This window comes from Mustela erminea, chromosome 15, assembly GCF_009829155.1.
Source record: "Mustela erminea isolate mMusErm1 chromosome 15, mMusErm1.Pri, whole genome shotgun sequence".
Classification (NCBI taxonomy): Eukaryota; Metazoa; Chordata; class Mammalia; order Carnivora; family Mustelidae; genus Mustela; species Mustela erminea.
The window spans coordinates 60,739,040-61,027,397 of record NC_045628.1 but is presented as its reverse complement, the minus strand read 5'-3'; the positions used below and the strand labels follow the sequence as shown (position 1 = coordinate 61,027,397).

General features: G+C 38.2%; 3 protein-coding genes, 3 long non-coding RNA genes and 2 other non-coding genes across 14 annotated transcripts; 4 read left to right on the top strand and 4 right to left on the bottom strand.

Moving 5' to 3' along the window:
• Positions 1 to 21,605: 21,605 nt before the first annotated feature.
• Positions 21,606 to 21,712, bottom strand: LOC116574621. The gene has a single exon (XR_004279400.1). It is a non-coding gene; the product is annotated as a U6 spliceosomal RNA (small nuclear RNA).
• Positions 21,713 to 71,510: 49,798 nt separating this feature from the next.
• Positions 71,511 to 168,774, top strand: LOC116574341. Of its 2 annotated transcripts, XR_004279225.1 has the most exons (12): positions 71,516 to 72,205; positions 117,394 to 117,912; positions 118,775 to 118,861; positions 123,911 to 124,005; positions 131,536 to 131,602; positions 137,089 to 138,127; positions 140,424 to 140,570; positions 143,572 to 143,655; positions 146,125 to 147,141; positions 163,408 to 163,606; positions 166,443 to 166,502; positions 168,511 to 168,774. It is a non-coding gene; the product is annotated as an uncharacterized LOC116574341 (long non-coding RNA). The 2 variants fall into 2 exon arrangements; XR_004279224.1 differs by lacking the exons at positions 163,408 to 163,606; positions 166,443 to 166,502; positions 168,511 to 168,774 and having other exon boundaries at positions 71,511 to 72,205; positions 146,125 to 147,520.
• Positions 77,189 to 102,245, bottom strand: LOC116574342. 4 transcript variants are annotated; one of them, XR_004279227.1, is made up of 5 exons: positions 101,972 to 102,245; positions 100,948 to 101,060; positions 95,821 to 95,989; positions 78,883 to 78,945; positions 77,189 to 77,227 (listed from the first exon to the last, which is right to left on the bottom strand). It is a non-coding gene; the product is annotated as an uncharacterized LOC116574342 (long non-coding RNA). The 4 variants fall into 4 exon arrangements; XR_004279229.1 differs by lacking the exon at positions 95,821 to 95,989 and having other exon boundaries at positions 100,959 to 101,060; XR_004279226.1 differs by lacking the exons at positions 77,189 to 77,227; positions 78,883 to 78,945 and having other exon boundaries at positions 95,397 to 95,989.
• Positions 89,923 to 90,029, top strand: LOC116574627. The gene has a single exon (XR_004279404.1). It is a non-coding gene; the product is annotated as a U6 spliceosomal RNA (small nuclear RNA).
• Positions 168,775 to 171,911: 3,137 nt separating the features above from the next.
• KCNRG (potassium channel regulator) lies at positions 171,912 to 175,852 on the bottom strand. Its single transcript, XM_032315059.1, has 2 exons — positions 174,912 to 175,852; positions 171,912 to 172,692 (listed from the first exon to the last, which is right to left on the bottom strand). Exons 1-2 carry the CDS (start codon positions 175,490 to 175,492, stop codon positions 172,452 to 172,454), a joined length of 822 nt encoding a protein of 273 aa, XP_032170950.1. The 5' UTR covers positions 175,493 to 175,852; the 3' UTR covers positions 171,912 to 172,451.
• A 1,719-nt stretch (positions 175,853 to 177,571) lies between these two features.
• On the bottom strand, positions 177,572 to 219,701 carry TRIM13 (tripartite motif containing 13). Of its 3 annotated transcripts, none has more exons than XM_032315055.1 (4): positions 219,424 to 219,701; positions 195,736 to 195,914; positions 190,909 to 191,012; positions 177,572 to 179,447 (listed from the first exon to the last, which is right to left on the bottom strand). In XM_032315055.1, the coding sequence occupies exon 4, from the start codon at positions 179,439 to 179,441 to the stop codon at positions 178,218 to 178,220; it is 1,224 nt and encodes a 407-aa protein (XP_032170946.1). In that variant the 5' UTR covers positions 179,442 to 179,447; positions 190,909 to 191,012; positions 195,736 to 195,914; positions 219,424 to 219,701; the 3' UTR covers positions 177,572 to 178,217. The 3 variants fall into 3 exon arrangements, with proteins under 3 accessions (XP_032170946.1, XP_032170948.1, XP_032170949.1); XM_032315057.1 differs by lacking the exon at positions 219,424 to 219,701 and adding an exon at positions 197,484 to 197,552; XM_032315058.1 differs by lacking the exons at positions 195,736 to 195,914; positions 219,424 to 219,701 and adding an exon at positions 191,590 to 191,694.
• On the top strand, positions 206,645 to 213,842 carry LOC116574343. The gene is made up of 4 exons (XR_004279230.1): positions 206,645 to 207,842; positions 211,765 to 211,915; positions 212,924 to 213,107; positions 213,571 to 213,842. It is a non-coding gene; the product is annotated as an uncharacterized LOC116574343 (long non-coding RNA).
• A 20,341-nt stretch (positions 219,702 to 240,042) lies between the features above and the next one.
• On the top strand, positions 240,043 to 256,851 carry SPRYD7 (SPRY domain containing 7). The gene is made up of 6 exons (XM_032314802.1): positions 240,043 to 240,241; positions 240,836 to 240,952; positions 243,252 to 243,418; positions 250,755 to 250,857; positions 254,402 to 255,137; positions 255,345 to 256,851. Exons 1-5 carry the CDS (start codon positions 240,136 to 240,138, stop codon positions 254,497 to 254,499), a joined length of 591 nt encoding a protein of 196 aa, XP_032170693.1. The 5' UTR covers positions 240,043 to 240,135; the 3' UTR covers positions 254,500 to 255,137; positions 255,345 to 256,851.
• The last annotated feature ends 31,507 nt before the right edge of the window (positions 256,852 to 288,358 follow it).

Genomic DNA, 288,358 nt, shown 5'->3' with positions numbered 1-288,358 from the left:
TTAGTGACTTCAATAGACTCTCTAATCTCAGCATATTTTCTGTAATACGTCTCTTGACACATAAACTCATGTTAAAGAGAGAGAATCTAGACAGGGAAAAGGGAAGCTGTTTCCACAGACATCATCTTCCTATGGCACTAATTAAGGATCCTGATGCTGAAAGTTTGGCTCTAACTAGAACACATGTGGATCTCTAGGGGTATGTGAGGTACTCCATTACCTCATGGTGCTTGGTACCAAGAAAAGTGCTGAAGTATTTGCAGCTCATTCCTGAAAGAAATCCACTTTTCTCACCAGAGGCCCAAGGAATAACATGCCACACCACAGAGAGATGCAGTAAGCCTTAAGCTATAACCAGCTCTGAGAAAAATGGACTCCATGTTCTCCGATACACATGGGGGAGGCTGGTTCTCCTAGGTTAATTAGGCCCTCTAGAAGAGCTACTGCTTCAGCATCCCGGCAATATTCAGATGTTGGGATAAAGCTGGCCTTAGTCACCACCAAGGGCAGAACCAGAGGAAGTGAGTCTAAATCTCACCAAGAGAAATCTAAGTTAGACAAAAGGAATAATCTGTGAAGGCTGATTGCAGGATACGATGCCCATGAGTTTGCCAAGCATTTTAAATTAGTCATCTGTCTTCACCAGTGGCTGTGATTAATTAAAATCATGTCACCATATCCAGAAACGCAAACTGGCTATAGCCACAGACAACTTCACGCATATATTACTGTCTCAGGAACTAATAAAAAAAAGTCTTGTTCAGCCCAGAAATGGTTCCTGGGTTATTTCTATACAAGAATAATTGAGAATTATTGAAAGTGAGAATTCAGGAACTTTTAAGCGACTATTGAAATAAACTTTGTGAGGCAGGCAAGCTACATGAGGATAAATGAACCCGAGGGGTTTTTTTTTAAGTGTGTTTATTCAAAATTAGAGAAAAGCCACTTAATTCACTATATGTCAAGACTAAACTTAGAAAGATATTTCACCATCATATACTATACAGCAACCAGCTTTTGCAAAATAGTCCAACTCCCAATCAGTAATAAGGAATTTTTGAATTCAAAGTGCACATTGTTCTTAGGCTAAAAATAGTAGAAAATCTCAATCCCTTAAATACAGAGTAATCTCTTATGATCTCTTTAATTTATTGCACTTCCTGTGACCAACAAAAATGTACTGAATACCTATTATATGTCTATTATGTGTAAAGCTTTTTATAAACTGCAAACTGAACGTTTAAATAGAAGTGGGGAAAGGTTCAGGAAAAAAAAACCCAAAGATTTTTAAAACTATTTTTAGTTTTTGCCTTATACATTTTAGACATGATAATGTAATTTAACTAGTTCATATGTATTCTTTCCTTCTCATACTTAGTAGGCATATTTTCTCAAACTTCTGGAACCTATATAAAATTCATTTTCAAATAATTTTTAAAAGCCTAAGACTTTAAGAACACAATTTAGAATTGTGACACTAATTCACACAAATTTAGTGATGTGTACATGCACATGAGCACATACAACAGCTATGAGGAGGGCTCTCCCACCTCCCCCCACCACCCGCCCTGCCCCTAGGGATGTCTGAACTCCAGTCTGGGAAAGGAAAGTGCCTCCTCCACATCCTCTCCCAGGGTCTCTCCCCAGGCCTGCCTCCGTGGGGAGAAATGCTGACTCACAGCTAGTCGGGTTAGCAGCTCCGCCATTCCCGGCGCTGCTAAGTGGGACAACAAAGCCGAGCAACCCCGTGGGTGTGGAGAAATTGTCGTTATGCTCCCCAGAGGGCTGTGGGAAGAAACACCCCAAAGCCTAGAGCGTCTGGCCGACTACAGAAGCTGCAAGGAAAACCTCAAGCACAAGGGATCAGAATGTTCAGCTGCCACAGGGGAATAACAGAGAAGGAAGAGAAAGTAAAGAAAGGAAATTAAAGGTCAAGAGGACAGAGAAGGCACAGGGAGTAAAAGAGAAAAAAAGAGGTACCTAAGGTGAAGTGGTCAGTGGCCCTCCCACCCTCTCTTGGAGTTCACTATCGTTCCCTTGCCCTACCCCCCTCTGCAGGATGTGTCCCTGTCTCTGGGGGCAGCCAGCCAACAAAGTGTCTCCACGACTAACAAAGAATCTTTGGCCAGACAACCGCAAACTTGTGCTTATTTGATTGCTCACTAGATTGCCTTCCAAAAGCTTTTCACTTTTTCATTCCATAAAGGAGAACATTTAATGGAAGTGACTTACCCAGGAACATAGTTCAAGCCATCTCTTGTCAACCAGACCCAGGGGTAAGCTACTGTTCTGCCCTCAATAATACCCATTTTGACAATAGTCTACGATGCTAGGTACTTTAGGACCCTAAGGGCCACATTTAATTATCCCAGAAATTTAACTAGTGTTAACAATAAAAGAAAACCTTTTTTATTTTCAAAAGCAATTGTATAATTCTAGCTGTAAGTTCTAGAATAAGCAAAACTAACTTATGATAAGAAAAAATTAAAACAGCTGTTGCCATGGGAGTGAAGGCATGAGTCCAGACTGGGAAGGAGCAAGGAGGGAACTTTCTGGAATGATAGTAATGTTCTATATCTTAATAGTGATTCGGGTTACACAGCTGTATGCATTTATCAAAGCTTTTCCAGTGATAAATGTAAGATGTGTACATTTCACTGTATGTATATTTCACCTTAAAGGGGAAAAAATCAGAGAAAATAATTAACTCTAGTTAAAGATAATGCATGCTGAATTCCTAGGGATGAAGTGTGTTGATGTCTGCAACTTACTTTGAAATGTATCCAAAAAATAAGATGTGTTAATGAATAGAGGAATAGGTACATGGAGCTCTACAAGTGATAAAGCAAGTATAATAAAATGTTGGTCCTGGAATCTCAATGGTGGGCATATGGTTGTTCACTATCAAATTCTTTCAACTTTACTGGAGGTTTGAAAATTTTATAAAACATTTTGGCAAAAAATAGCATTTGACAATTTTTACTGGATATAAGATTTCATGTCTAGGTATATCCTTATGGGGACAGGTGTTATATCTGACATTAATATCTGTATGATATATACATATAATATACCTATTGTAACTGTGTATATGCCACAGATACATATACATGCACATAATTTATGCTTTATACTAAAATAATAGAGTGATTAAAAAGATATATGGTTGGGTGCCTAGGTGGCTCAGTAAGTTAAGTGTCTGCCTTCAGCTCAGGTCATGATCGCAGGGTCCTGGGATTGAATCCTACATCAGCCTCTCTGCTCATTGGGGAGTCTGCTTCTCCCTATCACTCTCCCTCTATATTCTCCCTCTCGCTCTCTCAAATAAATAAATAAAATCTTTAAATACTTTTTAAATTAAAAAATTAAATAAAAATAAAAATAAAACACATATGGTGTGCCTGGGTGGCTCAGTTGGTTAAGCATCCGACTCTTGATTTTGGCTCAGGTCATGATCTCAGTGTCATGAGATCAATTCCGACATTGGTCTCCTAGCTCAGAGGAGAATCTACTTGAGATTCCCTTTCTCCGTCTCCCTCAGCCCCTCCTCCACTCTCTAAAATAAATAAATAAATATTAAGGAAATAATAAAATAAATAAAGTTAAAAGATACCATATGACCTCACAGCATCAAATAGATTTTGATACACGCACAAGCAGAAATTTGTTAACATGAGACAAGAACTTTTATCTGTTGATTCACAGTTTTGCATGCAAAAAGCATGTAGAGAAGTGTACTGAGCACTGGCCATATAGACAAATATTCTGGGAAGCTGCTATATAATGTTATATGCAGGGTGAGAGAAAAAGCTCCTCTAAGTCTCCCCTGGCTTGTCAATCTCTATATGACATTTCCACATTACTAGCTCCTTTAGATTTGATTATAAGAAGCAGTAATTTTAAAATCACCTGAAGTAGGGCACCTGGGTGGCTCAGTGGGTTAAGCCTCTGCCTTCGGCTCAGGTCATGGTCTCAGGGTCCTGGGATCGAGTCCCAGATCGGGATCTCTGTTCCACAGGGAGCCTGCTTCCTCTCTCTCTCTCTCTCTCTGCCTGCCTCTCTGCCTACTTGTGATCTCTGTCTGTCAAATAAATAAATAAAATCTTAAAAAAAAAAACTGAAGTAGACAGAAGAAAAGGTAGATGAGAAGGGAGGGATTAAACTCTTGCTGAATCTTTAAAACTTGGTCTTTATTGTTTCAGAGTATTTATCCTATGTAGAAAGTCAGCTACAAAGAAAAAATGAATAATGAACAGAAATAATTACTAAGTTTCTGCTTATAAATTATACCATTAAAAAAAAATAACTTGGCTTTATTCATGACTGTCCCCCCTCCTAAAGAATTTGATTATACAATAATCAAAAAACTAAATAAGAAGAGAACATCAGGGGCGCCTGGGTGGCTCAGTGGGTTAAGCCGCTGCCTTCGGCTCAGGTCATGATCTCAGGGTCCTGGGATCGAGTCCCACATCGGGCTCTCTCCTCAGCAGGGACCCTGCTTCCTCCTCTCTCTCTCTGCTTGCCTCTCTGCCTACTTGTGATCTCTCTCTGTCAAATAAATAAATAAAATCTTTAAAAAAAAAAAAAAAAAAGAAGAGAACATCAGGAGTTTCTTAGTGATAAGAAGTTTATAATATTAAACTAGATACATTTCCAAACAGTCCTTTCACGTTTTTTTTTTTTTTTCTGCAGCATACTTCCTTCAACTGATTAGTGTTTTCTAGGCGTTCTAGGTTTTGTTTGGCTTCTTTTGGTTCTTCATGGGTACCAACCATGCTCTTCAAATCAGAAGTCTGGTAAGTAGACCCACGTTTGTTCAAATAAGATTCCCTCTTCTTGAAAGCAGTCCACATGTTCAGACAAATAGAAACCATTGGGTAAGATGAAAAGCCCTTCCTTCCCCCACAGTCTGTTTAATGCCAAAATTTCAAATGTACAATTATGTGTGCAAATGAACCCAGGAACACTGTATGAGGAACAATGTACGAGGGAGAAATGTTTGCTTTGGGAATGCCAGTGGATAGTGTTAGACTCACTCAGTACAGTCTACACCTGCCCATATAATGGAGACTCTAGTAAAGACATCCCAAAATTTATCCTATCATCTGACACTTACAGCAATATTTAATTACATTTGTAAATTAGTTAAACAAGTAATTTTCTACTTCAAATTATACAACTACTCTAAAAGGAGTAACCCATGGGGAAAAAATTCTCACCATCTTCAACAGACAAGCCTCAGCATCAGAGAATTATCATGGTGCAGACAAAATATGATATAGAGATACCTTGGAAGGAAGAATATCACATACTATCACCTCCAACAAAGGAACAGAATTTAGAGAAAACTGGTCCTTGAAAACATGAACCCAGATGCACGGAGACTACTTTCAAGCCTCCTGTGACGGGTTGAATGGGGTCCTCCCAAAAATCCATATGTTGAAGTCCTAACCCCTAGTATTTAAGAACCTCACAATGTGACCCTTTTTGGAAATAAGGTCATTGCAGATGCAATTCATTAAATTAGATGAGGTCATACTGGAGTAGATGGGCCTCTAATCCAGTGTGACTAGTGTCCATGTAAAATGGGGAAACATGGACCTGGAGATAGACAGGTCTAGAGGGTAGATAAATGTGAAGACACATGGAGAAAAGGCTACTACCAGAGGCTAAGAGAGAGAAGCATAGAAAAAATTCCTCCATCACAGCCCTCAGAAGGAACCAACGCTACTGACATCTTCACCTCAGACTTCTGGCCTCCAAAATCATGAGACAATAATCTCTGTTGCTCTAAGCCACCCAGTTTCTGGCACTTCATTACAGAAGCCCTAGCAAACCAGTAAACTCACCTACATACTGTTAACACCAGGAAGAAGAAAGGCATAAAACACGAAAAATTAAAAGGGATTCACTTTCCAAATTCCTACTCTAGTTTGGAAATTAAAAATGTTAAACTACTGAAATTAAGTCAGAGCCTCAGATATTTGATTAGGGCCCAAAACAGAAAAATCCCCATCATTAGGAAATGAAATAACTTGCCCATGGAGCTATTAGGGGAAAGAGCTGAGGTCTGACCCAGACCTGTCCCAAGACAGTCATTCTGCCCCCTCTGCTATCTTTCTTCTTTCACCTCTCCTCTGAACCCTCACCCATCTCCCCCTTTCCATTTTCTGGCCCTCAGATACTTGAGGCCCACATGCTAGCCCTAGCTCCCCCTGCAGCACCCTACCCAAACCAACCCTCCTTTAGAGAACCACACTTCAAAATGCACCTTCCTTCCTCCCCTTGCTCCACAAAAAAAAAAATAATAATAATTATAAATAAATAAATAAATAACAAGAACAACAACAAAACAAAAACAAAAAAAACAGCACCAGGCCTTCAGAATCAGATCTCTGCCAGGCTTTCAGAAGAAAGCAATCTGAATACCTAAAGCAATTTACACGGATGTGTATATAAGATACACAAATGCCTGAGGAGTTTATAAACCAAAAATCTCTACCTGCCAGAACGTGAGGCAAATAATTTCGGCGAGATGCATTTGGGGTATTACTTTAATCCTGGGAAATTTACAGCTCAGTGTGGCTGGCTTCTCAGGAGAACCACTGACAGTTACTGAGGGAAGAAGAGGATCGATACCCCAGGTTGGAGGCTGGGTGCCGGGGCTAAGGTGGTGGAGTGCAGAGGAGAGAGTGACAAAAGATAGCCCACCCAAGAGAACTTGAGACCACACTTGGCCTGTCCCACCCTTTTGCCTAACACAGAAGGAAGAACCTGAATAAGAGCTTTGGCTCCTAAGTGCTTTTATGTATTTTTTTAAAAGAGTTTATTTATTTATTTGACACAGAGAGAGAACACAAGCAAGGAGAGCGGAAGAGGGAGAGCAGGCTTCCCACTAGCCAAGCCCGATGCGGGGCCCAACCCCAGGACCCGGGGATCATGACCTGAGCCGAAGGCAGATGCTTAACCATCTGAGCCACCCGGGTGCCCTTCCTAAGTACTTTTAGATGTCATGATCGTACCAGCTCTACTGAGCCTTTTCCATGTCTCAGCCACCACTCTCAGCACTTTTAAGGTATTAACTCATTTCATCTTCATAAAAACGTTAAAAAGTGGGTGCCATGATCCCTTTGAAAAATGGAAACAGAGAGGCACCAAAGGGCTAAGTGATTTGCCTAATAGTAATTTGCCTAAAACCAGTATCCAAACCCACACAGGCCAACCCCACAGGCTCCTGCTGTAACCACTGTTCTATGCAGGGAAACCTTATATGTGACATGGGGTATTATTATTCCAGCAAAACCATATAGTAGTAAATTGAAGCATCTGCCAGCCCATCGGAGATATAGCAAATGTTTCCATTTAGAAGCACAAAGCAGACCTCAGTAGCTGAGACAGGCCAGCCCGCTAGCATCACCAGCCACACCTGTGGGTCCAGGTGGGCACTCGAGTGTCACTCAAATGATATAGCTAAGAGTGACTACAAGAGCCCAGCCTCTGAAACCCCATTTAAATAACTAACCAAATCTAAAACTATGACTTTGGCCTGAAGAAGTCTGGCTACTCCATGAGCTACTCCAACTGTGACTTTTCACTATATTCCACTGGAGATGACAGGGTGGCGTGCCAGACACAGGCAACACCTTAAGCACAGAACCAAGGGCCTCCTCCCTGGCCCCTTCTGGGGCATTCCACAATGGCAGTCCAAACAGCTTGTCTGAACTGTCATACTACGGGGATTTATTTCCAAACAGAACGGAAGAAAAAGTAATCCCTGAAAGTCTGCTCTCCTTCCAGGATTTAAAAGGCCTGATGTGAGAAAGTAAAACTAACAAAATTAAATGTGTGAAATTCTTGGGAGTCTAATGCTTCCAGTAGTCTATTTTACCATGAATCCTTAATCTGCCTGTGCCTTTTCACTTCAGTGAGGGGAGAAGCGTATCAGCGCCTGACTACAAAGACAGCTGTGGTTGAACCTAAGACTCTGTTAGCCTGGTGGCGATTGCAGAATATAAATCTGGTTTTCAGTTTTATTTCCCAGTAAACAGGGCAGCTCTAAGAATTTCACATGCACTCACATGTGCACACACATGTGCACACAGGTATTTCTCTTACAGAATGATCCTACTGATGACAAAGAAGACAGTGAGGTGAATGCCTCTGCCGAGACAGGGCCCGCTTGGACTTTCAGAGAGAGCCTGAGAGCTGCCCTTACTGCTCCCAAGGTGGTGCTCATCCAAGCACACCCAGTCCCAAGGGAAAAAGGACTGCTGAGCTCTCCACTTTTAGAACCCCGCAAACCTCCTGCATGCAACAAGGCATGAGTCCATCCCAACCCCCAGCAAAGACACCACATTAGCTGCCAACAAACCTGATGAGCTGAAGTACAAAGACACAAAGGATGAGGGACAGAGGCTTCCCCTCCAGAGGATGGGAGCAGCACTGCCTAGTGGAAGGAACAGTTCAGCAGGACAGGGAGCTTAAAAGGGGGGCTGGAGAAGGAAGAGGAAGGAGTAAGTAAGAGTAAGAAAGGGAGGCAAGGGTGAGGGACACCTGCTCTAGCCAAAAGGAGTATTGTTTCTCCCAAAGAAAGTATCTGTGGGGAAGGAGTAATGAGTAAATGGGATATCGTCACAGCCTTTGATCCTTCTTCTATACCAAACAGGCAAATCAACTACCCAAAACCATAAAGGTCCTGGATAGATTTCACCTGGGAAAGACCAGCAAGGAAGGAGGTCCTTAGAGAAAGGAAAAATGACCACCATGTCTTCATTCATGAGGGGAAAGAAAGGGAGGAAGAAGAGGAGGAAGGTGAAGAAGAAACATTGAAAGGCAGGATGAGTATGGATTGGCCCTGGGATTCAGCAGTAGAAAAGCCTTTGAGTGGCCTGGAGGTAGCACATTCCTCCAGGCTCATGCCATGAAAAGGCCATGCCCCTCACTCTCCATTGTCTTTTTCAAACCACTTCTGTTCTATCTTTCCTGAACATCCTCTTCTTTGAAGCATGTACTACTCTGTAATACCATCCTCTTCCATCCTCTCCCCCAGGGTGTCTGAAGGCCTTGGCATTTGGCTCTAAGTCTTTCTCTTTCCTAGAGTCCTGTCATCATCTGGGTAACTTCAGTGTTTGTGCTGATGACCTAGCCAATTTGACTTCTTTCCATTTGTATTCACAGAATACCAGGCACCGTATCTGTAACTTTGCATCATTATCTGTTAACCCTCACAACCGACCCATAGGTAGGCTATAGCACCCCTATTTAGAGATAGCGGGGGCTGGGATTCTAAACCATGCTGGTCAGACTTCCAAGTTCACTGCCTCGGTATGTATCTAAAATGTAAACATGAAAATCCTGCTCTTTAACCTTACATTCTTACCTTGCTACCTCTCCCATTAAACCTCTTCCTCCACCTCATCAAATGCCTAACCCGTCAACCACTGCCTTTATTCCCAGATTATCAACCCTTCCCTGACACTTCTTCCTTCCATACCTGTGGCCAGAGGAAATGCCAGGAAAATCCCTCATGAGACTGTTTCTTTGGCTCAATGCCCACATAATGAATTCTCTCCCTTTGATCACCAGACTACCGATTAAATTAGTAAAATCCTCTAGGCCTAGAACTGTAAGCAATGTTATGATGGTGATGTAAGTGCTGGTTTGAACTTTTAATAAGTGTGTTAGATTGCTTGGAACCAGGTAGAGAGAAAACAGCTGATGGCAGGTGGCAACTGATAAGAACCATGGCTACTCCCAGTTAGCCTCATAAAAATGAGGCCCTGTGCTTTCCCTTGAACCCCTTGGGGCTCTTGATCTAACAGGAGCACACACTGACTATGATGTCACCGCTGGCATGAATTGAAAGACATGCTGTCTCTTTCCATCCTGAAGACAGTGACTCAGCACTCTAGGGGTTTCATAGGTGGCTGAAAAAAATCTCCCCTTTACCATCCATTAACATACACCCACTCCTACTGAATGAGAGGGAAAGTAAAATGTAGCCTTCATTAGGGACCTCCCTTCTCTCTTCTCCAGAATCAAGGTCTGCAGGGAGGGTTGGAGAGTGAATGAAGTAGACTTTATGTATACCTATATGTTCTTTGTCACTAGGCATGACAAAAAGGTAAGAAAATATGAGATAGATCTATAATGAGTTCTGAGCCCATCAATAACACAGACAATGATTCCCCGTCAACCATTTAAACAATGTTCTCATCAACATCTCCATTCTCTTGCCTTGTTGCCCTGTTCTCTTTCCTGACAATCCCCAGAAACTCTCTGATTTCCCCAATTCTGAGAGTTCTGGTACTATTAGAAAGAATCACAAAACCATTTTGATTACGTATTTACACATTTTTAGAGTTCCAACCTCTGCTCTTCCCTAAATATACTGTTTCCCTTTAGCAGCACTTCCAAAGCTGCCCCATGTTTATCAGGTCCCCTACTCCAACCCTAGCCCCTTTATCCTAAGACAGCATTGCTACCTAAACTTCAAACACACACACACACACACACACACACACACACACACACACACACACACAGAGTCATCCTCAACTTCCATCCCTTCCACCTTTCAGGTTTTATTCCAACCCATCTTCCCCATTCCCTTCTTGTCTAAAAAATTTCCAAGCCCTTTTCAGGACCAGTCACTTCACCAATATTTTGATCTCATTTTTGCCTTCCCTTTCTGATATGCTTCATTGGTGCTTGAATCTTCCCCATCCGAACAATCAATAAAGCAAGCCTCTCCTCAATTCCACCTAGCCCTCAAACCACCACCTTATGGCTGCCCTTCATTCACAACTAAGGCATAATTTTGCTCCCAGTCCTGTTCCCATATCGAAGTTCCACTGGAAGAAGTTAACATTTTCCAGCGTGTCAAACCCAGTCTTCAGTTCTCATCTAACTCTCTTTTCTGAAGTTACAGCATTGCTATAAATTGGTCCCACGTGAGTTAAAAGCACAAATACTGGAGTCATGGCCCAAGTGCAATCTGGTTTCCACCAGTTACATACTGTTTGACCTTGTCCTGAATTACTCAACTATGGTCTCAGTTTCCTCATCCTTAAAATGGAGAATATACTAATCATGGCTCCTTGCATTTAAAGCTTACTAGCTAGCTTCTAAAGGAAGGGGTGGAATTTGAGAGAGAAAAAAGCTGGATTGGAAGTCAGAAGAATAGAGACTTATTCCCAGCCTTAGAATATTTGTAATAACAAGATCTCTGGGTCTCATTGCTTAAAGAGACTGGCTGATCATGAGAGCCCTTTCTGCCCCAAACATTTCTGAGACAAGGAGTCTGACAACTTTGAGAAAATGTACAAATGAGTACTGTGTGAGCAACACATTAGGAAGGTCTTCAGGGAGAGGGAAGAGCAACATCAGCAGGAAATTTGAAGGAGGTTGGACAGGTAAAACTCCAGTGGACACTAAAAGCAGGGAAGATTTAACTGAAGTAGAAAAGAAGGAACAGATTTCTGAGTTTGAGAAGCAAAACAACAAAGTCATGGAGTGATTTAAGGGGCACCAGGAAGACCTCCCCAACAAAAGTATCTTCCCCATCTTGACAAAAGGTTCTGAATGTCAGTAAACAGTTTTGAAGTTATTGTTAAACCATAAATATGTTCTTTATAATTGACTAAAATAAGTATGACCTATGCTCTGCAACCATGTAAAATAATTTGTTGAAGAATGGTTAATGAAGGATGCGCCCCATGGTATTAATGGTGGTTTTCCCTAGGCATTGGTTTTTGGTGACTTTTATCATGATTATCTACATTTTTCTCATGAACATAAATTGTCATTTATAACTAGAAAGAATAAAAGCTATATTTAAGGTTTTAAATGCAGTTAAGGAGGGGGTGACATCTTAAGCCATTAATAATTAATAGAAGAAACTGACAGATGTTTGGGACTCAGTTGAAGACACACATGTCAGGGATACTGAGAGAGAGAGTTGCTGCAAGGGGAGATAGCAAAGCATTGTCAATATTCTTTGCCTAGTTCCTAAACTTGTCCTTGCAACAGTATATTTTAACCTCTTAAGACCATTTTATTCATTCTTACCTCCAATTTTATATCTAGTACACAAAAGGATTCAAGGATTTTATTAATTGCAAAAGATATCTTTTTAAGTACTGATATAGCAAGGGTATACAACTACTCATCCTTTTTCAGTGACAAATGTCTGTTCGTTATTCTTCACCTCAATCCTCACTCTCAGATTTGTGGAGCCTTGGAGTAGTTAATGGAGTTCTGAGAAGTGAAAGGCTGGGCAGGATGACTCATATAAACAAGCATGATGGGGATAATTTTTATGTCTACAGATGTATTTTTAATTCATTCTCTCCTATTCAGCTTTTATACATCCTTTCCATCATTATGGTCTCAGAGAAAGGGAGAAAGCAACTCCTTCCTCAGGAGGGAGGACAGAATTTAGAAATATTTTCTAACAACCAGAAGTGGAAATTAAAACTTTGCAGTGAATGGTGACCTCAAATAAGAGGCATAACCAAGGAGACAGCATGATATAGTTTCTTTGCCTTAGGCTCAATCTCAACATGAGAGGTTATTAGGTAATGGCTGAGGAAAAAGTCAAAAGTAGAGGGGTTTCTGGCCCCACTTCCTGTGGGGACTCCAGGTGGAAATTTCATCCCAGAATGACTTCACACCAACAATGGAGGAGTCTCACGAAAGGAAAAATGATGTGATTAGAAGAAATAAAGTCTGAGGCAGCTACTGTGTGGCAAGGAAGGAATCCAGAAGTCAAGTCGTCTAGGAAAGACCAACCGTAGGAGCAGAAAATGAGAGACCCAAGTTCACAGCAGATACCAGAGGACTATTAGTGATTTGCAGATAAGTGACATTGGTGTAGAGAACAGAGGGGAACACAAAGGCCTAAGTGTGTGTGGAGCTGAGACTTCTCTCTGCTCAGAACTTAAAGTCACTTAAGACCAGCAGTTCTCCAGTAAATGTTTAACAAAAGAGTCCTCAGAGAGAAAAAGCCATATTCCAAAGTCCTACTTTGTAGAACTTGGAGATTTTTTGGTATGAATACTCCCACCAACGCAGACTTCAAGCTACCAACATTACACCATTGAACTTGGAGTTGAGAAGAAATGAAGTACATGGCAGTGTACTATCATATAATATTTCCACTTACAGATAATAGTAGATATAAATAACTTCAATTGTATAGATAATAGTCAAACGTGGTTCAATAATTAGGAAATGATGAGTCTTGAATCTTACTTTCTTTTTAGTATTACTTATTTAATTGTAAATTTATATCACTTAGTTGTTAATAAAGACTAAATATAAAAAATGACTTGCAAAATTCCCAAAAATGTAACAATGAATTCTGACAAGCCAGTGTATGCCAGATGAGCATACCACAGCTTAAGAAGCCCTACCCATTTCTTCCAAATGTTATCTTGGAGAAATACAGGGGAAATGGAAGGAAAATTGAATTCGGTCACTTACCCAAAAAAAAATTACCACTAATTGATAAATGTTAGTGTCTACTACAACCTACTCTACCATCATTTCCAACCTTGAAAACTCAGGAAGAAGGTAAAATCAGTTACAAAAAAAACAGAAAGAAACTAATTTCTTTGCACATCTTAGAATTTTTGTGTGTATCAATTAGAAATTCTGTGCCACCTAACGGAATCCTCCAGTAACAGAAGCTTATGTGGATAGGGGTGTATTTTTCTTATATAACAAGCAGTCAGGCCTGTACTTCCTGGTCGCAAAATGGCTGCCCCAGCTCTACGCAATACATTTGCATTCAGGCCAAAAGGAAGGGGCAAAAAGCCCAGCAGCAGTTTGTATCCTTTTATCAGGAGCACAAAAACTTTCCCAGGAACCTGCCTTCTCTTGTCCCTCCCCATGTCCTTCCTTCCTCCCAGAGGACTTCTGTTGCTTAAGTCTTACTGGTCAGAACTAGGTTACTTGGCCTTAGCTACAAGGGACACTAGGAGAATATTTCCAATTGGCCTAGACCAGTCAGGATCTACTACCTTGGACTCAGCATGTTGCTGCCAATATATGAGAAAACCAGAGTTCTGCTAGCAAGGAAGAAGGGAGTAGTGGAGAATAGGCCAGCTGGAAGCAGAGTCTAGGACAACATAAATCAGTATTTCAAACTCTAATACAAAGAGCAAAGTGGAAGAACTGTGTTAAATGGAAGAGTCAAGATTGGCATTTGTTTGCCAGAGCATACAATGGAAATTCAGGAAGAGCCCGGAAGTATCGCTTACATCTAAGGCAGAGCTTATCAGGAATGCAAACGGAGACCTGGAGGTCTTAGCTACTGCCCCACCTCCTGGCCTGAAAGGCACTTCCTTTCAGCCACTTCAACAGCAGGAAATGGGATAAAGACAATGAAGTCCAATGGTAAAAGGTTTCCCCATCAGGGAATATTGGGGAATTCGAGACTCTCCTTTTAATATTTTAGGCTGCTCAGAGCGTTTACTGAGTAATTTTTCCTAGGGACCAGAGTCCCACTTGCTCTTTCCTGAGCACACACTTCAGGTGTCATTTATGACGCAGGGGAGAGCTGTAGCACTGAGAAGGAAAGTGAAAAGAAGGTCCTTCCTTCCCTGCCCCTAATGAACCTCCAGACTAGTAAAGGTTATTTACTTGAATGGTTGGGACATTCCTTGGGAAAGGAGCTGAATGCCTAAATATTATGAGCACCAGTCCCACAGGCCATCAGCAAATGGAGCCTGCCTTGCTATGACTGGGTGTGTGACTCTCATTTGGCCAATAAACTCCTTGTAGGAGTCACACTAGATCCAGGAAAAAGGCAAGTCACAGATGTTCTAGAGATGGAGGCTGTAGGGGTTGAGGGTGAAAGATGAACAATTGGACAGGGGTTAGTGTTAAATTAAAAATTCCACCTTAACTTTTCTGAAATAAAATGTGGGTCCTTTAATTGAATAGGTTGAATAAATGCAAATAACTTTAAGCAAAAAAGATCTGATTCATCTGTCCACACTGCCAAAATCACACACATCAAGTTTATTTTTCTAGTGAAACATATCCAGTGCTTTTCTCATCATATAATACTATCTTACTTAAAGAACATTTACAAAATGGCATTTTGAATTTTTTTGTTTTCCATGTTTCTCAACCAAAGTTCTCTCCTTGAAGTCTGTATTGGGGGGAGGGGGGTTCCTGACTCTCTAGACAAGTGTTCAGACTTGAAAATGTTAACTAATTTCATTTTTTTGATAGTTTGTCTGTGATCTGAACTGAGTCATACCAAAAATACCTCTATAAGATTTGACCTTTTACTTAAATCCCACATTGAGATAATACACTTAATATGGTTATCAAGAAGACCTTTGTTCTTAAAAGCACATTTAAAATAAATCACTCTTAAAAAGAAAACTGTTTTCAATTAAGTTCTTTACAGGCAATCGGATTGAAAGGTATATTTGCCTTTTTATTTTCTTTATATAAATTATACCCAAGAGTGCCATGATGACAGCAATATACAAACTATGCTTTACCTTTGTATTTACTTCTTGTCAAAATAAGCTCTACAAATTAATTTGTTTTTAGAGTGTTTTATGACCAATAAGCCCCAGGGTAAAAACAATGAAGGCAGTAAACATTTTTTATTGTTAATGAAAAAAACCTAGTCCAATTATATAAGGATAAGTAATTCTTATTTCCTTCCTATAAGTAATTCTTATATAAGAATATAATTCTTATATCCTTATGAGGATAAGTAAATTCTTCTGATGAAGAGTTTACATGTACTAGAAAATTTTCACTCATCTCTAACAATGTTTTATCATTTAGAAAAGCTTTCAAAACAGTTTTTGCTTGAGTCCCATGAGCCAAGTGAGCCTTCAGTGATAACTTAAGAGGGTGAACAACTAATCTTGGCCTCCTGTATGTTTTGTTTTGTTTAGCCAACTTACAGTACATTTTTTTAAATTTTAGCCATCTTATAGTACATTTTTTTTAAATTTTACTCCACTATGTTTTAACCACCTAACACTTCTGTTATTAAACTCTCATGTGCCCCATAAAAATGCTGAGAGCTTAAATAGAGAGTTTTAATCTAACAAGTACTGATACCAAAAGAGAAATTTCTCTTATTTCTCAACTATCTTATTTTTTTCTCTTTTGATTTGACCCTTCAACCCATCCATGTTAGAGGCTGTTTTATTAGGGGCAGATTTTGCATTTTCCTTAGCGATTTACTATGAGGGTCCTAAAGGGGCAAAATTCAAAAAGCAGAAGTCTGGAAGAAAAATAATTTGGGAATGAAGTAATTTTATACATGTTTATTTATTTGTATATATTTATTTAATATATAAATTTAATCCATAAAATGAGCTTGCTATTTCTCAAATTACCTATAGTAAAGTGCAAATTTTTAAAAATTGGATCTCATGAAGTATTTGTTAGATTACTCCTCTCCTTTACCCCTCCCACCATAGCCTAGACAGGTTAGCATAGGGCGAGGCCCCAGACCCCAGAGTGGGATTGGAAGAGATATCTGTTTCAAAAACATAGAAACAAGAAGAGTTAGAGAAGAGTCAGGGCGTCAAAGAAACTGAAAATATCACTGATCCAAAAGGGCAAGCACAGGGCTGGAAAGGAAAGACAAAGGCCAGGTCTGAAATGCTTTGGGAGTGAAAAATGGGAGATAGGAGACAGTCCAATATAGGGTCCGGAACAAGTAGAGCACACTTGTACCAGTCCTGAACCACTGAGGAAGGGACATAATGGAAGAAGCATCAGGTGACCAAGCAGAGTCTGATTTGAAGGTAGAAAGAACAGCAAAAAGAATGGCCAGAAGATAAAGACCCCACTAAAAAAGATAACCACAGGGCAATATCCCTGATGCACAGAGATGCAAAAATCCTCAATAAAATACTAGCAAACCAAATCCAACAGTATATTTTAAAAAATCATTCACCACAATCAGTCGGATTTATTCCTGTGCTGCAAGGTGATTCAATATTCACAAATCAATCAATATAATTCATTACATCAATACGAAAAATAATAAGAACTTATGATAATTTCAATAGACACAGAAAAAGCATGTGACAAAGTACAACATCCATTCATGATAAAAACGCTCAGCAAAGTAGGTTTAGAGGGACTGTACCTCAGCATTATAAAGCCATCTATGAAGAACCCATGGCTAACATCCTCAATAGGGAAAAACTGAGAGCTTTTCCCCTACGTTCAGGAACAAGACAAGGATGACCACTCTCACTCCTTTTATTCAACATATTACTGGAAGTCCTAGCCAAAAATCAGACAACAGAAATATATAAAATGGCATTCAAACTGGTAAGGAAGAAGTAAAGGTATCACTCTTTACAGATGACACAATATTCTGTATAGGAAACCCTAAAGACCACCAAAAAACTGCTAGAACTGATTAATGAATTCATAAAGTCGCAGGATACAAAAATTAATGTGCAGAAATCTGTTGCATTTTATATACTAATAATGAAGCAGCAGAAGGAGAAATTAAGAAAGCAATCCCAAGGGTAAATACCCAATAGTGCAATTGCTGGGTCATAGGGCAGTTCTATTTTCAACATTTTGAGGAACCTCCATGCTGTTTTCCAGAGTGGTTGCACCAGCTTGCATTCCCACCAACAGTGTAGGAGGGTTCCCCTTTCTCCGCATCCTCGGCAGAGAGAGTCAATTATCATATGGTTTCACTTATTTGTGGAGCATAACAAATAGCATGGAGGACATGGGGACTTAGAGTGGAGAAGGGAGTTGGGGGAAATTGGAAGGGGAGGTGAACCATGAGAGACTATGGACTCTGAAAAACAATCTGAGGGTTTTGAAGGGACGGGGGGTGGGAGGTTGGGGTACCAGGTGGTGGGTATTATAGAGGGCACGGATTGCATGGAGCACGGGGTGTGGTGCAAAAATAATGAATACTGTTATGCTGGAAATAAATAAAAAAATAAATAAATAAATAAAATTTAAAAAAAAGAAAGCAATCCCATCTATAATTGCACCAAAAATAATAAGATACATAGGAATAAACTAACCTAAGAGGTAAAAGACCTGTAGTCTGAAAACTATAAAATGCTGATGAAAGAAACTGAAGATGACACAAAGAAATGGGAAGATATTCCATGCTCATGGATTGGAAGAACAAATATTGTTAAAATGTCTATATTAACCAAAGCAATCAATTAATTTAATGCAATCCCTAACAAAAACCAATAGCATTTTTCACAGAACTAGAACAAACAATCCTAAAATGTGTATGGAACCAAAAAAGACCTTGAATATCCAAAGCCATCTTGAAAAGGAAAAGCAAAGCTGGAAGCATCAAAATTCTGGACTTCAAGTTATATTACAAAGCTGTAGTAATCAAAACAGTAACAGTACTAGCACAAATATAGACCCGCAGATCAATAGAACAGAATAGAAAATCCAAGGGTGCCTGGATGGTTCAGCCAGTTAAGCCTCCCATTCTTGATTTTGGCTCAGGTCATGATCTCAGGGTCATGAAATTGAGCCCTACATCAGGCTCCATGCTCAGCAGGGGGGTCTGCTGGAGATTCTCTCTCTCCTTCTCCTTCTGCCCTCCCCCCGCCCGCCACTAGCTCTCTCTTTCTCTTTCTTTAAAATAAATAAGTCTTTAAAAAAAAGAAAATCTAGAAATAAACCCACAATTTTATGGTCAATTAATCTTCAACAAAGCAGTAAAGAATACCCAGTGGGAAAAGGACAGTCTCTTCAACAAATGGCATTGGGAAGTGGAGAGCAGCATGCAAAGGAATGAAACTGGACCACTTCCTTACAGCATACACAAAAATAAATTCAAAATGGATTAAAGACTTAAATGTGAGACCTGAAACCATAAAAATCCTAGAAAAGAACTCAGGCAGTAACTTCTTTGACACTATCTGTAGCAACTGCTTTCTAGATAGGTCTCCTGAGGCAAGAGAAACAAAAGCAAAAATGATCACACTACACCATGATTGGGACTACACCAAAATAAAAAGCTCCTACACAGCAAAGAAAACAATAAAACTAAAAGGTAAAAGGTAACCAATTGAATGGGAAAAGATACTTGTAAACGACATATCCAATAAGGGGTCAGTATCCAAAATATATAAAGAACTTAAATCAAGATCCAAAACAGAGATAATCTAATTTTAAAATGGGCAAAAGGGGCACCTGGGTGGCTCAGCTGGTAAAGCATCCTACTGTTCATTTCAGCTCAGGTCATAAAGTCCTGGAATTGAGCCCAGCATTAGACTCCCCTCTCAGCAGGGAGTCTGCTTGAGGATTTTTTTTTTCTACTCCCTCCTCCCCTTCCCCCACATGCATGTGCTCTCTCTTTCTCACTGTCTCTCTCAAATAAATAAATAAATCTTTTTTTTTTTTTAATGGGCAAAATAGGGGCGCCTGAGTGGCTCCGTGGGTTAAAGCCTCTGCCTTCAGCTCAGGCCGTGATCCCAGGGTCCTGGGATCAAGCCCCGCATCCGGCTCTCTGCTCAGCAGGGAGCCTGCTTCCCCCTCTCTATCTGCCTGCCGCTCTGCCTACTTGTGATCTCTGTCTGTCAAATAAATAAATAAAATCTTTTTTAAAAAATGGGCAAAAGACATGAACAGACATACAGATGGCCAATAGACCCATGAAAAGATGCTCATCATCATTTATCATCAGGAAAACACAAATCAAAACTAAAGTGAGATATTACCTCACACCTTTCAGAATGGCTAAAATTAAAAACACAAGAAACAATAGGTATTGGTGAGGATATGGAGGAAAAAAAACCCTGTGTGTTGCACTGTTGGTGGGAATGCAAACTGCAAACTGGTGCAGCCACTCTGGAAAACAGTATGGAGGTTCCTCAAAAAGTTAAACATCAAACTACCTTAGGATCCAGCAATCACACAACTGGGTATTTACCCACAGAATACAAGAACATCAGTTCAAAGGGAAATATGCACCCTTATGTTTATAACAACATTATTTATTTACAATAGCCAGGATGTGAAAGCAGCCCAGTATCCATTGATTGATGAATGGATAAAGAGGTGGTATATATATGCAATGCAATATTACTCAGTCACCCAAAAAGGAATGAAATTCTTGCCATTCACAACAACATGGGTGGAGCTAGAGAGTATAATGCTAAGTGAAAGAAGTGAGTTGGAGACAAATACTGTATGATTTCACTCATATGAGAAATTTAAAAACCAATAAAATTGAACAAAAGAAAAAAGAGAAAGAGAGACAAAGCAAGAAAGAGACTCTAATTATAGAGAACAAACTGATGGTTAGAAGAGGGAGGGGGTTAAGGGGGATGGGTGAAACAGGTCATTGGGATTAAGGAGACCACTTGTGATAAGCACTGGGTATTACATGGAAGTGCTGAATCACTATATTGCATACTTGAAATTAATATAAGAATGTATGTTAATGGGGTGCCTGGGTGGCTCAGTGGGTTAAGCCGCTGCCTTCGGCTCAGGTCATGATCTCAGGGTCCTGGGATCGAGTCCCGTATCGGGCTCTCTGCTCAGCGGGGGGCCTGCTTCCCTTCCTCTCTCTCTGCCTGCCTCTCTGTCTACTTGTGATCTCTCTCTATCAAATAAATAAATAAAATCTTTAAAAAAAAAAAAAAGAATGTATGTTAACTAACTGGAATTAAAAATTTTAGGGATGCATGGATAACTCAGTTAAGCATCTGCCTCTGGTTCAGGTCATGATCCCAGGGTCCTGGGATGGAACCTCAAATAGGGCTCCAGGTGGCAGCCTGCTCCTCCCTCTACCTGCCGCTCCCCCACTTGTGTGTGTGCGCTCTCTCTCTCTCTCTCTCTGTCAAATAAATAAAATCTTTTAAAAAATAAAATAAAATAAAAACTTTTTTTAGAAAGATTTTTGTATATTTACTTGACAAAGAGAGAGAGACAGCAAGAGAGGGAACACAAGCAGGGGGAGAGGGAGAGTCTAGAAGCAGGCTTCCTGCCGAGCTTGGGATACCCACCAACGCAGGGCTTGATCCTAGGACCCTGGGATCATGACTTGAGCCCAAAAGGCAGATGCTTAATGACTGAGCCAACAAGGCGCTCTAAAATAAAAACTTTTTTTAAATGGTCCATAGACTTCAAGTAAAGTCAGTATTTCTATTGAGTCTTCTGGGTCATTCATGGGGTCAGAGATCTCTGAGAAGGTTTACCACAGAAGTAATACCATTACACTGTATTTTCCTCCCAGTTAATTGCATTAAGAAAATTAGAAGCTGCCTCTCCATGCCTCTTATATAAAACACCTCTGCAAGAAAGAGCCTCACACCTAGAAGGCCCATCCAACCCCCAGGTTATTTCCCAAGCTGTGGCCCAAATAACGACCAATTGGATCAAGCTATACTCTGCTGACAGACTTCCTTCTTAGTCGAATTCTCAGGTGAAGAAAGCTGCTAATACAAAACCCAACAGGCATCATATTGGGGTGAGTCAGCCTGAGACAGCCCATGTTAGTTGAAACTAATGAAAAAAAAGCCACAGGATTTCTTTTTCCTTTTCTTTTTCCTTTTCTTTTTTACTTTTCTTTTCTTTCTTTTATTTTCTTTTCTTTTACCTTTCTTTTTGTAGAACACTTCACAGATCCGCATGTCATCCTTGCTCAAGGGCCATGCTAATCTTCTCTATACCATTCCAGTTTTAGTATATGTGTTGCCTAAGTGAGCACAACCACAGGATTTCTTTAAGCTCTTGTTCAGGCAGAAGTTCTGGCCTAACTGTTCCTTTTGAGGTGGGTGGACCATTTAGACTTTATAGCATGAAGATGAGCCCCTTCTTTAGAGGAAAAAAGTCATTTCTCATAGAACAGATAAAGACCTATCGCATCATTTTTCTGATGCCAGAGACAGCAAGATGAAGTATATAACCTAAGTTGTTAAATGAAGTAGAGGAAAAAAGATCTACAGATTAATAATAACTCCTTGAGAAAAACACAGGAAATAAATGATGTCATTAAAATTTTCTCATGCCTTTCCTTTAGCTGAATTCTAAAAGTATGATCACATCTATCAAGTAATAACCATACACATAAGTGGGAGTTGAATTGTAAATTATATGTTCCTACATTCTTCATGAATGCTGCGATGGATAAATACATGTGTCAACTTGACTAGGCCACAGAGTGCCCTGATAGTTACTCAAACATTATTCTGGGTGTGTCTGTGAGGGTGTTTCTGGAAGAGGTTAACATCTGAATTGGTAGACACAATAAATCAGATAGTCCTCTCTACTGGGGATGGGCCTTGCCCCATCAGTAGAAGGCCAGAATAGAACAAAAGGGTGGAGTAAGACAGAATTCCTTCTATCTGACCATATTCAAGCTGGGACATCAGTTTTTCTGACCTGAACTAAAACATCAGCTTTTACTGTTATTGAGTCTTGAGCCCGCTAGCCTTCAGAATGGAACAATACCAGTGGTATACTCTGCTGAGTCTCCAGTTTGTCAACTCAACTTGCAGATCTTAGAATATGTCCATCTCCCAACTGCATAAACCAATTCTTTATAATAAATATCTTTAGAGAGAGAGGAGAGAAACACATATACATTCCATTGATTCTCTTTCTCTGGAGAACCTGACTAATACAGATGTTTATATAAATTTTACAGAAAAGTTGTATAAAGAATAAAGACATACCAAGTAGACTTAGTTGTTTTTCTCTCCCCTAAACCGCAGCCATATGGCCTAGTCTGGTAGTAATTCAAAGAATCATCTGAGATGAAAGTCACACCCAGACTAAAAAGGAAAGCCACAGCCACCACCACTACCACCATATTCAGAGCTGCCACGTTCAATCAGACGATTTACATCTAAATCCATCACATTTATAAGATCTGGAGAGACCAAGAGGTGAAGTAGGAGTATTACTTTAGGTCTATTGTTGGCTATATATTGTAACTATAATTATATACATAGCTCCCCTTCTAATGGCGCCACTGATTTAATGACAGAGTGAAGGCAGATTGGTCTGGTTGTCAGGGTCTTAGATAACTTGACTGAACGTATTATATCAATGTCAGAGCCAGCACTATGTCTCAAGTCAATATCAGAAAGTAAATAAAAGCCAAACTTTCAGACTAATATGAAGATTTTTTTTAAGATTTTATTTATTTATTTGACAGAGATTACAAGTAGGCAGAGAGGCAGTGAGAGAGAGGAGGAAGCAGGCTCCCTGCTGAGCAGAGAACCCGATGTGGGGCTCCATCCCAGGACACTGGGATCGTGATCCGAGCTGAAGGCAGAGGCTTTAACCCACTGAGCCACCCAGGCGCCCCCTGATATATAAATTTTATTCACCAGAATTCTGGGGCAAAAGTAGCTTACACATACAAGAAAAACCACCAGCACTAGATGGGACATGTTCCAGAAAACTGCATACACCAAAGAAGGTCAGTGTGTGGTGTGTGAGGGCTCAGAATGGCAGAGCCTCCCGTGAGTGTACTCAAGACAGAGCAAAAGAGAGCTTTATGCGGTTATTATGAGCAGGAAGCTGGTGAAAAAGAAAGAAGTGTTAAGGGAATTTTTAGGAAGATTTCTGTATGATTTCACTATCTGAAATCCCTTAAAAATAAAACTTAAGAGCAATATTTACATCATTCTTCAAGGTTTCTCAAGTTAGACTGTTGCTGAATGTTGCTATACAAGGACGCCTGACTTTGTATGAGTTTCACTGCATTTAGACAAAGGTCATCTTCAGATTCCAACATCATTCCCAATTCCCACTCAGGGCAGACTTTCCTATCACTATAAAAATGTATAATCTACAATTAACAGTGTGGGTCATTATCAAGAAAAGTAGGATTGAGCTTTGGTGTTTTTGGTGTTTATCTTTCAGAAATCTTAGCTTATATTTATGACTCTTAGTATCTTGTGGCATACAGTATCCACCAATCAACTCTAGAAAAGCAAAGTGGGGCGTGTCCAACATTTGGCTCCAGGCATGGTTCTAAATTGCCATAATGTCCCAGATCAATAGAAAGGTTACATAGAACCTATATAGCAAAGGTAGAGAAAACAACATATACCAGCTCAAATTATATCCTCAGTACCTAAAAGGATTAGAAAACACTTTAAATTTTTTTTTTAAGATTTTATTTATTTATGACAGAGAGATGAAGAGCACAAGTAGGCAGAGCAGCAGGCAGAGGGAGAAGCAGGCTCCCCACTGAGCAGGGAGCCTGATTCGGAACTCCATCCCAGGACCCTGGGATCATGACCTGAGCCATAGACAGATGCTTAACCAACTGAGTCACCCAGGCATCCTAAAAACACTTTAAATTAAAAAAAGAATGCCGGGTGCCTGGGTGGCTCAGTGGGTTAAGCCGCTGCCTTCGGCTCAGGTCATGATCTCAGGGTCCTGGGATCGAGTCCCGCATCGGGCTCTCTGCTCGGCAGGGAGCCTGCTTCTCTCTCTCTCTCTCTCTCTCTCTCTCTCTCTGCCTGCCTCTCCATCTACTTGTGATTTCTCTCTATCAAATAAATAAATAAAATCTTTAAAAAAAAAAAAAAAAAAAGAATGCAGGGCCACCTGGGTGGCTCAGTCAATTAAGTGTCTGCCTTTGGCTCCTGTTATGATCCTAGGGTCCTGAGATCAAGCCCCTCATCAGGCTCCCTGCTGAGCGGTGAGCCTGCTTCTCTCTCTCCCTCTGCCAACCACTCCCCCTGCTTGGACTCTCTCTCTCTCTCAATCCCTCTCTGTCAAATAAATAAAATATTTTTTAAATTTTTTAAAAATTTTTAAAAGAAATCAGAATGTTACCAAAATGTAAATTATTTATCACAAAAGTCACCGTAAAGACAAATCAGACACTACCTTGGTGTATTATCTTAGGTTGCAGATTCTGGAGTGAGTACTTAGAGCTAAAATTACATATCACCAAAATTACCCCTAAAAATCCCCAAGGAACATACCATGTCAGAGACACACAGTCTCTTCACTCAGTCCAACATATCCAAATTTTCCTGCAAAGGTGGAACAGGTAACCCGGGCTTTTGTTGAGACCAGGGACCCAACTTCTATTTAGAGACTATGTGGCAGCGACAATCTGTTGTACAAAAAATATTAGAATCACACTTGGTGCAATGAAAAGTTAACACCATGAGCAGCACATGGGAACTAAGCCAACCAAGAGAATAGCAGGTTCTTTTCTATCATCTTCTGTGTGCCCCAAGGTTAACACGTACTGATTGCAGTAGAGAACAAAATTATCTAAGCATAATTGCATTTGTTTATACTAAGTATACATCTGACAGGATTCCACTCTATTTAGAAGGAAAAAACACACAGTGGAAAAGAAGACACACCAAAGTGGTGAACTTAACCCTGTAAGTAAAGATGCAATATCACTCACTCTAGACCTGCTTGAACAGTTAGCCTCGCCAGCAAATACACTTAGCAGAAAGTCCAAAAGATACCAATTTTCCCTGAGATTTTCAGAATTATCCTAAAGGTGGAGAAAGGAAAAACTGCCTCCAGAGTAGACACTGCCCCAGAGGAGTTTAAGAAAATATCTAAGAAAAACCACAGTCTGTTTTCCACTGACTTAACAGATAGTTGTGGCCATATGAAAGCCAGAAATGACAATGGTAACAGACACAAACCATGCTCTGTAAAGCTAAGCAGTTAGAGGAGGACATTTCATATTTCTGAGTCAAGAACGCGCAACTCATCCAAAGTATCCTGGAATAAAGATACGTGGTGTGAACACAGCTAATTAAACACCTTGGTTTATAAAACATTAGAAACCCAACCTGGACCCTCAAAAGTTAACATCCTATGAACTTCTTTCGACCACCTAGGACCATCCCACCAGCCAAGTATTGGACAGGATAGCAGAGGCAGGTGTCTACGTCTGCAGGAAGAGAGAAGCTGGTTCTGAAGCCTCCTCAGTCTATGACCTTTGGTTGCCATCAGCCCTGTCCTGGCTAAGAATGTGATTCCCAGACTAGCTCTCGTCTTTTCTCCTGGTTAGAGAAGAAAGGGCAAAGCAGCAATGGGATGGCAAGAGGGCCAATAAAGAATAAAGAAGTAGCTGGAGATGAAAGCTGCCACCAGAGAGGCTGAGCTGGAAATAGCATGACTACCGCCTTGTGCGGCATGCTCCTATTCATTCAACAAACACTGACTGACTGCCTAATATATGCACAGCATTCTGCTGAGTCTTTTCTCATGTTTGACAGTCTTAAAGGGGGAATGCTTCCCATGCCATTTCTATTGAGGCTCACTGCTTCCCTGGGTGAGTAAGCTTTTGCTTACGGCCAGTCACACTTCTTACCCCACCTTTAGGCAAGCAGACACTCCCGGCCCTGGAGGCAATTAAGGGAAGAAGAGAATCTGGCACAGCCCGTAGGCTAGTAGAACCGCCTCAGGTATGGTCAGCCTCCAAAATCAAACCAGGGACTGGGTTCACGCAGTGTTCAAGCAACATAAAACAACGCCTCGTTTTCACTGCGGGTCCCTGGAGGAACATCTTTAGAACAGAAAACTTGAGAACACATGGATTATTCACTAGAGCTTAGAAAAGGAAGCCAGTGAGGGCAATTTATAGTATTACAAGAGATTTTCAAGTTCAGAGATCGAGGACAGAGTCTATAAGATTTCAGCGCATGTTAGCATAAAGCGAGAGTTGTATGTGGCGAGGCTGACAGGCGGGTCAGTGAGGCTGACTGAGGATCCGTTTCATCTTCTGATGGAAGAAAGATGCCTGTAGTCCAGTTTCCCTTTCTCAAGAAGACCTTATTCTGCCTGTGGTTAGGCAATTGAAGAAAACGTTGTTCCAAAGCCACAGAATTCATCTTTTCCTTGATCTAGCAAAAATGTGCCTATCTGTGACAATGCAGATTTGGGCAGTCAGAAAACAAGCTCATAGACAAGGAAATCCCAGCCACTATTTTCCAAAAGCTGTCCTCCAGACTGAGACTAGGGTCTGTGCTCTCCTTCACATTGTTTATTGGTCTAACTTTCTAACTTTCTTTCTGTCAAAAGCTATGTTTATTAAAAGAGGGGGGGAAGTTAACGGTGAACATGGAAAGCTAATATCCTGATGAAGCTGTACCTTTGTGAGACAAAGCTGGGAGCAGAGAATTTTAAAAGTACACAGATAGTACTGCAAGCAAAGCAGAACAGAAAGTAGAGGACAACTCCTTTCTCACCTCAGTTAATGTTTTGTTCAAAAAACACCCTGCTTGAAAGCAGTCTGGTCATTTATCTCATTAAACGAAACAATAAACCACGCCGACACCATAAAGCATGGCACAAAATGACTTACGTTATTATTACTCCCTTGCCTTAGGTCTGATTAGGAAGGATAACTTGTGATGGTATGAAGCAGCGCTGCGGCAGCACTGGAAAGGAGAAAGGGAGCATCCACCTCCTACGCCCATACACGATTCCTTTCCACACCCATGTCTGGAAGTACACAGAGGAGATCCTAACAGAGCACCACCAGGACACCTTGACATGGAGGATGAGGGCCAAAGAGTGGCCCCCCGAGGGGCTTCCCTCAGAGGGGGGCTTCATTCCCTGGCGGTACCCTGCATGGTCACATAGGCAGAGGAGGGGAATTCTTGTCAGAGATTGTCCATGTGAAAAAATCCACTGCCTGGAGATAAAGTGGCCAGTTGTGACAGTCTGAGACCCTGGTTCTCCTTCAGTCTCGCCACCCTCGTTCCCCTAGGTGCTAGATCTCTGACACAACGGATGAATTTACATGAAATGTACAAGTTCCCTTCACCTATCATTTGAACCTGAAGGATTTGCACAGTTCCCCATACCAGTTCCTGGTAGACCCCACCTCAGCTCCTACTTCATTATAAGACAGTAAGCACACACACACACCTTTGTCTGTAAGAATGAAAAAATAGAATAAAAGCCCTTTTAGCCAACCTGCACTAAAGACTACATTTAACAGTGTTCCCTATGACCTCAGGAAAAGCCACCAGCTGATGGACCACAGCACACTCAGTCTCCTCAGCCACACGCCTGCAGGCTTCTACTCCCACCAACCACATGGTAGGCTTTCCAAAGAAGTAAAGTTGTGCCACTTTTATTTATAATTATTATAATTATATAATTCAATTAAATATTTATATTATCTGGTGAAATATGACAACAAAGAGAGTATGTTTCTTTGAAAAAGCAAACTAAATTCTTTTAAAGCATCAATAAACATGAGTTACTAAGAAATTCTGCTCCTAAACTGATTATGAGTGAGACAACTGTTCATGACAAGGAAGAATAATAAAAATATACAAGTATTCTGCACTCGTTACAGCACAAGTGTCTTTAAGATCTTGCTCTTATTTTAAAAACATGAAACTGGAAATCATAGGTGATTCATTATGAGTATGGTTTATGTAAGAGAGATGATATGAATAATCAGTTGGCCCATTTACAAAGAAAATGCCTTGACCTTCCACTGAAAGACTGGCTAATAAAATGTGCATTAATATGTTTTATTTTAAAAGATGCCTGTATGATTTTTTTTTTAAGATTTTATTTATTCGACAGAGAGAGACACAACGAGAGAGGGAACACAAACAGGGAGAGTAGGGAAGGGTGAAACAGGCTTCCTGCCAATCAGGGAACCCAACCAATGCAGGGCTCGATCCCAGGACCCTGGGATCATGACCTGAGCCAAAGGCAGATGCTTAAGAACTGAGCCACCCAGGCGCCCCTATCTGTATGATTTTCTATTGTCCCCCAAATTCTCATAATTAACCAATCAACTATTGGTTCTGATCACACAATACCACAAGACAGACACTACTAAAGACAAATCAACAAAGCTACCAAAAAATACTATGACTCAACTAGAGAATATAGACCCTGAAAAAAAGAATATGCTTTTTTTCAGAAGAATATGCTTCCCTCTGACTTACTACAAAGGAGAGAAGACACTTTAAAATTTTTTGGAAACTGATTTGTCAAGTGATCAGCCTCCTAAGAACTAATTCAACGAATAAACAATTCGCTGAGCAATCATCTGACAAATAGCTTAGATAGGACAAGTTGTCAAAGCCACTGTACCAGGTCAATGCAGGGGCACAGTGAGGGCAACAGGGACAGAGGAAATAATAATTAAGACAAAAATCAGTGCTAAAAACTTAATCGTCCTTGGCACACCTTGGTGGCTCAGTTGGTTAAGCGACTGCCTTCAGCTCAGGTCATGATTTCAGGGTCTTGGGTTCGATTCCCACATCGGGCTCCCTGCTTGTGCTCTCTCTCTCTCTGTGTGTCAAATAAATAAATAAAATCTTTAAAAAAAAAAAAAAAAACAACTTAAACATGCTATACGAAGGGTTAAGTGCTCTAGGAAATCTCAGGGTCTACAATGTGAAACACAGGCAAAGCTAATAATAAACAGCATTTGACCAAAATATATCTCCAGGAAAAGAGCTTCAGTGACACCAGGGAAAAAATAAATTTTTTTAGAAAAACTCAGTATTTCAGCAAGTTCATCTTTTGATTAAATGTTTACAAGAGAATTAACCTTTGGCAAGTTGGTCACCTAATGGTTCTTAGCAATTTCATGTTGGGAGGAAGAAGCCAGCTTCCAAAGTGAAAGGGGAGAGCATTCTGGCATGAATGAAGGAATCACTTAGTTCTGAGGTCAGTTCTATGAGAAAAAGCACCAGGTCAGTTAGGTTTAATGCTGAATTGGCAGCACTTATCTCAAGGCCAACACACACCAAGTATTTAAAAAATATTTGTTTCGGGGCACTTGGGTGGCTCAGTGGGTTAAAGCTTCTGCTTTCAGCTCAAGTCATGATCTCAGGGTCCTGGGATCGAGCCCAGCATCGGACTCTCTGCTCAGCAGGGAGCCTGCTTCCCCCTCTCTCTCTGCCTGCTTCTCTGCCTACTTGTGATCTCTATCTGTCAAATAAATAAATAAAATCTTTAGAAAAAATATTTGTTTCATGAAAAAATGTTGAAGATTAATAATAGGCAACAATACTCTATACATAGGCCAGGATCTACTAGGGAGAGTCATGGTTGTTAGGCTATGAATGCTGTACCTGATCCTACCTGTAAAAAGGAACTCACTGAAGACTTCTGAGCCATCAAGTAATATGACTGAAGTAAGATATAGAAGATTAATCATTTGTGATTAGTAGGATATGTTAAAAGAGCAAAAACTACAAATGTCCCTTGATGGATGAATGGATAAACAAACTGTGATATAGACATACAATGACATATTATGCAACCTTAAAGAGGATTCTGACACGTTTTCACATAGATGAACCTTAAAGACATTGTGCTAAGTGAAATAAGCCAGTCACAAAAGGACAAATACGTAATTCCACATACGTGAGATAGTCAAATTTACAAAGACAGAAAGTAGAATGATGTAATGGTTGCCAGGGGCTAGAGGAAGGGGTTACAGATAATTGTTGTTCAATGGGTACAGAGTTTCATTTCGGGAAGATCAGAAAGTTCAGAAGATGGATAGTGGTGATGATTGTACAACAGTATGAATGAACTTAATGCTGCTGAACTGTTTACTTTTACAAAAATTCACTGAATTTACCAAAATTGTTAAAATGGTAAATTTTATATATTCGGTATAAAATAATGTATACATTATTATACATGTATATATTATGTATATTTTATCACAATTAAAAAATTATAGAAGTCCGAGAGAAAATGGCTAGACAGAAAACTGCGTTTTTCCCATATAACTAGAGCAAAGCAGTGGAGTAGGCAAGATCTGAGTTAGAGTGGTGATCGGGCAGCTGCCATACGGGCCATGGCAACTCTGATAAACAGTATAGACTTGGTATTGAAGTTTGAGTGATTCTCACTAAATTGTTCATAGTCATTTAGAAAAAAAAAAAAAAGGCGGGGCTGGGGGCCTACTGATAGCAGGATGATCCAGGAGGCTGTTCTATCCGTGCACGATCTAACCCAAGGTCTTGGTAATAGAAATGGAAAGGGAGAAAAGAATTAATATCAAAAGCATCACAATGGAAATGTTAAGAGATTTGTTGATCAGATGGAGAAAATGATTTAAAAAAAAAAATCAGAGGTTTTAGCCCAGGGAACAAGAAAAACGATGGTACCTTTAAGACAAAAGGTATGCCCAGACGAAGGAGGTAGTTTACAGGTAAAAAATAATGATTTCATGTTTTGACATGGTAAGTTGGAACTGACAACAGAAAATCAAAATGGGGAAGCCCAGTAAGCAGCTGGAGGTAATAAGAGATGAATAAAGGGTAGTAAGCTTAATCCACCAAAGGTAGGCTGAGGATATCAGCCTCACCATATAGCAGCTAGTAAATTAATAATGGCCTTATGAGTACAGTAAGTTAATTCTCATTGGAAAATATTGACTCATTCTATGTGGGTGAATTACAATGTTCTTCATATTGTATGCTAAAATAATTTTTGAGACAAATATCCCTTGAATGGACGAATAGAATCAAAAGAGAAAACTTTAGGATTCTATCAATTTCTCAATTCAGTTTTCTGAGTTATTCCATCTGAGATTTCTTAATCTAATATCAACATACATTCTAACAACATAATGTATGCACACTTGCTAATACCCTACACTTTGGTGATATTATCACTCATTTAGTCATTCAACAAACATGTACTAAAAGCACACCAAAGAGAGACAGACACAGCTTTAAAGTGTCAGAAATACAAAAACAATTGCACATATCCCATGCTATAGAAGAACTCACAGTCTAGAGGGGAAAATAGGATACTGATCTAGAACAGTAATACTCTTCTTATCCAGGGTACTGTATTAAGATCTCCTAGTAAAAATGACCACTGATAGTCTGTACCTTGCTTTTTAGAAAGACTTAATCATATTATCAATTGATTACAGCCAACTGTTACAAACAATTGTTACAGTCTAGGTTAACCATTATATATGTAATTATTATAATTATTACTTAAGATATGTATAGAAAGATAGGTGTTGGCAGTTAGCAAGAAAGGAAAGAATGAGCTATCAAATTACCAAATAATTTTGAACCTCCTCTCTACTTAAACTACTTATATCATATATGCACTTTAATCTGGCATATTAAAAAGAAAGAGTAATGCATTCTGTTAATTATTTCACGAATGTACCCTTTTCTCCATAGATATCACCTTAAGAATAAGAGTTATGTCCTTTCTTTTGAGACCCTATGAGCTTGGAGCAGATCTTAATATTTGCTTAATCTAATTAAAATAAACTCAGTTTGTGCCTTGAAATCCTGTATCAGTTACATTCTATTATAAACCATTGCCAAGCTAGTAATTAAACATGCTGTCCTTGGTTAGCACCAAATTTTCTCTTTACTCTTTGTTGTTTTTTAATATTCGAAGTGCTACTTCTCTCTCTCACAGCCAGTTCCTACAACTTTGGAATTTACAGTATTTTCATATTTCCATAATGACACCTGCTGGTAGGAGAAGAATGAATGAACTGCAGGAATTTTATTCAACTAGCTACAGCCAGTCATATTCCAGTCTGAAACAACTAATGTTCCTGAACATACAAAGAGTAAATCTTAAGGATTCCAAATACCCACATACGAAAAATTCGACAAAGTTAATACTATTTCAATGTTACTTTCCAACTAGATTTAAAACTTAGCCCCATAATCTTTGTCCAAAGCAAAACTGTTTCAATTAAGAATAGTTGTTATTAAGGGCCTTAAAATGATCAACTCACTAATGTTAAATATTTTACCCATTTAAAAGCTGACATTTAAAATACAGCTATTTAAGAGGAAGGTCGCGGTGGAGTAGGAAGACCCTAGGCTCATCTCGTCCCACAAACCTAACTAGATAACTATCAAATCATCCTAAATACACCAGAAATCAACCCGAAGACTGATAAAATACAGCTATTTAATAGATTATCGTTCTCTTCAACTTTTTAAGTTTTTTCATGCGATCAATAGATCAAAGTTCAAGTGGCCCAGAAGACAATGAATGGGGCATTTGTCTTAGTGGTAACCTGCATGTCCTGTCCTTTGGGAGGGTAAGTAAGAAAAGCAGAAAGCCTGGCCCCCTCGGGAAACACTTCTGGAAGCTGGGGATGAAGTGCAGTTCTCCTGTAATACCCAAATAAGAGATACGGCCTCTCTGTTCATCTAGTCTACACTTCAGGGTTGTCCCTGGCTCACATCCTCAGCACACTGCCTGACACACAGTAGTCGTCGATGAATATTTCTAAGCAAACATGTGTGGTTGTCGGTGTGGGTGTGGGTGTATGTGTTTAGCACCCAAATAGACTAGATCCTGGGTACATCTTACTCCGACACCAAAATGTTAACGAAATTAGGAGGGTTCACTGTGACAACACCTGAGTGAGTTTATTTAACTCAGTAGTTTAGAAAGTGGGAACATTAACCAAGATGGTTTTAAATAAAATATGGATAAGCTCAATGCATCCAGGTTTCGTGAACAATTAGCAGATATATGTATAACTCATTATAACACACATTACACAGACCCTTTGTTATTTAACCAGCAATTCCTCTTCATTAGAAATCAGTCATGTAAGTCAGCCACAGGTGGAGAGAGCTGGTCTCAGAATGAGGTTTCTTTTTAAACCGCCTGCGGGATAGAGTCCACACTGGCCTTCACTCAGCTGACAGTCTGCGTGTGATTGTTTTGTCTTTACAAGTACGCTAACTTCTCAGACTTCCCTAGACTTGCCTAAGTTTGATTCCTTTCACACAGAGAAGGAAAGGCTAATAGGCAAAGTATGTGAAGTAGGCCTTCTGATTTCTCTTTTCAAAAACATACCCCTTCTTCCAAAACAGCAGGGCAAGGGACATAATTACCATGCTTATTAATCAAAAGCTGTAGTTTCCTTTCACGAAACAAAAACCATTTGGGCACTTTAATAGTCTTCCTTTGTACACCAATTATATATAGACTATAAGTCAATTCAATAAATACTACAAACACCTACCATGTACCAGACCTGGTAGGAATTGAAAAAAAAAAAAAAAATTCTTGAATTTTGTCCTCAGAGAAAAGAGTTCATTGTCCAGCATCATAGACAGTAGCTTCATCTGCTACAAGGACTAACTCATATCCTGTCAGCAAGTCAGTAACCTTCTTTCCAGTTCCCAGCCCCACCTCACAGAGCTCATCTCTGTGTGGATGCGGCTGAGGAAAACATATCAGAACGACGGTGGTGTTCCAGTAAACCATGGCTCATTAGGACACCCCAGGTTGGTAAACCATAATTCAAGGATTCCTACATGTCAGGAGAATCCAGCACATGGCTTAGGGCTTTGTTCATCACTTGATTTTGATGGAGAGATGAAGCTTTGTAGAAAAACTGCAGCGATTCAGAATAATCTAATCCTTGGACCATATCACATAAATGTGAATGTATGTGAGTGTGTGTGTGTGTGTGTGTGTGTGTGTGTGTCTGTATACATAGTGGCAAACACACTGAATGGGGACTTTTGGTCCAATACTCTACAAAGCTGATGAAAGCACTTCATTCTCTGCTTGTTACCCAGAGAAAATAACATTGTGATTCATTTTGCTTAGGGCTTTTAAAAGACAAGAAATCACAGGGGAAACCCCAACTCTCTTTTTCATAGTCTTCATCAAAATGCACTTTGAAAAGACAATATATTTCCTCACCTGGGTCTTGACCTGAGATTAACCTGTGAACCACGGGAGCAAGGTTGAGGATAGAAGGGAAATAATATTTCCTGAGTGCTTACCCATGCTAAGCATTTATCATGTGCTCCTTTAGGTTTCACAATAATCCTGCGATTGTTACAACTATTATATTACTATAACTTTACAGCTGAGGAAACTCAAGTTCAGAGAGGCTAAGCAACTTGCTGAAGCCACACAGCTGGCAGGTGGCGGGATCAAGGTTACTCGTTCCATTACAACATGCTGCTCCCTCTACACTTGCTCCACTGCTACTGAACATGTCCACGTGAGAGAAAAGGTATGGAACAGTGTAGAGCTGGGATTTATGGGCCCTAAAGCTAATACAAATTTTGTATCCCTCTTTAAGGAAAGTATAATACAAAATTGGATACAAAAAAATGAATATTTCTTGAGAATGAGTAAAGAAATAGTACATTTTTTAAGGAAAACGGGTATCACAAACATTTTCTTTCAATTTACACTTTTGATTTTCAACAGACGTACATCCTTTCTATTACATCCAAATTTGGGTATGAACCATAATTCTGAAAAAGACATATAAATTACTGAACTTAAGGCATACACAAGAACAAGTCAAATGTCCTTACACCGCATCCAGCTACATGATTGGATAGTTGGATTTGTCTTACACTACTTACAGTGAATTACTGATGGATTATATGAGAGTTTTTTCACCAGAACAATTATCCTTCAGGGTGTTTCTCTCACTTTGGTGGTGACTTTCCTCTGAAACCACCAAGCTTTATGGGAATAAGAAACAAGAGATAAAATAAGAAAATATCCAGAATGGGATGAAGGAACACGCACAAACACAAGAATTCTGATAAAAATCTATTCCATGCCATTCACATGAAAAAAGAAAAACATATGTAGTGAGTCTTTAATTGTAGGCTCAGCATTATCAAGCATATTCCAGATAGGAAAGAATATAGTTGGCTAGGTCTCAAACTTCCACTCATAATTTTACATCTGCCAAAGGTAAGAATTTTCCACAGCCAAGCTTCTCAAACTTTGCTTCGAGCTTTTTAAATCTCCACTACCCCTGTCCTTCCAGTGACAAGTGCCATAAACTGACTAACCACCTTAAGACCTCTGGCCCTTGTGTTTCCTCACCATCCCTGTTGGATGAGTCATCCAGTGGGTGGTAGGAGTATTCCTAGAAGTCATTCCTCACCCAGGTGACCACAAAAGGGACTGCAAACGCCATAAAAATATTGCACCAAACTACATGTATCCCCGGATAAACTTTCTTTTAGACAGATCCAAAACATGCCCATCACTCAGATGCAAGCTAACAAACTATGATCACAACATGAGAGTGGAAAGAGATGATCTTGAATGATTACATTTAAAACATCCGGCTTTGGGGCACACAGGTGGCTCAGTGGGTTAAGCCTCTGCCTTCAGCTCAGGTCATGATCTCAGGGTCCTGGGATCGAGCCCCACATTGGGCTCTCTGCTAAGCAGGAAGCCTGCTTCCCCCTCTCTCTCTGCCTGCCTCTCTGCCTACTTGTGCTCTCTCTCTCTCTCCCTCTTTCTCTGTCAAATAAATAAATAAAAATTTTTTAAATAAAAATTAATTAATTAAAAAAATAATAAAACTTCTTGCTTTTGCAAACTTTAGAAACACAGATGACTGTGTGAACACACTGGTAGGGCCCCTTTCAGAGCTGTCGTCAGATTGCTGGAGACTGGCCCCCAGTATGGAATAGACTGTACTATAGGAAAATAGAATTGAAAGAGAAGCAATCTAAGGACCAAGAGGATATTTGGTGAGTCTAACAAACTCTCTGGGCGTCCTTGTTTATTGGACAAGACTTGATTCAAAGCAGACACAAAATAAGAAAAGAAGAGTAAAACAGTCATCTATGTTTCGATGATTTTCATAAACCACAGTCTCCCAGTGAGACTGAAGGTGTCCCCCAAAAGTTGCCTCCACAACCAGGTCAAAAAAAAAGAACAAAAAATAAAAAACAACTTTGTAGAGCAATACAGTACACTTCCATAATTAAGATTAGCCTTTTGGCTTTTTTTCCTCCCAGGGTAGTAATTTCTTAACTTCCTCACAAGTGTATAATGGACCACTGTATTATTCATTGTCCCATGAATTATTTTTAAGAGCCTGTTACAGATTGGAAGGTTATTGTTGTTCTTTTTTCACCTTCCTATTAGCTCATCAAACTCTACATGTCTAGTTTCAAGAAAGGTAGATTGATTTTCACCAAGAATTGAAAAAATAAATATGATCCCTCACCAAAAAAGAATGTGAGCTCCTTTTATTCCATTAGATAGTGGCTGTACAGTTGATCCTTCAAAGGAAAATATCCATTAATTTCACCTCCAAAGGATACACAAAATTGACCCCTTAGGATCTGAGGCCTTCACGTATATGTCTTATATAAACAATGGCCTCTTTCCCTCCTGTTGCTATCTGAATTGGATGAGACAGACTAGGGAGCTTGAGAATGCCTTGTTTCCTGAACATAGATATTCCACAAACACATCCCACAGTCTTGCAGCCCTCTCCTGTTCCCTAAGCCCAAATGCATAACACAAGCTTTTCTGACAGTTGTAAGGTTGTGGGTGGGTAGGGTTGGCGGGGGGGTGTGGAAAGCAATGCTTTGCCATGCTTCTTTAGGGCTCTCTAACAAAATCACATCACAGATTCTCTTGCCATAAAGCTAATTCACGAAAGAAAGGGAACATGAACTTGAGTTGCTGGCTACTGTGTGCCAGGGACATTCTATACATGTTTCATACATACCCTTGTGAGGTAAATACCATTATCCATATTTTTATAGATAAGGAAAGAGGTTCAGAGAGATTAAGACATTTTCCCCAAGATTCTACTGCTGTCGGGGGCAGGACCAGTGTTCTGAATCTTGTGAAGTGGAACCTACAGTATAAAGTGGGGAAAGCCCAGACTTTGGGCTTCATTTCTGGTTCTGCACACAATAGCTGTGTGACCTGAGATGCATGGCGATGCCCCTTTCCTTATCATAAGATAAGGGGAAGAACAGCACCAACCTCAGGCTGTTACAAAAATTGAATGAGTGGTAGATGTAAAAGGTGAGCACTTAAAAGATACATCATAATTTTTGTTACTTTCCCTTCCTCTCAAGTTTCTTGGAGGCAGAGGCCACATCTTTCCTATTATCTCCTTTTTTATTTTATCTTAAACACATTCAGCATTTAGCAAATACCTGTGGAAATGAGCCCTGCCATGTCCAGCACTTTTTGGTGATAGCTGACACAGTGTTTTCCATAACACTGGGCGTTCTTATGCCCCAAATATTAAAACTTCCCTTTCAACAGAATGGATGAACTATCTCACGCAACAATGCAATTAAGGTAAAGAAATGGATGGGGAAAACATTTTTGCAATTTTTCAAACCACCAGTTCCAGCACCTCCTTTTTATTAAAAAAAAATATTTTAAGCCAGTAGAATGTAAGGTGAAATAGACAGTAATCAAGTTATCAAACAAATATTCTGAGCAGCATCAAGCCTCCGAAACAGGCATGAATGGCTAGCCTACAGGAGTACATCTGATCCAATATGATGACCCAGGGAAGTCTCTCTTCTAGGGTTCCAAGCCTGCTGCTCAGACACTAAGCACATGAAGGCTGATCCAGGCCCCAGCCATAAAGGAAGGCTACGCTAGTATAAGAAGCAGGGTTTGGCCTACAAATACACACTTTGGCAAGAATGGGTCCATTTCTCTCCACTTCAAACACCCAAGCCTAAGCCATCATTACCTCTAGTCTAGAATTCTGCAGTAGATATCCTGCTCCTGCCCTTGACCTCTTTCATCTATTCTCACACTACAGTCAGAGAGAACTTCTAAAAACACAAATCAGGGTACCTGGGTGGCTCAGTCCGTTAAGCATTTGCCCTCAGCTCAGGTCATGATCCCAGGGTCCTGGGATTGAGCCCTGCATCGGGCTTCCTGCTCAGTGAGAATCCTGCTTCTCCCTCTCCCTCTGCCCCTTCCCCCTGCTTGTGTGTGTGCTCTTTCTCTCTCTGTCAAATAAGTAAAATCGTAAAAACAAAAACAAAAACACACACATACAGAAATCAGTCCACCCCAGCCCTCCAGTCTCCGATAGTTCTTAGGATCAAAACTAAACTCATTATGGCTTGGAAGGCCTAATGAGATCTGGCTTCTGCTTACCTCTTTATTCAGTGAATGAATGAAAGATTAACAAGTGAACTGACAGATACAGCAATGCCCCACTTATCTAGGATGAAGCCCAGAATGTCTTGCGTAATAAAGTGACTGATACTGTTCTCACTTAACCTTTATGAAATGTCTTGAGCACACTGCAGTGTATACAGAACAACAAAGGTAATCCAACAACTCCTACACTTCAAGACCTATATTCCAGGAGTTAGTTTCCCAAAGATGGAAGGATAGGTAGGACAGGCTTCAGTGTCCTTAGTATTGAGAGGACTGGTCTTCTGGTCTCTAAGTTTCCTAGGAGCTCTAGAAGTATATGATGATAATATCTGCCTTCCATCTCATTAATTCCAAGTAAAGATGGGTTATATATTATATTGGTAATACTTGCTTTATTCTTTTTATTCTTTTTCTTTCTTCAGACTTAGAGATAATGATATATGGAGAGAAGTGAGAACAAAAACCAGGAATGCCAGGAAAAAGTAGATGTGCTACTAGGAGAAAGGGAGAGAAGGAAATAAGTAAAAACATCAGGAATGAGGCAGGGAGATCAGGGAAGAGTAGAAGCAGTGAGGAAGAAATAGGCTGTCTCTTCCCGCCTCAAACAGGTATTTGGCTGGGATTCATCTGAAAAAACAGAAATCCAGGTGAGTCCCTGTGATCTCAGACAGATCTGTGAGCATGCAGGAATGGACTACACTGTACGTTAATTAGACTTGAGTAAAAAATAATAATTAGTAGTAGCAAGTTAAAAAAATTTTTAAAGAATGGACTACAGGAGCTAGAAAAATATATGTGTATGCTCAGCTCCCTATGTAAATGGACAGAAGGTAAGAGCTATAGCTGGATAATATTCTACCATTGCTGCCTTCATGTCTATTTGTGAAAATAATTTCCCATAATCTCCCAAATTTCCATAGACATTGACTTACAAAGGCATCATTGCATGAGCAATGGTTTTGGAGTCCTTGACCACTAAAGTGACAGAAGCAAGCTGTAGTTCTTTAAATAATCCCACTGTTCCTGCCTTTTTTAAACTACTAAATAAGTGTAAGTATATGTATCATATACTGTATTATCTCATTATTTAACTGGTTCAAGAACTCCTTGTCTTAGCGCACCTGGGTGCCTCCAATGGTTAAGCTTCTGCCTTCAGCTCAGGTCATGATCTCCAGGTCCTGGGATTGAGGACCATGTTGGGCTTCCAGTTCAGTGGGGAGTCGGCTTCTCCATCTCCCTCTGCCTCTTCCCCTGCTTATGCTCTCTCTGTGTCTCACTCTCTCTCGCTCTCTCTTTTTCAAATAAATAAATAAGTCTTTAAAATAAAAAAGAATGCCTTGTCTCACTTTATTATCATAAATTCCTAGAGAGTAGGAACCATGTATTCCCTCTTTCATTTGTATCCCACACAACACTCAGCACAGTGTCAGAAATATAACAAGCACTCAAAAGAAACTCATTGCACTAAATATGATTCAGTGATTTACTGTCTTAAAAAAATCCTCGTCAAGGGCATGGAAATTTGCAGTTGGACATTACAGAAGAAACTGAGAAATAATCACAGCTAACAATGCACTCAACTTCTTCATGTGTACAACTGGTCTACCAGAGGGAAAAAACCATTCTGATACCCAATGATGAGAGCAGTACTGATAAAAATTCATCCATTGCCACATAAACCCTGAGGAGCTAGCCCTCAATAGATGTGTTGGAAATGCTGATCCAATTCTAAAAATATCATTTCCTTTTCTCTTCAAGAAGCAATTTTCCAGGTTAATACAAATATGCAAGGAGAATACTAAGGCACATCAGGGCTTCCCAGAACTCTTGTAGATTCATTAGCTGGATGTCCCAAACTCTTCTCCCATTTGTGAGGACTGGACTTAAGTTGTCACTGCCAAAGATGATCTATAAAAGCCTCAAAAATACAACAGAGTCTAAGACTGTGATGACCACTCCTTCCCCTTGGACTCATGGCAGGCATCATTAAATGAGTCCCCTGAGTCTGAACTTGGCCTCAGAACTTCTCTCAACCCAGTACTGCAACCTAAGCAGTCTCAGTCAAGCACAGTGAAGAATTGAGATGAAGTCTTTTGCCATATATAGGCTAGGGCCTTTGAATCTCCCATGAAGAGCTCCTGTAAAGACAAAGGACACCTAAAAACCTCTTTACAGGAGTTGCCCCATCGTTTCTATCATCCCCATCCCCACCAAAGTCCTCATTCTATGATGTTTATGTTAATTCAAGCAGCCAAAGTCCCAGGTAACGTGCCAACCCCTGGCCTGCCTTCCACAGATGTCATTACCTTATCAGAACACTTCTTCTTCCAACTTCATTCTCTGCTGATACCTGAATGACTATATGGTCCTTCTTCTCCTGGACGGCTTCTTCTTAGTGCCATAGATAATTGCTTAACTAAGTCTCACAAAGTCACATAAACTACTGTGCTAATTCTCCAAAGGAGCAAGCTAATTCTCCTTCTGGAAACAGTGGCCTAAATGACACTAGTGGGGAAAATTTCAGACCTAATGTTAATTGGCTAGAAGAGAGATTTGAGCATGTAAGAGAGAAACAGAGGTATGCTCTGTCCTACCTCTTGATTTTCTCTCTGTCCACTCAACAACTCTTTACAATCAGTCACTGCCCCGGGTCTTTCTAGATCAATTTCAGCAGACCAACTTAACCACCACATAAGAATACAGCCCATAAAACACCTAATAATTCCCTAGAAAAGTTAAAGTAGCTTAACAAAGTAGTACCTGATTTCTGTGGACCCTTGGGCACATGCTAAGTGGAAGAGTTTGCTAGAACATTATACTCCCCTTCCCTCCCCCCACCAACCTTGCTTCAAATTTTAAAATCTTGCTTCTGTAAGCATTAACCTGGTACCTTCCAGTAGCTGAATAAATTAGGTATCCAATACCACTCACGTTAAGTGGCTTAATGTTTTCACCAGACCTGAATAGGCCTAGACAACAAGGAGTGGGTGGGGATGATCATGTATTTTCATTTCTTTCATGAGTCCTATTCTCTGTGGACTGGTTGTTTCTAAAGCTATGAACAAAAAAGCTTTAACTGCATGAGTAATTTTTGTTTTGTGGTACATTATTATTCACTTTCAATCATGCAACTCAGAAATGACTTGCAGGATTACAAGAGTATAGCATAAAGTTTCTAATACAATTCAGTGGCCCTTAAGTAAAAACATGAACACCATGAACTGCAGTTATCCTGTGCAATGGCAGAAAACCGTCAAGCCCAATTACGTGAAAATGCAAGAGAACTGCTTAGACAAGCTCCTCACCGAGGCTTTCCTTTGTTCATATAATAGAGGATGCTTAAGATCAAAATTCTAATGACATTAAATCAGTTTTCTGGTTATAAAACATGCCTTTTAAGTTAGTTCAACATGGCATTATCTGTCCTAGTAAATAGATTTGGATAAATATAATAGTTGTTTCTAGGATGAAGAAGCTACTTGCCAATCAAAATTGTATGTCTCAGGTGAAGCTAGAGAGAATTTATAAGACAAATTTATTAATGAAGAATGATTTGAGAATGCAAAATACTTGAGGCACATGGACCCATCCCCAGTCATAGATCGTGTTTTACAACATGTATTCCACTTCCTTAGATACTTGTTCAACTGAGGTTTTGGAAAACTATTAGATTAAAGTTGTGTACATAGTAAGTCACAAAAAAGAGTCTGATGAATGAAGGAATGAATTCTTACATATACTAAAGAGCACCAATAAATGTAGAAAACTTAGAGCCATAACATGTAGAACAATATCTAACTTTCTTCAAAAATGCTATTACTACTCTTCTTGTTAATTACTTAATAACTTAAAGCAATTTCTCTTTTTGAAATGTTTTAAGGCATTCATTTTCCCAAAAATGAATAAATGTGGGTTAAGCGACTGTGCATCTACATCATTTTGATATTGTATGTATTTTTTTCCTATTTTCATAGATTTCATAAAATCCAAAGGTTGCATGATCCTGCCAGCGTTATTAAGTCATTAGTAGACAAAGATAAAGACTCGGGAGTTCTGTGCTTTAGTTTATCTCACATTCTGCTTCATAGCCAACCAGGTATCACAATGAAAATTTCCCTCAGCTGGTGCCTCAAATACTTTATTTTTAAAATACAAATGATCTGACCAATAATACTGTGGTTTAAAAATGTTTTCTGCCCTGTTGGTCTCTGCCATGATCTCCTCTGGATATAGTTCAATTAGATGGCTTCTCACTTTTTCACAAGTAGCCTGTTTTTGTAAAAGATTGAAAAACTTTGAAAAAGAACTATAAAACGTTTTCACTGTCAATAGAAAAAAAAAAAAAAAATGGATTGCTTGAGCCAGACACAGCTCCCTGTAGAGCTAACCTTTTGATCCTGGAGTCCTTTCATGCACTTAAGTCTTCTCTAGAGTCAATGGGAGTGTTGTGTGTGCAGGGCTGCAGGATCAAGTTCAGTCAGTTCAGTCTCTTCTTTAGTACTCTGTAGCCAAGTGGGGTAGCCAGCTGAATCTGGTTTAGTTAAAAAGTTGGGGGTGGGGGGAGGACCATTCCTGATGCTTTGAAGTCTTTTGGGCAGTGTAATAATATCAGGATTTGTAGGAGGTTATTTTGCATAATCCTTAATCAGATATTCTTATGCTTTCAAAAAGTTAGTGGTAGAAGAAAAGCAAGAACCTCCAGTACTCATATGAAGTATTTTTTTAAAGTTCTGCCTAGAAATGACCCAAAATGCATTTTAGGAAGATGTATAATCATCAGACTGCCCAACTGTGTGTCTGTGTAAGAATGCGCCTAAATCTACTCTCAAGAGATACATTTTTTAAAGAAAGATACAAATGCCCAATTTTTTAAAGAAAGAGATATAACATCTGTCAAATAAATGTCCACAGAAAGTAGAATGGTGATTGCTGGGGGCTGGAGGGAGGGGAGAATGGGGAGTTAGTGTTTAATGGGCACAGAGTTTTGCCAGATGAAAAGGGGTCTGGAGGTAGATGATGGAGAATGTTGTGCAACAATGTGAATGTACTTAATGCCACTGACCCATACACTTACAAATAGTTAAAAAGGTAAATGTTATGTTATGTCTATTTTTAACCATAATATAAAGCCCTATGGAGAATGTAAATCTTTAGAACTATCTAAATACTGATATTATTTATAATCAGGAAAATTAGAACTCTGTTAACTGAACAATTCCTGCATGGTTTGCATTCAATTGTTCATTTTTCTCCTTTAAATGAGTACAAAATACTCTGATGAACACAAAGAAGCTTGCTGGAGGAGTCTACTATTTGTAAATGGATTAAGTATCCCTGTGACTAATCCAAGTACTTGAATTGAAACAGGCACTCTTTCCTTGAGAATCCTTATCACCTGAACCCCACAAATACTAAGTGATGAGGACATTTTCCCAGGCGAGGCCAGAGGTCTGAGCGAAGTGACTCTGCTCTGCCAAGTGGAAGAAGGGTAAAGAACAGGGAAGTACAGAGGCACATCACAGAGGCCACAAAATCTCCCTGCTGGAAGCCCATTACACTTTATTATTACCAAGAAACTGAGGTTCATTTTCTGGTATTTTGGCCTGGAAATTAAGACTTTAAACTAACACCAAAAAAAAAAAAAAGAGAGAGAGAAAAGAAAAAGAATTTAAACTAACATCTTTGGACACAACCTACTGTTTTAAAAATAAGCATTTTTTAAATCACTTTGTGGAAGGGTACTAAAACCTCTGTAATTTATTAGTATTGGGAATTCAGAAGGAATTTAGGCAGTAGCAACTTGGGCCTGAAAAATAAAAGTGCCTCACTAAACAAGTGATGGTCCCAACACTAAATGTGAGATTAGGAATGACTTTCTCTCTGGTTAAACATACACACACACTTCAGAAGCTAAAACAAACAGAAGAAAGGTGAACATTGTGTTTAGTAGTTGGAAATGAAGTATGCCATTTCAATATATATAAATAATTAACTTATTTTTTCCCACTTTTTTGGACTCCAGATATTGGAAACCTAATCTTTGCTCCAAATGACTACCATCTTTTTAACAAATCTTTTTAAAACCTAAGTAGTGGTCCTCAGACAAAAAGATACTATACTAAGAGGTAAAATCTCCACGTTATCTTCTTTGCTATCTCTGACAAATGAGAACCATGGCTCCACATGTTCATTTATCAATATACTCAACTAAAGGAAGTATTTTGTTACCTGTTTGGAGTATATTTTAAAATTATAAAATTAATTTACTTCAGCAGGACAAAACATATCTCTGGTGTTTCAAGAGAAAACCACTGGACAAAGAGCAGACAATGCATAAAAGAAATATATAATGGCCAATAAATATGCAGAGATATTCAACTTTGCTTATAATGTAAGCATTGCAAAAAAAAAAAAAAAGTACAGCAATTTTTCTATCAGAATGGCAAATTAAAAAAAAAAAAAAAAAAAAAAACCTGACACCAGTGAGAATGTAGAGGAAAACTTGTAAAACAGATAACTTTGTGTACTGTTGATGATAGTGTAAACTGATACTATTTGAGCATAAATTTACCAGCCTGGCAACTTTATCTCTGTCAAACTATTAAATATTTCTACATTTGACCCAGCAATTCCACTTCTCAGAAGTTGCCTTAAACAGATCATTGTACATGCAAACAAAGAAGATGCAAAAAGATATTCATTGCAGCATAATTTATAATGGTGAAAAATTAGAAATAAATCATGCCCATTAACAGAAGATTGATTAAATAAATCATTGCTCATTTATTCATCAATAATTGGTTGAGGGCCTGAATTCCAGGCTATATTCTATGTACAGTATACATAATGCATCCATTAAAACAATGTTTATTTATAATTATTAACAGTTCATATAGTATTCTCTCATTTATGTAAAAGTACATGTGTATTTATATATATATGGATATATATACATTGAGAGACATCTGTAAGGATGATCGCCAGTGTGTTGTCATATTAACAGTGATTATCTCTAGGACTTTTATGTTGTTAATCTCTATACAGGATTCCCCCACTATCTCAAAGTAAAACATTCCCATGAAACTTCTCATAAGCTGAAATGAAGCAAAGAAGAAATTAACATTGATTGACATGGAAAAAATTTTAGTATTCCCAGACCCAATAAATTACCTCTCTTGGGCTTTTCTGATATGTTAGGACACATCTTGCTAATGGATGCACACAAAAAAAATCAAGATAAAGCACAGACACCCACAGACACAGTTCAAAGCTCTGGCCGCTGGATGCTGAGATGCTGAGTGTCTGGGGAAGGAGCTGGGAGGGGCCGTTCTCGCTGCTTGGGGGGTGTACTACCTTCATATGGCTGGTGGTAAAACAAATGCCAAACACTATTTTCAGTTTTCACCTTTTTTCCTAAAAGAAAATTTTTTTCAGTTTTCTTTCAGTTACTGAAAGCAGGTATTAATGCAAGTCTTTCATCAAAGCAAAGTAGCATAAAGTAAACTTTCAAGAAGCTGGGGATACCTACACTTTTCTGTACTGTTCAACTATCCTTACAAGGTAACTATATCACTTTTATAATCTAAAAATATCAGGGGCTTATTCATTTTGAAAGGATAAAAAAGGGAACCGTTGGTACAACTTCATCTTATTAATATGCAGAAGAAAATACCAGACAGCCACAGAATTCCAGAAATCCAGCTGCAGTTCTAAGATGTAAGACACAAAAGCAGATGCCTGCCCACAGGGATGAGGTAAATAAAGATGAAGCACAACGGTTTCATAGAACTCAAGTGCACAGTGCAGCTGAATGTACTCTATTAAACTGGAAATCCAGGCCAGCAAAGTCCCCAAAGACTACAAAGCCTAAAAACTAATAACAATAAACATATCATACACAGCGCTTTTCTATAACTTGGATGTTAGGTGCCTTGAAATACTGCCCTTTTAACAGTCTATAATGTCTATTTTTTACTTTATATTTATCATTCCCTTTTCCTTTAAAAATGATTTCCCATGAAACTTCCCCATCCCTTTAATACTACAAGATAGTTTTTAGTCTGAGCAGGTGCCAAATGCATAGCTTGGTTAAAAAGTCAAAATATTCTTAGCTTTCCCTAAATGCTGACTCTCTCAGCCAAAGTATCAGCGTGCATCTATAGCACAACCGTAATGCAAAGTAATTCCTTTTCCTGCTATGAGTACAATCAACAGGATGTGCATCATAAAGACAGATAGAGAAACCATAACACAGAATGATATACCAGAAGTCATGCTACAAATTCTGTCATGATTCTATAGAATCTGAATATATGAATAACTGGCCAACATGAACATGAATGGAAACATACAACCCCATCAGGTCTTTAAACTGTTAGGAAAGAACATTCACAGAGCTCTCATTTAATGCACTGAACAATTATGTAAAAGTCTGGGTTTCTATTGTGAGAGGAATACTAACTATTCACCTTTGAATATATTTTAAGTGTTTGTTGTTATGTTGCTGTTTACTCTTACTGGATCACTTTACATTTTTATACCTTGTACTAGGTGTGCATCACAAAGCATCAGCTTTCTCAGACCTGTTTAAAACTTCTGCTCCAGGTCTTTAAGATGGAATCAAATCCCAGCAGTAAGCAAATACCTTGCTTTCACAGTTTTTACGATAAAAATTGAAAACGAAACTTGAAGACATTTGGTTGAGTCAAACAGAACAAACAAAGCAAGCACTGTAGTCTGGTGTCTTTTATTAGTCCAACTTTGAGTTCTGAACAGCAAGCTCCCTTGACCACACGGAAGTCTTAAGTGTGTATGTGCACGCGCATGCTCGCCTTGAACCCTACCAAGGACCCATCAGATGGATGGATCAAACATTCTAGCTTTGCTCCTTTCAAAAATTGTTTCAAGGAATCAGGATAATTTGCCAGTAGATTTTTAAAAGCTGAAAAACTATTCCGTTAACATATGACCTTTCTGATTAGAGAGAAGGCATACACAGACTCCCAACCAAATCCAAGCTTCCAGCTGCCATTGTCAAGCAAAGCTGAAATAAGCAGTTCACTAGTGTGAACCTGGGCCAGAAGCATCAAGCTCTTTCTGGTGTCTTGGTCTTACTCACCCATTTGTTATATTCTTCAGATGAAAATTCCAACTTCAAGCAGTCTGCTGGTATTCCTATGAATAAATCAGGTTTTATAGACCTGAATATCATTTAAGAACAAAGAAAATTTAGGAAGCCCTAAAAATATCAGACTGACCCATTAATTTGGGGGACATTCACCAGGTTAATAGAAATAGCTCTGGTTGCCCCTGTTGGGGAAGGAAAGGCAAAAGTTTAGGTTTCTGGGCTTTACATTAATAATTCAAAGCTAGAAAGTAGCATGGGAGATTGAGCATAAGCCCCTGCCTCTCCTGCCAAAGCACATCCTTGCTGCAGTTGCTTCTCTATGAATCTTTGTGAATGGAACATTAAAGGAAATGACTAAAAGAGAAAGAATACACCATGTTCATTAGACTGATGCTGCACAGTAAAAAGTTACTTTCATTCTCTTTAATGACATTTTTGTAGCATGATGTCAGAAGTAGTTTAAAACACAGTTTTAATCTCAAAACTTCTTAGAATAGTTGAAAGGAAAACCTCTAAAAACTGCAGTCGTATAATATCTCATTTTAACTGCTCAGAAACAGAGTTTACATTTGGTTTAGACTCTATGTGTATGTGTGTTTTCATAATCAGCAATGAGTATTAAATCAACCCCTTCTTGTACTTCTATTGCAATAATGTCTGAAGCAACCAAAAATATTTTATTAGCCAGTATCCAAAGTTTCAGTACTTAAAACAATACTTAAATATTGTCAAAGCTCTTGGGTGATGTCTAAATGCTGAACTAAGGGCGCCTGGGTGGCTCAGTGGGTTAAGCCTCTGCCTTCGGCTCGGGATCTCTTGGATGGAGTCCCGCATCAGGCTCTCTGCTCTGCAGGGAGCCTGCTTCCCCCCTCTCTCTGCCTGCCTCTCAGCAGGCAGAGAGAGATCTATCTCTCATTCTCTCTCTGTCAAATAAATAAATAAAATCTTTTTTAAAAATAAATAAATAAATAAATGCTGAACTCAATTTTAAAAAAAAGTTCAGTTCAGTTGAAAGTATTGTACTAACAGCATATTTAACAAAAATAACACACTGAGTTGTTTTTAACAACCTAAATTCTTGTGGTACTATTTATAATTATATACTTATTATTGTCATGGCAATACGATTTGGGGATTATTAATAAGGTTAGAAAAACTCTCCCACTAAACGGTCTCTCCAAAACTCCATTCATGTCCAAAATCCCATAATTGTAATTAGTTTACTAATATGCACTAAATGGAACACTAAATGTATATTTACACACATACTTTTAAATATCAAAAGCTTAAAGGAAGGAGCAGTTTTCACAAACACATAGAAGCTAATGCTATTGAGGAAAAAAAATTATTGCAGGCTTTAAAAAAAAGAAAAAAAGAAATTACAAGGGCCCTTAACACTTTATAGACCTTACTCTTACTCAGAATTCTTTAAAGAGCGCATATAAATGTTCTAGCCTGTGACAAGGCCATATTCTTTATCTCCTACCCACCCCTTCCTCAATCACTACTTCCCACCATACAATTAAATATCAAAATTGAGCCATGGCAAAGTGAACAGTGGCTCAGTAGCTCCTAAAACAGCTGAAGGCATGAACTAACCTTGCACTTCATACCTTGTCAAACTGAGGTCAAGCTGAGACTCAAAGGACCCCCAAAGAGCTTCCACAAGCCATCCGGTTGACCCTCCAATGCGTTAGGCAAGGGCCCACCTATCTAAACCATTCCTCCCACATCGTTTCTGTCTTATTTCCAAACATCTCCAGAAAAAGAGATTCCATAATAATCCATTCCCGTGATTAACAAACCTCACTTTTTTTGGGAAATTCTCCCCTATGTCCAACCTAACTCCACCTCTGCTGAAGTTAAAGACCATGTGCTTCTTTTCTCTTCTCAGCAGCAAGAACAGCTGGTTACTGGTCTCCATATAATAACCCTTCATACACTTGAAAATTTGTATTAAGCCACCCACCAGTTTCTTTCTTCCAACCAGAATAATCTTAGCTCCTTTAACCTTCATAAATCCTATTTTCTAACTTTTGGATCAATTTTTTTCTTCCCTATGTAATGGTCCTGGATCACTAAACATGAAATCCAAGATGTTAAGGCATTAAAGTGGACTAGAGAGACAATTTTGAGGACTGTGAAACAGGGAAGGCAAGGTGGGGTGGACAGAACACTGGAAAAAGATAAACTGGAATGTAATGCATGAAACCAAGATAGTCTTGGAAATTTAAGTCTTAGTTATTCTAAATTTTTCCCCAATTTCTTGCAGAGCCCTTGTGTTTTCAAGACTAGCATCGGATAACATTACATTCAGCTGCAAGTTTTGTGAACATCAATCTTGCCCAACGCTTGGAAAACATGCTGTCCAAGCCACCCTTCAGTACAACTTTAGACTGCAATAAAACAGCTAGATAATATCAATATTGGCTGACTCAGAAGAATGCAAATCTCTAGTAACTCATCAGCTAATAAATGCTGAATGCAAATGTTTAAGTCACACACCAAGACACATGGTTTGACTCTATCCCAATCTTTCATCAAGACATAGAGCATAATCATGCCTGAGAAGAACATTACTTGTCCTGAGATGGTCAGATGTGCCTTGTATTTTTTTTTTTTTTTAATCTAAACCCCAGGGGATTGAAAGTCCTGCAAATGTCCAAGTGTTTCTTAGAGCCCGCTGGGTTCCTGTGCCTCAAGGAATGTGCCACACATAAGTCACCAAAAGTTTTCTTTACAAGTTTTTTTTTCAATCTGTATTTAAAAAATTTCAATCTTTATTTTTTTCAATCTTTATTTTTTCAATCCAAGAATAAATGCATTCAGATGTATGAAGTTTATCTGTTTACTCTTGATTATAACAGGATACTGGGGAAAAAAAAAAAAAGAGAGAAGGAAAGAAAAAGAGGTTTTGCAAGATTGAAGACGAAGCCTTCCCTAGTTTGTGGCCTCAGTAAGGTTAAATCCTGATTAGATAAACTTTGGCAAGATGCCGCTTCTATTATGTCAATTTTCACAAAGACCAAGTAGTTTTACACGTACTTGTTTATTAAATACCGCAATACAGCCTCAGAACTTTTTCTTCTTATAGCATACTTTTTCCCATATGTGGTTAAGTTTGTATTTGTCAACTGCAGGTCAAATTCTATTCTTAAGGACCAAGGCAGGGTGCCTTAAAAGTTATATGCGTGTTCCCGCATACATTTGTGAACTGTGTGTATGAATGTGTATTTGGAATGTGTCTTTAATTTACCATACGGTTGTGTGGACAAGTTGGTCTTTCACTGATTGAAAATGTATTGAGCTACTTATCAAAAACAAATTGCTGCCATCTGTGAAATAAATGACTAAAGATATTACTACTATAATGAAATTCAGGAATCACGATCGATGAGGAGATGGGTAGTTTTAATATCCAAATTTTACATTTGTTTTTCAACAGGTTTTTCAAACCTCTGCATACTTAGAGGAGGTTCAGACGCGAACTGCAAAGATGGGCCTTACCTCCTGCGGTGAAGCCTAGGGTAAAGTTCTTGACAGGCTTAAGGCATTTGCATTGTAATGCAGAATCCAGGAATCCAGATGTAGGGTGGGCTCCTTTTGTGTGTATTCCAGCCTGACTCCCCTGACTTCCACCATTGTAAATTTAGGTGGGTAGCTCAGAACCTGACGTACAATCAAGTTCAATAAATATTTGCTGAGTATATGAATAGGGAAAAAAACGGTCATAGATTCTAGATCATATCTTAGTGCTATCAACATTTTGCTAGAGCTGATGAAACTGAGGCAAAGAGAAGTAAAAAGTCTTGTCTATATGGCATAAGCTGAACTAAGGGATCGGGTATTCTTTTTACCAGGTGTATTTTGACCACCTGACTTTACAAAGATATCATGGAGTATTAGGATCCCAAATTACAATGCTTGGTCACACCACGGTATTTGTTAGATGCCTATATTGTCATGACCTACAATACCTGCCCAGAGTAATCCAGGGTATTAATTAATTAATTCAAGGCCAAGAATCAAACACAAGCATCCTGGCTTAGGGTTGAACCTGCTCCCCATTACACCACCATCTGAATTCCTTTGTGACTAGTTATTGCTGCATTCCATTGTCATAAACTGAACCCCCACAGAAGAGTGCTATATTAAAATTGTGTTGGCTGTATTTCAAAACATCGCCTATTTGGAAGCGCTTTCCTCAGAAAAAGGCATAGCAATAACTTCAGTGTATCGCTAGAGTCACAAAATCTAAAGATCAGGAAAACATTCAAGTTAAATGTAACACATGACTTTTCTTTAAGGACTGAAAGAAACTTTGCTACTAATGGTTATAATTCTCCAAAGTCAAAGTGTTAAAGAGTTATTTAATGCTTCTAAAACATGGTTACCGGGGCACCTGGGTGGCTCTGTGGGTTAAGCCTCTGCCTTCGGCTCAGGTCCTGGGATAGAGTCCCACATCAGGCTCTCTGCTCAGCAGGGAGCCTGCTTCTTCCCTCTCTCTCTCTGACTGCCTCTCTGCCTGCTTGCGATCTCTGCCCGTCAAATAAATAAATAAAATCTTTAAAAAAAATTAAAAATAAAATAAAATAAAACATGGATACCTTGTGCTTAAGACTTTGAACCTTGGTCATTTTAAACTCTGTTGTATTTAAATTGCCATTAGTCACATTGAATCTTCATTGGTCCCCTCTTCCTTCCTCCAACAGTTCCCCTTTCCCCTAGGATAAGGAGCCCTACCCTCCAATCCTGGACTACCTATACCTCCTCGCTTATAAGGATTTTTAGAAGCTCAACCAAACCAGACTCTAGTTACTGGACTGTAAATGACAGTATTCTTTAATATGTTATCATTCCTGAAGGGCTTTATATTTTAATAGGAGAGGAAATCTAGGCCAGCCAGTTTGAAAGTTAAAGGAAGAAATATGTAAATTATTGATCTCTGGGATCGAGCTCCGCATCAAGCTCTCTGCTTGGCAGGGAGCCTGCTTCCTCCTCTCTCTCCCTCTCTCTGCCTACTTGTGATCTCTGTCTGTCAAAATAATATAAATAAATAAAAATCTTTTAAAAACTAAAACATAAAAAAAGAATATATTATAATACATAGAACATATAAAATATGTCTTAATCAACTGTTTATGTTAACAGTAAGGCTTCTGGCCAACAGTAGGCTAGTAGTGATAAATTTGGGGGACAGTCCAAAGTTATACATGGATTTTTGACTGTGGGGGAGGGGGCTAACCCTTGCATTGTTCAAGGTTCAACTGCACTTTTCTTCCCTATGCTTTGAAATGAATGTCCTAGACTAGAATTGATGTAAAAATTGGTACAATGATGATGAAAATTTTGCTTAAATTTTGACTAGTTCAAAGTTTGAAAAGAGTAGAACAGAGCCTGTCTTACATGGCATGCTGGGATGTAAACTAGGCTCAACTTTCTGTAGGAAAACTGGCAATATGTACAAAGAGTCACATGTATATAACATTTGACCCAGTCATTTGACATCTAAAAATTTTTCCTAGGGAAATAAACACACACTCAAAAATTGGTACAAAATATCTGTGTAACATGTTTAAAAGCAAAATAAAATAATTTCAAACCAACCACAATGTCCAGCAATAGGAGATGATTAAATAGAAATGCGCATTCCTGGAAGGGATTACTGTGTAGCCCCTGTGGTGAGCCAACTCTGGCTATGTACACCAACTAGAAAATACCCACCCAGTGAAGCCACCTAAAGAATCCCATAGTAGAAAGTGGCATGAATGAAATGACTCTATTTAAAGGAAAAACTCTCACATCACAGACACTCATATACATTTACATACTTCCTTTTTTTTTTTTTTTTTTAATGACTGTTTAACATTCCCTGGAGGTGATTCCAGGGAATGTAACTGACCTAGAGTGAGTGAGTTGACAGTGTGTGGAGAGACAGTTTAATTTTCAGCTTTATAAAACAAATTATTGCTTAAATCTTTATACTCAGCAAGTATCTATAGTTCAAAAAACAAAAATAAAAAGCTTTTAAAAAATCGTCTTTCTGAATAAGGACACGGGAAACAACTCCTAATATTTTCTCAAGTGAAAAAAAAAAAAACCAAGATACAAAATAGCTCAAACCAATATGATCCCAACTCTGTAAAAAAATAAATCATAAATGGCACAGAATATAAGAGAAATATAGAGTCAAAGGGAATGAAAAGATACCCACTATTACTGGTTAGTTCTGAATGGTAAGACAAAGATCATTTTTTCCTTTTTTTCTGAATTTCATTAATTTTCTGCAATGAACACAGATTACTAGTATAAGAGAGAACAATAAATATTATTCCTAATACGTTAAACTCTTTAATTGTCAGTTCAATACATTAATGGTATTTGCTTTTCTAACGTTGTCTTACACTTTCTGCCATCATCGACACTCATTTTGATTTCATAGTGTTACTCTGAAGCCTGAGATGTCAAATTTCTATAGATGAGCATCCTCTGAGCTCACTAGGATGTGCATGTTCTAACAGACTTAAAATGTTAGATGACAAAAGGGACTTTATATAGCAGACTGATGCAGCTGATGAAACTGAGGTCCAAAGAGTTAAAGTGGTTTTCCAAAAGCTCAAATCTTTTCATTAACAGAAGAGCTGAGACGAGAATTGATTCTCCCAGTCCAGTGTTTTTCCATGACATGATGCTGCTGTGTTTTGGAAGAGAATCAGCAAAACCACAACAAAAATAGCACTTTAAGAAATGTACAGCAAAATGGCAAATGGACAAAATTTGTATGTAACTTCATGGAGAATTGTTAAATCCAGCAAAATACTACATTCCACTCTCAAAAAACCAACTGGTCTTTCAGAGAAGTCTATCTAAAGAAATGACTAGATTATACCTAGAAGGAATTATAAAGAAACTTGATTTTTATTTTAATAGTAACACAATTCAAAGCTTAAATGAAAACATCTGGTTTCACTTTCTTTACTGATTATGATAGCTAGAGATTCTGAGACATCAAGCATGACTCTGTTATTTAATATGCAAATAAAATTTTTGGCTTAAGTATAAATCTTATACTTTCGTTTGTGCCCCTTGCAGTTAATTTTTTTTTTTTTAATGTCCCCTCCTGGATCCAAAAAAGCTTGAAGTAGAGTCATTCATTAAGATATGCATCCTTCCCACAAAATGTCTACAGACACAATTCCACCTAAAAAGTAGGGGAAAAAGTAGACCCTAATTAATTAGAATCTAGATCACTGAGTTTGTTTGTTTTTTTTTTCACTCTTCCCCAAAGGTTGTGACCCAAACCCAAGGATGAAAGACCAAATGGTGTTGGGAGGGAGGTGACATAACAAAGGGATCAATTTCTATTGCAGCTATGAAGCAGAGCATTTATTATGAAACAGGTACTGTGCTAAGTGATTGTCAAGGACTACCAACGTCAGATGAGAAACTTGAGTTGTTTATAGTGGAAGTAGACCTCCAAAACTGTTCTCACACTGCCTAGCTCTCTCTCTCTGCACCCTCTATACATATATACACACATACACACCAAAATAAACAAACAAAAACATCCATAACTCTCAGTTCTCTCATTAATCAGATAAAGGAAAGTTATGGATATTTTTGAACAGAGTATTGGGCACTTTCACCCTTGGTAATGGAAACCTTGCTGTGGCTCTGTGTTTCATAATGCTAAGCATGTAATTCTGGATCTCAACAATGAACTACTTCTTGGAGCAACACATCCTCATATTCAAGGGGCTTAGACCTATCTTTTTCTCACAGGGGATCCTCTCTTAGTTGGGAACTATGCAAATATATTCACTGATATTCACAGGTTACCAGAGTGTGGTGTGTATTCATTCATGTCAGGCAATGTGACATTTCAGAAAATGGTGGGCCAAGAGACCCTTCTCCATCAGTGTTTATTTCACCAGACCTGGATATAAAGTTGATAATCCTATCTAAACCAGAAGTAGACACTGAGGAGAGAATCCAGATAATAGGGTACAAATATATACCTTTCCACAGTCAAATGTCAGTGTTTCATTTCACAATATCCCTAAATTTGAAGTGGAGGAGAAAAACTCCAGAATATTCCTTCATTTATTTAAGCAAGCAGAAATTAAAGCAATGGAGAAAAAGAAATGATACACAAATAGCAATTAACTACTGTTAACTTTTTAGAAATAAATAAATAAACTAGCCAGTTCACACAGCTAGGATTTTTTAAAATATGTTATATAACATTTTTTATGAGATGAGGACAAATGAATAACATTCAAAGTGGCAGCAGGATATTCAAATAGGCAACAGCCAACTTATACCACTAAACTTGTATCTTTTAAGCTGAATCCCAACAGATTTGTGTCTAATGCCACATAGTAACAACTTCTGTTTATAACCCACTGAAGGTCACAGTAGTAACTCTGATATCCTAAAATGCCTACCAAATAAATCAACTAGATTAAATTCTATTTAATGTAGTCATACTAACCAATATATCTCATATTTTTCTCATATTTTAATTGCTCGTATACTGACAAGCCACATAAGATAACACAGTCCAGTTTGGGGGGGGGGGAATAGCCCAGTCCTGAACATTTAAAACCACACCTGTTCTACTTACTACAAGTATGACAAGTAAAACAGAAACAGAGACAGAGCTACAATGACAATCCAGGAAGCTCTAAGCACTGCACTGTCTCATCATCTGATATTACATATTGATATATTTAAGCATGTCCAAATTTTTACATCAGTCCAGATCTCACAGCCCTAAATAGACATAAACCATGTTCTAAGTTCAGAAATCAACCTGGTTTCTCTCATCCAAGCTTCCTGAATATTCTGACCACTGCCCTACCACCACCTCCCTCCCCCACGCATACTTTTTCACCATCTGAGACACTGCAGAGCGAGGTAAAGAAAGGCAAAAGAAGAAGTCTCATGACTTCTGAAATTGGAAAGGGAAGCTGTTTTGAAAAGAAGGGGGGGGAATGACAGTTTTGCTTAACTCTAGTATTGAGTGCTCTTGCTTGATTATTCTTTGTAAGATACATTTGTCCTTTTTAGCCATTTCTTTATTTATTTAATTTATAAGATGTGAAACTCTGATGTAAAGAAACTTCTTCCACACACAAAAATCACTTTGCCCTTGTCACCTGACAACATCCTGCCCCGCCCCAGATCATAGCCTGCATGATAGGGCCTTGCCCTACGTCCTTAAGTCCTAGGAGCCTAAATGCTAAAATGAGGAGCCTAACACAACTGAACTGGGGAAAACACAAAGTAGAAATTTATTTCCCTTAGAAAAATAAGTAAAATATATGTTAAGGAAATGGGTAATTCAGGGAACCAGAGTATTTAAACAAATTCCCAGATGTTTGTCCTGCTGTCTGAACATTTTAAGAAAGGAAATGGCTTTTCATTATTTCATGAATCCTCCCTTCGTTGTGAAGACAATTTCAAGGCCCCCAGCATTCAAAAGAGAAAGCCTCAAACTTGTCAGGGTCCCATTGTGTCTTGGGCACCAGGAATGTTCCAGAAACCCACAGAAAAAGCTCAGCCTGAAAACACATCTGATTTTGACCTCCCAACCTCCCAAATCTGTGTTTATATAATTCATGATTAAGATGGACTTATGAAGCTTGGGTTAAAATCCCATTTCATATTTCCCCAATCAAAATTTCAAAATAATTAACCCAACAGTCATTTTAACATTAATAGCACGGGTAGGGTGACCATAAATCCCCACACCTTCCTTTGGACATCAAATGCCTGCACTGGGAAGCTTTAACTACTTCTGGCAGTACCAATAAATGTGGTTAAAAATCAAGAAGGAAATGTCCGAATGTGCACACTCAGCTATGTGATTTTCACTAAGACTCAAAAGAAATTCTCAAACAATTTTCACCGAATTTGGCTTGCCTTTCTTGCCTGTAAATTGCAATACTGCCAAGTTACAAATTAAAGATTCTGCCAATTTTTCAATTTTGTGAGCAAAGAAAGAAAAAGTCAGCATACTTTCCCTAAACGGATAAAGTGTGTGTGTGTGTGTATGTGTGTGTGTGTGTGTGTGTGTGTGTGTACATGTGTGTATGTTAACACTTGGTTGTAACAGTATACCATAACAACATATGGAACACATTTAAATTTTACAAAATAACACACACACATACACACACACACAGTATACATATCACTAAAAAAAATGTTAGATCTGGATTGAACTGAGAGGGACTAGAAGAGAGAGTTTTTGTAGCTCTTCATGCTAATATCCACAAACACTAGTGCTGCAATTTAGACAATTTACCCCCTTCTACATCTTCATTCTAATGTAACTCACATCACAAATGTGGTCAAGTGACCAGTTTCAGCCTCCACACAAATAAACTTATCTTCTAAAAAAGTCCCTAAAGCAAATGTACAGCCAAAGAAAGACTCATCCCGGCCGGGGTGGTGGTCACAGTGGCAGAGGTGCTTCTAGGGTAACGTTTCACTGAGGCCTGAGAATGAGGTCTGAAATCAAGAAGGAAATACTCAAAAATGTCCTGTAGGCATTAAGAGCCACAGCCACAGAGCCCGCTAATCAGCCTTCCGCAGACTTTGTTGTGTTTTAAGAAACACAGAATACTGAGATAAATGCCGGAAAATATCTACTCCCAAACCTTAAATACCCTCTCCTCCTTCCCAAAGCAAGGAGAGTGGTGCATTTCTTGTCAAATACAAAACATAAATAGCCAGGATGTCATTGCAGATGAGAAGTAAAAGCTCTAGTGTGAGGAACAAGAATCTGTATCCATCCAAGGCAAGAGTCCACCTCACCACAACCGTTCTGGAGGTTAGGTTATATGCATCAGACTGGCCGCTCTGGGACTGCATGACGTCCCCTAACAGTCTTAAAGAGCCATGGGGGAAACTATTCACCAAAATGCTCTCCCATTTAATGTGTTATATTTTACATCACCTATATCTGCTTTGAAGACTTCCCGTCAACCTTTCCCACCCCTTGGCACACACATTCTCTAAGTGGGTTTGGATTCTGAACTTCCACTGGTAGAGTATAACCTCATTCCTGCCCACAGTGTCAGGGGGCTGGGGACTGTTTTCCTTTAGGCCACTTGACTGTAATCAAGTGGTCTAGATATTTTTCCCAAATGCTGATCTAAGCAGACTTCGTAAGAGCTGTTGGAAAATTTGTTTCCAGTGGAGAGTAATGGGGGCACCTGGCTGGCTCAGTCAGTAGAGCATGTGACTCTTGATCCTGGGGTAGTGAGTTCAAGCCCCACGTCAGGCATAGAAATTTAAAAAAAAAAAAAAAATTAGGTAAGGAGAGGCAGAGGGAGAGAGAATCTTAAGCAGGCTCCATGCCCAGAGCATGGAGCCCATAGGGGACTTAACCGATGGGGCCAACCAGGGACCCCAATTAAAAAAGCAAACAAACAAACAAAAACCCACTTTTTAAAAGTAAAATAAAATAAAATAAAAGTAAGGCCCCACCTCTAGAAAATCTGACTATACAAAAGGGAGGAATGATTTTGTTTTTAACAAGCTGCTCAAGTGTTTCCTAGCTTGAGAAACAATGTTTCAGGAAACAAAAGTCTAGCCTGGGCAAGGGAGCCTCAGAATGCTGTTGGATCTCAACAGACCTCAGGCATCTGTTACAGCACATTTTCATAATTTACCTGTTTATGTCTCTTTTACCCACTAGACCTGAAGCTCCTTTTGGATAAGGAACTTCTCTTAATCTCTGTATCCACCAGCTCAGTAAAATTCTTCTACATCCAATAAGTATTAGGCACTGAATTAATTACTAAAAAAAAAAGAACAATAATAATTCATCAAAATCAGATCCCACTGGACTAGAAGTTCTTTTTCATCAATAGATTGCTAAAATAAACCTGTCATTAGCGTTCGTATGCTTTTTATCCTGTGATATTAAATTAAGCTAAACAATTGCTTTTGGGTTTTAACAGTGCTTCATGAAGTAAACAGGATAAGAATAATAATCTGTTTTAGTTGAAGAAACAGGACAAGGAGCGATAAAATGGCTAACAAGTACTTACAATTTTTAGTATCTGCATAATGAAGGATGCATAGTGGGGTAATGGAAAAGCACCGTCTGTATTGCTGGGTTTGAAATGGAGCTGTGCCATTCACTAGTGTGATCTTGAACAAGTTATATTTCAATTTTCTGAGCCTCCCTTTTTTGTGTATGTACTGTATATACAGGGACAGACAGCAGCCCTGTCTGAAAGATTAAGTGAGTCTCAGACAGTGTTTAGCACATAGCAGGAGCTGAGCAAACATTGTTTTCCTTCCTTCCTGATACACTGTCCACAGCAAGGACTCAGTTTGTCTTAATCAATGTTATATATTCAGTATACAGCACTGTACCTGGGAAGTAACATGGATTTAACAGATATTTATTGAATTGATTGAATGACTAATATAATCCTAGGATTAAAAAAAAAAAAAACTTGTCCTTTTACCTATCAAATATTATCAGCCTATAAAATTGTAGTATTACCATAATCTCCCCCAATCACAAACCTTCAATGATCTGCATACTAATGACACAAGTCTCCTCAGTCAAACCCCAAGGAAAGTGACCTAGAGACTGCAGGTTAGAAAATCAAAAAGGGAATTTTCACTTAAATGTAAGGCTATACACACGTTTCTCTGTATAATAAACAAAAGTAACATATAAGCATGTCTTTTTTTTTTTAGTGTTTTTTTTTTTAAGATTTTATTTATTTATTTGGCAGAGATCACAAGTAGGCAGAGAGGAAAGGGGGGGGGACAGACTCCCTGCTGAGCAAAGAGCCTCATGCGGGGCTCCATCCCAGGACCCTGAGATCATGACCTGAGCTGAAGGCAGAGGCTTAACCCACTGAGCCACGCAGGCACCCCAAGCATGTCTTTATTCTGAAATTTTTCTAACAAGCAAAGGATGGTACAGAGAAATTAATCACATTGTGTTAATTCAACTTGTATAAAAACATTCCTGGTGTTCTGATTATTGCAATCACCTTAATTTTTAATATTGGCAACTCTAAAATATAATTTATAGGGATACTATAACTTCGCTCAACTCTATATTTTCCAGAAGGATTTAAAGTCTAAATGTGAATCCTCTTACTATGATATTCTTTTTTAGGATCATCGCCTAAACCTTCTGGTTGGGAACAGACTCTGTAAGAAGAATGAAAAGAACACAGACTTGGAGTCAGACAGCTTTGCCATTTATTTGCCAAGTGACGTTGCATAAACACACTGAGCCTCCGTTTCCTAATCTATAAAACTGAAATAAAAACACCTACTTCATGGAGCTTTTATCAGAATTAGAAAAGGCAATAGGTGTGAACTATTTTGTCACACAGCAGGTGCTCAATGAATTGTTCCCTTCTGGCCCTACTGACAACACAACGAAGGAATTCAGTAGCTCTAGTTAAAGGTACCAGCCTAGGTATTTTCATACTTAATAATTGTTACATCAAACTAACACTTTATTTTTAAGTCTAATTAGTTGCAAGACCTTTCTTTTGTCTCTCTGAAACAGAGTTATTAGCTGATAGCACGCCTAAGACTCACAAATGTTGTGAAGACTCCAACATTTCCAGAGAGGAAAAGGACTGTGTCAACCCCAAAAGGCTTTCTTTTTCCTAGGAATGTTCTCTGGGATTTCCCGGAGGGACTTCCCTGAGCTACCTTGAACTAAATGCCCCACCCCCATGACCTGGTCTCCAGAGTGTAAAGCCTGCCTTGTCGGCTGCCCTTTGTATTCCAGAACACTGAACAACTTGTATTTATTTCTCCATATTTTCCACTGGATTTTAAACTCCAGGAGGACAGGACAGTGTCTTCAAGTGTCTAAGGTTTAGTCTCAGATACAATTCTCTAATTGCCATATTTTCACAAAATTTTCTGCTAGATGGTTCTCTTAAAATGAGTTTTTAGTTTTCTTCTTCTTTTTTTTTTTTTTTTAAAGATTTTATTTATTTATTTGACAGAGAGAAATCACAAGTAGATGGAGAGGCAGGCAGAGAGAGAGAGAGGGAAGCAGGCTCTCTGCTGAGCAGTGAGCCCGATGCGGGACTCGATCCCAGGACTCTGAGATCATGACCTGAGCCGAAGGCAGCGGCTTAACCCACTGAGCCAACCAGGCGCCCAGTTTTCTTCTTTTTAAGGTCTGAAGGATCAGTCACCTAGGTATAACAGGGGTAGATGTGTTTTATTTATTTATATGTGCCTCAGTGGGTCCTGAAATGAAAATACCAACTCCCCGAATAAAATGAAGTAAATCCTTCTTAGTGCCAGAAGGAAAACCTAGTGGGCATCTGATCTACGACAGCACCACAGGCTTCTCAGCTTTATTTTCTGGGCCACCCACCACCCTGAAGGTCCCATGATGCACTGTCTACCCTTTAAACTCCTCTCTTGGATCCAGGCTAATCACCTGAGTCTGTCTCTCTACTTCCCCACCCAGTCCTCTGACCACTATATTCCAGGGATGTTGTTGTAAATAGGCCCAAATAACTATGTTCACTTCACCATGGATGTGTCCATGTATCCCTTTTCACAGCATATTCTAATTGCCGGGGGGCGGGGGGGGGGGTAGTGGTGGTGGTGTTGGTTGGGTTCCCCCCCTCCATAAAGAAAATTAGATAGCAAGCTCTGTAAAGACACAAACTATCTTGTTCTCTATCCCATTCCTGTGCCCAATGCACAATAGGCTCTCAATAAAGATCTGTTAAGTGTGTGACTTCCTTTTGCAAGATGTTCAAAAACACTTGACTGAAGAGAAAACGGAAAACAAATGCAAAGAATGTTAAAGCGCGGTATAAGAAACTTAGGTAGGAACATACAGATTTCTGACACTAGCATAGTCTCTGGAAGCTTCTGCCTTGACCTATTCACCTTTAGACTGGGCATATCCACCTTGTCTTTTAGGCAAGGCAACCCCAGGCCTCCTTTTTTGTAGGGAGAAAACCACCCCAAGTCCTCCACACATACTCAGGTCCCATCTCCTGGTCATTTTCATGCCCTCCTGCTGTCCCTGCCAAGTCTGTGGGAAAAGACCTCTCATTTGCAAGTCAGACTAGTCCTGCAAGGAAGCCCACCTCCTCAGCTCAGTACAGGACCTCCCCTAGCAAGCCTAGGAGTGTGGAGAACACGCAATGTCCCAAGAAGGAGACACATACATGAACAGGGGATGAATTCTTCCCAGGCCTGTAATCCACCTTTTGTCTGTGCGACCACCTCACTTGAGGGAAAAAAGATAGTCCCCAAATTCACTTCTACACGCAAACATACCTACAGGATCCTAAGAAAACAGTCAGCCCTGAGTTCATTGATTGCAGATTTGGGGAAACTGTGTAGTTCTTTTTTGGTAAAAGAAGAAACCTGACTCTGAGCTAGCCCCTGCCCAGAGACCGCTGGGGCCTGGAAATACCCTTGTGAATTCTCGGCGTCTAGGCCAATGCCTGAGAGTTCCCCGCCATCAGGCCATCTGCACAGGCCCACTCAGAGAGTTTGGCTGGGCCCAGCTGTAAGACCTGTGCTCGGGCTGTGTGCGGCACCCATGCGGCGAAGGCCGCTGCACCACCCTGACCGGGAGACACTCCTGGTCGCTGCAGCTAGGCCCACCTTTGCTGCTCAGAGCTACCGGGGTCCTTCGACCGTTCACCCCGAGCGCCTCTGTGGACGGCTGAGACCGCAAGATCCCTGATGAGAACAGACTTCGTTCCCGCCCCGTATCCCATCCCCGCCACACTTGCCTGCTCCACGAAGCTCGCGAAGTGGTTCCCCCTGCGTGCCCCTCGCTCGAGGCGGAGGCTGGAAGCGTCTCCGCCTTCGCTGCTGCGCCGGATCGGCGTGGGCTTCCCGCGGCCGCCGCTCCCCAGTGCCCGCCACTCGATGCGCGACGCCGTCCCCGCTGCCCCGCCACAGACAGCGGGGTTTGGTGCTGGGCCTGCCCGGACCCCTGGCCTTCCAGATGGGAAAGCTCTGTGGTGGCTCCCGGGCCGCGGGGGTGGGGTGGAGGATGGGGGCTCACCTCAGGTCTCTGTTTGCAAAAATAATAACATGCTCTGGTCGCACTGATGCCAGCACCCGCACGAAAGGCAAGCGATTCTGCGGGCCCTTCTAGGTGTGGCGTCCAGTTTGCTCAAAATATCGTAATCCACTACTTTTGCGCTGAGAAGGATTTGAGGGGGCTGGGCTAAGCCCCAGACAGCAGCTCCCGGCTGGACCTAGATTTTTTTCCCCTCACTTCTGACCTAGATCTGCGACTCTGACCTGACTGTGACCTCGCCTTCGGCTCTGCGCGGGAACCCGGTGCGAGACTCTGGAGCAGTTGCGCTCGCACCCGGGACTTGCAGACCACTGGAGTGGAGGGCGGGGAGAAATTTTTATATGCTCATGTATGGTGTAGTTTTCCAGAACGAGCTAAATGGATCTCAGAAGTAAAGTCCATCCCAAAGCCACCACGGCGCCCCCTCGCCCTCTTCACAGATTCCTCGAGGGTGCTTGTCCAAAGAGAAGATATTAGCGCCCAAGTTTTCCTCACGTACGGCGCTTTGAACCTGGGTATAGCGTTCGAGATGCATGCACCGTGCTCACGCACTCACGTCTGTGCAAGCCAAGTACTCATTAGGTGCCACTGTCGCCAGCTCACAGGGAGAGGCAGCCCCGCCCCAGGAAGGGGGCTGAGACCAAGGTCACCCGCCGTGACTGGCCTGGACATTTAGAAGGAGAAAGCGTGCGGGGAACATGTTTTAAATACTTAATCATTTGAGACAGAAAAACCTGTAGGCGGACGCGAACGTGCGGGAGTTCTCTTAAAAAGCAGCGCAAAGTTGCCAACGTAACTGTTTACTCCCGGCGAATGCGCCCCAAAGAAGACACATCTGGACCAGGTACCTGCGAAAGTTCTGCACAGATCTCTCTCCCTGCGACTCTCTCAGACCTTCAGCAACTGCGCAACCAAGGGAGGAGGAGCGGGCAGGTGGGTTTTCTCCACCCGTGAGCGCTACAACCTTTTTCTCTGTTTTCTCATTTTATTTTTTAAAAGAAAAAAAAATTGAGTACAAGTCTCAAATGTGGATAACTGAACAGGGTCCAGATAAAATTAGCATTGTGAAAAATATGAAGTCGCGATAGAGGAGTTTGTGGGCGAAGGCTGCTCTAGCAGAAACGCAAGAAGTGAGCAGGAGCCCACAATTTTCGTTTTTACTGTAGAAGTCGGTAAACGAAATCAAATGGTAATGGTTACCTATTACAGCCACTGAAAAGTTTGAAATAATTTAGTGTGTTTCGGATTTATATGTATGTAATCACCATACTTTTTATTTTGTCTAGCTATTTCCATTAAGTTTTAATAAGCTATTAAAGCTCCCTGGATAAATTTTGTGAGGTATTTTTTAAGTGAGTGGAGATTACATGAACCAGAAGCGAAGTTTGAGCATAATTTCCTTAGCCACTGGGAATCTGTACCTCCTGCCAAAATTTCCAGTGATGGGGAGAAGAAAGGGAAAGAAGGAGATTAAATATTAATTGAGTACCCACTATGTGCACGCACCCTGTTGGGGCTAGTTTTACCCATTTTATTTCATATTAATCATTGTTTACAAATAAGAGCTCTTTTTAAAAAGACGGACACTTCCTTCTGCATCCGGACCTCAAATGGACAGCTTCCACAATTATATTTTATTCGCAAGAATTTTCGTTTTTATTACTTCCTTCTTCGAAGTGACATAGTTGCCAAGGTTAATGGAGAGATTCATGTTGTTTAATATTAAAGACTGTTTTGTTTAACAGATTACATCGTTTAGTGTTAATCCTGACTAGGAGAAAAAAAAAAAAGTGGTGCGTCAGCAAACGCTGAATTTCTCCTTTTTAGGTCCCTGTGAGCAAAAAGAAAAAGAAATCCCGAACTATTTGAGAGGAGAGGGAACTTGTAAATGGGAGTAGAGCACCATCACTGAAAGTGATGAGCCAAAAAAGCAAAGAAAGAAATTAGAAAGGAAAGAGAAGAAAGGAAAGGAAAGAATATGCAAAGCAAAACCTCCGTCGCCGTGGATCAAAGGAACCGAAAACATCACCCATTTTGTGAGGGTTATGCAAACACTGTGGCTTATATTGACCATTGATAAAGGCTGAGTTAGACTAGCGGCTACACGTGTTACAATGGGTACGGTGTAACTGAGTTTAAAAAAAAAAAATGAGAAAGGAGTTGACAACCAAATGAAGTGGGAAAGGAGAGGAGGAGGACAGACCTAGGAGCTCCAGCAGGCAGGTAAATCATCAAAAATTCAGTTCCTGCAACTTATGAAAAAAACCAATCTCACTGTAGTCCAGGGAAAATGATTCTCTGACGCAAGCCTGATGGTGAGTCTATCTGTCGTGTTTCTTTTCCGGACTATCAAAAAAGTTATTTCGAAAATCAGCCAAATGTTTTGACTGGGAGACAGAAAACGGGACGAAGCGTTTCCTGCTGTAACGCCCGGGCCGCAAAGCGGCCCAGCGCAGAGCGCGCCGGGAGTCGCGCGCTTCCCGCCCGGGGCTGCTCGCTACGGACGCTCCCCCGCGCGCTGGGAGAACCGAGCCCTAGGTCAGCTGGCGGAGCTGTTCGGGTCCCACGTGGGACCTGCACTTCAGCCTTCCTTTGGAGGAAAACTCCTTTGGTTTTCTTCTGGAAGGGGAAATGGGCGCAGCTCTTCAAGAGCTATCAAGATTCCCAGTCGCCTGACAAACTTGGAAACTGTGGGAAGTTCTAAACTGAACTTCCCCCATTCCCTGAGTCCCTTTCTGTCTACTTTACCGGGACTAAACGGCTGCTTGCCGAGGGGTTGCTCTTTCAGATGAGTTTTTCCACGTAGACTGGAGAAGGGCCGCCGCCCGCTCCGAAGGCTACTGGTCGACCTCAGCGCCCCGGGCTCGGCGCGGCGCACTGCCAGCTTCCCTGAGCCAGCCCAGCCCCGCTCGCGGAGAGAGGCCGAGGGGGGAGTCTCTTCTCCGCGGGTCAGAGCTCCATGCCAGAGAGGTCTCCTGACATAATGCTGTCCAGAGGGGCCAAGACGTGCACTAACCAGTGTTTGGCTCTTCGGCTACCGGGCCCATCCCCATTGCCGCCCGCATCTTCCCTGAAACCAGCTCCCAATTGCAGAAACCCTCCCCACACAGCTCCCTCCTCGGTCCCCGCTTTCCCGGTCCTTTCCGGGATCCCACACCCCCACCCCGCTTCTCCCGCCCGTCGGGGCCCGAACGCAGGCACCACTCCCCACGCCCACCCCGCCGCGCCATTTAACCCCTTACAGGTTTCCGCAGTCGAGGGAGCGCTAAAAAGAGAATGCTCAACCTCCACACCTCACCCCAACCCCACCTCCTACCCTACCCCCACTTCGCCTGGGTCCCCGCCTAACGCAACCTGAAGGGAGGGGATTATGAAATGAACCAGTGGGGGGCGGAGGTAGGGGACATGCCACTTCTGGATTCTCGAAACTTTGGCAAAGTCCGGGGAACACTTGTGCTCCCCCAGGACGGTCTTCTTCGCCTCGCGTGCAGCGCGGGGTGTCCGAGTTCTTTGGCACTAGCTGCGAAGAGCCTCTTCCTTTTCCCAGCCCCTTTAAGGACATCTGATCTCACCCTCAAGCTTTCTCCTGTAGTCTAAAAGCTTCGTCAGCCGCCGAGAGCGACCCCAGGCGAAGCCGGGAAGGGAGAGCCCTAGTGTGGGGTTAACCCAAACCAGGGCGCCCAGAGGTTGGCTGAGGCTCTGCGGGTCGAGGCCCCGCGCACTGTTTGCTGGAGGGAGCCCCCAGGGATCCGCACGGGGCATGTTGCCACGCCTGAAGCAGGCGTTCCCTTTTCCAGATCATATTCCCCATAAAATCTAAAGCCAGATGCATCGCTTGGGCAAGTTCCCATTTCACCGCGAAAAGCACAGATTTGTTTCCAAACTGGACTCCAAATCGAGGTTTCTGGTGCGGGTTCCAGTGGAGTAGGCAAGGTTGGGCTTTCGATGGCTCAGGGGACTGCCGGGGCTGATAACGTTTTCAGTGCTGCAGTTTCAACCTAGAGCAGGAAATGTATTATTTGGGTGTGAGGAGATTTAAAAAAAAAAAAAAAAGGAGAGTGGCGGAATAAAGGTAACTAGGGCTTTCAAAGCTGTGCATGTACTTTTTATTTAAGTAGGGGTGTAGAATAGACCAACTTCATAATAACAGATGCCCAGGTAAGCAAGATAACTTGATGGAACCTCTGTTTCACAACAATAAGTTACAAGAGGAAAAAACTTGCAAGAAAGTGAGAACAGTGGCCAGGTATGAAGCCAAAGGGCGAACATGGTGAAAGACATTTTTATCAGTCTGCTGAGTCAAAAACAGCTTCTGATGAATATTCTTTTAAAGAAATAGATGGCTCTTTACAAAAGGGTAGCCTAAGGGCGGATAAACCTAAGGGTCTATTTCACCTGTAGCTCGCTTCTCAACATTGTATAAAGAAATTTGGGTGGAGTAGGCCGTCTTTTTTTTTTAACAGTTAGAACTTTCTGGTATTTGCACTTGTGGTGAGAAATGAAGGAACAAAAAACGAACTGCTGCTCTGGGATTGAGTACTGCCTGTTACCAGCAAAACACTAGCAGGAAACCAAAATTGCCTTCCCGAGGCTCGCCCAAGCGAACTCAGTTTTGCATCTTTAAAAATTACAGCTGTTTTAAAGTCACTTTGGTGAAATGAATAACCAGCAATGCGGGATCTAAAAGACGCAAACAAATACACAATTCCAAGTCTCTATTTAAAGAGCGAAAAAGCGCGATGCCAAAGCGCCTCTGAACAGCTAGAGATGTAACAGTGGTGGGCTGTACCGTGCACTAGGTGCCCGGTGAGAGAAAGCACAGACCCAAATCCTCACACAGAAAACTGTGTTTCCACATTCGACTCATTTAGGATCAAATGATTTTTTAACACTTGCCAAAACTCACAGATATTGCTACAACAAATGCACCATTAAATAGAATAAAGTTAGTGGTTTATTAGGGTAAGGTGGTGCTTTTCTGCCGTTTGGCATTACACGTATGTACCGGAGTGACAGAGCAAGTCTCTAGCAGGCCAGTCTTCCAGTGTTGGTTCACTACGGGGATGGATGTAGAAGCGAGGACTTAATTTGGGACCGGCTGCCAACCCTGAGAGGGTTGTGGGGGAGTACCTTCACCTTGTGAAGATATTCTCAAGCCTCCCCTTAACTGAAAAAATCTGCGGCGGGTAAGGCCACCCAAACGGGCCGCGCCTCATCCAATTCTGCGCAGGCCGCCTTTGTCCCCGCGGTGACTACCGCCAGGGAGGAGGGCGGGAGCAGAGGATGTCACCAAAGTTTCCTGAAATCTTTTCACCACGCAGAACTCTGGTATTTGCGGGGAGTCTGGGTGTTTATCCAACGTCAGTGGATCAACAATTCTGTGGGCCTCTGCGGCCTCTGTGCGCACTGGCTCGCCCAGGCCTCTCCCCGGGATCCGCCTCCAGGGACCAACGCTCGCCTCCGCGCCACACTCCTTGGCCTTCGCGTCCCCTCCGCACAGCCCTAATCAGTCTCGAATTTCAACTCCAGACTCAGGCCAAACTTTCCCTTCTGGACTGGCATGCGCTTCTCCCAGGGGAAGAAAGAGCCCTAGGGCTCGTGGCAGCCCCCGGACGCCCTCCGGAGACCACCCCCGACCGGTTTCCGCACAACTCTGGCGCCCACCCTCGCCTTCCCCACCCCCGCCTTCCCCACCCCAGAACTTGGCCTCCCGCGGCCGCTCTCAGGGAAACCCAGGGAAGCCGCTGCGACTGATGCGCCCGGGTGCTTTCGTTTTACTTTCGCTCCCTCCTCTCCGCAGCAGAAAAGACTGCGGAAGAACAAAGTGGGGGTGAAAGGCACGTGTCCCGACAAAGTGGCGGGGACACCGCGGTTTGGCCTGAAACGCGAAGGGGGAAGGAAGGCTAAGGCTCCGGCCTGGACACCCCTGTCATTTACAGGGGCGGGAAGGACCAGGAGGCCCTGGCTTATTTTCTTCCTGCAAAGAAACGTGGTTTGTAGGTATGGATGCAACAAAATTGGCGCGGAAACGAATTCGCCTTCATAGGCAGGCTGTCTTTTTCAAATACAGAAGACAAGGCAGAGTAGAAAGGCAGGAAGAGGGGTGGCCTGGACCTTTCACGAACTCGGAAGAGAGAGGAGGCACGAAAGCCATAACATTAAGAGTGAGTTCCCCCACCAGACTCGAAGACCCGTCAGGTGTCAAGGGACCTACACGTCGTCCAATTTGCAGCGGGTCTGCTGAGCTCTGCGCTTTGCAAATCCAGCAGCTACTGTACAGGTTTGCTTTATTTCTTCTCACCTCTCTTTATGGCGAGCCAAGCGCACGTTGCTAAATTGATGAACCCATATCAAGTTCTTCCCCTTAAAACAAACAAACAAGGCCCAAACCAGGAACGGTTAGTCAAAGAGAGGCATATTTATTGTTGTCCCGTGTGGCCCGCGCGAAAGCACTCCTAGGTTTGGACAAGCGATAGTGCACCGCCAGGAAACGTAGGGCGCGGGCGCGGGCCGGTACAGAGGTCTCGCCCCTACTCCCCTGGTCCGCACTTGAGCCAGAACGAGGCTGAACGCACGTGTACAGTCTCTCCAAACTCCTCAGAAAATAATGTAACCCTTCCAGACTGTTTACCACACTGTCCAGCTGCCCGGAAAGGTCCAACGCATTTCCTGCACTCGTCCCAGCTCAGCCTGGGCTTTCCTCCATCCGTGATCTGATGGGCTAAAATATTTTACTCCGACTCGGGAAAGTTAAATAGCGATCTAAATAAATAAGTTAGGGAAAAGGCCATAATGTGAGAAGGTAAATTACACTCAAACTAGCTACTTGCACTTGGTATTGTTCTAAGGCCTTCTTCTCGTATTTACTGCCTTCCTTGTTTACATCGAGCTCAGAAACAGAGGCTTTAGGCCGGCAGGGAGTTCAGTTTCATTTCGGGGATATGGCGGGGCCTATCATTTCATCAGGTTTTGAAGGAAAGTTCCAATGTTTGTGTCACATATCTAACTTCCAGTACCTACTTTAAAACCATATTCCCCCACCGACTGCAACTTAGGTCTGCAAACTGGTCGGTCCCTAGTTGTCCGGGAAGCGGTAACTGAACTCGCTCAATGCCTCGCTGCACCTGCGGAGTAGAGAGTGCGTCTCCGCGCGTCCTGAAACCGCCGCACCGCGCTTCCCGCGCTCTGCGGACCAGCTTGAGAGCCGCCGCGAGCCAGCTCCGCAAGTCTCAATCCCCCGCCCTCAACCTATCGTGCGGGGGAAGGTGTGGGCGGGCATCCCAACGCCTGGGGACGCGGCTGGGCGAGGGACAAGTCAGGCCCCTGACTCCGAGGCGAGGCCCGAACGCGCGCACACTTCGCGACCAGGGCGGTGGCGCTCCCAAAGCGGGGGGGGGGGGGGGGGGGGGAAGGGGGGTGAGAGAAGGGCGCTTATGAAGGGCGGAAACGCCGGACGTTTGTGAGCACACCCTGGAGCCGCGGACCAGGGGTCCCCGCTGGGTGGCTAAGACACGGGTGGCCACGCTGCGCGCGACGCTCGGGCTTCAGCCGGACCCCACGAGCTGGGCGCACAGCTGAGCGGAGCAGCCGCGGCCGCCACAGAGCCTGGCGGGCGACGCGGAGCCCCGGGGAGCTGGTTTTCCCGGGCGGGCACGTGACGGGGTTGGCAGCGCTCTGGCCCGGGCTAAGAGGAGGGGGAAGAGGCGAGCAGGAGGCCGGGGGCGGGCGGGCGGCTGGCTCGCTGTGTACTTAGGTCGTGTGCTGGGGCTTTTCTCTCCCAGGAGCCGGCGGAGGGAGGGGGAGGGGCCACCGCTCCGCCTTCTCCTTTTCGCAATGTTGACGCAATCTATAAATAGTGGAACAAAAGGACCAACTTCCTCGGAGCTTTGCTGAAACTGCACAAAAAATCGAGCTGGGGGGTTCCCTGGTCCCTGGCGACGGGGCGGGGAGCGCGGCGCCAGGGGAGGGGGCGGGCGCGGTAGCGCGGGCCCCGCCGAGGGGGGACACCTGGCTGAGGCACAGCTGCCGCCGCACCGCTCAGCGCGAACCCAGGGCTCCGGTCCCTGCGCGGGCTCGAGAGTTCGCCCCGAACCGGGGTCTTCCTTCTCCGCCGTTGACAGGTCAGTTCGTACCGCCCCTTTCTACACTGGGTTTTCTTTTCCCTCCCCCAAGCCTCTACTTTTAGAAGGGAATTGAGGGAAAAAAATAGAACAAGGCGAAGCAGTGACAGCCACCAAATCTGCAAACCCAGCAGTCCACGGCGGGGTGGCCGAGGGGGCTCAAGAAGGCGGTCAGCGCCTGGCCCCTCGTTTTACGGCCGGTGCCCGTGTCGCGGCGGGAGACGAAGACAGGCAGGACTATCGTGAACCGCCCAGGCAGCAAGGAGAGCGGAGGCGGGAGCGCTGCGGAGGCGCGGGTCGAAGGCTGGCTCCAGGTTGCCGCTCCCGCCCGGGGGCCGACCCCCCGGCGGAGATATGCCAGGTCCAGGAGGCCGCCGAGCGCGCCTCGCCCCCTCCGAGCTCGGACCTGGCGTCTCCGCCTCGTCCTGCGGCTGCTGTGGGAGGGTTGAGCAAAGGAGCTGTCGCCACACGCCGCTGCGCTCCCTGGCTCCGGTGCCCACGCACCCAGAGTGCCAGGAACTGGGGGGGCAAGGTGGGGTCAGGGAGCAAGCTCTCACTCGGGAGCCCGGGACCTGTGCGCTAGCGCCCGCCGCGCCGCCGTGGCGGTTACTCAGGGCGCGGGGGAGGGGGCGGAGCTGGCGCTGTTGACAGCAGTGCTGGAGCAGGGAGGGCGAAAGTTGGGGAGAAGGGGCGGGGGAGAGGTGGGAGTCGGAGCTGGGGGAGGGAGGCGCGCGCGGGATTTGGCGGGGGGGGGGGCTGGATCACGTGATGGGCAGACGCCCCCGCTACAGGTTAACCGTAGGGGGTGACGTCACCATCCCCTGACTGCAGGGGGTGGCACTTCCGCTCCCTCCCCCATCTCTTCTCCAGCCTCCAGTTAACTGCGGCTGCAGCCATTTCGAAGCGTGGGAGTGGGCGGAGGGTGGACAGGGGTTTTCCTCACTGCTCTAGCCCCTGGCTGCTTCCCCCGCAATCCAGAGTCCCGGGCCTGGACCAGAGTAGGAGCCGTGGCCACCCCCTCCCTACGCGTCCCATTGTGTGAGCCGCCGGCGCTGGGCGGAGGCTGGTGCCGGCCCCCCGCGGCTCCCAGCTCCGGAGGGGGCGGGGCGGCCCCGGAGCAGTCAAGGCCAAGTCCCGCTGCGTCCCGAGAGCGCCTTCCGAGCGTCCGAGGTCCCACACTTTCGACTCCGGGTTGGGAATTTGGCAGCCTTGACCGCGTTCACGGGGCGCCCAGTGGTTGGGGACCCAATCAGTGGCGCGGGCCTACAGTCCTGCGGGTGTGTGGTAGGAGTCGGTCACGGTTCCAGGGGACGCGATTCCAGCAGTCGTTACAAGCTATTTGGGGAAGCTGGGGTTTTGGTGACTCAGCGCGGTAAGCGCTATTTATAAGTTGATGCGTTACTAGCAGGGCAGTACACTTCGCTCAGATCCGTCCGCCGGAGGAGGGCAACGAGCTCTGTTAGAAACAATTTTTAAAAACAACTTTTTTTTTTTTTTTTTAAGAAAAAAAGGTTTGACTGTTAGAGCCTATGCTGTAAGGTCTCACAAGTATGCTAGTCAGAACACGTTTTCTCTCAAAAAGTTGGAACATCTTCCAGGGTAGATGGGCAAGTTTAGGAACACGTCGTGATGGTAGGCTCTTTTGGTGCTGCGTGAACCAGGAGCCCTCGTAGCAGGTTACAAAATATCAGAACTGCATTTTTACAGGATTTCTTAAATAATACCTAACACTGCAGTGGCTAGGCATAAAGTAAAGGAAAACTGGATGATGCTGAAAATTCTATACAATATTCTGTAACAGGAAGTTGTGTGTGGTATTTATCATCAAAACTGCTAACAGAGGGTATGTGCTACGGTGAGTGCTGTGAAGTGTGTAAACCTGGCGATTCACAGACCTGTACCCCGGGAATAAAAATATATGTTTATAAAAAATTAAAAATAAAAAAACAAAACAACAAAAAACTGCTAACAAATATAAATTACACATTTACCATCCAATTTCTTCCTAGAGAGTACTGTAAAAATGTATATTGCAGCCTAGAGTTTTACAGTGTACAAGTGCTGCAGAAACGATTATCAGTCCTTGCTTGTTTTACAGGCTTTATGTTTTTTTTTCCCTTTTCTCCCGCCCCCCCCACCAAACTGCCTCACCCAAGTTCTGAAATCCAGAGGGTAAATCCTAAAAAAGAGCAATTGCTAGGCTACACAGTTTTCTCTAGGTAGTGTGATCTGAGGTGTTTCTTGAAAGAAAGAATGTGGTCTTCTGGATGGTCAGTTAGGCTAGCTAGGAAATGAAGGGGATTCCTAAGCTGAGAAGGCAAAGCAGAATGTATAAAGGCCTGGAACCACAGAGAGAGAAGTACAGCACAAGAAGGGAGTAAAGACCTGTGAGAAAGGAACCTGGACAAAAGGCCAGAGGAGTCTGAACTTTATCCTGAGAGGTACACGTTTTTAACCTTTTTGTAGACAGGTACCCTTTTGAGAGCCTATAGGAAGCAATGTGGCCTCTCTCCAGAAAAATGTGCCTACAGATCTATACTACAGTTTTACATACATTTTCAGGGGGGTTGTGAGTAAAGGACTAATGGGCTTCAGGATTAAACCTAAAGGAAAGGGAAAACCAAGAAAGGATTTTTTAATAAAAATGCATGGTCAGGTGTGAAAAGATTACAGATCTTTAAAAAGATGACATTGCCTGGGGTCCTGGAGACTCCCAAGATGGAATGTAAAACAACCTGAATTCCAAGTAAGAATGGATTGGGACCACTGCTGTGTACCTAATGACAGTGGGGATAGAGAGAAGAGGGAATCAAGAAAAGTAATTAAAATGAATTGGTGGGATGGTTTTATGAGCAAGGGCAGGAGATCCCCAGGTTTCTGGTCCAGTGCATGGATTGGGATGAGTGGGCCTTAGATCCAGGAGGAAGAACCAACTCTCTTCTGTTCTGTGGGATTTGAGCTATCAAACTGGCCCAGGAGCATTGGAAGTAAAGTCTGGCTCTCTAGAGTCAATAAAATGTAGATGGTAACTGAAGTCATGGGAATGTATAAGATGAACCACAAAGTACAAAAAGTGAGGTCTGAGAAGAGAACCCTGGGGAGTGCCCACATTTAGGGGAAGGGGAGCCATAGGAACCTTTCAAGGACACTGATGAGTAACTAAAGCCAGAATGGTGTCCTTATTGTGTAACTTTGGTCAGTAAATCCTTCTTCCTTGATCAGGAATGAAAATATGTTGCAGGTTTGGTCCCTTCATGAAATTGAAAAGTCTGTATTCTTTTAGGGGAGTAGGGGAAGCACCTTTCCAAAGATTTGAATTCAGAAGAGATGAGAACAGGAGATGATTAAATCTTGCTTTCCCCTCATTTTTGAAACTAGGGATACCTAGGGGAGAAGAGAAGGGGAAATATACTCAAGCTTTCTCTTTTCCCAGCTCAGAGGCGAAGCCTCCGAGGAAAAGAAGTTTAGATAGGTCCCCATTATGGTATTTTTTTGGCTCCTGATGGCACTTCAAAACCATACTTAATCACCAATAGTTAATATTAGTAGGTGCTAAGGTCCCAGTATGGCTAAGAAAAAGAGGAAAAGTGGAGGGAAAGCATTTTCTTTTGCCTCCTCCATCTCCTTCCTACTTGTTACACCTAACCTGAGCTAGAGCTAGTCCCTGCAAACAGGCACTCAAGTACATAACAAACCCAGAACCTATTCATTACTTTACTTGAATATGCAGTCTGGGTGGGGCTCTGCAGGGATAGCTTGTTTCTAATCCACTTGGCCTCCTCTGGAGCAGCCCATAGGCTGGAAGCTGGTATCATCCAAAGGCTTGTTCAATTAACATATCTAGTGCTTAGTACTTACTGATGACTGGGACCTTAGCTGGGACTCTCAGGTCAGAACACCTTCACAAAAACCTCTTCTTAAGGTTTGAGCTTTCTTACAACAGGCTTGCTGGGTTCCAAGTGTCCAGAGACTCAGAGCCAGGTAAAGCTGTATCACCTTCTATGACATAATCCTCCTTCTTAGAAATCATGCAGCATCATATCCATCACATTCTGTTTGTTACAGAGAAAAATTACTAATGCCATACATATTCTAGAGAGGGGAATTACACTCCTCTTTTAATGGAGTGCCAAAGAATTTGCAATGTGTTTAAAATCACCATACCTATTAACTTCAGATAAATAGATTTATAAACAAAATACTGTATATTAAAAATGTTTAAACATAAGAAACCAAACATCCTCTTTTGATAGCAGAATGAGATACAAAAACCCAAACATTCCATTGTTACAGCAAAGCTAATTCTAAACCAATCCAAGTAGGCAGTTTGTCTCATCTTTCCTCCTTCTCTCTCCTGACCATTCTCCCCACTCCAGGTCAGGTGTCCTATACACAGATACCCCCTCTCTCCCAAACCAAGTAGGATCCCCACAGTGGCTATACCTTAAAGATAATCAGGTCCTAAAAGTTTTTTCTGTTCCTTCCCTGAATAATCCCTGACTTTATACCTCACCAGATCATTGGGAAGGCCATCAATGACATGTCTTTACTTCTCAGAGTTAAAAAGCAAAATGCTATAAGGGGACTATTCCAGTAAACAATTTTATAACAAATTTCATGTTACATAATTAAAATGACACTTCTTTAAAAGAGCTGTATAAGTCAGGATCTTGACTTAGGCTTGTTTATTCATAAAACTCAATGATTCTAAAAGGAATGGTTGAGATTTTTGGTATTTTATAAGAATTTGTGTGTTGCCTTTTAGATGATGTACCACTTGATTATTAAAATACAAAATTTAAAATGACTCTTCTTCCATGTTTACAATGCACATTGCATTATTTTTCTTTAAAACCAGTACACAGGGGTGCCTGGGTGGCTCAGTGGGTTAAACCCTCTGCCTTCAGCTCAGGTCATGATCCCAGGGTCCTGGAATCGAGCCCCACATCGGGATCTCTGCTCCACGGGGAGCCTGCTTTCTCATCTCTCTCTGTCGGCCTCTCTGCCTACTACTTGTGATCTCTGTCTGTCAAACAAGTAAATAAATAAATAATCTTAAAAATAAATAATAAACCAGTACACATAGTTATTTGGTTGGTAAAAAGGCTCAAGAGTTCTCTTAGGAACTGAAAATACTACCCTTCTTTGAGTAATCACAATAAAACAATCTTTTCTTATAATCTAATATCTTTTTAAATTCTCCTAAAACTGGTATTATTATAATTTACACATCTTCGATGTTCTCTTAGAAAGATTTCATTTATGACTTAGAAATAGTGCTTTCTTGGCTTAGAAATAGAATTTTAATAATTTGTACTTTCCTAAAGGCTAATACCTCTACACATTTTGGTCATTTTGCATAATCATTTATAATTATATTGAGTCAAAATCATACTGTGAATCCATAGTATGGAATACAAGTTTAAAAAATAAGCACATCTAAAAGATGAGCAAACACACATTTATGAACCCTTTGAGTATTTCTTAATGATTTTTGAAGAAGCAAACGAAATTACGTATATTTTGGTTTTTAAAGGTTTTTAAAGGTTCTTATACAGCAATGATAAAAAAAAAAAAAAACCTTGACAGAGCATTCACATTAAACTAATAGACTTTGTTATCAGGCCCTAAACTGTTCCTAATTCTGTGACTTCATAGCTACCATGGAGGCAGCCCAAAGGAGCTTAAGTAAACACTTTCAAATTACATAATGAAGTTCTGAGGGAGGAACAGCCCCAACCAAACTGTGCCATATAGTTTCACAGATGCTATTTTTCTGCATGCCAGAATGCTTATTACCCTATCTATAGAATGACTTCATAGTAATGATAACATGAAAGAAAATTAAAGTAGGCAAGTCTGTTTCTAGGCACTAGGAATGAAAGCAGAGTTGAGGCAATTATTTCAAAGTAGTTACCTAGTGAATGTTTTTCTTAACCTTATAAAAACTAATAAGCATTTAGGAAACATTTTGGAAAGTGCTATAATGAAAATGGCACATTAAGCAATAAATTCAATATGATTTCAGAAAAGAAATTCAATAAATAAAATACAATATTACTATCTTATTGTAATAATGCTCTATTTACCACAACATTACGAATGATATACAGTCTTGGGGCATCTGGGTGGCTCAGTGGGTTAAGCCTCTGCCTTAGGCTCAGGTCATGATCTCAGGGTCCTGGGATCGAGCCCCTCATCGGGCTCTCTGCTCAGTGGGGAGCCTGCTTCCCCCTCTCTCTGCCTGCCTCTCTGCCTACTTGTGATCTCTCTCTCTCTGTCAAATAAATAAATAAAAGAAATCTTAAAAAAAAAAAGAATGATACACAATCTTACCTTTTTTTTACTAAGTAAAATAATTTGGATCCTTCCTTATGCTATTTTTCTTCACCTTTGTATGTGTTCAAAATATAATTTATTTTAAAAGAAAGACTGCCAAAGTCAATAAAAAATACATTTCTTAACCAGCTGAGTAAGCATCATAGAGAAGACAAAGAATATTAAGTCCTTGAGGTAGTAAAGTTATTAATATGAGTATATGTGCAAAAATGCAATTTTATCAAATTAAATTACACAGGAGTCTCCCCATCAGATTGACAAAGATTGAAAATAAGTGTTAATAGCTAGTGTTGCTAAGAATGTGTTCACATTTATAATCACATTTAATACTGTATTACCTTTCTGGGGTCTTAAAAATGTCCAAATCTTTGATACAGTAGTTCCACTTCCAGGAACCAATCCTAAAGAAATAAATACGAAATCAAGATTTTTTTTTTTAATTTAAAGATTTCATGTATTTATCTGACAGACAGAGATCACAAACAGGCAGAGAGGCAGGCAGAGATGAGAGGGGGAAGCAGGCTCCCAGCTAAGCAGAGAGCCCCATATGGGGCTTGATCCCAGGATCCTGAGACCATGACCTGAGTGGAAGGCAGAGGCTTTAACCCACTGAGCCACCCAGGCGCCCAAAGGCAAGATTTATATATATACTCACTACAGTATCTATACAGAGGAAACAACCTGAATATTCAACAGTAGCTCAGTGGTTAAATGGTACATCAATCAAATGGAATATTATGTGATATCTAAAAGTACTTAATGCCACAGAAAAATATTAATAGTAATTTAATGCACAGTTAAATTTTTTAGGTTATAAAACTATTTCTCATTTATTTGAAAATGCAGCTATTTATATGCATAGACAAAGGATGGGGAAAAACATATCAAAGTGTGTTACATGTGGTTATGATAATTTTTGCTTTTTCTTTTTAAAAATGAGCCAAATTGGGTGCTTGGGTGACAGTCATGGGATCATGCCCCACACTGTACCCTGCATCAGGCTCCCTGCAGAGCATAGAAATGCCTACCATGACGTTCACTTAAAACTGACGTTAAGGGGCGCCTGGGTGGCTCAGTGGGTTAAGCCGCTGCCTTCCGCTCAGGTCATGATCTCAGGGTCCTGGGATCGAGCCCCGCATCGGGCTCTCTGCTCAGCAGGGAGCCTGCTTCCTCCTCTCTCTCTGCCTGCCTCTCTGCCTACTTGTGATCTCTCTCTGTCAAATAAATAAATAAAATCTTTAAAAAAAAAAAAACTGACGTTAAGATCTAGGATCTGATATTTCTCTCTCTCCCTCTGCCTTGCTGCTCCCCCTGCTTGTGCTAGCTATCTAAATAAATAAAACCTTTTTAAAAAATGAGCAAAAATTATCTTAACAATCACAAAAAATAACCACTAAAACTCAAAGATCTCCTTCTAAATATGTAAGTCAAATGACATATATTTACATTTTTACACTAGGATATTTCATAAAGTAACACATCATTTAAGTTATTCTTCGTAAGTACTTTTTTCATTTTGTATACTTGTAATAATGCCTACCAGTGAATAATCTCTGCTCTCTAAAATTAAATTAGATAAAGTATAGGCAAGTGGAGAATATTCTGTGAATGGCATAACCTGAGAGGTAACCTTTGGTGGTAAAATTGATTTAAGAAAAATTTAGCATAGTCAAAATCTATCTGTAAAGCTATAATGGCTGGATCTATTTTATAACAGTATGTTTAAAATTTTTTATTTTAAATTGTAGTAAAAAACACATAGCGCAAAATTTACCATCTTAGCCATTTTTTTAAAAGTACAGTTCAGTATTACTAAGTATATTTACAGTGTTGTGTATAATAGTGTTTTTATAAAAATAACAAATGTTCGTAAAAGTAATACATGTTCACTTACAAATATTTTAAACAATATAGAAAGTTATAGGAATGTTTTAAAATATCAGATCCTAGATCTTAACGTCAGTTTTAAGTGAACGTCATGGTAGGCATTTCTATGCATTTATACAAATAAGATAATCTTATTTAAGATCAGAATGTGTACATTACACTTAAGTTAAAAAGTATTAAATTTAAAATTATTTTAATTTGGTAGTGGTAAGATAACTGAAGGAATTGCTGAACTTTTAGGGAAATGTTTCTTTACCACAAGAGATCTTATTTTCTAAAATACCTGAAATTTAAATAGGAGTTTGGAGACTTTTTTTTAAATCTATGTTTCAAATTTAGAAATGCTAACAGACTCTGCTGTGAAAAATGTATTTTTACATCATCATTTTTACAAAGTTAAGGTTTTAATGTTTATTTCTGATTTATAATTCTAATTTCTTTGAACACTTGGTCTTGATCTTAATGCAGTGCTCACAACATGGCTTGATTCTCAATATCCTAGTTATTAATTTTGATTGATCAGTTATCTGCTCTTCACTAGTTTTTTGTTTTTTGCTTTTTTCTACATGGATCCATGGATGCTGTGTTTGCCTTTTTCATCAGTTCTCAAATGACACTTACTTAAATGTAATAGTTTGGGGTCATGCTGGCTTTGCCTCAAAACTGTACAGACGTTTTTCCTTTGTTTTCTGGCTTTGAATATTGCTTAGAGGAAGTCTAAGGCCAGCATGATTTCCTCCCTCTTGATAAGTTATTTAGTTTTCTGCCTGGAGATCTGAGAAGTTTTTCCTTCATTCTTTATGGTTAGTAGCTTAACCAGGATATGCCTCAGTTACTGAATATTATGTGTTCATTATTTTTCTGCAGGTTCAGTTCTTTCATTATTTTGTGGAAATTCTCTTCTTTTACATCTTTATGTGCTTTTTCTGATTCATTTGTTGTATTATGTGCTCAGGAAGATGAATTAGATTTATTGTGTTATCTTTGTCTCACTTACATGATTTTCTTTGCAATTACTTTGGTCTACTTTTCTCCTACGTTCACTGCAATTTATTAAATTCATTTGTCACCTGGAATTTATTGAGTACTAGCACCAGTGGTAAATAAGATATTCTGCCTTGATGAAGCTTTTAGTTAAGGATAGGGGAGGGAGAAATAAACTTGTAACAATGTCAAGTAGTAATATGAAGAACCCCAAGTAAGAAAGTGGAAGGATAGGGGAAGGAATTGTGCATTTTAGATGGAACATGAGAGCAGGCCTCTCTCCGTGTAAAATGACACCTGAGAAGAGATCTGAATGAAGCCAGGGAAAGACCTGGGCACTCCAGACACAGAAAAGAGTAAATACAAAGGTCTTGTAGTGGGAAAGTGGTGTGTTCAAGACAGAATCATTAGAGCCAAATGAGTAACCAAAAAGTGGTGAGAGATGAGACTAGAGAATGGATAGATCAGATCACAAAAAGGGTTGTGAGGCGAATGAATTTTATTCTAAGTGTAATGAGAAGGGGGGAGATGATGTATGCTTCAGAGCAGTAATTCAGATTGCCCCTAAGTATTTCAATAGCAATAACCAGGTATAAAGAATGGTCAGATAGGTGCTGTAGAACTGAAAATGCAAAAAGGGAGCACTGAAATAAGATTAACTTCAAGAAGCAGCCACTACACCTAAAACTAGATAAACACAAGGAAGGACTGGAGTTTTTAGAACCCAGAAGCTAGAAGGGGAGACTCAGCAGAGCTGGAACCCTGGCCTCAGAAGACAGGTTGCTGCCCATTTGCTGCTGGTACCTCTGACAGGGTATGTTGGGTATGCTGGAACTGGTTCTAGGAGAGGGAAATATTTGAAATTTGGAGCTGACTGCCACTGTGAGGGTGAAGGTCCATAACTGGAACAACCCTGACATGTGCAGAAAGATAACAAGGAGAGAGTTCTTTTCCCCTCTCTTCTTGACTTTCAGTCTTTCTCTAATACACCTTATTAACAGAATGCGGCAAGGATCCAGCTGCCAGAATAGAAATGTAGTTTGCAGAGTCCCATCCTGTCAGGACAAAAGATTATAAGTGTGGAAGGGTTTATAATTAAGAGATAACAGCTTAGTAACCGGCACAGAAAGGAATTAAGGATGACTTCTAGATTTTGTCTTGAGCAAAGGGATGAAAATAATGTCATTTATTGACCCAGGGGAAGACCTGGAGAGAAGTAAATTGAGGGTGAGAAGAAAATAAAGAGATTGGTTTTGAATGTGTTAACTTTGAAGTCCTTGCTGGACATCTCCTACGTTGGCAATTGGGCATAAGTTCAGAGTTCGACAGAGATATGAAGAATAGAATACAAATTTTAGAACATCTGCAACATTAAAAAAGGAAAAAAAGAACTTGATGAGATGACCCAAGGGAAAATAAATGTTGATAGAGAAGGAAAAAAGGAGTGAGGAATATGCCTGCCATCCCAAACATTTGAGAAGAGGAAAATGATGTGGCAAGAAGTTAATTGGTGATTTCAATAAGCCTAGTTTAGGTGGGACTGTAGAAACAGTAATCCTAATTGAAATGGACTGAAGGGATGATGTAAAGCGAGGAAGTGGAAACTGCAAGCACAGTCTTTAAAAAGTTTTATATAAAGGGGAGTAGAAAAATGGGCTCACTCAGTAAGTAGAGGGGGAAAGGTGGTGATAGTATATTTAGAATGGGAAACATTATAGTATGTTTACTGATTAGAATAATCCAGTAAAGAGAGAGACAATGAGGATGCAGGAAATGGAGGAAATAATCACAGGAACACAATCCTTGAGTTTACAAGATAACAGAATGGGGACACAGCTAGGGAGTATGCCTTATTTAAGAGAAAAAATAGTTGATCCTTCATAAAGGAAAACAGTATTAAGTACAGAAGAAGAGAGGTTGGTAAACAGGGTGTAAGAAAGATGAGTTTTTCTTGTGACTGCTTCTGTTTTACAGTAACACAAGAGTTTGGGGGAAAGGGGGAAATATGAGAGATTTAGTAGAAGAGATGAGGTGTAATCACTTAGAATAGAAAAATGAATTGAATAGGGGAATGTGTTGGGATTGTCAGTCTTCCCTTTTGCTGAGAATTTGATTTCCAGGCATATTTCATTTCTTGGTATTCAAATGTATTGGTCTTGAAATAATAGTATTATTTTGGTCTTCACTGGCTTAGGTTACAGACATTTTTTGTTTTTAACCCACTGAGCCACTCAGGTGCCCCTAGACATTTTTTGTTTTTAAAGGAATTTTTACTGTTGTTTGCTTTTCCTGTATCGTAAGATATTTGAAGAGGAAGACTTTGTGGTCTGCCTTTACTTCCCATCTTTATCTGGAGGTCTAGAATGTTTTTAAATAGATTGCACTTCATATTTTTTCAGCTCACTCTATATATAGGAATAGAACAATAAGATGTCACAGTAGTATACAGTATTATAAGAGCCACCATTTACCGAATGCCTGTGTGCAGTGCATGCTAGGAACTTGACATACATTACCTCTAACACTTACCACAAGCCTACAAGGTAAGTACTATTGCTAGTTATTTCCACAAGAAACCTTTTTGCTAGTGACATCAGATCACAGAACTTTACCTGAAGCTCACAGCTGACCAAAATAAACAAGGTAAGAACAAATTTTTCTCTCTTTTGTGTTTTTAATAAATTAGCACATAAGAGACCCTTCTTTTTGAAGTACAAAATAATAGTTTGCAAAAGTGCACCACACAAACTAAGAGGAATTTTAGGGACAGCTTTTTGACACTGTAATATATCATTAAACCCCTGGTGGAAGAGGTACTACCTAACAGACAGATTCAAGGAACTTGATAAATTAATTGAGGTGCCCTTACTCTAACCATCTTCATCATCCATGAACATATTGAGAAGCTACTATGTTAAAATCATTACTAAACTATATTAAACCCTTATACTTTTATAATTTATAGGAGATATATCAGTATTTGTTTTGGATACTCCATAACCAGTAGCTCTCTTATTTACAGGCAACTGACTATTGAGGTTGAAATATTTCCACATAGTTTTTTAAGCTTAAGAGATTTAAACTACTTGAGTACACTGCCTTTTTTCATAACAATATACCAGAAATGTTTCCTCAAGTTATTTAAAAGTCCTCAAAAACATTTTCAATGGCTGTATAACATTATATATTTGAGTAGTATTTCTAGCTCATTTAAGCTGTTTTCCTTTGTTTCTTATAAGTAATGCTGCTATGAACTTTTATGCTTAAGTCTGTTTTAGCATTTCACGTTATTTCCTAAGTTACGACAAATTCCTAGAAATGAGCTTAAAAGGCCAATATTTTCTAGGATTCTTCATCTGGTAAAAATTTTGCTATAAAAAAACTTTTAATTTTCTACAACTTTTATACTGAAAATAAGTCTAAAGAGAAAAATTTACCTTTTAAAACTGAGACTAATATTTAAGTTTGGGTTCAGTGTTTTGGTTTTGATTTTAGTGTCTTACCTTTAAGGAAAAACCCACTCTTCAAAATATTTACTTGTTTTTGTCAGGTTCAAAACTTACACTTACTTTGAGGATATAAGTTTAAATATATACTTATTTCAGCCTAAGGTATCATTATCTCTCTTTTCCTATTTTCAGACATGCTCACCTAACAGTGTTGTCTTCCAACTCATCATCAGTTTAATCTCACATGTACACCACTAATTCATGGTACAGATGTACACATTCATCTGTGGATGGAAATCTAAATAAAATTGCAGGCCAAGGTTATTTCCAAACCGCAGATTTGGCACAAGAGTTTTAAGAATGCCTAAACTAATACTATAAAACAGTTCTGTTTTAACAGTTAACTTTAAACAGTTAACAGTTTAAACAGTTCTAGGCTGAAATACAAAGCATATGAACAAAGCAGGTTCATCTAATTCTAAAATTAACTTAGACTGGTGATGGAACTGCAAAGCTTGAGAAACTATCCAGAACAGGATTACTGCTTCTTAGTAGCTATGATTCATTCACTCACCAAATACTTAGTGATTTGTGTGTCAAACACTTGCTGGGCACTGGAGTCAACAGAAAAAAGATATAGGCCTGTCCTTTTGGAAGATATATTCTAGTGGAAGAGGCAGACAAAAGCAGATGAAAAAATGAATAGTCCTAAATTGTAATCTAAGCACTCCACTACCAGTATTACATGAGACAAAGAAATGATTTGGGTTCTACACAAGTTGTATTAAGCGTAGGCCTTCAGCTCAGGTCATGATCCCAGGGTCCTGGGATCAAGCCCTGCACCTGGCTCTCTGCTCAGCAGGAAGCCTGCTTCTCCCTCTCCCACTCCCCCTGCTTGTGTGCCCTCTCTTGCTGTGTCTCGCTGTCAAATAAATTAATAAAAATCTTCAAAAAAAAAAAAAAAAGTTAAAGATTTAGAATCCTAAATTTCTAATTTCCTAATTAGAATCCTAATTTCCTATATTAGGATATACAGATATCTCTCTACATAGATACCTCTATAATTTTTTATGAATGGTCATTATCATCCCCTTCTGCTCTGTACTCCCCCTCCAAAAGAAAGGATAACCGGGCACCAGGGTGGCTCAGTGGGTAAGCTTCTACCTTCAGCTCAGGTCATGATCTCAGGGTCCTGGGATCGAGCCCCACATCGGGCTCTCTGCTCAGCAGGGAGCCGGCTTCCTCCTCTCTCTGCCTGCCTCTCTGCCTACTTGTGATCTCTGTCTGTTAAATAAATAAATAAAATATTTAAAAAATAATAAAAAAGAAAGGATAGACTGGGATATCTAGACTTTGGCCTTCCCTTCATTACTCTTTCTACTGTGTCTGACCCAATCTCTGATGTAGCATGTAGTAGTAGAAAGTGAAACATTCCAAATATGGGGAGTTAAGAAAACCTCAGTTACAGCAACTGGCAGTGCTAAAGGGATTGAAACCTTAGGTGAGACATTTCATTCTCCAGAGTATCAGTTTCCTTTGCAAGATGATGGATTTTGTCTAAATGAACTCTAAAAATCACTTTAGGTTTTGAAATTCACTGTCTATGCATCTTTCTGTTAAACATCTCTTTCATTATGCTCCTATTTATATGGAGGATGAAAAGGAATAAGATTGAATCCTGTTTAATAGGGATAAAGGATTTATAGTATTTAATGACCATTTTTTCATGTTATTGAATATTTTTACAAGATGCTTCTCACATCCATATATTGGAATGTATGGATATACCAAAATGTACTTATCCATGCCCTTATTCTAAAGATCTTTTTTTTCCCCCAATTTCTGCAGTATTGTAAAGGATATCTTAGAATCTATACTTATCTACTCAAAATACTACTATAGGCTTTCTCTTTTGTTTTATTCCTTTTGTTTGGAAAAAAAAAAATCACTGTGATTCCTTCTTAGCTACTCCAGCCTCTACATGCTTTTAATTAATATAAGAACTCCACTTTGGACAATGTTACAAGAGCCTGTTCTTTCTCCTTTCTAAAACAGCATCCAGAGTAAGGTCCGTATTTCCGCAGCTTCCTGCAGTAAAAGAATGTGAAGTAAAGCCAAGTCCATGCCTGCATCAAGTCTGGATAATGTATAGTTTAGCTTTAACCAAAGTTGAAATCCATGATATTAAAACCCCAACTGCAGACAAATTAATTAGCAAAGATTCACTTCTGTTAGCCATACCAAAAATGTGATTTAGTGTGTTAATTATGACAAAGGTAATTATGACTTCGATGATTTTGCCATAATCCTGAATTTGCTATATTGGCTATTGCTACATTGAAACACTGGAGCATAAATATACGATTAGGAGAAATAAAATTTAAGGCTTTAACTACTAAATTCAGTGAATAACTATATATTCTACTATTTTTTCCTTTTTTTCAATATGATATGATACATTATTTCAATAGATAGCACATTCTGCATTAGCATTGGTACTTTTCCACCCATGAGCACAGAAATCGGAGAGGTGACACCCACTTTAAAATTACCCTAAAAAATATGAGTTAGATACCTTTTCAACTTAGTAGTTTTTTTATTTAGGAAAAGAATGGAACCTCTCTTGTGCCTCTTTCATTATGAATTTGTGCAAGTTAGATACCTTTTTAAAAAACTTCCAGGAGGGGCACCTGGGTGGTTCAGTGGGTTAAGCCTCTGCCTTCAGCTCAGGTCATAATCTCAGGGTCCTGGGATTGAGCCCTGCATCAGGCTCTCTGCTCAGTGGGGAGCCTGCTTCCCCCCCACCCCTGCCTGCCTCTCTGCCTACTTGTGATTTCTCTGTGTCAAATAAATAAGTAAAATCTTAAAAAATTTTAAAAACTTCCAAGATACTAATAAGACCTCTATAGGATCAATTTGGAATCCAAAGGAATACTCACATTAACAATTATTTCTACCAATAGCTCCATAGCTATTGACTATCAGTTATGTCAACTGATATTATATCAATGACATTATAGCAGAATTTTAGTGATGGGATCTTTGAGTTCATATAATCCAACTCTCATCTTACAGATGAGGAAAGCAAAACCCAGAAAATTTTTATTACTCACAGCAGTAAGCTTGGAGTGGGTGAAGGCAGATGAGGGATCCTAACACTCTTTCAGCCTAACGCATACCAGAGGGTATTAGGTTATAAGTATAGTAGGTAGCTAACAGTTGAACAAATCTAAAAAGGAATTCTGATTTGTATCCTAAATATGCATTTTCCCCTTAAGATTTTTGTTGGATGATGCATTCCACCTCAGTTTGTTAGCACAGATACAGTATTATACAAACTGATGCTTGTGTACAATAAAAAGTAGGAGGGTAGCTGGAGTTAGTTTGGCAGAACTACATTGTTACATAAGTCCTGGGATAAAGATTTATGTATATCCATATGTATACATACCTGTAGCTTCTTAATCCTACTTCAGGAAATGCCATTTATATACATTACAATGTAAATAATGCCCAATGGTGTTGTGCATCATAGGGACACTGCAAATACTAGTTTTGTATATTAAATTAATTAGGGTAAGCTAATTGCCATACAGATCAATCCCAGAATGTATAATAGCTCAAATTATATTTGCTATAATCAAGTTTCTTGCTAAAATAAACAAGAAGTTCAGTACTTAGTTTCCAAGGTATTCTATTACCTAGGCTTTCAGTACCAGACTTCTAAGGTCTCCTGTGGGGTCTTGTCTATTCCAGTCCATTAGAAGAGGAGTTTTTTAGGAGACTCAAAAGCAGTGCATATAACTGCCATTCTTATTCCACTGGCTCTAACTTGGTCACATGCTCACAACTGTCTGCAAAGGAGGTTGGGAATAAGTTTATCTATGTGGCCAAAAAGAAAGGAGAACATGGATTTGGATGTCTGACTAGGAGTTATTGCTCACTTTCTCTCTACACACACACACCCCCACACAAAATCTGAAGTGGACACCAAAAAATAAACTACATTATTATGCTTCAGATAGAACAAATAAATAAAGAGGCTTTTATTTAAGAATTGCAATCACCTCCACCTTTTCCCTCCTTCAGGTGGGACTGTTAATTAATGCGTAACAATAACCAACTGGTAATTGACATCTGAAAAGGAGGGGAAAAAAGCAAATTTTTTCAAGTATTACCCTTACATACATTATATGTGTATGCGTGTGTGTGTGTGTGTGTGTATGTGTGTGTTTCAGGGACACAGGACTACCAAGTTCCCCTTCCTAACTACACTATTAGTAAATGATGTTTGAAAAATATTCAACAAAGATAGCAATTCCACCAAAAAAAGCAGTAGTAAGTTTAGTGTCCCCCCGCCCCGCCCCTTGGATAAGTTGTCATTGTAATCCTCAAACTGTTCTCAGTCACTCAATTTTTAATAGAAGCACTGCATGGCTGCACTTCTGAAATCATAAACAGGAAGTGTGATATATAAATGTCAGTAAAACTAAAACTCAATTCTGTGGCTTGATATTTTATGTTAATGTGGATTTGTATGTACTTAAAATGATTACATGAAGGCAAATAGTAATATTACTTGATAAGTTTTCTTTGGCAACCTAACACTTTGGGGTTTGGGGGAAATATATAGAGTAACCCATGTGTTGTAGACTTTCACAGAGAAAGAAATGGGAGTGACTCAGAAACTATTAGTTTGGCATCCTCAGAAACTGCTTTGTTATATAGGTTGCCCAACTTTATAGCCAGAAGACAGTGTAGATGGAGAAAGAAGCAGAGAGTGCATGACTCTTAATCTATTCAAAAATGCATTATAGAAAATAGTCTTAGACTTTGTGTATTTTTATTCTGACATCTCAGTAGTTCCTTGAATGCCTTCTACTACATTAACTCCTTCATGAGACAACTAAGGAATAGATTGAGTACTGCAAAACTCAGGATATCTGTTTCCTCTCTGAAGAAATTAGGGGTCTTTTTAGGATTGGTGATATTTTCTACATAATACTATTTCAGTTTCTTTGCTGCATGGACATCTCTGAAATGACAAGAAGAGATGCAGTACTCGCTTCAGCAGCATAGGTACTAATGGTGTAACAATACAGAGAACATTAGCATGGCCCCTGTGCAAGGATGACAGGCAAATTCATGAAGCATTCCGTAACAACAACAAAAAAAAAAGCAGAAGAGATTCAAACTGACCAGAATTTTATATTACATTAAATATTTCTAGAGAAATGTACCAGCATATAGATACTTCTATAACTTTAAAATGTTTTTTCTTTAGGAAATGGTTCCTTAATTTCTCCTTAAATTGAGCACTGAAGGAATTTTACTGAAAGTCACATAATAGAGGAGTGAAATACCAAAAAATATAACCTATCCAGTATCTAAACTCCCTTTCAAAGCAGATCACAGTGATCCAAGAATGTCTTAAAAGGAGGTAGCCTGGGGCACCTGGGTGGCTCAGTGGGTTATAGCCTCTGCCTTCGGCTCAGGTCATGATCTCAGGGTCCTGGGATCGAGCCCCACATTGGGCTCTCTGCTCAGCAGGGAGCCTGCTTCCCTTCCTCTCTCTCTGCCTACTTGTGATCTGTCAAATGAATAAGTAAAAATCTTTAAAAAAAAAAAAAAAGGAGGTAGCCTGCCCATCTATTGAGTATCTAGCTTTCCACAGCACCTGAGGCACTGTTGAGCAGCATATATAATATACAAAATTTGAGTTTTTTTTAAATTTTATTTTATTTTATTTTATTATTATTATTATTTTTTTATTTGACAGAAATTACAAGTAGTCGGAGAGGCAGGCAGAGAGAGAGAGAGGAGGAAGCAGGCTCCCTGCCGAGCAGAGAGCCCGATGCAGGACTCGATCTCAGGACCCTGAGATCATGACCTGAGCCAAAGGCAGCAGCTTAACCCACTGAGCCACCCAGGCGCCCCTGAGTTATTTTTTTTTTAAGATTGATTTATTTTAGAGAGAGAGGCTGCATTTGAGTGCAAGCAGTAGGGTGGGGGAGGCAAAGGGAGAGGGAGAGAATCTCAAGCAGACTCTCTGCTGAGCACAGAGCATGATGTTGAGATCAATCTCAGGACCCTGAAATCATGACCTGAGCCAAAATCAAGAGTTGAATGCTCAACTGACAGAACCACCCATGTGCCCCAAGAATTTTAGGTATTTTTTGAAAATACAGCATATGTAAAAAGGATTTGGGAGTGTTGAAAAAGTAACATAATAAGAGTATCTTAATCAAATACAAACTATAAGTAACTGTTAAGGAGAAGTAGAAAATGAAGTGATTTAAAACTAGATTGATAGTGGATAGAAGTTTACTGGAATAGGCATATTTTCTGACGATTTTTTAAAGTAGTGATGGATTTTGCCAGAGAGAAAAGAACCATTCATTCGTCAAAAATTTATTGAGTGTTCACTATGTGCCATGTGCTAGATGCTATTCAAGGCCCTAGAGATAAGGCAATACACAAAAACTATTGCAGAGCAGGAATGGATATTTCATTGCCCAGGAGGCTTTGATAATTTGATAGGAACAGAAAACACAAATATGACAGTAGAGAGAAATGAAAGAGAAAGGAAAAGAACTGGTAATGCATTTGTAGTAGAAGACCTTCTAAATGGGAGTAAGATGTTTGGTCTGAATTGAACTCCTTTGGTCACTGCAGTCAGAATAGACTGCCTTTTTTTCCACCGACTGTCAGTCAGCTCACCTAGCCTTTTAGAAAACTTTGTAATAACAAGGATAACACAAAATATATACTGCACATATAAAGATTCCCAACTGAAGTATGTGGAAGGCAAAAAGGGAAAGAATGGGTGGCAAAAGTTGAATTTTATGTCTCCTTTTATCTTTCCAATGGCTATTATATATTATCAGTCTCTTTCTAGCAAGTCTTGTGATTCAGTCCCTGAAGGTTCTGCTCTTCTTCTTTCCTTCAAGGTAGAATCACTGAAAGGAAAAGAGATTCTATTTAAATTCCCTTTTTCTAGTAAATCAGGAGTTCCTTATTCACCTAGCAATACTTCTCTATAGAGTGTGTGAAGAGAAGTATTTTGTGTTTTGTGTAGGGTTGTAGGAGAAGGATAAGACAAGATGAGGGCTGGGGAAAATACCAAGAGGCTGTAATGCAATGCAATATAAGAGCCTAGAATACGAACTTGACAATTAAGAGCGTGGGTTAAATGGGCAGTTTTAAAAATGAAAAGAGACATATCTGAAGCACACAATAAAGAACAACTATAACAAGTTTAACCCCTGTTTACCTATGGGAGGATAAGAAAAGAAGGAAATAAATGTAAGATTTTAAGTTTGAAGGTCTGAAAATTTGTGTTGTCAATAAGAATAGCCAAGAAATTTGAAAGAAATAGCTTGAAGGAAAAAAATGAACTTAATGTCAGATCTAAATGAGATGTCACCAGAATATAGAGGACTTAGACTTTCTTGATAAGCCACTGGACCTATTGATGTACACGTGTAAGTTGGCACCATATAGAAACTGATTGAAACTCTATGGACTAATGAGGAAATACAATGAAGAAGATCAAATGGTTATGTATGAACTTTGTAAGGTGAGGTATCAATTTCAAAGAAGGTAATCTAGTTTTGGAACTCTTTCCTTCAGGTCAGACAAAGCTGTCTTTTATTAAACATCATCTCTTCATTTTGACTGACCCTTAGTAAGTGAGAATAACAAAACAAATGAATAAAATTGAAAGACTAATTTTTTTTGGATTATCTCACTGGAAAATCTGGATTTTTTTGTTAAAGATTTATTACTGGGGCACCTTGGTGGCTCAGTGGGTTAAAGTCTTTGCCTTTGGCTCAGGTCATGATCTCAGGGGCCTGGGATCGAGCCCCGCATCGGGCTCTCTGCTCAGCGGGGAGCCTGCTTCCTCCTCTATCTCTTTCTGCCTCTGTGCCTACTTGTGATCTCTATCAAATAAATAAATAAAATCTAAAAAAAAAAAAAAAGATTTATTATCTGAGAGAGAGTGCACACACACAAGAGAGGGAGGGTGGGAGTGGTAGGGGTGGGGAGGCAGAGGGAGAGGGAGAGAGAGAATTTAAAGCAGACTTCCAGCTGAGTGGGGAGCCTGATGCTGGGCTCCATCTCAGGACTCCAAAATCACAACCTAAGACAAAATCAAGAGTCGACACTTAACCAGTTGATCCACCCAAGCAACCCTGGAAGTTTTGATTTTTAACTGAGTATCTTCCTAGCCAATTCATATGAATTATGTGCCTTAAGATACAACAAGCAAAACAAATGTCTGCAACTTTTCTTTGACTGTATACTTTCCTATGAAGGCTATGGCTTTAAAAATATATAATTTTTTCTATAAGTTAATTTATAAAATTAATATTATTATAAATTATACAATTTTATTATAATTACTATATTATTATATATTAATATATTGTAATTATATTATTTATTATAATTATTAATATTTTATAAATTATATGCTTATAAATTATAAAAATAATAAAATTTACATCAGCATTTAAGTCATTCAAACTAATTAGCTGTTAAATATGGAGTTTGTTTTATATAAAACTGTCAGAGTGAACATGAATTTCCATTCCCAAAGCAAATCTGTTATGGAACCACATAAATAGAAATTCACCTTTAAAGAAGACTCAATTATAAAATGCACTAGGCTACATATTTCTTTAAATAGGAAAGGATCAAACTTGATACTCCCTGAACTAACAGTTTTTAGAATCTATTTGATATTTTCTGTACACAGATCACATGAAAATAATTTCAGCATTTCATCATTATCTAAACTGGCTTTAGATTTCTATATTTATGTAGAAGTACCTTCATAGTAGCTAGCAGTGGAACATTTAGTAGAGTACTTTCTATATGTTTTATACTACGTTAAGTGCTCCAATATTTACTATCTCATTTAATTAACATTCACAACTCAATTAAATATTACTAACCCATTTCACAGATAGGCAAAACTGAAGCCCAAGTTAAGTTATATCTGCAATGTAACCTAGTTGGTAAGTGGGCAGAGCTAGCATTTGAGTTCAGATGTGTCTTGATTCCAATGTCACTTTTCGTAATACCCTTTGCCTCCAAAATTCACCTAAAAACATTTTTATTATAAAAGTTTTATGTCTGTTGAATTCATTCAGTATAATGGAATACTTTTTTTTTCCTTTCTTTTTTTTTGGCAATTTGGAAATGTTTCTGTGTTCTTATTTACTCTCATGACTGTAACCAAGAAAATCTTCTTGGGTGCCACTTGGACCACATATCAAACCATATCTCCCAGATTAGTAACCATTATCTAACACACACACACACACACACACAGGAAATGAAGATTTCATGGAAAAGTTAAAAAAAAAATCCTCCTGTTCAATTTTAGGGATATAGGAACACATCTATTTAATTCTACTTATAGAAGTGCATAGATAAATTACTGGCTTTAATATTAGCCTGAAAAAATCGTCCAAAGTCACAGATTCAGTTTCTTAGTTTCAACAGACACAGCTATACTATGAATACTGAAAAGAGAATTGTCAAGACAAAGCAACAAATAATTCTTGAGTTCTTACTTGCTTATCAGCGTAAAACATTTTCTAATCTATAGTCAACAAACGTGCCAGACAGCTCTATTAAGTGGTAAAAGGGGTATGGAAGAAGTGGATCACATAGTCTGAGATCTTAGTTATCTCTAGTATTATACCATCAGTCCTGCTATTGAACCACTGAATGGAAGCTATCTAGTATAGAAGAGTGTATATTTTGGAGTAGAACAAATCTGAGTTTAAATCTTTACATTACTTATAAATTCTGTGATCCAGAAAAAGTTACTGACTTTGTGGGTCATAATTCTTTCATTTTGTAACCTGGAACTAAAACTCTGCAAAAGAAGAGACTTCCCAGGTTCAAATCTCAGCTCTGTTGTGCAGAAATTGTGACTTAATACCTCCTTTTCCTCATCTGTAAAATGAGGGTAATAAAAGTCCCCATACCTCAAAGAGTTGCAAGGATTTAACACCTTAAAATACTTAAAGTACATGTAATAGAGCTTGGCACATAGGAAATGATATATTTACATATACTGTAATTCTTAAAGTACCTACCTAGTTCTTGCCCCTTGGTATATTTCTTTCTTTTTTTTTTTTTTTTTATTTTATTCTATTCATTTATTTATTTATTTATTTATTTATTTTTATAAACATGTATTTTTATCCTCAGGGGTACAGGTCTGTGAATCGCCAGGTTTACACACTTCACAGCACTCACCAAAGCACATACCCTCCCCAATGTCCATAACCCCACCCCCCCTTCTCCCAACCCCCCTCCCCCCAGCAACCCTCAGTTTGTTTTGTAAGATTAAGAGTCACTTATGGTTTGTCTCCCTCCCAATGCCCCTTGGTATATTTCTAATAAATGTTAATTCTTTTTTATATTTCAACTGAAATTCTTTTCTTTTCTAAGATTTTATTTTTCAGTAATCTCTATACCCAATGTGGGGCTCAAATTTACAACCCCAAAACCAAGAGTCATGTGCTCTACTGATTGAGCCAGCCAGGCACCCCTCCTTTATTTTCTAGATACATTTTTCAGTGTATTAAGCTAAGGTATAACTGATATTCAATAAACTGCATATATATAAGGTGTATAATTGATAACTTTAAACATGTATAGAATTGATTGAGAATACAATTGATAAATGTTAACATGTATATCCCTGTCAAACCATCACCAGAATAAGAAGTGAATATATCTATCAACCCTAAGAATTTCCCCTGCCATTTTATAATCCTCTCCCAGCACTTCTCTCTCCAGGCAACCAATGATCTCTCAGCCCTTTGTCCCAATAGATCTGTTTGCATTTTCTAGAATTTTATATTTTCCTCCTTCGCTCACAATATTGTTTTGAAATTAATCATGCTGGTGCACAGAACAATAGTTCATTACCTTTTTATTGCTGAGTAGTATTCCATTATATGAATATATCACAATTTATCCATTTATCTGTTGGTGACATTTGAGTTGTTTCCAATTGGAGACTGTTAAATATAAAGCTACTATGAATATTCATGTACAGATCTCTGTAGAAACATGCTGTCTTTTCTTGTGGAATTACCTACAATGAAATGGATCATATATTGGTGTAAGTTTAACTTTTCAAGAAACTGCAAAACTGTTTCCAAACTGATTGTATTATTTTAGATTCCTATAAGGAGTGTATAAAGTTCTAATTTCTCCAAATCCTTAACAACACTTTTCATTTTAGATGTTCTAATAGATGTGTATAATTTTTTTTTTTTTTTTTTTTTGGTATATGGATATCCACTTGTTCCATCATGGTTTTACAGTATGTTTCCCTAAAGACTAATGAGGTTAATAAAGTTGAACATCTTTTCATATGCTTATTTGCTATATGGGGTATCTTCCTATTGAAATTACTATTCAAGTCTTTTGCCTATTTTTTGAGACTTTTGTTTTCTCATTGTTGAGTTTTGAGAGTTTGTTACATTCTTTTATTTTTTAATCTTTATTTTTTCATGATCTCTATACCCAATGTGAGGCTTGAACTCATGACCCCCAAGATCAAGTGTCACATGCTCTTGCAACTCAGACAACCAGGCACCATGAGAGTATGTTACATTCTTGATAGAAATCCTTTATTACATGTTTCTGTCAGGCTGGAGCTTGTCTTCTTTAGCAGTGTATTTTAAAAAACAGAAGTCTGTAAAAATTTGATTAAGTCCAGTTTTTCAATTTGTTCATTTATGGATTATACTTTTGATGTCACATTTAAGAAATCTGTCTTAATTCAGAGTCACAAAAATTTTCTTACATTTTCTCTAGAAGTTTAATAGTAATGTTAGGTTTTACGTTTAGGTCTGTAATCAATTTTGAGTACATTTTTGTACATTGATTTATGAATCAAATTCCTATTTTTATAGGTGGATATCCAGTTCTTCCAAGTACAAGGTATTTTTTTTTAATTATTCTTTCTTCACTGAATTATCTTTGCACTTTGCCAAAAATCTGTTATCATTATATGTGTGGTTCTATGTCCAGACTCTATATTCTGTTCCATCAATCTATTTGTCTATTCTTTTTTATATATACATTTTTAAAGATTTTATTTATTTATTTGAGAGAGTGTGAGAGAAAGAACACAAGAGCAGGGTGAGGGGCAGGAGAAGCAGACTACCCACTGAACAAGGAGCCCGTCGTGTGGCTCGATCCCGGGACTCCGGGATCATGATCATGACCTGAGCAGAAGGCAGACGCTTAACAGACTGAGACACCCAGGTGCCCCTATTAGTCTATTCTTAATTAATACCACTCTGTTTTGATTACTGTAGATATTTAATAAGTCTTGAAATCAGGTAGTATCAGCCCTCCAACTGTTCTTCTTGTCAAAGTTAATTATTCTGGCTATTATAGGTCTTCACGTTTCTATATGAATTTTAGAATCAGCTTATCTTTTTTATTTTATTTTTTTTAAACTTACTGGGATTTTGGTTTGTGTTGAACCTATAAATCAATTTAAGGAGCTGGCATGTTAATATGAATGCATTGAGCCACGTAAATCTCTCGGTTATTTAAGTTGTCTTTACTTCCTCTCAACACTATGCTGTTTTTAATGTATGGATCTTTCATGCCTTTTATCAGATTTATTCCTAAATATTTCATATTTTTTATGCTATTGTAAGTGCTGCATTTTCGGTTGTTTGTTGCTAGAACATAGAAATATAGATGATTATTGTATATTGATCTTGTATCCTGCAGTTTTGCTAAATTCACCTGTTAGTTCTAGTAGCTTTTTGTAGATTCCACCAAGTGGAACAGATGGATAATTATGTCAGTTTTATTTCTTCCTTTCCAATCTGAATGTATTTTTTTCTTTTCTTGCCTGACTACACTGGCAGGACCTCCAATGTTGAATAAAAGCAATAAGAACACGGGCACCTGGGTGACTCAATTTTTCTGTCCAAGTCTTGATTTCAACTCAGGTCATGATTTCAGAGTTACAGGATCCAGCCTAGTGTTGAGCTCTGTGCTCAGCATGAAGTCTACTTGGGATTCTCCCTCTCCCTGTGCCCCTCATCCCACTCACACTCTAGATAAATGGATGGATGGATGGATGGATGGATGGATGGATGGATGGATGAAAGAAATCTTAAGAAACAAAGTGGTAAGAGCAGACATCATAGTGTTGTTCCTGATCTTGGGGGACAAGCATGAAGTCTTTTACCAGTTGGTATGAGATTATCTGTAGGTTTTCTGTAGATGTACTTTATCTGGTTGAAGTACCCTTCCATTACTAGTTTGCTGAGTTTTTAGAGAATGAATATCGGGTTTTGTCAGATGTTTTTTCTGCATCTATTGAGATGATCGGTTTTTCTTTTTTAGATTAATTTGGTGAGTTGCAATGATTAATTTTTGAATGTTAAACCAGTCCTGGATTCTTGGGATAAATAGCACCCAATAAATAATATTATCTTTTATGTATAGTTGGATTTGATCTGATAAAATTTTGTCTAGAATTTTTTACATCTGTGTTCATAAGGGAAAGTGGCCTGAGTTTTCTTTTCTTGGGTATCAGGGCAGTGCTGGCCTCAAAGAACAAACTTGAAAGTATTCCTCTCTTCGCTTTTCTGGAAGAGTTTGTGCGATTGGTATTTTTTTCTCTAAATGTTGGAAGGATTCACCAGTTAAGTCCTGTGGACCAGAACTTTTCTTTATGGGAATGTTTTAAACTAAAAATTCAATTTTTTGCTGGGGCACCGAATGGCTCCGTTGATATAAGCGTCTGTCTTCGGCTCAAGTCATATCTCAGGGTCCTGGGATCAAGCCCTGCATCAGGGTCCTTGCTCAGCAGGGAGCCTGCTTCTCCCTCTCCCACTCCCCCTGCTTGCTCTCACTCTCTTTCTCTCTCTGTCTTACAAATCTTAAATCTTAAATAAAATCTTAAAAATAAAAAATAAATAAAAATTCAGTTTTTTGGAAATGGATATGTGACCATTCAGTTTATCTCTTTCTTCTTGAGTTAGCTTTGGTAATTTCTGTCTTCCAAGAAACTTGGTCATTTCATCTGAGTTGTTAAAAATGTTTGCCTGAAGTTGTTCATAATATTCCCTTATTATCCTTGAAGTATCTGTAGAATTTGTAATGATGGCACCTCTCTCATTCCTGATAAGTATCTTCTCTCTCTCTCTCTCTTTTTTTTTTTCCCTAACCAGTCTGGCTAAAGGTTTATCAGTTCTGCTCATCCCAAACAACCAGGTTTTGATAACATATTCTTAATTGATCTTTGCTTTGTATTTCATTGATTTCCACTTTGACCTTTATTTCATTTCCTTTGGTTGTGTTTAATTTGCTTTTCTGTTCTAATTTCTTTTTTTTTTATTTTAAATATGTTATTTATTTATTTGACAGACAGAGATCACAAGTAGGCAGAGAGGCAGGCAGAGAGAGAGAGAGAGAAGGGAAGCAGGCTCCCTGCTGAGCAGAGAGCCTGATGCGGGGCTCGATCCCAGGACCCCGAGACCATGACCTGAGCCAAAGGCAGAGGCCTAACCCACTGAGCCACCCAGGCGCCCCTCTGTTCTAATTTCTTAAGGTGGAAGTTGAGGTCATTGCTTTGAGACTTTTTGTATTTTTTAACATAGGCATTTCATTTATGTATTCTGATATATTGTATTTTTATTTTCCCTCAGGTCAAAATACTTTGTAATTTCACTTTGGATTTCTTCTTTAATCAGTGGGTTATGTAGAAGCATGTGATTTTGTTTCCAGATATTCAGGGATTTTCCAATTAGGTTTCTGTTATTGATTTCTAATTTAATTCCACTGTGGTCGGAGGACATATTTCTCATGACTTAAATCCTCTAAAATGTATTGAGACATATTTTATAGTCTAAAACAGAGACTGGCAAAATTCTTTAAAGGGTCAGACAGTAAATATTTTAAACTTTGTGGGTCACATACAGTTTCTCCTGTCACATATTTTTTTCCTTTTTATAAGAAACCTCTCAAAATGCAAAAACCATCTTTAGTTTATAGGCCGTACAAAACCAGGCTAGATTTGGCCCCACAATCAATAGTTTGCTAACCCCAGCCAAGAATATGGTCCCTCTGGGTAAAAGTTTCATGTACTCTATTTAAAGAGAAAGTATATTCTACTGTTAGTGGAATGTTATTAAAGTTGGGTAATATTGGTGGATAGTGTTGATTTTACTATATCCTTGCTATGTTCTTATCCTAGCAACTACTGAAGGGGGAGTATTAAAATCTCTGACTATAATTGTAGATGTGTCTGTTTCTCCTTACAGTTCTATCAGATCTTGCTCTACATATTTTGGACCTTTTTATTTGGGGCATAAACATTTAGGATTGTTACATCCTCCTGATTAACTGATCCCTTTATTTATAAAATGACCTTCTTTTACCCTGGTAATATTCTTTGCTCTGAAATCTTACTTTGTTTCTGTTATGTTAATACAGCCCCACTAGTTTTTTTTTTGACTAATGTCAGCATCAGCATGGTATATCTTTTTCCATCCTTTCATTCTTACCATTCTTAAAGTGTGTTGAGTCTTGCTTTCTAGCCAATCTGACAATCTCTACCCTTTGATTAGAGTTTTTTAGGTCATTTACATTTAATGTGATTATTGATATAATTAGATTTAGGTGTCTCATCTTGCTATTTTCTATTTGTTCATTTGTTCTTTGTTCCCTCTGTTAGTTGTTCCTTTTTTTCTTTTTCTGCCTTCTTTTGGAATATTCTTTTCTTTGTTGGCTTATTACCTATAACAGTTGTTTTATTATTCTACTGGTTGCTTCAGGGTTTATAGTATACATGGTTATCACAGTCTGCTTTCAAGTGAATTTATACCACTTAAGATATAATAAAAGAACCTTATAATATCTTATTTCTATTTTTCTCCTCCTGGTTTTCATGCTATTGTTGGCATATATTTACTAATGCATGTTGTAAACCCCATAATACATTGCTATTATTTTTGTTTAAACAGTTGATTAGCTTAAAAGAGAATTAAATGTAAGAAGAGCTTAAACATTTACCCTGCAGTTACCTTTTCCAGTGTTCATCATTCCTTTATGTAGATCTGGATTTCCATCTAATATCATTTCCCTTCCATTTGGATTACTTTCTTTAACATCTTTTGTAGTGCAGTCTATTGGCAATGATATTAAATTATCATTTCAGAGTCTTTGAAACACTCTCAGGTTCAAAGTAAGTAATCATCAATTAATCTACTCCCTACCATACACTACTATAAATAGCCTGGGCTAAAGAGAAAACTGAAAAGGAGCATATTGTACAACCATCAAATAGCCTAGAACATTGCTCTAAAAGTCCAGTTTGAGACAAAGGAAACTTATAGTATGCCAGGGTGCTAAAAGCTACTGAATAAAACATGAGGCATCTTCTTAGATATTAATTTTACTCAGGGATTTTGAAAAAATTTATAAGTATTGTATTTATACTAAACATAGAACTATTATATATAATGCAACATTTATATTAAATTTCAGACAAAACAAGAAACTTAAGAAAATCCTAGTTTGGGGGATGCCTGGGTAGCTCAGTTGGTTGGGCAGCTGCCTTCGGCGCAGGTCACGATCCCAGAGTCCTGGGATCAAGTCCCACATCCGGCTCCTTGCTGGGCGGGGAGCCTGCTTCTCCCTCTGCCTCTGCCTGTGCTCATTCTCTCTGACAAATAAATAAATAAATAAATATCTTAAAAAAAGAAAGAAAAAGAAAACTCTAGTTTGGGATCAAGCTTCTAGGGCACTTTTTTCACTTTTCTGTAGTATGAACTACACTTTTGTGAAAAAGTTCAAGAAGCTGTGAACTTGATGATTATTCATGATTTACTAAAACCTCCCCTAAAATTGGATACTGTCAACAAATGTAGGTTATTCATAGAGTTTTTAAAATTTAATTATAATATGCATTTATGAATTGACCACTATATCCTATTATTCAGGTTATGAATCATTTCTTATTGTGCTCATGAAAACTACACTTAATTCCAAGTTTTTAAAATACCTATCATTATTCTTGTAAAGGGCTTTTACTTACCAATTCTCACTTTGTGGCTATCAGCATGCCTACATCATTAAGTACCTACAACACTGTCCAATTTCCTGATTCCCATGCAGGATAGAATAGCTAATACACATTAATATGCCTGATAGAAATCAGCCAAAAACAAGAAAAATAGGCTGGCTATAAGATCCTACTGGAAAATCCACTTGTAAGTCTGCATCCTAAGGAAAAAAAGCAAAAATGTAGTTATTAGATTGTCCATTTACAAACAGAAAAACATATATATAATGTAACCCCAATAAGAAACTGCTTAAATTATGGTATATATTTATTCTATATGGAATACCTACTCAGCCATTAAAGAATATTAGAGCTGAATATTTATTACTAGGATGAACAACTAACAGGTATGAAAATGTAATAAAAGGGGGTTAACAGTGGTTATTTCTGGGTTTGGGTTATTAATTTTTTTCTACATCTTGTTCATCTTGTTGTATATTCTTTAGTAGCAACTGCATATAACAACAAATACCCAAAGTTTCCAAAAATACTAATTCAATATGAATACTTATTCAAAATGAAGAGGTCATCATTTGTCTATCCATTAATCAACAATTATTTGCACTATTAAATAAGGCAAGTCCTTGTCCTCATGACTCTTGATTTCTGAGGGCAAAAAGGACATATTCAGCAATCTTGGAAATTTATTATTCCTCTTTTTCATTCTCATTACTTAATTGCCCAGTCATTCCCTCCCTTATTTATAGAGGACTTTGGCACCCGACTTCCAGTATCTGCATTTCCTGCCATCATGTGCCACTTCAGTGTCTCCATGGACAACCCATCCAACAACCTTGAACTCTGACTCCAGCAGCTTACTATCACTTCATTCAGTGATCCATACCCAGACCCATACTCTCAATCTTTGATCACTAAGAAATTGTTCCACAGCCTTAGACTTCAATACTATTGATCTCAGACCACAATCACTTATTGTTCCCCATTTTTTCACTCCCTTATTCCCTTAACACCTGCTTTCTTATTTTAGCCTCTATTCCTAAAGTATTCACTTTTTTTTTTTCAAACCACAATCTTCAGCATGGCTTCATATCTTTTCCTGTCTAGCTTAGTTTCCCAGGTACATTAGTCTCTCTTGATAATAACTTTGCCCCCTGGTTAATTCCCTCTCCCATTCCTTAGAGCATATATTTTTATGCCACTTTACTACAATTCAAATGTGCTACTTCACCTACACCCTTTTCTTTAACATCTTCTTTATTAGAAAAAAAACGTCAAAACTATAAGCTATGAACCTCTTGTTGAACCTCTAACCTTCTTGTTACACATTTACAAGTTATACATGTAACTATCTTTTACTTACTTTCTTCTAATCTCAGGGAGGAGTATCCTATCTCTTTTTCCAGGTCAATTTCTTTACTGCTCCCTTGATCCCACATTCCCTCATCTCCTACAGATCTTTCTTTACCTTTATCCCTCTTGTCTTTAATCTCTTTTCTTTCTCTTCTGCTGTCCCTACCCACATTTTATAAACAGTAAACTCTCTTCACTGGAGAATCTCCTCCTCAATTCCACAAACTATTCTCTATAGTGATCTGTTATTCCTGTTTTGAAGAAGAAATAAAAAGCCTTGAAATAATATAAATCTATTGTAACTTTTCTCAATTTAAAGTAATTTTCAGGATGCCTGGGTGGCTCAGTTGGTTAAGCATCTGCCTTTGGCTCACAGGATCCCAGGGTCCTGGGATCGAGTCAGTCATCGGGCTCCCTGGCTTCTCCCTTCTTGCCTGCTGCTTCTCCTGCTTGTACACTCTCCCAGGCAAATAAATAAATAAATAAATAAGATCTTTTTAAAAATAAATAAAATACTTTTCAACCCAGCACACAATTCTGCCATCATCAACACAATGAAAATATTCTGGCAAACATTACAATGACAAAATTGCCAAATTCTATTATCTTTTTCAATTTACTTTGACCTGTCTGTATCTTCTGATCCTCCTGACTCCTTTTTTCCTGAGTCCTCCCATTGGCTTCTAGAACACTGAGCTCTGTTGGTGCTCCCTTCCACCCTTCTGTGATTTACTCTTAATTTTTTTTTTCTGCCTTCTGTTACTTTGCCCATTTACTAATGTTGGTTTTCATTTCCTCTCACTATATTCAGTTTCTATGAGTAACAGTATCCAATTCCCTAAAAATTTCAACTACTACCTTTTTAGTGATAGCTGCTTCAAGCTCCAACCTTTCTCCCAAGCCTCAGATGCACATGCTGAGCTCCCTACTGAACTTCCCTATATGGATATCCCAGTGACAATTTTCCATATTCAATATGTCTTCATTGAGTTTCTCATCGCCTTCCCCTTACCCAGTTTTCTATTCCACATCCTTATACACACATAATCATAAGCCAAAATCCCTGTTCTTCTCCATTTGCCTCTGTCCTGGTTAATTTTACCCCTATTGTACTCTACAGCCAAGACAGTAACTAGAGAGTCATTCTAGATTCTTCCTTATCCCTAGCCCATCCATTACTACCCTAGTCCAGAATCTTATTATTTGCCCCCATGACTGTGAAACCATGTGAAACTACTTCCATTTACTTAAGTAATAATTATTATTATATATAATAACATGTGATAATAATAGAGCACATTTTACATTTCCCCTAGTATTTAAATTAAGAAATTACAAACATGTTACCATATTAGCAAACCATAAAGGCTTATACAGAAGCATAAATAGCCTCCACTATTCCCAGAGATCAGAAACTTTGTTCATTCCCCCATGCCAAAGTTTTTAGCACACAGCAGTTACTGCTTTACTATCTGTTCACTTTTGAATAAGGTAAACATGGCACACTTAAAGGTAATCATAATAATCATTAAGCTGCATATTAAAAGTTAAATAAATAGTAGGATTCATATTACGTTTATATAAGATATAACTTTATACCTTGTTAGTTCACCAGAATTTCTTTAAAACATATACCACACACATACCTATAAACATATATCACATTAGGAATTAGAGAAACTAACAAAGTTTTCCCTATAAACTGAGCTTCCTTTCATATCCTATTCTACTGTTTTAAACAGCACTCAACCTATCCATGCTTCCAAAATTATGAAAGTGAACGCACCCCCATAGCCACCCTTGTAGTAAAGTTAGTGTGGCACAGGTAGAACAGAGGGGTCCCACTGCCTCCCCAAATCTTTTCCACTTTGCTTTCTGATGCCTGGAAGATGGAACCATCTATTCCACAAGATACAAACTGCAATTTTCCTGAAGAAGAAAAACCAAGTATAATATATAATAATGCTAAATGAATAAAATTCAATAATACCGAGAAACAAAAGACAGAGTCTTCCTTTGTCAGTTGGGAAAAGAGAGTAAAGTAGGATATTGTTAAGGGACCTTCAGAAACAATGCCTCCCAAATCATTCCTGATTTTTTTCAATATTGTTTAATGCCCATGTATTTTATAACTGGGGGGATGTTCAAAAGTGAGTCCACAGGTCTAGTGTCAAGGGCAAATAGAAGTATTTTTACATCAAGTTATTTATAAGAAGCTTTGAACTCTATCATAATTAACAACTGTATTAACTAACATTTTTTATATCTAAAGGGTTAAATTTTAGGAACTTTCAATTTTACATTCCTTTCCTTTTAAAGGAAGTATGTGTATAAATAAAGGTCAATGGGGAGGATTATCAGGTTTGGTCATATGCTAAAAGAATTTCTTGTCAGGGGGCATCTGGGTGGCTCAGTGGGTTAAAGCCTCTGCCTTCAGCTCAGGTCATGATCCCAGAGTCCTGGAATCGAGCCCCACACTGGGGCTCTCTGCTCAGTGGAGAGCCAGCTTCCCCTCCTTTCTCTCTGCCTGCCTGTCTGCCTACTTGTGATCTCTGTCAAATAAATAAATAGAATCTTAAAAAAAAAAAAAAAAGAATTTGTCAGGAAAAGTTTTGTATCCATCATAATATATTAGTAGTTTTCCAGTTTATTAAAAATATTGCAGTTAAGTCACATGAGCTTTTGGTTGTTTCGCTAATGGCATAAATATCTTATTGTTAAAGAAAACCCTGGGGCGCTTGGGTGGCTCAGTGGGTTGAGCTGCTGCCTTCGGCTCAGGTCATGATCTCAGGGTCCTGGGATCGAGTCCCGCATCGGGCTCTCTGCTCAGCGGGGAGCCTGCTTCCCTCTCTCTCTCTCTCTGCCTGCCTCTCCAACTACTTGTGATTTCTCTCTGTCAAATAAATAAATAAAAAATCTAAAAAAAAAAATAGAAAACCCTATGCTTATAAAATACATTCTCCCAAAAGGGGAAAAAATTAGTATGTATGATACTTCAAACCACGTATTTTTCTTTAATAGTTTCCTTAAAATTATGTATATGTATTGTATATACCATCCTGGGCTCAGTGGATCAAAAGTTAATAGAATAGGGTCATCAAGTAAATTACATGTTAACAGCAAAAATTAAAGGACTTAAATTCAAAACATAGGGCCTAATCCTGTGATGAAGAAAAGTGAGGAAAAAGTGTTCCCACAAGAGCTGTAAACTGTTCACCTATTTAAAATAAATTACTTCTTCAGAGCTGCCTTAAAAAGTTAATTTGTTTTAAACACATAAGCATTTCTATGCCAGAAAAGAATGTGTTACATTTTATTCTCATTTCCCTATAGATTTGTGCTACATGGAAGAAATAATTTTTTACATATGAAGAATTGAAATATAGCATGAAGTTCAACTGTCATAGAGAACTCATCACACATTGAGAACTCATCACACATAATCATATCTCCTAGAGACCAGAGGGTCTCAATTTTACTTCTGTTTACTAAAAATAAATAAGAAATGAATGATAATAGATTCCTGGTTCATTGTCCTCAACTTTCAGGACAAGGCTTGCCCCAAGTCAACAAAGTCTCTGAGAAGGTCATGAGTTACAACTTTTAAAAGTTTTTACTAAATGTGAAGTTTATTATATTAAAACCCTTCAATTTTCTTTTGATAAAGGATCAATAGATCCATTTCTATTATTTACCAGTCCTTTTTATTATCTGAGATTAAACTGTTTCCCAAATACAAACATTTTAATGGCTAGGACAAAAAGTTAACTAACACTGGGTGTATTTCAGACCACATATGGTATATGATTTACTGTTCTGGGTGTGTCACTTTTTGAGAGGGGCCCTAATAAAATGGCGCATAACCGGAAGAAAGCCAAGATGGTGAAGGGTTTAAAATCATAGGGATATTTGGGGGGCAGGGATTCAGTTGCCTTCATGGTTGAAGATAATAGTGATCTTATTTATTTATTTATTAAAATATTTTATTTATTTATTTGACAGAAATACAGCAAGAGAGGGAACACAAGCAAGGGGAATGGGCAAGGGAGAAGCAGGCCTCCCGCTGAGCAGGGAGCCCAACGAGGGATCAATCCCAGGACTCTGGGATCAAGACCTGAGCAGAAGTCAGAGGCTTAATGACTGAGCCACCCCGGTGCCCCTATATTTATGTTTTTAAGCTTCTGTATTTTTTTAGTAATCTCTACATCTAACATGTAGAACTCACAACCCTGAGATCAAGGGTCTTGTACTCCTCCAACTGAGCCAGCCAAGTGCCCCAATAGTGGTCATATTTAAAAGGTTATCACACATAGATGGGAATAAATTTATTCTCAGTAGCTGCATGGGGTACTTTGAAAATGGGTAGCAGTTGTAAAGGACATGTTTTAACTATAAGATTCTATGACTCCAAACCTATTATTTTTAAAAACAACATTCCAAAACATTGTATTCAATATTTCATCTAAAGACAGCATAGCATGTTCACACGAATTCTTTAGAAAGTAGATAACTGCAATCAGTGGGTTTATCCTTTTCCTGGTATCCTTATTGGTAAAGAGAGTGAGGGGAACTCATACTTCTTCAATAAATATTAACCATTATTAACTGTAATTGAATTTTAGATCAGCCTTATAATATGTGCTCAAGACTATAGAAGTAAAACTGTTCTTCATATGGGGAGAAAACCCCTTATCCTTCTCCAACCGTAAATCAGAATTGAAAATGCAATGTATGAATCTGTTCTGACTGCTTCCATAATACTCACTCATAATACTATTTTTAATTGAAATAAATTTATATTAGCCTAATTTTCTTAAACATTACAAGAACTTTAAGTATATAGATCATTCCTACCTAAGCTATAATAGGATATGTCTGATTTGCTAAATCATTCTACATTTAATTTGTATCTTCTTGGGGCTAAAACTCTGACTTCCTGGTAAAAAATGCCAACTCAAGCAAGTTAGAGTTACCATGCCAGGCACTGAAATTAATTATCAGAGCCCCCAAAAGAGGTGATCTTACAGACATATAACCCAGAATCAAATTACACATAACTTAATTCTTCCATGTACCACTAAGATTATAGCTAATTTTCATCACTACTTAGTTCATTTTCCATATTTCTGGATACCTTAAGATCATCCAGTTGGATTTTCCATCTTTCAAGTACTACAACTAAAGTCATGCTAACAACTGGGATCTAATTTTTTATGAACGAGAGAAACAAATACTTTAAAAAATAGATTTATAAGAATTACGTGATCCATCAGTCCATCAACACCCTCCAGTCTCTCTTTTTTTTTTTTAACATCCTCCAGTCTCTTAACAAGGTCCTCAATTACTGATTTTAAAAAAGTAAATCGATAAAAATGAGATAGATGGTGAAAACTTAAAATTACTTTCACTTTCAGGTTTTGCTTTTTCAAATATTCATTAAATTTTTAATGTATTTGTTTTCCTTCTTTTGTTAACTGTGTATTTGTTAATTGTTCTATTTTTCTTATAGACTTATCTGTTTGTTCATTGAGTATATTAACCCATTATTTGCTTTATAAGTTGAAAAATATTTTTCAGTTTGTCATGTATCTTTTGTATTAATAGTGAATTTTTTCCTGTGTATTTATTTTTTGTGTAGCTACCAGACAATGTTCTCTGGGATTCTGTGTTGAACCTCTTTATAACTCCACATACATTGGTGACCTCATCCAAGCCCATAGTTTAAATGACCATCTATAATTGGTCAACTAGTAAATCTATAGACAACATGCAAACCAGACCTTTCTCCTAAATTCCAGACTTGTAAATCAAAATCCAATCCTGCTATCTAGTTATCTGTAAGTAAAGATGGGAGGATGTACTTAACCCACCAGGCATCTCAAAACCAATATATCAAACCTGTTCTAGTTTCTGTATCTCAGGAAATGGCATCCATTGCCACTCAGGTGCCCACACCAGAAACCTAGGAGTCCCGTGACATATCTCCTCCTCTCTTCTCCATAAACAAAGCCTCCTAAACCTTCTCTGTAGTCTTACCTTCCAACTTTTTCCATCTTTACTTACTCTGCTCTAGCCACATGGGCATTGAATTTACCAGTCCTTCCTGCTCAGGATGTTAACATACACTCTCTCTTTGCTTAGAATGTTCTTCCTTTCTTTTTGGCCTAGCTAATTCCTAAGTCTCAGCTTAAACCGTTCCACCTTAGGAAGGCCTTAGTTAAACCTCCAGTGTTAGGTCTCCATAGTGTATGCTTTCAATGCATCTGTGTTCTTCTGGTACAGTACTTACCACAGTTGTAATCTGTAAAACTATTAACTTAAACATTGTTTCTCTCATGAGACTATACCACAACAGGAGGAGCCATGACTAATATGCTCGTACCTTGAACAATACCTGACACTTTGTGCTAGTTACCTGGAAATACCTACATATGAATACTGAGTAAATTCAATCCCTTTGTACTTGATTTCACTCCCATTTCTACTTCTTTAGTTCAAGCACTCTTTATTGCTAGACTGGATAACTACAATAGCCTCTGAAGAACTCAACCATTACTCTCACATTTTTTCATCTATTCTTCAGTATCCTTGGATTTTGGGGGGTTTTTTTGTTGTTGCTGTTTTTGTTGTTAAGATTTTACTTATTTATTTGTCACAGAGAGAGAGAGAGCACAACTAAGGTGAGTGACAGGCAGAGGGAGAAGCAGGCTCCCTGCTGAGCAAGGAGCCGAATGCAGGACTTGATCCCAGGACCCTGGGAACATGAGTGGAGCCGAAGGCATACGTTTAACCAACTGAGCCACCCCAGCATTCCTCCAGCATCCAATATCTTACTCACTGGTTTGAGATTTTTCAAGTGCATTTTATAAAGGTGACATCCAAGACCCTTCACGGTTACCTCTATCCATTTGATTAGGCTAAACCTCCTCAACTCCTCCAAAGTCATGTAGCAACAAATCATATAAACTACCTGAATTTTCTTGAACATGCAGGTTCTTCCTGACTTCTGTTTTCTTACAATGAAATGATTATATTTAAAATGCTTTCTATGGCCTATGTCTACTCTCTTTCACACTCGAATAACCTTAGTCCCTTTAGGTTCCATCAAGATACCTCTCAAGATACATCTCTACTGGGGTACCTGGGTGGTTCAGGGGGTTAAGCTTCTGCCTTCAGCTCAGTTCATGATCTCAGGGTCCTGGGATCGAGCCCTACATCAGGCTTTCTGCTTGGTGGGGAGCCTAATTCTCCCTCTCTGGCTACTTGTGATCCCTCTTTCTGTGTCAAATAAATAAATAAAATCTTAAAAAACAAACAAAAAAAAGATATAGCTCTACTCCTAAAAAGCTTTTCTGAGCCACTTATTCCTAATCTGGTTTAAACGCTCTTTGTCTATTATTTCTCTAATTGTCATTTTTAGAGAATTTATCTATCTTTCATTAGAGTTTCAGTTTCTTCCCAGCAGGGACTGCCTATTTTTCATCTATATATATCCAACCCTGGTTTGGGCTTTGGTAATTGTTTGATTAAATGTGTTTGCCAAAACATATCAAACCCATCAAAACATACCTACCTACAGGAACTGGTATTCCCACCTCTGGGAAATCTTCTAATAAATAAGCAAATAAATAAGAAAGTCAGTTAGAAAAGGTATATGCATAAAAATGTTCACTTCAGAATTATTTTTAATAGCAAAATACTGGAAACAACCTAAATGTCCAGCAATAGAAGAGTGGTAGAATCTGCTGAATGACATGTAGCAGAGCAATTTAGAATGAAGATTATAAAATGATATAGTAACTCACAGATGCTAACAACATGTTGAGTGGAAAAAGATAAAACTGATTTCACACTATGACCCTTTAAAATTTATATGTATAGACACTGACTAAAAGAGAACATGAAAATTGTATGAGTGGCTTGTGTGTGGATTGTGATTTTGTTGCCTTTATTAAGAACTTTGTAAATGTTGCTATGGCGTCTTCTCAGTTATAATTATAATGAAGCCCATATCATTAATATATGTATGTAAGTGTATGCACATTTGTTTGTATGTACGTTTTTGTTTGTATATATAAATATTCTGTATGTATGTATGTATATATTTCTTAGTGCAGTCATATGAAAGATCCAAGAAGCAGAAACACTTCATTAGCATGAGCATACCTATCCTTGGTCTCTAATACCATTCTGTACTAACAGGAAACAGGACTCCTTAGAGAAAAGGCTAATTCCAGGGCTAGCGCAGAGTAAGCACAAGATGAACATGGAACATCTTATTATACCAGAAAATAAGGAAGTGCCAAAAAAAAAAAAAAGAAATGATGTAGGCATATCACAAAGACACAGTACCCAAACTAAAAGTGCTCCCACTGGCTTAATCTGGGACAATTTAAATACCAAAATAATTAAATACAGACTTAAATATTTAGAGGTGAAAGGTCATGACATAACAACTTAGCTTCAAATGACTGATTTTAAAAAAGTGTACAGGGGCGCCAGGGTGGCTCAGTCATTGGGCATCTGCCTTCAGCTCAGGTCATGATCCCAGGGTCCTGGGATTGAGCCCCACATCAGGCTCCCTGCTCTGCAGGAACCTGCTTCTCCCTCTCCCACTCCACCTGCTTGTATTACCTCTATTGCTGTCTCTCTCTGTCAAACAAATAAAATCTTTAAAATAAATAAATAAATAAGTGTACAAAATTAAAGCTAGAACTCAAGAAAACAAAAATAAATACACAATGGAAAAATAGGAATTCATAAGTTAATGCAGATAATAAACAGAGAAGAAAGGGCTCTTTTTTTTTTTTTAAGATTTTATTTATTTACTTGACAGAGATCACAAGCAGGCAGAGAGGCAGGCAGAAACAGAGATGGGGGAAGCAGGCTCCGTGCTGAACAGAGGGCCTGATGTGGGGCTAGATCCCAGGACCCTGGGATCATGACCTGAGCCGAAGGCAGAGGCTTTAACCCACTGAGCCATCCAGGCGCCCCAAGAAAGGGCTCTTTGTTCACAGTGGAATGCTGTGGACTACTTGGTAGATGTGGAGAGAGTATTAGATTTGTTGAATCATTTTGCAATCATTATGGCAAAATTATATCAGCAATAATCAATGCTAAATTTAAATGGGGATTTTGATGATGAGCAGGATGTATCTTCAAATCTTTCCCCACAATTTGTTTTTTTAATACCAGGAAGGAAAAAAAAAAAAAAAAACAGTAACTATACAATGGAAAATTAAGGCCACATATGGACCAGGTGATCAAAGTAGTATCACCAAGGAGGGACAGATGGATCATGTGCTTCCGGAAGTGATACACTACACAGGACACAATACCACCTGTGCAATACTCCAGTTGAGAGTATATATAACCCCACTTTAATCATGAGGAAACATCAGACAAAAACAAAATAAGGAACGTTTTATTAAAAAGAGTGGTGGAGGCGTGCCCAGGTGGCTCCCACAGTTAATCCAGCTCAGGTCATGGTCTCAGGGTTGTAAGATCATCAGCCTTGGGCTCCATGCTCAGTGGGAGTCTGCTTCTCTCCCTCTCCCTCTGCCCCTCCTCCCACTCAGGCACTCCCCCTGCTCTCCCAAATAAATAAATCTAAAAAAAAAAAAAAAAGAAGAAAAAGTCCAATGGAGTAAAAAGCTATATTCTTTAAAAAGGTCAAGGTCATAAAAGATAAAGGCTGGAAATGTGCCAAAATAAAGGTAGCTAAAGAGTCATGACATCTAAATGTATTCCCTGACCCCAGACTGACTCCTGTACTGGAGGGGGAAATGCTAGTAAGGATCAAGCTACAAAACTGGAATATGGTGGTAGACTGAAGTATTATTTCAATGTAAATTTAACCCTAACCCTAATTGGTAGGAAATACTCTTAAGTATTCATGGGTGACAGGCCAAAATGTATGTAACTTAACCTCAAATGGTTCAGAAAAAAATGTACGGAAGCATACATGTATGTGGTAAGAGAGGGACCTTACACAAGAGCAAGTAAATGATAAGGAAGTTCTTTGAACTATCTTAATTTTTGCATTTTTTGATAAATTTTAAGTTATTTCCTTTTTTAAAGATTTATTTATTTGAGAGAGAGAGAGAGAGAGCATGTGCAAGTGTGGAGGGAGGGGCAAAGGGAGAGAATCTCAAGTAGATTCCCCATTGGATCCTAGGATCCCTGAGATCATGACCCTAGCCAAAATCATGAATGGGACTCTTAACCAACCAAGCCAATTTTAAGTACTTCTATGTCAAAAGGTTTTTTAAAAATTAAGTCCACCTTGGAGAAACAAGACCAATAAGAAAATAAAAGTTACTTTAAAACCCATCAAAGCAAACTGTCTTTTTTTTTTTTTTTAAAGATTTTATTTATTTGTTTGACAGAGAGAGCACAAGTAGGCAGAGAGGCAGGCGGTGGGCGGGGGAGGAGGGGCCTGGGGAGCAGGCTCCCCACCTAGCAGGGAGCCTGACCTATGTGGGGGTTGATCCCAGAACTCTGGGATCGTGACCCAAGCCAAAGGCAGAGGTTTAACCCACTGAGCCACCCAGGCGCCCAAACAAACTGTCTTTAAAACATTCTCCCATGTATACTAAGTTTTCAAGTTACTGTTCAAAATGTTTTCTTCAAGAGTCTTCATTCTTTTGTAAAAGATGAACAGACCTATAGCTTTCACAGTTTTATCTAAATAAGTTACTATGTTGAAGCCAACATTTCATCAGTTGTAGCTTACTCATTAGAAACAGCAGGAAGGAAGGAAAGCATTGAAATTACAAAACCTCTGTTCTCCACTCTACCCGTATTTACCATTCATGAGCTGGTGATTGCATTCCAGTCTCCAGGTAAAACCTCAGATTTTAAATTATAATTTCAGTTCTATTGTTATGACAAGTAGAGTATGCAAAGACACAAATGGGGTAAGGAGTCCGGGTAGGGCTGATGAACTCTTCACCATGTTGAAGATGAAAGAAAGCTGAAAACTTCTGTCCTAATTGAGTACCTAAATAACTGACTTATTCATTAAGTACATAACTATGTGGAGTGTTAAAGTTTGGAGGAGGTATTCTTACTAGTTTTTTACCTGTGAATTTGATAATTTGAAGTAAAAAGCACTTTTTTTCCCTTTAAAATTCAGCTCAATTATTTGCACCCCCTTGTGGTCAAATATAACTGGATTTTCAAAACATTTTTTCCAACTGGGCTTTTTGTTCAGGCATGGCAACCATGTTACTTGATTTTGTTTTCTCCCATTTTGGTGAATTGAGAAGATTTATGAAGGGTTTTTGGTTTATTGAATAGTATTTTAAACAAAACAGGGCTTAAATCTTCTAAAAGTAACCACCATATAAACTTCAGTCTGCAAAATGGAGATGATTACACCAGCCTCAGGTGTTACTATGAGATTGAATTCAAGGGGAAATGCATATACATGCTTAGCCGACACATAGTAGGAACTCAGTAAATGTTACTTACCAACAACATCATCACTTTAGAATTCTCCTGACAGACTATATCTAAAAGGGGGCTAGATCAAAAATTTACCAGTTTGGGGCACCTGGGTGGCTCAGTGGGTTAAAGCCTCTGCCTTCGGCTCAGGTCACAATCTCAGGGTCTTGAAGCCTGCTGCCCCCTCTCTCTCTGCCTGCCTCTCTGCCTACTTGTGATCTGTCTCTGTCAAAGAAATAAATTTAAAAATCTTAAAAAAAAAAAATTTACCAGTTCATTTAATTCAAGCACAATCATGCAAATAAGTTCCTCAAATATACCACTTATTCCAGACTACCTCTAGCCAATTCTCACCACAGATACATTTTTAAGGAGCAAAGAATATGTATTTATGTCTGGATGATAGAAATTTGGACAGTTTTTACTTTATATTTTACTTTATATTTTAGATTGGCCTGATTTTCCCCTCCCCCCTTAATTTTAAAAATTAGAAAAAGCAAAACTATTCCATTTCCGTATGATACTCTTATGAAATGATAAGACAAATTAACATTCTTACTCATCTGGCAGAAACCATTACTCATATTTGGCAAAAATAATTTGTCAGGCTGATTTGTCATTTTAAGGGACTTTTGTTCTGTGTTTTTTTTTTTTTAAAAGAAAGATTTTATTTATTTATTTAACAGAGAGAGGCCCAGCAAGAGAGGGAACACAGGTAGGGGGTGAGAGAGGGAGAAGCAGGCTTCCTGCTGAGCAGGGAGTCTGATGTAGGGCTTGATCCCAGGACCCTGAGGCAAAGGCAGATGCTTAAGGACTGAGCCACCCAGGCGCCCCTTTAAAGGACTTATGAACACAATAGCCTAACTCCTAATGGCGCTAACTTAAAACTTTTTAAGACACAAGAAGCTATTTTAAAAGATCAGTGTTAATGGCGCACAATAACATTTACAATACACCAAACACTGTTCAGATGCCTTTACTATATGTTAGCTCATTAACTTCCTTACAACAACCTCATGAGATGGTTACTCCTTTTCAAAAGATCAAAGTGAGAAAAAGTAACTCACATAGGATCACAAAGCTAGTTAGTAACAGAACTGAGTTCCAAAACCAGGCAGTTTGGTTCCAGAGTCCACACACCTAACCAATGCACAAAAGTACTATACAGATAGATGTAAGACAAACACTATTCTGCAATGTTACTTCTTGATGATCTCAAATTACTAAAACCCAGTTCTTTTCTAATTCTACTTAAGTAATGCAAATTATGCTAGCCTTCTCCCATTTCCTTACTTCTTAGTACGTCAGACATTTTGAATATCCATAGTCTTCTATAACCCTCATGTGTTTTAATATACTCCTACAGTTAAGGTTCATCACAAGTTTTGCAACAAAAACTGGGAAAAAATGTAGCAAGACCCCAGATTTCAAATTGTTGGATTCTTTAGAAAATGTATTTTAACTTGGAATCAGGAAAAAAGTAACCAAAAATCAACTTAAAATGTCATAATTTAGAATCAATGGCAGTGGTATTGTTTTCATTTTCATCTTAACTAGCCTGGTGGCGGGTAGGATAACGCTCCCAAGCATATGAATGATTCAAAGAGGTTTTTAAGGAAGGTGTTAAAATACTATTTTATTATCATTTATTGTCCTGTCTTAGCGTCCAGTTTTTGAAGGTGAGCACGGATTTGTCTAGGTCTTTTGCTTCTACTTACTAGTTATAAGATTTAGGGCCAAATTTCTTAATCTGAGTCTCGGGTGTCCTCATGTGTAAAATGACGATAATACCTTCTTAATGGGGTTGTTTTGAGCAGCAAACAGGATCAGTCCGTAAAGCATTTATTTACTACCGTGCCCGGCCAGAGTACAGTCAGTACGTGATCTCTATCTACTATTATTTTATTAATGTGTTGCACAGTGGAACCCCGTCTTTGATAGTTTGTTCCTTTTACCATCCTTAAAATACACACAAACACACTCACACACACAAAGTGATGACCAATTTGGCCCATTTACCCCAAACAGAGCAAAACGTTTAAGAACAAGTGAGGCTGTAAGAGAAACTGGACTGGATGAAAGCACCGACTCAACAGGCAGCCTAGAACCGGGAGGTAGAGCTCCAACACACTTAAATAATCCCGAACGCCGGAGGCGCGCGCACGCACACACCGCACACATCTCTCTCTCTCTCTCTCTGTTACACACACACACACACACACACACACACACACACACAGAGTTGTTGAGCGGGGGAAACCACGCCTGTGTGAGTTCAGGTTGCATGGCACAGCGGGATACAAAGTGGCCCAAGTTCCAGAATCTGACAGATGGGGACTCATCCACGTGCTTGCTACCTGTGTCTCTTAAGGCACATTTCTTAGAAGTCTCTGAGCCTTGCTTTCCTGGTCTGCAAACCGATAATAATAACTGTACCTACCTCATAAAGTTGTTCTGAGGCTTAGATGCAATAACTCCCGTAAAGCGTTGACATACAGCAAGTGCTCTACACACACACCAGGCTGTTTTAAGTACACGTGTATCCATACACAATTCCGTTGTTTAGGAGTTTAGACACTGGCAATAAAACGTTTCTTTTCGTCTAAGCTGCACCCTTATTTGTTTTCCTCGAACAGTAGAATAAATACCTATCGACTGACAAGTCGTCTATGGACCTCTGGCCCACAGCCGCACGGTTCCTCCACGTCCGCGGCTGAGCAAAGGAGTTGCACGCACGCGCAAGAAAGGAGGCCGGAGGAGTGAGACTGAGGAAAAGAAGTGAGAGCGGCGAACAGCGACGATTCTGCGCATGTTCAAGGCGCGGATATTGGGGTAGGAGTTTGCGCATGAGCAGAAGTGTAGGGAAAGCCAGAGAAGGGTTTGGAGGCGGTATTGACAGCTGTGGAGGCAGCCCGCGTTCCCGGCATGCCCTGGGGCGGCGGGGTTGGCTCTAACGAATTTGAATGAGGAGCCTCAGCGCTTTCGGCGCCATTTTCGAGTGATGCCTGATCTCATCAATCTAGCGGGAGAGACGGGATAACCTGTCCGAGATTATAGCGCTACTAGGACTCCGCCGAAAAATCACTAAAAAAATCGCCAAAAATTACTTCGACCAAAGGGCAGTCCGTGGGGCTTCGCCAGGGTTGCCGCAGACGGTAAGAACCTGAAGAAGTAATAGCGGGACCTGGGAGGTGGCAGTGGAGGGACCGTCAGGCGTTGGGGGGTGCAGGGAATGGGCACTGGGTCCGCCCTCATTTTAATTGCTAAAAACGCGAGGAGATGGGTTGGGGGTAATTGGGTGTCTGGGAGTGGGCGGCGGCGGGCGGAATGTGGCGGGAGCGCGGAGAGACGGGGGCGTGGGGGGAGGGGAGTTGCAGTTTGAGCGGGACGCGGACGGGCTGCGGCGGAGCAGCCGCCGCCCAGCGGATCTGTCAGCCGGACCCCCCGCCCGGGGCCGGGCGCGGGGCGCTGCGGGGCTCCGCAGGCCGCGGCCCCTTGACAGGAGAAGGGGGACCAGCGTCCCCTCCCCCATTTGCCGAACCGAGCCGTCTTTTATCGCAGTTTTCCCGGCCCGCGCTGACTGCCGCGTTCTCGTGACATGAAACTTAAGGTCGGCAGAAAATTAAGAACCCGGAGTGGCGGGTGCCTCCAGTCCGTCGTGCGGACCTACCTTCTGCGGGACCCAGCACTGTATATTGTGCTTGACGCTAAAGCATGGGGTGCCCTAGGAATGTGAGTTTCACAACGTAGCCCTCCGGCTCTGCGCTCCTGGGTCCGGACAGGGGTAACCCTGACGGTGTCTGGCTTTTCCAATTTGGGTAAGATAGGGCGGAGGCAGACTTTTGAGGTTTTAGCGGGCTCCTAGGAAAGATGCTGGGCTTTCGCTTTTTGCTCGGGATTTTTGTCATTTGCTCTCACGGTGTTGGTTTTTTCGGGGGCGGGGGGAGACAGGGCTTCGAGCTTGCAATTTCCTTCACCCAGTTGCACTTTTCTTAGAAGACTTTTTTCCTTCTCCAGTCTTTGAAACATGTCGCAAGGATAAAAGCAATATGTGAAACTATTGATGTTTTCCTCCCGAAAAGTCTTAGCCCGGACAACTTAACGGTAATTTTGCAATCCCCACCTTTTCTCGGGAACTCTCTTGACTCTGAGGCGGAGGGAAGAGGGCTGTTATTTGTCTTTCCCTTTAGTGGTTTTTTTTATCCTCGTAGTTTCTACCAATTCTTAGTCGACAACTCTTGAATGATTTGGGCCAGTGACGGCTTTAACTTTAAGTAGTACTTTATAAATAATGGCCTTTGTAAAAATTCCTCATTAAAGATATATTAGGTTTTGAGTCTTTTTCCGCGCTGAAGTCACCTCTGATTAACCCTTTGCTAGTGTGGTGTTTTGCGTGTGGGGCGCGCGGCTCTGGGTTGCGAATATGCCGGAGATGGGTTTTGCAGCAGCAGTTCAATTGTTCGCAAAGAGGAATAACGCTTTCTGGGAACCCGCAATCTTACATTCTTTAGGACCACCTGCCTAAAGTGTTTTTCCTCCTGGAATTGATGTAACGATTGATCGGTTTCTTATTTCTATTAAGACCAGAGGACCCGCCCTCATTTAGAATTTATCCCCGAGGAGAATAGGAGAGCGCAAAGTGATGTTTTTCAAAATGTATCTAACGGAGTTCCCAAAACACCGGACTTGTCACCCCCCTGATTGGCTGGAAGAGAGCGGGACTGGGGGGTTTGAATGTTGAACACTAGATTACAATTCTCGGCTTTCCGAAAAATTATACTTTTAGAGAACACGGAAATAGGAAACGTTAAGACGAGGAGTTGGGGGGGGGGGGGTGAGCTGGAGTTTAATATTTTTTTCTTCCATAAAGGACTTTCGAATGGTTCTGAAATGTATATTAAAAGTAAAACTGAGGAGTCAGTTTTCTTAAAAATTTTAATTCTGCTGGTTGAAATTGCAAAGACTTTAACGTATTTGCTTCCGTTCTTTTTTGGTTAAAAACTGACTGTACGATCTAGGTTTTTTATTTCTTTGACAGAAATTTTCCAACTTAAGCTACATATTCGATGGAGATTACAGGAGAATAGTTTCTTTTATTTTGATGAAAAGAAACTTTAATTTTCTTAGGAATGAGCTTCTCCACATTCTACATAAAAATTGGATGTATTTAAATTTTTTCACATCTAACTTAAAATACATGGATTTTGCTAATTCAGCCATTGCTGTGGACTTAAAACTTTATTTATAAGAAATTTATCTTGCATAATTTAAACAGTACTACAGGTAAGTATGCACAGGTGCCTATGTATGATTTCATTCCTTTGATAAATTCACTGTGAAGAAATACATTGCATACAACAGTGTGGGTGTGTTGTATCTTACTTGGTTGGTTTTCAGTTGATTTTTGTTTAATGTTGCTTGAGACAGCCGTCAATATATTTCTATTTATTACCAAGCTTGTCATTCCGTTTAATTGCATCTTGATAAAAGGCGGGTGTGGTTTTCTAAGAAAATCGGTAAACTCAGTGATAAACAAAATAGCTGCAGATGCTTTTTTAAAGATTTTTTTGAATTTAATAGAAATCAGTGTTCTTTTATGAATAGCGGTTGAAATTTTGAAACTTAACAGTTTATGGTTTCACATTAGGTCAAATATGCATTGTTAGAAAATACTCAAATGAAAAGATCCCACAACTTTTATAAATCTCTGTAGAGCTATAAATATAATTTATATTGAGTGGAATAGCTGAGTTTGTAAATCATACTATTGTGTTTTGCCTTTGTAACAGGAATTGCAATTACAGAATCTTTGTTCATTACCTTTTTTCAAAGCTGTTTATTTTGAATCATCTCATGAAAATTTCATGAAAGGTGCTAATTATCCTTTCTATAAAATTTGACTTAATGAAGTTGTAGGAGACCCCATTTCTATTGTAAATGTAATTTTATCTATGATAACAGATCTAGCAGGTTTTGCTTTTTTATATTTGTATGGGGTTTTGTGTTTTAATTTTCATTCAAATTATTATGTGACTTGCAGAGTTCTGAGGGTGGGGTGGGGGAAGTCTTTAAATTCCACCAGCCTGGTTAAATTTAACCCTACTTTTTTAGTGCTTTGGTTTATGGGATTTTTTTTGTTTTGAGGGGTGATGGTGAAGAATTGTTTTATTTAATAAGCCATTTTTAAAAGAAGTGAAGGATTCCTTTATTTAAAATACTACACTTAAAGCTTGAGAATGCACTAGCACCTAAATAAAATCCACAGCGTTCAAGATATTTTCCCTTGTGATGCTAGATAAGAGGAAGATTTGGGTTTTTAGATTTGTGGGCATGTAGGTATGACAGCCAACAGATGTATTTTTTTATTGTTATGTGTATTATACATATTACTCTATGGAAATTGATAATTCTAATTTATTTTCTATTGTGAGGACTAGAAAAGTCATATATTATCACTGGAAAATAATGATGGGGAAAGGTGTTGCTACAGTAGCTCTTCTTTTTCTAAAAGCTAAGTTTATATAACGTGAGGGAGAGGGAGCTAGAGAAGGTAAGGTGTTTGTCTTCCGGGTAGCACTGATTTTCATTTGTTTGCCTTTCATAGTATTTTTAAAACTCCAAATAAAAGGGCAATTTTAGGCTTTGTTTTAATGCTGTCAATTTGTCTTAGTTGTACATTTACAAAATGCAGCCTAAGGTGTTTACATGTAACACCACATTTTTTTCTGATCAAATTAATATCACTTTTAACGTTATCAAGAACTGGAACTAAGGATGAAAATTTCAAAATAGCTTTCGTATTCTGGATTCCCTGTTTCATCATGCTTTGTGTACTATATTTTTGTCTGGTTTTTGTTTTGTGAAAACGTGTATAAATATACATTTCTGTTTATTGGTATGCAGTTACTATTCAAAATGTCACAGTGTACTTCATCCCAGAAATACTGATATTGGTCAGTTAATTTGGTTTACTAAAAGAAAAAATAAGTGCCCAGACACTGTATTAGATATCTCTTCTACATGTTATGTAAGTTTTCTCCAATTAAAAAGAATCAGACACACAATTTTGAAATTTTATTCTATAAAAATTTATCTCATTTCAAAAAATTAATGGCCTTAAATTTGCTCTTGCCTTTTTCCCCTTTTGTTTAGTGAAACTTAGTAATTCCCACAGTGATTTTTTTTTTTAACCCTTTTTTGGAAGAAACAGGTTATTTGGTCTTACAACTAGAAAACACTTCTTAGAATTGTCATACTATTAATTTACATGTAGTTTTATTTCTTATTATTAATTTTTATTCAGCAAAGTTAGAAACACTGTGGCCAGGCAACTAATTCTGGCAGGTAATTGGGCTCAGACTATGACTTGCAGAAATCTGGTAGCCCCAAATCTCTTTAAGACCACAGGAAATCAGTAATAACAAACACTTTCTTCAAACAAGTGTCAAAAATTAGATTAAGCCATTTTTGCTTTAAATTTTTACAAGTGACAGTATTAGAATTTTAAAGTTGTGATTAAATAAAAGTAGCATCAATTTTAGAATATCACATTACTAATACATGTTTGTATATTTGTCTGTTTGCATATATAAATAATTGTAAAGCCTTCCTATAAATATTGCTTTCTTATAGGGAAATGATTTTCTTTTGCCTTTTTTTCTCCTCTTCTCTGTCTCCTTTTAGGATCTCGTTTTAGAGAGACAAATTTCAAATACTGGATTTGAAATTATGTATATATGAGTTTTATTCTTAACATTTTTTATCAAATTATGAGAAGTTTAATATACTTTGGTTTATTCCAGTCTTATTTCACTAAAAAATCTTTGCACTGAAAAGCTTTGCCCTGGGTTCTTAATATAAATAATAAACTGTATTTTGTAATAGATTTGGCATTGAGTTATACTATTTCAGAGGGTTTTTTTACATCTTTTTTTCTTACACACATTTGGTTTAATATTTGTCTTACATTCAAATGTCTTTTGTTCTTTATTATCTAGTATTTGCTGTTTCCCTACTATTTAAAAACTTAACATTTGGCATGGAGTACATACTGGTTTCTGCTATTTTTCTGTGATTTTTAAAGTTACGATACCTGAATTTTCAGAGTGCTTAAATACAGAAAACTGTGTCTTTTGAGGAAGACTGTGTGGAAGTGATTTTAATTTTTAAAAGTGTCATGGTATTTGGATTGGTATTTGTCAGTTACATTTGTGTGGGTTTTGTCATTAAACAGTCAACTATTTGGCGGCAGAGGAATAAAGTTTTTTTTGGTTTTCATTTCTTTTCCTAAGCTATCCTTAAATAAAAGTAGAAAGCTCTGAGCATTATGGTTAACATATGGTATGTTACAAGCCTTTGGTAATTTAACTAAACTTTATATTTTTAGATGGTTGATTGCCACTAAATCATTAAGATTCAGGTGGAAAAAATGAAGAAGCTTCTTGTATACATTTGATTACACCACATTTATTTGGAAATATTAAAAAACCATTGGCCCAATAGCCATCCACCTTTACTAATAAATATTTTGCTTAAAAATTTAATTGTAAATTTTGTTCTGTTAGAACCGTAATGTCTTAAAATATTCAGAAATATCAGTATAATTTGTTCACACAGGCAAGGCAAAAGACTAAACTTAATAATGGTAATTTCTGTCGTCATTAAAATATTCAATGATTTGGGGAGAAAGGTAGTTAAAAATCTATCCTTTGAATAGTTTTTGTTAACTATGGATTTTATGAGTTTTGGAAGCACAAACTATATTTCTGATATATTCTTTATGAAGTCCCCTTTAAAAGTCCTCCAGTACTTACCTACACACACACACACACGCACGCACGCACGCACGCACGCACACACGCACGCACGCACAACTTTGAAAATGAGTGCCCTAAAGAGAAATGAAAGCAGAAACATATTAATCTGATTTGCTTGAAGAGGCTTCAGATGATAAAGCATATCACAGGTGTTTCTAATCAAGTTATTTCTACTTAAAAAACATTATTTTCAAGTTAGGTTTTCTTTGAACAAAGGCAAGATTGGGGTCATTTTGAAGATTTTTTACCTCAGTGTTCAGGAATCAGTTGTGGAACTTCAGGAGGCGGAAATCTGTTGAGTGTCTTCATGCTATAATACATGACATTTTTATTGCAGGTTTTGACCTTTAGGAGAGAGCCAATTCTGGAGAACAACCTAACTTCTTTGATTGAACACTCACATAATGCATTGGAACATGATAGGAGATTAAGGTATACTAATGAATTTTAAAAGGGTAATATTTTATATCTTTGCAATATAATTGGACTAGACAGTAAAGCTAGAACTTTTTTAAGTGATCTAAAATCAATGAAGATTTATTAATAGAAATCTGTGAAGTGGCCCAAGTGGACTTCTCTTGATTATTAAAACTCCACATTTTTAAATATAATTGATATTCTCATTATGTTTTATTAGGTCCAATTCCAATTGAAGTTATTCTAAAAATAAGTACATAGAGGACTTTCCATCTCAAAATGGGAGGTTTAAATCAAATAGAATTTGGTGCTCAACTCTTTGGCAGGTATAGTGATAGGTAAAGCCTATAAAATTAGATAAGATTAGACTATTTTAAGAGAATTTAGAGTATTCCAAATACTATCCTAACCAAAAGTGGCATTTTGGTTGAAACTGAAAAACCCACTTTCTTAAGCAGAAACTACTATCTTACTCATAAATACTCTGAGTAAAATATTTAAATTATTAATATGAAAAATTGCAACTCTAAAAATGTAAACTGCCAAAACTTCCAGTAACTTATTTTTACCTCCAAAATTCTTTATCAGAAGAGCCACTTTTCTAGTATATTTATTTTCATTTTTATAGTTTTAGTTGAAAGTTTCAGATACCTAATAAAAATTTTGATTGCTAAATAGTGATCTAGTATAATATAAATGAATTTATTGAACAATATTACTAAGTATTGATTAATTTTTCCATGTTAAAAATATTAGTCTCATGATAAAGTACTAACCAAAATTTTTTAAAAAAACTATTTGCTAAAATGAGGTCTTCTAAAATAGAGCTAGACTACAATTTTTTCTTAAAATTTTTTTTCACCTAAAAATATTTACTTTATATATATTGGATATGGGAGATAAAGATTTATTTTCATAGAAAAATGTAATTTAGTCTTAAGAACAAAGTGTAATTGTGGTCATAGAACGGTTTGTATCTTTAAACAACGTTTAGTTTTTTCCAAACAAATTCTCCAATGTGTGTTTGAACATTGAGATATATACCAAAATATTAAAAACTAATATCTGATATTTATTATTAGATATTAGATAATCCAGGAATATGAATCCACTACCAGTTAATGTTACATAAAATGTTAAAATTTAATACAAATCAGTTTAATGTAAGGGTAACATTTAGGTATTGATGTCATTATACTGTAAAGTGTCACTATATTGTTCAAGATAAATACAAGGTATAGAATGTCTTTATAACTTAGACTTGAGAATGTTATGAAAAAGCAGCTTAGTTTGAATAAGATCAAATCGAATACAACTCCCTCCCCCCCCCCCCCCGATTTAACCAGTGATTTTCAGATTAGAAAACATTAAGATGAAAAGTGAAAAATACGGTTTCTGAGTGGGGAAAAAAAAAACTAGATTCAAGTTTATCACTTTTAATCCAGATATCTTTTACACACAGCCTACTATTAAAGGGAGGAATAAACATAGCTTTTGAATTCATATTTTAAATAAAGACATAAATCCAGAGTTCTTTCTGATTTAGAGTGTTTATGATTTGAGATCTTTAAAATTGTCAAAACTTACTGTTTGAACATAAATATTTAGCATCATAAAATCATCCCTCTATAGCTATATATTGGCTTATAAACTTCCAGATTTTTAGCTTCCTAAATAATTTAACATCTAAGAGACTTGATGCAAATATTAATAGTTTTCTTGTATTTGGTCAGCTCTTACAGAGTAAGAAACTTTAACCTAATTAGTAGTGTATGTTATTTTAGGAGACAGGTTAATAAAGGTTTTTACTGCTATGCGTGATTGGCTAGCTTTTACCCCTTAAAGGACATATTCTAAGGATTTTGAGTGTTTTAAATTTGCAAACCTGATTATATCTAGCTAAACCTTGATAAGTAGTTTATTATGTCACGATTTGAAGGAAAGGATTTACTTTTTTTTGTTTTCACTGATAGACTTCTTTTTTGTGCAGCAATTATATTTTTGGTTAAATGCACTTTCTGGTTTAAATGACATTCATTTTCTCAAGAAAAAATTCTTAATTGTTCCTAAAATATAGCTATACTGTCAATGTTCCTGTTTTGTTGAAATAGTTACTCTTGGGGGGAAAGAATATTTTGGATAAACTAGAACAGAAGTAATTTAACATGTCTACATGTGAAGGGACTTGAAATTATTCATTATTTGTCATTGATGTATAATTCTAGTTTATAAGGACAACATTTGCAATTTCTCAGCTGTAACAGCTTCCTTTATTGAGATTTTCTAATGTTGCTGAGAATCACTAAAGAATAGACAATTAACTTTCTTAAAATTTTTTTAAATGTTTGAAGCAATTTTGTGTATATTTTGGGTTATTTTCTGACCAACAAATAAAATATATATTTAATCTATTATTTCTTTTCAGAATTTTATTTTCTAAGCATCTTCAAACTGTGTTATTTAATTAATGAGATGATTTAAATTTTTCATTAAATACTTTGAAGTAGAATTTCAGTCCTTAGCACCCCAAATCACACTTGGTATTTCATTAACATATATGATTTGACTTAGTTTTACTTTCTTGTTTCATGATGAGAGTCACTTGGAAGAGAAGCTTGCAGTGTGTTTCAAATGTAGTTCCTGAGACCGATTAATCAGCTAGTTAATAGTTTATTAATTTATTACTGTTTTGTAAATGTCTTAATTTTTAAAAATCCTTTTTTGATATTTGCTGTCAGTTTTTTCCGTTCTCTGGCTTTCATAATAAAAATATTTAGTACTTTTGTTATCCTGTGATCCTCAGAATTATTTCTTTTATTTTTATTAGTATTATTTGTTTTTGGACTGCTGCTAAGCAGAACAATTGTTTTTGTAATTTTTATAAAAATAAAATATTTTTCCCCTTTTTCCCAAAATATTTTGATCTGAATTTTCAATATTACTGTATTTGATACTTTTATTTTAAAAAATCCCAAATCTAGCCTTCTTGACTAGATCTTATTTAGACTTATCAGCCAATTCTAGCCTTTTAAAAATAATTTATAGATTCCTAATTTTTCTGACTTCCTAAATATTTTTCAAAATCAAAAATTGCCTAAGGTATTAAAGGATAAAGATTGCATTTAAAATTGAAGTTATAAATCCATAATTAACATCACGTTTAAAGATAATTTGACAGAATAAATATTCTCTGTTACTCATCATTGATCTTATGTACTTATACTCAGTTTTTAGCTTTGTAGTACACATTTAAAGTAGATAAATTACAAGTAGGAATTTTTTTAATGGTTGGCGTTTTTGTTAAAAAATATTTATGGGCTAAAATCTTACTTCTTTGTTAATAGGATCTGATGTCAAACATATGGTGATGATTAGATATGTGGAACTTGGGAGCCTGGAACTTTCTATAAGCAAAATATAATTTCATTTCTTGATTAAAGTTTAGGTACTTATTTTCCAGTAGAGTGGATAGGAAAGATAATACAGATTTATGAATTCATGCCAAACCTTGTTAAAACTCTTCTGAGAATGTTGATAATTGAGTTAAATCTAAACTAGGAGCTGAAGATTATTACAAGTGTCATTAATTTTTTTCCTTAGATACATTATGGGTTCCCTTTCTGATCAGAACATTCATTTTGTCCTTTCTTCTTCTCTTCCCGTCCTAATTTAAAAAAAAAAAAATTTCTCTTTAAGCAATTTTATCATAGAATGATGAAAGCTGACCTGTTAGGTAGGTTGGACTAGAATCATTTTTGTCTTCTGTGTCAGTTGCATATGCTTTTCTTAGCTTGCTGCTTCAGTAGCAGCAGCAACAACAATGAATAAACAAGTATCACCACAGCCCTTGTTCTTGTCCCTTACAGCTGGGAACAGGGGCTGGGAGATTGCTACTCTTTGTCAGCTGTTGTATAGAATAAATAGCATCAATATGTAATAATGGTGGCCAAAGGAGCTGCAGGAGCTTTTACAGACCAGGTAGGAAGGGCCCAACTATCATTATAACCCATATATAGTATAATGAATATATTCTTTGACAAAAAGTTACTTTCTTCCAAGCTGCATAAAGGAAACTTAGTTTTCTGCTTATAGCTCGTAGACTTACATTATTTTCTATTATGTACTATGTGGGTTTAGTTCATTTAATTTTTATCAGTTAATTCCATCTGTTTGAATGGAAAATCATCTTGTTTCTGGAATTATGTTTGGTGTGTTTCGTGTTTTTCACTTTCAAGCTGGTAGATTGAAAAAAATTGTTACTGGATAGCACAAGCTAGGTGTTACATTAAGGAAAGAAAAGTTGACTATGGCCACACAGGAGTGTTTCTTTCACTTTGGAGCCATATTCTGGGCCCATATTATTTCTGTTTTGTAGCCTAGTCTAAACAAGGCCAAATTCTTGTTGATTTCACTATAACTAAAAAAGAATACCCCATACTGCTTAGTGTTTAATTTAATCACAAAGCAGGCTACAGCTGGAAACTCAGTAAGTCTTCACATTTTCTATTAAAATGTTGTATATCTGAACTTTATATCTAGAAATAAAGATTATTCTAAATCTTTTGGAAATAGGGCTTTGTAATATAAATAGGGTTTTTTTATTTTTACAATTTGAATTTGCACATATTTGCATAACCTAAATATCTGCATTTTTCTCATCTTGTACCTGAATAAAATTACAATAGGTCATAATTACAGGGAAGTGAATATTAAATTGCTATTAAAGTTCCAATTTTATTTGTAGCATTCTAGGTGGAAAACTACAAATGACATTTTTAGTGTATAAACCTAATGTCCCAGTTTAAAGTCTTGACATTTGCAGTAGCATTCTTTTAAAAAGGTAATCATTGTTTTTCCTTGGTTACCTTCATTAAAATCACAACTAATCACACCCACTCTTAATGTTTTCCATTTCCAATAACAGTAAATTCAGAATATGAATTTTCTCCTAATACTATCAAAACAAGCTTGGTTGTAGTATGTGCTTACCCGAAATAATAAATGAGCCTAAAACCTGGTCTAACATGAAGTGTCAAACATTCAACCATAACTTTTTTTTTTTTTTTTTTTTTGCTATTACCAGGATGTTTGATGTAATTCATGTTGATGTAATTTAACAGGTAACATTTTAATTAGCTACCTCTCTTAATTAAAAAATGAGTTACAAAATCCTTTATATTTAAAACACCTTGTTTTTACTATGAATTACTGAAGTATCTATGGACCAGAATAACTTAGAAGAACAAAGCATTTTATCAGACCTGCTGAATCAGATTCTCTGGAGCCCTAGGACTCAGGAATGTGTATTTTTTACAAGCTCCAAGTGGGTTTTTTTAGAAGCACCACATGTGAGGAGCACTGTCCAAAATGAAATGGAGGATTCTTCACAATAATTAACCATTTATATTTTCTGTTCCCCCTACCCTCTTTGGTCATTGTGAATCTAAGCTTAGTAACTAATGCTGAATCTTACAATTTCTACCACAATAGTTCTAGATGAAGTCTTGGTATTTCCTCAGTCATATGAGGAAAATCTCTATCATGAAAGCTTTATTTTTGTGCAGGTACCCTAGAACAAATTTTAGTCTCTTTTGTTTAAAACATTTAGTATACCTATGTTAGACCTACACTTGATAAAAACAGAAGGATTTGATCACTTAAGAATTTTGAAAATACTCCTCTAGATAGTGGCGCTTTTTCTTAAATGTACTTCAAGATCTTGGAGAAAATGAACTTTTCATATGCTCCTTGTGGGAGCATCTGACAATATCTTAGTAAAATTGAGTATACATAGGCTTGAACCCAACAATTCCATTTCATAGATGTTCTAGATAAACTGAGACATGTATGGCAAAGTCTTATTACTTTTATTTTTAATAGAAAAAAATCAAAAGCACTGTAAACATTAAGCAACAGGAGAATGGTGAATTGTGGCATAGTCATATGATGAACTGTTTATTATACTGCTATTAAAGTGAGCTCTGTGTATGATAATGAATGAATGTCTTCAGCAAAAACAAACTACAAAAGGATATGTATTGTATAATAACATTTATAGAATGTGTGTATATGATACTACATTTTAATAAACCTTGAAAACAATGATACATGTTTTAAGTACTTGAATTTACAATAGTAGTAGTGTAAAAGCGTGCATAGGAAATAAATTTCCAAATTCAAGATTGTGATTTTATGTTAGGAAGGATAATGGGATCAGGGTACGGTACAGAAAGGACTCAACTGTATGTATTGTCTTTTTTTTTTTCTTAAAAAAAAAAAAAAAAGACACATAAAACAAAATAAGCATGGTAGTATATTAGAATTTAGTCACGGGGCCCCTGGGTGGCTCAGTGGATTAAAGCCCCTGCCTTCGGCTCAGGTCATGATCCCAGGGTCCTGAGATCAAGCCCCAGGTCTGGCTCTCTGCTCAGCAGGGAGCCTGCTTCCCTTCCTCTCTCTCTGCCTGCCTCTCTGCCTACTTATGATCTCTGTCTGTCAAATAAATAAATAAAAAAATTAAAAAAAAGAATGCTCCATTAAAAGCATAGATGAGTTTATTTTACTTATTCTATTCTATATCTTATAGTAAGTGCTTAAGCATTAATTGGTATCAAGAACTACAAGTTACAGGGGCGCCTGGGTGGCTCAGTTGGTTAAGCAACTGCCTTCGGCTCAGGTCATGGTCCCGGGGTCCCGGGATCGAGCCCCGCATCAGGCTCCCAGCAACATGGGGAGTCTGCTTCTCCCTCTGACCTTCTCGCCTCTCATTCTCTCTCTCAAATAAATAAATAAATAAAATCTTTAAAAAAAAAAAAAAAAAGAACTACAAGTCACAGTCATGGCCCACAGAATTCTAACCAGCTTAAATTAGTATATTTTTAAATTTTTTCAATTTTAAAGATAAGCAGTAATGTTTCCTTTCTTTGCATACTGGCTTTTAATTCTTCCTGCTCTTGTAAATAAAGAACAACCTTGGAAACAATTTTTCTTATCACTACTCCTGCATTTTTCATGTTATTTCATAATATTTTCTATTGCTATGGCTATAGATATAACATTATTTTCCAACATATCTGTAAGCATTTGAAACCCCAGTTTAAGCTCTGTATTTATACTGTATCACAGTAGAATTCTTGGACAATATATGGATTTTTAGATTTTGCGATTGTATACATGTGTGTATGTATATGCCTAAGAGAAAGACTGGTCAGTCTTGAGGTATGATCTTGAATTTATCTTGAAATATCTGCAATTGTATGATGTCTTCTAGAAGCTCAGTGTGCTCCAAATTAGACATTGAAGTATTAGTTTTAGTTGCATTTACATATTTGACTTTTATACTTTGAGAAGGTAATAGTAATAGAGAAGAGAAATTAAGAAATTAAGCTACTTTAGACTAAAATATACAAATGCTGCTGGGTGTCTATAATCTGTGGTGGTGCTGTATAAGGATCAGAAAATCATGATTATCAACCCCAGTTGAAAATTTTCTAACTTTCATAATGTAATCAAATTTTTAAAGTCTTCACTCTTTTTTTTTCCTAGGTTTGATATTGATAAAATGAAGACCATAATAAAACAGTCCCCTACTTAGCCCAGCAGTTCTTATCTTGTAAGTATTAACTCTCAATTAGTATTTAGTATTAACCTCAACCATTTTTATAAAAAGCTAGTGTTTGATTACAGGTTTTGCTTTATTTCTGAATTTTTTTCCTACTAGCCTAGATTGACAACTTTTTTTTTTTAGAGCAACTGTGGTGCGGGGGGCAAGTGCAGAGGGAGAGAGAGAATCTTAAACAGGTCCCATGTGCTCAGTCTGATGCAAGACTCAACCTCATGACCCTTAGATCATTACCTGAGCCGAAATCAAGAGCGGGACACTTAATCAACTGCGCCACCCAGGCACCCCTAGATTGACAATTTTCTGATCTCCCCTTACCCCCTACACACTGAAGTTTGGTATTGATTTAACCCAATTTAGAGCAAGAATAATGTCATTGCTTTGGGTAAGTTTCGATTTTGAGAAGTATTTTACAGCCAGGCCTTACCATCTCTGAATCTGAGAATCACAATCTTTTTTTTTTTTTTTTTAAGATTTTATTCATTTATTTGACAGACAGAGATCACAAGTAGGCAGAGAGGCAGGCAGAGTGAGAGGAGGAAGCAGGCTCCCTGCTGAGCAGAGAGCCTGATGCGGGGCTCAATCCCAGGACCCTGGATCATGACCTGAGCCGAAGGCAGAGGCTTTAACCCACTGAGCCACCCAGGCGCCCCGAGAATCACAATCTTAAACACTTTTTCTTCAAAGGATTTTATATATGACTAATTATCTTTTTTATTATCATCATGAATCAGGTTTACTAACAATTATTTAATGGTTTTATAAATTAGAAATATTCTCTTCACTTGAGAAATAGTTTTTTCATTTATTTTTGCATTTCACAAGATTGCACTGCAGACTTTTCTGTGAGATACTTAAAATTAAACTTTTAAACTTCAGAAGGTAGGAAAAATAGGAAGGCAGTCACTTTTCCTTCCTTTTATATATGCACGTGCACACCTTTCTGAGATGAGAATAAGAAATGTTTTTACCCTGATTGATTTAAGTTTTGAGAAATAGATTCTTTTTTTTTTTTGGCTTTCATTTATTAGAGAGTGAGAAAGAGTAAGCATGAGCAGAGGAAGGAGCAGAAGGAGAGAGAAGCAGACTCCCTACTGAGCAGGGAGCCCTATTGGGGCTTGATCCTGGAACCTGAGATCATGACCTGAACAGAGGCAGACGCTTAACCACCAACTGAGCTATGCAGGTGCCCCAAGAAACTTAAAAATTCTAACAGGTTAGCTGAAATTAATGTCATACCCCTAAAAAAACTCTAAAATCAAGGTCATTGTAACTGTACAAGATAACTATTTTCCTGGTAATCAGTTACCAAAAAGATTCATTTCTATCTCTTCCTTGAGCTGATTCTATATCTCTAAATAAAAGAACTCACGTGCGACTGTTTTCTGACCTTGATGTTGAGGGATCGCCCATTGAGGTGAAAACCAGTGCATCACAATCTTCTCTTATCTCATCTAATACCATTATATTAGTGACTTGGTAAGTAATGTATATGTGTTGAGGAGTGACCTTATGATCATAGAAGATCAGCCATTGAACTCAGTAAGTAGTTTTTAGGGTAGAAATCAATTAAATATTGAAAACCTTTATTAATGAGCCAGTTGGAAGAGTAGTAGCCAAATACCACAGGTCACTTCTTTCTCCGATTTTTTCCTTTTTATATTTTTGTCTCTGGAAAACTATAATGGAAACATTTACAAATCCCCAAAGAATCCTATATAGCTTAGGCATAAGTTCCTTAATTGGTCCCTTGGAAGCCAGCTCAGTTTTACTTTAGCTTAAATCTTAGAAAAAGAAATCTTTTTGATTGGTATTGAACTCCCAACTGTATATACTAGAGAACAGTCAACTTTTCAAAAAGAAATAGGTATCATTTAACTTCTAACAGATTTATAAGCATAGATAACGTCACATTCCTAATCTTATTTCATCTCCTTTTTAAATTTCTAAACAAATAGCCTTTCTTGCATATTGTCCAGCATCTTTTTTTTTTTTTTTTTTTTAAAGATTTTATTTATTTATCAGAGAGAGAGAGGGGGAGAGAGCGAGCACAGGCAGAGGCAGAGGGAGAAGCAGGCTCCCCGCTGAGCAAGGAGCCCGATGTGGGACTCGATCCCAGGATGCTGGGATCATGACCTGAGCCAAAGGCAGCTGCTTAACCAACTGAGCCACCCAGGCGTCCCTGTCCAGCATCTTTTAAAGATAGGTCATTTGCTATATTTTATAATTGGAATGTTTTCTGGTTGTTCTAGGTAGTATGTGTGGAGTTCTTTTTAATCTTAGTTATTAAAATGGTGATTTTTCCAATTAAACAGTGCCTAGAAAAATGGGTACGTAGTGACAGTATTCAGTAATTCTATATGATTATGTGGGTATATCCCCTCATCTGTCATTCTCTTATGTTTGTTTAATGCCATTCTTTAAGAAAGGGATATTTTTTAAACTATTCCCAACTTGCGGACTGTAGATATTCCAGAATTTATAGAATATTGGTGTTTCATTATATCTAATGCTGCCAGAATTAAATAATAGCAGTGTTTCAAGTTCATTTTTACATACTGTTTTCGGTTCATTTTTATATTTATTACTTAACATAAAACATTCAGAAATAATCATATTTCTTCCCTTAATTTCCCACTTTTTCTTTTTTGAGCGGTATTTTGTTTTTTTACGTTGCAGTTTTGGGTACATATGCTTAGATTACATATTTCTGTTGTATAAACTTAAAATAACTAGGTATGTCATTTGGTGGTAAATGAAATAACACCTTTAGGTGCACTGTCCGCAGTAAAGATCATTGCTTCTTTCTAATCTATAACAACAGAAATTTTAAGACACTGACTTTTTAAATAAGAAACAGAAGATAAAGCAGAAAATTCATTCAGGGCTGTCATTGTTAGTCCTATAAAAAAATTTTTAAAAAGGTCATGGAAACAAGTGACCTTGTAATTCAGGAGACTGATTATTTTCCTGCTATAGATAACTAGTCTAATATAAATATAAATGACAAAAATTATTTCTCACATTGGACTGAGTAGGTAAGTTTTTAGAAATGTTATCAAAGTTAACAAGAGAATAGCAATGGCATGTTGCTAATTATACCATATTAGAAAAAAAATAGTCATTTTTTTAATTATAAATAATGTAGGAAGACTTAGGTGGCTCAGGCAGTTAAGCATCTGCCTTCAGCTCAGTCATGATCCCAGAGTCCTGGGATCAAGGGCCCTGGAGTACAACCCCACCGCCACCCCTACCCCCGTCCTGCCCAGCTTTCCTGTTCAGCAAAGACTCCAATTCCCTTCCCCCCTCCTCCATGTTCTCTCTCACAAATAAGTAAGTAAAATCTTTTTTAAGAAGTAATGTAAATGTGGGGCTGACTAAAATACTGCAAATAAAATCAGAATGTTAGTAGGGCAGTAAGTAAGTAATATTGCAACTGATATAAATTCTGTTGTATTTTCAATGAAAATGTAATGCTTTTGGTATGAGTTACTAAATATAGCTGAATAGTCTGTTTTTACATATTTGTAATTGAAATTCAGTCTTCTACAAATTGCTGTCTACCTGTGGTACTCATGAGGAAATTTTAATTATCTTGAATAATTTTATAATGTGAATGTTTCTGGGAGAAAGATTTGTGCCAAAAGAGATAAAAAAAATAACAGATTTCTCTTTTGGCACTTCAATTAGTGGTAAGCAGTGTTAACAATCAAAAAAATTTATAAGGTTGCTAGGTACTGTCAGCATTTGGTAGTAAAGAAGGTTTGCAAATACCATTTGATATTAATTTAGTTCAATATATCAAGTCTAAGCTCTTACAAGGGTATGTCCTAAGGTGTATGAACACAGAAAATTTACAATGTGCTACAACCGTTTTTCAGTCATTGGTCAAATAATTGCTCTTTTTGAGAATTAGATAATGTTTAATTAAATGTCAATTGTTCCTGTCTTTAAGATCTTAAATGTTTGACATATATGTGTTCAACAGAGTAATTTAAATTAATGAAATCTGATCTTTTGTCTATGCAAGGCTGTTTCTGCTGTCAACAAAGTGGTAGCCATAAAATTTGAGTTTTAGTGCCAAAATTACAGAAAGGAGGTGGAATCATTATTTACCCTTCCTGAGCAACTTCTCAGTTCAAGATGGATGATTCAAAGAATATTAAGAGGGAATTTCTTATTTATGAAGTTACTTTTGATGTTTTCTTAGGAAGACGAAAACAAGACAAAATTTAATAGCACAGGCCTTAATTAAAATAGGAAATAAATATACACATATGATGAATTCTGCTGTAATAGGGATTTCAAGTTTAAGCGTACATACTATATAGGTAACAGTCCTAGACTATTCAGTGCAGTCTTGCCCTTTGACACTATCTTTTTGCCTGAAATTGAATTTTCAGAGTGATTTCTGTATGAAACAGGAATAAGTTGAATGCAGAATTGAAACAGATACATGTCAGGTTGTCAGTAGTCACACCTGACTTTTTAGTCTAGACTGTTAGTTTCAGTCTTCCTGGTACATTCAGTAAATAAATTTCTTAAAATTTTTTTTTGTTTCATTTTCATTTAATTTTCTCCTTCAAGTTATTTCTTTAATGCCCTATTGTCAGAACTTAAATGCAGATTGTCCTTCAAATCCTTATTAAGACAGCTTGAAATTTTCTAAAAGTCAGTTTTTAAAAATTTTGTTTATTTACTTGAGAGAGAGAGCACGTAGAGGGGCAGAAGGAAAGAGAGAGGAAGAGCATCTTAAGCAGACTCCCCAGTAAGCACAGAGGCCCACACAGGGCTTGATCTCACAACCCCGAGATCATGACCTGAGTTGTTTTGTTTTGTTTTGTTTTGAAGATTTTATTTATTTATTTGACAGAGAGAGAGATCACAAGTAGGCAGAGAGGCAGGCATAGAGAGAGGGGGAAGCAGGCTCCCCACTGAGCAGAGCCCGATGCAGGGCTTGATCCCAGGACCCTGAAACCATGACCATGACCTGAGCCGAAGGCAGAGGCTTAACCCACTGAGCCACCCAGGCGCCCCATGACCTGAGTTGTAACCAGATCTCAGGCTGCTTACCTTGACTGAGCCACCTAGAAACCTCTAAGAATCAATTTTTTAAAAAATTTTTAATTTTTTTTTTTTGACACAGAGAAAGAGATCACAAGTAGGCAGAGAGAAAGGAAGGGAAGCAGGCTCCCCGCTGAGCAGAGAGCCCGATGACCCTGAGATCATGATCTGAGCCACCCAGGCACTCCTAAAAGTCAATTTTTTAATTGATCTATAGTCATTTTATTTTAATCCTCAGAGTTTTAGAATTAGAACCATAATAGATAAGCTTTTTTCCTTAATGGTATAAATTATGTCAGTTGTAATAATTGATAAAAAAAAATTCTCATAAGAGAGATTTCAGTTCATTATATAATTTCATCCTCTGGCCCTTGATAGGTCTTCTAAAAATAGTTTTTCTGTCTTTTCTCTAGGCTGAGCATACCTAAGTCTTTCCACCTGTTCTCATAGTATGAATTCTAGATCACTAGTATCCTGCATATTCCACTTTTGGATTCACTACGTTTTGTCAGTATTCCTTCAGAAATACTGCATACAGAATTGAGTGTTCTCTGTGTGGTCTGAGGTACACAATACAGTATTTCTTTTATGAATAAGATCTGTTAGTGCACCCTTCCTGATTCCACTAACTTTCTCTTTATCATCAGCACTGTTGGTTCATGTTCAGTCACAGTCCCCTGAAACCCTGTTTGTCCAAAGTATGTCGCAAAACTTATGAAGTTAGATTCAGCAGTCATTTATTAAATACCTGTTCACTACTAGATGTGTTCATAAAAGTTTAAATTTGTACAGTTTTAACGGGCTATGAATTGGGCATTACTAACCTATTTTACAAAAAGAAAATGCAAGGTTCCATGTATTGAAATAACTTACGATAAGGATTCAAAAGCCAGGATTCCATCTTGGGTCTCCCAGATTCAGATAAAATTGGAAATAAAAATTGGAATTTACTATTAAACTCTTTTGCACTCAGGATGATGTTAGAGCCCAGGAGAGATACCTAGAATGTTTTATGTTTTTGTTAAGTGCAGTAATGTCTTATGTAAACTAGATTAACTGAAATTACAGCATTAGGATGGAAAGTAAATGTGCCCAAACAAAAATGTCAATGGAATCAAAATTGGAGTGACAAATCATTTAGAAGGAGATGAGGGGTGAAAACCATTAATGCATATAAAATTTGTAGCTTTTTTTTATTGTGTTTTAAATTTTTATTAAATTTTTACCGAATGTGAAAACTAAGGTATTTAAAGATTTCTGTGTACTCAGATTCATCTTCAAGTTGACTTTTTAAGCTAAACATATTTATTGTCTAACCTTTCAAAATGACTGTCTTTTTCTTAGAAGGCATAAAAATGAAAAGTTGATATATATCAAAAGCTAATAAAGATAATTAAAAGCCTACAATCCAGAATATAAACCACCTCACTTGGAACTAAGACTTTGATAAAGGTAAAGGACAAGAACTAAATGGTTCTGTTCTCTAATTTTTTTTTAATAGCTCTTTGTTTGCTTCTGCATCTAGCCAGTAAGGCTCTTCCCATATCTAGTTAAGGAATGTGGCTTTTCTTTTAGCCAGCAAAATGGAAAGCACAGTTTAAGGAATGGAGGCACTGTAATGTTTGTAGTGGACTAAGATATAAAAGTAGAAAAATGGTGTGGACCATACCAGGAAGCATTGTTAGGTATATAGGTAGTCCAGTTTGAATAGTTTGAATGGATGATAGATATAAAATAATTAAGGCAGTTATTTGCTCAACACAGTACTCAGAATTGAGAATAATTTTCTCTATTCAGAAGTTCTTATAAATGGGCAATTCAGTATCAGCCAGAAAGGTTGACGTAAGAATGCACTAGAGAGAATACACTTAAGTTGTCCTCAAAGTAGGAATAAATAGGGGATTAGTGAATATTTTAGCCTCCATCAGCAGCTTCAGTGAAGATTCAGAGAGCAGGTGGGAATATATAGTTTAGGAGAATAAAGAACCGAAAACAATTTATTAAAAGCATGATAAGTAATTTTATTCCACTTGCTATTTACCTGGTGGCCACAGCACATGCCTGATCAGTTTTTGTCCACTTATAAATACTTTCTATGCTTCTCTAACTTATAGGAATCTTTTTCCTAAATGTATAGCCACCAATACTTATATAATAAAATGAATAATAATCCCTTACTGTAATAACATTTAGTTTCTCTTGAAATTCCTGATTATTTCAGAAAGGTCCACATACTGTATTGGGTTGTCCTGTCTCTTAAAAGAGACTTTTTAACTGGAGTGGTAGAGGGTTCTGATTGGAAAGAAATAGGAAATACTGGATAGGTCCTAATTACACAAACCTTGATATTTTGGGTGTTTGCTTATCTGTCTGTATTAAGCAACTGAGCCACCAAAGCTCCCCAAAACTTTCAGTTTCTTAATAGAGTAATAAAAAATTATTACGTTAAATAAAATTGTCACACTGTTTAATTAAACCCCATAACTTAGGCCTATTCTTGAAGATATTACAGCATGACTAATTTTAAATTTTCTCCAGGTATAGTATCAACATTTCATACCATGAGTGTAGTATTCCATTGGCCTGAGCAAGTATAGTTATTCTGTTTCCCAGGGACTATGTAGCCAGCTCCTTATAGGTTTATGTTGCAGAATTTGAAGCATACTTGAAGAAAGTAGTTATTACAAATAGTCTTGATACCAGATTAAAAGTGAAGTTAAATATTTGAAAAACCCAATGCAATGTACTAATACATAGTGGGTATGTCTAAACAAAAGAGCAAAAATATTTTCATGGCATGTATTAATATCTGAATATCTCTATCATGTGATGAAGCCCTCTGTAGATTCAAAGAAATTTATAGTTTAAAATAACCCCTTCTTGGGGCGCCTAGGTGGCTCAAGTCAGTTAAGCATCTGCCTTTGGCTCAGGTCATGATCTCAGGGTCCTGGGATTGAGTTCCACATCTGGTTCCCTGCTCAGTGGGGATTCTGCTGCTTCCTCTTCCTCTTCCTCTACCCCTCCCCCCTTGCTCATTCCCTCCCTCCCTCTCTCTCGCTCTGAAATAAATAAAATCTTAAAAAAAAAAAATACTACTTGAAATCATAATATAAAGCCTACTTTAGAAGGTCATTATAAGTGGAAAGGAAGACTTAAAACTTACAGACTGGGAGATTATTGTTGTTTTGTGGTTAAACACAGGTAAAGGGAGATTTATCTGGCTGGAACTACTCTACTGGAATTATTCAATTTATTCATACATTTAAGTCAAGAATTTCCATATTTTTCTTGAATATGAAAGATACTTTTGCTAATAGCTTAAATCTATCAGGCTTTCAAATAGAAAGCAGTTCTTTTTTTATTATCTCAGTTAAAAATAGAAATAAAAATAGGAAAATATCTTCCCCTGAGGGTGTTTATTAAAACATCAGTGATAAAATTGCAGTAACCTCTAAGAGATGATATTAAGATGAGAGAAATTATAGTGGTTTTTTTTTTAGTGATAAGAATGATCCAGTAGAAAAACTAAAGATGCAGGGAAGAGTGCTAAAGGATTATTCTTAAGTGAGCAAGAGAGGATAAAATATAGTATATAAGAGAAGGTTTGTATCTTAAGAACAGTGATTGCTTATCAATTATACAGAGAAGGAAGAGTTATATCAGCATATATATATATATGTGTGTGTGTGTGTGTGTGTGTGTGTGTAAGTAGATGTAGTAGAAATTGACAAAAATTCTCTTTTAATAGCTTCTGTTTCCTGGGTGAAAATGAGGAGGAAAGGAGAGAGATTATGGAAATTTGAAGGGAGAGAAGAGACATCTGTCTGATGGTTTTCTAGAAGAACGAAAAAATGAATAGATCAAGGCTGCCAAACAGCTTCTGGACCAATTTTAGGTATAAAATATTTATAAAGTAAAATTACTTCTGGTCACAGGTGACATCATCTTATACATAGAAAACCCTTGCCCCCCCGCAAAAAAGTTACAACTAATAAAGCAAATTCAGTGAGGTTGCAGGATACAAAATCAACACTCAAAAATCAGTGGCATTTCTTTGCATTAAAAATGAACAATCCAAAAACTAAATTAAAACAATTACATTTATAATAACATCAAAAAGAATAAAATGCTTAGGAATAAAATTAACCAAGATGGTGAAAGGCTCCTACACTGCAAACTACAAAACATTACTTAAAAAAATTTAAGGCACACAAAAAAATAAATAAAAATTTCAAAAAAAATTAAGGACACAAACAGAAAAACATCCTGTATTCATGTTTTGGGAGTCTTGGTATTGTTAAGACTTGGTATTGACAGTACTATCCAAAGTGATCTACACATTCAGTGCAATCCCTGTCAAAATCCCAATGACATTTTTGTAGAAATAGAAAAACTGCTCTAAAATGTATACAGAATCTCTCAAGGGACAACAAATGGCCAAAACAGTATTGAAAAAACAGATTTGGAGATCTCATACTTCTGATTTCAAAAGTTCATGCAAGGTCCTGGTAATCAAACAGTGTGGTACTAGCATAAAGACAAGACATATAGACCAATGGAATAGACTAGAGGGCCTTAGAAATAAACCCTCACATATATGATGAAATGATTTTTAATATGCATGCCAAGACCGTTCAGATGGTTCAGTTGGTAGAATGTGTGACGCTTTTTGATCTCAGAGGTATGAGTTTAAGTTCCACATGTGGCATAGTTTACTTTAAAAAAAAATTCAATGGGAAAAGGACTGGATATCAACATATAAAGTAATACCTTATACCATATGCAAAAATTAAAATGGATCAAAGACTTAAATGTAAGAACTAAAACTCTTAGAAGAAAACTATAGGGAAAACCTGATGACATTGGACTTGGTAGCAGTTTCTTGAATAGTACACCACAGGCAGCAACAACAAAAAGGTAAATTGGACTCCATCAAAACTTAAAACTTTCTATCAACAGTGAAAAGGTAGCCTAGAGAATGGAAGAGAATGCTCGAAGATTATATATCTGATAGGTAACTTCTATCCAGAATACATAAAGAACTTTTATAATTCAACAACAACAACAAAACCAAACAACCCAGTTAAAAAATGAGCAAAGGACTTGAATAGACATTGTACTAAGGAAGATATACATATGACCAATAAACAGAAGATGCTCAAAAGACTACTCATTAGGGAAGTAAAGAATTAAAACCACACAAAGATACTACTTCACATCCATGAGGGTGGCTATTATTTTTTAAAAGAAAGGAAAAAAAATAAATGTTAGCAAGGATGTGGAGAAATTGGTACTGTTTTGCATTTCTGATGGCGGTGTAAAGTGATAGAGCCTACTATGGAAGACAGTGTGGCAATTTTTCAAAAAATGAAAAATAGAATTAAATGCCATGTAATCCTGGGGTTTAGACCCAAAAGAATTGAAAGCAGGATTCAAAATAGATATTTGTGTACCATGTTTATAACAGCAAGTTAATCATAATAGCCAAAAGAGCAAAGCAACTTAAATGTCCGTAGACAGATAAATGGACAAATAAAATGTATATTTACACAATTGAATGCTACTCAGGTATAAAAAGGAAAGTCTGATATATGCAACAGCACTGATGAACCTTGAAAAGGTTATCTTAAATAAAATAAGCCAGACTCAAGAAAATAAATACTTTATGATTCCATTTATATAAAGTACCTAAAGTAGGCAAGTTCATCAAGACAGAAAGAATTGTGGTGTCCAGGGGCTGAGGGGATGAAGGCATGGACAGTGTTCAATGGGTACAGTTTCAGTTGGTGTAGATGAAAAGGTTCTGGAGATGGAATGTGGTGATAGTTACACAACAGTGTAACTGGATTTCATGCCACACAATTGTATAAAATGGTAAAATTTGTGTGTATTATAGCCACAATTTTTTAAAAAATGATATTCTTACTGTGAAGTTTAAAAAAATTTATGAAAGTGACTTTCATTTTGCAATATTCACATTTATTTCTTTCAAGATTGTCACCTTTGACTTTGTTTAAAAATATAGACTTAGCAAAAAAGAAAAGAAAGAAGATTGAAGAAGTGACCAATGGATTTCTTCTTGATTTTGAAATTATCGTGGATTAATTATTATTATCATGTATATGTATACATGAGTTAATGTATACATATACTGTGGGGAGCAAGAACAATATATAGTCTTAAATAGTTGTTTAATGAGCATCTTCCCATTAAAAAATATACATAGCTAATCTCCCAAGCAACCTCTATTTCATATACTACTCTGCTCTATTACTGTCTCAAATTTCTTTTTTTTAGAAGATTTTATTTGAGTGAGAGAGAGAGTCTCTTAGAGAAGTAATTGCATTTCCTACATTTGAGTAAGTGGAAACTGTTTAGGAGAATACTTCCTTGCCTAGTGAAGAGAGGAGGCAGGTAGGATACAGGAAGATTTAGAGTCACAAGATTCCAGTTTATTTCTCATCTCTGAATACAAAGTTAACTCATCTTTCCAAGGCTACATAATCTGGAATTACCTTTGCAGGAGGAGATTGGTATCGGGGAGAGGGAGAGGTAGAATCTTAAGATCTTAAGCAGGCTTTTCCTTTAAAAATGTATTTGGGGGCACCTAGGTGGCTCAGTTGGTTAAGCATCTGACTCTTGATTTTGGCTCAGGTCATGATCTCATGGTCATGAGATGGAACCCTGTGGGCTTCATGCTCAGCATGAATCCCAGTTAAGATTCTCTTGTCTGCCTGTGCCTCTCACCCACTACCACCCCTACTCACAGTCATGCATGCACTCTGGCTCAAAATGGATTAGATAGATCTAAATAAAAGTATATTTGCATTTGCCCACTTAAGTTTATTGAAACTGAGCATTTGTATGTCATTTCTTATTTTTCCCTTGACATGAAGTCTTAACCTACTTGATGAAGAGGTCTTTTGAAAGTTGTACTGCAAGGGATGCAATGCTGTCTGTAAATTAACGCTTTTACAAAGGTAAAGACCAAATTTTATTAATTCACTTTGTGTTTATAAAAGGAAAAAATAACTTCTATATATTATAACATTCAAAAATTTAATCAAATATTTAATAGTATTGGCTTATTGACAAAGGATGAAAAATGCTTTTCATTTCCTTATATTACACATCTTTGTATTCCTGACCTATAGCAATGTGCTTGGCACATAGTAGGCTTTTCTTAAACATTTGATGTAGAAATAAATTTTATTACGCTATTGTGAAGCTTTTCATCAGTTTTGATCTTTAAACATAGGTTTCTTAATGTATTCTTTTCTAAAAGAAAAAAATTTTTTGTGTCTTTAGGTGCTATTGTGTATTTAAAAAAACAAAAACCTTGGAGTAAAGTAGCAGCACATAATGGTTTGTGGATTTTGAAAAGGTGCAGGCCATATTGTGCTGCCTCAAAAATACAAGGATCTGATCTTCTGAAGAAAATATATTTCTTTTTATTCATGGCTCTTATGATAGTGATGTCAGCAGTGCCTTAGCAGCACGTAAATATTGGCGTTAAGATTCTAAAATTATCTCCAGTATTAACTGTGCTGCTGAAGTAAGGTTGGCCATACTCTACAATCTAATGTTTTACAGTTTACTATGTCTTAATATGTATCGATATTGCTGATATATCTTCAGTTTTGAAAATGTATTTTCAATATTATTGATAATCTTGTTATATTTAGAATGATTCTATAAAAATAAGTGCTAACTTTTCCGATGTATTGTATGTGTATTAAAGTAATATATAATTGTGGGGCACCTGGCTGGCTCAGTCAGAGGAACATGCAACTCTTGATCTCAGAGTCATTAGTTCGAGCCCCATGTTGGGTGTAGAAATTATATATAAACATTTAAAAAATTAAATAAAATCTTTTTAAAAATAGACTAAAATAAAATAATATAATTGAAATTTAATAATTCCGTTGAATGCCATCAAGAGTTTATTGAAAGAGCTTATACAGAATCAAACTTACTTTAATGCATATTTATATTCAGTGTAAATACTGAAGTTTTTACTTAAATATTAGTTTTCCCTTTGTTTCTCTAGTGAAATGAAATTTAAGATATTTGCTTATCTCACAGATAAGTGTACATTATAAAATACACATTCTGAACAGAACTTAGAAGACAGTTTTTAGTAATATTTCTAAATATTTCCTTATAAAGGAAGGGGGAACTATCAAAATATGTAAATTAAATTCCTGAAATCCCGGGTCTTAAAATGCTCCTGATCATAACTTCAAAGTTAGGAAAGACCTCACAGATGACCAGCCTATTTTTTGGGTTGCTCAGGAAACAGAAACTCAAATTAAGTAATTTACCCCATATGATAGATTGTGATCTTTAATCCTATGCCTTCTAACTGTATACTATGATATTTTTTCCTCCTTTTTATTAAATGTTTTTCTGAATTCTTAGGCTGAAGATTTTTGACAAGTCGAAAATATGAAGTCCTTATTTGTTTTTTTATATCCAATATTTAACTTCAGAGTAAAAGTAAAAATTATTATATAGCTATTTTATAGATGGAAACACAGTCAAAATTTTTAACTTAAGATTTGAAGGAAAATGTTTTCTTCGTTTTTTTGTCCTTAAGATTTTATTTATTTGAGAGAGAGAGTACAAGCAGGGAGGAGGATCAGAGGGAAAGGGAGAAGCAGACTCCACACTGAAGGAGCATATACAGGGCTGTGTCCCAGGACCCTGAAATCATGACCTGAGCCAGAGGCAGCCAGCCGCTTAATCAACTGAGCCACCCAAACGCCCCAGGAAAATATTTTCTTTACCTTCTTTTTCTTACTTAGTTACTTTATTAAGTTTTATTAAGTCATTAAACTAAAAATTAATGTTCAGGATAAGGCACACTTCGGGTCTTCTTTTCTACAAGGAGTATCCTAACCTTTTCTGTATCCTAACTGTAACCAAGCAGAAAATCTATAAAATGAAAGCAGTTCTTAATGAATCATTTCCAATTATTGTCTCTTTTAGAAACTCTAAAAGTATTTCAGATGTAATTTAAGGAATTGTATTTGAGGATCTTCTGTTTAAATTCTAATTTGAAGGTAAAGAAAGTATATAAGATAAAGCATTCATTTTTAAGAACAGCTTTTCTCCTGCAAAATTTTTTTACCCCAAATAAGGAAGCAGCATACCATATATGTGGTAGCTAGAATTAAATGCCAGCATTTACATGGAAATAAGTATTGCCTTGGTGCTTTGAAAAATCATCATCAAGTTTTTAACCTGTTTTCCTTTATTTCATTTCAACTATTTTAAGTTTGTCTAATATTTTCCAGAACTCAGGAATTAGATTTCTTTTTTCTGTTCTTATTTTCCTAAGTATATTTTGACTTAATTTTAGAAAATTATATTTAGTTTTATCTGCTTTCTAAATGACAGAAAGAAAACCTGGATTTTACATTTACTAGGTGAATCTTTATATCTAGATCATCCAGATGTGAAGAAGGAACATGTGGGGCTATTACAACTAAATGAAAACTTTCTTGTTTTAATCCTGAGAATGAATTAAAGAAAAATTGAAATATTGGCAAAGTGAGAAACTATAGAAAAACTGTTAAATTGAAATTTATCATAACAGCATACAGCTTCTTTCCAGTCTCTTACTAAAGAAGAGGAAATGGCCTGTCAGTACCTAATGAAGCCCACATTTTAGGTAATTCAGTGAAACTGGGAAGTTTTATTTGTATGAGTTAATACACTTCCATCCTTGTATAATTTTGAGCACATAAAGTGCAAATAGTAAAATAAAAGTTATACCCTTTAATGACCTTAATTTGGTTATTTTACAAAGAAAAATAACTATGGGTGTGTATTAAATTCATTTTTTCCATCTTCTTTGGAAAAAAAAATCCTCATTTTTTTCATCCAGTTTCTTTTAAGTTGATGCCATATAATTTCAATATTGAACATCTAAAATCTCTTACATGGAATATGGATTGAGTTTGGAGCTAACTCAGAGGATTCAGGCAAGTATCCAGGAGGTAGCAAGAACAATATTTTATTAGTTGAATAAGTCAGTTTACATTCCATATTTAAATATAGATCTCTGAAGATCACACATATGGATATGTGATGGTAGATGTGAAAATTTGGCTGACTAAATTCTATACTCAACTGCAAAGGTTTTCTTTAATCAATTGTATATCCTTTTGGTTGTTATAGAATTACATGTTGTTTGTAAGCCACTAAGTATCATTCTGGATACATGCCCAGGTTAGCCATAATTGGATTAATAAGATTAAACTTTCCTAACTGCGATCTCTAAGTTAATAATTTATTTCAAGTTGACATTCTAAATCAATTTTTTTTCCTTTTACAGGTGGATATTACTATCCCTTATTCATCGAAAAAGTTTTAATTAATTCTAAGTGTACTTTCTCATTGAGTATTAACAAAATGGACAAAAATTAGTGTCCCAAACTTTTGAGATAGATTTGGCTCTAGTAAGTATTTAGACATATTATTTGCATGTCTAGGAGAAGAAATGAGACCATCATCATTTCCAGCCAAAATTGTTTTTTCTTACCTCTGTAAAAGGATTTCTTACAATTTATGTTTTATTACTAATAACTTGAGCCCCTTTAATGAAGAACTAACTCACCAGAAATGTGAGAGTATATGTTCTTGCTTTGTTTGTTTATAAATATATCTCACAGATTTCTGATGTCTTTTTTTTTTTTTGAGCTATATACAATGAAGAAAATGTTGACAAAATAAACAAGTTTAAACTTTCTATGTTAAAGTTACTGTTGCATGGTGACAAGTGAGTTGCTTTTTTTTTTGTCTTTATTATTACTGAAATTAAATTCAACATTTATAATTTTTATTTGGGTCTATTTCTTGATTACTAATACATGGAATTCATTCAAATCTTTATGAGTAAAATACTTAAATTAGCATATTAATGATTCTAGGTCCCCATTAATTCTGTAGAACTTTGAATAATATGATATTTATTGTATTCTTGTGATTGAATTTTTGTGTTCTGAAGAAAGATAAACTACCTGGAAAATGGTGTTATTGTTTCTATTTATCATATGCTGTAGGGTTAGATTTTAAGAAATTATGCTGAGAAAGAAGAACTTTTAAGCTACTTTTACACAGAATGTTACTCAGTATAATTAACGTATTATTTAAAGGTTTTTTTAATATCTTTGTTTTATAATTTAACCACCTACCATGGGTTAGTTTATTAAAGAATCTTTAGGAAGTAGTAGAAATTCTGAATCACCCCAGAGTTTGCTTATTTCCACATTTCATCATTTTAAAATCTTTGGGAATGCTTATAGCATTTCAGGTTTATAAGTTCTTTTTTTTTTTTTTTTTTTTAAGATTTTATTTATTTGTCAGAGAGAGAGAGGGAGCACAGGCAGACAGAATGGCAGGCAGAGGCAGAAGGAGAAGCAGGCTCCCTGCCGAGCAAGGAGCCCGATGTGGGACTCGATCCCAGGACGCTGGGATCATGACCTGAGCCGAAGGCAGCTGCTTAACCAACTGAGCCACCCAGGCATCCCAGGTTTATAAGTTCTTATAGTGCCACTAAAACTTTTTTTTCTTTTTTTGGACTTAATCATATGATAGTAAATTATAGTTTTTTTAGGTTTCCCTGTCATCATTTAAAAATGCCATTTTAGTATGAAACAAGCAATGAAGAAGAAAGGTATTTGTTTTCCTATAGTTTAAGTCAAGAAAGTACATCATTTAAGAGAATTTTTAAATTTTAAAATAGTTAACACAGATTTTTATATTAATTTGTTTATACTTTCATGGATATCTCTTGTGGCAGTGTGAAAATTCTGTGTTTGACAGGGAGCATTAAAAATAGATTTGAAACAGTTATATAGAGAGAGGTACAAATTAATTCTATTAATTAATTTCTATTAATGCTGAGAATCCACACGGAACAAAACAAATTTCCACCCTCATAGAGCTTACAGTCTTGAGAATGAGACGTAGGTAATAGAATAGACCAAAAAAATGAATAGGTTCTATATGTGATATGTCAAATGGTGATAAGTTCTATGTAGAAAAATAATGCAAGGGAGGGGAAAAGGATGAAGTTGTTTAGAAGTCAAGAGAGATGTTTTTAAATATGGTCAGAAAACGCATCACAGAGATGATATTTAGTAAGAAAAATATTTTTAAAATGATAAGGAGTAGACCATTAGGTATCTGAGAAAACAGCCTTTCAGGCAGATGAAATAATAACTACAAAGATTCTGAGGCTGAAGGATTTTTGCTGTGTACAAGGAACAGTAGGGAGGTTTGGGTGGCCATGATTAAATATGCAAGAGGGATACTCATAGCTCATGGGATGGAAGAGTTTATAGGGGCTAGATTTTATGGCTGTTTAAGCTTTTAGCTTGCTCTACAGATTTAATTTTTTATAATTCTTCAAGAGAACCTTGACGATGGTATGGCCTTCAGCCTACTTGACCTTTGTAGGTAGAACAGTATTTACGAATCTGACTCAAGATTAGAAGCTCCATCTGACACCATTTATAATATAAACAAGATGTTTAAATAGTTGGTTAATAGGTACATGTGTGGTGATCAGGTTTTTACAAATTGTGCTTTCATGGCTTGAAGTTTTCTGCTTGATCAGTTTAGCTTGTCAATGCTAATGGCTCCAAGAGACAGTGACCTTACTCATGTTTGTCATTTACCCAAACAGTCACTGCCATCTCTGACTTCTCCCTTCTGGAATTGCTGCTATAATTATTTCATTATTTCTTACCCATTCTGTAACATCTTATGTGAGGAGTTCTTTGCCTGTAATTGCTTCATTCGTTATGATATATATCCCACTAAAACACTACTTTTGCTTATAGGATAAAACTTAAACTCCTTAGTTTGCCTCATGATCTTGCCCTGGCTTTAAGTTTTTCCACTTTTCTTCAAGTGAACTAGTCTTGATGCATCCATTTTTTCTCTTTCCCTTTATTTATGCCATTTCTCCCACCACAACTCTCCCAACTAATTCTTTTGTTTGTTTATGATTTTATTTATTCATTTGACAGAGAGCTAGAGAGCACAAGCGAGGGGATCTGCAGACAGAGGGAGAGGGAGAAGCAGGCTTCCTGCTGAGCAGGGAGCCCAGTGTAGGGCTTGATCCCAGGACCCCAGGATTATGACTCGTTAAGCAGACGCCTAACGATTGAGCCACTCAGGCGCCCCTCTCCCAACTAATTCTTACATGCTTAAAAATGGGTCGGACCTCTTGTGTGTAGTAAACATTCCCTACTTTAACATTTGACATTATCCCTCCTTCTTGTGGTATGAACAATTTATATATGTAGTTCTTAGCCTTTTTCTCTAACGTAACACACCTGAGGTACAGAACACTTCCTCATTGTGCCTCATTTGTTAATACATATTAACCTTTTAAATGTATTAGCCATATGAATAAAAATTTAAAATTTTACAAGCAGAATGAAGAAAAGCAAGTGGACTAAGATGCCCAGAACTTGAAAACATCAGCGAAAGTTCAGGTTCCAAAGTTTAAATACTAATTTTATGCTGATCAGTGTTATAGTTGATTTTTTTTCTGTTGTATGAAAAGCGCCTCCTCTCTCTCCTTTCTATCCCCCCTTCCCTCTTTCTTTCTCTCTCTCTCACCTATACTTGAGTATGGACCAACCATATACATTTCTAGGATTTTAACATATTTAAAAGAATAATAAATTCTCTATTTTAATTTTTTAATATTGTAAAAGCAGTTAATAAATATACTCCTTTAAGAAGTAATCCATGTGTTTGTTATAGTGTTGTTTATGATATTAAAAATTCGAAAGAGTTTTTAAAGTGTCCAGTAATAAAAGGTTGATTAACATGCTGAGTGAAATATTATACAGGCATTTAAAATAATGTAATGAATATTTAATCAGCTAGAAAATTGTTCATGATTAAGTAAAGATATGTCAGATATTATAAACAGACTCCTCAAAAGAAATCATTTGCTAAACTGTTAATACTGGTTTACTGCAGGTGTGAGACAAATCTTATTAGGGTAAGGTGGGTTGGATCTTATTTTCATGATTACAAATAAGCATGTATGATTTTGTGACTCAGGGAAAGGAAAGTTTGTTTTCTGAAAAGGAATACAGAAATCCTTGAAAAATAAAAATTAGTTGAAACAGACTTACAACTGCATAATCAATCCCCTTTGGAAATCTGTGAATGGAAATCCTACTGAGTTCAGGAACTTTAGAAGTGACAGTGAAGAACAGAAGAAGTAATTTCAAAAATCAGATAATTTTAAAATCAGCTGTGGGAGAGCAATCTGTATTTTCTCAAAGGAGTGTTGAAAAGAATTCAAGAATTTGTTGAGTGGTTTTGCTGTCATTTCTCTACTCTCCAGCCCCCAAAACCTCAAAAGGTAAGTATAAAAAAGAAGTAGATGAATCTATTATAATTTTGAAACCATATTAATGAACTATATAAAGAAAAATCAGTTTATTTCATAGATATAAATACTTAACAGCAATTAAACTGACTTAGATCTAAAAATTAAGAATTTTCCTGTTTGGGGGCACCTGGCTTGCTTAGTCAGTAGAGCATGTGACTTGATCTTGGAGTCATGAGTTCAAGCCCCACTTCAGGTATAGAGCTTACTTTAAAAAAATTTTTTGGGGGGGATGCCTGGGTGGCTCAGTTGGTTAAGCAGCTGCCTTCAGCTCAGGTCATGGTCCCAGCATTCTGGGATCGAGTCCCACATCGGGCTCCTTGCTTGGCAGGGAGCCTGCTTCTCTATCTGCCTTTGCCTGCCACTCTGTCTGCCTGTGCTCACTCTCTCTCCTCTCTCTCTGACAAATAAAATCTAAAAAAAAAAAAAAAATTGGCAGGGGGGACACCTGGGTGGCTCAGTGGGTTAAGGCCTCTGCCTTCCGCTCAGGTCGTGATTCCAGGGTCCTGGGATTGAGCCCTGAGTCGGGCTCTCTGCTCGATGGGGAGCCTGCTTTCTCCTCTCTCTGCCTGCTTGTGATCTGTCAAGTGAATAAATAAAATCTTTTTTAAAAAAGGAAAGAAAAGAAAAAAAAATTTTTTTGTAAGATTTATTTTATTTATTTTACAGATGGAGATCACAAGTAAGCAGAGAGGCAGGCGGGGGGTGGGGCAGGAAGCAGGCTCCCTGCTGAGCAGAGAGCCTGATGTGGGGCTCTATCTCAGGACCCTGAGATCATGACCTGAGCCGAAGGCAGGCAGGGGCTTAACCCACTGAGCCACCCAGGTACCCCAAGAAAATAAATTTTTTTAGTAAGAAAAAGGATAAAAAAGAATTTTCCTATTTAAAAAGATTTGTCTTAATGTTTCCTAGCATGAAAGTAATACATAAGCATAGAAACTTAGGAAAAGGCAAAAAATTCTATTTAAAAATCACATTTTTACCATCTAGTAGCAGCTCCTTAGCCTTATTCCCTTCTAGTTGCATAGTTAGATTAGCGAATTTTTATTTCTTAATCCAATTCGTAACTATGCCAGGGATAGCAATTTCCGTAATATTTTACTGTAAAAATGCTTAAAAGTTTAGTAACTTTTTTCTCAATATTAGTAAACTTGAACATATGAGAAGGTACATCTTAACTAACCCTATGGTCTCCTCTACCACACCTTCATGCCAGCCCCAACGGTACCTTTCCGTAATGTAAAAGCATTCTGAGGCAAGGGAAGTCATTGAAGTTTTTCTAGCAGGAGAGTAAGAAGAATAAATACTGAAGTATGTGTAGTAACTCAAGATTTTCTCAAAGAGAAATCTAAGACTAGTATATTAAATTACGAGTTTGTTTCTTTTGTATCTCTACTGCCCTATCGAATTTATCAAAAAGCTGATCCATTCTGAAATTGTGAAATTTGCATTTGATATTCAAAAAGCATTTATTATGGACATTTCAGTTCAAAACATGGCTAAATGTAAATATGACACAAATTATGAATTCATAGTGTATGACCTTTCTGTTACTTTGACCCAGTTAGAATGTAAGCAAAAATGTTATGTCTCAACTTGTTTTTCTCACATGCAAGTATTTTAGAACTTAACTAAAACTCTTAAGTACAGTAGTAATTTAGAAAGGTTTAGAACCTGAAAACAATTTGGCTAATAGGATAAAGAAAATATTTTTTTTGAAATCTAAAGATCTTCATTTGTGGGAGGGATTTTTGTCAGCAAAACAGGCTTATGGTACAGATTTCAAGTCAGATTCCCTGTTGTGCCACTTTTGTCAGCATTAGTGGTTTATTGTATCCTTTGGAAGAATAGGAAAAATGCCTAAAAGTAAAGCTATTATTTATTATGGTTCATAATAAATAAGCTACTGTACAATTCTTTTAAATTAGTGATACTTAGATACATTTACCTCTAAAACTCAAGGAATTGGGACCTTTAAAATGTGATGACTTACTCATTTTAGAAAATGCTACGCAGTTATGCTCTTCAGAAAACATTTATGGTGGTTTTACTATGCTTCCTATATTCATTATGAAACTAAATCCCCCCACCGCAAAAAAAAAAAAAAAGAATTCCTTTAATGTACTTTTTTTTTTTTTTTGAGATTTTATTTATGTATTTGACAGAGACAACACAAGTAGGGGGAACAGCAGGAAGAGGGAGAATCAGGCTTCCCGCTGAGCCGGGAGCCCCATGTGGGGCTCTATCCTAGGACCACAGGATTATGACCTGAGCCGAAGGCAGGCGCTTAATGACTGAGCCACCCAGACACTCTTAATGTACTCTTATTTTCCATAATACCAGATGTTCTTGGTTTCTGGATAGCCAGGTTGGATGATGTAATTTGGAATTTAGGTAAAGTTTGAACAAATTTCAAAACTAGCATGAAAATTCATTTATTTAGGTTAACCTATTATGCTAATAAACACTAGTTCCGCAAGCGTTGTTGATTAGAAGTCTTGTAAAATATGGATGTGAACTGACTAGAGTGCGTTCAGAGAATTGAAAAACATGGGGTGTTCAAATGTCATAAGGAATGGTTGAAGGTATTGAGAAGCTTCCTTGAAAAAAGACATAACAAATCTTGAGGCTTGTGTATTTTGTTTTGCACTGGAGGGCAAAAGCAGGGAGACCAAGTTTCAAGGATGCAAAAACATCTCCTTAAATCTACTGACTTTGGATGCGTGCATTGTGGAAGTGAACTGCTTTACCAGGAACCTCAAAAGTGAAATGGGGATGGGGATAGTTAGTAAGATTTAAAGATACTATTTGAAATGACAATGAATGCATCATCTTAAATCCTTGCCATTAAAATGTAAGGGCATTAGTACTAATAGGACAATTTTTGACTAAAGGAAATTACAGGGAAACATGGGGTTTTTTTTTTGTTTTGCTTTTGGACAGTTTTTATTGATAAAACATTTTTTTAATCAACCTAACACTAAGGAAAGTGCTCTAGAAGTTCAAGATCAAGTTTTCCAGAAACATGTCACTTGTCTGAGAACTATGAAATAAATGAAAATGTTAACTTATTAAATACTGGAGTTGGAACATAATATTTAAATACTAAACGCTTTTAGTTGGCATTTATTTTCAAGGCTGTTGGACAAATCCAGTATAGAACTAGATCATTAAGTTTTCATTTTCCTCTTAAGACTTCAAAGGAGAGTAAAGTTAAAAAAAAAATTAGAAAAACCAACAGAAATCAATTCTACACAAGTTCTTAATTGTACAGTTTTGGTTTGAGAGGATTTATAGTGTCAATGGGGACATTATTTGTTGTTTATATTCTATGGTATTTGGATGTTAATAAGCCTGAAAGGCCATAGCTTGGACTTAGAATTACACTCTGGAGATTCCCTTTTTGTAGTTAAATACAGGGGACTCCAGCTTCAATTGGAGCTTTTCCTCTTGCCAGGCACTTAGTAGGTACTCAGTTACTTACTAGGTGGAGTATTCCCAGAAGGATCAATATCACTCTGAAATTGGCAATGTGGTCTAGCTGATTCTGGCATCAAGTATGCAGGAAATAATTTTGTAGTATCTTTGCCAGTTCTTTTGAGCCCAAATCATTTTTGGGCTCACAATTAAACAATGTTATGGCTTGGCTAAGAAGATAATTCTTTTAACATCTCTTAATGCAGGCTTCTTATTAGTTCTTACAGTTAAGTACTTTTTCAAACCACTCTGGTTCTCTTCCAAATAAGATAAGAGATTATGAATATGAGATAACTGTAAATACAATAATGAACATCAGCCATGGCACAGTTTTTAAGGTGTATTTGCCCCTCTGGGAAATCCAGTGATTTTTTTTTAATTATTTAAATGGTAGTTTTAGAGAAAATGACCCAAATCTATCAAATTATTTTAATACCTTCTAGGATTAATTTTTTTTAAGTGCATATAAAAACCACTCAAGCTTTAGGTACTGCTATTAATGCTAGAAATAACTGCATGGTTGTCCTTTAGCCAGAAACTTTTACATTTTGTAACCCATTTAAGTCTCATAACCAACTGGTGAGGGAGGTATATCATTATCCCTGTGTTATAAATAAAGAAATTGACTTGAAGGGAAATAGTATGCCTAAAGCCACATAACTTGTTAGGGGGCAGGGGCTGTCAGTTATTCAAGCTTAGGTGGTTTGATTGCAGATATCATTCCCTTAGTAATTATATTTATAGCCTGTGTCCCATAGCTAATAGGAGGCAGAGGAGACAAAATTAACAAATATTAAGCCCTAAAATGCTAAAAATAATACTGATACCTTAAAAATAGGTTTGTATGTGGAAATATTCTACCAAATACAAATTATCTTCTCAAATATTCCATTATGGTATTACTGTCCAACTGAAAGGAAACATACTCTTAGAAGTGTATTTTGGTATATTTGACATGGGGTGTGCTTATGTATCCATGTCCTTTTGTTTCTGTGGTCCATGGATATACATGAAGATACATGAATTCAGACAGCTTTAGTGTAATCGTGTAGTCCTCCCCTGAGAAAACTGTTCCCACCTAACTGTCCAGAGTAAAGATCTATCTATCTATATGTTATACTTAGTTGCATTATTTTTAAGGCATTAAAGCATCAAACATCATTGTCATCCCAAACTGTGTGTCTGAAAGCTCATCAAAATCTAAGAAAAACAGACCTTTTGTAACTAAAAGGCTGCAAACTATACAGTATAAATTGTGACTTGTTTTGGAGATTACCTGTAAGCTATCACACATTCTATTTTCTTATTATTTCCTATCAATTTAAAGAATTGGACTTCTGGAAGGGCTTAATAATAAACTTCATTCTGTCTCAGAGCAATTCCAGGCAGTATAGCAAATCCTTACTTAGCATTTGTAAATATTCTCCGGTATTACCTCAGAAGGGCAACCTCCTCCCAGCCTGTCCATGTACATGCACAGAAAATTAGTAACTCCCTTTTCTGTACCATCATCATTATAATAGTTTTATTATTGCTTATGTTATGCCATACTCTAATTTCCTTATTTCTCTGCTGTTGGGCTAAAAGCCTAACGTGGTTGAGCCCAGAGACTATATATTTTAATTCTGCTCATTTATGACTGGTGTAAATAAAATTGATGACTTTACATAGCACTAAATATGTTAGTTCCTTTCCTTATTATATAATACATTGATACCAATGTTAATATGGCTACTCAAAGCAACTCACTAGTCAGCTAGATATTAGATCTTGGTTTTTAGTGAAATTCTCCCAAGCTCAATTAGGTCAAATCTATTTATAGATCACGAGTATCACAATTTCACTAAAGAATCAGAAGGAAAAGATAAGTTAGAAACACGAAATATTGTTTGCCAGGTAATATAGTTTTATATGTGAAATAAAGTCTGTGTAAGGGCTCTTTATTTCTCATTGCGATGATGTACTCGTTAGGAATAAAGAATTTCACAGAACAGATTTTATCTCCTAGGTAACAGGCAAGAAAAATTTTGACAACATATCTGATGTTAAGTCTTAAGAAAAATTGTCCCTAGAAGGCTGAAATGGATTCTTAGATGTTCTTTCTCAGATTTTACAAGAAAGCACTATGGAGGTCAGAATTTTGGTTAGCTATTCTACCATCTCAAGATTTAGAGTTTTAAGTATTAAGTACTTTAAAAGTATTAAAATTCTTTAATGGCTGTTTTTCTACTTCATTGATATCTGATTGACCCTATAGCTGGTTGCTTAAGACAGCTTCAAAATTCAAGTCAGACTTGCTTAAGCTAATGAATTCATACAAGCTTGTATGTAAGAATCCAACCAAAACAGCTCTTTGTAACTCTTCCACATCAAGGAACAGATGTTTTCACCTGAATCTTTGAGATTTGGGTGTGACTCCTTTACCTAGCACTGGATTTGTGTTCTTGATGATCTCCCGAACCCTGCTTGCCTGAACCCCCAAAGTACCCAGCCTTTGAATCTTGTCTACCTGAAACTATGATATTCAGTTGCTTCGCTCTGTATTTGGAAATCTGGCTTCTGGCCTCTACTTTGTTTGGGGGAACCCAAGTATATTCCCAAACTACCAAACTACCAAAGCTCATAATACCTTGCTTGCTGTGTACATAGCCCATTTAATATATTTCACATGGTTGCTCTTCATACTTAAGTCCTCCCAAACTAGACCTACCTTGTCAAATATTTGGGTGTTATATTTATAGTTAACAAATGAATTCCTTGATAATTTACCTGACACATATGCTACTCTAAAATAATTTTTATTTTTAATAACTTCTCTAAACTGCTCACTTTCAGAGAATACACAATATCCTCATTTTTAGACAAGTAAAAGCCTGCGATATCATTGTGTTAGAATAGGGTTTTGATATCAAGGTTCTAGATACAACACATGGCACATAGGAAGCATAAGAATGATAAAATTATCTTATAACCTTGTCTTCAGTACAGGCCTGCATATAGTAGTCCCACCTTATTTGTGGGGGCTATGTTCCAAGACTCCCAGTGGATGTGTGAAACCACAGATAGTACTGAACCCTATATATAATGTGTTTTTCCTATACATACTGTTTTTCATGCACACACACATACATCCATGGTAGAGTTTAATTTCTAAATTAGGTACAGTAAGATTAATAACAATAGCTACTAATAAAATGAAGTATAACAATATGCTATAATAAAGTTATCTGAATGTGGTCTCAAAATACCTTGTACTCACTTTTGTGATGATGTGAGATGATAAAATCCCTATGTGATGAGATGAAGTAAGGTAAATGATGTAGACATTGTGATGTAGCATTAGGCTACGGTAGATCTGATGGTTCATTAGAAGAGGGATCATCTTCTGGACTGATTGACAGCAGATAACTGAAACCATGGAAAGCAAAACCAAGGACAAGGGAGACTACTGTAATTATTAGCCATGGAGAGGTCTAAAGTGGTTGGAAACTACTTTTTCTGGCTAAGTGTACTTTTCATCTTGTTTCATTTCCTGTCTTAGTATAATAATTTTTTATATGAAATTATGCTGTTTGCATTTTTGTAATTTTAATTTATTCATACAAGGACTGTATAGTTTTACAATTTGTGATATCTGATGTTATTTCAAGTTACAAAATTTCCTTACACATGTAAGAACAACATTAAAATTAAGCTGAAAATATATCTCACATAGTAGATATCTAGTAAGCATTTAATTAATATTGCATAATTCTGAGTTATTTCTCATGGGGGTTTTTAAAGGGAAGTTAGAATTTTTAGGATTCTTTTATCTACAAATCATCTTATAACTTTAGAACCTTCTCTGTACTTTCAAAGTTTTTACTTTTAGTAGTATTTTTTTATTTAATTTCTCACGGTTGAAAAGATTTACTAGAAATAGTAAAATGAATTTTTTAGATTAAATAATTCTTTTTAGACTATGCTTTTGGTTCTGTTACTTGCTCCTATAGAAAATAATATAAGCATCCCTTAAGAAATAACTTAGAATTGATATTCATTCAAGAATTCATATAAGAATTAGGAATAATGTGGAAAATCAGGTAATAGAAATTAAAAATTTCATTACATTACTTTGAGGATTCTAGACATGCAAATCTGCAGGTTATTTTCTATGATTTTGTCCTTATCTTTAAGGTCTTAGACACTAAAATTTCCATCAGCTCATTCTCATTCAGTAATGTGTTTATAGCTATTCATTCATTTAACAAGTCACTTTGTTCAAAGGCACTTGCCTCTATACCAGTCTCTTCAATGTCATCGAAATGCCATTTTATTCATATAACAGTTCAGCATGTGAAGAAGCTAAAGTTTCCCACTGGCTTAGAAGACCATGAAATGAAGCAGAGCAAAAGGTTGTAATGCAGTAGAATAAATTCATTATTTGTGAATATTATGCTAAAGAGCTATTTGGGTAGCGTGGACAATTTGCCAGAGGATTGACAGTATAAACAGAAGCTTAAACTGTTCCTATCCAAGAGACGTTAAGTGTGGTCATATTCAAATTAAAAATTTTCTGTGGTACTACAGGTTAGTTATGTCACCTTACGGAAGTTGCTATCTCTCTCCAGTCCTCCATTTAAAATTGTAAGAGACTGAATTTGGCTCTGTCTTGTCCCATATTTTAAAATCTGAACAAAGTCAGCCTCCAGTATACCCATTCTGCAAATAATTCTTTATATTGACATATTACAAAAGCAAAGGAAAAAAGTTAAATCTTGTAGGTTTGTGTGGAAAGTTTAATATCACCTTAGAATTTGGGGAATTAAGGGAAATTATGTTTAACTTTGCTGTTGTAGAAAAGGTGGTTAGATTTGTTTCTCCTAACCTTTGTCAAACTGACACCTTGACTTTGAGATACAGTAAAAATAAATAAATAAATAAATAAATAAAAGAAAAACATTCCCTCCTGGAACTTAGAGAAGGAGAAGCACTTGCTGTACTGTAAATGAAAAATAATAATAAAATTTTTAAAGTTTACCAGATGGAGCTTAAATTGATTTAATAGGACAATATGGAGTACTAGATGATTTAGGTAACTGAAGTTTGCAATTACCCTAAACTTTTGTTTGAATATTTTCTAAAACATAAGAAGTTACACTATTTCAGTATATTGTCTTAATATTGTTAAATTTTATGAGTAAGGAATCATTTTCAAGTCATATAAAATATTCTGTAATAATAGGTATAGAAGTTTTAAGAATTATCTTCAATGTGTTTTAAGCCATATATACCAGAGGGTATTTGATTACAAGTTTTTTTGTGAGGTATAGTACAAAAGACTAATTCAGACTAACTAAGGAGTTGATTTGAAGAATTTCAATTTCCTCTAGGCAAAATTTCACTTTATTTTCAAGCTGAACATTACTATATTGTATTCATGATTTGAGAACACACTTAAAGATGTACATTCTAGGGCGCCTGGGTGGCTCAGTGGGTTAAGCCGCTGCCTTCGGCTCAGGTCATGATCTCAGGTTCCTGGGATCGAGTTCCGCATCGGGCTCTCTGCTCGGCAGGGAGCCTGCTTCCCTCTCTCTCTCTCTGCCTGCCTCTCCATCTACTTGTGATTTCTCTCTGTCAAATAAATAAATAAATAAATCTTAAAAAAAAAAAAAAGATGTACATTCTAAAGGATTTGAATTAAAAACTTTCCATTATAATCTGTTGCTTATAAACAAGGCCATGTACTTGTATATCTCTCCTACTATCAGAAATTGGATCAGAAGGGATTAGATTATAAGAATGGCCACTGGTTTTGATCATGGTTATGTATATGTGGTAGAGTAGGACAGTTTTATTAATATACAAATCTGTTTTTGGATAGTGTGAAAATCTGAGTTGGTTGTAATTTGAGGCCTCAAATTCTATGCATGAGAATAAATATAATTTTAAGTCATCAAAAATAGTTACTAGGGCTCCTGGGTGGCTCAGTGGGTTAGGGCCTCTGCCTTTGGCTCAGGTCATGATCCCAGGGTCCTGGGATTGAGCCCCACATTGGGTTCTCTGCTCCACAGGGAGCCTGCTTCCTCCTCTCTCTCTGCCTGCCTCTCTGCCTACTTGTGATCTCTGTCTATAAAATAAATAAAATCTTTTAAAAAAAAAGTTACTAAATGCAACTTTAAAATTTTTTAAAAGTTGAGGTGCCTAGCTGGTTGAGTCAGTACAGCATGCAAATCTTAATCTTGGAATCATGAGTTCAAGCCCCACATGTGGCACTGGGTTTACTTTAAATTTTTTTTTTACTTTGTTTGCATTTTTTGAGTAATTTTTAAGGGCCTATTCAATGCCCACTGTAGTCCTAAAAAGATTGTCACTGTCAACAAAGAACTTACAGCCTAGAGGGAAATAATATATTAACATACAAGAAACAACTAGAAAATAGTGTAGTGTAAATTCTGTCATGCAGACGAAGTTCAGTAGAAGCTCAAAATTTGGACTTAGACTTCTTTCATCAAAGAAGACTTATTAGGTGGGAGATGACCTGGCCTTAAAGAAAAGGTAGAAGTAATTCAGTGAAATGAAGAAATCAGAGACTTCAAGTATAAGAAACATGAGTCTGTGCATCATCAAGTAGGAAAGAATAACACATACTACATCAAAAACAGAGATTGGTATTGGGGAATAGATAGGGAAATGATTGCAACCATGTTTAAGATTCCTTTTTTGTTGAAGATTCTATTTATTTGACAGAGAGCACAAGTAGGCAGAGCGGCAGACAGAGGGAGAGGGAGAAGCAGGCTCTCCACTGAGCAGGGAGCCTGATGCGGAGCTCGATTCTAGAACCCCGGTATCATGACCCGAGCCAAAGGCAGATGCTTAACCAACTGAGCCACCCAGGTGCCCCTGAGAGTCTTTTCTTTTGCCTAAGGTGCCCTAATTTCTAATAGAAGAAGACAAGAGTATTTGAATTCCCTGCAACCCTATGAGCCAAAATGTGATGACTTAAAAGGGGGGGGACACAATTGGAAGGAAATCTAGAATTAAATTAGACAAGTGTACCCTAAATATTAGGGAGTCTATGGATTTTCACTCAGCAAATCAAGTGAGAAATCTTGAGAGGAAAGGATTTCATAGCCAATATTTCATTACCAGGGATATTTTTTGCTGTAGATAAGAGGAATATTAATGCTATGAATTAAGCTATGCTATGAATGACTGTGAATTAATAACAAAGTACTGTTAAGCCAAATAGAAATACTCCTTTTCCAAATTCCTCTATAATTTGCAACTGAGCCTTAGCTCAGGTTGTTTACTCTTAAGAGTGTCATTTCTCTCATCTTCACCTGTCTAAATCTTCTCAGGCTACCTACTCTGTGCATTAAATTTTCCCAGTTCATTTTTCCTCCTCAGCTGGAAATGCCTTTTCTCTCTTTTGTGCTCATTCATATACCTGACTTAGAACAATTAATATATCGTACTTCATGGACATGGATTATCTTAACTCTGTATTGTATACTCTGCAAAATTAACATAGTGGGTGCTTGATGAATAGCAATTGGTTGCTGAAAATCAGCAATAATATCTTTACGATAAATTTATTCTGGAAAGGCTGAATACGGCTAGATAAATACAGAAATGCCTAGGCTCCTTCCTGGTAATGTAAAAAGTTCATCTTTTACTATGTTTACAGAGCTCCTTTGATTCTGTGCTACCTACTAACACTCGTGCCTCAAGTCTTATTTATCTTAAAATGTTGTCTTTAAAATTTTTTTTAATCAAAGCCAAAACCTGTGGGTAGGTTTATGAACAGTTAGAAGGCCCCTGAAATTTCAGTATCCCTCTGGAGGGCAATTTGTAATCTAATTGATAATCTAAAGCTTGTCAATGACGTATAGTATAACTGTTTTCTGTTTGTCTTTATTTGTATGTCTCTGAGGAGATGGGAGATGATAGAATGGAAAGTACTTACATTAAAAAATACTTCTCAAGAAACACCATTACCATAATAATAAAAAAAAATGTATTGAGCACCTGCTGCAATTCTTTGAAGTGTGTCTTTAAAGTAAATTATATCCTTCTGAATCCCTCTGCTTACTGGAACCACCTTATTGAGTGAAATAAGTTTTCTAATTTTCTTGGACAGTTGTGTAAAAGACTATCCACATCACACCAATCAAAGCTTTTTTTTTTTTTTTTTTTTTTTTAAGCGCTATTACACCCATCATGGGGCTTGAACTCAGACCCTGAAATCAAGAGTCTCGTGTTCTACCAACTGAGTTAGCCAAGCGCACCCCAGAGAAAGCTTTTAGAAATCTAAGACTAGGGCGCCTGGTTGGCTCAGATGGCTAAGTGTCTGCCTTGAGCTTGGGTCATGATCCCAAGGTCCTGGGACTGATTCCTGCACTGGGTTCCCTGCTCAGGGGGAAGTCTGCTTCTCCCTCTCTCCCTGCCTATCCCCCGGCTTGTGTTCTGTCTCTTTTCTCTCAAATGAATAAATAAAATATTTCTTAAAAAATCTAAGACAAAACTGTGACTCAAATATTAAGCATTTGTTTTCCGCTAGGACATTTAAATCGTATTTATAATGTGATAAGGATTTATTTTATATACCCTTAGATCTTTTATATAAAATCTGTATGACATTTATGTCTTTTTCAGAAACTATATGTAAATTACATTTTTTTGAAAGATCTGTTGTTGCTATTGAGTTTGATTTAGCTTTGAGGGTGGTTGACTTGTTATATTTAACATTGAGCTGAAAGCCAGAATTTCAACCAGCAATTAAATAATGGTTTATATGGCAAAGCAATTTCCCCTCTATTGATTTGCTTTATGACCTGTTTTCTAGGCATGTATTTCGATACCACCACCGCCTCCCCTCCTAAGGTGAGAACTGACTATTCCATGTGTACCTAGACCATGTGGAGAAAGGACTGAGACTGAAAACAGAAAACAGACATTGTCCATATAGAGCAGAGTGCCTGACCACAGCTCACTCTAGCAAAGGGCAATAAATGCCACACCAGATGATCTCTCATCACAAAACTGTAAGTAAATTTGAGGAAGCACAGGGGAATTAGACCGTTGTCCCTACTGACTCAAAAACTGTCTTCATTTTATAATTTGTGACCTGTCTGCCATAAATTAAGGTATACTGAACTGTTAAATAGTGGACTTTCCTAGTTTGTGAATAAGAATTTAAGGTAAAAGAAAGTGCAATATTCCCTGAAAAAGGAACTTGGAACCTTTGCCTTAAGACCTGAAATGAAGGTTTTATGAATTTGGAGAACTGGGTTAAAACTACGTAAATAGGCCTTTGCCTAGAAAAAATACTAGAGAACTTCAGTCTTGATATAGCATAGAATAGGGAGACATTATGGCCTCTTCCAACAAAACAATGGAAGTTGACAAAGTAATGGAATTTTTGGAAATTAAATATAGCAGTACTATATAATATATAGGATTCTGAGATATAAACTCCGGTGGCAAAGAAACTGGGCATGTGTAACTGTTGTAGTAATCTAGGAGTAAAGAAAACCTGAACAGAATAATATCACTGAGAATGGGGATAAATAATAAATTTAAGATATTTTTTAAAAATTTGTAGAACATCATCATGAGTTGGATTAAAGGATGGTGTCAAAAAGTATGTTTTTGATACTGGAAGACAACAGCAGTATCACTGAAAGAGGACAGTTTAAGAGAAGCTAGTGTGAGATAGATGTGTCCCATTTTGGTAATACTGAACTTAAGATGATATCCAGGCATTCCATTTGAAATCCTTTAATTAAAGATCACTGAATATAAAAAAGGGGAATTCTATGTAAAAGTCGACCTTGAAAGGTACATTTATCAGTTATCCTCATAAAGCTGGTAAGAGTAGACCAGCTAACTGAAACTATTAAGGACAGTAGATCCCTTTCTTTTATTTCTTTTTTCTTTTTTCTTTTTCTTTTTTTTTAAAAGATTTATTAGGGGCACCTGGGTAGCTCTGTTGGTTAAGCATCTGCCTTTGGCTTAGGTCATGATCCCATGGTCCTGGGATCCAGCACCATATCCGGCCCCCTGAAGAGCAAGAAGCCTGTTTCTCCCCTGCCTGCCCCTCCCCCTGCTTGTCCTCTCTCTTTCTCTCTATGACAAATAAATAAAATACTTTTTTAAAAAAAGATTTAGTAGCACACATGCGCTTGCAAGTGTGCAAGCAGGGGGAAGCGACAGAGAGAGAATCTCAAGATGACTCTCCACCAAGCATGAGCCCCGTTCAGGGCTTGATCTCAAAACCCTGAGATCATGACCTGAGCTGAAATCAAAAGTCTAATACTCTACTGACTGAGCCACCCAGGCACCCCAAGCCCTTTATTTTAAAAAATAAATATGTAACACATAAATTTACATGAAGAAATTATTTCATTAGGTATATAATCTTAAGTAAACATTTCCAAAAATCAGCTCTCTTTTTTCCTAAACTGTCATATCCCAAGCTTATGCCTGTAAGAAAATCCCTACACTTATATTAGTTATGAGAATTAATAACTAATGTGTGTTAATATTCTTGAACCTTACCTTCATGTCTATTAATAAAACAGAGATCTTTCCCAGTATTAGATTGAGGGAATGAAACTGAGAACTTAAAAGTTCAAATAAGTATGTCAGTTAAAATTTTATAAAATTGAGATGGCTTTAATTTCTCAAATGGAAAGACAGGTAATTGAATTGTGGGATATGTGCTGGTCTCCAGTTTCAAGAGACAGTAAAACACAAAGACCTGGCATTCTGGCTGAGGAGCTATAATAATAAACAGAAATTTGAAAACCAGGAAGACAAGTTTTCCAAATGTACAGTTTTGGCATTTCAAAGGAGATATAAGAAACTCCAGAAGATGGCCAAAAATAGGTTTAGATAACTGAGATTCCTTATATGAATACTTGTTTTTGATGGAGAAACACAGTCTAGTAGAAATGAAGTTTCTAAGAGGCTGTGACTTTCTTCTTCTCACCCTAAATCAGGTTTGCTTCTGAAAAAAGCTGTTAGCCAGTACAAATCCAACAGGGATTCAGTAAATTGTAGCCAGGAATTTAAAAGTGACCAAAGGGGAAAAAATTTTAATTTTTCAAATATTTTGGGGTGCCCGGGTGGCTCAGTGGGTTAAGCCTCTGCCTCAGCTCAGGTCACGATCCCAGGTTCCTGGGATCTAGCCCCTCATCGGGCTCTCTGCTCATTGGGGAGCCTGCTTCCCCCTCTCTCTCTCTGCCTGCCTCTCTGCCTACTTGTGATCTCTCTCTCTCTCTGTCAAATAAATAAATAAAATTTTTTTTTAAAAAAGAAAGCAAATATTTTACTTTTCTAGGAGCTAAACCGTGTGTTGTAGGATTTCTACTTAGAGTATCAAAGTATCTTGTTCTGTTTACCTAGTTACTACTTGCTGTGAAAAACAGCCACCTTCATCAGACAGAAATTCCACATTATTCTACATCTTGAATTGATTTTTTTTTAAAGATTTTATTTATTTATTTGACAGAAATTACAAGTACACTGAGAGGCAGGCAGAGAGAGAGAGAAGGAAGCAGGCTCCCCGCTGAGCAGAGAGCCCGATGCGGGACTCGATCCCAGGACCCTGAGATCATGACCTGAGCCGAAGGCAGTGGCTTAACCCACTGAGCCACCCAGGCGCCCTTGAATTGATTTTTTAATATATATACCATTTTAATGATATGTAAGGAACCCTAAGATGTTAATCAGTAATATGTCTTCTGGATATATCAGCATCTTTTAGACCATTTCACCTCAACCTCTGAATCATTTGATTAATTCAAGTTCAATAAACCTAGGACTTCAAATCAGGTTATATAGAACTGGGAACATTTTATTCTGTTTCTTTCCTAGTTACATCTGACTTACATGCCTGGTCTGATGACTTCTTTTTATGACTCCTAAATTGTGGAGGTAAGTCAAGATTTAATATCAATTATAGTCATATAACATTCATTCTGAACTTGTATTCCCTTAACATTTCTTTAATTACAAAGCATTCTTATAATATTGCATTTTTATTAGCAAATTATGTATGTTCCAATTTTGCCTGGACTGTTCTACTCTGATTAAATGTGTAATTTTGTGTAACTTTCAACTACTTAGTATTCCTATATAAATCTGTATTTTCATTCATTTCTATTACCCAAGTAAACTTTTTTTTTTAAGATTTTATTTATTTGAGAGAGAGAGAGCACAAGCAAAAGTGGGGCAGAGGGAGAGGAAGAGGGAGAAACAGACTTCCCGCTGAGCAAGGAACCTAGTCATAGGGCTTGATCCCAGGACCCTGAGATCATGACCTGAGTTGAAGGCAGATACTTAATCTACTGAGCCACCCACACATCCTACCCAAATAAATTTTAATAGAAAAATACTATGGGATTTTTTTCTGTAGTCTTTAGCTTGAATCAGTTCCTTCAGACTCTTTACATAAAGTGTCATCTGTCTTTGAATCTGCTATAATACTTGTTTTTCCAAGTGCCTATTCAGTGAGACTACAGTGTTCCAAATTTTTCAGTTCAGTTGAGACCATTAAATGTCCAGCATTGTGGGGGAGTATAAAGATCAGTATAAAGCACAATCCCAGTCCTCATCTTAAAAGAATTCGTGGAAGCTCAGACATTGCAGCCAGACTTCTTGGGGGTGTCTTACTACAAGGAGAGTAAGCAAACCTCTCCTGTTTGGCTTCCAACTTGGGAACCCAAAGAAATTCAGATTCTTGCTGGAGTGTGAATAGTGGAGAGTAATATGAAATAGAAACACTTGGTTTGGGGTATGTTTTACTCAACTGTTAAGAATAAAAAGCCACTTTAAAATAATGATCTCTGGGGGACCTGGGTGACTCAGTCAGTTAAGTGTCTGCCTTGGGCTCAGGTCCTGATCTCAGGGTCCTGGGATCCAGCCTCACCAGGCTCCCTGCTCAGGAAGCCTTTTTCTCCCTTTCCTTCTGCTGCTCCCCCTGCTTATGCTCTCTCTCACTCACTCTCTCTCTCTCAAATAAGTAAATAAAATCTTAAAAAAAAATAATATAATGATTTCTGGATTTGAGGTGTTGGTATGAAATGTGAAGGTACAGAATACTGCCTACCTAAAATTTCTGCGTAATGAGACAAATCTTAGGCACATTTTAGTTTGGGGAGCGAAATCCTATTTATTTTGCTTCATGTTGTTGCTCTTTTACTCTGTGCCATGCTTAATACTTATTTCCCATTTACCATGTAAGGTGTTAACTTTCTTTCCATTAAAAGATTTTTGTGGTTGGATCTATCTCATAGTTTAGGTAAATATTAAGACATTTCCTAAGCTTAATATTTATGACATAATGAGTTTTTTGGTGAAATTTTTACATAAATTTTCACCTCTAATAGGTCTGATAGAAGGCCTAATAATTCTTGAAGTGTAGTTCTGTGGCAAAGCTAGTGAGTAATTATGGCTTTTACTAGGTCATTGATAGTCCAGAAGTCTTAAGTATTTTTAGTAATGTATTCTCATGTCAACTCTATTTCTTGAACTTTGTTTGAAACACTAAGTTTGATATCACATTTCTCTTTCATGGGTTCTTTGGCTCCAGGAAGGTGATAAAATTTCCTAAATTTATTTTTTAAAACATTCTCCCATAGTAGCTCTTCTGCATTGCTAAACTTGCTGGTAAGGAGTCAACTCCCCCAGCACAGAGGAGAAATAAAGTAGAATATGGGAGGTTTAGAGTGCTCTAAGCAAGTCTTTCATTATCTCAGCAATGTTTCTGGTGATAACCATTTCTATTATTTGTGATAGAGAACCAATACAGAAACTTACAAAGCAAAACTGAAGTTTGTCAGTTGTAAGCAGTATAGAAGATAAATTTGAAATATCTTATGATTCCCTAAAACATGTATTATTGCTCTAGCTGCTTTCCTTTGACCATTTTATGTCATTTCAGGCTCCTGATTTCAGATGTATTTTGGAAGCACCCCAAATTAATTCCAACTTTACCATAACCTAAGAACTCCTTGTAATTGTGATTTGTATATTAAATTCAAGAGTAAATTTCAACATTAGATCTCCTTTTTAGAAAATCTTTTTAGGGACATCTTCCAATCACTTATAAGGTAAAATTATTGAGGTTCAAGAATAAGCTATTTAGGGGCGCCTGGGTGTCTCAGTGGGTTAAAGCCTCTGCCTTTGGCTCAGGTCATGATCCCAGGGTTCTGGGATTGAGCCCCGCATCAGGCTCTCTGCTCAGTGGGGAGCCTGCTTCCTCCTCTCTCTCTGCCTGCCTCTCTGCCTACTTGTGATCTCTTGTCTGTCAAATAAATAAATAAAATCTTAAAAAAAAAAAAAAAAGAATAAGCTATTTAGTGCCTTATCCAAAATAAAGCCATGGATGATGGAGAGAAACTAAAATAAACATAACAGAAGTAGGAGAATAGGGTAGACCCAACTACTAATGGTCCTGTTAAGGACTGACAGAACTTATTGTATCATTGTGATAATTCATGTTTATATATGAGATGGATTGATAGGTATGTATGATTTGATAGGTTTTCAGCATCATTTGCCCAAGACAAGCTTCTGGCATTATTTTCTTATAATTTAAATTAACACTGACAAGTCAGTTCAGTCAAGAAGTTAAGTGGTATCTGTATGAAAATGTTGAAGTTTTTTTCTTTTCTAAAGCAGGCAAGAGTTTTTAATTTGCCTGTGGTGCATCTAATATATCCCTGTTTTCTTCATACTGTATTTGCCTGCCTCCCTTTCTAAAATGAGACTCTATTTTTTGCATATCTTGATATCCCAGTGACAGTGTCCCATTCTATTTTAGAGTAAACACAAAAGGCTTACTGAGATGATCTTGACAGATGTGTCTCCAGATGCGATAATCTCTAAAATATTTATCAAAATAAGAAACTCAATCTACTCTTTTCCTAATGAATAATGTATTTTCCTATGCTTTTCCTAATGAATAATATATTTTTTTTAAATTGAAATAGTCTATCTCCTAAAAACCTCTACATTGTGAATTCATAACTTTTGAGAAGTTGTTGATAATGCTTGTTATTCTTAATAATAATGCTTGTTATTCTGATTAAACCCATTGTCAATGTTATGAATTGTTTTTGTGAAAAAAACTCTAGAAGGGAAGGCATTGTTTTGTTCCCTGTAGTATCTCCAATGCCTAAAATAGTATCTGGCACACAGAAGGTGTCAGTAAATATTTACTGAATGAATGAATGAATGAATGTCATATATATTGTGTCTCTATAGGTAGTATGTTTCTATCAGCATATTAAAAAGAATATTTTATTTCTCAACTCAGAGTAGTTTTCTGCGAATGTGAATGACTGAGAACATATTAACAGTGATTTTTTAAAAGATATTTATTTGAGAGAAAAAGAGAGTGTGAGAAAGAGCATGAGCAGGGGGAGCGGCAGGCAGAGAAGCAAGCAGATGCTTAACCAACTGAGCCGCCTAGGCATCCCCTAACAGTAGTTTAAACATTTCCTGTCTTATTATTTGCCAACCTTTTAAAATAATTTTTGTTTCAGTATTTTAAAACCAGTTATCAGTTTTTTAATGCTCTTATTAGCAAAGCTCTATACAGAATTAAACAGTGTTGTATATATAAATTTGCCAACTGCATCCAACTAGTTAAGTCACAAAATGTCAGAAACTTAACAGAATAAAAATATTGTGCCCTAGAATATGGTGCTAGCAAGGAAACCAAACACATCATCCCCAAAATTAAGATGACACAGTAAAACAACTAAATTGACTTTTTCCCAAAAAGTGGGGATAGGTGCGACCAAAACCAAAATACTTATTCAAGGGGCTTTTTCTCTTATTTGGGTCATTATTTTCAACTGCTAACCTTGATGTTACTAATCTTGAAGTAATTTTCACTTCTACATTATATAACCTGTTGAGATACTGTTAGGAAATTATAAAAGTATTTCTTCTCTACAATCTAGAACACAAATCTATAATTGGTAGAAATTTCAGAAATGCAAATTCTTTACTAGGGGGAGGGTTTTCACAGGAAAGGTAGATAAACATTTGTATCAGTATAAGATAATGGGCCATACTATGCCATTATAACCCCCCTAAAATTCCTTTCTCCACACACACATACATGTTTCAGGTGTATCTTCTTCCTTTCTTTTTTTTTTAAATAGATAATACATCTTCATGATCTGTTTAAAGTAGGTCTTCCTTCCATACCTAAACCCCACTAACCCTGTTCCCTTCTACATAGGTGTCCCATATCTTTGCTGAAAATTCTATACATGTATAAGAAAATGAGAATGTTTCCACAAATGGAAACTACACACACACACACACACACACGCATATATAATGGAAATATATTTTCCCCTTTATACATCATTCTGCACCTTGCATTTTTTTCCACTTACAGATAGATATTTGACAATCTTTACTTAGTTTGTAACCTGTTGCCCTACTCTTTTTAAGGCTACATAGTATTTCATTGTGTGGACCATAATTTACCCATTCCCATTGATGAACTGAGTTTATTTCTTATCTTTTGCTATTATGACGATGTACTTTCTCTCTTGAATATGAGCTCTTTGAGGATAAGAATTTTTGTCTTACTCATTTAATCCTGAAAACATACTATGATGTCTAACAAATGTTTAACATCATCTTTGAATGAATTAATTGTACTTTTTAAAAAGGTACTCAACTGCTTCCATGCAGGTTTTTAAGCTTGCTGTGTGTTTGGTGCTCTTTGAGTTAATGTTTCCTTTTCTAGATGTTTATCCTAGGGTTCAAAATGACATATATATATGAAGAATTCCTACAAGAGGAATCACTAAGTCATGGTATATGGATATTTTAAATGTTAGGAGAGGTTATTCAGAAGCTTTTCACCAAATGTAGGTGCTAATTAGTAACAGTTTATTCCTCTCACCAAATGTTTAATAGTGCTTTACACACAGTAGTGTTAAAACTATTGAGTTGACTGAGCTCACATTCAAGTGAAAAAAGTTTGTTTTTATGATGTCATGTAAGTCTGTACAGAGGAAAGGTCTGATTAATATGCCTGGGAAAAAGGAAAACAAGGCCTCAGAGAAGAGGTACAATTGAAAGTAGGCCACCAGTCTTCATTTTTTCTTTCCTTTTTTTCTTTTTTTTTTTTTTTTAAGATTTTTATTTATTTGTCAGAGAGAGAGCACGCGCACACAAGCAGGCAGAGTGGCAGGGAGAGGCAGAGAGAGAAGCAGGCTCCCTGCTGAACAAGGAGCCCAATGCGGGGCTTGATCCGAGGATCCTGATCCTGCTGAGCTGAAGGCAGCAGCCTAACCCGCTGAGCCACCCAGGCAACCCCAGTCTTCATCTTCATCATCATCATCATCACTGTCACTAACAGTTACTTAGTGTCTACCATGTGCCAGACAGTGTGCTGAGTACTTTGCATTATCTCCTTTTATTTTCATATATCCTATAAGGAGATACATTATCCCCATTTTGATAGATGAAGAAGTTGAAGCAGAGAGAGCTTAAATAATTTGCCCAAGTAATACAGGAAGTAACTGATTAAGTTGAGATTTGAAATCAAGCAGTCTGATTCCAGAACCCACTCTTGAGAGCTTATTTTCATGAAGAAAAGAAAGGGAAAGGGGCATTGAAGGTGGAAGGAACATGTGCCAAAGCACCAAGTGGACAGTGTTATTTAGAGGGCAGCAAGCAGTTAGTGTGGCATAAGCACCGTTGAGGTATAGTTGCCCGAGATGGCATACTAGGAGATAAGACCAAGAAGTTAGGATGAGTATGTATATGACTAACACACATGCCATAAATATGGAATTTCCAAACAAGAAAATGGCAATTTCTCTTTACTCTAAAAAAGAACAGAGAACTTCATTTCTTTTTCTGAGATTGCTCTGATGTGATGGTCATCTCTGATTTCAGTGTTTTGTTCATGGTGAGAGCTTCAGGCCTTTTTATCCTTTCGAAGCTATAGCATTCACTTTTGTCTTCAGAAGATAATGTTCTAGTGCTGACTAGGTGGAAGCCTTCCATTAATAAAGTGTCGATTAGTAAGCCGAGGACATTAGTTCCGTTGGCCAATTTTCGGTTATCTGGTTTTATAGAAACATACCTAGGACACACAACAGATGTTTGATTATAAAGCATTCCCTTAGTAACTAGCAAAATTAAATATACCAATTTGATTTAAAACCTCAAATAAAGTTATTATACCATTTTTGATCAGTTTTTTTGAGACTTCCTTTATAAATCCAAATTAGTAATTACAGGGTACTGAAAATAGAGACCTTCGTGTGATCTCCAAAATCACTTAAATCCACATTTAGGAATATAACCAATACTGATGAATTTTCATTGAGAAATTACTTTCTGGAGCAATTTGTCCAAACAAATTAGCTTAATTTTTTAATATAATTTAACTATTTCTAATTTCATTTCAATTTACTTAATGTTATTTTAATCATCTTAATTAAATGAATTGATTCAATCATTTTAATGAATATTTTAATACATTTAGTTTCCCCCTAGATCTAATTCTACCCATTATAAGCACTGACATTACAGAATTTTACTTTTGTAACTTATTTCTATCAAATGCATTTTTTCAGGTACAATTTTGCAGATAAAAAATGTCTATTTTATTGTCAATTTTTACTCAGTAACTATCCATTGTTAAAGAGTAAAGCACAGGGTCAAAAGGCCTCAGGAGTCAAAAATGACAAAATTTTATATTTCCTAGGAAATTCTATAGAACCAATATGCACAGTTCAAGAAAAAAACCGACCTGAACTTTTCAGATTGGCTGTATGTTAGTTTTAATAATGTCAGCATAACATGTCCACATTGATATAGCTGTATTACCCTTTTAAATATTATCAAGGTTATTTTTTTTAATAATTTTTTATTTTTTATAAACATATATTTTTATCCCCCAGGGTACAGGTTTGTGAATCACCAGGTTTACACATATTTTTATGTCTTTGAGTCCTCTCAGCATTTGTTTATTTGATTTCGAGGGGCACCTGGGTGAATCAGTGGGTTAAGCCTTTGCTTTCGGCTCAGGTCATGATCTCAGGGTCCTGGGATTGAGCCCCGAGGCAGGCTCTCTGCTCACCAGGGAGCCTGCTTCCCCCTCTCTTTCTGCCTACTTCTCTGCCTTCTTGTGATCTCTCTCTCTCTGTCAAATAAACAAATAAAATCTTTTAAAAAACAACAACAACAACAACAAAACACTCTGAGATAAATTAAGTTCTCTTAATTTTTCTTCACAATCAACCTATTAATTTAACTGGCTCCCTTTTCCCAAAGTGACATTTCAACTTTTCTTGGGAGGGCAGGAAATTATTAAGTGTACTAACTGAAGAATTGTCATATTGCCCAGTGTTCTTCAGTTGGTAAGTAGAACAAAGGAGTGTGTTGTGGGAGAGGCAAACATTGATAGTTCCTGATGATAACTGCTAAAGTCAAGAAAATATCCTAAACTATGTGTACCTTTTCTCCCCCACAAAAAAAAAAAAAAAAAAATTTTTTTTAAGTAGTATCAGTAAAGACCTTATGCAGACTACTTTTTTTCCTCCTGAAAATTAAAGCCAGCTTTCAGTTACTAAAGCAATGGTGAGACAGTTACTAAAACATTAAGACATTTTTAAGAAGAAAAAAAAGTATCCCGGACAGCAGAGTAGAAATCAGCCTTAGTGTTCAGCCAAGAACAACAGGGGGAGAAAGTGAATAATTGACTCAGGAGCAACTATCCTTAACATACTGACAGCCTATCCCAATATTTTGAGTTGTCTCAGAGTGCCAAAGATGTAATGGATACCAAATTTGCTATGGGATATATCTGCCATAATGGTGTTTAAAAGTAAAGTGAGATGGAGGAAAATCAGTAGCCAAATGATAAGGACTAAAAGAACAAATATATGTAGAGTGTAAGGAAATCAAGAGAAACTACTGAGACTTTCCTATAAGCCAGCCACTAAAAGAATCTTCTGGGGGAAAAAAAGGCGTTGTCTCAGTCCTAAGCCAAATTCACTAACAATGGAACATAATCTATAAAATTATTTCCTCTTAAAACTTGAATGACCATGGTTCCAATTTTCCCTGGACAGTCTTGGTTTATTCCTATTGTCCTACATAGTAACAATACCCTCTTTCCCTCTGAAAAATAGCCCAATAATTATCTGATCATTCTACCCAACTCTATTTATTACCTCCAAAACATTTGAGTAATAATTTTTTCCAAGAAAAGTTTCAACCTTGAGAAACTTGCAGTTTTGAGGGGAAACATCAGGAACTGATATTAGAAAAGAGATACTTCAAAGTACAAAATACCTGACTCCAGTTTGGTTATCAGTAGCGCTGTCAGAGCCACATTGGAAAACCAGGTCATGGTGAGAAGGTCTTTGTGGAGGCAGTGGAAGTAAGGTCATCTGAGGAGGGAAGGAGTTACTACTCCAGGTCAGTGCTGAAGGTTGCTCTATAAACATTGTAATCCTCCCAGTTAGCATCTCAATTGTTTTGCTGCAAGAGCCAAACACTCTGAAAAATGCTTGAGTGTTTTGGCTTAGGAAATGCACCTCCACAAGAGCAGGTCTTGGCTGTAGCAGGTGTTCTTGGTTTAAGAGATCAACCAGAGGATCCAGTTCATAGAAAAGAGCCTCTCTCTGAAGCCTAAGATGGTCTGAAAAGTCGGTGGGTAATAAGAGCTGGTGAGTTCTCAAAAAATCCAAGATGAAACTAAATAGAACACCATCTCTGTCCACAAAAATCTGGCCACCAATCATCTTAAATTCTTGGTCTCTGCCATCTATCATTCGTGTCAACCGAGAAGCAGGAAACTGCTTTATGGTAGAAAACTTTGTTGTGAATATCTTCCCTCCCACATTCAAAGTGACCAGTTCCTGACTACTCATACTTTTCTTGCTTCAAACTAGAGGTTACAGACTTAGGAACTTGCAAATCAACCTCTAGCCATAGCTAGTTATATATGATTAAGAAATGAATGGGTGGGGAAAATAACAAAAGAGAACTAGAATCCCATATAACTAAAGCAAATATTGTATCCATAGCTGTGTTTGCAAATTTGAGTTGCTTGGGAACTTGCAGTATACAAAATGAAAAAGCAACAGATGAGGAACTGGATTGTTTAAGAAAAACGGCTAATATTTCTAAGGATAGATGTCAACTAGATCCCTTTCCTGTATCCCATTTAAAAAAAAAATTATCCATGGGGGCACCTGGGTGGCTCAGTGGGTTGAAGCTTCCGCCTTCGGCTCAGGTCCTAATCAGGGTCCTGGGATCAAGCCCCGCATCAGGCTCTCTGCTAGGCAGGGAGCCTGCTTCCTCCTCTCCCTTGCCTGCCTTTCTGCCTACTTGTGATCTGTCAAATAAATATTAAAAAAAAAAATTATCCATGAAAACCTATTGTAAATCTCTATTTTAAAACAAGTACTGGGAGGGATGCCTGGGTGGCTCAGTGGGTTAAATGTCTGCCTTCAGCTCAGGTCACAATCCAGGGGTCCTGGGATGGAGCCCCACATTGGGCTTCCTGCTCAGTGGGAAGTCTGCTTCTCCTCCCTCTGCCCCTTCCCCTGCTCATGCTCTTTCTCTCTTGCTCCCTCTCTCTCAAATAATCTTTTAAAAAAGATTTAAAGATTTTAAAAACCTTCAAAAAAAAAAATGCTGGGCAGAAAAGCATTCCCCTTTCCCCAGATCTCTTATCTATAAGTTGTCATGGCAGAAGATTTGCAGAGAAATATTATTGTAATTTTTTTTTTAAAGATTTTATTTATTTATTTGAGAGAGAGACAGTGAGAGAGAGCATGAGCGAGGAGAAGGTCAGAGAGTGAAGCAGACTCCCCATGGAGCTGGGAGCCTGATGTGGGACTCGATCCCGGGACTCCGGGATCATGACCTGAGCCGAAGGCAGTCGTCCAACCAACTGAGCCACCCAGGCGTCCCTATTATTGTAATTTATAAACCCTTTAGCAATTTAGTGGCTAAATCATTAATTATCAGTTACGGATGAGACAGCCATTACCTCAACTAGCAGCTTAATTTGACTTACTCCCATTGCTGGATTCTTTTTTTTTTTTTTTTTAAAGATTTTGTTTATTTATTTGACAGAGAGAAATCACAAGTAGGCAGAGAGGCAGAGAGAGAGGGGGAAGCAGGCTCCCCACTGAGCAGAAAGCCCGATGTGGGGCTCCATCCCAGGACCCTGAGATCATGACCTGAGCCGAAGGCAGAGGCTTTAACCCACTGAGCCACCCAGGTGCCCCCCACTACTGGATTCTTTTGTACTTTAAATTTAGTTGCTTCCTCTCAAACAAAGAACAGGGTAGACACTCTTGGCTTTCTAAGGAATATCTTGTTCCATGACAGAAATAGGGGACTAGAGAGCAGTTCTAAGATAAGATCACTTCTTGTTTTCATCTGGATTCTAAGCAAGATGAGTACATGAAGTATTTTTAATCTATGCGAGGTAGGAGGCACCTGGGTGGCTCAGTCCATTAAGCATCAGCCTTCAGCTCAAATCATGATCCCAGGGTCCTGGGATTGAGCCCTACATCAGGCTTCCTACTCAGCAGTCTCCTTCTCCCTGCCTCTCCTCCTTGCTCTTGCTCTATCGCTCTCAAATAAATTTACAAATAAACAAACAAAAAAACTGTGGGAGGTAGTACATCTTTATCTCATGTGAACATTAGGGTTTTAATTCCCCCCCAGTGGTATATGTATGTATGTATTGCTATCTTTTTATTTTTATTTAAATCCTAGTTAGTTAAAAAATATGTTTTTAGCTGATTACTTTGTACCTTATAATAGCTGAAAGATTGTTCCATCTATTGTCAAATTAATCTTACTTCTCTTTGAAAAGATGTTAAACGGTGGATTGGTTTGGTTGTACAGTTGCCATGATACTTTGGAATGGCGTAACACTTAGCTGCCAGTAAAAAGACTTTCCCATTTCCTGTTCTTGCCATGTGTTAAGCTTTTTTTTTTTTTTTTACCTACACCTTTGCTTGCACAGCCACCTAACATTTCCTTTGAATTCCTTTGGTGATAAATTCACAAAACCAAAGGAGGAATAAGGCAAGCGGAAATCTCCACCCTCCTAAAAATGTAAACTTAATAGAAGAAAAATGCCACTTTTTGTTCACCTTAAATTTACATTTTAACAAAAAAGTAAAATTTAGAAATTCAAATCTAGAAAAATCTGAAGTCCAATTCACCCATATATTCTTTCCTTTTTAAAAAGAATGTCCCGTCTCCAAAAAAGTTACTTTACAAGAATAGTCTTTATTACATGCTTAAATGAACAATCAGTTACACTACCTCATTTACACAATATTAGATCATGTTGTGCTTTCACCTCTTTTTCCATAGCATAAACACAACCAATACTGGGGGTAGGAGGCGTATTACAAAAGCACTATTTAAAAAGGGAAGAAGTTTCGGGACTTACTATTAAATCTCACATTTATCTTTATGCTACATAAACAACAATTAGAAGACATTATTTTTGAAACGAATACTTTTGCAGGAAAATACCTGACTGACATCTTGACCAAATATGAACTACCACTCAGCTCTTTAACAAATTTCCAATAAAAGAGAACTATACACTTGCAACAGATTTTATAATAGTTTATATTTGCACACAAATTCTGCCACATTGTTCAGCACCACCAAAGTAAAATTCTTAAATCTTTCACTGAAAATGAAAAACCCATCCATCACCTGTTCCCAGTAAAACATTGATTCTTCTACAAAATCAGCTGATTTAGTCAGATAGGAACTGAAGTTTGAGAGATGGTCTTTCCAACTTGTGAATTCATCAAATAAAGACCCTTCTAGGAATATAGTGGGACCAAAGAAAATAAGAAGGCTAAGCAGAATGACTACCACAAATAACTGATAAAAGCTCCAGGGAATCTTGCTAATGAATGTACCAGTGTCTTGAGGCAAAGAAAGTTTATCCACATCTACTAATTTTATGTCTTCCCACTGACTGGTATCAAAGTTCTTCATTAAAGGGCTTGTGGGCAAATTAGAAGGAGGTAAAGGAGTTTCCTTGATTACTTTTATTTTCTCTCTGAACTCCTGCATTTGTTGCAGAAATATGATGGGTTCTGACACATCTTTGAAAGCCTCAGCAATGTTAAAGGCCATTCGTTGTTCCTGCAAGATGGTGTTGAGTTTGTTGATCTCTGGGTCATAGGCTTGCATAACTGCAAGTTTCATGGTCTCAAAGTCAGACAGGATTTCATTCTTTTTTTGGTCTAATGTATGTTGTAACTTCTCAAAAAACTCCTTTACTTTATCTGAATCTTTAGTCAGTAACTGTAGAGATTTCCTTTTGCTAGTTTCCAGGGTATCCAAGCGAGAAAGAGCATCTCCTCGACGCCAGGTCTCAAAGCTCTGGAAGAGGGACTCAAAGGCATCTCTTTCCTGAGCATAGGCATCTTCAATAGAACAGAAGACATGCTTGGTGTGATCACCACGAGTAGCACAGATCCCACAAATAAGCTGCATATCAGTCAGGCAGAAAATGTTGAGAGGCTGCCCTAAGTGTCCTTTGCACACTGGCATTTTGGGAGAGATCTTGATCTTGTTATACTTCTCCACAATACCCTTCAGGGAGTAATTAACCTGAAGGCTATTAACTCCAGTAGCTGAAGTTTCCTTACGGCATGTAGGGCACTTGAATGGAGAGGATCTCCACAGGGAATTCCGCACAGTCCCCTCTAAGATCCCTTCTAAGCATTTTTTGCAAAAGTTGTGTGAGCAGGGCAAAACTCGAGGATCATCAAACAGACTGCAACAAATTGGGCATGTGAGATCTTCTTCAAGCAGCTCCATCACATCCTACCACAGAGAAAGAAATATTTTACTCCAGTAATCCCCTCCACTCAGACTAGGTAATAATCAGAAGAAACCATCTTCAGAAGCATTAAAAAATGATCTCTCACAGAAATAACCAGGCAAACAAAGGAAATGAGTGAGAAATTTGGGAAGGGAATGCACACCAAAGCAGATTTAATCTGCTGGGACTAGAACACACTCCTTATTAGCAGGACTCCCTGTACACAAGGCCTTTGTGTGGGCTTTCCAACAACAGTCTTTGGCTGATAGGGTTAGGTCTAGGACAACTGCAAGTTGAGCCAGCAGGACCCAACTGATTGTTTTAAAACAGAAAGCTGACTACTAGCTGTCAGAAACAAAGCTACTCAGTGTCTGAATAGAATGAGCTCTTTAATCTGGGCCCACAATTATAAAATGGTATGCTATTTAAAAGAAAGAAGCACAGAAATATAAATTCAAGCATGCATCTCGTGCAGGCTTTTATTAAAATTTGGCAAATTTTTCTATTTCAGAGGCAAGATTATAATTACTCAAATTGTAAGTAAAAACATGAGAGTTGCAATTCATTCTTCAGAGAATTAAATGACGTTTTCTTTTAAACCACAACTGTCTAATGTGCATCAATTCTCAAAATGTGAGCAGAAATCTGGTGTTCCTAAGACTCTGTTCAAGTCATTTGTGAAGGTCAATACTTTTTTCACAATAATACTGAGATGATATTTGCTTTTGGCACCATGTTGACAATTGTACTGTAAAAGTAATGGTGAGTAGACACTGCTGGAGGCTTAGTGGAAATCAAACAAGGCAAAAGGCAGTACCAAACTGTACTACCAGTTATTGTACTCTTCATTACCACACACCCATGGTATGGGTGGGAGTAGCCAGCTTTATTTAAGAATGTTCTTTATGAAGCACCAAAATTACTCATTTTATTAAATCCTGATCAGTGTCTACATACCTTTTCAATATTTTCAGTGACAAAAAAGGAAGTAAACAAAGCATTTCTGCTCTACCCAACAGATATTGTCTGGAGAAAAAGCACTTTCATGATTGAGTCACAATCTGAACCAGCTGCTTTTTTTTATGGAACATAATTTTATTTGAAAAATAAGTGACATACAGGCTATTTAGACTTAGGTAAAGCAGACATCTACTCAGAAATGAACAAAATAAGCCCTTCACTTCAAGGGAAACATGGTATTTCTGGCCAATGATAAAAGTTAAGTTTTTGAATGAAAGTTAGAATTTTGGAAAACATTTTGCCACGTAAGTGCTTACTTCCCATTAATTATTTTCTAATGAAATAAGTGGTAAATTTAACAAGTGTGGGCTTTTACTCTTTTAGGGGGCCATTACTGTATAATAAAATGTTAGCATTTGGAGATCTGCATTACACAATTAACTAATTAGTTCAGATCATCAACGCATGTTACAAATCATAAAAATCAGGCAAAAGATCAAAAGACCAACACCTTCAATAATATGATTTCAGATTCATATTGCAACTTTTTAAGAAATTACCACTTTTGAGTCTTGGTATAGTATCAAAGAAGATCCACAATTATCAGAAAGGGCTATTAAAATATTCTTCCCTTTACCAACACCAATATTTGGCCTTATACTATCTGTGTAAGGCCAAATATGATCTTTGTATATTTCAACCAAAATAACTTATTTTAACAGGTGTAATGCAGGGACAGATAAAAGACTCGTTATAATCTATTAATAACAATTCATTAAAGAGATCCATAAATATGTAAAGCCATGCCACTCTTCTCACAACTTTTGAAAATGTTATTTTTCACAAATTATGTTACATGTAATAGGTTTATCTATATCTATCTATCTATATATATGGATTCTCAGTTTTTAAAGAGTATAGTCATCCAGAGACAAAAAAATATTTGAGATTCCTGATCTAGATACCACTTTTCAGCTCATTTATTGTTTTTAAATGTACATATTAAAACTTCTATCTTTAAAGTTTTAAATCCAAATATAGTGCTGTGTCCTCATTCAGCTTACTAAGGGACAAAATTATGTCACATTACCACCAAACTAATAAATAAAAGAGGGTCTAATAATCTACAGATCATCTTATAATGAAAAATGAGTAAATAAATTTTAGCAGTAATTTTAAGTCACAATCAGAGCTATAATCTAGAAGATAAATTTTATTTAAAAGATTAGCTGAGTTTGGGGCACCTGGGTGGCTCAGTGGGTTGAGCCGCTGCCTTCGGCTCGGGTCATGATCTCAGGGTCCTGGGATCGAGTCCCGCATCGGGCTCTCTGCTCAGCAGGGAGCCTGGTTCCCTCTCTCTCTCTCTGCCTGCCTCTCCGACTACTTGTGATTTCTCTCTGTCAAATAAATAAAAAAAAAAAAAAAAAAAAAAAAAAGATTAGCTGAGTTTGGGCACCTGGGTGGCTCAGTGGGTTAAAGCCTCTGCCTTCAGCTCAGGTCATGATCTCAGGGTCCTGGGATCAAGCCCTGCATTGGGCTCTCTGCTTAGCGGGGAACCTGCTTCCCTTCCCCTCTCTCTCTGCCCGCCTCTCTGCCTACTTGTGATCTCTGTCAAACAAATAAATAAATAAATAAATAATCTTTAAAAAAAAAAAAAATTAGCTGAGTTTGCGAGGATAATTAATTTAGGGCTTTACATTAAGTTTTGAGAGACAGATGTATAATAAATTGTAATAAAATTATATGCAGAATTAAAACAAAGAATATTCTGTCAAATTTAATGTCAAAAGGCAAAAATATGTGATGAGCTTATTTTTCAGAACAATCTTTTGTGACATAAGAAATCATAAGACCTTTTAAAAGTATTGGGAGGAGAATGGCTATACAGACTGGATGGAGTTAGTGTTCTAAGAGAAGTTATCAAGCAGTTATAAAACATTCTGCCTCTGGGGATGCCTGGGCGGGTCTGTTAGTTAAGTGTCTTCCTTCAGCTCAGGTCATGATCCTACGGTCTTGGAATTGAACCCTGTATCAAGCCCCCACATCAGGCTCCCGGCTCAGTAGAGTCTGCCTCTCCTTCTCCCTCTGCTGCTGCTGCCCGTGCTTGTGCTTGCTCGCTCTCTGTCAAATAAACAAAATTTTAAAATTCTGACTCTAGAACAGAGAAAGAAAACATTTGCTGATCCTGCTGTTAGTTCTGCTGTTAGTTCTGTTTTATATTTTTATCATCTCCACTGTTATCTTCTTTCACCTAAGAATTCCATGCTAAAACTATAGAGTCTGGAGAAGGAAGTAGAAACAGGAAAGTAACAGGGGGCAGCATTCAATAAAGTAAACTCATTTACTCATTCTTGCAAGGTTAATATTCCCATAGAATTTTATACAATCATATTAAATAAATAGGAAAAATAAAGAATACCAAGTGGTTGGGATGCAGTGGGGAAAAAATGGGCACCCAAGGCAAACAAACTTTGAGGAAAACTAAAAAAGATACTGCAATAGGGGCCAGAAAGAATTTCAAGGCAATCAAGTATGAAAAAATAAACAGGAAAATGTCATACATAGAAAAATTTATTAGTAAACAGTCATCCCAAAGCCATAATCACCTTATAGCTCTGAAAATTAATCAGAGGAAAAGAGCAAAAAAACCACTTAGAAAGCCCCTTTCTAAAAATCTGCATCAAGGGCCACCTGGGTGGTTCAGTTGCTTAAGCAACTGACCCTTGATTTCTGCTCAGATCATGATCTCAAGAGTCCTGAGATCAAGACACCCCCATGAGGATCCTTGCTCAGTAGGAAGTTTTTTTGTCTCCCTCTTCCTCTGCTCCTCTGCCCCTCCTCTAGCATTCTTTCACTCTCAAATCTTTTTATTTTATTTTATTTTTGACAGAGACAGTGAGAGAGGGAATACAAGCAGGGGAAGCAGGAGAGGGAGAGGCATGCTTCCCTCGGAGCAGGGAGCCCAATGTGGGGCTCGATCCCAGGACGCTGGGATCATGACCCTAGCCGAAGGCAGGCACTTAACGACTAAACCACCCAGGCACCCCTCAAATCTTTTTTGAAAAATAAAAATTACATCAAAATTCTGGTGGATCCAGATGCAGCTTACAAATTTTGGTTTATAATTTAAAGATTCTTATTTCTGTTGACTTTAAAGCTAAACATTTTCTTTTCTTCTCTTTATATTCAAAACTTTCTCTGTGAAATTAATGTGACCACTCCCACAGCCAACTTTCAGAGAAAACTGAAACAGCCGAATCCAAAAAACCATAGAAAGTTTGTTGCCTCAAAAGTTTTCAAGGAAAATATGTCACTAATAAGGTTTTTAGGCTCACTAAGTGAAGAGTATACTTTGCAATAAAGGAACTTAGAGATCCTTTTCTTAAAGTGTGGCTAACGGGGGTATGGAGACGGTGGTTGAGTTACGGACATTGGGGAGGGTATGTGCTATGGTGAGTGCTGTGAAATATGTAAGCCTGACGATTCACAGACCTGTACCCCTGGGGCAAATAATACATTATATGTTAACAAAAATAAAAAATTTTTTTAAAGTATGGCTAACATAAAAATCTGAAGAAGTCAATAAAACATACTCCTTTGTAGGTACTAAGGTACATATCCCCTCTTTTCTATAGCTAATTTTTGTTACCAGTATAGAAGTCAAGAAACTATGTAAACAAAATTATTCCTCTCCAGTAATAAAACTTCAACTTAAGCACTGTCAAGTTCAGTGTACAACAGCAAACACATTTCCAAGATTCTTTTTTTCCTTTGAATGTGTTTCTGAAAACCAAGAAAGTCTAAATTTTGAAGCACAGAAATCCATTTTACCCACTAATTAGAAATTTCCCAAGTTTTATACCAACCAAGTAGCAAATATATAATTATCTACCACCTCTCATTTTCAACCTCATTTTCCTGCCATATGTGTATTTTTAAATATACTTTTAATTTACATACAATAAAATTCACTCTTTGGTATACAATTCTGTGAGTTTTGACAAACACATGATTGTATAACACCACCAGATTTATTTTTAGGCAAATATTCATGATATCTGCACTCAAGGAAGACTAAAAAAACTCTTCTACCTTGAGTGGGTATATAGCAACAAGTCTCTACAAATGAAAATTGAAACATGATAACCAGAATATTAAAAATGGAAAAGTCAATACTTAAAAAGGGAAGTAGTCTTAAAATAAAAAGCAAAACCTATATATGTGTATTAGACTTCTCTCTCCTAGAAGTCCCTTGCTTTTAAATGATCAACTCAAAGACTATAATGCAAAAGGTGCTCATTTGTTCACTCGAAGTTAATTTTAATTAAAAAAACTAGTCAAACTTCCCTATTAAGCCATTGAATTTAATAGTAAGAATATAAAGTTGTTCAAGATATTACCCATTATTTCCTTCCAAATCCCATTAGAGAACAAAAAGAAAAGTTAATAATACTTTGTATCTTAAGGATTTAAATCAAATTTCCATCCTGCTCTGAGGCCTCTCTGGATTCAGGAATTCCAAAGTAGATACCTAATAAGAAACATAACATAACAGGGGCGCCTGGGAGGCTCAGGGGGTTAAGCCTCTGCCTTTGGCTCAAGTCATGATCGCAGGGTCCTGGGAATAGAGCCCTACATCCAGCTCTCTGCCTGCCTCTCTGCCTACTTGTGATCTCTATGTGTTAAACAAGTAAAAATCAAGAAGAAAAAAAAAAGAAACTACATAGCAAATATTGAAACATACCTCATAGACAAAACTAAATTATGCAAACCTCTACTAAACTGGGAGCCACAATTTCTTTCCTGAAGCAATGCTTGGAATAAAAGGATTGCTTTTTTTAAAGCATTTCCTCTCAGCATATTAATTTCTTTTCAAGAAGTTTACTGTATTCTGCTAGTATGAGATCCACTAGTAATGCTTTCTTGAAACTTAGGGTCAAGTTACTGAATCTAGATAGAGGATGTCAGGATATTTATTGTAGTTTTTTAAAAATTTTCTGTATATTTGAAAATTTTCACAAAAAATTCTTTTCTTCTTTAGGAAAAAACTAAAAAGGGAGACCAATTATAAGAAAACCATACAGAACTTAAAAAGCAAAACTTCAGAAGCATTAGCTAAGTATGATAAGCTTTAAAGAGCTTGATCTGCTACAGTATTGTTTTCTTTTATAAAATAAAAAAATGTATTAAAAGAATCTCGATCCAGGTCTGTGAGGCTGACATACTCATCTGATCTTAGACAGTGGCCTTTGACAAACCACAGACGTACTGCAGTTTCTCTCCTCATTACACAGTTGTTTTGAAAGTCAATAATGTATGAAAATTATTTACAAAATATGTAAGTGTTCTGTATCAATGTGTTATTACACTTTATTTTGGCTTTTAGAGACTGTTCCATAACTTACATGATCAAAACAGGATAAAGTGAGTTGAAGAATCTCAAAAAAGGATTATGGAAGATAGAGTGTCTAAAATAGCCTGTCTAATTCTTATGCAGCTCCTGCAAACACAACATAAAAGTTACTTATATGTCAATGTAAGACAGTAAGAAACTTCCGTTTTTTGGCATTATCCCAGAATTAGTAGTTTCTAGGGTATTTACAGTAGTAAAACGTTTTAGACTATGATAACATTCTCGGAAACATAAAAACCAGGTCATTATCCTTACTACTTAATCCAGACCACTCAAAAAAATGTGTTTTTTTTCCTTTCCTTCATTCTCTTTTCTGAACCACGATTGACTTTCCTTTATTTATTCTCTTAACTCATCATACTGCCCATGTCAAGGTATATAGTCTTTTGATTTCCTCCTATTCTTTCCTTATCCCCTACCTGCCCCTTTACCTTATCTTTCTTCCCCCTTTTTTTCCCTTATGTCTCTTGATAATTATCCCAGCTATTATTCCACAGCATTATGTCAATAGGATTTTAGGACAATAGCTCCATCAGATATCCCTATCCCACCTCTGCACAAATGTCAAGAAATCTGGGGGAGGATGTCTGGCTGGCTTGGTCAGTAGAGCATGCATCCTTGATCTCAGGATCATAAATTTGAGCCCCATGTTGGACGGAGAGGTTATTTAAATTTTTTTTTAATTTAGCAACAAAAAATCCCCACAGAAGTCTGTGTGATTTCCACACGGTGTTGAAGGCTATTCTCTCCCACCCATTTTAGGGCATTGGAAATCCATTTGATAAAATCACCAGGTGAAATCCATTTGAATAAGTCTGAATTTGAGGAAAACATATATATAGACTAAGTTATTTTCCTGCTCTGGTACCAAACAGATTCAGATCTTTACCTTTACCTGTGAAAGAGTCCCAGTTAAGCTGGAACTAATGACTTCTGGAAAGGTCAAACCAGAAATGTCTGGTCTCTCTTCTCCTAAATAAATACAAGCGAGTTTAATTAAGATAGAAAATTTTTACCCCTAAAACAACTTCTTATTTTATGACTATAAATTTGGCAATCATTATTGGTTGGTATCTTATAAAAAGTCTCCATCATCTAAATCTGTATTTCAGGTTAATGCCAGCTTTCAGAAGTACTATCAAAGTCTATCATTTGGTAGGTAGCTAGCTGGATTCATCTAGATAACTGAGGTTACTTATATATAATACCGTAGAGGGGAAAAGAGGCATTTTGTAGATATATATAAGCACTACTTACCAACTAATAAGAACTTACTTCTGAGATGTCTGTTGGAAATGTAATTAGTTTAAACAAAGGTCCTTTTGCTCAGTGTAGAATTATGTATACATCTCATTCTAAAGTAAATGTGGGCTACGGGCTACAGAATATATTAAGGAGAAAGCCAATTGTGCTAAACTTGAGCAATTTTTAGGTTGGCTATATTATATATACTATGTTGGCACTCCTCGCTCATATTCAATACCACAAATATGCAGGGTGAATAAAAAAGCTCCTAATGGAGTTACAATGGGGAACCTGGCTATTGCAGTAGAATATACTTGTGGCACTAATGACATAGGAAAAACAATAATTTAAACAGTTAACAAAAAATTTGCAGTTCAACTCTTCCTTAGTAGTATGTCTTCATCTATAATGGAAATGAATTTATTTTTAAAAAGTTTATAGGAAATTGCTTTATAGAAGGCTTAATGGATTCTGTATGTCAGAGGATGCCTGTATTTGGTTAACTATTTTGAGAAGTGGGGATAGCACTCTATTCTTCAGTACCATTCTAGTATCCAGAGTTCAAGGCCAAGGTAATGAAGATGGCAGTGTTTTTGTTGAGTAACAAGAATGAATAATCCAATGACCTAATGATATTTAAAAAGATAAAATATAAGCCAAAACTCAATTCCTGCCCTAAATTCAGAAGTATAGCACATTTATAAAGATATTATTCCTGTAAAAGGCATGATAAATGCCTTATAAAAAGGACACAGAAAGTTGACACCATACTGAAGTTAGAGAGGTTATCCAAGCAACCAACTTTTATGTTTTTCTTAAACTAGAAAAGTAATTTGTGAGTACAGAAAATTCAGAAAATACAGGGGAGAAATCACCTATAATCACATCAGCAAGGAATAACCATTATTATTTATTTTTTCCAATCTTGTGTGTGTTGTGTTTGTGTACATACCTATTTTAACAAAACTGGTAGCTTCACACTATTTTGTATCCACCATTTTTCACTTTATTACATATATTTTACCTATTGTTACATATTCTTCTAAAATGTGATAGTCCATCTTACGGATATGCTCTTACTGGCTATAAGTCTTTTTGGGTTATAACATTTAAATGAACATCTTGCAGAAAAGGTCTACAGCTCTGATTATTTCCTTAGACGGTTCCTTTAAGTGTACTGTTAGGCATGTCAATGAGAAGAATTTTAGGACCTTGAAAAGATTACCAGGTTTCTCTCAAGAACAGGTATACCAGTTTATGAACTCTAACTAATGATGTATGAGTGCCCTACTTCTCCATGCAGTTCCTGATCTTACAACAGAACCTATTTTTATAGTTTAGTTAAAAAAAAAAAAAAAAAAGAATAAGGCATACATTTTTACCATACCTACCCAAATTTAAAATATAAAACAGTTTGGGGAGCCTGGGTGGCTCAGTGGGTTAAAGCCTCTGCTTTCGGCTCAGGTCATGATCCCAGGATCCTGGGATCGAGCCCCTCATCGGGCTCTGCTCAGCAAGGAGCCTGCTTTCCTTCCTCTCTCTCTGCCTGCCTCTCTACCTACCTGTGATCTCTTGTCAAATGAATTAAAAAAAAAAAAAAAATTAAAATATAAAACAGTTTAAGGCAGTTAATATGTATTTAGGATTACCAATATGTATAGGGAATATACGGTAATAAAAGTTATGGAGTAGGAATAAAAGAGAAGTACTGGGTCTAGGGGTGCCCGGGTGGCCCAGTGGGTTAAAGTTTTGCCTTTGGCTCAGGTCATGGTCCCAGGGTCCTGGGATGGAGCCCCACATCGGGCTCTGTGCTCAGCTGGGAGCCTGCTTCCCTTCCTCTCTGTCTGCCTGCCTCTCTGCCTACTTGTGATCTCTGTCTATCAAATAAATAAATAAAATATTAAAAAAAAAAAGTACTTGGTCTAAAAGTATCTTAGAGACTACCTAGAAAAGACCTAACTTTATAACTGAAAAAACTGAAGCCCCCTGCTCCAAAAATGGAGCTTTCCCAATTATACACAGCAAGCTAGGCATAGGACCTGAGTTTCCCAATTCTTAGGCTTTTAGCATGATCCAGAAAGTGGATCAAAAATTCAGTGTTCTCATAAAATGGAGAAGTTTAATCATGGCTCTCTAAATCCCTTCTAAAATTTTATGATTTTTACAAACTAGGCTATAACAGGCTCTCTAGTAGAGGAAATAGAGCACTGAACCTGTCTCTGAATATCTAACTTAATTTAAGCAAGAGTTTTAGCCTCCATATAATGAGGATTTTTTTTTTTAAAGATTTTATTTATTTATTTGACAGAGAGAAATTACAAGTACACTGAGAGGCAGGCAGAGAGAGAGAGAGAGAAGGAAGCAGGTTCCCTGCTGAGCACAGAGCCCGACGCGGGACTCGATCCCAGGACCCTGAGATCATGACCTGAGCCGAAGGCAGCGGCTTAACCCACTGAGCCACCCAGGCGCCCCCATATAATGCGGATTTTTACATTATCGACCTCATCCTCATCATAGAAGATTAAGTAATGAGTGCCAGTTTTGTAAATTGCTAAACTATATAAAATATAAGATGGATGGATTACAGTTGTGAACAAATACACAAAATGCAAGTTCACATTTAAAGTGTTATTTTAGAGCATGAGTATATTAACCAAGAAAGGTCCTGAAAGAGAACTGGACTCTTGAACTACAATTTCATGAAAAGTTAAAGCCATTATATAGGATACCACATACAAAGCACTTTCCCAGAAATGGGCATATCTGAACATAGCTGTGGTACAAGTTAAGACCAGGTAACCATAATTACAAGTTAAGACCAGGTACATAAATGTACAGAATGGAAAGAATAACCTGGTGTTATGTAAGAACTTACCAGGGAGGTTTAGTATCTCAGCTAGTGCAAAGAAGAAGGTGTTTTTTTTTGTTTTGTTTTTTTGTTTTTTTAAAGATTTTATTTATTTATTTGACAGAGAGAGATCACAAGTAGGCAGAGAGGCAGGCATAGAGAGAGAGAGAGGAGGAAGCAGACTCCCTGCCAAGCAGAGAGCCCGATGCGGGACTCGATCCCAAGACCCTGAGATCATGACCTGAGCCGAAGGCAGCGGCTTAACCCACTGAGCCACCCAGGCGCCCCAAGAAGGTGTTTTTAAGAAAAAGAGAGCCTTAAGAAATGTCTCTTCTCATTGCATAAGACAGAAATACAACCAGTTAATCAACTGCTCCATCAAGTTCTACCAGGAGTGGCTATGTAAATGAAATTCTGCTTTTAAAATAGCTATTGTATAAAAGTCTCTAGAGTTAGAAAACTCAGTATTTGTACAAGTCCTAGCAGCATGGTAGGGGAGAAGGGAAAAAAAACAACTTAGGGGCGCCTAGGTGGCTCAGTGGGTTCAAGCCTCTGCTTTCGGCTCAGGTCACGATCGCGGGGTCCTAGGATCGAGCCCCGCATTGGCCTTTCTGCTAGGCGGGGAGCCTGCTTCCTCCTCTCTCTCTGCCTGTCTCTCAGCCTACTTGTGATCTCTGTCAAATAAATAAATAAAATCTTTTAAAAAAAAAATCTTAAAAAAAAAAATGCTACCGAGGCATCTCTTTTCTTTCTCATTATAAATCTGTGTACTGCAATATTTGTAGAATAACTGCTACATAAAAATTTTCCAAATACTGAATCTATTCTTCTGAGTTTTGAAAAAATATGAAAAGGACAGAGACCACCCATGAGGACCGAACACAGTTGAATTTTGCATGGTTATTCTACACTTAGTTGAATTTTGCATGGTTCTCGGCCTTAAAAAAACTGGGTGCTTTTTTGGTTTCTTAATGCAGGGAGAAGTATTGTAGTTTACCTCTGTCCCCTGCGAGCAGGTGTATTCGTCAGGGTCACTATTTCCCAGGACAAAGCAATCAGGTTTGGGTTTTTTTCTCACGTTTTGATCGACAATCGAGACTACTGCAAAGAAAGAACAAAGAAGCCAGTAGTATGCATTTATTTACACAGGACCCTTAGTCTTGATCCTCAAATTTTTTCAGTCGTCCCCCACAAATAAAGCCAGCGTGCTAGGTAGGACCTGGTGAAAAAGCCAGGAGCATGGCTGGAGATCTTTGTGCAGTACTAAGGAGCTTCCCGGTTAGGGCGCCCTCCCCCGACGCCAAGGCACCTCCCCATATTCGGTGCCAGAAAGTGGCTGAGCGCTCCGATTTAGGATTCATGGTCGCCTTTTCTTTCGTAGGCGATTTCGAGGCTCTGGCCGTGAAGCCGGGCATAATCGGTAGCGGAGCAGGTTTTCTGGAGCAGACACGCTGCACCGGCCAGGCGGACGCCCCCTGCACGCCGCTGCAATTCACCCCTGTTCCAGTGCCCAGCTGGCTTCCGCCGTGCATCTGGGAGTGGAGCTCACACTGAGCTCTCCGCCAGCCCCCCACCCACGCAGGTCGCTGTCCTGCCAGGGCAAGTCCCCATCCTCGCAGCAGCCCCGAGGATCACCCCCCCTTCCCTGAGAGGGACCCGGCGGGTACTTATCTCGGACCTCGGGGGCCCCGCCTGGAGCCCTGCGGTCGTCTGTCCTCCACCCGCGGGAAGCACGCGCTACCGGCTGGGCACGGCTGCAAAATGGACTCGCGGCGCAAGCCGTGCCCCGCCCCAGCGCCCTCCCCTCCCGGCACCTCGGCCCGCCTCCTCGGCCGGGCTTCGCCTTTGTTCCGTCTCCCGAGTTTCGCCTTCCCCACGGTGGGGGTGGGAGTGGGGAGGGGCAGTGGGTGAGGTGAGGCGGGAGTCCTTCCGGTGTCAACAACCGTCACCAATAACCGGCGCCGCCCGCGGTGCGGCTGGAAGGGGGCAGGGTCCCGGGCTGCTTGGTTTTCTCCCTTGCAGAGGGGCGGCGCGGAGCGCGGAGCGCGGTACCGGATCCGGCGGAGCCCGGGCGCTGGGCGGCTGACGGCGTTCGCTAGGACGCGGGCGCTGTGCCTGACGGAGCGCGGGCAACCAGAGGCGGCGCCACCCGGGAAGAAAGCTGGCGCGCAACAAGATGGTTGGGTTTGGATTGTTGTACTTTTTTTTTTGTTCGTTGCATTTTTAGGAACAAAAAAAAAAGCCCAACCCTTCACACCACTTCATCTGCATCTCTCAAGACCAGAAACCCAGCCACAGTGGCTTGGAGGGATGGAGACAGCTTTCTGCCTGACACCCCACAACTCGGGTTGGGTGGGATGGCCATTCCTCTTGGGACCAACGCCCAGGCTCTAGTTAAGGGCCCCTACCAGAGCGCAAAGTAAGGTTAATTATCCTCCTCCCCAACCTTGCATCTAATTTCTTTGGAGGCTTTAGGCTGAATGCTACCGACCCAATTCAATTTAAGATTTTCTTTTAGGAAAAACACCACTGTTCTTTCCTTTGGAGAGAATGAAGTGTTAGGTCCCCCAATAATGGGTCCGTGATTAAAAGAGCAAGACTGATACAAAGCGAAGGTCAAGCAAAGCTTGATTTCAAGCCAAGCATCAATCAAACCAAAGGTGTGGGGCCACGCCTCTAACAGAGAGGACGACCTCTCTCTGCTTCACAGACTAGCTTTTCCCGGCAAAGACCTTGTGGTTGGGCCTGGCCTGCACAGGTGGCCAATGAAATTGTAACACAGAGAAAGCTGCAGTCATGTTAGGTCACACATAAGTGACCAACTGAATTACCATTTACCCTAGTAGATATCTGAACCAGCCTACTTTGGTCAGAATTGGCGCCCAAAAGGTGCCCAAAGGGTAGGGCCCATACTCCTTGGTAACTAGGGAGACCCTAGTAACTAGTTACTAGGGTAACTAGGGTAACTGTCTCCACCTGGCATGATCCACCCTTGTATTTGGGCTTTGTTACCTGGGACCGGTTTCCGGGACTTGTTTTTAAGGCAGTCGCCTGGGGGAAGGGAGTTAGGGACAGTTTAAGTTTTAAACAACAAAATTATTGTTTAACTGGATGGAAGCACTCTGGCTAAATAGGTCCTTACAGGAAGAACTTAAAGTTGGCTGTAACTTAAATATTGCTAATGGTTATTCAGTTGCTAATCTGACTCACTGATCTGTATGGGGACTTTGTCTAACATTGAGCACATTAAGCACTTACACTAATGATCTGTTTGGTTCCCAGGAGGATACAAAGATGAAGGAATGGCTTCTCCAAAATTTCCAGTCTTGGGGAAAGGGCAACAAGGACAAAAATCACAAAACATACCCCGGGGCTTGAGTTCACCCCCAGTGGGGAAGTCTAGTCTTTGGAAGTAGAATTTCAGGGAGAGGTATTCTAGGCCTACCATACATAGTACTTGGGCTCTGTGACTAATAATGTTTAGTTCAAACTCCATAAAAAGCCCCTCCCCAATTCCCCCTGAGTAAAGTTCCTTGCCATGCTGCTGTCCCTTAAACCCAATTTTGCCTCTGTAGAACAGCTCCTATATGCCAAATAGTCTTCATAAAAAACACTGTGGGATGGGAATTATGATCCCCTTCCTGTAGATGAGTAAATAAATGAAGTGATTTGTTCAAGATAAAAATCAAGAGGCAGAGCCTAGACTCTATTATAAAGTTAGATTCCAGGTATAGGTTCTTTCTATAGCACCGTAACTGTCAACGCCATTGAAAACTGCATCCCAGTAGCCTACTAAAAATTAGTATTTTTTTAAACAAACCAAAAAAGTCTGATTTATAAAAGCATTTTAAATACCTAATAGTAAAAATGATGCAACAGTGAAAGGTTATTGACTCATAAACACAAAGTATCCTTAATGTAATTATGTAATACATATTTATATAGTTAGAGCTGTTTGGTGGCAAATACTTATTAATAAACTTCTGGCCAACTCAATGTAAAACATTGGTTAAATCAGCATAGAAATCTTTAGACTTTTAGATTACCAAGAGAACATTATATGGTAAACTCTCAAGTGTAGAAAAATATAGAATAGCCTCTCCCCTCCCATGGCCCTAATAAAACAGCAATGGGAATTGCCACATACAGTATAACTAAAGTAAGAGTAATGGCCCAATTGAAACCTACAACCACAGCTACATCCTTCCTGAAAGTTCACCATGTAACTAGATTTCGTTAGAGATAATATTGAGGGACTGTCAAAATTCTTGTCACACTGGAATTTCCTTCTATTGACTTTTTCAAATAAGTAAACTAACAGCTGAAAATTAAAATTCATCTGTCAGAACAAGAAGAATACGTAGTCTTATTTAAGTTTGTCTTCTGTGGTCTATTACAGGGAGAAATTCTAAAATACATAAGAAATACATGTATATATATTCTTATATTGCTGTGTTGATTTCATTCTATTGTTTTTGTCTTGTTCCTTAACAAAGGTAAAAACTGCCAGCTCTCCTTCTACCTACCAAGACATGGGATCAGATATTCCATTACAAAAGGGACAGTGCCAAATTTGGTGTAAACTGTAATGTAAATTGTTGGAGTGGGAACAACTAAATAAGATTGGAGCAAATGTGTGCAGGAGAGGAGTGCTGGTGAGCCTCCTCAAACACGTTGAAATATTTTATTATTATTCTGTCCTTCCCAATAGCCAACAAGGTCATCAGTACAAGCCCCAATATTCCCCAAATAGAATTCCACGGTACCAATATTGCAAGATGTAGTGAAAACAGCAGAGACTTTAGAATTCGTTCTGCAGGGCGCCTGGGTGGCTCAGTGGGTTAAGCCGCTGCCTTCAGCTCAGGTCATGATCTCGGGGTCCTGGGATCGAGTCCCACATCGGGCTCTCTGCTTAGCAGGGAGCCCGCTTCCCTCTCTCTCTGCCTGCCTCTCTGTCTACTTGTGAACTCTCTCTCTCTCTGTCAAATAAATAAATAAATAAAATCTTAAAAAAAAAAAAAAAAAAAAAAAGAATTCGTTCTGCATCCAAACTTCAGCTGTGCCACCTACTAGTTGTTCCAATTACTTAACATCTCTAAGCCTCAGTTTTCTCTTCTGTAAAATGAGAATCGTGATTCCCTTATTTATGATAATTATGTGAGAGATGAAGTAATCAACATTGTATCTGACATATAGGAGGTGATTAATAAATGGTCGCTACAGTTACATGGTGGAAGAGAACCATGCTGGTTTGGGATTATAGCTGCCTTGGATTTGTAGATGTGAAGCTCCAGCATAACAATTTTAAGCAGAGCAAAGCTGTCTGTGCAGTAGAGGAAGTTAGGACCATAATTTATGCTTTTCTACACCCAGCCCAGTGTGGGCTTTTAAAAAGCGTATATCCTACCACTTCTATACCCCCTTCCCTTTGCTCAGTTAGAAAGGACAGGAAAAAGGAAAAAAAAAATCACAATCAGTGGAAGGAAAAACTTGGCAGTTATTTTAAAACTCTATAATGTCAGAGAAATTGATTGAACATCCAAAATAGTCCATTAAAAGGAAAAAAAAAAATCTGGGGTGCCTGGGTGGCTCAGATGGTTAAGCATCTGCCTTCATTCACTTCAGATCATGATCTCCAGGTCCTGGTATTGAGCTCCATGTCAGGCTCCCAGCTCAGCAGGGAGTCTGCTTTTCCTTCTTCCTCTTCCTCTCCCCTTGTTTGTGCTGTCTGTCTCTCTCTCGCAAATGATTTTTTTTTAATCTTCAAAAAAATAAAAGGAAAATATCTGTAAATACATATTTATCAGAAAAGACAGAAACTTACTTAAAACTTGATGAAATTAAAGGTGTTAGCCCCTGGTTTGAAGAAAATTCCAGATTCCATATATTTCAGTTGCACAGTGAAGTTCACGCATTAAATGGAGCAAATAGCAAAGTCAGTTGGCTTCTGAAGAGAATGACACACTACAGCAGCAGTAAGCTTGGGCTTTTGTTGTGCTGTTTCTGGAGATGGAAAGAAAAAATGTAAGAATAAAATGTCAGAAGTAATTAAGATGATACTAGCATGTACTTATTATATACTCAGGATTGTGCTAGGCACCATAGGCACTAATCAAGGAATTTCCCATTTGGTGAAGAGACAAGTCTTAAAAACAGGAACTAGTTCGGTAAGAGTCCATGAGAGTGGCTATTTAAAAGCCAGCATGAGTGTTAAAGATAAGATTAGAGGAAGGCATCAGAAACATTAGGGAAATTTTCACAAGGGAAGTGGGAATCAAATGGAACATTTAAAGATCATAGGGTTTGGGGTACCTGGCTGGCTCAGTCAGTAGAACATGGGACTCCTGATTTCACCGTTTTGAGTTCAAGCCCCACCTGGAGTGTGGAGCCTACTGAATAAATAAATAAATGAGCAAGCAAACCAACCAACCATAGGATTTGAAGATGAAAAAGTGCAACATTGAAGTGAGGAACACAGCTCAGGGTTGGAATGAGCTTCGCTAATACTGAGTCAGTGAAGAGCATGGCCTGGTTTGAAAATAAAGTTTGAGGTCAAAGCATGGAATATTTTGAATGCCAGAATAAAGAGCTGAACTTTATTCTGTAGAAAATGGGAGCCACTGAATAATTATTTTTGTGGCACTAATAAGATGAAAGAATTTTAGGAAGATTAATCTGATTACAGGATCCAAGATTTAAGGAAGAAGAAATTTAATACTTTTGAGGTTTGTTGTTGAAAATTATAGATCTTCAAAAATGCAATAATGTATATAAAGGACAGCATATATGGGTAAGTCCTACTGAACCATTTAATACCAAATAATTATTTATTAAGTTCTTAACTTGTAAGTAAAATACAATATAGAAAGAATTAACTATGACACATATTTTCCTAAAATCCTATAAGAGAAAATTATGTGTTTATATATATCGATTTATTTATACATCAATCATATCCATAACTTATTTTTCTATAATCTTAACTACATTTGTGACTAATACATTACTACATTGCTTAGCTACATTTGAAAGGGTGTCTCACTAGAGCTTTAAAAAGCACTACATATATATACTCAAATGTACTGCTCTGTTTTGATATTTTAATAATGATTAATTACATTCAATTATGTTAACTAAATTTTTTTCTAAATTTAATTCCCATTCATGTAGAATTTTATTCTTGATGAAGAGTAACTTTGTGAGAGCCTTGAGAATTTTTAATTCTGGTAAGCTACATATACTATCTATTTACAGTTGTTTAAGAACTAAATTTGTAGAAACTTTATTTTGGAATCTTTCTGTTGAGTTCATTAATCATTATGTGCTCTGTTTTTATCTTGGAAAACATCAGTTTTGATAATAAAGTCTTATAATTACAACTTAGAAAATGATTTTCATCCTGTTCTATGGGACATTTTTCAGAATACTTCTTCCACAAATAAAGATACAGCAGGGATGGGGTTCTGCGGTTTTTCAATAGCTGATTCCTGTACCTTCAACAGTCTATCTTAAATAAAGGCAATAGTACATTTCATAGAGCTTTGGTTCTAAAGACCTAGATTTATCAGATACCTATCTTTACAGCACTGCAGAAGAAATACATGCTTCATGGTTTTTAATGTGAGCCCACTTGAGTCTCTCTGTTATTAAAGCATGTGGTAATAAATACCTTGTCAAAAATGTGTTTATCTTATACTTGTCTTGTTTATTACATCATGCTGGTTGTTGCTAGAATGAGGTGGGGTCTCTAGGAGCTTGTGCTGGATCTAACCCAGCCACACCCACTCCCAATCAGGCAAAAGACACAATTCAGAAGATGCGTGGGACTTCTTAAACAGTATCAGCACTGTTTAGGCATTTTGCAGAAGTCACTACTTCAGTTCCTCATTTTCCTTGATCTCTTAGCCATACTCAACTGCGTCCTTCTTAAAAGGCCTTCTTTTCCTGGACTTTAGTAAGGTCTTGTTCATTCCTGGTTTTTCCTTTCCCAACTCAGGAACACTTGCTGGGTCATTGTCTTCTACCCAGCGTTCATATTCTGGAATTCTTTGAAGATGCTGCTGTTTCACAACTCTTTCAGGAATTCAGTCACCATTTAGTGATCTCACATTCCCTGTAAAGCAGGGATCACAAATCGATAGCCTGTAGTCGTACCATTTATTTTTCTTTTTTAAAGATTTTATTTTTAAGTAATCTCTACACCCAGCATGGGGCTCAAACTTACAGCCCCACTATTAAGAGCTGCACGCTCCACTGACTGAGCCAGCCAGGGGCACCCCCATCATACCATTTGTACATGACAAAAACTGTTTGAATTTAAATACTTCAGCAGAAGCATGCTTCTTCCTCTCCCACAACCTTTCTTCTCTGTAGGCAGTTGAGTTAGCCCTCTGTTGCCCAAGGCTTGAGCTCCTTCCAGCTGGCTTCAGGGTTTCTCCCCCCCGGAAATGTACCCTCCCCCTGCCACCAAACCCCACATCCCCACCCTAGTCCCCCAACTCCTGCACCGCTGACACATCCAAAGTTAGCTTTCCAAAATCTTCCAGGCCTGGGGCAGATCCCTCTGAATTCTGTCCTCTACTCTTCTTCCATTGCACACACTGCAGCTCGTTTTTATATATTAAACTTGTATGATTATTTGAATAATGTTTGTCTCCATGTCACTGGAAACTCTAAGAGCAGGGACCGTGTGTTGTGTGTGTGTGTGTGTGTGTGTGTGTGTGTCGATGCTCCCTTATCATTGCATTCCTAGCACCTAACCCAGTGATCATAAATTTTTTTTATGAATGTTTCAGGGAAGTAAGAATTCTCTCTTTCAAAGGCTACTGATGCATTTCAACCTTCTAGAAATGAGCTGTTGAGACCAGCCAAAAAGGTAATGTACTCTGAATTTTATTCACTTAAAATAGGAACTTTAATCCATTTTATTTGCTCAAAACAGTGTCTTCCCCCCTTCATTTGCAAAGCAGTTTTTTAGACTCCTCCTACAGTTTCCAAGATGGGTCAACAGTCTTCACAATTTCACAGCATAACTTGTCTCTGAAAATGAGGGTAGTTTCTTGAACAGTACAGAGAACTCCCATAAAAAATTGAGAACCTTCTTTCTACACATAAAAGTTAAGCACTACATCATAAAAAAAGACTTAATAATATAATTCAGTAAAAATGTACAACTATTCATGTTTAAAACATAATATAGTCATGATAGCACACAACTATTAAAAAAGATAAGCTGGGGGAGCCTGAGTGGCTCTGTTTGTTAAGCAGCTGCCTTCGGCTCAGGTCATGTTCCCAAGGTCCTGCGACTGAGCCCAGATCCTGCTCCCTGCTCAGTGGGGAGTCTGCTTCTCCCTCTGCTGCTCCCCCTGCTTTTGCACAGGCCACAAGTGCATGCGGGCTCTCTCTCAGATAAATAATAAGCAAAATCTTTAAAAAATAAAATGATTTTTTAAAAATAAAATAAAGCTGTATATTTGTCAATGGGATATGTATAAGATTTAGTAAGTCAAAAATCAAGTTAAATACAATAGGTATGATTCCAATTTTGAGAAGAAATGTAATTGGTAGAATATGGATAGAAAAAAAATTAGGAGGAACATACACCAAATTATCAATTTGAGGGTATAACTTTGGAGATTTTCAGTGTTTGTGTTTTATATTATTACAATTCTCTTGTATTTTTACATTGAGCATCTATTACTTTTGTAAAGAAGAGAAAAATTTGTAAAAGAAAAAGACACTTGATTAGAACAAACTCTTCCAACTGAATAACGAGGCAACACTGAGTTAGAAAAACAGGCCAAATACATGAAACACAGGACATTAAAAAAGGAAATACAAATGACTGATAGGCATGAGGGAAAAAATTTCATTCTCAATGATAATCAAAGAAATACCACGCAAGCATTGATACAGTCCTTTTCAGTTCATTAAATTAGCAGAGATTTAAAACATAATGACCAATAGTCCAGCATGAGGGAGACAGTCCATCTTGCTTGCTGCTTGAAACCAACCTAGGTGGATACAACCTTTTTAGATGACAACCTGGTAATCTGTATAAAAAACATTCAAAAATTATACATACTTAATTCAATTTCTAGGAATTTATCCTAGGAAAATAATCATAAACACTACAATTTATATACCAAGGATATTTGTTACACAGCTATCAGGGAAAAATTAGAATTATTGCTATTATCCACTAAAAGAATATGAATTAAATGAATCCTGGTATATTCATACAAAATAATAATATGTAGCCTTTTTGTTTAAGATTTTATTTATTTATTAAGTAGGCAGAGAGATAGGCAGAGAGAGGAGGAAGCAGGCTCCCCGCAGAGCAGAGAGCCCGATGTGGGGCTCAATCCCAGGGCCCTGGGATCATGACCTGAGCCGAAGGCAGAGGCTTAACCCACTGAGCCACTCAGGCGCCCAATATGTAGCCATTTTAAAATCATATTTTAGAAGACCATTTAACAACTCAAAAAATTCATATCTTTTATAAGTGAAGAAAAAGCAAATTTCAAAAGTATATATAGCATAATGCTGATTGTGTGTGTGCACATAGTAAAAAGTGATCACAGTGTTAACAATCATTATCCATAAGTAATATAAAGTGGGAATGACTTTTATTTTTGTCCTGATTCTTCCCTGCATTTTTCAAAGTTTCTCTAATGGTTATATAATGTATTATCTTTACAGTCATAAAAAAAGTTCTTTTAAAAGCTGCTGGCCTATGCTTTGGAAAAAAATTTGGCAGTTCCTCTAGAAGTTAAACAGAGTTACTGTATGATCCAACATATCTACTCCTAGATATGTTCCTGAGAGAACTGAAGGCATATGTACTAGCAATTACATACACATGAATGTTATCGCAACATTATGCAGAATAGCTCCCCTCAAAAATAGAAATAACCCACGTGTCTGTGAACTGATGGATGGATAAGCAAAATGTCCTATGCCTATTCAATGGACTATTATTCAGCCATATAGAGGAGGATACAGATTCATGCTACAACCTGGATGAAACTTGATTACATTATGCTAAAAGTAAAAGGAGTTTGTCAAAGAGGCCACCTGTTGTAGGAGTCCTTGTCCAGAATAAGCAAAATCATAAAAACGGAAGGTTGGTTACTGATTACCAGGGACTGGGGAGAGGGAAAAATGATGAGTGACTGCCAATGAACACAGGGTTCCTTTGGGGAATGATGAAATAATTCTGGAATTAGATAGTGATGATGGTTTGCACACAACCTTGTGAATATACTAAAACCCACTGAATTTTAATGCTTTAAAAGGGAGTGTTATTATGGTATATGAATCATATCTCAGTTTTTAAGTGTGGAAAAAATTTGGTGGCCTATCAAAGTTCTCTGGAAAAGAGAAATAGCATTTTAAGTAAATGCTACTTTATAAACATAACCTACCAAGTGGTAAGTGCAGTGGTGGAGGGGTGGGAACAGAGGGAAAGCACCTGGGGGTTAGAGGAGACCTCCATTAAAATGGAGATTCTCGGGGCGCCTGGGTGGCTCAGTGGTTAGGGCCTCTGCCTTCGGCTGGGGTCATGGTCTCAGGGTCCTGGGATCAAGCCCTGCATGGGGCTCTCTGCTCTGCAGGGAGCCTGCTTCCCCCTCTCTCTCTGCCTGCCTCTCTGCCTACTTGTGATCTCTGTCTGTCAAATAAATAAATAAAAATCTTAAAAACAAACAAACGGAGATTCTCAAACTTTTTGCAAATAATAAATAAAATTACTAATTCATTTAAAAACAGCAGTAATGGTCCATTGTATCACTCAGTTCTCTCAATAATGACATTTTACATAACTGCAAGACATTCTCAAAACCAAGACCTTCATATTGGCATAATACTGCTGACTACAGACATTATTCACTTTTACCAAATCTTGCAGGCACTCACTTAGCTGAAAAGACTATATGACAACATTAAAATTTTTTAAATAAATGATTAGAACTACCCATTTCCCTCTAAAAGCAGTCTGATTACCTTATACAGAAATATATGAAATTTTTATTATAAAATAGTTTAAATATACAGAAAGGTTATATTAAAATATAGCTATGGGCACCCGGGTGGCTCTGTGGGTTAAAGCCTCTGCCTTCAGCACAGGTCATGATCCCAGGGTTTTGAGATCGAGCCCCACATCAGGTTCCCTGGGAGACTGCGTCCTCCTCTCTCTGCCTACTTGTGATCTCTGTCTGCCAAATAAATAAATAAAAATCTTTAAAATAAATATATATAGCTATGTACCTACATTATCTCCATGTACATCTTTATACCTTTACTACCTATGTGAATATCCGTGAAAATAAATAGTATTACTTTGCATATCTAAAACCCTTATGTACAAACTGTATCACAATACACAAAAGAATCTATTTTTTAAAATATAAACATTCTATCATAGTAATACATACTGTCAAGTGCTAGTTGGAGAAGGAACTTTGTCACTCTCTCTGCCCCCCTTTCTCAGGAAGGGGTTATGTGGAAGTCAGAGCTGATGTTCTAGAGAGGACTTGCCTGGACTGGAATCCAGAATCTTCTATTCACCAACAATATAACACTAGACAAATTACTTAGTCTGACTCTCAGTTTCCTCATGTGTAAAACAGAGGTAATGACGGTTCCTGTTTCATAAAGCGATTTGAGTATAAATTAAGGTTATGCACAGGAAGTGCTTGGATTTGAGTATAAATTAAGGTTATGCATGGGAAGTGCTCAATACAGTGATGCAGAATACCCAGCCGTGCTCAGTGGGTTGTCATTGTCATCTCTGTTGTTGCAGATGCAAATTTAGATGTCGATCTAATGCTCTCCCCATTTTTTTTTTAAAGATTTTATTTATTTATTTGACAGAGAGAGAGAGAGAGAGATCACAAGTAGGCAGAGAGGCAGGCAGAGAGAGAGGAGGAAGCAGGCTCCCTGCCGAGCAGAGAGCCCGATGCGGGACTGGATCCCAGGACCCTGAGACCATGACTTGAGCCCAAGGCAGAGGCTTAACCCACTGAGCCACCCAGGTGCCCCTGTTCTCCCCATTTTTAATCCAGAGCCAACTCAGAGGAAGGGAGTGTTGCATGCTCTCTGGCCATGTTACCTGCCCTCCCCTGGTGGTGTGCTGATAAATAGTTAACATTCAGCTTTGAGCAAAGGCAGGGAGTGGGAGGCCACACTTTGTAGTGTTCACCAATTTCCGCCATGTAAATATTCCTGCAAGGACTAATTTCAACCTGAAGTCCGCTAAACGCAGAATTAGAAAGAGATGATCAGAATCTGCTCTCTCAAGCTTATATGAGCCTGCCCCAGCACACCCAAGAGACAGTCTCTCTTCTTTGCAGCTCCTTTGTTCATTGTTGAAACCCTGTCCTCTCAGGCAGAGGCATCTCTCTCTGACGTGCTCCTGCAGAGGTAAGAGTCTATTTATGCCTGGAAGATAAAGCCAGTCTTCAGGCCTGACGCCCACAGGGGCATTCAGGCCCAGCAAATGGCACCTTAATTCTCATCAGTTGGTGTTCTCTGCACGTCTGCTGCCCTTGGGGGATCTTGGCTGTGGCTGTGGCTTGGGTAGGATGTCTTCGGATCACATAATGCTGTCATAATACCTTCTTAAGACCAAAAGCTCCTTACCTATTTTTAACATGTAGCATTCTCTATGGCACTCTTTCTATTTAGGATGTTAAAGTAATCATTCTGCATCTTTCCACAGTCTTCATGATGATACTTTATTTTTTTTTAAAGATTTTATTTATTTATTTGACAGACAGAGATCACAAGCAGGCAGAGAGGCAGGCAGAGAGAGAGGAAGGGATGCAGGCTCCCTGCTGAGCAGAGAGCCCGATGCGGGGCTCGATCCCAGCACCCTGGGATCATGACCTGAGCCGAAGGCAGAGGTTTTAACCCACTGAGCCACCCAGGCGCCCCTATTACTTTTTAATAACTATATATTTTGATCAGTACACCTACATGTAAGGTGTATGCAAAGGAAAAAGAACCAGGACAAACACTGGGAAAAGTGGCATAAATATGAGAAAAGAATAAGAATTTCAAGAACTGAGTATAGTCTTGAATATCGACAAAGAAGTGTACCGCTGAATCTTCCAATGGGGTAACTAACAATTTTAGGAGGAGAAAGTTCATCTCTTTCTGGGGGGCAGAAGTAGGTCAAGGAAGTGAAGGAATCAAGAGCACATTTTGCGATCTGCCAGGGATGATGTTTCTGGCATGACCTCATCCACAAGTCAGGGTGAGGAAACTGAGACCCAGAGTCCTTCATTAACCTGCCCAGGGTGACCAGATCAGTCAAGAGTCAGTAAGAATGAAGGCAGTGAAGACAGAAAGAATGAACAACTCTTTCTGGAACCATGATGGGGAAAGAAGACAAAGAGCGATAGAGAGATAAAGTATAAGGATATGGAATCACTGCTTTTCTAATAAAAATAAAACTCAGTTCCTCCAAGGTTGACACCAAAAAAGAGCCCCCAGGTGACTACAGAGCCAGAAGCAGAGACCACCGAACCCTAAACCCTGTCCCAGGCGTTCATCTTTCTTCTGGGAGTCTTGGCCTCATTATCTTTGCTCCAGCAAAGGCTCCTTGGATGCTTTCTTCCTTTCATACCTGAGACCCGAGCATGAGATAACAAAAGGAATTTTTTTTACGTTGAAGTACAGCTGATACAAAGTTACATACAAAAAGCATTTCTTAACATCCCATGGCACAACCAAATCAAAGCTAGAAAGTTTAAACAACTTTTGTCAGGACAAGGGCAATGTCTTCTAACTTTGCGTGGCCAGGACGCTAGCTTATTATTATTTTTAAGATTTTATTTATTTATTTACTTACTTATTTATTTGAGAGAGAGCACAAGCAGGGGAAGGGGCAGAGGGAGAGGGAGCAGCAGACTCCCCACCAAGCAGAGGGAGCCTGACATGGGCCTCCACCCCAGGACCCTGGGATCATGACCTGAGCTTAACCAGCTGAGCCACTCAGGTGTCCCCAGGATGCTAGTTTAAACAGACAGAATGTTAAGAGATTTGGATTCAGAGGTCTACAGTGGCAATCTGAAAATAGGTGTTTTAAAGTAATGCCAGTTTATCCTTAAATTCCTGCAAATTTGGGTACCACTGCACTGGCAATTAGCAGAGAAATAAACACAGTAGCATAAATGCATGTGGTCTGACTCCCAAGAAAAGGCATACTTATAACCATGCTGGGGTCTTCACCCTAACCCTATAGGTTTGATGCTGCCTTGGCACATCCTGGCTATTTTAAACTCCAGACCAATCTGGACCCAACAGAGGGAAGGCCTCTGCCAAATCATAGATGGCAAGGGAGGGGGGAAAGAGGGCTTCCTCTATTTTTTTTCTCTATTTCTTTCTTTCTTTCTTTTTACTTTATTTGTTTATTTGACAGAAAGAAAGAGCACAAGCGGAGGGAAGAGTAGGCAGAAGAAGAGGAAGGAGAAACAGGCTCCCATCAGGAAGCCTGATGTGGGGCTGGATCCCAGGACCCTGAGCCGAAATCAGACACACAACTGACTGAGACCCCCCCAGGCACACTGCCTTCTTCTGCTCTTAACATTTTCCAAACACTGGGTCATTGGTTCCTAACTAGCTTACCAATATGGGCAAGGCCCACCTTGCCCCAAGCTCTCCCCCTTTTACTTGTCATCCCTCCAGCAGAAGATCTGACGACAGCTAGATCTCTCCTACTGGCTCCTGTATCACCAGGAGTTAAGTCTTTGGGAAGGTGACCACACATCCAGGTTGGCCTGGGGTTAGTCCTAACCTACTCCTGGAAGCCCAGAGTCCACTCTGGTTTGCTGTACTCTTTCATTCTCAAAAGGTCTCAGTTTGGATGATAAATTAGATAGTCATGCTGTCTATGAACAACAGATTTAGAACAAAAATGTGAGTGCACAAAAGCAAGCAGTAGTCTGCCAGCAATTTACATAATATCTTCCATTTATCAAGCAAATCAGTCTGCAACAAGATACACACCCTCTCAATTAACCCTCACAGCAACCCCACGAGGGAGTTTCAGGAACAAGGAGTTTACAAATGAGGGAAGTAACAGGGTTAAAACGCCTTGACCAAAGTCATCTGACTATGAGGAGAGGAACAGAATTCAAACACCCATCTGCATGACCCCAACTTCTGCCCTGAAAGGGGCCTGGCTGTCTCTTCAAGGCCTGTGGACACCGCACCCCCCAATTCCTAACTGTGAAGAAACAACTTTACCAAGAAAGTTGGTCTGTTTCAACACTAAAGGAGTACTCTCAATATTCCCTTTTTCATCTTACATTTGAAAGGAGAAATCTGTTTCTGCAGCTGTCTGTGTAATTCAGCTCTTGTTTCTGTAACCTAATTTGAAAGAATACTTCCAAAAGAAGCAACCAAGTCTACAAAAGCACAGTTTGACTCAAGTGGATCCAACCAGTTTGCAAATGGAAAATAACACCCAGGAGTGAGTTTTGCATCACAAGCATTGGTGCTCTGAGTCATTCCCAATGACACCTTGAAGATGTCCATCCAGAAAATGAATGGTTTAAAATCTTTGCATGGCTTAATCTTCTAAACCCATTGCTCTCCCAGAAAAGGTGGCTTAAGTTTTAGCCAGTCTGCAGTGTTCTTTTTTCTCCCTTTAAAAAAAAAAAAAAAGTGGGTATTTTTTTTTGCATTTTCATTTTTAATTCAAAAACACTCCCTTAATGCATTCTCTTTCTCTCTCTCTCTCTCTCTCAAACACACACACACACGTAATGCTTAAGTGACCTTTGATGAATATCCCAATCTCAGACCTGTACAATGTTACTGATTTGTTTTGTGTCCTTCTAGAGCATTTTCTATCCAGGAAATTATTTTTATTCTTCTACTTTCTGCCTTTTCCAATACCAGTATAACTGTTTTTCTCTTCCTCCCCTCAAACTCCATCATGGGGAAGCAACCAAAATCTCAGAGGTTAAAATCTCCCTCGGAGGTACAGCCGTCTGCCTCTCCCTCTGTCACCTTCACCTTCAGTCCTATGAGTGCCTAAGAGCAAAAGCTCTAGAGTCAGACTTCTGGGTGGGAATCTTGGCTCCATTACTTACTACTTGAGTGAACTTGAGCCAGTTTATTCATTCACTATTCATTCTGCAAATGTTTATTGAGTGCCCATTATTATGTGTTAGAGATAAAATGGTGTATAAGACAATATTTCTACCCTTATGGAGCTTACATTCTAGTGGGAGACATAGAATATAAACGTATGAATGAATATAGCATAATTCTAGGAAGCAATAAATGTCATGAAGAACAATGAAACAGAGTCAAGGGACAGACTTTTTTCAATCTGGACGATCGAACAAAACCTCCCTGAGGATGTGACATTAGAGCAGAGAGCTGAATAGACTTAGAGAACAAGCCATGAAGAGATGTGAAGAGAATGGCAACTACAAAGTCCCTGCGGCAGAAACGAGGAACAGCAGTAAGGCAGGTGAGCTGAAATGGAGTATAGGAGAAAGAATGGTGGCACATGAAGAATTCCGATTTCCAGCCCCCCCATCTTCCTAGCCCTGTAGTCCCCCAACACCAAAATTTCTCCAGCTCCATTGGACCCTACAGTGGTCCACTCCTTCCCTACCTTTTTATTGCCCCCCTCCTCCCTCATATCCTCACTCTCATCCTTAATCAGCTTAGATCCAAAGTCCAGTGTATTAACTACTCCCTTGCATAAACTCAGCTCCCAGCGACATGTCCTCTTTCTTCCCTCAAATCTGTAACACTTCCTCCCCGATCTTCGTCTTCACTGACAGACTTCCTATCTCACTGAGAACAACAGCAAAGCAGTCAAGGACATGCACAAGCTCCCAGCTGCCCCTGTATCCCATCCTCACCCTCTCCGTCCTGTGGGTGCCGGGGCTGAAGGCCTTCTGGCAGGTGTGCACGCTCCATCCCTCCAGCCTTCTCTAGCAAGTGTCTTCTTTCTCCTTTGTGATGCCACCAGCATAAGGAGCTGCGGTACTTTCCTCCACTGTCACAAATTCATCTCTTGATGACCCACCACACCTCAGGCTTCTGACAATCTCTACAGCATGAACACTTTCGCTCACAGTCTTTACCTCCTTCCCCCCGTTCCCTCTGGACCCTCTCCAGCAAGCTGCGGCCACCACCCCCACGGAAAGGGCCTCATTTGCTAGATCTCTGCCCTTGGCACATCCAGTGCTTGATCTTCTATCCTCGTTTCCCAGACCCATGGGCAACACTGGATCCCTCTTCCTGCATTGCCTCCCTTCTGACCTTTGCCTCCATTATTGGTCTTGCATCTGATTCCAAGCAAGACTATGCCTTTCTCCAGGATCACATCACTGCCCTGCTCACATTCTTCCCCAGAAGCCCACCCACTCAAAATCCAGGCCCCAGGAGTAGGGGTGTGGTAGGGACATACAAGTTCCTACATGGCCTGATCTTACCCCAACCCCCACCCAGGATCTCTCTGACCTCTGCTTACTCCCCTACCTTCCTGTCTCTGTTCTAGCCACATCTGCCTCTTTGCTGTTCCTCAAACATGCCAAGCACACTCTTACTCAGGGCCTTTGCACTTGCTGCTCCCCCTATCTGGAATGCTCTTCCTCCAGAATCCCCTGGGCTCACTCCTTCCTTACCTTCAGGTTTCTTTCTTTCTTTCTTTCTTTCTTTCTTTTTTAATATTTTATTTATTTATTTGACAGAGAGAGACTTTACAAGTAGGCAGAAAGGCAGGCAGAGAGAGGGGGAAGCAGGCTCCCCACTGAGCAGAGAGCCTGATGTAGGGCTTGATCCCAGGACCCTGAGACCATGACCTGAGCTGAAGGCAGAGGCTTCAACCCACTGAGCCACCCAGGTGCCCCTACCTTCAGGTTTCTGCTGTAGTGTCACTTTCTCAGAAAGACTTCACTGGCTATCTTCTTGGCCATCCTGGTGGACCCTCACTGCCACTCGGCACTCACTATTCTCCTTTTGTTTCTTTTTTAAGTTCATTATTTTTTTTAGTAATCTCTACATGGTAGAGCTCAAACTTACAACCCCCAAAATCAAAGGTCAGCAAGCTCTATGAGCCACCTAGGCATGCCCCCATTGTCCTTTTCTTTATAGAACTTATTACCACCTGATAGCCTACATATTTCTTGTGCTATTGTTTCCTCCCACTAGAATGCAAACTCTATACAGGAATAAGATGCCCGGTGTCTAGAACAGTGCCTGGCACATAGTAGGCCTCCATGAATACTTGTTGACTGAATGAAGAATTATCATGCAGATCACGCAGGGCCTTGTAAGGCCTGGAAAGGACTGTGAATTTTATTTTAAATGTGAAGGGAAGTTACGGAGAGTACATGGTGTGACTTACAATTTAAAACAGACCACTCTGGGAAGATGTAGACTTCCAGTTATGGAATGAATTAGTCACGGGGATGAAAGGTGGGACACAGGGAATAGAGTTGGTGACACTGAAATAGCTCCGCAAGGGAACAGATAGTAGTTTCGCTTTGGTGAGCACAGCCTAGAGTATAAAGAAGCGGAATCAGCTATGCTGTATGCGTAAATCTAATGTAACATTGCGTTCACAACGCTCAAATAAAAACATTTTAAAAAAAATAAAAATAAAAAGACCCCTCTGGCTGCTGGGTGTAGAGAAGAGAGTCCTAGGGGATAAGAGTGGCACTGGGGGCTGTTGAAGGCTAATGCAATGTTTAAGCAAGATGGATAAGGAGGGCCTGAGCTAAGCTGAAAAAATGTCAGAGTTTTGGATCTATTTCGGAGTGATCACAGACAGACAGAACTTGTTATAAATTGGATGAGGGATCTGAGAGAAAAAAGAGGAATTTGGTTTTGGGACTCAGTGACACTGTTTCCCCTAACTGGGAAATGGGGACAAATAGAGCATCTCCCTCATGGGATTGTTGCAAAAAGGGGAAGAGGACATCGAGTCTCACACAGTGTCGGGCCCATGGTAAACCCTCTAATAACCGTTGGTGCCTATTATGACCCCCAAGATGATTGCATTTCCCTGCGTCCTGGGTAAATTGGATTACAGAAATACCCACCCCACAGAGACTGAGGAAACAAAACACTTTATTTGCAGAGTGTACTCTCCCCTTCCAAGGGACAGATTTTGACTTTACTTAACAGAATACTTAACATTAGTGTTGGAGCAGTTTCCTCGCACACAGATACATAAAAGGATTCCTCACATTTCAAAAGAATCCTACGGCCCCTTTAAGTTGTGTTTGTCCATTCAACACTTAGCAGAAGGAGTAACTAAAAGCTAAAATTACAAACCTCTGCTGATTCAAAATCAACCCAAATGTAAGAAAAGTACATCTGAAATAATAACGATTTTTTAAAAACAGGTATTGCTGCGTTTTAATACACCAGAAGCCAAAATACCACACTGTCCAGTTCAATACAGGACACCTGGCAACGCTGTTTGTCTGTGTAACTCAGCTTTCTGCAAGGGCAACACCCAGCCCTTTTTGGCTGCCTTGGCCTGTCCTCATTTCCCCCTGGAAAACGGTCTTAAACTTAGTACAGATAACATTCTGCCGCTATTACAATTAGCAGCTTCTCTCAATGGGTCACCCGGTTTGGCAAGTGCTTCTATGGGGTAACCCAGGATCTTGTTTCAAAACCTCTCAGTGGCAGCCTCCAGGTAGCATGTGAAAAGCTGCCTGCGGGGAATTTAGGAGCTGCTTTGGGACCTTCAGTTATTAGCATCTTTTGCCTCACCAGATCTTCTGATTACTGATTATCTCCCTTATTATTATTCCCCCACTTATGGGTAGATTGGGCCATTCTTCTTCCTAGCCCCCAGGCACCTGGGAGGTTGGTGAGGACACCCTAAATCCAAGACTCCTTTCCCTCCTTGCCCCATAAATGAACTCCTCCTTAAATGCTTTTACTACCTGGGAACCTGCAGACAACCTTGAATGTGAACTGGAGCTGAAAGAATTTGCCCAGTGATTGGGTCTATGCTCCATGACCTCCAGATTCAAATGGGAGAGACCTTTGCTTCTGAAAGCAGTGTCCTGGGATCAGCAGGCTCACCAGGGAACTTGTTAGAAAGGCAGAATTAGAGGTAGTATTCCATACCTCTGAGTCAGAATCTGAGTTTTTGCAAGGTCCCCAGGTGATTCCCACTCATCTGCAAGTTTGAGAAGCCAGAGAGGTGCTCAGACCCCTTCCTTCCTGCTGACTAGGGAGAACTTCTTGTATGCGTTCTGTTAAGGGGCCCTTAAACCCCAGCCTACTTCATTGTCCACACTTTTCTTTCTTTCTTTCCTTCTTACTTTCCTTCTTCCTTCCCTTGATCTCGACACCCAACATGGGGCTTGAATTCACACCCTAAGATCAAGAGTCACATGCTCTACCGACTGAGCCAGCCAGATGGCCCGTCCTCACTTTTCAAAGAATCCTGAGCCCAGGACCTCTGACACCCTTTCTGTCCCCTTACAGCCAGCGTCTCTTTTATAGACCCCTTTCCCTTCTACCAGAACCCCCGCTCCACTCCTGGGCTCTGAGGAGGCTCCAGGCTCCACTCCTGGGACATTTCCTGGAGGGTGGCTTTCCTGCTGGGCCCAAGGAGGACCTGTGATAGCAACGCAAGTGCTCCCCTTCTGCCCTTTTTAGAGTTGCCTTAACTTGTCCAGTGACAGCCCCTGCGAGCTGGTCCAGACTGCCCTCCGCCCAGGTCTTTGGCAGGGATGTGAGCTGTTTGTCTCATGCGGAGCAAGGGATTCCCTTTGCCATGGCTTGCCCTGAAGCTGAGACCTCCCAGACTTCCCACTTAGCATGAACATACTATCCTGTTTCTTTTTCCTGCCAGGTAACTCCCTACAGCCCCAGCAGAAAAAAGAGGACACAAGTAAATGCTGCCTTCAAATGGGGACATCAGGAGGAGGAGGAGGATGAGAACTGACAACCGGCCTTGGAGAAAGAGTCATGGTTCGTCAGAAACAAGCCAACAGGAGGGGCAGGTACATTTAAAATGCTCCAAGCACTTGATTCTTGGAAGGTTTGAGGATTTTAGTTTGGGTGTTTTCTTTTAAGCTTTCCAAAAGGGAAAAAAAAAAGCTATTAGAAAACTTTTCTGGACCTTGGACACCGGAGTCCCTCCTGAAATTGTAATGTAAAGCCTTTTGGTCAGGTTAATTAACTACACGTTCTTTCTCACACTTTTTTATTTATCACACAATTGATTCCTCCCCCTGCAAAGATATATTAAAAGCCAACTTCTACGCTTTTAAAAGAACCGTTGGAATGTTGCCCATATTTATTTTTTAAATAGTGTCTTTCCAAATTTTTATGTATTTTAGTTAGCAGAAAATTACAGTACTTTTTATGTCCCAAGCACTGTCCTAGAAGGTTTATACAAAGATTAACTCATTGAATCCTTAAAGTAATCTAATAAAATATGTATTGTTATTAACTACACTTGTAGATGAGGAAATTAAGTCACAAAGAGGTTAAGTAACTTGCTAGGTCACACAGCTAATAAATGACAGAGACAGAATTCAAATCCAGGCCACAGCCATAAGCTGAATCACTAGGCATCGCTGCCTCTTTATGTGTGTGTGTGTGTGTGTGTGTTTATATGTACTTAGATTTTAAATTTAATTTCAATGTTATTTATATATAAATATTATCTATTTTTACATGTTATATTTTACATATTTTATATGTACATTATGCCCATCTTTTAAAGTATATGAGAAGGTACGAAAGAGAGATAAAAGGATTCTAGATGTAGTTTTTCCAACTGGCCATCTTTCCGCATGTTTTCAAAACACGCCTAAAACCCAATGCTGAAGGAAGGAAAATTTTTCTGTGGATCTCCTCTTCAGGAGTCTAGAGGACAAATTTCATAAGCGTCAGTTTCCTTGTCGGAGAAATGTGGTAGCCGGATTACAGGAACTAGTTTGTCAAGTGAGTGTAAGCAGCATTCCAACTTTAACATTATTAAACACTAGGTAATTTTTCTTTAGGTTCGATTCTACGGGAGATGTCATGGCTTAGTATTCCTTAAGTTAATTCTGGATTGTTCCTGCGCCTTTGGACTGAATGTGACACTCGCTTCATCTGTACAGCTGGTGTGTGTGTGTCCTGATGCGTGTGTGCCAGGTTTAAGTTTAAATGTCTGCAGTCTCAGGCCTTCGGTTCACCCAAAAGGTAACTAACGCTCCAGTAAACAAGTGGGGGTAAGGAACCGCTCTCTGTCTACTGATGCAAGTGCGCCCTCTGCTGGACCTATCTAGGTGTTGCGGCCACGTACAGGGACCTCTTCCCCTCAAGGGTAGAGCCCAGCTTTTGCCCTTCCCCGCCTGCTGTAGCATTCTAACCAAGCAACCTTTGTTTAGTACCTATCCTGAGCTAGGCACAAATGTGCTTAGGGCTGGGGATCAAAGATAAAGAAAAGTGTCGCAGCCTTAAAAGATCTCACAATCTACTGGGGCACACCAAATCAAATCATTATAATGTAACTTGAGAGGTGTGTCCCTGGAACTGTGCCTCCTCTACCATAAGTTTGCAACCACAAGTGGCATGCAAAAGCCCAAATCAAACAGCACGATACAATGTCCTTTTGTTAGGAAAGGAGGACTATGACTCATTCTAGCATTTTCTCCGTGCACAGAAACTCCGGCCTAGGAGCAATCTGGCGAACTGGTGTTGCCTTGGAGACCCAGACTACCTGGGAGTAATCCCGGTGGCCCCCATCCAAGGTCGGTGTGGGAGGGGCTACGAGGAAAGGTCAGGACTCCACAGAGAAGGAATGGAGGTTAAGAACAGGGGTCAGGAAGATATGTATGCCTTTTGATATTAAGTAAATAAGTGCATTTAAAATACACAACCAGGATCTCTGACACTTACAGTAACAAGAGCCTGGCTTATCTTCCCCACTCAATTTTGTTGGATTTTATTTTTTATTTTTTTAATAGAGTTTCTCTGATGGTATTCTTGAAACTAGTCCAGGAGGCCTCCTCACTTGCTAAAATACAAAAACTACTTCTGCTCCTCTTCTCACATCTAAATCAGACCCTGACATACCCAGCCACTCAGTGTGCCTTTTAGTTAATTTTGTCTCCTTTAGCAATGGTTTCCTTTTGCTTTAAAAGAAAATTCTGCTGTTAACAAATATGCTGCACAAGCCATGGGGGCGAAAGAACTTGGAGGAAGAGGAAGAACATGTGTTTTCCTTAATTCCTTCTCAAAATATGTGAGGGTTCTCAGAAAATAAGGGAAGTTGAGAAATATGCCACTCAATGCAGAAGTCACTTTGGACAAATCTCTTGAAACCAAGGCCTAAAGGAACAACCATCACAGTAACAAATAGTGGGTATAATTACAAATGAGGACATTCAGTGAATCTCTAAAGCAGATCCTACAGAGGTATAGTCCACCAAAACCCACGCAAAAGAAGAAAGAAAGTAAAGGCAGAGCTGGAACCCCAGGAGAGAGGAGGAAAAGCAGAAGGTGAGAATAGAGAAAGGAGAAGGCTGGGGAAGCAGGAAGGAGTATAAAGTATGAGAAGCCGGGTGCAGGGCGGCCCATGATGAACAGCTGACGTTCATAATTAAAGTGTAAGAAATACATGTCTTTGGAAAGAGCAGACAGAAGCGAGTAGAACTTAGAGGTTCTCACCAAAAGGCACATGCGGGAGAAATGCAGGCAGCACAGAAGTGCATGGGGTGAAAGGTGAGAGCCCCTACCCCCACCCCACCCTCGCAAAGGCACACCATGGATGGCAGTGGGCAGGGTGCAGGGGCCGGGGCAGGCGGGAGGCCCTGAGCACCTAAGGCAAGCGGCCAGGCTCTGACCTGCTGAAGCCCAGCCCGGGATACTTGTGGTTTGACAAACGCTGTCAGCTGACGGTTTAACAGCAAATGCTTCAACAGGCTTCCTGCCCCTGAAAATCCTCACCTAATTCTCAGCAAATGTGAGTCTTATTACCAAACAACAGCAAAAAACCACCACCTCCGGATTTTATTCAATCATCAAAAACATAACCGTTTTTTGTTTTTTTTTTTTTAACGTGTGTTGGGAATGTTGAGAATGTATCTGTAGCAATTCTGCACATAGCACATTAAGCTTTGTTTGTGGAACAAACTGAATGAAAGTGTGTGAAGCATACAAATGCCACTGTAATGACCAAGATAGTTGGTATGCGATAGTGAAAGCTCATCAGAAGATTTGCCTGGTTATATCACATTTATACTTCTCTTATCTATCCTAAATCAAGGGAGGTTGGGGGTGGGAGTGAGGAAGGACCAGGATGGAGAGGTGGGGATGGTGACCAATGTCTTGTGCCTGGTGACAAATCAAAATATGTTGAATTCCCACAGTTATGTTAAAATTTCATATATCTGGTAGAGAGGTTCAGACAGTATCTTCTCATATAGCTTTAACATAAAATAGTTAATCCTGAAAAATGGTTAACATATAGTACTTTACCTATTATATAAATAATAATAAATACTATTTATGTAATGCTTAATGAATAATAAATATCTATGAGTAAATGTAGGCTCTCCTTCATATACTTATAAAAAGAGCTCTGATCATTATTTTTTTTCTTTTTTTAAAAGATTTTATTTAGGGACACCTGGGTGGCTCAGTTGGTTAAGCCACTGCCTTTGGCTCAGGTCATGATCCCCGGGTCCTGGGATCGAGTCCCTCATCAGGGTCCTTGCTCAGCACAGAGCCTGCTTCTCTCTCTGCCTCTTCCTGCCACTCTGCCTGCTTGTGCTCACTCTCTCATCTCTCTGACAAATAAATAAAATCTTTTAAAAATTTTTGGAAAAGATTTTATTTGTTTATTAGAGAGAGAGAGAAGGAGAGTGAGAAGGAGAAGCAGGCTCCCCATTGAGCAGAGATACAGATGTGGGACTCAATCCCAGAACCCTGGAATCATGACCTGAGCTGAAGGCAGACGCATAACTGACTGTGTTATGTGTCTGCCTTCATTACAGACACATTACGTCTGGGTGCTCCTAATCATTATTTTATTAATAATTCTTTTTTTTAAGATTGTATTGTTTATTTGACAGCGAGATACAAGTAGGCAGAGAGGCACGCAAGAGAGAGGGGGAGGCAGGCTCCCTGCTGAGCAGAGAGCCCGATGAGGGGCTCGATCCCAGGACCCTGAGATCATGACCTGAGCAGAAGGCAGAGGCTTTAACCCACGGAGCCACCTAGGCGCCCCTAATAATTCTTGATATCACAATTCATTATGAAATATAAAGTATTGGTTTGGCCTTTAATCAGAATATCCCCTAGGTTCTAGTAAGGTTAGGACTAGTACAGTGTTCTTTGCATCTCCCACATTGTATTCTATAGTTTGTTAGTTGGTTGGTTTATACCCTACTTCGTTCCATAAAAAATGGCTCAGTGCCTTTCACATCGAGGTGCTAAATTGTATTGAATTATACGCTGCGAGGCTGTGTATATAAGTACATAAAAAACGAGTCAATTAAGCAGCCATAACATTATATGAATATATTTGAATAATACTGAGTACCAGAACTGAGGGTAACTGAAACAACTTATACAAACACACACGCGCGCGCGCGCGCGCACTCATTTTCTTCTCTATAACTTTTTCAAACTGTAACAGAAGAAAATGCAGAAAAGGTAGTGCCAGGCTGGGGTAGATCCTATGCAGTGAGTTCTGTGGGGTCCCTATCAGATCAATGGATTTCCATCTGTTCATAGTTATCCAAGTGAACACAACAGACTAGAGATGTGAGGATGACTCAAGATTCAATCATCTCAACACAGTCTTTGCGAACTGCTGTCATCAGTCTCCTTTTGGTTCCAAAGGGTAAGGGATACAAATCACCGTTCCTTGTAGGGAGCTAATCCTCTGTTAAAATAGTCAAACCACATAGCTCTTTATGTGTATTTACCGTGTTGAATTCTATAACGGGGTAGAGGTGCCCCATGCATTCAACAAATAAAATGCACTTCATTTAAAAGAGAGAAGGATTTCCTGGGGGAACAATAAAATCAGGAATGTTACAGTAATTTTGTGAATCATGCAGGCATAATTACCAACCAATAAAAATAAAATATCCACAATGCTCTCAGTCTTCATTAAAGACTGGTTTATAAGGCACTATTCGGTTGTTTGCTTTTGTTCAAACAAATGCTTTAAAACTAATATTCTGTATCTGTCAATATGTTCTAGGTGGAAATCTTTATAATTATAGAGTTTCATGTTCAAAAAACTTGTCTAGGTCCCAGCTCTATGTATGTGGTGAGCACAAGCCACAGGAGCATCACTGTGGCCCAAGGGCCCTGCGTTGATTGGGTCTTGACCAAGGGACCCTGAAATAACAGAGCTAAAAGTGGAGAAACAAAAGCTAAAGTCCCAGTTGGTAAAATGGGCCTTGCGTGAGGTCAGAAGGCAAGTCAACAAGGGGAGAAGAATGGCATTTAGAAACCCCAGAAGCTAAGAAAAACACTGTAGGACCCATGAGTCAACCAGAACCCTTCGAAGCTGAGGCTGTGGCTGATAGAGTGGGCCCAAATATGCCTCAGCCCCCTTCCTCAGTCATTATATTACCAACTTAATTTACACTGAGAAATTAATGCCCACAAGCGATGATAATGATGATGGGGGCGGGGGCAGAGGAGGATGTTGACATGACTGGTGGTTTTTTTCTCCCTGAATTCTAGGCATGTGATGTAGCAACTCTTAATTTTAAGCTACTTTACCTGTTGACTTGAGTCAACAGGTCCCTGGTACAGGGACGAGAAATATTCAAACGTTGCATTCTCTCTGCAGACCTACTTGGAAATCAGAAGATAGCGTGGGAAACAAGGAATCAGCCCAAGGGAGGCCAAAGAGCAAAGTCAAAGGCTATGATAGCTCAGGCATCCTTCTGACTGTTGGGGTTCCTTACTCCACTACAGCATCCACATTAGGACCAGATTTGCCCCTGGGAACAGAAATGCCACTTGGCAGTCCTATGGGATCCAAAGCTGTGAGAAAGGGAGAACTCAGGATGACTGGAAGTTGTTTCTACAGCCTAGAGAATGTAGAGGATTTTGCAGTTTGTTTTTTGTAGATTGGAGATTTTTTTTTTCCAAATATAAAACATTTTTCATACACCCCCCTCCAAAAAAACCTCCTAGCCCTTTGTGTGGAGCCAACAGTATTCCGCGATAAAATGGTCCTGATGGTGTAGCCTGAGCCGGAGATGCAGGAACCAACATTCCTCACAGAATTAAGGGAGTAGAGGTACTGTTTACTGGGAATAAGCCATAGATGGAAACCCCGTGGGGACAGAGGCAATATTCCCCAACACTGACACAGGGCCTTGTTCAGAGTAGGCAAAGATAAGTATTTGAAAATGAATGAGCAAATTAACAGGTAAACCAGAAAGTCAAAGTGGAGGGATGATAAGGTAACTAGTTTTAAGTACTAAAAACCACAAGAGATCAGAATCCAGGAAATTAGATTAGGTCTAAAGCACTATATAACACCTGGTAATCAGAATACAGATCTAATCATGGTGGTAGCCTCTTTTGCATTTCCTGCTGAATTAGGGTGGCATTAAGTTTCTTGATAGTTTTTCAAACACTTTATTATGCAAATTTAGAAAACATACAGCAAAACTGAGAGAGTTTTATAGTATATATTATACACTGACCATCTGGATTCTACCATTAACATTTTGCATTTTACTTAGTTTATCACATGTCTATTCATTTCTCTATCCAATCATCTATTCATCTTATTTTTCATGCATTCCCAAGTAAATCACATACATCATTATATGTCCCCCTAAATAATTCAACATGCATATCATTAATAGAATTAAAGATTTGTTGATGGCTTTTCCAAAAATTTTTAAAAAGATTTTACTTATTTATTTGACAGACAGAGATCACAAGTAGGCAGAGAGGCAGGCAGAGAGAGAGGAGGAAGCAGCCTGCCTGCTGAGCAGAGCCCTATGTGGGGCTCGATCCCAGGACCCTGGGATCATGACCTGAATGGAAGGCAGAGGCTTCAACCCACTGAGCCACCCAGGCGCAAAATTTTTCAAATTTTGAAGTGCAATTTATATACAATTAAATGCAAAATCTTACATGTAAATCCCCAAATTTTAACAAATGCTTACAACTGTGTATCCCAAATCCCTATCAAGATAATAGAACGCTATCATTACCTGAGAAACTACTCAGAATTTTTTTAGAGTGGTGACTTTTTTGGTAGAGGGTGGATAGAAGTGTTGAAACTTCAGCATGGTCTGATTATAGCTTAGAAAACTTTCAGGTAGTCCTATACTGGGGAGTAAATAGAATTCCATGAGCCTCATCTTCAGAAGTGATCTCAAGAGATCTGTAGGAGTGATTGATTACTGGCTGTTCTTGAACTTTAGTCTCAAGTTAAAGAAAATACTAGTAGAGACAGCTTGTAGCCAACTTCTTTGTTCTGTAACATATCATACATTGACAGACACACAGAAGGAAAAGTACTCACTTGTAACCCCGAACTCTGTCCTGGAACTCGGTTGGCCTGCCTCTCAAGGCCAGAGCCCAGACTTTTTTCTATGTAGCTTTCCACACTGTTTCTAGTATGCAGGCAAGTTAAATTCTTAAAACCAATGAGCCAGATTCTTATTTCCTCTCAGAATTGTGTACTGGAAACCATTCAAAAGCTTTCTGATTGTGTATCTTAAGATATTAAATGAAATAATTTATATTTTCAGATTTGGTCTCCATTTAGCATTTTGCTGCGCAACATTTTAGGTGTGGCTTTTGGCATCAGAATATGGAACTTTAACCCACTGAGCCACCCAGGCGCCCCAGAATATGGAACTTTAATCACATTTGTGTCATATCTGGACATTGTGATGTCATTAAAATACTCTATCAAAATACCATTTAAAAACTATTATTATGGAAATTCTCAATTACATACAAAAATAGAAAGTACAATAATGGATCTCCGTGGATTTATCAACCAGCCCCAACAATCATGTTCCTCTTCCTAAAATGCATTCAAATTCACCCATATTGTTACATGAATCAATAGTTTGTTCCTTTTTATTACCGAATGATGTCCCATTGTATGGATTACCAGTTTGTTTATTAATTTATACCTTGATTGCTTTTTTGGGGGAATTACAAACAAATACTCACCTACACATTTTTATGTGAACATAAGTTTTGATCAGATAAATACCTAGGAGTGGGATTGCTGCTGGGTCATGTGATAAATATAAATTTCACTTTATAAGAAATGGCTAAATCTTTTTCTAAGTTGACTGTACCATTTTGCTTTTCCAGCAGCAATGAATGAGAGTTCCTGTCACTGCTCATCATGGCCAGCATTTTGTATTCAGCTCTTTATTTTAGCCATTCTAATAGGTGTGTAATAGTGGCCCGTTGTGGTTTTCACTTATGTATCCCTAATGACTAAAGATATCAAACAGCTTCCCATGTATTTATTTCCATCGATATATCTTCTTGGGGAAGTTTCTTTTCAGAAATTTTGCCCATTTTTAAATTGGGTTATTTTATTTTATTATTGTTGAGGTTTAAGAGTTATTCATCTATTCTAAAGAGAATTACTCTATGATCCAGTAATTCCACTACTGAGTATCTACCCAAAGAATATAAAAACACTAATTTGAAAAGATATACACCCTCCTATGTTTATTGCAGCATTATTTTACAATAACCAAAATATGGAAGCAGCCTAAGAGTCCATCGATAGATGAATAGATAAAGAAGATGTGTTTTACATATACAATGGAATATTATTCAGCCATTAAAAAAGAATGAAATCTTGCCATTTGCAACAACACGGATAGAGCTAGAGAGTGTTATGCTAAGTGAAGTAAGACAGTCAGAGAAAAACAAATACCATATGATTTTACTCGTGTGTTATTTAAGAAACAAAACAAATGAAAAAAGAGACAAATCAAAAAACAGACTTTTAAATATAAAGAATAAACTGATTGCCAGAGGGGACATAGGTGGGGTGATGGGTGAAATAGGTGAAGGGGATTAAGAGTACATTTATCGTGATAAGCACTGAGTAATGTAGAGAATTGAGTAATGTAGAGTATTGTAAAGAATTGTAGAGTAATGTAGAGAATTGTTGAATCACTACTTTGTACACCTGAAACAAATATAAGACTGTATTAACTGTACTGGAATTAAATTTTTTAAAAATTATAGCAGGGGCACTTGGATGGCTCAGCAGGTAGAGTATGCACCTCTTGATCTCAGGGTTGTGAGTTTAAGCCCCACACTGGACATAGAACCTACTTTAAAAAATTACAGCCAAAAAATTGTTTTCATATATTCCAAATACAAGTTTTATATGTGTGTGTGTGTGTATGTGTTTGTGTGTGTGTGTATTTTTTTAAGATTCATTTTCTTTATTTTAGAGTAAGAGAGAGTGTGTGAGGCTGGTGGAGGAGCAGAGAGAGAGGAAGAGAATCTCAAGCAGGCCTCTGAGTGTGGAGCCCAACCTGGGGCTCAATCTCACCACCTTGAGATCAAGACCCGAGCTGAAACCAAGATTGGATTGCTCAACCGACTGAGCCATCCAGGCATCCCTAAATACAAGTTCTTTATTGGGTATGTGATCTGCAAAGATTTTGTTCCCATTTACAGTTTGTTATTTAATTCTCCTAATAGATTATTTTGCAGAGCAGAAGTTTTTAATTTTGATAAAATTCAGTTTCTCAATTTTTTGTATTATGGTTGTGCTTTTGGTGGTATATCTAAAAATGGATCACAGAATCCAAGATCACCAATGGGGGTTTTTTTCCTAGAAGTCTTACAGTTTAATATTTAGGTCTCTTAATTTTTGTATGAAATATGAGTTTTGTGTCTAGGTTTCTTTTTTACACATGGATGAATGATTATTCCAGCACCAATTTTTGACAACACTGTCTTTATCAAATTGCCTTTGTAACTATGTCAAAAATAAGTTGACTACATTTCTGTAGGTCTATTTTTGGCCTCTCTATTCTTACCAATAGATAAATTGATATATACATCTATCCTTTTAACACTACCACAATGTCTTGATTACTATAGCTTCACAATAAGCCTTAAAATTGGGGAGTGTAATTCCTCCAACTTTTTTCATTTTTGTTGTTATTTTTTATAAACTTGGCTCTTCTAGTTTCATAACCTTTTCCATATAAATGTGGAATCCATTTGTCAATATCTAAAATATGTCTGCTGGTCACTTCACGGCTTTTTGGCTAAGATCAAGCATAAAAGATGTCTGCTGAGGTTTTTCTTGGGATTGTGCTCAATGTGTAGATCAAGTTGGGGAGAACTGTCATCTTAACAATATTGAATGTTCCAATCCAGAAACGTAGCATATCTCTCCGTTTATTGAGATCTTCTTTGCTTTATTTCATCAATGTTTTGTAGTTTTCCTTATATAGATCCTACACAGGTATCATAGATTATAGGCTTTTTTTTTTTAATTTTAGGAGGTGCTATTTTAAATATCTTTTAAGTTTCAATGTTCAATAAATAAATAAATAAACAAACTAACAGATTTTGAATTTCAGTTTTTCCTAACTGCTATAAACAACATGTGGGCAGTTTTGTTGTGTGGAAATAAGTTTTCAATTCATTTGTGTAAACACCAAGGAGTGGAATTGCTAGATCATATTCTAAGAATATCTTTAGTTTTATAAAAACTGTCAGACTCTCTTCCAAAGTGACTTTACCATTTGCATTCCTACCGGCAATTGATGAAGAGTTCCTGTTGCTCCACATGCTCATTATAATTTGGTGTTGTCTGTTTTAGATTTTTGCCATTCTAATAGGCATAAGGTGGTATCTCATTATTGTTTTAATTTGCATTTCCCTAATGACAAACGATGTGAAGCATCTTCCCATATGATTACTTGCCATTTATCTTCTTTTCTTCTTTGGAGAGCAGTCTGTTAAGGTATTTGGCTCATTTTTAAATCAGGTTGTTTGTTTTCTACTTGCTGAGTTTTAAGAGTTCTCTGTATATTTTTAGATAACAGCTCTTTTTTAAAAAGTTTATTTATTTAAGTAATCTCCATGCTCAATGAGGGGCTCAAACTCACAATACCAAGATCAAGAATCTCATGCTCTGACTGAGCCAGCCAGGTGCCCCTCTGTAATAGTTCTTTATCAGACATGTCTTTTTTTTTTTTTAAAGATTTTATTTATTTATTTGACAGACAGAGATCACAAGTAGGCAGAAAGGCAGGCAGAGAAAGAGCTGAGGAAACAGGCTCCCTGCTGAGCAGAGAGCCTGATGTGGGGCTTGATCCCAGGACCCTGGGATCATGACCTGAGCTGAAGGCAGAGGCTTTAACCCACTGAGCCACCCAGGCACCCCTATCGGACGTGTCTTTTGCAAATATTTTCTCCCAGTCTGTGGCTTGTTTTCTCATTCTCTTCACATTGACTTTCACGGAGGAAAAGTTTTTTATTTTAATGAAGTCCAGCTCATCAATTCATTCTTTCATGCATTGTAATTTTAGTGTTGGATCTAAAAAGTCATCACCATATTCAAGTTATCTAGGTTTTCTCTTTATGTTATCTTTTTTAAGGAGTTTTATAAATTTGCCTTTTACACTTATGGCTATGATCCAATTTGAGTTTATTGTTGTGATAGGTGTAAGGTCTGTTTCTAGAGGTATTATTTTGCATGTGGATATCTAGCAATTCCAGCATCATTTGTTCAAGATATTTATGTTTGCTCCATTATTTGCTTTTACTCCTTTGTCAAAGTTCAGTTGACCATATTTATGAGGCTCTATTCCTGGGGTTTTTATTCTGTTCCATTGATCTATTTGTCTATTCTTTCACCAGTAAGATACTGTCTTTCTTACTTTGCCGTCATAACAAGTGTTGAAGTTGGGTCCTGTAAGTCCTCTGACTTTGTTCTACTTCAGTATTGAGTTGGCTCTTCTAGGTATTTTGCCTCTCCATCAGTTTGTTGGTATCCACAAAATGACTTGTCTGGGATAAGGGAGTTTTTCTTTCTGAATTCCAGAACCACATTAATGAAGCATCAGAAACCGCAGTTCTCATATGCAATTGGAATACATTATTTTCTGCATTAAAACAAAGTGATGAATAAAATGGAGCAAGATGACTCCGCCTTTTTGTTTTTTTGGTTTTTTTCTTCAGGGAGTTTCTCCATTTTCTCGTAATAAGGGATCATTAAAATAACCCAAAGACAAGGGGCGCCTCTGTGGCTCAGTGGGTTGAGCCTCTGCCTTCAGCTCAGGTCATGATCTCAGGGTTTGGGATCAAGCCCCATGTTGGGCTCCCGGCTTGTTGGGCTCTCTGCTCGGTGGGGAGCCTGCTTCATCCTCTCTCTCTGCCTGCCTCTCTGCCTACGTGTGGTCTCTCTCTCTGTCAAATAAATAAATAAAATCTTTTTAAAAAAATCCAAAGACAAATGACACCAAATTAATAAAATAGTGTAGATCAGATGGTCCTCTGTTAACATTTTTTATTCAATTGTAGTTACAAAATGTGTTGCTTAAACTGCTAGCTAATGAACAGCAACAAAAAAAATTCATATTTCTCCTGATGCCTAGGTGGCCTGAGTTATGCCCTATATGGTGATCTAGACTATAACTACTTGGTGACTCTGACTTGTGGGTTAACCAAAGTCATGGTGATCCAAACCAAGTTGAACAACAAATCCCAAAGTGGAGCGACCTGTGCTCTTCAGGTTATATTTTTGTATGTGGGGAAGTGCGGGCTACAGAATAACCCTCTGTTGGCGTTGCTTTTTGGCCCAACTCTTGCACTCTGTAATTATTGGCAATGACACAGTAGATCAGCAGGTCAGTTTAAACTCCCTTGTGGGAATCATAATGGATTATAGCTTTGCCTTGGACCTCATCCTGGCTGTCTGAAATAAGACTTATTGATCCCCTTTGGGACTTATTCACAGTTGGCTGAGTCTGCATCCTTGGCAGAGAGGGGTATGATTGAGGTGAAGACTACAAGGTGGCCTCCTCTTGCTGCTTGGAGTCCTGTTGATAGAAGCTTTGATTAAATGCTGAATGAGACAAATTAAATGAATTTGCTCCCAGCCTCTGTGGTCAGATTAATCAGAGTGGCTGATGGAGTGGCACACTCATGTAAAATTTCAAGTTTGGCCAAGAATGTGTTATTGTGGGCTGAGGGGTGGATTGTTGAGAGAGGCAATCTGCCATGGGTCCCGCGTGTCCCTGCGTGTTCTTCCTGGGTACGCCATGAATGCAAAGCCTTAACAATTCTTTACAGGGTCCATTTCAGCAGGTTGTGTTTATAGCAAGCAACCTTGGGCTGGGGAAATGTCTCCCTCTTTGGAAAAAGAGCAGGCTGGCTTTCACTTACTATACAAACAATGAATCCCCTAAACCCAGTTTTTTCCCTAATACAACTCACTGTGTGCCCAGGCATCCATCATGGCCCCTTTGTGTCAGTTCTGTGGGACTTCGGGGGCATGAAAAGCCAACACAAAAGACTGTGAAGCTTCAAATATACTAATTTTGCTTTGAGTAGTAAAATCCTTTGTCTCTGACTCAGGAATCTTGTGTCTTCTGACAGCATCCACAAAACAGGAACAGGCTAAGTTGTTAGCTTGTAAGCAGGGTAAAACTCCATACCTTGCACAGCTCTTGACAATGCTACATTTCGATTTGGCTGATTGTGTTGCAACAGAGGCATCAAACTTGTCTTCTGTGTCCATACTTTTATAAACAGGAAGCCAAGTCTAGAAGTTTCGTCAGATTCTGCTTCAACTTTAAAGGCAGAAATACTCTGCATTCATGCTCTGTTCTTCCTATTGCCCTACATTAGGAGACATAATGTCAGGTTTTCCATTTTTAGTGAAACTAAGCTTGGTCAGTGGATTTAGGTGGTTTCGGTATGATATTAAATTCCCCATCAACTTTTCAGCTCATCGTTCTAGCATTTGTTGATGATCATCACCTGGATCCCTTATTGCATTAGTGGATTTTAAAGGGTAACATTTAAATGGTATCATTCTCCCTATATTTATCCACTGTAATTCTTTGGTAAAGGAGACTTTCTATCATCAAATAATTGGTTATCCTGAAATCAGTTCAGCCCTTTGACGTAGGCTGCAAGGGCCTCTTCTCTGGGCCCCTTATTTCAGGGGACCCTACCTTTTAAGTACCTTCTTCAAACTGAAACCATGGATGAGGGGGGACTGCTTTACCAGGAACAGCCTACATTTGTGCTCTCACCTTCACAGTAAATATATATATCTGTATATATATATTATATGCAAATACACACACATATATATGTGGTAAATATGTAAATATAGGAAGATTTTTCTTTAGCTCTTATTTCAAAATGCCCAACATAAAAATGTGGTAATATTCAAACGTTTTTTTGAGGTTGTATTTCATAACTTTGTTCACAAATAAAGTACACATTCTGCCAATTTGCTCTTCTAGTAAAGCAATGAAACCATCAAGTGTACATTTTACAGAGATCAAGTTGGCAAAAAAATCTTATTTCTGAAATGTCAAAAAATGTCAAAAAATCATCATACTATGATTGGAATGAGTTTTGTTTTTTTTTTTTTTAATCTTCTAAAGCATAAAGGTAGGGTTTGCTTACCTTTGAGCTGACTCAGTTGATTGAGCATCGGACTCTTGATTTTCTCTCAGGCTGTGATCTCAGGGGTGTGAGATCTAATCCCGCATCAGGCTCCACACTCAGTGCAGAATCTGCTTGTCCCTCTCCCTCCCCTTCTGCCCTCCCTCTGTGTGCTCTTGATCTTTCTCTCTCTCAAATAAATACATAAAATCTGATTTTTGAAAAAAGGATTCTAACTGAATTTAAATAGAATTTTTTTTGTTTTTTTAAATAGAAATTTTTAAAATTAAAGGATAAAATTCTATGAGAAATGGATAAATAAACTGATCTATGTAATACCAAAAGGTACATAGCATTTAAAAAAGAAGCAAATTTCTCATATAGCAATAGGGTGGATAATTCTCACAGACTTAAGTTGAGTAGAAAGTCATACACAAAAGAATACACATGGTATGATTCTGTTTATTAAAAGTCCAACAACATGCAATTAATGGTGAACAGAGGTCAGAATAGTACATACCTTTGATGTGTAGGGTGTTGCCTAGGAAGGGGCAAAGGGAAACTGAGATGCTGGAAATGTGCTAGATGTTCATGTGAGGGATAGTTGCATAAGTCTATATGTTTATAAAAACTCGTCAAGCTATACACTTAATATCAGTGCACTTTATTTTATTTTACTGCATGTATTAGTTTCCTATTGTTGCTCTACAAGTAACCACACATTTTGTTGTTGAAAACAACACAAATTTATTATGGTACAATTCTAGAGATTAATCTAAAATGGATCTGCAGGGCGGCATTCCTTCAGGATGTTCTAGGGAGAATCCATTCCAAGGCTTTTCCAGCTTCTAGAGGACACTCGCTTTCTGTGGCACACATCACTCCAACCTCTGCTTCCATCTACTTCCCTGTCAGACCCTCCTACTTCCCTCTTACAAGAAGACTTGTGACTAGTTGGCCTACCTGGATAATCCAAGATAATCTTCCCATCTCAATATCCTTAAATTAATCACATTTTCAAAGTCCCTTTTGACATATAAAATAACATATTCTCAGGTTCTGGGGATTTGGGACATGAATATCGTTGAGGGGGAGCCCAGTATTCTGCCTAACAGGTATGAATAATGGTATTTTTTTTTAACCTCAATTAAAGAAAACACACAAAAATTAAGTTGATGAATGATATATGATAGTTTTTTTTTTAACTTTTTTTTTTAATTTTATTTATTTATTTGACAGAGAGAGATCACAAGTAGGCAGAGAGGCAGACAAAGAGAGAGGAGGAAGCAGGCTCCCAGCTGAGCAGAGAGCCTGATGCGGGGCTCAATCCCAGGACTCTGGGATCATGACCTGAGCTGAAGGCAGAGGCTTTAACCAACTGAGCCACCCAGGCGCCCCGATATATGATAGTTTTACAAATTACAGTAATAATGAAAAAGAACTTGAAATGTGAATGTCTTTTCTAAGCACAGAAATAAGACGTTTTGCCACAGGAAATTATTTTAAAAGACTTTGTTCACTATTTGATACAACCGTAGAATTTTTTGATTTAATGAAAAATTAAACATTAAAGTTAAAATATTTCAAAATCAAATCACTTATCTTTTCAATATATTTGAAAAGTTGAAAGAGCTCTTTTTTTAAGCAGAAAGAAAATGAGAACAATTTCATTAGCATGAAGGATATTACCATGAAATTTATTAGCAAACTTGAACCATTTACAAATAGCCCTTTGTTCAAGATTTTTAAATTTTCATCCTTGCAATTAATAGATAGAAATATGCTTAATGATACTGCTTTGGAAATATATTGTTCTCACTTGGCTATCATTTTAAAAGATCATTTTTTCTAATTTGAAGCACTGAATTGGATTATTTATACATTTGAAATGAACGTGGACCTTGTTAGCCCACTTAACAGAAATTAATAAAACATAATTTAAAAACTAACAAAAGAAAACATAAAGATTTTGAGGCCAAAGAGCAATTTAATCAGTTTAACTACACAGGCTTCTAGATCCAACTAAAATGCTCATAACTACTTTCTTGGAAAGTACTATTAACCATATAGCTAGTTGAAAAGGGACCCAGTGCTCTAGCGCAATTACTGCAAAACCAAGAAAACCAACTGCAAACACATAACAGAAAAAGGTTACAGAAATCATATTACTAGGCGCAAAGTGAATATTACACAGTTAGTTGAGATACTAAGTGCAAGGATTTTATTGAATTTCATCTTATACTATCATCATTACATACATAATATATATTTAATTTAACATATATTTAATTTTTAGAGTCATGATAAGAACATTTTCATTGAATTTATTTATTTATTTGGATGTTCTTATTGGACTTGTTCTTCACTCTTAATCTAAGACTATCCTGAGAAGAGTACCATACAACTTCTTTGTAGGCTTTTGTACTAATTTTGTTCTCAGTCCAGGCACTATTCTCTGATTGTATCAAAGCATATGATCTCCACGATATTGTTAAGCACAAGCAAGTGAATACATGCCCCTTTATTTAATCATCAGGGCATTATATTAGTTTTCTGAAATTACCTATGTAGATACATTGTAATATCTATGAGTTACATTTCAGGAGAGTAAAGTGGACAAAGTATTAGTCATGTAAGAAGGAAGCATAAGGTCTGATGAGGATGAGGAGCAATGGTGAAAGGAAGAGTTCCTAGTACAGACCCAAACCAGGATGTTGCACCCAGAGAACTGATGAGGAGAGATGGGGTGGGAAAGATAAAGAATGGCAAACTGGAGGTCTGCGTAAAGCATCCATGAGGGAATGTGGTTTTGCTACTCACTTTTATAGAAGTAACTATAAAATGAACAGTTGATACAAAAACTCCCGGTAACCTTTATGAGTATGTTCAAAACGTGTACACAGGTATTTAAAAGATCTTGGTACCTGCTTTCTGACTACCCATATCAATTAAGATTAAACTGACATGACTATTCTTTGTAGTCAGATAAAATCTTTGTTATCTGAGTTATAAAAAGTCGTCTGTAATTTTCAATAAGGATGCCAAGACAGTTCCATGGGGAAAGAAAGACCCTCTTCATGCTTGTGGAGGACATCTGGATGTCTGTGCTGAAAAATGAGTTGAACACCTACTTCACATCATGCAGAAAAATTAACTTAGAATGTATCAAACACCTAAATGTAGGAGCTGAAAGTATACAACTATAGAAAAAATACAGGAGTAAATGTCTCTGATCTTGCATTAGACAGTGGTGTCTTAGATATAGCACCAAAAGCACAGTGACAAAAGAAAAAAATAAATAAAATGGGTTTTGTCAAAATTAATTATTGTGTTTCAAAGGACACCATCAAAAATGTGAAAAGACTAGTTAGCTCAGTCTGTGAAGTGTGTAACTCTTGATGTCAGGGTTGTGGGTTCGAACCCCATATTGGGTGTAGAGATTACTTAAAAAAATAAAATCTTAAAACAAAAAAGAATGTGAAAAGACAACGTATGGAATGGGAGAAATTATTTGCAAATTATATAATCTGGCAAAGGACTTGTACCTAGAATATATAAGAACTTTTATAACTCCAAAACAAAAAAAATCAGTAACCCAATTTATTTTTTTTTATTTTTTTTTAAGATTTTATTTATTTATTTGACAGAGATCACAAGTAGGCAGAGAGGCAGGCAGAGAGAGAGAGAGAGAGAGAGGGAAGCAGGCTTCCTGCGGAGCAGGGAGCCCGATGTGGGGCTCGATCCCAGGACCCTGAGATCATGACCCGAGCCGAAGGCAGCAGCTCAAACCACTGAGCCACCCAGGCGCCCCCAGTAACCCAATTTAAAAATGGGCAAAGGATTTGAATAGGATTAGTCCAAAGAAGATACACAAATTGCCAAAAAAACACAGGAAAAGAAGCTCAGCATCACAGATCATTAAGGAAATACAAATCAAAACTATACTGAGATCCGATTTCATACCTCACAGGATAGCTAAAATAAAAAAGACAGATGATAACAAGTATTGGTGAGGACATGGAGAACTTGTACATTGCTAGGGTTGTAAATTGATGCAGGCACTTTGCAAAACAGTTTGGCAGTTATTCATACCTTTAAACAAAGAGTTACGAGGTAACCCAGTAATTCCATTCCTAGGTATATAACCAAAAGGATTTAAACACATGTTCACTAAAAAAACCTGTACACAAATATTCATAGCAATATTATCCATAATAGTCAAAAAATGGAAAAAACCCAAATGTCCATTGACTGATGCATGGATAAACAAAATACAATATAGGTATTGCAGCAGAATATTATTTGACCACAAAACAGAATGAAGTACTAATACGTGCTACAACATGGATGAACTTGGATGAACATGGGTGAACATGGATGAACATCACGCTAAGTGAAAGAAGCCAGATAAAAAGACCATATATTGCATAATTCCATTTATATGAAATGTCCAGAATAGGCAAACTCCTAGATTCAGAAAGTAGATTAGTGATTGCCAGGAGCTGGGGTGGGGGGAAGCAGAATGGGGAGTGATTGTTAAGGGGTTTCTTTTTGAAGTGATGATAATGGTTGCACAACTCAATTAATATACTAAAAATCATTGAATTACATACTTTAAAAGGTTGGCATTGTCATAATTCACATAAGAATATATGTTATAAATACAAATATTTATAACAGCTCAATAAAGCTTTATTATTTTAAAAATTCTGTATATAGATTTTCTTTATACAACAACCTGCTTTAGTGCAGTTAATGTAGATATCTGTTTCTAAGAACTCAGTTTACATACACTACTTTCTGGTTTTTAGATGAAGTGTAATTATATTACATGTATTTAAGGGCTTTTATTCGTTTGCTGTTCTTTCAAGCATTTATAGAATGCTGATGAATTAAGAACACATAAAGTGGGACTTTACTATTTTTTTCTGATATTTTGGGAAAATTTGAGTCTCTTCCTAACTTTTTTTAAATTTTTTTATTTTTTATAAACATATATTTTTATCCCCAGGGGTACAGGTCTGTGAATCGCCAGGTTTACACACTTCACAGCACTCACCAAAGCACATACCCTCCCCAATGTCCATAACCTACCCCCCTTCTCCCAACCCCCCTCCCCCCAGCAACCCTCAGTTTGTTTTGTGAGATTAAGAGTCACTTATGGTTTGTCTCCCTCCCAATCCCATCTTGTTTCATTGATTCTTCTCCTACCCACTTAAGCCCCCATGTTGCATCACCACTTCCTCATATCAGGGAGATCATATGACAGTTGTCTTTCTCTGCCTGACTTATTTCGCTAAGCATGATACGCTCTAGTTCCATCCATGTTGTCGCAAATGGCAAGATTTCATTTCTTTTGATGGCTGCATAGTATTCCATTGTGTATATATACCACATCTTCTTGATCCATTCATCTGTTGATGGACATCTAGGTTCTTTCCATAGTTTGGCTATTGTGGACATTGCTGCTATAAACTTTCGGGTGCACTTGCCCCTTTGGATCACTACGTTTGTATCTTTAGGGTAAATACCCAGTAGTGCAATTGCTGGGTCATAGGGCAGTTCTATTTTCAACATTTTGAGGAACCTCCATGCTGTTTTCCAGAGTGGTTGCACCAGCTTGCATTCCCACCAACAGTGTAGGAGGGTTCCCCTTTCTCCGCATCCTCGCCAGCATCTGTCATTTCCTGACTTGTTGATTTTAGCCATTCTGACTGGTGTGAGGTGATATCTCATTGTGGTTTTGATTTGTATTTCCCTGATGCCCAGTGATGAGGAGCACTTTTTCATGTTGGCCATCTGGATGTCTTCTTTGCAGAAATGTCTGTTCATGTCCTCTGCCCATTTCTTGATTGGATTATTTGTTCTTTGGGTGTTGAGTTTGCTAAGTTCTTTATAGATTTTGGACACTAGTCCTTTATCTGATATGTCATTTGCAAATATCTTCTCCCATTCTGTCAGTTGTCTTTTGATTTTGTTAACTGTTTCCTTTGCTGTGCAAAAGCTTTTGATCTTGAGGAAATCCCAATAGTTCATTTTTGCCCTTCCCTTGCCTTTGGCGATGTTCCTAGGAAGATGTTGCTGCGGCTGAGGTCGAAGAGGTTGCTGCCTGTGTTCTCCTCAAGGATTTTGATGGATTACTTTCGCACATTGAGGTCCTTCATCCATTTTGAGTCTATTTTTGTGTGTGGTGTAAGGAAATGGTCCAATTTCATTTTTCTGCATGTGGCTGTCCAATTTTCCCAACACCATTCATTGAAGAGGCTGTCTTTTTTCAATTGGACATTCTTTCCTGCTTTGTCGAAGATGAGTTGACTATAGAGTTGAGGGTCTCTTTCTGGGCTCTCTATTCTGTTCCATTGATCTATGTGTCTGTTTTTGTGCCAGTACCATGCTGTGTTGATGATGACAGCTTTGTAATAGAGCTTGAAGTCTGGAATTGTGATGCCACCAACTTTGGCTTTCTTTTTCAATATCCCTTTGGCTATTCGAGGTCATTTCTGGTTCCATATAAATTTTAGAATTATTTGTTCCATTTCTTTGAAAAAGATGGATGGTACTTTGATAGGAATTGCATTAAATGTGTAGATTGCTTTAGGTAGCATAGACATTTTCACAATATTTATTCTTCCAATCCAGGAGCATGGAACATTTTTCCATTTCTTTGTGTCTTCCTCAATTTCTTTCATGAGTACTTTATAGTTTTCTGAGTATAGATTCTGTGCCTCTTTGGTTAGGCTTATTCCTAGGTATCTTATGGTTTGGGGTGCAATTGTAAATGGGATTGACTCCTTAATTTCTCTTTCTTCTGTCTTGTTGTTGGTGTAGAGAAATGCAACTGATTTCTGTGCATTGATTTTATATCCTGACACTTTACTGAATTCCTGTACAAGTTCTAGCAGTTTTGGAGTGGAGTCTTTTGGGTTTTCCACATATAGTATCATATCATCTGTGAAGAATGATAATTTGACTTCTTCTTTGCCTATTTGGATGCCTTTAATTTCCTTTTGTTGTCTGATTGCTGAGGCTAGGACTTCTAGTACTATGTTGAATAGCAGTGGTGATAATGGACATTCCTGCCGTGTTCCTGACCTTAGTGGAAAAGCTTTCAGTTTTTCTCCATTGAGAATGATATTTGCGGTGGTTTTTTCATAGATGGCTTTGATGATATTGAGGTATGTGCCCTCTATCCCTACACTCTGAAGAGTTTTGATCAGGAAGGGATGCTGTACTTTGTCAAATGCTTTTTCAGCATCTATTGAGAGTATCATATGGTTCTTGTTCTTTCTTTTAGTGATGTGTTGTATCACATTGATTGATTTGTGGATGTTGAACCAACCTTGCAGCCCTGGAATAAATCCCACTTGGTCGTGGTGAATAATCCTTTTAATGTACTGTTGAATCCTATTGGCTAGTATTTTGGTGAGAATTTTCGCATCTGTGTTCATCAAGGATATTGGTCTATAGCTCTCTTTTTTGATGGGATCCTTGTCTGGTTTGGGGATCAAGGTGATGTTGGACTCATAAAATGAGTTTGGAAGTTTTCCTTCCATTTCTATTTTTTGGAACTAATTTTTTATTTTTTATAAACATATATTTTTATCCGCAGGGGTACAGGTATGTGAATCGCCAGGTTTACACACATCACAGCACTCACCAAATCTTCCTAACTTTTTAAATTTCCTTCCTTTCCAAAGCTTTATATCTCTTTTTATAGACTATTTTAAGTGTTTGGCATGAACTGAGATCTGAGTTAGATATTAGACATGATACATACAAACAGGAAGTTTAAAAGAAAAGATCTAGAATCATTTTTAAAGGTTTGGTTAAGGTTTGGAATAGTGAGGCAGGTGGATGGCTCAATTGGTTGAGTATCCAACTCATGATCTCTGCTTAGGTCTTGATCTTAGGGTGTGAGTTCAGGCCCTGTATTGGGCTCTGTGCTGTGGTGCCTACTTAAAAAAAAATAAAATAAAAGTTTGGAACAGCTAAAATAAGAGGGGAAAATGGTATTTTTATATGCTCAATTCTTAGCAGTTCCATTTTCCTACACTGAAGTTCTCTTGGCCATAACATAACCTTGGAGCTAACTCTCATGGTTGTTATTTCAAAATCATTTAGTTCACAGTGAGTTTTTTTAAGCAGTTTTCAAATATTCCAGAGTTTTGTAAACTTTTACCAGCAATTTTAAGTAGTCTCACATTCCCTGTAACTCAGCTTCCAGGATCTGCAAAGTTTATGGCGTAGCAGTTATGGCCCAAACTGAAATTAGGCCTACCCAGAACCACATCTACATTCACAGACACTCATGTTCAAATGGAAGGAAAGATAACAGTTCCTTCTCAACACAAAAATCAAGGTTCTGAGAATGCCTGCATTTGGACCATTTATGTGCAGAACCACTACTGAGGAAATAGGTTTGGAGGGATTGTAACTGTAGGTAAAACCTTATGAAAAACTTTATAAATATTTCTACACTTGCAAAAATAAAGCCATAGACACTATGTGAAGTTGTATATATCTTAAATTAGTAGTGTTAGGTAAATCTTAACTAATAATTATTTTCCCTTCCTTGTTCCTAGAATATTTTCAGATCTTTCTCAAAATTTCAGTGAGATGATTTTGGGTTTTTTGCAGCTATTACATATAACTAGAAGTAATTTTTTTCTCTGTCTGATCCTCCTGCAAATGTCCAGTGTCTTTTGGTTTCATAATTTGGAGATGGTGACTTCTTGTTCCCAAGCCTTAGGGCAGTCCCAAGACAGAATCATTTGAATGTTTGAAATGCTTTGAGAAACATTTATTGAAGTATTTGATCCAGCCAACTAAGTGTTTTGCAACCTCCTTTCCATAACATCAGGTTCTGTATGTAGCCTGATCTTTGGCCATAGAAACTTTGCACAAAACACTTATCATCAGCTCCTTGGAGACAAGTGACTGGTTTAAGTACCCTCTGTATTACTAGACAAGGAATGTAGATCCCAAGACTAACTATTTATTCTCATTTTCCTTAACTTCTGGGAAGGCAAAACCTACCTCAATAGTGCCCTTTGCCTTCCTTCCTTCTTCTTTTTTAATCTTCAATATATCTTTCTTCTAATTATTACAGCAATTGTACCTAGGATCTAAAGTGATAAGGAAAGGTATTTATGGTATGTATAAGTACATTAGGATACCCACACTCTGAATAAGGGAAGCTGAGGTTGGGGAGAAATCACAGAATTCCCCTCAGTTTGTAACAGTCTGCTTTTACCTTCTCCAGAGGGAAGCAGACGAAGGACCCTCCTTCCAGGTTGAAAGTTCTTGGCAAATCACGTTTTTTATTCCCTAAGTTCTCATTTATAGAGCACTTGCTACTGGCTTCTTTCTCTTCTTCTTCAATACTAAAAATTATTCTGCTTTATCCTCTATTATTCTTATTTTTCTGTATCTTTATCAAATTCCTTTACTTTACCCCCATCTTCTCTTTCCTTCTACTACAAATCTCTATCTTTTCCCAGTCTCCAGCTTGGTTTACCTGATTTAGCAATTGTAAGTACTAACTATGCTTTTCTTTGGATCATTTAGAGACACCCTATCTATGAACGACACCCTTACAAAACTCTGGGATGTGTTGCTAACAAAGGGAAGCTGTTCCAGAAGAAGGTTCTCAGTGTTATCTTTTGTTGTTGAATATAGGTAAGTTACTTTAGAATTCAGTAAATCCGATTAAAGGAGTGTAATTAATGCCAGATGAATTTAAATGTCAGCTTCTGAGATAAGGGAAGAGATTGTAAACAAAAACTAGGAATCTATTCTTAAATGTAGTACTCTAGGGAGGCGTTTTGCATAGGGGTTAAGAACAAAGACCCTGGAGGGGCACCTGGGTGGTGGAGTGTGTTAAGCTTCCAACTCTTCCTTTCCGCTCTGGTAGTGATTTCAGGGTCCTGGGATCAAGCCCCGCCTTTGGGCTCCACACTCAGTGTGGAATCTGCTTGGGATTCTCTCCCCTCTCCCTCTGCCCCTCCCCACCCCAAGTGCGTTCTCTCTCTCTCTCTCTCTCTCTCTCTCTCTCTCCCTTAAATAAATAAATAAATAAATAAATCTTAAGAAACAAACAAACACCCTAGAGCCTAGGTTTGAATGCAGCTTCGTCACTCGATTGTGTGAATTTGGGCACCTTCCTTCCTTCCTTCCTTCTTTTCTCTTTAAATTTTGTTTTATTTTGCTTTGTTTTTATTAAAAAAGAGAACATGCGTTCAAGAAGGCAGGAGCAGAGATAGAAGCAGGGGGAGGGGGAGTGAGAGATTCTCAAGCAGACTCTGCACTGAGCATGGAACCAAAACCGGGCTTGATCCCAAGACCCTAAGATCATGACCTGAGCAGAAATCAAGAGTTGGCTGCTTAACCAACTGAGCCACCAAGGCGCCCCTTGGGCACCTTTCTTATCTTTTCTTTGCCTCAGCTTCCTCCAGTGTGCAGCAGAGATATTTTTACCTCATGGGGTTGATACAAGGATTAAATTAGTTTATAAAAAGCACTTATTTTTGCCTGGCAATGGTAAGCAGCACATAAATGTCAGTTACTATAACTCAAAATTATAATAATGAATAGATCAAGGCCGCAGGAATATTTTTAGTTTTTTAGAAGTTTATGGTTTTTTTAATGTTTCTGATTTTTTGAAAGATCACAAATGTGGTCTGGATTACCCCAAGAAAAAAGTTTGGCTTAATAACTGATTAATGAATTTTTTAAAAAGAAACCATTTCGTGTGACCCAGTACAGAGTGTAAAGTTCACTAACAGGAGATGTCTGGTTGGCATAAAAACCATTAAAGAAAATCTTGAGCATGATGTTAAACTCAACTCGGAAACACATGCTTTACATTATTGTCCTATCAGTTCTCAAGTTCCTGGCATGTCGCTGAAGCCGACTTTTTTTTTTTTTTTCCAAGTAGTCATTCTCTCTTATTGCTTTTGACTTAGATAAACGACCTTCTAACTAACTATTGGGAAACTTTCTGTAGGCTTTATTTGTGATTGTTATTTAAAGTGATAGCTGTGAAAGACTGTCAAAATATCTTTAAAATTGTGCTTTTCAAAAAGAAAGGATAATTCCTTTGAAAATAATAATGAAAGGTTAATAGAATCCCAGATATAAGAAGGATAAGGTCTGTGAGCTCATGGATGGCATTCATATGCCAAGACAGGGAAGTCTGTTTAAGGAGCTAACTGGTTTTGCTTGCTTGATACTGCTGAGTGCACTGGAATTGCTACATTGGGGGCAAAGTGCACTGGGCTGTAGCCCAACAGATGACTCTTCTAGCCAGGCAAGACTGTGGCAGTTCTGCTTCTATAGTAATGGCGAAGGCATGCCATCTCATAGTCCAGCTTTTCACTGAAGATGTGAGTGACTTGAATGGCCTAATTATTTATTATATATTAAATACAGGTACTGCTTTTAATAATATTTCTGAATAAATATTTTACTTTTTAACAACTGCTATTTTATGTTATTGTCTGTACATGAGTTATGGCAGCTGATAGCCAATATGGAGATTAATGAAACATACAAAAATAAAGTGCAAATCTGCATTTAGAATTGAAAGCACTTTTAAAAGAATTTCAGCATTTATCACAAGAGTTAAATCTCTGGAATTTGAGAGGCAGCATGATCTGGTGGAGCAAATACAGGCTTAAGCATCCTACCTTGTTTATTTCCTAGTCATCTGAGGCTACATCAGTTATATAATCCCTCTACCTCTATTTTTTCATCTATAAAATGAAGACAAAACTTTGAAGAATTTGATTAGATACATACGTCAGAGAGTGCCCACCTCATGGAATGACAGGAAATTTTGTCTCTCCACCTTCTATTCAATTTCTCTTCCCTCCCAGTGGAAGACAACCGAACACTAACTGAACTCTCAGAATAAAGGTCGAGGTTTTCAGTAAAAGAAAAATGTCATGTGTAAAATGATCACCAAGAAAGTACTTTATAGGCTGTGAGAGAGTCTACCCTCAGTCACTTCAAAAATCACCTTAGTTATTAATTCTCTGGTAACTAAATAAATAAAGTACAGAACTTGGAGGTTTTCCCTATTGTAATGAAAACACCATTTGTATAGACAGCAAAGATCCAGGACCCTGAAAAAATTCTCTTATTCTGTTGGGGGGGGAAAAAAATCCTCCATGAAGGAGGTTTACACTGAGGTCACCAGAATGTTATGTGTAGAAAACCCACTATACATTAAGTGGGTGTCTTGCGTCGGTTTCCCAGGACCTGAACCCGGGCGAAGCCTTATTTGGGAATAAAGGTTTGAGCCAGCCTAATTCTAGAGGTCACCGCAGACCATCTCCGGGCCCCAAGGTGTATTACATAAAATCGACCAGGGACAGAAGATCTAAGTAGGCGAGGAGATGACAGGTGACCACACTGTGGGCCTCCTACTTGGAAGCAAAGAGGAGCAGGCGGTAGGAAATGAGGGCTTCCCTCGGGAGGCCGGACGACCTCCTTGTTGCCTCCGGAGTTCCCTTCACATTCCTCGAAACCCCAGTCCACCGGGAGGGTGAAGCTTGGCAGAGGCGGGTCGAGCATCGCCTCCTGCCCCGCCCCACTGGTATCACCCTCGCACGGCCTCCTGGGCTTCCTCAACTGCGCGGCTCCGAGGGCCACGGAACGCGCATCTCTGCACCTCAGATGCACCAGAACCGACTTAGAACCTCAGGTGCGCATTCAGGGTGAAATCACTAACAGCCATTACTCTCGGGCCTTTGCGTCTATTTGGAATTTGAGGAAATTCTTCAGAAACCAGCCACGGCAGCGGAGGGAGGCTTTTTTTTTTTTTTTTAAGATTTCATTTATTTATTTGACAGGGAGAAATCACAAGTAGACGGAGAGGCAGGCGGGGGGGGGGGGGGGGAAGCAGGCTCCCCGCTGAGCAGAGAGCCCGATGCGGGACTCGATCCCAGGACCCTAAGATCATGACCCGATCCGAAGGCAGCGGCCCAACCCACTGAGCCACCCAGGCGCCACCCGGACGGAGGCTTTTGGTGCAGGCAAAGTTCTCTCAGCCCTGGGCGCACGGTGGTGGGCGTTGTGGAAAATCTCAGGGTCCTTTACCAGCTCTCACTCCCGCAGCATGACTTGCTTCTGTCAATTCATTTCTAAAGGTAATGTCAAGGTTGGGGGGAACAGTTTTTAAAACTCAGCATTCTACGACTACTCAGTGTCCGAAGGGTGCCGACTGCCTGCGAACTGCTCAACGTGAGAACTCGGTCGTGAACACTCGCCAAGGGAAAAAGGACCCGCGCACGGGAGAACAAGGTCGTCAACCCGCCCGCCTGTCAAGCCCTCCGCCCCGCTCCGCCTCTAGCCCCGCCCTCCTGGGCCCCGCCCCTCCCCGCCCGCGCAGCCTCTACATCTTCCATCCGGGGTCGGCTACGCCTCTGCCTGCATTGCGCCCTCCCGGCGTGGGGCGTCGCTGTATCGGTCTGCCCGCTCCACACGGACTCTGGCGCTCGGGCGGGGGCGGGAGGCGGAGCGGAGGCGTGGGGGCGGAGTCGCCGCGGTCTAGAGGCGGCTGGCTGCGAGCGGCGTGGGAGTCGGTGGTCTTGGTGCCATGGCCGCCTCGGTGTTCTGCTGCCTGCGGTGTTGCAGGGACGGCGGGACGGGACACATCCCTCTGAAGGAGATGCCGGCGGTGCAGCTGGACACGCAGCACATGGGTAAGGGCCCTCCCTTCCCCCAGACCCAACGGCCCCCGCCGGGTGTGGCGCGGCGGGTCGCGGGCAGTGCGAGGTCGGAGGAACCACGCGCGGCCCTGCCCCTCCGGGCGCCGCCCCCCGCTCCTCGCTCTGAGGTGCTGCCCTCGACCCCGTTTTGTCTCGCGGATCTCTCTCAGACGCCGGCCGGCTGCACCTCGGCCCTGTTCTGTGTTCAAGGCTGCGCAGCCCTGTCTGCTCCTGTCATCGGGAGCTGGTTGTGTGGACCTCCCCACCCATTTTCACCGGAATCTCGGAGCAGCCGCCTCCCGAGACTCGTCAGCTGTCCCCAGGCGAAGGGAGCGCCTGTGGTGCTCCTCCTACAGAATTACTACTAAATTGCGTTTCTAAACAAGATTTCTAGCCACAAATGAATATTAAATAAAAACATTCTCAGGGGAAAAAATAGTGAACTAAAAATTGTTTTTATCAGCATTTCTGTATTTCAAAGTAAATATAGCATCGCTATTTTTTGACTAAGAGAAGTGAAACAAATTGACCTTGATTGTTGGATAAGAAAATAAAAAACTTTACACGGTCTCTGCATTTTTTGTTTAGGAACAGATGTTGTCATTGTAAAAAATGGAAGAAGAATATGTGGAACAGGAGGCTGTTTAGCCAGTGCCCCTTTACATCAAAACAAAAGCTATTTTGAATTCAAAATCCAGTCCACAGGTTGGTATAATGGTCCTTTACTATTAAAAGTACTAATTAAATACTAAGAGCAATTTTTCGTGTGTGAAAAAGATTAAGGAGGCAATAGAAAAGCACCAAACTTATTTGGAAGAACTTTTTCCCCCTTGTGTTATCCTGGCTAAAGTAGTTATTTTAGTTATTGAGTTATTTTAGGTTCAATTTTGCTATCTATAAAATGGGGTTACAAGAACTGCCCTTCCTCCTTCACGTTGGTTATACTTATGAGTGCGTTTTACACGATCAGTGTAAGACATTAGCGTTATGAAGGGCTGTTAGATGCTCCATTTCATTTGGCCAAGCATTAAAGGTGTAGATTCTTGCTATTTTATCTTAGGATAAAACCAGTCTTATCCTGGATGTTTTCTCATAACTCTTGTTAAAATACCCAAATTCGTTGTCTTCTGAAGCAGTTAGCACATTTAGAATTCTGATGTCTATATTTCTCGTCAAAAAATTTACAGAGTTTTTTTGAATCCAACAACAGTTCTGCTTGAGTGTTAGAATAGCAATTAGTTAACTTGTAGCTGGATTGAATGTGGGGAAATGTATTTTTAAAGCTTTGGTATAAAAAAAACTTCTAGTGAAATAGAGCATGAATAATGTAAGTATAGGTGTAGAATAGGAAAACTAAAGGGAAGTAAATCATACTCTTTGTCAACAAGCTTGAATGATATAAAACATCCTTCTGGGGCTGGTTTTCTAAATTAATTTAAAATACTGATTTTCTTAAGTATATGGAATACATATGAAACTGTCTTCCATTTCATTCTTTTATAAGTTAGCTGCAAAATGTCTCTGGTAGCTAAAATCTTCTCAAGTACAACCTACCTTTTCTCAAGAGAAGCAAATACTTTCTTGATCCTTAAATCCAGGACAAATTTTTATGTGGATTTTCTGTAAAGGATGGCATTTTCAGTGACGTCTCTCAAATAAATATATTGTTGGAATTTGTAAGTTGATCTCTCAGTGAAAGCTTGAGGCAGTTAATGCCAAAGTGTATCACAGCATGCACAGTTCTTTAGGAGTAAGGAGACTCTGTAACCCTGTCTAGAACTGTTGTTCCATGCAATTAGTACTATCCCCTTCTGTCACTCTTAAAATTGTCCCACTCTGGAGGATAAATTATGTTGTAAGATTATTTAGGAAGCCCAGACAGTGATACCCAGAATGCAACTTTCTGATAGTTTTGCTTAATTCAGAAAAATTGATTGGCAACATGATCTTCAAACCTTCTTCCATCTATAGATTTTCTCCTAACTGATTTTGATTAAAAACTGAGAAGGAAACAGTTTGAAACAAAATCCAGAGCTCTAGGTATTCTGTTTGGCAGGTTAAGAGGAGAGCTGCCTGCTTAAAATCAACTTAGACCAAAAGGTTTTAAAAACTCCCTGATTTAAGGCACGGGTAAGAAAATCATTTTTCTTTTCTTTTTTTTTTTAAATTTAATTTTATTTTTTTCAGTGTTCCAAGATTCATTATTTATGCACCACACCCAGTGCTCCATGCAATAACGTGCCTTCCTTAGTACCCACCACCAAGTTCACCTAATCCCTCCCCCGACTCCCCTTCAAAACCCTCAGTTTGTTTCTCAGAGTCCACAGTCTCATGGTTCATGTCCCCCCTCTGATTTCCCCCAATTCACTTTTCCTTAAAATAATTTTATACTTCAGAATTAATTTTCTCCTCTTTGTGGTATTGACCAGATCTATGTTATTTGTCACACATTATAGATGCAAAAACTAAAGACTAATTTCCCGCTTCTCTGAGGTAGTGCTTGACTAGAACCATAGGCCATTTAATTATGTGCTTTTTCAAAATGTCTTTTAGAGAAGAGTAATGATAATAGCTAACATCTTTTTAAGAAATGCTCTGCTTAACCAATTTTGGGGGGAATACTTACACTGTTCCAAGTATTAGTGACCTTGCTATATCTTTTAATAATCCTTTGAAGTAAGTACTGTTAGAACCCCACGTTCACAGGTGAGGAAGCAGAGACAGGTTAAATACCTTGCCCCAGATCACCTAGTTAAGCCAGAGTTTAACCTAGGCTGTACAGCTTCAGAACCCCCTCTTATCTCCTACATTGTACTGCATCTGTAGAGAACATAGGGTAGTTCGCAAACCACTTTTAAAAGATTTGTTTTTTAAAAAATTAATAAAAAATAGTTTAGTGATAGTACACGATTTCTTTTAAAAACAACTTACTCTTAAAAACAACCCCTTCTTTCATATTTGTATTCTTCAGATTTTGGGGGCATCTAAACTATTATTTTTTTAGGAATATGGGGTATTGGCGTTGCAACTCAGAAAGTTAACTTGAATCAGATTCCTCTTGGCCGAGATGTGCATAGTCTGGTGATGAGGAATGATGGAGCCCTATACCACAACAACGAGGAGAAAAATAGGCTGCCAGCAAACAGTCTTCCACAGGAGGGAGATGTGGTGGTAAGTTTACTGTGGAGTTGTTTTCCACTGTAAATTATTAAAGTTAAACTGCTTTTAGTGTATATAGTTTTGCCTGGGAGTTTGTGGTTTGAATTCTGAGGCACTGGGATTGGATCTAATGAGGTGGTACATATTCCAAAGAGAGCACTTGGTGTAGATTCTGCTACTTTACCTAACTGCTCTCCTTTCTAGAGCTGTTGCTGGCCAGGAAAATCGGCATAAGCCCTTATTTCCATTCAGGAGAATTTTGACAGGTTGGCTGCTTATCAGCATTTCTTGCTTCTCTCACATCAGAGAAATCTTGGCCCATAATTTTGAAACTTTGCTGACATTCATATTAGAAAATGTTAGGTATTTTTGCAGCTAAAGCTCTCTTAGAGAAAATTTTGACATTTACTGCAGGCATACTTCGGACATACTGTTGTCTGTTTCCAGACCACTGCAATAAAGTAAATATTGCAGTAAAGCAAGTCAAATGAGGTTTTTGGTTTCCCAGTGAATGTATATGTTTACACTGCATTGTAGTCTTTTAAGTGTACATAGCATTATGTTTAAAAAAATGGATGTACTTTAATTTAAAAATATTCTATTGCTAAAAAATGCTGACCATCATCTGAACTTTTAGTGCGTCATAATCTTGCTGATGGAGAGTCTTGCCTGAATGTTGATGGCTCCTGACTGAGCAGGATGGTGGTTGCTGAAGGTTAGGGTGGCCCTCACAATTTCTTAAAAGAAAACAGTGCATTTTGCTGCAAAGATTGACCCTTCTTTTCATTAACAATTTCTCTATGGCATATGATGCTCTTTGATAGCATTTTGCCCAAAGTAGAACTTCTTCAAAATTAGAGTCAATTCTGTCAAACCCTGCTGTTCCCTCATCAATTAAGTTTATATAATATTTTAAATCCTTTGCTGTCATTTCAACAGTCTTCATAGCATCTTCACCAGGAGTAGATTCCATCCCAAGAAACCACTTTCTTTGCTCATTCACAAGACACACCTCTTCATCCACTAAAGTTTTATCATGAGATTGCAGCATTTCAGTCACATCTTCAGGCTCCATTTCTAATTCTAGTTCTCTTGCTGTTTCCACCACCTCTGCAGTTCATGCTTCTACTGAGGTCTTGAAACCCTCAAAGTCATTCGTGAGGGTTGAATCAGCTTCTTTAAGACTCCTGTTAATGTTGAAATTTTGACTTCTTCCCATGAATCATAAATATTCCTTTTTTTTTCCTAACTAGGGTCCATGCCCAGCATGGGTCTTGAACCCAACACGGGTCTTGAACTCATAACCCCGCAAATCAAGACCTGAGCTGAGACCAAGAGTTGGATGTTTAACTGACTGAGCCACCCAGGTGCCCTGAATCATGAATGTTCTTAAGGGCATCTAGATGGTGAATTCTTTTCAGAAGATTTTCAGTTTACTTTGCTGAGATCCTTCAGAAGAAGTACTGTGTATGGCAGCTAGAGCCTTACGAAACTTAAGTAATTAAGTAATTAAGACTTGAAAGTTGAAACTACTCCTGATCCCTGGGCTACAGAATGGATGCTGTGTTAGCAGACATAAAAACAGCATTAATCTCGTTGTATATCTCTATCAGAGCTTTTGGGTGAACGGATAGATGCATTGTCAGTGAACAGTGATATTTTGAAAAAAGTCCTTTTTCTAGAACAGTAGGTCTCAACGGTGGGCTTAAAATACTCAGTAAACCATGTTGTAAACAGATGTGCTGTTGTCCAGGCTTTATTGTTCCATTTGTAGAGCACACAAAGTAGATTTAACATCATTCTTAAGGGCCCTAGGATTTTTGGAATGGTCAATGAGCATTGGCTTCAACTTAAAGTCACCAGCTATATAGCCCCTAACAAGAGTCAGCCTGTCCTTTGAAGCTTTGATGCCAGGCATTGACTTCTAGAATCTAGCTCTGAAAATCCTAGATGGCATCTTTTTCCAGGATAGGGCTGTTTTTGTCCACACTGAAAATCTGTTTTTCAGCGTAGCCACCTTGACTTTACTAGATCTGGATAACTTGCTACTTCACCTTGAGTGTTATGGGAATGGCCTCTTTCCTTAAACCTCATGAACCAGCTTCTACTAGCTTCCAGGGGTTTTTTTGTTTATTTTTTGTTTTTCTGCAGCTTCCTCATCTCTCTTAGCCTTCATAGAAATTGAAGAGAGTTAGGGCCTTGTTCTGGATTAGGCTTTGAGTTAAGGGAATATTATGGTTGATTTGATCTTCTAAGCAGACCATCAAAATTTCTCTGTATCAACAGTAAGTCTGTTTTGCTTTCTTATTTGTGTATTCACTGGAGTAACACTTTAATTTTCTTCAAGAAGTTTTCCTTTGTATTCATAATCAGTTAATTATCTGGTGCAAGAGGCCTAGCATTTGGCCTGTCTTGGCTTTCTACATGCTTTCCTCACTGAGCTTAATCATTTTGGACTTTTGTTTTATTTATTTATTTATTTATTTATTTATTATTTTTTTTGGACTTTTGTTTTAAAGGGAGAGACATGTGATTTCCTTTCACTTGAACACTTAGAGGCCATTGTAGGGTTATTAATTGGCCCAATTTCAATATTGTGTTTAAGGGAATAAAAAGGCCAGAGGAGATGGGGAGAGATGGGAATACCTAGTCAGTGGAGCAGTTAAAACCCACATATTTATTGAATGATCTTATATGGGCATGGTTTGTGGCACACCAAAGTAATTGCACTAGTAACATGAAAGATCACTGAACACAGGTCATCTTAACAAAATAATGAAGAACTTTGAAGTATTGCAAGAACTACCAGAATATGACCCAGAGACTTGATGTGATCAAACACTGTTGGAAAAATGGCACCAATAGACTTGTTCAACACATGGTTGCCACAGACCTTCAATTTGTAAAAAATGCACTATCTGTTTAGTGCAGTAAAACAAGGTATGCCTGTATTTAATTTGTTATGAACTTCCGTTAAAGAATTACAGCATTTTATTAGGAGTGATGATCCTCATTAAACTTAAACTTATTAAACTTCTTCACTTTACAGAACTCTTCAAAGAACTGGACTAAAAATTCTAAGGTTTGATTGGAGAGAAGTTTTTTGGAAAGCAGGGGATAGAAAGAGTTACATATATTAAGACAGCTCTATTTTTATTCCCAGCTAAGTCTTTGCCAAAACCACCCTGTTGAAAATGTAATCCAAAGATTCCTTTCTGCTCTCCCAGTTACTTCTTAAATGGCATTATCCAATAACCTTATACTCTGGATTCAGGCTATTAGCTATTGATTGAGAACAGGGTCCTAGAATCTCCTTCAGCAAAGATGCCCTTATACATAGAACTTTGTGTTCGTGGCTGTGGTACCAAGTTGAAAGGAATCTACATAATGAGGGAAGGTTAATAATAAGATGACACAGGGTAAATCCAGGTTATTGAAGAAAAATGCAGTATTTTGGTGAAAAGAAAGAGAGTTGTAGAAATTGAGATTTTTAACTGTGGTCTTATTTTTTATTTTTCTTAAAGGTTTATTTATTTTAGGGAGAGAGTGGTGGTTTATTTATCTATTTAGAGGGAGTGGGAGAGGCAGAGAGAGACCCTCAAGCAGACTCCCTGCTGAGCACAGTGTCAGATGGGTGGTTCAGTCCATGACCCTGAGATCATAACCTGAACAAAAAATGAAGTCGGATGCTTAACCAGCCGAGGCACCCAGATGCCCCTGATCTTTCTTTTCTTTTCTGCAAATTAAAAGCTATGAAGAACATTTAGTTTAGTTCAGTTTTGTTTTGTTGAGAGAGGGGGAGAGAGAGAATCTTAAGCAGGCTCCACAGCCAGCATGGAGTCCGACATGGGGCTTGATGTCATGACACTGAGATCCTGACCTGAGCCAAAACCAAGAGTCAGACACTTAACCGACTAAGCCATCCGTGCTCCCCTAGTTTTTAAATAGATAAATTGTTGAGGTTTAGGGGAAAAGAAAAAAAAGTTGTTTTAGGAGACAAAAGGTATAAACCATTTTAAAATCTGCTTTTCCCTGTTCTTTTTGAATAGTTGGCTTTGTATTTGTAGATCATTGCCAGATGTCCATAATATGGAACACTCTTATTCAAATGGATATTTCTTGAAGGAGAGTCTTGAAGTCAAGTCGATGCTATCAGCCTGTTTACATGAAGATAAAATTCAGACATAAGGATAATCAGTAACAAATGTTTTTCTTTGTTGTTGAACTTCTAATGTGTGTTATTCTTATCTTCCTATCTCATTTATTGAGATAACTGATACCACAAATTGAGAGATTTAAGAATGATCAGCTTTATTAAATTAAACGTGAGTTTTCATGTCCATTCTGATAAAAGGAGGACTTTTAAAAGGATGAAATATATCCAGAGTCAAGAAAAATAAAAGATTACCCTACCTTATTACCTTTATATTCCTAGTTCTAACACTTGAGAACAAATTTCACCAAATTGCTGACAGTGGCATAGGAAAAGTAGAACAGATTTAAGACAGGAAAAACATTCTCATATGTGCAGAATTTCAGTCATGTACCATTCCCTGAGGAGAAATCAAGAAAAATAAGCTTTCAACATCTGACCAAGTTATTATATTCATGCCGTAATTCTATAATACCCACAGGGCCTACTGTAGCACTAGGAAAGCATACCTGGGTTATGCTTATTTTTTCCTTTTATACATAGTTTTGAGAAGTGGAAATTATAGTCTAAAATTGCATTTTTCAGTTTAATTTCAGAGAAGTTTTATTAAACATTCTATACCATCATCATCATCATCGTCGTCGTCATCATCATCATCATAGCGAACACTTCTCTCACATTTATTATGGGCCAGGCACTGTTTTAAATGCCTGACAGGGATTAGTTGGTTTAATCCCTGTAATGACTCTATAAAATAGATAGTGTTATTATTACCATTTCATAGATTAGGAGAAGTTAAGTAACTTCTTTATGGAGGGATCCTGGAGTATAATACAGGCAGCTTAATTACAGATTGTTTTCACTGAACATGCAAGCAATTATTGATAAATGTCAGATATTTTGGTATCATTGTGGCAGAATGAAACCGTTTCTGGATCATATAAAAGGACAGATTAAGTTAGAAATACCTGAGCTAAACTTTGCTAATAGGAATTGGGGGTTCTTACATCCTTTATCACTTCTTTCTTTAGTGCTGGGATTTTGCCGTGCTGCCGCAGATTGGGCTTTTAATACCTGTTTGCTTGCAGTAGGTTATGCTGCCACTAGGTGGTGAAGGGTGACTGGATAACAAACCTCGGCTCTGCACGAGACACCCTGTAAGGTGGTTCCTATAGAGAGAGGACACATTGTTTTTGTGTGATTTTGTTTTTGTTTTTTTAAATGAAAAAAGGCCTCTTCATTACAAAAACTAATCCCAGCCATCAGTTAGTTTTATTATATTTAAATACATAAACTGAAATGAAACAATTTCTCTCTCAATATTTCTTAACTGTTAAAAAATTATTCTTTAACGCTGGCTTTACTGAGATTTGAGGAGATTTTTTAAAAAGGTTTATTTATTTGTTTTAGGGAGAGAGCCAAACTCCGTGCAGAGTGCAGAGCTTGATCCTAGGACCCATGAGATCATGACCTGATCTGAAAGCAAGAAACTTAACCACCTGAGCCACCCAGGAGCCCCAGGAGAATCTTTTATAGCACTTAACACACTGACTCTTCTGGCCCTTTGTTGTTTTAAGGAGAAAGTGAAGGAGTTAAGACTAGATCATCTGTAAGATCTTTTACTACCTCTAAAAATTTTCTTTTCCTTTTTTTTCAGAGATTTATTTATTTACCAGAGAGGGAGAAAGTACCAGAGTACAAGTACAAGCAGTACAGGCAGGCAGAGAGAGAAGCAGGCTCCTTGCTGAGCAGGGAACCTGATGCAGGACTCAATCCCAGGACCCTGGGATCATGACCTGAGCCAAAGGCAGATGTTTAACCAACTGAGCCACCTAATCTAACTCTAAAAAGTTTTTAAAGTTGATACAATATATCCACAGTCAGAAATCCTTGGAGTGGTCTTCTTGATTTCGCTATTGAAAGATCTCTGCAGTCTATTCTTAATTCTCCAAATTAAGACTTTCTGCCAGTAGTTAGTAACTATTATATAAAGTTTTAAAGAGAGGTAGTATGGCATGGCAAATAGAGTAGTATTCTGAAGCCATACTGCATGGGTTTAAATCCAAGTTCTGCTACTTCCTAGTTCTGTAACCTTACATAAATTATTTTAATCTTTTTGTGTTTTAGCTACCTCATCTGTAAAATGGAGATGATAGTAATAATAATAATACCCATCTTGTGAGGACTAAATATGAAGTACTTAGAATAGTGCTTGGTACATAATAGAGGCTTTCAAAGTATTTTCCAGCATTTTAATAATAATAACTATTTATTATTAGTTTTGACTTTTGCACCTTTAATAACTTTCAGATATACAGACTGATCTATTTTTCTTTTTTTTTTTTTACTCTTTTGAGCTATTTTCTGTTTTTCAACTTGATACTAGCTAACAATTACATTCTATTGTAAACACTAGTTTTACCTTGGTGTAATATATTTGATGAATTTGAAAGCAAGGTAAAGAGATAGAAATGTATTTCTTTTCAGAAATAAGTTCTATGAAGACACTTCTTAACAACTTGATAACAGTGACAGGTATTAAGCCCCAATGCTGAAAACCTCATTGTTTTTCCCCTAAGATCAAATTCTGTAGAGAGCAGTGATTTCTGTGTGATTTTCAAAGGTCTCTCTGGGGATGCCCAAGTGGTTCAGTCGGTTAAGCGTCTGACTCTTGGTTTCGGCTCAGGTCATGATCTCAGGGTTGTGAGATCAAGCCATGCCTCAAGCCCTGCGCTGGGCTCTGCGTTCAGTGGGGAGTCTGCTTCTCCCTCCCTCCCTCCCTCTCCCTCTCCTCCCCCCAGTGCACTTGCTCTGTCTTTCTCAAATAAGTTTAAAAAAAAAAAAAAAGGTCTCTGTGTATATGACAGGCAGTACTTATATTATCTTAATGTTCACAAAATAAAATTCATATTATCTGAATATAATGCTAAGCATCAGACTGTTCTCATTTGTTTGACTCTGATGTGAACTCTCGGAACTTTACCTGACTTTCCCCCACATAATCACCAGTAATTTTTTTTTTTTTAAAATCTCAGTTCAAGCAGAACTCCACCAAATTGTAAACCCTTAATGAAAGCTGTTGTGACACAATTATAATTATGAAGTTTTTTCCATGCTTCCCAGTGGGTGCTTTCTATTTAAGCTTTTTATGGAACATTTATAATTTTATTTTTTAATATTTTCTTTCCTTCCTAGGGTATTACATATGACCATGTAGAATTAAATGTATATTTGAATGGGAAAAATATGCATTGTCCAGCATCAGGTATACGAGGGACAGTGTATCCAGTTGTTTATGGTAAGCTAAAATATTTCTAAATGTTATTATTATTGGATTGTTAACTTTTACTTGACATTTTCATTAACTTTCTATCATTCAAAAATCTGGACAAGTTAATAAGGACCTCTTTTATATGAAGTGTACTCAGTAGGATATTAGAATCCCACTTTGCAGGAATAAGGAAGTTTTTTATTCCCCATGTATTAAACATTTTTTACAAATAAAGTGATTATACTTAAATATGCAATAACCATACTCCCTTTTCTAATCATGTAGTCTTATATTCTAGAAAGTTCCAAAGAGCTTTGCTGAGTTTACAGAGCTCTTTCTGCCAGTTATTAGGGAGATTTAGGTGACCAGGAAAAGTAATTGTAAAGAATATTTTGGAGCCAGGGATGGGAATTTTATATAGATTGAGCATTAGTTATCTCTATAAAGCTACCTACCTACAATCTTCCGAGAGAAATTGTGATTAGAACAGTTTCGTATTGATTGTTTTACTTCTGGTGGTCATGTATATGTATGTACTATAATTTCTATACAAGTGCGTCTTCCCAAGGATTGGGTTACTTAAGAGATGACTCTATACCATTTAATTATGGTAATTTTTATTATAGAAAAATTCAGACATGTATAGAAGTAAAGAGAATGGTATAATGAACCCTCATGTACACATCACCCAGCTTCAAACAGGTATCAGCTTGGAGCCTGTCAGGTCTCATCTATCCCCTAATGCTAATACTCCTCTGTTTTTCACCTTCCTTCCTGGGATTGTTTTGAAGCAAATGGCAGATGTTATATCATTTTATTCATAAATATTTTATATGTATCTCTAAAAAATAAGGTGTCTCTTTATTAAAAACAAATAATAATAAGTGCGGTGTCTTTATCCCTCTATTCTGCTTTATTTTTTATGTTACCAAGTTTAAATCAACAGCTGTGTTTTTCTGCCTATGGTTTTAGTAATCTAAAAATATTTTCTCATTTAATTACTTTAAGTTCTTAGATTTAAGCCATTATAAAAACTAATTATTAATCTTTATAGTAATTTACTAGAAAGGTAGCAGTGTTAGTGCGATAGACTATGATGTCAGAAAACTATACATATAACAAATAAAAATATTTAATAATATAATAACAACTAAAGCTTGTGCTATACTTTTTAGTTGTTTTCATTAGTCTTTTCTCCCCAAAATTATTTATCAGTGGTTTTCCACTATCTTTGCATATAAAAGTGCATTTTTAAGTTTGATTTTGATTAGTTTCTTTGCCATATTGGGTAAAATAATTCCTTTATCTACTTAAATGGAAATGTAGCTTAATATTCTAAATAATTTAGTCTGAGAAATGAGATAAATATCAAATTATACAAATGAGTATAGCAAATACAGTTTTATTCCAGACTGTTTCTTTGATTTAGCATAATTTTTAATGTAGTAAAGTTATAGACAGCAAATTATATAAAGTATATTTCATAAATTGACATTGATAAATCAGTTAAATTAAGCCAAGTATTTTAATGGTCTAGTAATATCAGAGATAAAAATTAAAGTTAAGGGATGCCTGGCTGGCTTATTCAATAGGACATCCAAGTCTTTATTTAGGGGTAGTGAGTTCAAGCTCCGTGTTGGGTACAGAGATTATTAATAAATAAATACATACATATATACATACATACATAAAAATAAACTTTAATTCCTTTACCTTTTATCTTCCATCCCATCCCTAATCCTAGATCCATCCAGTTAATTCATTTTGTCAGTTCTTAGACTCATACTGCGGAGAGAAAAAGCCGTATCACACTGAAGAAAAGGGTTATCACAAAGTTAGGCCTTATTACAACCTAAGCTCTCAACATTTGTGGCAATTCTTTTACATTTCTGCACATTCCAGACCTTCACCATACTTCTTGAATTCTCTTCTCATCCTCCACAGATGACCTTACCTTCTACTCTATAAAGAAACAGGCTGTTAATAGTGAACTCCACCTTCTCACCCCAGCCCTCCTGAAGTTTTTCTCAATCAAATCCAATCCTGCCTTCTTTCTGTCCCATCTTAGACGAAGTGGTATCCTTCATGTTAAAAAAACAAAAAACAACAAAAAAAACACACTGTACAGTCTAGATTTCAAATTCCCGAACTCTGGGACTTCACTTTGTCACTTATTTCACTTACATGTCACATAAGGAACATCTCTCTTCAATGCCTGTAAATATTCTGAATCATCCTTATCCCAGCTAAACTCCCAGCCTCAGTAACCCTGTGTTTGCCCTTCTTTATCCAACTGCAGTACTAATAGTACCACTTACTGTATCGTTCAGTTTTTCTTCAGCCGCGTCTCACTGCCTTTACCACCACTTCGCTGAAACCACCCTTGTTAAAATCTCTACTGCTTTCATAAATGTCAAATCCAGTACTTAACTTTTTTCTGCATTTATTATGAAATATAAAATATTTGGTGATGTGCATTTAATACATGTGTGCAGTTTAACAAGTAGCTATGAATATTCATGTCATTACCAGAGTCAACACAATGGATATATTCATTACCCCTAAAATTTCCTCCTGTTCCCTTATAATCCTTCCTACTCACTTTCTTCACCCCAGCCCCAACCAACCACTGATCTGCTTTCTGTCACTACAGATAATCTGAATCATAAAATTTGTATTCTTTTTCTGTGTGGCGTGTCTCAGCATAATTATTTTAAGATTGATCATGTTGTAGAATGTGTCAATAATTCATTCATTTTTATTGCCAAGTAGTATGTGTGGTGTATTGTCTGCTTTTATCATAATATGTTTTTCCTTTTGCCTGTTAATGGATATTTAAGTTGTTTCCAATTTGGGGCCATTACAAGTAAAGCTGCTCTGAACATTATGTACAGGTCTTTGTTTGGTTATATGCATTTATTTCTCTTTGATAAATGCTGGTAAAAAGATGTAGAAGCTAAATAAGGCCTACAGTCTTGTTAAACTGTACTTTATCAATGTCAGTTTTCCAGTTTTGATATGGTACTGTGGTTAATGTAAGATGTTACCACTAGGGGAAAGTGGATGAAGAGTACAGAGAACGCTGTTATTTTTGCAACCTTATCTGAATCTGTAATTTTTTCTTAAAAATTTTGTTAAAAAAACAAAAAACAACAAAAAAAACACACTGTACAGTCTTAATGTGTAAAACTGAGAAAATAGAGGTAGGCAAATAAGGAAAAAATTAAAAGTACTCACATTCACACTATCTATTAGTAATATATTATATATAGTATAATATATAATATGTATATCCTTTATACATATATACATACATATATAATACATACAAACATATATACATACATATATAATATGTATAATATGTATATCCTTTCAGTGTTTTTAATTTAATTTTTTATTGTGGATCTTTTTACCCAATAAGATTATATTTTATAACCTGGGAAGCAGGTGTATTTTTTCTTTTTGCCTGTTAATATTATGAAATTATGATAACAGTCTTTTATAATTATGTATTCTTGTGAATTAAGGTGTAAGCTTCTAATTTCTTTCTTTCTTTTTCTGTCTTTAGTTGATGACAGTGCAATTTTGGATTGCCAGTTCAGTGAATTTTATCATACTCCTCCACCTGGTTTTGAAAAAATATTATTTGAACAGCAGATCTTCTGAATGTATTTGTTTTTGAAACTTGTGTTTCTGCACTTTTAAAAGTGTTTACCATTTAATAAAGCTTTACCTGACCTGTAGATGAAAATATATTCTTAAAAATATGCTTGTTAATGTTGTTCAAGGAACCAGTGTATTCAAGATACCATCTGGAAGTTGTGATTTGAAATACTTCTGTTTTGTGAGATGAAATCAGCATTTGGGGCAGTTTATTTAATTCTTATTTAAATAAATATAACTATGGGTTTGATTAACAGTATTCAGTGGAAATATGTATATAGATATTTAAAAGGGAATCTTTCTTACATAAAATATTTGTTTTTATAATAGAGATGTAGAGTTGGGTGGGTTTTTCTCATTCTGAAATTTAGACCTCATTAACTATTTTAAGTCTACAGTCTAATTTGTGTCTAAGTGTTCTTTTTTATATAGAGTATAACAAAGGGATAGAAAATATATTATTGGCAACTTCTTTTTTGGTGATTTATTTACAGTAAAGTGTACCACTTTTCATAAACTTTAAATTGCTTACTTTGTATGTCATTGCTTTTAATTTGTTTTGTGAAAGGAGGTGAATGTTTTTGGTAACTGTCAGAGCGATTTTTTTGAAGACCATCATGCTGTGTTAGTTCAATACCAGAGTAAGTAGTGGTTGATTGGCAATGTAGTATACACTGGCTTTAAACTTAATTGTAAATGAGATTATTCTTTTAAGAACTTTTATTTAAATGTATGTTCTTCTGTAAGGAATAATAAAATAATAGTAACTAATTAGTACTATATTAAATACATGTTCTTCCTGTTTTGTTAATTATACATTAAATTCACTTCATCCTTGATGATTTCAGAAGTTCAGAGAAAGTGAGTCCTCTCCATGACCCTGAGCCTCTGCCAAGTCTTCAGTAAAGTTTTCTTCAATACCCTACTGACCTGAACTAATCACTGTACACACTCTGGTAGAGTCTCCTTTGCTAGTGAGCCAAGGACATATATGTTACTCCTTTGTGAACAGGAGAAGTAGTTGTACTAGAAAGCCATGGGCATTAGAATCAGAAATCTGAATTGTTATTTTGCCCTCTAATCCGGTTACCTCCTCAGCTAGTTCTTTAGCATCCCTGAGTTCAAGTTCACCATTTATAAAAGGGATACTCATATTTGCTTGATAAGATTCTGTAACTAGTTAAATAAGGTAATACATGTAAAATACCCGAATCACCATAGGCACTTAAAGAATGTAGTTTCCTTTTTGACTCTTAAGCAGTAGTTTTCATAGGGTCCTCAGACCAGCCTCCTCAAAATCTTTTTAGAAATGCATATTCTTAGGCCCACCCCAGACCCACTGAATCAGAAACCGCTGGGGATAGCACCCAGGAAGCTGTGAACAAGACTTTCAGGTGATTGTAATACATGGTAAAGTTTGAGAACCACTGTTCAGGAGAGAATGATTGCCTACTATAAATTTTCTAAGGGTTTAAGACTATTTTTGACCCATAGGCAAGAGAATCCTGCAGTGTTCATTGTTTGTTTGGTAGGTGAAAATGTGACAATATGCTTTGAAAACATAAATATACTTGAGTAAATTCATTTACATAAAACCCATATTTACCTCTGAAGATACAGAATTGAATGATATTATTTATGCATTTTTGTCTGACTTTCTGAATCTTAATTCGTAAAGAACATGCTTACTTTGGAAAGCGAATTGAAATGACTACTGTTTGCTGTCTTTATAATGTTATCTACCTCTTAGTTATTTTATTTAAGGCAAATTTTTTTTAAATTATCCTGTTCTTTACTCAAGACTATCTTTTCTGCCTCTAGTCTTATGGAATAGGCACAGTACTAAAATGATACATGAGTTGTGCCATGTCTGTGACAACAGTTTGATGAAGTATAGATGTGTCTTTAATCCGAAGTTACCTAATCCTCTTGGGAAAATTACCTTCCTAAACCTATAACCTCAGTCTAATCTTAAGGAAGATAGACAAATTCCAGTAGAGGGGCATCCTACAACATTCTTGACTAGTACTCCTCCAAACTGTCAAGGTCATCAAAAAAAGGGAACGTCAGAGAAACTATCATACCCAAGAGGACCTGAGTCGAAGGGGACATAACAAGTAAATGTAATATGGGATCCAGGAAGAAAAGGTATTAAGTAAAAACTAAGGATGTATGAATAGACTGTGGATTTTAATAATAAAGTATCAATATTCATTTATTGTAACAAATGTATCCTACTATAAGATGTTAATAATGGGAGAAACTGGGAGAGAGAATATGTGGAAATTCTGTACTACTCAATTCTTCTGTAAATCTAAACTATTCAAAAAAATAAAGTCTTAAAAAATTTCGTTGGTGGGGTGCCTGGCTGTCTCAGTCAGAAGAATATGCAACTCTTGATCTCGCAATTGTGAATTCGAGCCCCACGTTGGGTGTAGAGATTAAATACATAAACAAAAAAAAATTACATTGAGCAGGAGAAATTTAAAAATGAAGTCATGAAGTCATCATGAAGAATATTAGTACGGTATAAACCCATACCTTAAATAGTTCATGGTAGGGAAGTACAGGCCTAGAGAGGGCATAAAACACACAAAGACCTGCATTTGTTCTGGTTGAAGAGACAATGTCTTGATTCTGTATATTGCAAAATCCATATTTTCATACTAGTGCAATTTTCCTTAGACTGAAAATTACTCATTATCCATGTTATTTCCATAATATAAATATTGCAAAGGATTTGTAATGTTAGATATGTGAAACCAATGAAAATCTTTTGATCAGTTTACATATTAAAAGCCAAAAAAAAGGGATGCCTGGGTAGCTCAATCTGTTAAGCGTCTGCTTTTGGCTCTGGTCATGATCTCAAAGTCCTGGGATGGAGCCTCGCATTGAGCTTCCTTCTCAGCAGGAAGTCTCCTCGTCCCTCTCCTCCCTGCTCATGCTCTATCTCTCTCTGTCTCTCTCTCAAGTAAATAAAATCTTAAAAGCCAGAAAAAGCAAATTTGGCTTTTAATTGCCTTTGGCTCATTCATTAAGATCATATGAACATATTTTAAACTTGGATTACAGACTACTACACATTAACTTCAGAATGGTATAAAACAATTTGAATTAGGGCTTTTCTAAATCATTAACAAGAACAAACGTATGATTTGTTGGTATATGTTTATTTTCTAATATAAGTAGTTAGGGACAGCAAAAGCATAGCTGGAAATGCAAGTGAGATCTTGGACAAGTTTTGATAAAATACATTAAATCAACTTCTTTTAGATAATGCAAAAACACTAGATAGGATCGTGAGAAGAAATCTCTCACCAAAACTAGAATTTCCCTGTACACAGATACAACCAAACATAGTATTCATACATGGAATATAATCAACTACCACTTAAATTAATTTGCATTCATTATGCAACCTGGTGGGGGAAATACTGTTGGGAGCTAATTAGGCTGTTCACGTCAATGAGTGGAAACGTAATAGTAGAATCAATTAACTGTCATTCTTCCACGTGCTGAATAAGATACACGGTTCCCCTTCAACTTGCTTTTTTTAAATAACTGGGACAAAATTATTGAAGTAGGTATAACACAGAATAATGATAAATATAATTAGCAATATCAATGAAATCACACACCATCCAAGAATTCTACAGAAATTTAAAGGAAAAATTGTCTCAGTATTGGCTGAAATGTGTAATCTGTATTTACATAGGAATCATTACCATGTAGTCATTCAACAATTGTATCATCTGTGTGTTGTGTTTCATAAATACTTAAATAAGATAGTCCCTGCTCTCAAGGAGCTTGCTAATTACAATTCATAAGTATGGCTCTAGAATACCCAAGATACATTGATAAATGGAAAAAAAAAGTTGTTAAACATTTCGGTGTTTAATATAAACCATTAAAAAAATTATATAAGAAATATTATATCTTAGAAATAAGATTACAGGGAATTGTCTCTTATTGATAAATTTATCTGGTAAATTATTAGTTGATGCCTTGACAGGCACCAGCATAAACCTGATTCCTAGACCCAGGAAAGTACTAGTGCTGGTGAAGCCACATACGGAGTAGACCAGTTCTAGTAAACACTACATTGTTTAAAAGGATTGTGATAAAACAGTGAAGGCTACCAGGCTGCTGAATGAATGAATGAATGATTATGAGACTGTTAGGAGAAAATAAATTCATTTCACTGGGCTATTGAAGCCACAGTGATTTGTGAAATGCTGATCATTATAAGGAGGAGACTAGAGGGGCACCTGGGTGGCTCAGACGGTTAAGCGTCTGCCTTTGCTCAGGTCATGATCCTGTCATCCTTGGGATCAAGCCCTGTCGCTGGGCTCAGGGGAGCGTCTGCTTCTCCCTCTCCCTCTCCCTTCTGCTCATGTGCTCTCTTTCTCTCTCAAATGAATGGATAAAATCTCTTTAAAAAAAAAAAAAGAAAAGAAAAAGAGGAGACTAGAAATAAAGCCAAAAACTTCTGTAGGTTCATGTGTGTGATTCTCACAAATGTATTTCAGGAAAGGCAATCATGGTCTCCTACATATTATTTAAGCTCAGAAAGATTTCTATAGCTACCAATCCAGGGTATGGTCATAATCAAAAGTGTCTATAAAATGCTACTATTAGGAAGGGTTTTGAAAATTAAGCAGAGCATCTTACCATTATAAGAAACAAAACAAAATTTGTCTCTCTTTACCTATGTATGATTTACGTACTGCATTGCAGATGAATGGATAAGTTGAAGAAAGCCCAAGGAAGAATGGCACAAGTGACCAAAAGAAGGCCAGTCGCTAGACAAGTAGGCCCATCAGTCTGGAAGTCAAGACTGAGAATGAATATTACCCAAATCTATAAAATCAGGGTGAGATGGATGGGTAGGTTAAACTTGGATTTACTGACCAGATTCCTGAGTGCTAATAAATAAGGTAGCACCCTTGGAAGTTAAAAAAGAAATACTCAGAGGCAGAAAAACTTTATGCTACATAAGAAATGGATCATTTCACCCAGAGGTGGTATAGGAAGGCATAGTTTTGAAACCGAGTTGTTAAGCAACAAGACAGACTGGAGGCCATTTGTGCAAACTCTTACTTCCACATGGGCAAAGTGACACAAGAGAAATTAGGTGTCCTGGAGGGTGACATGGTTAGCAAAATCCAGGTAATGAAACATTCATGAAGTAAACGTAAACACTCAGGCACTGTACAAAGTTCATTCTACCCTGGCATGCAATTAGATTAATCCATTAACAATTTCTAGAGGTTTCTAAGGATTTTTTTTTAATTTTTTTAAAGGTTTTATTTTATTTGACAGAGATCACAAGTAGGCAGAGAGGCAGGCAGAGAGAGAGGAAGGAAAGCAGGCCCCCTGCTGAGCAGAGAGCCTGATGTGGGGCTCGATTCCAGGACCTTGGGATCATGACTTAAGCCGAAGGCAGAGGCTTTAACCCACTGAGCCACCCAGGCTCCCCTCTAAAGGGTTTTTGATGGAAGCTAGAAATTTAGAAATATATAATTTTTCACATTGACAGAATGAAAGACAGTTTAGCAATCCTATAAAACATACCCTGATACAACTGTCTGAGACAAAGACCAGGCTAGACCATTAAGTAGATTGACATTTGATTACCCTTATTTAATGGTTGTGAGAAATGATTAAATAAATATCTACCTTTTTGTATTGTCTTTGTGATACCTTTCCATTAGCACAAATAAACAGCAGTTAATGATTTACTCACTTTCATCCCTGGGTCCTGTGCAGACATGGAGGTGTGGCCTCAAAGACAAATAACAAGGAAACATTTGACTCTTCTCCTTGTGTTATATTCTTGTAACTAGACTGAAATATGTCCATGGAAGCTTGGAAAATCCACAATGCTTTAATGAAGTAAGCTATGATATATCTTCTGTATTTGTCATTTCTGAATTTTTTCCTAGACCCTGTTCCTCCTATTAAAATTATTTTTAGGGGGCACCTGGGTGGCTCAGTGGGTTAAAGCCTCTGCCTTCAGCTCAGGACATGATTCCAGGGTCCTGGGATCCAGCCCTGCATCGTGTTCTCTGCTCAGCAGGGAGCCTGCTTCCTCCTCTCTCTGCCTGCTTCTCTACCTACTTTTGATCTCTGTCTGTCAAATAAATAAAATCTTTGAAAAAAAAATTATCTTAAGAAAAGCATCGTTATTTGCTAGATTTTATAGATTCAGATTTTATGAAGATTCAGACTCCGAAGCTCCTTCTTATTTTTACTTTTGAAGAACACTTTAAATAAGCAAATATAATAATATAAATTATAAGAAAAATGTTTAAACTCATCACAAAAACAATTTTCCAACATTTTAGAAGTATATTATCTTCCTTTAAGCAGTTGTCACAGTAATCATAAAACTGTTCCTACCTATTGGATAGGAATCTTGAAAAACAAGACAATATAACTTAAGTAATCCATAGCTCTTTTCAGAGATGATGGTAGAAACTGAGTAAGCTCTTGAAATCTCATGATACAGTAAATTTGATTGTTTTTATAGGACTGAGCTTATTTGTTCAATAACCATGTTTCAGCATCTATAATGTGGCAAGCGCAAGGCTGGGCTGGTGATGCAAAGATGAGTAAAACAGTCTTCACCTTCAAGGAGGTGCTCAACTGTGCCTTTGGTGCTGCTGCAGTTTTATTCTAGAAGCAGTAACAGAAGGAAACTGACATAGACTTGCCTTTACCAGCATCACGGTGAAAATGTTTCATGGTAACAATGGACTAGAATCCTTAGGATTTATTTTGTACATCTTTATTTGATAAATTTGGGTTGTTAACCAACATCTATATACAAATATATATATACATTTACTCATTATTTTAATTCTAGTGTAGTTAACATACAGTGTTGTATTAGTTTCAGGTGTACAATATAGTGATTCAGTAGTTCCATATATTACTCAGTGATCATCAAGATTAAGTGTACTTTTAATTCCCTTTACCTAGTTCACCCATTTCCCCACCCACCTCCCCTCCGGTAACCCTCTGTTTGTTCTCTATAATTAAAAGTCTATTTTTTGGGGGCGCCTGGGTGGCTCAGTGGGTTAAGCCGCTGCCTTTGGCTCAGGTCATGATCTCAGGGTCCTGGGATCGAGTCCCGCATCGGGCTTTCTGCTCAGCAGGGAGCCTGCTTCCTTCTCTCTCTCTCTGCCTGCCTCTCAGTGTACTTGTAATTTCTCTCTGCCAAATAAATAAATAAAATCTTTAAAAAAAAAAAAGGTCTATTTTTTGGGTTGTCTTCCTTTTTTCTCTTTGATCATATGTTTTGTTTCTTAAATTGCACATATGAGTGACATTCCATGGTATTTGTCTTTGACTGGCTTATTAGCATTCTGCTCTCTAGATTCATCCATGTTGTTGCAAATGGCAAGATTTTGTTCTGTTTTATGGCTGAATAATATTCCATTGTGTGTGTGTGTATACATACACAAACATACATATACATATATATACATACATTGTGTGTGTTTATATATACACATATATATGTGTGCATATATATATGTGTGTGTGTGTGTATATATATATATATCACCTTTATCCATTCATCTATTGATGGACACTTAGGCTGCTTCCATAATTTAACTATTGTAAATAATACTGCAATAAACACAGGGATGAATATACTCCTTTGAATTTGTGTTTTCATATTCTTTGGGTAAATACCCATAGTATGATTACTGGATCACAGAGTAGTTCTGTTTTTAATTTTTTGAGGAAACTCTGCATTGTCTTATGCAGTGGCTACATCAGTTTTCATTCCTGCAGCAGTGCACAGCGTTCCTTTTTTCCCATATCCTCACCAGCACTTGTTTCTTGAGTTTTTTATTTTAGCCATTCCGACAGGTGTGAGACGATATCTCAGTGTGGTTTTGATATGCATTCCCCTGTTGATGAGTGACATTGAACACCCTTTCATATGTCTGTTTTCTTGGGAGAGATGTCTATGCATGTCTCCTGCTCATTTTTTTTTTCTTCATGCCACTTTTTTTTTTTAATTTATTTACTTTTTATTTATTTTCAGTATAACAGTATTCATTATTTTTGCACCACACCCAGTGCTCCATGCAATCTGTGCCCTCTCTAATACCCACCACCTGGTTCCCCCAACCTCCCACCCCCTGTCTCTTCAAAACCCTCAGGTTGTTTTTCAGAGTCCATAGTCTCTCATGATTCATCTCCCCCTCCAATTTCCCTAAACTCCCTTCTCTTCTCCATCTCCCCATGTCCTCCATGTTATTTGTTATGCTCCACAGATAAGTGAAACCATATGATACTTGACTCTCTCTGCTTGATTTGTTTCACTCAGCATAATCTCTTCCAGTCCCGTCCATGTTGCTTTAAAAGTTGGGTATTCATCCTTTCTGATGGAGGCATAATACTCCATAGTGTATACGGACCACATCTTCTTTATCCTTTCGTCCGTTGAAGGGCATCTTGGTTCTTTCCACAGTTTGGTGACTGTGGCCATTGCTGCTATAAACATTGGGGTACAAATGGCCCTTTTTTTTCCCTACATCTGTATCTTTGGGGTAAATACCCAGTAGTGCAATTGCCTCTCTTGCTCATTTTTAAATTGGATTATTTCGTCTTGGGGTGTTGAGTTGTACAAATTCTTCTTTTTTTTTGCTTCTGATATGTTATTTACTTTTTTATTTTTTGATAAATGTATAGTGTATTATTAGCCCCAGGGGTACAGGTCTGTGAATTGCCAGGTTTACCACCTCACAGCACTCACCGTAGCACGTACCCTCCCCAATATCCATAACCCCACCACCCTCTCTCTACCCCCCTCCCCCTGGCAACCCTCAGTTGAGTTGTATAAATTCTTTATAGATTTTGAATACTAATCCTTTATTAGATAGGTCATTTACAAATATCTTCTTCCAATCGGTAGTTTATTTTTTAGTTTTGTTGGTTGTTTCCTTCACTGTACAGAAGCTTTTTATTTTGATGCAGTTCCAATAGTTTATTTTTGCTTTTGTTTTCCTTGCCTCAGGAGAAATACCTAGAAAGGTATTGTTATGGTCAGTGTGAGAAAAATTAATGCCTGTGCTCTCTTCTAATTCATTTTTAGTTTATTTTTGTGTGTGGTATAAGAAAGTGAGAGTTTTACTTCTTCCTTACCAATTTGTATGCCTTTTATTTCTTTTTGTTATTGATTGCTATTTTTATTGATTGTTATTGATTGCTGGACTTCTAGTACTATGTTGAATAAAAGTGGTGAGAGTGGACATCCTTGTCTTATCCCTGACCTTAGGGAAAAAGCTCTTCGTTTTCCACCATTGAGTATGATGTTAACTGCAGGTTTTTCATATAAGGCCTTTATTATGCTGGGGTATCTTCTCTCTAAACCCACTTTGTTGAGGGTTTTTATCATGAATGGATGTTGTACTTTCTTAAATGCTTTTTCTGTGTCTATGAGAGGGTCATATGGTTTTTATCCTTACTCTCATTGATGTGATGTATTTGCAAGTATTGAACCATCCTTGCATCCCAAGAATAAATCCCACTTAATTGTGGTGAATAATTTGGTTTTTGTGTGTTTTTTGTTTTTTTTTTTTTTTAGTATATTGTTGGATTCAGTTTGCTAATATTTTATTGAGGATTTTTGCATCTATGTTCATCAGGGATATTGGTCTATAGTTCTCTTTTTTTGTGATGTCTTTATCTCATTTTGGAGTCAAGGTAATGCTGATCTCATGAAATGAATTTGGAAACTTTCTTTCCTCTTCTATTTTTTGGAAAAGTTTGAGAAGAATAGTCATTAACTCCTCTTTAAACATTTGGTAGACTTCACCTGTGAAGCCGTCTGGTCCTGGACTTTTATTTGTTGGGAAATTTTTTTGTTTATTTTATTACTGATTCAGTTTCATTGTAGGTAATTGGTCTCTTCAAATTTTCTATTTCTTCCTGCTTCAGTTTTGGTAGGTTATGTTTCTAGGAACTAAACCATTTCTTTTAGGTTGTTCAGTTTGTTGGCACATAATTCTTCATAATATTCTCTTACAATCCTTTGTATTTCTGTGGTGTCATTAACCCACATATTTACTTTGAAGAACTTTTTTGTTCCTTCTGCAGATAAGTTTTTCAGAAGCAGTTCTTTTTAAGTGTTTTTGCCATTAAAAAATTGGAAAAAATAAAGATTTGAAGCCCACAAAAGGCAGCTCGATACAAGCATAATTTCTTTCACCTTTGCTTTAATTATCTGAGTAACCACTTCAATCTTCATTACATATTGATTATTTAAAAATGACTACTGATTCAGGTCTGGTAGATATGCCTTGGAATAAAATATGGATTCAATATGTTAATACAAATGTATTTTGATCAGTTTTATTGGCCATTAAATTGGCCATTTGTTATTTTGAGATAATGTGTAGTTAAGCTTTTCTACTAATCTATACCTAGTCAACATAGAATTTTCCAAAGTGTGTTTCAGAGAATACCTGTTCTAGACGGTGTTAGTTGATATCGTGCAAAAATGATTCAAGGGCCAAACTGCTTTAGGAAACATGTCTATTTACTACAGAACTTTAGAGAACTAGCTTGTGACCAAGAGAGTGAGATAGAATGTATAACATTACCTAAACATTTAATCAAAGAACTCCTTTTCTTAGTAACAGTGTTGCATAATACCTTGGCCAGTACTCATCTGGTGAATTTGGGTTATTTAGGAAGATAATTAAAAGTTGATTATAGGTATAAATATTATAACTTACTTCAGCATTTCCAAGGGACCACAAAAGAAGATAAAATGGATTGAGCATTATGTGTGAGCCACTGTTCTAAGAACCTGATGTGCATTCTCTTGTTTAACATTCAGAAAGACCTTATGAACAAGTTATAATCATCCTCATTTTACAGATGCAGAAGCTGTCCAAGTTCATGTGGCCAAGAAGTGGCTGGAGAATTCAAGCCCACTCTTATTTTTCTTTTTTAATTAAAAAATTTTTAAAGATTTTATTTACTTATGGGCACCTGGGTGGCTCAGTGGGTTAAAGCCCCCACCTTCAGTTCAGGTCATGATCCCAGGGTCCTAGAATCGAGCCCCGCATTGGGCTCTCTGCTCAGCAGGGAACCTGCTTCCCTTCCTCTCTCTCTGCCTGCCTCTTTGCCTACTTGTGATCTCTGTCAAATAAATAAATAAAATCTTTAAGAAAACAAAGATTTTATTTATTTCTTTGTTTGTTTGTTTCACAGAGAAAAAACACAAGCAAGGGGAGCAGCAGACAGAGGGAGAGGGAAAAGCAGACTCCCTGCCAAGCAAGGAGCCCGACTCAGGGGCACAATCCCAGGACCCTGGGATCATAACCCCAGCTGAAGGCAGATGCTTAATTAATGGACTGAGCCACCAAGGCACCCCTCAAACCCACTCTTCTTAACCAATCAGTTATAGATCTGATCTTCCCAAAGCTATCTAATGTTGCACCAGTGTTAACAGGATTAATTATTGTTGCTTTTTAGAATGTTCTTTTTTCCTTGTAGGGCTTGTATCCTTTTTAGAATGTTCTCTTGTCCTTGTAGAGCTTGCACCCACTTTATTCTTCTTTTCCTAGATTCTCACAGCTATTATCACTTTTTAATTTTTCTAGATAATCTGCAGAATTATTTGTCATGTTCCAAAAATAAAACAAAAATTTTGTTAGGGCTTTGATTGTGTTAGAACTCTAAATTAATATAAGAATTGACATTTTATGATATTTGGTCTTTTCACTCATTTACATAATTTCCTTTCAGTCTTCTTTCAATCTTGGGTCTTCTCAGGCAGTGATTCTCTTCAAGTGCATTTTAAGTAACTCAGACTTTCTTCAGAGATGAACATTTGGACTAGGGATCTCTCTTTCAAAACCATCTCAGCCCTATAATGCTGCCCCCTCACCTTCGGTCCCTCTCTTTATCCCATGCATTAACCCTTAACTGTACTCTCCCTTCTTTACTCCTTGACTGATTTTTGAAGCCTTATTCTGCTATTTGATGCTGCTCTCTTATTTATGCTTATTTATTCATCCCCACAAATCCTCCAGTGAGGCCAGACCCCTCAGTGCCTTCCTTTTACCTCTACCAGGCATCTAGAGCAGATCCCATTTCCCCTTTGCCCCTTCCCCTTTCCACCCCCATTTCACATTATTAACCACCCCCTACCTGCAGGCTCTTCTATTTTTGGAATGCTGCCCCCACTCACATCCTGGCCCTGTGCATCCCCTTTGAGCTTTTTTCTCCCCTTCCCTCACCAAACCAGACAAGAGCTGTGACCTAAATAACTCTGCCTCCCCAGCTTTACCTGGCCACATGGTAGAATCTCAACAGATGTTTCATCTCTTCCCCTGAAGTCCCATTGACAGAGATGGTACAGTCGGCTTCACAAAATAAAATAATACTTTGTGCTCCTCTTTCTCTTACCTTCCAAAAAGATCATGACTATCACCTAATTTTCATCTCAACATGCAAAATGTACAAGGGATACTTCCAGGAAGGCAGGAGGGAAGGGGGTGGTGGCAAAGCAGCAGAAACAAGAGAGCAGTTCATTGTAGGGATATTGGAAGTTGATGGTTCTTAATTCAGGAAGTGCTACATCACTAAGGCGTTATCAGAACATTATCATTTTACTTAAATACATAAGCTTTTAAACTTTGTATACTCCTAAGTATGGTTTTATTTTGTCTTGGGATGATTCTAGAGATTCCTGTTAATTCATATCAGATAGACTTTCTTCTGTTTTTCTCCAAAAGAATACTTTTCTCATCTGACAATTAAATCTAATGAATTAAACAAAGGATTTCTGGCTTCTTCCATATCCATCTATCTGTAAGAATGTGATCATTTGTTGACATTTATTGAGTGGGCTAAGCATTGCAAGGAGATATAAAAAGAGACACGATTCTTGTCCTTTAAAAGCTGACATTTGTGGTGTGGAGGGTTGGGGAGAACTCCCAACAGAGAGCTCCTAAATAATTTTTTCCAGCCTCTGCTTAAAGACTCGGCTCCAGAGAGTGCATGAAAGGGAAGTTTCTCAACGGAGCTTTTCATAAAGAAACAGAAAAATCCCAAGAAAAATTTCCCTCAGTTAATATAATTGTCCATTTTCCTCACTGGGTCATAGGCTTACTGGATGGAAACCAAATCATCATTTTACCATCAGTGTAGAGAGCATAGGAACTTAGTATGGAAATGATGGGGTGAGTTCTTTACTTTGTCTCATCTACAAGGAAGAGATATGGATGCTTCAGCATCTTTATTCACCGATATTTCAAGGTTCCTAAAATAAATCACCATCGTCTCTCTTCCCAGATCACTGCAGTTGCCTCCTGACTAGATGTCATACCCATACGTGCCCAGTGCACAAACAAATGAATATCTGATGTCTCTTAAGGCTTCAATTCAATGTATTGACTATAATACATACTTGGCTCAATCGATTATGAAAAGTGAACATGATTCTGGCTATTACCAGAAAGAAACATTTCCATGAATTTGTTTCAGCTGGTCTGACCATAAGCTTTTGCTGAGTCTCAACCATGGAAGGTACTGGGCTGGCCCTGGATGTATAGGTAGCTTGATTAAGAAGTAATGTTCTCTGCCTCAGAGTTACTTACAGAGTCACTGGGACTAGAGACTTGAGAAAGAGATCATTATGGTGTGATGGTAAAGGAAATGGGATACAGAGAAGAGCAGTTACTTTTTTCTTTCTTGGGGTAGGAAGAGGAAGAAAATTGGGTTTTGAGAGAGAAACATTCCAAGTGGAGGAGCCAATGGACACAGGCACCAGGTCTGGTCAGGGAACAGCAAGCAGCACCAGGGGAATGCCAAAGGGCAGCTGAATCCAGTAGCTGAATCCAGTCTTACATTCCAGTTAAGGTAATTATCCTTTATCATATGGATAAGGAGTAAAAGAAGGGTTTTACACAAGGATAGTTAAATAATTCCAGCAGCCATGTGGATGGTGGTTTGGTGTAGGGTGAGAGTAGAGGCAGGGAGACCAATGGAAGGCTATGGCCAAGGTCCTAGAGATGGTAATAGTTTAAGTCAGTGCCTTAACTCCTGGAAAGTGAGGGAACTGTAACAGGGCCTGCAACCTGCTTTATTAATTCACTAAAAGAAAGATTTATTATCTATAACTTCTAAGAACACTCACGATATAATCAGCCATCAGAGAAATGCGAATCAAAACGAGACTCTACTTCACACCCACAGGATGGCTATAATCAAAAAGATAATGGGGGCGCCTGGATGGCTCAGTGGTTGGGCGTCTGCTTTTGGCTCTGGTCATGATCCCAGATTTCTGGGATCAAGCCCCGCATTGGGCTCCCTATTCGACAGGAGGTCTCCTTTTTTCTTTCCCACTCCCCCTGCTTGTGTTCCCTCTTTAGCTGTCTCTCTTTCTGTTAAATAAATAAAATCTTAAAAAAAAAAAAAAGACAGATGGTAACAAGTGTTGGCAAAGGTATGGAGAAAGTGGAACCCTCAAACACTGCTTTGGATGTTAAAAGGTACTCTGCTTTGAAAAAGTTTCCTCAAAAGGTTAACATAGAACTAACATATGACCTAGCAAATCCACCCACCCCAAGAGGAATTGAAAACATGTGCACACAAAAACCTGTACATGACTGTCCATAGCCACATTTTCATAATAGTCAAAAAAATGGAACAACCCAAAGGTCCATGTCTGGTTTGGGCTGCTGTAACAAATTAACAAAGACTGAGTGTTTTAAACAACAGACATTTATTTCTCAGAGTTCTGGAGGCTTAGAAGTCCAAAATCATGGTTGGATTCTGATGAGAATCCTCTACTTGGTTTGCAGATGGTCGTCTTCTCATTCTAGCCTTCTAGGGTGTTGAGAGAGGAAGGAAGTTCTTGTATGTCTCTCTCTTTTTTTTTTTTTTTTAAGAATTTATTTATTTGACAGAGAAAGATCACAAGTAGGCAGAGAGGCAGGCAGAGAGAGAGATGGAAGCAGGCTCCCCACTGAGCAGAAAGCCCGATGCAGGGCTCGATCCCAGGACCCTGAGATCATGACCTGAGCCGAAGGCAGTGGCTTTAACCCACTGAGCCACCCAGGCACCCTTGTATGTCTCGTTTTATAAGGCCACTAATCCTATCAAGAGGAATCCACCCTCATGACCTAATTACCTCCCAAAGACCCCACCTCCAAATACCACCACACATTGTAGATTAGTCTTCCACCTATGAATTTGAGGGGAACACAACAGTCAGTCCATAGCAATCCATAAGTTGATGAATGAATAAATAAATGTGGCATATCCTTACAGTGGAATGTTATTTGGCAACATACTACAGGAGAGATGAACCTTAAAAACATTAAACTAAGTGAAAGAAGCCTGTCAGACATCAAAGACTATACATTGTATGATTTCATGTATATGAAATGTCCAGAGAGAAGCCTACAGACAGAAATGTCTACAGAGACAGATAGATTAGCGGTTGCCTGGTGCTAGGGAGGAAATGAGTAGAGACTATTAAAGGGAACATTTCTTTCTGGTGGGTTGCAAATATTCTCAAATGGATTGTACTGATGGTTACACAACTCTGTAAATTTAAAACCATTGAATTGTACACTTTAAATGAGTAAGAGATATAGTATATGAATTAGATTTCAATAAAGTTGTTACCAATAAAATGGCAAAAATGTCACATACTAATTATGGAAAGAGAGAAAAATATAAATAAAACTAATATAACCTTTTTCACCAATCTGTAGTATTAAACAATCTATCTCTTCTTTCTCCAGATGATCACTCCATCCCCTTTGAGACCATGCTTCCCAGGCTGATAGATGTAGAGGGCAGTCTTTCCCAGTGCCAAGAGATAGCATGGGGGTGGGGTGGGGGCGCCTCGGTGGCTCAGTGGGTTAAAGCCTCTGTCTTCGGCTCAGGTCATGATCCCAGGGTCCTGGGATCGAGCCCCACATCGGGCTCTCTTCTCAGCGGGGAGCCTGCTTCCTCCTCTCTGCCTGCTTCTCTGCCTACTTGTGATCTCTGTCTGTAAAATGAATGAATAAAATCTTAAAAAAAAAAAAAAGAGAGAGAGAGAGAGAGAGAGATAGCATGGGGGACCCAAGTCACCACTCCTCCATGCTCCTGCTCCTGCTCCTGAAGTGGGACCCATGGAGTTATGGGTCCTGGGAAGTAAGACCACAGCGGTAAAGTGCCATTTTCATCACATTATGTCAAGGTTACATACTATTAGCATTACTTGTCGCTGTTGATGTTGATCTTGGTCACCTAGCTGCAGTAGTGTTTGTCAGGTTTCTCCATTATAACATTACTTTTTCCACCACCCCTCACCTTCCATACTGTACTCTTTGGAAGGAATTCACCATGCATAGCCCACACTTAGGAGTGGGGAGTTATGTTCTACCTCCTTGTCAGCAGAATAGATTTGGAATTCTGTGTGGCAGCAGAATAGATTTGGAATTCTGTGTGGGAGATATGTTCATTCTCTCTGCATTAGTTAGGGTTCTTCAGAGAAACAGATCCAATAGTCAATAAGTAGGCAGGTATGATATGATATAAAGATATACATACAGAGAGAGAGGAAGAGATTATAAGGAATTGGCAATTACGGAAGTTGGCAAGTCCCAAGCTCTGCAAGGTGAGATGGCCAACTGGAGACCCAGGAGACCTGATGGTATAGTTCTAGTCTGAGTCTGAAGGTGTGAGAAGGAAGATCCATTGTTTCAGTCTGAGTCTGAAAGCAAGAAAAAGCCTATATCCCAATTCAAAGACTGTCAGATATGAAGAATTCTCTCTTACTTGGAGGAAGGTCAATCTTCAACTGGTTGGTTGAATCCCTCCTACATTAATGAGTACAATCTGCTTTACTCATACCACCAATTTAAATGTTAACCTCATCCATACACACCTTCATAGAAACATCCAGAATAAATTTTTACCAAGTATCTAGGAACCCTATGGCCCAGCAAGTTGAAACATAATTAACCATCACAAGCCCATATCTTATAAATGTGGCATCCATCTGCACCTCCTTAAACCATACTTAATTTCCAAATAAAGACAATGGAGAAATCATAATTCCACCTAATATGATACAACTAGCTTGCATACAGCAGACAACACACTAACTTTTTACCCAGAAGAGGACATAAAGTCCTCGAGTAATGTTTACTCTTTACTCTATGCTGTAACTTTAAAACTCATAAAAATTATATTCCTTGTTTCTCTAACTGGTCACACGGTGGTAGCTGCTATTTATAAATATCTTCTTCCACTGCCTGTTCTGTATTCCCTTTACGTTCAACAAGTACCTCAGCTGGTCATTGTTCTCTACCTAATGGAGTGACCCAAACCTTCATTCATGAAGGATCTGGGCCATAAATAGTCCAGCCTGGATTGGGTTGTAGATTTCCATTTACCTTAATCATAGGACATGGTAATACTGAGAGACACCCTAAGAGATCTCCTATATTCAAGACATAATCTTCCTTACATTCACTATGGAGTAGCAGTCCAATTTCTCTTTGGTAGGCAAGATCAGTCACCCCAGGCAACATAATAGCTCTCTTCTTTGCTTGTTGGTTCAGAAGCATGAGGAGCTCAAAGTGGCTGGGCAGCAGTCTTAACTTCCAGTTCAGTAAAAACAAAACACTGCTCCTTCCATAAGGGAACCAGTCCAATGTAATCAGACTGCCACCAGGTAGCTGGCTGATCACCCTGAGAAATAATGCCATATTGGGGGCTCAGTGTTGTTCTCTACTGCTGGCAGATGGGGTACAAAGTGGTGAACATAGCCAGGTCAGCCTTCACAGACCTTTTTTTACATACAAGTCCCCAACTTAGCTTGTCACAGAGTTTCCAATCAGTTTCTTCCCTGACCTTCTAACCAAACCATTGGCCACGGTCCAGGAAGCAATCTATAATCACACATCTGGCCATTTCTTTTTCCAAACAAAGTGAACGAGCAGCTGCACCATCTGAAGTTCTGTGACCCTGGGGGGTTTCCCTTCACTACTGCTTTCAGGGATATCCCAGGAAGGGGCTATCATTCTGCAGCTGTGCACTGGCAGGTGGTGCCTTCATAGTGTGCAGAACCGTTTGTAAACCAGGCCCAAGTCATCTCCTTCTCGCTCAACTGATTGTCGGCAACTCCTCATAAGTCTATAAATGCAGGCGGGGGAGAGAAGACAATGTACCAGGAGTGGGACAAAGTGCATTTGGTCCTCTTTTTTATGTAACTTTCTTGTGCATACTTACATATATACCACTTCCATTTGATGATGAAGCACTGCTGTGCATGGCTTGAGGAGGTCATATAACACCCAGTTCACAATGGGAAGCTCAGGTCTCATGTTAGCTTGGTGGCCCATAGTTAAGCATTAAGTCTCTGCTAAGGCCCAGTCGCAAGCTGAGAGCTGTTTCCCATAAGGAGCGTAGTTATTTCTAAAGGATGGCAGAGCTTTGGTCCAAAATCCTAAGGGCATGTGCTGCTGTTCATCTATAAGGACCTGCCAGAGGCTCCTAGAGCATCCTTATCTGTCACTGACATTTCAAACCCCATCGGATCTGCTGCATCATATGGCTTGAGCAGTAGGACAGCTTGTAGATCAGTCTAGACTTGTTGCAGAGCCTTCTGTTGTACTGGGCCCCACTCAAAACTAGCAGCTTTTTAGGTCACTTGGTGAATGGGCTGGAATAACACACTCAAGTGAAAAATATGTTGCTTCCAAAATCCAAAGAGGCGCCCAAGGTATTATGTCTCCTTTTTGGTTGTAGGAGGGAACAGATGCAGTTTACCTCCTGGTGATAAGAATCCTGGAGGACAGACTATCTATATAATTTATTTAGAATCCTTCTGCATGGAAGATTTGCCTATATTCCCTATCTCTTTATTCAGGCATTGATATATGTCAGTATGGACCCATGAATATTTTTTTCTATTTTAGATTATAATCCAATACTACTTAGTTTTGTTGCTCAAATTGTACCAGCTTTGGCCATTGGAATCAAGACTTTATAAATTCTCCATAGATGATTTACAGACTTGTACCCCTGAAACAAATAATACATTATATGTTACTTAAAAAAAAAGTTCCATAGGTGATTCCAATGTGCAGCCAAGGCTGAGAACCACAGCTCTAGATAGAACACTGTTTAGGATTTTACCACCATGAAAGCAATGATTTCCCTCAAAATAGGACAGATCCAAACTGAAAGTAAAAGAGAACCGTAGTTGGAGACATATACACTGCAAATACTAACTTATACTTTCAAAGGGCAGTTGATTAGGGGTTTCTCCTTCTCTGCTCCTTTTTTTACTATAGACTATGAGAATACATAAAAAACTGCTTGTTTCTTGATTAGGACAAAATTTAAATAAAAGGAGTCTGTAGAATTCAGTTCTTTTTTTTATATATATAATTTAATAACCTTGGTCCCAAAGACAGACAAGGCTCTTTATTTTTTTTTTTAAGATTTTATTTATTTATTTGAGAGAGACAGTGAGAGACAGCATGAGAGGGGAGAAGGTCAGAGGGAGCAGACTCCCCATGGAGCAGGGAGCCCAATGCGGGACTCAATCCCAGGACTCTAGGATCATGACCTGAGCCGAAGGCAGTCGCTTAACCAACTGAGCCACCCAGGCGCCCTAGAATTCAGTTCTTGAATCAACAAGGGAACAGCTGCCTCGTTGCCCAGAAAAAGAGAAGGTAAGTGACCCTTCGATAACCCCAGTGATTAGAACTCCGGATGTTTCTTCAGAGATAAGCGACTATGTTGGGCAAGCCACCATTTCCAGTAAGTGGTTTTGGTGACAGCAGCCTCAGTAGCTTCACATTCAGGGAAAGATTCAAAGCTGACTTCAGCTAGGTTGAGACTTAAAAGGGCTTCTCTACAGATCCCTGGCATGCTGAAGTAACAACTCAGAAAGTTACTGGTTCATTATCCTGAAGTAAGATTCCTTTCCCCAAGCGTGGGCCCAGCCAAAGGGATAGCTCATTTCCAGCCCCAACAGTTATAATCTGGAATTGCTATCACAACAGCCAGTCATTTTAGCAGTCCTCCCATAACATTTAACAGCAATGGCTATCATATGAATTTTCTTAGAACAACCCTGGCATAATTTTCATAGAGGAGTATTTATTAAGGTGTGTCCTGAACCAGCAGCATCAGCACCCTCTAAGGGCTTGTTGGAAATTCAAAGTTCTCACACCAAACCTACTGAATTAGAAACTCAAAGATGGGTCCCAGCAACCTGTCCTAACAAGCCCTCCAGGTAATTCTGACGCACAACTCAAGTTTGAGAACCACTGCACTAGAATATAACCAAGCAATCCTACCAGTTGGTTTTCCTCTTTTCCTGGTGGTTTCTGTGATGAATAATAATGACCCAACTAGTCTCAATGTTCTAGGAGCTCCCCCATCAGTTCTAGGGAAGAGCGGGAACCATATTTGTATCCCCATAGCCTATGCCTGGCACATGATGGGTGCTCAGTGAATGCGTACTAGATCAGGGGATGAATGAAGACATAATAGAAGGGGAAGAATACCTGGAGGCGATTCATGAATGATATTAGCCAATGTAGTCCTGGAGTGGGGGCTGGGAGACTATTCACAAAGCTACTGCCTAGTCTTTTTGGGTAATCATCAGAGATGGACTCAGAATCCCTAATTGGTGGGCTCTACCACATTCCAGCTACACTCAGGGTCCCCTTAGGACATTTGGTGCTCCCCCTAACCAACAGTGTTGCCCGTCACCTCTTTCCTTGATCCAGAGGGAGCCGAAGAGAACCAAGACATCAGGAAAGGTGAGAACAGAGGCCTTGCTGAACAGGAGAATGTGGCCAGGCAGAAGAAGGGATGTGGACAGCAAAGAGAGATTGCACATTGCCACCATGGAGAGGAAAAAAATCCAGTATGGAAATAAAGGTAAAATGGGTTAGTCCAGTAAGAAGATTCATAGAAAAGTAAATTTTTTTAAAAAAAAGAAGATTCACAGAACACATATGCAAAAATATAACAACCATGTCCACATGTCCTGGTCTGTGTCTATGGGATGTCTGGGGAGAAGCTCTGTGTGTGTGTGTGAGAGAGACAGACAGACAGACAGACAGAGACAGAGAGAAGGAAATCTGACTTTAAAATGTTAGCTCTTGTTTAAAAAACCTTTCAATGCCAGACATCTGGCATCTGCCAACAGCCAGGTTGCAAGCATCTTTTGGGAAAATTTCATTTTTTTCCTTTAAAAATTATTTTTCTGCCTCCCCTTCATTAGGATGGCTATCATCAAAAAATTGGAAAATAATCAGCGTTGGCCAGGATGTGGAGAAGTCAGAACACTTGTGCATTGTTTGTTGAATGTAAAATGATACAGCCACTTGAAAAACTGTTTGGCAGAACCTCAAAAAGTTAAAATTGGTAGAATCACTATATGATCCAGCAATTCCACTTCTAGGTATACACCCAAAGGAGTTAAAATCAGGAGCTCAGATACTTACAGATTTATGTTCATAGCAGCATTATTCATAATAGCCAAAAATAATCTAATAATTTGAGCATAGAGTTGAGGGTCTATATCTGGGCTCTCTACTCTGTTCCACTGGTCTATGTGTCTGTATTTATGCCAGTACCATGCTGTCTTGGTGATCACAGCTTTGTAGTAAAGCTTGAAATCAGAGTAGAGAGCCCAGATATGGACCCTCAACACTATGGTCAAATAATCTTCGACAAAGCAGGAAAAAATATACAGTGGAAAAAAGATAGTCTCTTCAATAAATGGTGCTGGGGAAATTGGACAGCTATATGTAGAAGAATGAAACTCAACCACTCTCATACACTCTACACAAAGATAAACTCGAAATGGATAAAAGAACTCAACGTGAGACAGGAATCCATCAGAATCCTAGAGGAGAACATAGGCAGAAACCTCTTCGAAATCAGCCACAGCAACTTCTTTCAAGATATGTCTCCAAAGGCAAAGGAAACAAAAGCAAAAATGAACTTTTGGGACTTCATCAAGATCAAAAGCTTCTGCACAGCAAAGGAAACAGTCAACAAAACAAAGAGGCAACCCACAGAATGGGAGAAGATATTTGCAAATGACACTACAGACAAAAGGCTGATATCCAGGATCTATAAAGAACTCCTCAAACTCAACACACACAAAACAGATAATCATGTCAAAAAAATGGGCAGAAAACATGAACAGATACTTCTCCAAAGAAGGCATTAAAACCACATTGAGATACCACCTTACACCAGTTGGAATGGCCAAAATTAGCAAGACAGGAAACAATGTGTGTTGGAGAAGATGTGGAGAAAAGGGAACCCTCTTACACTGTTGATGGGAATGCAAGTTGGTGCAGCCTCTTTGGAGAACAGTGTGGAGATTCCTTAAGAAATTAAAAATAGAGCTTCCCTATGACCCTGCCATTGCGCTGCTGCATATTTACCCCAAAGATACAGATGAGTGAAAAGAAGAGCCATCTGTACCCCAATGTTCATAGCAGCAATGGCTACGGTCACCAAACTGTGGAAAGAACCAAGATGCCCTTCAACAGACGAATGGATAAGGAAGATGTGGTCCATATACACTATGGAGAATTAAGCCTCCATCAGAAAGGATGAATACCCAACTTTTGTAGCAACATGGACGGGACTGGAAGAGATTATGCTGAGTGAAATAAGTCAAGCAGAGAGAGTCAATTATCATATGGTTTCACTTATTTGTGGAGCATAACAAATAACACGGAGGACATGGGGAGATGGAGAGGAGAAGGGAGTTGAGGGAAATTGGAGGGGGAGATGAACCATGAGAGACTATGGACTCTGTAAAACAACCTGAGGGTTTTGAAGGGTGGGGCGTAGGAGGTTGGGGGAGCCTGGTGATGGGTATTACGGAGGGCACGGATTGCATGGAGCACTGGGTGTGGTGCATAAACAATGAATTCTGTTACACTGAAAAGAAATTTAAAAAAATAATAATCTAATAATAATTTAGAAATAATCTAAATGCCTATCATCAGATGAATGGATAAATAAATGGGGTATATACAAACATGGAATATCATTCAGCCTTCAAAGTCATGAAACACAGGTTACAACATGGATAAACCTTGAAGACATTATAGTAAGTGAAATAAACCAGACTCAAAACCCGAATCAAAAAGACAGATATTGTGTGATTCCACTTATCTGTGGTACTGAGACTAGGCAAATTCATAGCAACAGAAAGCAGAATACAGAACACTAGGGACCGGGAAGAAGCAATGAGGAATCATTATTTAATGGGTACAGAATGTCAGTTTGGCAAGATGAACTAGTCCTGGAAATCGAGAGTGGTGATATTTGTGCATCTTGTGAATATATTAATGCCACTGAACCATACACCCTACATGGTAAATTTTATGTTATGTCCATTTCTAAAAAATAGCTCACATTTATTGACTGTCTATATGTGCCAGGAAGTATTCTGTGTGCTCTATGTTCTCACTATAAGCCTTTGAGGTGCTGTTGTTAACATCCCAATTTACAGATGAAGAAACAGAGGCACAATGCAATTAATTAAGCACCTCTTCCAGGTCACACCTGCCGGCATCAGAGTCAGGTTCATGCCCTGGCCCTTAACTGTGATGAACACTGTCTCTGCTCAGTCTAAGTAATCATTTCAGTAAAGAACCCCTCTGAATGTAACTCAGATGTCACAAATCCTGGCATTGCTTCTTGCTGGCTATATAGGCTTGGACAGATAGATTACTTATGCACTTTACCTCCAAAATGTCCCAAATTTGTTCATGTCTCTGTGTCTGTACTTATGTCAGCATCTCTAGCTTCTTCAACAGTAGGCTCGTAAATGGGCTCTGGGCCACTGCCATTTACCTCAACGTCTGTTCTCTACAGAGCAGCCACAGTGGCCTTCAAAAGTCAGAACCCTGTTTACTCCCTGTATATGATATCCCAAAGGCCTCCTGCAGTCCCCAGAATCCCTTCCTAACTCCTAACTCTGAGAGAACAGATAAGGCTGTGCTAAGTTCTGGCTGTCCCCTAGACTGGCTGGAGAACTAGGTCCACCACGTAGGAAGTCCAGGTAGGAAGCTCTGCTCTTCAGGAGCTGACCCCTGCTTCCCTCTTCAACTCTGCTCCCTACCAGACTGTTCCTCCAACATGCCCAGTTGGTCCCATCTCAGGGCCTTTGCACATGCTGTTTCCTCTGCCTGGGTTGCTTTTCCCTCAGGTCTTTTATGAAAGCTCCCTTTTGTCATTCAAGTTACAGCTCACTAGTAAATGTTATTCCTTTGAGCTACCATCTCTGAAGACTAATCAAAAACAGACCCCCAAACACATTGACTTATATTATTCCTCCATAGCATTTACTATTATATAATAGTTGTTCACAGACTTCTTTGTCTTTTATTTTTATTTTTTCCCTTGAAATATAAGTGCCTTGAAGGCAGTAACCTTGATTCACCACTGTTTCTGGAGAACCAAGATCAATGCCTGGCATATCACAGGTGCTCAGTAAATATTGGTTGAACTCATGAAGGCATAAATGAGCCTAGACATCCTTACCTGTATAATCTGGGCCTCTGCATATGCTGATCACTCAGCTTTGATGAGTTTTGTCCCTCTTTGCCTGCCTGTCTTCTACCTGGACAAGGTGTCTGCTTTTCACCCTCTCAGGGACAACTTCCCTCACTCCACAGACCAGATTGAATCTCTTTGTTCCCTGAACGTGAATTTCACCACTTAGTTCTTAATGTCTGCCTCCCTCACTAACATTTCAGCTCCAGGAGAGCTGGGACTATGACTGTTTTTGTCCAAAACTTTTCCCAATGCCTAGCACCATGCCTGGCTTGCCTGGGTACTCAGTTAAATGTTTGTGAATGAATTAGCTTTGTAAAATGAAATTAATACTTACCTGGGTTGTTGTGAACAGTTAATGAGGTTTTGTGTGTAATATGCTTCACAGAATTTGGCACACAGCAATTACTCCCATCATAACTGCAGCAACAATAACAAACACATGTTAGGACAGGCTAGCCCCTCAGCAACCTGAAGCTAGCATGGGGAAGCTTTCACTGCCTGGTTTAAAAAAGGATGCAGCTGGAACAAAAATTGAATACCCATTAATAATACTGATGCCAGTGGGACTATCAAATCTCACTATTCTCTCTGCATTTTCCTTGACAGGTATGGCCTGATCAGGTCACTGTCTTGCATGGCGCACACTCTTAGGGACAGTTCTGAAGACTAGAGCTTATTTGATCTGGGGCACCCTTGTTAAGAAAAATAATACAAAACTACAAGTAAGTACAACATTCGCCATGAAAGTGAGTATTAAGAATGCGAAAAAAAATACAATTTTTAAAAGCTTACAAATACTATAAATATTACAAAAATTCATAAAAATAACATAATATTTATTAGTTACTAGCTAAATCACCTCTACATGATAAATTGTGGGAACAAATAAATTTGTGTTTGTTAATGATTAAATAGCCTCAATAATACTTTTCTCTACATTTTTGGGCTACATAGTCTTTAATCACCTGTTTATATGATGACAGTATTTGAATTGTCATTTTTATAGAGAAAAGATAAAGATATTCAGTCTTTTCTCTAGCATAATTGATTGAAATTTGTTTTTTATTGTTGGTAAATTAGAAAAGTTTCCTTCAGCTTCCCAACTCATGATTCCTAATGCCTCGCAAATGTTTAGGGTTGTCATAGAATTTGGGAGAAACCCTATCATGTTTCTTCACATGTGCCCTGTAAGATTTCAGGACACAATCAAGCATGTTCCTCCTAGTTTGAAAAGAACCTTCCAACCAACAGAACCAAATTCTCCACCCACAGTTTTCATCTTGATAATCAGAGTACTCCACAGATTAGGTTCCAGCGCTGTATTTCATACCTTCCTTCTCTTTTCATACCCATATACTTCTGGTGGTGGGCACCGTGAATACATGTCATGACCTCTGGCCATATTTCTTCTTGTCAGTAAGTTGACACAGAGCATAGCTGGAGAAAGCCTGGAGGCACTCCTCCATCTGGACAGCTCACAGTAACTTTACACATGAAATGACTGTGAACCACATAGATGCCTCCCAAGAAACCCAATTCAACTTCTTAGCCAAACCCCCAAAGTGTGTATGGCCATTCCAACACCACCAAGCACAGGAGAAGCGCAACAGAGGGGAGGTTGGAGTGGAAAAGACATAGCCATTAGCCAGTTGTAGTTAGAATTCTTATTTTTGTAAATTTTATGAAAACACATGACCATGTGAATATGTTGTAAGAGTCTTTGCCAGGATTTAGAAGGGTCTATGCAAATGAGGGGTCCAGAGACTTTAAAACCAATTATTCAATGAATTAAATAACTGAGTGAATGAAAGTGAACTTAGTAAGTTGAAAAGGTGAAGGAGCATCCTAGGTATTAGAATTTTCTAGTTGGGGGCACCTGGGTGGGCTCAGTGGGTTAAGCCACTGCCTTCGGCTCAGGTCATGATCTCGGGGTCCTGGGATCGAGTCCCGCATGGGGCCTCTCTGCTCAGCAGGGAGCCTGCTTCCCTCTCTCTCTCTCTCTGCCTGCTTCTCTGTCTACTTGTGATTTCTCTCTGTCAAATAAATAAATAAAATCTTTAAAAAAAAAAAAAAAGAATTTTCTAGTTGATGGACTTGCAAAGATCTGACCACGCCAGCATGATAATCCAGGCTCTGGACCCTAGTTCAATTCCCACTCCATAGAATCATGCTTCAGCTGTTATTGATGTCCAGAAAGTGTCAAAACCAACACGTGTAGTTCTAACAAGCTCAGTTTCTTCCAACTGAAGTTTTTTAAAAAAAATCTCTATTGTATATAAGCTCTTCACTCTGTAAATTCTTAATTTAAGATTGTCAAATAAACACACCATGAACTTTTGAGTCATCTTGTCAAAAATATTGAACATGAACCTGATCAAGCTCCTAGGCCTAACTACCAATTTGCCAGAAATTTTGAAAATGAGGAGTATATTCACCAACACCACAGGGATACATCTGCAAAGTCCAGCCTGTGGGAAATGCTACAGGACATATAACCCAACATCAACATATAAATTGCAAAGAAGAAAAAAGAGACAACTAAAGAAGAAAATATAATTTAAAGATATTTAAAAGACTTATAATTAACTGTGACATGTGGACTTTATTTGAATCCTTATTTTTTTTAAAGTCATCGAAAAACATTTTGACATGGAAAAGATAAATAGAATTTGAACACTGACTTAGAGAAAAGAAGGGTAGGAAAAAAATTAAACTGTCAATAGGTGGAAAATAGTACATATAATGACCACCATCTTTGAAAACTCATTGTTTTCTAATTATTAAATAATAAAAGGTAAAAGTATCATCTGCTTCCCTCACTCTTCTCTTCAGAGGTTAATAATTTATTGGATATCCTTTCTGTGTATTCAAATATGTATAATTATATAATTATTAAAAATATATGTGTTATATATTTGTGTATATGCACACACAACATATATATTTTTACAATTATATAATATATATTTATTTTCAATAGGATTAAAGAAATATGTAAATAAACATTGAACCCCATTAGTGATGTGCATGCTGACATGTTTAGGAGTAAAGTGTACTGATATCTGTAAACTTATCTTGAAATGCATCAAAATAGTAAGTTGGATCAGTGGATGTTTTATTAGTCTGCAGGGCTACCATGACAAAATACCACAGACTGGGAGACTTAAACAACAGAAATTGATTTCTCATAGTTATAAAGGCTGGACGTTCAAGGTCAAGGTACTGACAAGGTAGATTTCATTCGTTCTGAGGACTCTTCTCTGGGCTTGTAGGCAGCTGTGATCTCATCATGTGCTCACAGGACCTCTTGTGGAGAGACAAGGGGCAAGCTCTCTGGTGTCTCTCCTCATCAGGACACTAATCCTATCAGATTAGGGCCCCACCCTAAAGACCTCAGTTAACCCTAATTACTTCCTTAGAGGCCCCATCTCCAAATGCAGCCACACTAGGAGTTAGGACTTCAATACATGAATCTTGGGGGAGACACAAATATTCCGTTTGTAACAGACTGATGAAGGAACGGACAGATGAGGGTAAAGCAGATAGCAGTAAAGTGTGGGTTGTAGAATCTAGAAGGTAGATATATGAGCATTCACTGTTTAATTATTTCAACTTTTCTATGTGTTTGAGGATTTTCATAGTAAAATGTTGGGTCAAAAGAAAGGCAGAGTCAAGTGTGGGGTGTTTGAGCAACTTGTCTGAGGTCACACAACCAAGAATTGTCACGGCCAGCCTTTGAACTCTGACCTTTCTAATTGTTGAGCTTGGTTCCTTAATCAGTATGTACACACCCTCCCTAGCAATTGACCCATTCACATTCATTTCCCCTTTTACTCACACAAAGCTGGTATACTTTCATTTTACAGATGGGGGAGCCGAAGTCTCGAGAGCTCCAGGACTTGCCTGGTACATTTGCCAGGGAGGTAGGAGCACTGGAGTTGGCCCCACTGCTGGCTCATCTTTGCAGGTAGAAGGTAGGAAAAGAGCATGTGCTGTAACATCTGATGGACTTCTGTTCAAAAACTGAATCCAGATAAACTGGTTTTATGAAGAGTAACAGTCTGGAAGGGTAAAATGGATAGAGAGGGGGCACCACCCCCAGTTCCTGACCCTGAGGTATTTTTGGTGTGAGAGGGAATTCAGCCTCCACCCAACAGAGCTTTAGGGTCCTCCGAAGTTGGCAGGTCCCATTGAAAAGAAAGGGACTGTTTGGAGAAAACTTGTTTTTTGTTTTTTTTTTTTTAATCTGTAAAATGGAAGGTGATAATGCCCAACTCAAAGGGGCTATATAAGAATTAAATGAGAAAAAAAATTAAAAGAGCATTGCAACCCCTGACATATAGTAACAATGCATTTTATTTATTAATTTTCCAGATTTATTGAGGTATAATTGACATATGATAAATTACACATATTTAAAGCATACAATTTGATGTTTTGACATGGGCATACACCCATGAAACCATCATCACACTCAATTTAACGAATATAGCCACCACCCTGAAAAGTTTCCCTTTCTTCATCTCTTTGGTAATCCCTTTCTTCATATCTTTCTGTCCCACTTTCTTCATCTACAGACAGCTAATGATCTGTATCACTATAAATTAGTTTCTATCTTCTAGAATCTTATATAAATCAAATTATTCTATATGTATTCATTGGGGGGGGCGGATGAGATTTGACGTCTTCCAATCAACGTAATTATTTTAAGATCATCCATGTCATGGTGTGTATCAACAGTTCATTCCTTTTTGTTGCTGAATAGTATTATCCGGAATGGGTGTATTACAATTTCTTCATCTGTTCACCTGTTAATGGATATTTGAGTCGTTTCTAGTTTAGGGCTATTATAAATAAAGCTGCTGTAAACATCAGTGTACAAGTCATTGTGTGGACATACGCTTTCATTTCTCAGGGTAAATACTTATGAGTGGAACAGTTGGATCATATGATTGGTGTACCTTTATTCTTACCTAATAGCCAGACTGTTTTCCAACATTCAGCCATGTACCATTCCTGCCAGCCATTTTGGGAGTTCCAGTCCCTCCACATTGCTACCAAAACTTGTCAGGGTCAACCTTTTTAATTTTAGCGGTTCTGACCGGTGTGTGGTGACATCTCATTGCGGTTTTAGTTTACATTTCCTTGATGACTAATGGTGTTGAGGTCGTTCCACATACTTGTTTGCCGTTTCTATATCTTTTTTGGTGGAGTATTATTCAAACTTTTTACCCACTGTTTTAATTGAGTTGTGTTCTTATTATTGAGTTTTGAGTGTTCTTTATATATTCTAGATGCAGGTCCTTCATCAGATAAATGCTTGGTAGAGCACTTTTTAATGTTAAAGAAAAATCTTAAGAGCCATGATAACAATTATGACTTTATTATCTTGGTAATTGAGAAAATTAATACAAAGTCCTCAGTGATTGAATAATCTTTCTAAATTAATCCCTACTGGGAACACCTGTGTGGCTCAGTCAGTTAAACATCTGCTTTTGGCTCAGGTCATGATCTCAGGGTCCTGGGATTGAGTCCTGCATCAGGCTCCCTGCTCAGCAAGTAATCTGCTTCTCCCTCTCCTTTTGTCTGCTGCTCCCCCTGCTTGTGTGTTCATTCTCTCTCTTTCTCTTTTTCTCCCTGTCAAATAAATAAAATAATTTAAAATTGCATTGATCTATTGCATTGATCATAGCAGTACGTGCCTCCTCAGGAGGTAATCTAACAGTGGTTAAGACAAGAGTTTATCAGAAAGAAAAACTTTTATAAGCTATTAATACTTCATGCCTGGCAGTTGCTCCAACCCAAAGCATTTGCGTTCCCTGGGGAGAAATCGCCAGGACAGACCACATCAGGTTTGGGTGCCACCCTCACCGCAAAAGAATCTTCAGGTCGAATCCTGCCTCCAGGCTATTTTCCAGTCACTGGCAGCAGGACAGACCTCCCAGTCATCCCACCACCCCCATCTTTGTGTTGTCATGTGTGTCCCCCAATTGGACACAAGCATCACGTTTCCCTACAACCTGCTGTGTTCTCAGGAACTCTTCTCTATGATCCTATACTCTTCGGCCCCCACCACATCTTCTCTGACTTTCACCAAAACCCAACTATTCCTGAGGACCCTGTGGTACCCAGGCAGTATCCTCTTGGCTTGTAGTATAGCTTCCCATCCCTACTCCCAACTCCAGAACTCGAGTTCCTCTGAAGATCAGGTCATTTAGCTCCAACTTCCTTCTTGAAGCTGTTAATTACCTCATGACTATACCTCTTTATGTAGGAGAGATGTGAACATTTAGCTTCCTTCCTACCTTCCTCTCTTCCCTAGCTCATGTCATGTCATTCTCACCATTCTCTGTGACCTCAGTGTTGATGAGTGTTGATGAGTCAAAACCTCCTAACACCATGTAGTTGAATCATTCAACACTCTGACCTCTTGGGCTTTCAACCAATGTTTCCAATGATCTCTTCCTCCATTCCTCAGTGACTCTCTCACACAGTCACATCTCAGGACTACCAGGAATGATCCCCCCACTAAAATCTTTCTTTAAGCAACCTGCCCTCTAAGTACCACACCTTTTCTTCCAGGTCACTTGTTCAAGTGCATCCAGTACCGTATTTCTTCACACTTAGCAAAACCTCTAATGCCCAGCCCCCCTGGTGGATGCTCATTAGCTTTCTCATGACTCCATTCTCCTTGTCCAGCCTAGATCCCATGGCCCACCATAGCTGCTTCCTTATCAATCCACTTCATCCCTCAGCCTGTCTCTCTTCTCCCATGGCAGATCCTCAACCCTGGAGTAGCTCTTTCATGCCTGAATCTAAGCAGCTGGATGTCACTGGAGAAAAATCACACATGGACTTCCCTGATTTCATTCTTTTTAAAAAAATTTCTTAACTGAAGTAAAACATGCTTGTAGAAAAGTGTAGAAAAACAAACAACTTGGGGACAGAGAGTGACTGCTTAATGGGTATAGGATGTTCTTTGGGGGTGATGAAAACATCTTGGAACTAGATAGAGGTGTTTGTTGTAAAACTATGAATATACTAAAATGACACTAAATTGTTCATTTTAAAATAGCTAATGGTCAATTTTATGTTATGTGAATTTTACCTCAACTTTTAAAAGAAAGGGAACTCAATTAATTACCATAAAGTGAATACACACATGTAATCACCACACAGGGCAGAAAATAGAAAATGATCAGCAACTCCAAAAGCCCCCTTGATGCCCACTACCAACTACTAACCCTCTATCCTGCCCAAAGGCAACCACTATTTGTGTCTGGCTTCTTTTGCCCCAATTTATGTTTGTGAGATTTATCCATGTTATGCATATAACTATAATTCATTCATTTTCACTGTTGTATATACTCCTTTTTTTTTTTTTTTTTACTATCTCACAATTTACTTAATCATTCTATTGATGGACATTTGGATTGTTTCTAGTTAGAGCTACTGCAGTAATGCTGCTCTGACATTCTTGTGCATGACTTTTGTGTGTGTACATGTAATCCTTTGGTCAGTTTTACCCCTAGGAATAGAATCACTGAATCACAGGGCATGTATTTCAATCAGAAGAAAAACTCCAGCATTCCTCGTCCTTTAAAATATTCCCATTCCAATGTACACACACACACACACACACACACACACTCACACACACAATTATTTACATTCATCTCTGATGAATGTGAATTTCTCAATAAAACCTCTCCAAAAAGCTGTCTACACATGCTGCCTCTGTTCTTTATCTCCCATTCACTATTTTTGATACCCACTATTTCTTGTTTAATTTCTGCCTGCTTGTCTTTCATAATTTCTCAGTTTTGGGGTTTCTTGAAATATACAGGACAATGTACGGAAGTCAATTTCAAGTGAAATCTGAAATCAGTGGAGTGTCATTTAAGTCTTTTCCAAATTAGTCCCCACAGAAGCAAAAGGCACACTTGAATCCTATTTGTATTTGTAAAATAAAAAGGCAACATCTTAGAAAACATAATGTACAAAATTATAAGTTCCTACCAGTATACACATCAAAAAGCAGCTTAAATATTACAGGCAATCCTAAGTACACTATAGCTAGTCATCTATATACAGGTTAACCAAGCTTTCTACATGTTCCACACTATGCAATAAAACATAGACCAATCAGCAAAATTTCCAAAACATACCTTAAAGTTTTTGTGACAGCATCAAGTCATTATAAAGTAATGCTGAGGTAGAATACCCCCAGGGAAAATTAAAACTAATTCAGTGCCAAAGGCCTTCTGGCCAAGTCACAGAAACTCAAAAGATCACTTCAAGTCTTAGGTCATTTAGGCCAAATAACATCTCACAGGATCTACCAAGTAGATAACAGCAAAACAAAGTGGAAAATAACCAATCTACATAGGTCATTGTCTTAAATAAAAATCACAGGGAAATGAAAATGGAATCTGTTGCTACCTGTTTGTTATGCAATATCATTTAAGTGGGTACAGAGGAGTTTCTCATGAATTCTCATATCAGTTCCAAATATGTACACATTTTTGTATATAAAAAGATATTTTAAAAAATAGTTCTTATTAGCCAGTTGTAATCACCATTTAACATCTTGGTTATTAGTAGCAATGTATTTTCTTCTTTAACACAAGGACAGGACACATGAGAAAAGAGCAGTATTAGTGACAATGAAGCAAGAGGAAGTTGTATCCAGTCCAGTTCTAATGTGGCAAGAATATCTTATACATGCCTTATGGAGGTAACCTGATGGATACTTGAGAGCCCTTCGCAAGTATCAGCAGTCTGTTGGCAGTCGGAACCTGAGAGTTGGATGCATCCGAACCTGAAGGTGTTTTCCTGCCAGTTAGCAGATGCAGTAAGGTCCCATAAGAAAAACTAAAGATTAATTGATTGAATGATTTTTTTTTTTGTATTTCATTTATTTGACAGAGAGAGACACAGTAGGAGAGGGAACACAGCAGGGGAAGTGGGAGAGGGAGAAGCAGGCTTCCTGCTGAGCAGGGAGCCCCATGTGGGGCTTGATCCCAGGACCCTGGGATCATGACCTGAGCCAAAGGCAGACGCCTAACGACTGAGCCACCCGGGCATCCCAAAACTAAAGATATAATAAATAGTTTCTTACCATTCATTTTTTTATAGCTACGACGCCTTAATTTTTCTCTTTGAGCATCTTAAACAAACATTTAAAAATCTTTGTCATGGGGCGCCTGGGTGGCTCAGTGGGTTAAGCATTCAACTCTTGATTTTGACTCAGGTCATGATCTTAAGG

Coding starts and splice junctions, on each gene's coding strand:
- KCNRG (XM_032315059.1), bottom strand. CDS start 175,492: ATGAGTAGTCAGGAACTGGTCACTTTGAATGTGGGAGGGAAGATATTC. Junction 172,693..174,911: donor GATAACCAAACTGGAGTCAG/GTATTTTGTACT, acceptor TGTGTGTCCTAG/GTATGTTTCTATAAAACCAG.
- SPRYD7 (XM_032314802.1), top strand. CDS start 240,136: ATGGCCGCCTCGGTGTTCTGCTGCCTGCGGTGTTGCAGGGACGGCGGG. Junction 240,953..243,251: donor ATTCAAAATCCAGTCCACAG/GTTGGTATAATG, acceptor TTATTTTTTTAG/GAATATGGGGTATTGGCGTT. Junction 250,858..254,401: donor AGTGTATCCAGTTGTTTATG/GTAAGCTAAAAT, acceptor TTCTGTCTTTAG/TTGATGACAGTGCAATTTTG.
- TRIM13 (XM_032315055.1), bottom strand. CDS start 179,441: ATGGAGCTGCTTGAAGAAGATCTCACATGCCCAATTTGTTGCAGTCTG.